This window comes from Callorhinus ursinus, unplaced genomic scaffold (genome assembly GCF_003265705.2).
Source record: "Callorhinus ursinus isolate GAN/ISIS: 27379988/994484 unplaced genomic scaffold, GSC_fseal_2.0 scaffold4, whole genome shotgun sequence".
NCBI classification, from domain to species: Eukaryota; Metazoa; Chordata; class Mammalia; order Carnivora; family Otariidae; genus Callorhinus; species Callorhinus ursinus.
In genome coordinates this window covers 21,198,463-21,486,820 of record NW_027397066.1, presented here as the reverse complement: position 1 = coordinate 21,486,820, position 288,358 = coordinate 21,198,463, and the positions used below count along the sequence as shown (strand labels likewise).

Sequence of the window (288,358 nt, the reverse complement as noted above, 5' to 3'; positions counted from 1 at the left end):
AATGTTATTTGTCATTGCAAAACAACTCTTTGGAAACGGAATAATGGTTAAATAAACGATGTCAAACTTCTACTAAACTGGAAGCTCCCGGACACTGGGTACTAGCCTGTTCTTGCCCCCACTTCATCTCCATCAACTTCCTGTGCTTGGCACAGAGAAAATACCCCACAGATAGTTGTTGAATTAATTAATATGGTGAAATGTTATATATAAGAGTATTTATAAAGGGTTTCATGACACAGGAAGTGGCAATAAGTTTAAAAATCAGGATAAAACTTGTATATACAGTTTGATTTCAACTATGTAAAACAAGGTTACTTTTTATGGGAGATAATGAATTCCCTTATTGTTTAAGCCAGGCTGAACTGTGGCTTTTTATTACACCTGAAAGCATCCCAACTGATCTTTGCACCCACACAAAAACTTCACTCATAAGGAGTTCCTCGTGCTTTCCCAGAGCTTGTTAAAGACAGACACAGAGGGCGCCTGGGTGGTTCAGTTGGTTAAGCGACTGCCTTCGGCTCAGGTCATGATCCTGGAGTCACTGGATCGAGTCCGCATCGGGCTCCCTGCTCGGCAGGGAGTCGGCTTCTCCCTCTGACCCTCCCCTCCTCTCATGTGCTCTCTCTCTCATTCTCTCTCTCTCAAATAAATAAATAAAATCTTTAAAAAAAATAAAGACAGACGCAGAAAGTAAAAAAAGTAATGGTACAATTAATAAAAGTTACCTGACAGCAAGGAAGAAAACAGGAAAATTATTTAAACAAAACACAAAAAAGCCATTGTGGTACCATAAAAACACAGCCGGCTGGAGCATTTAGTGGAGGATCAGAGAGTTTTACAGGCTTCATAATTTTTTAAGCTATTCTTATAATGATATTTGTAATAATGATCCTGAGTCACCAATAATGATGCCCCATTTTGGCAATGTATTCTGTTTGGGAGGATGGTGCATTATATAACACAGTTTGGAAGGATTTTCATTAAAATGTTTAAAACATTTAAAAGCTCCGGGATTTACGGGGGTATACTGAAATGAAATTCTTCTGGAAAACTCACTTAGATAGAACTCTTCATTTTCCCAATGTTGTTAAAGGGAGATGAAAAGTTGTTTTATTTGACCATCTAAAAATTATTGTATTTATGTTGCAAATTGGGTTTTCCTAAAATCTGGAGTACCTAACGATCACTTGGGATGGGATGGAGGGCTTGTTAAAAATGTAGTTTCCTCTGCCCTTCCTCCAAAGATTCTAATTTAGTCGGTCTGGAATGGGGCTTAAATAGTGGCATTTTTAACAGACACCCCAGATGATTTGATCCAGACATTCCGAAACAGTGGAATCAAGCTATAAGGACTTAATTTAGGAATTGCTGGAGAGTTCTTTGTTTTACCAAACCTCCAGCTCAGACCATATCAATGCTTGTTACTCTGCCCAAAAAGAGGTAAATTATTTCGGGGCACCTGGGTGGCTCAGTCAGTTAAGTGTCTGCCTTTGGCTCGGGTCATGATACCAGGGTCCTGGGATCGAGCCCCACGTGGGGCTCCCTGCTCGGTGGGGAGCCTGCTTCTCCCTCTCCCTCTGCCTTCTGCTCCCCCTGCTTGTGCTCTCTCTTTCTGTGTTAAGTAAATAAATAAAATCTTTTTAAAAAAAAAGGTAGATAGCCTCACTTCTTAAATTAAAAGAGAGTACTAACCTACCTAAAATAACCTGCTGCATTTTCAAGGGATTTGTGGACCATGCCTACCCTGACTTTAGCGAATTTTTTATGATTCCATTTTTAACTTTAAAGAATTCCTGCTCTGCTATTACTAATATTTAAAGTTTGGCTTAACAATAGGCCTTATCACAGATTTCATATTTAATGTTAATAACAATGTAATCTATGTTATTAATGGTCTCTGGTGTCAGTACAACACTTTTTCTTTTTCTTTTTCTTTTTTTTTTTTTTTGATACCTTGGTGGAGGGTGGATTATGCGTAAGACACTGGGAAAAACATATAATGAGTTTAGGGGAGTTTCAACCAAATGTATGGCATGACTAAAACATTTGGGGAGACATAAATTTACTTCAACATGGCATTGATTTTTTTTTAAATAAGCATGAAGCTTTAAAAAGTGTCACGATACCACTTACATGATGAATATAAAATAGTCAAACTCTTAGAAGCAGAGAGGAGAGTAGAATGGTGGTTGCCAGGGGCTGGGGAGGGGGAAGCAGGGAGGTGTTAGTCAAAGGATATGAAGTTTCAGTTATACAAGATGAGTAAGTCCTAGAGATCTGCACAGCACAGCAGCTGTGGTTAATAATACTGTACTATACACTTAAAGATTTGCTGAGAAGGTAGACCTTATGTTAAGCATTTTTATCATATCATCATCATCATCATCATCATAAAAGGGCAGGAGCAAACTTTTGGAGGTGATGGATAAGTTTACAGGATAGATGATGGTGATGTTTTCATGGGTATATACTTATTTCCAAGCCCATAAAGGTATATTATGTACAGTTATTTGTATGGCAAAACATTTTTAAAAATGAAAAGGGTTATGTAAATCCTTTCCAAAAATGTTTTTAAGTATAGGAATTATTTTATCACTCAGTGATTTCTATTATATCATGTTTCTGCCAGTGGCAAGCAATATTTTTCCTGCTTCTTCTCATCCCCTTTTTCCTCTTTATGACAAGTCTGTGATTGAAATGAACATTTAGATACCCAGATATGGGGTCTACCTTCATTTTCTGCCCCCTCAGGCTTGGGTATCCCTAGAAAATAGGTTTACTCTCTGTAAGAATCTGCTTTTTCTGGTACCTGTAAATTCTGTCTTGTTTTTCCTGCACCACTTATTCATTTCCTGAGAGTCTCCAACATACTATGCTAGACATAAAAATATGCAGATAAATAAATATACCCTATCTTTGATTTGCTCACAGCCTAGTGGAAGGAAAACAGACATATAAGCGAATAATTACAGAACAGCATAATAAATACTGTAAAAACAGGCTGTTGGGTCGCAGGAGAAAGAGTGACTAATTCTGCCTGGCCAATTACAAAAAGGCTTCTTGGAGGAGGTAATATATGACCTGGGTTTTGAACAGGTATAAAACACGTAGTTCAGGCAGGCATGGGGAGAGGGGAGGGCCTGGAATGTTTGGTAGAACAGATGGAATTTGGGGACCAATTGGATATGGGAAATTGAGGGAAGGGAGAGAATTGAAACTGTTTCCAAAATTTTGTTCATTCATTCAATTTAGCACCTACTCTGTGACAAGAGAGTGACTAGATGAAATTTCATGAGGTGAGAAGGAAAGCAGAAGGGGAGAAGCTGATTTGGGGGATGAGTTCAGAGGTGAACATGTTGACTGCCGGTCTCCTGCAAAGCCTCCAGCTCCACTGGCCTGTCGTGCCCTCAGAAACATGGCTGGTGAGAGGAGGGGCAGGTCCGGGCTGCAGACGAGGGGCAGGAACCACCAGCGAAGGAGGGCCTGGACATGCCCAGACACACAACTTGTGGAGCCTGATGAAAAAGAAAAATGTGGGTCCCTTGTTCAAACAGCAGGAAAAGAGTGCCGTTAAAGTCATGGAATGTACTGAAGGCTCTAGAATACAAGAGTATTTTCCTTCCTTCTACAGTCTCTCAGCACGTCATGGAGGTTTTTATTTGCTGTTTAATGTTGTTCTAAATCAATAAAAATTTAAAATTATTGGCATGAATTTTACCATGAATCTTTATAGTGTCCCATGCCAGTTCTCAATGTAAACACCAGAACATTTAACTTGGAATCACTAAAATTACACAACATAATTTCTTGGCATGACCCTGGAAGGTGACTCAAGCTAGTCAGAAGAAATGAACCACAAGCTAGACTCAGGGAAATTAGAAGGAGGAAGAAGAGGTTCCCCCCTGCCCCGGGGCACAGTTTTGGGCCCAAAGGATTTGGAGATACTTACAGGGCGAACTCAGTGCCTTGCAAGTGCCAGGGGATCCGGCCTGGGACTGGCAAACCCTCCTGCAGGTGGACCGGACAACTGCCATGTTCCCCTCCCACCAGCGCCCAGGCCAATGTGCCGCACCCCAGCAGGGGGCCAGGAAGTCAAATCAGGCATCTTCCCTTTATACAGGCTAGCTGTCCCAACCCACTGCAGATGGGCAACCCCAAGGGTATCGCAACCTCTGTGCCAAGATGTGCTAGGTATTTGGATCAAGGGTGGTGAGGGGCTGGCCTTGGCCAACTCGCACACTGAATGATCAGTGCTGCTGACAACCAGCTGGGGGGCGCGGGTAGGGGCGACAGCCACCACTGCTGGGCCTTGCCCCGAGATGCCACTGGTTGTGACTTCAACTCTCCTCGCACCTGCGCTCAGATCCCTGCCAGGTGAAGAGCAGCCATTTGGGCAGGGGTAGGGGAGGCATGGGGGGATGGGAGCAGGCGGGACCCAGGGGTGCAAAGATCGAAGGGAAGGAGACCAAGAACCCTTCCCAGGGAGGCAGGGGGAGGAGAGATTGCACAGAACTGAGATGCCAAGGCTCTGGGACATGTTCCTTTGTCCCATCAGACTTCACCCACAAGACACACACTCAAAGATATTTTAAGAACTTCAAGACAGCAGCTGCACGGCATTAAAACCCAAGCATGGAGGCTTTCTGAGTGTGGGCTCCTGTGCAGCCACATTGGTTGCAAACCCATGGAGCCAGCTCTAGGCTCACGACATCACCCAAGAGGCTGAGAAAATAGAAGAGGGCCAAGCAGGAAGACTAGGGAGCCCCAACATGAGAGAGGAGGGTGGGGAGGGAGCCAATGCAAGGCAGAGGTGAACAGGCAGAAGAGAGAGAGAGAGGTAGGCCCAGAAGGTGACAGAACTACAGGATCCTCTGCTAGGAGGCAGGTCTGCAGAGATATTTCCTGGTCCCACAAGCATCTCAAAAATCTGAGCCAATGTCTAAAAATTGGAAACATTCTCACAAAAACCAAGCTTAAAAAAAACAAAAATCAAGAGATTTTAACAGTGCTGGGTCTACAGGACTCCGTGGCCAAAATGGAGCCAGAGACGAGCAGCTGCTGGTCCCCTAGAAAGGGCACGTGCCCCCCCGTGTGACGAATCTTCACGGGCAGCTGTACCGGACCCAGTTTTGCCCATCACTGTAGGCACGTGGGTCAAGAAACCCGGGCCTGCACTGCTGTGACCAACGCTGCAGAAAGGTCAAGGAAGAGGGGCCTAAAAATAGGTTAGTGGATTTGGCAAGTAGGAAAACACGGGTAACATCTGAATCGGAGCAGTCTGAATGGAGCGATGGAATAGAAACCAGATGGCAGTGGGCTGGGACGTGAATGGGAGGTGATGAAGTGCAGCCGGCAAGGGGAGAGGCTCATTTTTCTCAGATTTATTTTGTCCTAAAGGAGGGTGATGGAGAAGCAGTTCGAACCCACCTCACCATCCGTGTTCCACCCGCATCCTCCTGCCCACATGCTTTATGACTAAAGAAAGAAGTAAAGCAACATGACTTGAAGGAAGATCTCTGTTTAAAATTTTACATTCTAGAAAAAAAAAAAAAAAAACAGCCAGTTCAAGACCAGCAGTGGAAATTAACTGGGATTTTAGTGTCCCCTGTTAGCACGTCACACTCAAAGATCCCAATCATGAGTATTTATTGCTGTCGGCCTTGGTGGCTAGGAAAAATAAAACTCGGCTATTTCAGACTAATTCAGAGGGAGTTGTTTGTTTTATTTTATTTTATTTTTTAAAGATTTTATTTATTTATTTGAGAGAGTGAGAGAGAAAGAGAGCACAAGTAGGGGGAGTGGAAGATGGAGAGGGAGGAGAAGCCGGCTTCCCGCGGAGCAGGGAGCCCGATGTGGGGCTCAATCCCAGGACCCTGAGATCGCGACCTGAGCTGAAGGCAGCCGCTTAACCGACTGAGCCACCCAGGCGCCCCTTTTTTGTTTTATTTTTTAAGATACCTTACAACATTCTATCTTAGGGCAACGTAATTTTTTACAGCAAGTTTCAGGAAAAACCCGTTATGTTTGTATGGCAGAACAACACAGAATTACACATTTAGGCGCTCCTTTAGAAATCGAGAAAACTATTTGACAGCCCTATATATATTTTTTTTAAATAACAAGTAAACTATTCAGATCCTAAGCTGTTGTGTAAAATAAGCAACATTCCTCTTTTCAATTGTTGAATAAACTAATCTTAAAATAAATGGTGACACCTGTTTCCACCTGCTGCACCGTTGTTTGGATGTTTTAGAGGCTTGTTTGTTCACACAGAATGTAATTGAGAAGGCTGATATTTTATCATGGACATAGTTAGGTTTGGGTTTAGCAGGCTCTGCATTTTATGAAAGGTCTAACTTGGTCAAATATGCCCTATCCCCAAAGTGGGACTTACCAGAATTTTGACAGCTGAGCACCCCTTGCTTGGTGCTACGAGAGATGCTCTGTTCTGATTTGTTAACGGATTTCCGTGAGGTGATTTAGGTCAAGGTTTGGAACCCTAGCAAAGTACTCAGATTTTCACCGTGGCTTCCGCTAGCCCGTCAAAGCACAGGAAGCCTGCCGGCTCCCTCCGGGGCCTGCTCTTTGCCAACGACATACAGCGTGGTCTGCAGAGTTCACCGGGGTCTTGTGAAAGATGCAGCTTTCCCAACACTTCATCCTGGGAGTTGATGTGATCTGGTGACTTTGAGTGGAGGTCAAGTACATGAGACAGGCTACACTTATTTAAAAAAAAAAAAGGGGGGGGGAGATTGTATAATTCTTTTCTGCTTGTTTTTAGTGAAGTTATGGAAGGCAACTAGCCTTGATTTAATACATTGCTGACATCATTAAGAAAAACCCTTAGCCTAACTCTAAATCCCCTTCATCTACAACTTTAAGCATCACTCTGACGCTGATCAATAACTTCAGTCTGCACACGAAGCTGCTACTCTCTACACCAAGTGCAGACTTGCAGGTCAGGGACCTCGCTTTGTACACACGACCCCAACACCTGGTCCGTCCTAGACTCGGATGAAGACAGGATGGGGAGCTCACAGGCGCATCGTTGGGGGTGTGGGGAGGGAAGGGTTCTGTGGTAGGCCCAGGAAATGGATGCCAGCAGAGCCAAGAGGATGGAAAAATAGGTCATTCTCACTTTCTTACTTCCTCATTCTTCAACTGCTCTTTAGCCATTAGAAACCTAGATTCTGTCCCCACTGCATCATTGAAACTGATGTCTGCAAACCCCATGGAATTGTCTTCAACATTTCTTCTCCTTAACACCTTGCAGGAGGTGGCTGTAGAGGCAAGTCCCGTTTTTCATGAAGTCTTCTCTTCCCTGAACCTCCGGTGCTCAGAACTGTCTTGGTCGCCCTGCTACTTCTTTACCTCCTCTCTCGCACCTCCAGCACTTCGTCCCCCTACCCACCTGCCCACAGGCATCCTGTGGGCCTGGCTTCCCTTGCTCTCGCCCTTAATGATCTCATCCAGTATTATGTTTCTGGTTCTCTCTTCTCTGCAGATGACTACCCAATCATGTTATATAAACCCAGCTTCTTTGCCAAGTTGTAGACCAATGCCAATGAGCAGTGTAGTGGAAAGAGCTAGAAAATTGGAATTAAACTCAAACAAGATGACAAGTGAAGAGTCATAGTGCTCCAGAGGCCGATTCTTTTCTGCCTCCCACAGCTTCCAAGTCACTTTACTTCTGTCTCCCCGACTTCTCCTACTGCCCCCCACCTTTCTCTCAGTGAAACAGGGGGAGAATTGTGGTGCAACCTTTGATTTCTCCTCTCTCACTCACCTCACCCCCACAGCCTCTAAATCCTATATTTCTGGGAGGGTTTGGATCCTTCTCCTCCTTCCAACTCATCACACTCGCCACTAAACAGAACAGTCTTCTCATGCACAGCTCCAGTCACAGCACCTGGCTGCAGGCCTCAGTGAATCTCCTCTGTTAACCAAAACCAGGACAGACTCTTCTACCCAGTATTTGAGCTCCTCCTCGACATACACCTGCTGTGCCTCCTGGCTTCTCTTCTCACCCCTGTCCTGTTCGATCACCATGCCCCAGCCAGATTGACGATTTCTCCAAATACCCCCGCAAAATCTCTCACCTCAGGGCTTCTGCTCATGGCAGTTCTCCCCAACAGAATGCCTTTCTGTCTTTAGCCCTTATCCTGACTTTAAGGCAATATTGATCTGCGTTTGGACAGGAGAATAGAAACCACTCTAGGGAGGCACCTGGGCGGCTCAGTCAATTAAGCATCTGACTTCGGCTCCCGCCGTGACCTCAGGGTCCTGGGATCAAGCCCCATGTCACACTATGTGCTCAGCGAGGAGTCTGCTCGTCTCCCTCTCCCTCTGCCCCTCCCCTCACTCCTGCTCTCTCTGTCTCTCTCTCAAATAAATGGATAAAAGCTTAAAAAGAAAGAAAGAAAGAAAGAAAGAAACAAACAAACCACTCTATGCGTTTCAAACACAAGGAATTCCATACAGAGAATCGATTTCAAAGATGCTGGAAGGGTTGGAAGAGCAAAAGGGAGGAGGAAGGGGGCTGAAGGAGCATAAAAGGAGCCACAGCTAAGCACCCTGGGGCTAACACCCCTCAATCCACACCTGCTGCTTGTGCCGCTTGTCGGTTCTGGATGTGCCAGAAGTTTGCTGCCTGGACCAGGCTTCGGCAGCTGAAGTGGGGCTGCTCGGCTGGGGCCGTGTCTGAGGGAATCAGTCCCCCCTCCGCTGCCGCGAGTCCAGCAACCACCTCACTCCCAGAGCCGGAGCAGGACTCCTCGGCTGCCTGCGGATTTCCCGCTGCGCCCAGATGGCGGGAGAGTCTGGGAAATGTCATTTTCAGACACCTGGCCCTGCCTCTCCCAAGCACAATACAGAAGGGCAGGTGGGACTGCGAGTCAACAGGTGAGTACCCGGAAGAGGGCCCAGTTCCGACGCCAAGTGTTTCCCAAAGTATTTCTTGACTTTTCTCTTTTCACTTCTTCCCATCTGCCCTCCCCACCACCCCCAGCTATAAGAAACTTCTCCGTCTTTGAAGTTTCATCTGAGAGACACACAATGAGACCTGCGATTACGACGTAGTTTGCTAAGCACCGAGACGAAGGGGTACAAGAGTCGGAGCCCACAAGAACGGTGTTTAAGCCAATCCGGGAGGGCCAGGAAGTGGTTCCAGAGGAAGCCAGAGTCGGAAGCCAAAGAGGTAGGGGTCAGGGAGAAATGGTCTTGCTAGAAAAGCATGTACAAAGGCCCGGTGGTGAGACAGGGCAGGTCACGTGGAAGCACCAGGATGCGTGCAGAGCAGTCAGCGCACAGATTTTGAAGTGGAGATCGGGAAAGAGGACGGTGGGGAGAGTCGGGGCTCAGGGAGACAATAGGGGTCACATCCTGCAAGGCCTGTAAAGCCACTTCAAAGACTTTGGACTCTATCCGGCCAGCAAAGGGAAGCCACTGAAGGTTTCCAATAAGGATGTGACACGATCAGGTATTCTTTTAGGAAAGTTGTGTGGAAATAACCTATGAGCAGAAGTTCCACGATCCACTGAAGCTGTCAGGGCACCAGCTCCCTTTACCAACCGCCCCATGTGTCTCAAGGTGCTTTAGAGACATTTGATCTCCGAAAGGCTCCTCTCTCTTGAGATTAAAATCTCATTGTTGTTGTTGTTTTTTTCTGCCACCCACTCTATGATTTCGCTTATCTGCCATCCTGAAGAAGGAAAAACTAGAGGGACAGAAAGCAAATGGGCAGTTGCCAGAGGCCACGAGTGGACCCAGAAGTGGACTACAAAGGGATACCAGGGAGTTTTTGGTGGTGATGGAAATAGTGTTTCATGACTGTATGTGTCAAAACTCATGGAACTCGGCACTGACAAGAGAGATTTTTTTCTGTTTGTAAATTATGCTTCAAAAGCCTGAATTCAAAAGACAAGAGAATATCTTTCCTCCCTACTGAATCCTGCACGGGCACTGCATCCCTGATTTCTCTGTTGCACCACCTCCTACCTTGGCATTGGGGAAGTCTGTTTACAAGTGTCAATTTTTTCTTTTTCTTTCTTTTTTTCTTTTTTTTTTTTTCTTTCTTTCTTTCTTTCTTTCTTTCTTTCTTTCTTTCTTTCTTTTCTTTTTCTTTCTTTCTTTGAGGGAGAGAGAGAATCTTAAGCAGGCTTCATGCCCAGCACAGAGCCTGACGCAGGGCTCTATCTCACAACCCTGAGATCATGACCTGAGCCGAAATCGAGAGTCAGACGCCTAACAGACTGAGCCACCCAGGAACCCTTATTGATTACTGGTGTCAATTCAAATCTATCTGTTCCTTAATTTCTCTTTCTTCTGTCTCATTGTGAGCATATAGAAATGCAACTGACTTCTGTGCATTGATTTTATATCCTGCCACTTTGCTGGATTCCTGTATGAGTTCTACCAATGTGAGGGGGTGGGTGGAGTCTTTTGGGTTTTCCACACAGAGTATCATGTCATCTTTGAAAAGCGAGAGTTTGAGTTCTTCTTTGATGATTTGGATGCCTTTTATTTCTTTTTGTTGTCTGACTGCTGAGGATTTCTAGTACTATGTTGAGCAGCAGTGGTGAGAGTGGACATCCCTGTCGTGTTCCTGACCTTAGGGGAAAAGCTCTCAGTTTTTCCCTGTTGAGAATGATATTTGCTGTCGGCTTTTTGTAAATGGCTTTTATGATATTGAGGAACACACCTCAATATCGTAAAAGCCATATACAAATAGGAAACAACCTGAGGGTTGCTGGAGGGGAGAGGGGTGGGGGGATGGGGTAACTAGATGAGGGGCATTAAGGAGGGCACATGATGTGATGAGCCCTGGGTGTTATATGCAACTGATGAATCACTGAACTCTACCTCTGAAACTGAAAATCCACTATATGTTAACTAATTGAATTCAAATAAAATTTAAAAAAAAATCTATCTGTTTGCCAGCAAGTACAATCTCTCCTTGCTTGTCTCTGTGTGTCTGCAACCACGATTCAGCTCCTCGAGGACAATGGGCAGAGCTTCCTTACATTCTGATTGCTTTTCCTGCAAGAAGTAACTCAGCACTCACTAATTTTGAGGGAGTATATTTCAAGCCAGAGAAGTGATTTCAGTTTTGATGGACTCATCCGGAGCCTTTGCACTGATTTCCCTCTGGCTTCTCCAGTTCCCATCCCCAGCCTTTCCTTTCCTCTTCGTTCATTTTCTCGAGTCTCCCTGTGTGCTTCTGTACAGATATGAAAAGTTCCAACCAGGCAGCATGCACACCTAGGGATCAAACAAGAAGATAAAATGACTAATTGTTTCAAATGTGGAAAGTAAAAAGAGGACCAGCGTTTCCACCATTTTGCCTACGAAATGAAGGTGATCGCAGACTTCTGGAGCATTCTCCCCAGTTGGACAAGCAGCAGCCTGAAGCCTGGCAGCCACTGCCACCATGTTTTTGCAATGTCAGAAGCCTGTGATTCTAAAAGGTATCAGGTTTCCAAAAAAACCAGAAGGCTACCTTTGGAGGATCAGGGAGGGATTTCCCACCCAGAGTGCGGCCCTAGGGTAAAAGGATTATTTTACCGTAGTCATTTGCCAAAAATCTGATTTCCCTGAGTTGTGTCGAAAGACAAATCACATTTTAAATAATCCAGTTTTATTTTTGTCTTATGCCCTGGAAAAATCTGACACGTGGAATTCTTGATTTTAACTATTAGGTGTTTAACATCACCCGTGGCTTGCCCAGCATGTAGAAATACTTGTTGAAATTACTTTCATTCCAATACAATGACCAACAGAATAACAAGATCGGGCATTTTGTTTTTGCTAAGTAGCTTGAAGTTGGTATACGTTATAAACCTGGGATATGTGGGCCTTATCATTTTCATTCAATAGCATCTTGAAACTTAAAGACAGGTATCAGCAACCTGCTGCCATGGGCCAAATCTGGCCCACCACCTGTTTTTGTAAATAAAGTTTTATTGAAACACCACCACTCCCATTTGTTTACATACTGTCTATGGCTGCTTTCCACACAAGAGCAGAGTTGTGCAGTTTGGCAGAGATCACGTGGCCTGAAAAGCCGGAAGTATTTACTACCCGACCCTTTACAGAGGTTCAACAACTCCTGCTCTAAGAGACAGCATTTTCCAGGGCGCCTGGGTGGCTCAGTTGGTTAAGCGACTGCCTTCGGCTCAGGTCATGATCCTGGAGTCCCGGGATCGAGTCCCATATCGGGCTCTCTGCTCAGCGGGGAGTCTGCTTCTCCCTCTCACCCTACCCCCTCTCGCACTCTCTCTATCTCATTCTCTCTCTCAAATAAAAAAAAAAAAAAAACCTTTAAAAAAAAAAAAAGAGACAGCATTTTCCAGAAGCAGTTTCAGAATTCTCATCAGTCCTGTGCTCAGACCTTATCTTTGAAGTTAAGAATGGAAAAGTAGCATCTGTGTTGTGATAATCTCTCTCACTAGTACAGATATTTTCTTTCGAATGAAAACTAGGAAAAACGTTAATTAAATTATTGTGGTTTTTTTCCCCTTGAAAATATCTTGGGCAAGGTTTTCAGTTGGCCTTCTTTGTGATATATAGAATTTATGCCCATGTGTCTATGTGTTTTCACGCACCTCTAATGGTAAAAAGCTTCAAACATCTTATCAGAAAAAGGATTCACTCTTACACTTGGTGGGTTATTGACATTTTGGGGTACCAGCAAACATCTAAAGATCCTTTCTTTACAGTTAGACGTGGGCAGATGCACATAAACCCAAACTCTGAGTATAATTTCAAGAGTTCACAGGGGTCTGAAGCCTCCTTGGACAGTCCGGGTGAATTGCTTCTTTATGGAAAGATGAGTCTCCACAGGTGGAACTGCAGGCACCAGCCACTTTGAAGAGGGGGCTGTGGATCGGGGCAATCCCCGCAGCTGTGAAAAATCACACCTCACAGGCAGTCACTTTGTTTTTCAAAACTGAAGTCTTAAAGGGTGTTTAGGCTACAGACGCAGATCCACGTCCTGGTTCTGTGTGGTCGCAGATACAAAAAAAATCTTGAGTCAGTGTCTGAATTGCAGAAGCTGTCATCTGGTGGTTAGGGGATCTGCAGGAATTGAAGACAACTGCCGAGGTCAGAGGCGATAAACGTCCCAGGAATATGCAAACACTGCGTGGCTCAGAGGGTCCCACGAGGGCCCCTCACGTCCTTGCAAGGACCTCTCCCTTATCTCTTAGTTTTGTCTACACGTGAGCATGGAGTGGAAGTCAGTTCTACAGAAACCTCTGCTCTGCTGAGGCAGATGTCACATGCACTTCCTATAACTCAAACGACTGCAGAATAATCCGGCCAAGTTAAAGATGGGAGCCGAGAACTCTCTGGCGAAGTTTCACTGGTATGCTGACCCATGGCACTCAAAAGTGGTGGCCAAACACTGGTGTTTATCTTCTGCATATAAGTATTGTTTATTCGTAGATGGAGGAGTGGGGGATTTGCAAGCACTTGCCAAGTTGAGTAAACAGTTATGTCGTCTTCCGTCCAGATTCAAATGTGAGATTAAGTGCTCCTCTGGTAGGGTCAGCTTCTTACACAAATCTCTTTTGTGGACCTTGGCCACGGTGGGGGTGGTTGGGGGCGGGGAGCCATAACTGGATGAAATGGCCCAAATCACGGAAGCCCCGTTCCTTGAGGCCAGCTCCTAGATGCTTCCTGTAGCGTTGATGAGTGTGAATGGAATGCAGAAGCAATCGCCAAAAGCCAAGCTATCGATAAGGCATGCTGAGATCCTGTCCCAACGCAAAACTCTGGGTTGGCCCTGTGTCAGACTACCTTGCTTGCTAGAATAATTCCCGGAGTGCAAAACCCCACCTACTAGGTAGTCAGCCACGTTCTTTGTTCTTTGTCCACGGGCATCACCAAGTGCCACCTGGACCCAATGCAGCAACAGGTTTTAGTCCTGATGACGTAAAAATAAACAAACAGAAAAATCGTACCTGCCTCTAATAAACCTTTATCTTGAACATTTGGTGAGTCACTGCTGAGCCTAGATAATTTCTCTGCTAAATAATAATTGTCTCTACAGGTAAGTGATCAGTTTATCCTTTTTTTCTGTTGAGGGAGGGGAAAACTGGAGAGTTTCCCAACTGCATTGTAGCACCCCGCCACCCATCTTCCCCTCTCTGTGCAATTGCAAATGTGTTACCTGTAAGGAACTGGGCTAGGAGTTAAGAAAGTGGGTGTTGGTTTTAGCTCCCGAGTCACTAAGTGGCCTCAGGCAAATCCTTTAACCCTTCTTGAGCTTGTTTCTTCAGCTATAAAAAGATCAGTTAGGAGATGATTTCTAAAGAAACTTCTAGCTCTAAAATGTGATTGTGTGAAGTTTGGGAATACCTCAGGACACTCAAAGGAACTTTAATTCCCACAGCGGGAACTGAGTCCCAGGAGGGACATGACCTGTGTATTATTTAAACAACTGAATCGCAATAAGGCTTTTCCCATTAAGGCATTTGGTGCAGGCACATACTTCATAATAACCTTTCCAGGAGCTCACTTAAAACTCCATTAAAAAGCAAACATATTTTTGCAAAATGAGCTCCTTCTACTTACCTGTTATTTGAGCTTTGTGTTTCCTTCCAATCTTGAGTTCTGGGCATCTGCGGATGCCCAGGCAAAGTTCGGAGCTCTCCAGAAAGATAATTGGTTTGATAAAAGTTGTAGGTACAATGACTAACGGGTATAAACCAAATGGATTTGTCCTATTCTCCCTTCCTGTCCTGTTCTTTCTTCTGACTCTTCTGCATCACAGCCTCTACCCTTTAAAACAGTAATGTGGGGGCGCCTGAGTGGCTCAGTCGGTTAAGCGTCTGCCTTCAGCTCAGGTCATGGTCATGGTCTTGAGGTCCTGGGATCAAGCCCCGCTTCGAGCCCCCTGCTCAGCAGGGAGTCTGCTTGTCTGCTTCTCCCTCTCCCTCCCACCCCAGCTTGTGCTCCCTCATGCACTCTCCCAAATAAATAAATAAAATCTTTAAAACAGTAATGTAAAAGCTAACATTTGCTCAGTGCCTCATTGCCAAACACTGTTCTAAGGGCTAACTCTGAATACAACACTTATAATATTCTAAGTCCTTTCCATTTGTTAATTAAGCAAATTTTCCCTACAATCCTATAAGGTAGGTACTTTTATTATCCTATTTACCAATGAGGAAACTGAAACACAGGGAGGTTAAGTAACCTGTCCAAGGTCACACAGCTAATAAGTGGCAAAAGCAGGATCTGAAGGTGATCAGGCTCCAGAGTCCACACTCTTTTAACTACTTGACCATAGTGCTTTATACTTGGGCATCATGGATTCGAGAAGCAATGTTTTATAAGAGGAGTTTTTAAAATGTCATTCCATCAAATACTTCTCCATCTAAGCAAAGGCTAATCTAGAGATGATTCGGAATGATGAAGTGATTTCCATTTGATTCCAATGATTTCAGCCAAAAAGAAACAGCCACGAAATTGTGTGGAAGTACAGAAACGGATGTTTCTGTACTCTCTTTTCATCCCACAGTAAATTTCTGGAGAAACTGTCAGAAGACTCTGCTTTAGACCAAGCTAGAGGTCACAGATCAGGCTGCCTCCATTTAAGGCAGACAAGGCTACAGTTTAGGAGCCTTAGGAGGCTAAAATTAATATCCCTGGTTGATGTACATTAAGTCAGTTTGGGAGCTGTGATCATAATGGGCGCCCCTTGCATTCACCCACACAGACCGCTGATCCTCTTTGCCCAGTTTATGGAGGAGGAACCCGAGCCTCTGAGTACTTGCTAATTCTCCTGGGCTCCACCCACCTGGTGAGAACCAGGACTGAGGAACTCCGACTTGAAGCACAGGGCAGGTTCCATCCAACCCCTTAAACCTGCAGACATCAAAGTAGCTGCCAAACCAGATTTTGGAGGGACGGTTTCAAAGTTCTTTCTTTTAGGAATCTGCAGATGTGTGTTAAGTGGCTTCTGTCCATCTCCAAGCCCAGGGGAATTGTCCCATCCTCAAAACCATGTGCTTGGATGTAGCGGTGAGTAGGTGGGTGCCCGCCTCATGTTTTTGACCCAAATGGTGGATCTGGTGACTAAGATGAGAGATCTTTTGAATAGTAATACATTTAAAGCTGAGTGTTTTAATCAAGCAAAAGTGCAAATAAAGTGTTTTCAGTTTTTCTGTTGGTCGTTTATTGTGATACAACTTGTGGTGGGGAGAGAATGCTTATGAATTGTTTTCTGTCTTGGTTCACCAGAGTCATGATGGGAAGGTCAAGCTATCCTGGTTAAAGTTAAAAATTAGTTACCGTTCCCCATGATACGATTGAATAAGCACATTAACAGTTTATACAAGAGGCTGTGAAAGCTTCTAGGGAAAAAAATATTATGTAACCAGTTTGGGGTGGGGGGAGACTTCCTCATCCCCATCTCAGGAGGGGGCTGAACTGCATGACTGGGAGGTTCATTCCTATTTCATAACTATTATTATTTCTCCGAAGGGCTTATCTTTTACTGCTAATAACATTTCTCTCTGAGCTGCTTTCTCTGCTCTGTCCTCTCCATCTACGTCACCACCCACACCTAGAGCCATTATAAACATCTCCCCAACACCGGGCACTAATCTTCAGTAAGTAGAAACAGCACTGTCTTTTCTGCCTGCCAACGGGGTTATAAACCTTGAAATGTCATTATGCCAAGCTTTACTGGATTTTGCTGTTAGGGTGGTTGAATATCCAGCTGAACCCTATCTAACAAAATGCATGTGGACATCAACTATAACAATGACTTCCAAAATGAGTGTTTTGTAAGATGTATTGAAGAGCATTAAGAAGTATTTATGATTGTAACAGCCCTATTATCTTAACAATCTTCCGATTTAGAATGAAAAACACAGTAGTAATGCATTCATGTTTTTTTTCCCCTAAATAAGCTGTAAGTACTATAAGCAGACAATAAGGGCACTAATATATGTAAGCTTTAAATTTTTTTTTTTAAGATTTTATTTATTTATTTGACAGAGAGAGACAGAGCGAGAGAGGGAACACAAGCAGGGGGCGTGGGAGAGGGAGAAGCAGGCTTCCCGCCGAGCAGGGATGACCTGAGCTGAAGGCAGACGCTGAACGACTGAGCCACCCAGGTGCCCCTAAATTGTTTTAAATATGCTGCTTTTCATTATTATTATCATCATTAACTATGTCTTATCTAAGTTGCTGGACAAAATTGCTCTAATATAAGATTTAAGTGCTTTTTTTAAGAATGTGAAGTTCTACCTGCAGTAGGAACGACATTTTCCTTTGATGACAAAAACATGGTCTTCAAATGAAAAATCTTTTTAAAAATGCAAAGAATCTGTCCTCTATATTCTCTCAGAGGCAATACAGATGGGTGTGAGTCCCAGTTCTGTACGCGAACAAGGAGACTTTGGCTGACTTATGTAATCCCTCTGCATCTGAGTTTCTTCATTTCTGAAATGGACACAACAAAACAAGTTGCTTCAGAGAACTGGTGATGATCACAGGGGTTGTTTATATCCTTTGTAACTCAGTAAACATTCTATATGGCTTAGCTATTATTATATCCTGTTAACTAACCATTAATGTTTATTGAGGGCTTAACTTGTATGAGGAGGTCTGTTACAAGGGCTTCACTCATTTTATCTTAATGATATTGTAAAAACCCTATTAAATAGATATTATTATCTCCATTTTACAGATAGGAAAATGCGCAGAGATTTTCAGCAGTTTATCCAAGGTCACATAACCGCTAAGGGATAGGATTCAGTTTGACTCCAGAAAGTCTGGCTCCAGACCCATTTTAATTAACTAGTATAATCACACAATAGTACCAATAGTACCTCTCAAGTCATTCTACATAATTCATGGCAGGTCAATGATACAGAAAATTGTAGGAAAAAATTTAAAGCAATGGGCAATGTGTGTTTCCAACCAAAATGCATCCACTAAAGCCTGGAGTTTTTTGCACATATAGAAAATATCATTGGAAAAATAACTAAAATGTCTGATAATGAGGCATCACCTTATCTATCCAGTTACTCCTGAAAGAAAAGAAAAAGATTTCCAAACTTTAAGGTGTGAAGAGGCAAATCTAGAAATATAGAAAATATCAAGACATATTTGTAAATGATATATCCATTAAGTGGTTAATGTCAAAAATATATAAAGAACTTGTACAACTCAACACCAAAAACAAAAAACCAATCCAATTAAAAAATAGGAAGAGGAACTGAACATTTTTCCCAAGAGGACATGCAGATGGCCAACAGACACATGAAAAGATGCCCAACATTACTCATCATCATTCCCATGCAAATGGAAACCACAATGAGATATCACCTCACATCTGTTAGAATGGCTAAAATCAAAAAGACAAGAAATAAGTGTTGGCAAGGATCGGGAGAAAAAGAATCCCTCATGCACCGTTGGTGGGAATGCGAATCAGTACAGCCGCTGTAGAAAACAGTATGGCATTTCCTCAAAAAATTAAAAATAGAAATACCATATGGTCCAATAATTACACTATTGGGTGCTTACCCAGAGAAAATGAAAACACTGACTTGGAAAGATATATGCACCCCTAGGTTTATTGCAGCACTGTTTACAGTAGCCAACCATCAATAGACGAATGGATAAGGAAAATGTGGTGTACACACACACACACACACACACACACACACACACACACTGGAATATCACACAGCCATAAAAAAGATGAGATCATGCCATTTGAGACAAAATGGCTGCAACTAGAGGGTATTATGCTAACTGAAATAAGTCAGACTGAGAAAGATAAATACCATGTGATTCCACTCATAAAAGGTATCTAAAAAAAAAAAGAATAAACAAACAAAAAGCAGAATCAGAACTATAAATACAGAGAACAAACTGATGGCTGCCAAAGGGGAGGGGAATGGAGGGTTAAGCAAAATGGGTAAAAGGGAGAGGGAAATACAGGCCTTCAGTAACAGAACTGAGTGAGTCATGGGTTAAAAGGCAGAATATAAGGAATACAGTCAATGATACCATAATAGCGATGTAATGGGACAGATGGTAGCTACGCTCGTGGTGAACCTAGCATAATGTATAATATAAACTTGTCAAATTACTAATGTGTACGCCAGAAACTAATGTAATATTGTGTGTCAACTATACTGAAATTAAAAAAAAACATAAAAATACATAAGATCAGATTTTTAAAAAAGAAGATATCGCCACAAATAGCCAACCAACATATGAAAAAAAATGTTCATTTTGATTGTACTTGAGACAATAGTAATTTCCAGTGTGTGTGAGCATGTGGCAGAACAGCAGACGTACAGACTCAAACAGCATTCTGCAAGGCAATTTGGCAACGTGTAGCAAAAGCCTTAAGCAAGCATGGCCCCTACCCAGCAATTCCACTTCTAGGAGTTTATTTCATATAAAGAAATGCATAAATGTGTTCATTTAAACATTATTGATAATAAAAATTTGGAAACAACCTAATGAGGAATTTATTATACATATGGCCATGTAAGTTTATTCTAAGGAAGTGGCCATGGGTGTGTGCAAAGATTTATCAACATAGATGTTCATGATAGGAAAGAGTAAATTTAAAAAAAGAAGAAGAAGAAAGAAGAAAGAAAGAGAGAAAGAAAGAAAGGAAATGACTTCAGCTGTTAAAAAGAAGGAACAAAACAAATCATAAAGCACCTACATGATTTGGAAATTATGTTACAGAAGTCCATAAACATGCATATGAAAAGACTTAAAAACATACACTACAGGTTAGGAGTCATAATTTCAGAGTTGTAGTATTAAAAGTGAATTTTGCTTTATTTTCTTTGTGTTTTCCAGACTTTCTGCATTAAGTAGTACTAGAGGGAAATAGGAATATTATAATAAATGGAAATAAATATTTATTTCGGTGTGAAAAAAATTTCTGGTCCATATTATACAGGATTTTAACTACAAGTGACAGAAAACCCAGATCAAACTGCCTTGACAAGAAGGAAGTGACTGCTTTTCATGCTTCAGGCATGGCTCAATCCAGGCCTCAAAGTTGTTAGGACTTGGTCCGCCTTCTCTCACTATCTCTTAAAGTTTTTCTCTCTCTCTCTCTTTTTTTTTATTGCTTCATTTTTAGGAATGCTCTCTCCATAAACATTCATGGTGCAAATATGGTGGTGCAAATATGCCCTCCAAGATGTTTCTATCTTCTTCCCTCTGCAAATTCTTCAACTGCCTTTTTCATAAGAGTTAAAAAGTCCTGGATCTTATTTTCATTGGCTATCTTGGGACAGTTTACTTATCCCTGATCCAATCAAACAGTCCCATGAATGGAATGCCCTGACTGGTTATTCCCCGGGTCACATGTCCACTGCTGGAGCCAGGAGGTGGGGTCAGCTAGGGTGGCAGGGAGTGAGAGTGGGGGAAGGGTGGTTTCTAAGAGACAATGGTGTTCCATGTAGAAAAGGAAGAATGGAGGTTGCCGGTGAACTGAAACCACAATATCAGAGAAACAAAAACACATTCACCGTGGATTTCAGTTTCTCTAGATGCTGGTGATGCGTGGGTAAGAATAGAGTGAGCAGCCTTGAATCATTTAGGTCTCTTGCGTTTGCACCCGACAGAGAATCCAATTAGACCCGGCTTCACCAACAAAGAGAATTTATTGACTTACATAAATGAAAAGTCCAGAGGTAGGGCTGGCTTCAGGTAAGTCTAAGCCACCCGAGGAGCTGGCTTTTATAGTCTCTCCAGTTTTCAAAGTGGTGGCAGTTTTATCTCCAGATTCCACACAAAGGCTCCTGGCAATTCTGGGCTCTCTCCCCCCAAGGGGAGCAAATTGCTTCAGCCGGTAAGCACCTCACATCCTCACACCACACTGGGCATGATCCGGGGACAGAGAAGCTGTAGTATTTACCATACAGGTCCGGGGAGTGTCAGCCCTGTCACTAGCTCAAATTGGAAGGGGGTGAGGAAGCTTGGTATTAATTCTTCAAATGTTTGGTAGAATTCACCAGTGAAGCTTCCTTGTCCTGGACTTTTCTTTGTTGGTAGCGTTTTAATTACTAATTCAATCTCTTTACTAGTAATAGATCTGTTCAGATTTTCTGTTTCTTCATGATCCAGGCTTGGTCAGTCGTATGCTTTTAGATATTTGTCCATTTCTTCAAGATTGTCCAATTTGCTGGCATACAATTGTTTAGTCTCTTATGATTCTTTTTGTTTCTGTGGTATTAGTCGTAATGTCTCTTGTTTCATTTCTGATATTACGTATTTGAGTTCTTTCTTTTTTTTCTTGGTAAGTCAAGCTAAAGGTTTGCCGATTTTGTTTATCCTTTCAAAAAGCAGCTTTGGTTTCACTGATTTTTTTTCCTATTGTCTTTTTAAACTCTATTTCATATATAATTTCCATTCTGATCTTCGTTATTTCCTTCCTTCTGCTAGCTTTGGGTTTCATTTGTTCTTCTTCTAGCTCCTTGAGGTTTATTTGAGCTTTCTCTTTTTTCCTAATGTAGGCGTTTATCGCTATGAATCATTGGCCCAAATTGGATCACGAACTCGTTCCTGACCCACCTATGTGGCCTGAGGAATGGGATACATGATTGGCTTGAGCCTGTTATAGTCCATTCCTGGAGCTGGGGGCCAGGTCAATTCCATCTTGACCCCCAGTAAGAATGGAAGAGGGGTGTATCCACAAGGAAGATCAAAGTTCAGAGGGGAAGAATCCGTGCTGGGGAGGTAACTGGCAAATGTCTATTCCAACTCTTGAGTTTGACGTGTTCGAAACTCTACCAGTTGTACATTTTTGAATGGGAAATATTTATTAAAACTATATCCTGCTTGTGGCTCAGTGCAGAATATTTCTAAAGTGTACAGCTAAATGAAGAAGCATACATTGGTCGCAGATCTTTTTTTAATATGTATTTTCATGAAATTTCGTTGAGGGAAACATATGGGGCTTTGAAATGTCAGCACACTGGGAAGGAAGGCAGGAAGTGTAAAGAGTTTTGTGCTCCTGTCTCTTTTATTTACAGAGTGGGTTCAAAGTCGTGCAGGGTTAGCGAGGAAAACAAACACAATGGTCCATGCCTGCTTGCGATGACATCTGTCCACCAGGACAGTCACTAGCTTTTGGTTTTGAAGGGTTTTTGGTAGATGGCACAGGCGAGGGATGACATGTTTTCATCTCCAGAAGAAAGTTTGCACGAATCCTTTCAGAGCCAACCTCTTCTGTAATAAATAAACGTGCCTCTGCCAGAGAAAGCAACAAAGAAGCCCTCAGCAACTGACAGCTTAAGAGAGAGAGAGAGAGAAAATAAAATCACCAAGGCTAATGTCATTGCAAATGAGGGACAGCTTTGAAGGTTACATGATTAAAACTGCTCCGCGCAGACAACAGCAGGGCTCGGCATATGATGTGACTCACTGATCTGTTTTCCCACGTGGCAACGGCTGCAGAAAAATCCCCCATCTTGTCTCTCATGAGTCAGCGGAATTCTGCAAAAGTGTCACAAAATGTCAGTGAAAACATTTCTGCCACCAGGGCCCAGGAGATGATAGAAGTGGGGAGAGGGGATCCCAAAGGGAAGGGGTGTGCCTGGCCACCAGAGGTCTGCCACAGGTGAAGGAGGGTTCCTCGGCCGGCTGGTGCACAGCAGCTGACGGGGACAGAGACCCCAGCATAAGCCTGGGGTGCCCTGCCCAGGCTTCCTGGCTCCCAGCCACGCCCACAGAGCATGGACCCCTCACCAAGGACCCATAGTCTCCGGCAGTGAAGGGAGATTTCCTTTCTCTAATCCCAGATTCTTGCCAAGACCCTTTTATCTGTTGGATTTTCTGGGTCCAAGACTTGGGTCCCGTGAGATCCCAGGGGCCCACAAACTTGGCTGAGTCCCCCAAGAAAACGGTTACCAGCTCTAATGTTTATAAGGAGCATTTCCAAATCTGAATTCAGCAGTGCTCACATAAATGCCCACGGAGCATAGAATTATCCCGATTTCATTAACTGCTGAATTGATGAGTCATAAAAACGTCGCATTTGAAAGCCATTTTAAGGTTAGATTCTATTCCACTTCCAAAGAACTTCTGAGTGTATACGATGACCTGCTGAAATTCAGAGCCAAGTGTAAATTCACCAAGCGATTCCTTACCAAATGATTTCAAAAGCAAAAGTATAATAGCCCTTTAAAAAAGTCTCAGCCCAAATTACGTTTAAAATGGAAGATAGGTGCACTTAACTCTATTTGCTAGGATGTAAGGTGGGACCTTTAAGAGAAAGGAGAGTTTGGACTCAAATGCCCTTCAAACAGTCTGGAACCTGCTGAGTGTTTATGCACATGCGTGCTTAAGTCCAAAGGTGCTCTTGGCCATGAATCACATTAGAACCCACACATCCATACACTGAGTGCAGCAGCACAGGGCTCAGGGCATGCACAAACCTGAGTAGAGACATTCCCATTCGTTTAGTAACCAGTCAACAGATATTTATGTGCCTAGTATATTCCAGGAGGTGTTCTGGGGACTAAGAATTCAGCCATGAAGACAAATAAATCTCTGCACTGATGGAGCTTTCAGTCTAATGGGGCGAAGGACTATCACCAAATGTTAAATGTGTAGTACGTGAGGTGGTGGTAAGTGATAAGGAGAAGGGTAAAGCAGAGAACACGTATGAAGTTTGCAGTTTTAGACAGAGTGGCAAGAGAAGACTGCAGGGAGAAGGGGTTATTTGAGCAGAGAACTGAAATTGGTGAGAAAGAAAGGCCGCGATGTGAGGGAAAAGCATTTTTGGCAGAGGGAAAGGCAGGTACAGGTGCCCAGAGGGCATGAAATGTTTGGGTAGCCTGAGAAAGAGCAAGAGACCAGCACAGTTATAGGGGAGTAATCAAGGCTGGGGCTAGTATGGGATAAGGTCAGAGAGGCGTCTGAGAACCACACCCGGGAGGGCCTCCGGAGCCAGTTAGGGGGTTTGGACTTTATTCTGAGTGAGACAGGAAGCCGTTGGAGGTGACGGTGTGGCACGGCCTGATGTAGAGATTAACAAGGGGCGCAGACTGCAAGTGACAGGAGCAGAAGCGGGACCAGCATGGCGTCTGCTATTGCTATGGCATGACTAGGGCTACTGCAGTTGGCAAGGTGAGAGACACGGGCAGCTTGGACCAGTGTGAGCACGGGACGCAAATGATGAGGACTGACAAGAGGCTGGATCCAGTTAGACTTTCAGTTCTTACCTTTTTTTTTTTTTTTTCTGTGTAGACGCTTCCCTCCTCTCTCCACCCTTCTCCACTCTGTTCAGGGCACACAGAAGCAAAACAGCGTGGGGACGGGTGCACTAGGACCCCAGAAGCATCGGAACACTTTCAGCCTTCCCCGACAACAGGTGTTTCATCCTAGCCACTTTGCTGGGGACCATCTCTGGTCCCCAGAACCTTCCTGGGCTTCTGTCCTGGGAGAGGAGACAGACACCCAAGGTCAGAGCAAGGTGCTCACAAACACTAAAGAAAAAATTCCAGCTACCCTTGTTTTAGGAACCAGTTAGTCACTGGGGATTTGTTTTGTCCTTGCTTCCAGCAGCAGGCCCCCAGGAAGCTGTTATCTGAGGAACACTCGGCAACCCAGAGACTCTGATCAGTGTGGCCTCCACACTGGGCCACGGCACTCACCGCCGGGACCCACAGAACACATCTGAATCTGCTTTGGAGGATGTTTCTTCAAACCATGTTGGGCTTTTTTTCCTTTCAACTTGTTATTTCGCTAGAACTTCAGACACAGAAAAGTTGCAAGAATATGACAAAGATTTGTCACGCATATCCCCCAGATGTTTACATTGACTACATTTGTTTTATACAACCACACACGTTTTTTACGCGAACTTCTTGAGAGTCAGCTGCAGTGATTGTGACCAACTCCTCCCATTTTGCCTGGGACCTTCCTGATTTTAACATTGGAAGTCTTGCCTCCTCCAGGCCCAGGCCACCTGAGACAACTGGTCACCCTAGCTAGAGCCACAATGCCCCCTTACCTGTAAATACTTCAGCATGTGTGCACTAAAAACAAGGACATAACTATTGTATGGTTATCAAAATCTGGAAATGAACTTTGGTACAAAAGCCTCTTCAATCCACAGACTACATAAAGTTTTCAGATTTTGCCAGTCTTCCCAATCATGTCTTCCGTAAAAAAGAAAATCCCAGATCGTGCATTGGGTTCACTTGTCGTGTTTCTTCTCTATTCCTTCATCTGGACCAGTTCCTCAGTCTTTGTCTTTTGTGAGACTAATATTTGTGAAGAGTATAGGCCAAACATTATGTAGAATGTCCCTCAGCATGGGTTGGTTTGATGTTTTCACACAATTAGATTCAGGTTATTTGTCTTTAGCAGGAATCCCACAGAAGTGAGGCATATGGTGTTGATTTATGCCGGGAGCAGGCATATTGACTTTGATCACTTGATGGGGGGGGGGTTTCTGCCAGGTTTCTCCCCTGTAAAGTTACTCTTTTCCCCTTTGCCATTAATAAGTAGGTTGTAGGGAGTTATTTGGAGACTATGCATCTTGTTTCTCATCAGGCTATCGCATTTGTTTTAATATCCATTGATGATTCTTGCCTGCATCAGTTATTTTTATGATGGTTGCCTACTGACTGAACTTTATTTTTGAATATTTTAACAGTGGAGAATCTTCATGAGGAGAAGGGGCTTATGGAGGAGACAAGTTAGAGATAATTATCGTACCATGTAGCAGGGGATGGCAAGCTACAAGCCCCAACACCAGTTTTGCAAATAAAGTTTTATTGGAACACAGCCATGCCATGTGCTTCTCTATTGTCTATGACCTACTTTCACACTACAATGGCAGAATTGTGAGGTTGTAACAGAGACTATATGGCTTGAAAAGCCTAACGTATTTACTACCTGGTCCTTATAGAAAATGTTTGCTGACTCCTAATAAAAGGGGGAGACCTCCTCTGAATTGAATTTCAGTTCTGTTTAACTCACACACATAGGGAGCACTGATCTGCTCTGTAAGCCCTGAGGGGTGGGTAACGGGTAGTAGTGGGCATTTCTGCCCTAGAACTTAGAAATGTGTAAGGCTTTGCGCACATGGGTCACCACACATACTACAGAGGTGTCATGCCATGTCTTACTTAAGAGACATGAACTCTGTTTTTCTTTTAAAGTATAACTATAAATTACCAAGAAGGAAAATTACACCAAGACATGGTGATTAAATACAATTACTGTGATTAGCCTGACCCAAATCTTTGCATATCAAAGTATCGCCAAGTCGTGTAAGAATGTCCTCTCTACTTCTAGCAAATCTTTGGCACAACAGAACTCCAGGGATTAAAAGAACAACTTTCAAAGTGTGTAACATAAGGGGCGCCTGGGTGGCTCAGTAGGTTAAGTGACAGACTCTTGATTTTAGCTCAGGTCATGCTCTCAGGGTCAGGAGACGGCGTCCTGAGTCAGGTTCCGTGCTCAGCGGGGAGTCTGCCTGATTCTCTCTTTCCCTTTCCCTCTATCGCTTCCACCACCCCACGCTCTCTCTCTTTCAAATAAATAAAGAAATCTTTAAAAAAAGAAGTGGGTAACATGAAGACAGAATCTGTTTTGGCATTAGATTCAATAAGGATAAATAATAAGGGTTATTGGGAGGTTGAAAGTATCATCCAGTCATTTACATGTGAAATCACTTTTATTTCCAGACTGTATCTTGTTTACTAAAGCTTCAGGCAAGATTAGGCTAAACTGAATGTGTTGCTCAGAAGGCTCTGTTTTGTGATAGGAAGAGGAAGTTCTGGAAAATCAATGAAGAACTCAAAGGAACTTAAATCTTGTTGATTGTTCCCTTTTATGGGGAACACCCATGTAGTGCTGGAAAGACCAGCTCCAGGAAAAGATCAGGCCGAGCCTATATGATTAGAGAGTTACATATCTTTCTGACGAATTTTGTCTGAACACACGCACACACCCAAATCGATCTAGATTTTTCTAGAGCCCAAACAACAGTTTCTATTGGTAAAAACCATCCATAGAAGATTCTTGCTTGAGATAGTGTTGGGACAAAGAGGCAGAGAGAATTTTAGGGGCACCTAGCTGGCTCAGTTGGTAGAGCATGTGACTCTTGATCTCAGGGTTCTGAGTTTGAACCCCATGCTGGGTGTAGAGATAAGTCTTAAAAAAAAAAAAGAATTTTCACGACTGATAGAGTTCTTACTAAAGATTATTGCTTTATGTTCTAGGAAGCATGTGACTTTAAAGCAGATGAAGCAGCCCCAAAACTGGATAGGATATTGAAGACTTGGAAGAGCATAAAAATGAAAACCCATGTAATTACAAAATGGTGGAAGATAGAAAAGGAAAAGTGGATTGATTAGTGTAAGACTAAAGCACCTGAGCTTCTGCCCAAGACACTCACTGAAGTGGATGATAGAAATTAAGCTCAGGCAGCAAAGAACAGCTGAGTCCTGAAATGGACATCAAGGAAGGAGATGGGGAAGACCATGGGCTCTCCTTTTTCAAGTCGCCTGTGGCCTCCTCTGGTCTCAGAACAGAGCATAGGTATCCTTTGCTCTAAACAAATTGTTATGGATTGCATGTTTATCACTCCCTCCCAGTTCATATGTTGAAACCCTAACCCCCCATGGGATGGTAGAAGGAGGGGGGCTTTTGGGAAGTGCTCAGGTTAGATAATGTCATGACGGTGAGCCCTCTTGATGGGATTAAAGCCTTTATAAGAAGAGGAAGAGATATAGGATCTCTCTCTCTCTCTCTCTCTCTCTCTCTCTCGGTCATGTGAGGATGCAAAGAGAAGATGAGGTTATCTGCTAACCAAGAAGCGGGCTCTCACCAGATACCGAATCGGCCAACACCTTGCTCTTGAACTTCCCAGCCTGTAGAACTGGGAGAAATAAATGTTGTTTAAGCCATCCAGTCTGTGGTATTTTTGTTATAGCAGCCTGAGCAGAGACCCAAAGCAAACACCCTTTTATCCAGAAGAGTTGGTGGGGGAGGGGTTTAGAATATTCAGAATAGGGGCGCCTGGGTGGCTCAGTCGTTAAGCGTCTGCCTTCGGCTCAGGTCATGATCCCACGGTCCTGGGATCGAGCCCCGCCTCGGGCTCCCTGCTCCGGGGGGAAGCCTGCTTCTCCCTCTCCCACTCCCCCTGCTTGTTTGTGTTCCCTCTCTGGCTGTGTCGCTCTGTCAAATAAATGAAATCTTTAAAAAAAAAATTAAATTTCAAAAAAAAGAATATTCGGAATAACTGAATATTCTAGTTTCTTAAGAAACTCTCTGTATTTCTTTAGAGTTTCCTAGACATTTTCACATAGAGTGACTGGTTTTATTACCACAGCACACTCTGAAATAGGCATTATCAGCCCCTTTTTACACATGGGAAAACCAAGGACCAGAAAAGTGAAGGGAGTGCCCCAAATTAGCCAATCCATACACTCGGGCCTCTTGAGTTCAGAACATTATCCCAGGGCAGTACAAGGACTCTGATTTATCAATTGGTCTGTGTGCAGCCAGAAGCAAGTAAGTGTTCACTCCAGAGGGTTGAAATGGACAGACTCTAATAAAGGGGTTGCTTACAAGGTGTGGACAAGGTGCAGAGAACAAGCATGAAGTGGGTACATCCAGAGGTCTGCAGGAGTGGGGAGCTGGAGGAGAAGGGGAGGGCATACTCTTCCCCAGTTCGCAGCGTCAGAGCTGTGGATGTGCATCAGGCTGCCGGGCAGGAAGGGCCAGTGATGGACACTAAAGCCAGAGGCAGTGAGAAGAAATACTCCAGCCTCGCTCCCCCGGCCTTCAGTTCTCCAGCCAGTCCCTGCACTGGCCATCAAGTGAGTCAGCCAGAATGAGCTCATCCGCTTGACTGGCCTCCCTGGGCAGAGGGCAGGATGGAGGAGTATGGATCCAGGCGAGGACAGGAAGGAGGCAGGCAATGAGAAGGGAAGAGCCGGCACTCCAACTTCATAAAAAAATGCTTACACTAAAGTAAGGTTGAACATAATTTATCGGCCCATAATCGCTTACCTGAAGCTCCTTGGGTCAGATGCATTCTGGAATTCAAAATATTTTGTATTCTAGACAAATAATAGTGTTCATAAACTATATATTATATAATGCCCCCCAAACAGAAACTAGGGCAGCAGTCTGTAGTCAAACACATTCTATACGCCTGCAGCAAAAGGTATGACTATTTGTTCTGAGGTAAGTGAATATAAATTAACTTCTCCTTAGTGTAGGTTGATTTTTGCTACCAAATGAATTTTGGAATTGTGGACAAGGGATTATTGCCATAGTTTAATGTTCAGAAAGCACCCCAGGGTTTTGTGGCATCGTTACATCCCGATCGTTACAATTGGGCTTTGTCGACAAAAAGTGGAGTGACACGCTACTTTTCCTGAGTGGCACTGGGTACCATGTCACGGATGGGCGCCTGAGAGTGAAGAGAACATCTCCCACCCTCTCTCCCCTTGGACGCTGGGCGTGCCCTGGAATGCCCACGTTAGCAGCACAAGGAATGGCTTCGTGGAATTCAGTGGGGATCTTTAGTGGTAATTTTGTTAGCAGGCATTCCTGGTCTCTGAAGCCCTGAAAGACACAGTTCTCAGAACGACTTAACAGGAAGCCTCACCCATGAACACAGGAAGCTGAGGAAGGAAGGAAAGATGGCAGTGCTGGGGGAGGGGCAGTAGAGGGAACAATAAGCAAAGTCACATGCCTTGGGACTGTGTCTACGTGGTCAGAGGAAGCACCCCATCCGCACCTTCCTTGCTGCCCCCAACACTCTTCTAGGTACCCTGCACTCTGCTGGCCCAGATCACTCCTCGTTTCCCAGGCCGACTCAGACTTGTCCCGCCCTGGGATATTACGCTCTGGAAAGCCTCCTTTCCCTGCTCCGCATGCTCCCTAAGTCCATTGCCCAACTATCACTGTCCTCCATGACCTTCAGAGCCAAAGCTCACCTCTTTGACGGGGAGGACTGGCTGCCTTCTCTTTGTTCTGGCAGGCTGCAAAGTGGTTTCGACTTTTCCCCAAGATGCTCACCCTATTTTTGTGTGTGTGTTAGAGGAATTGTTTTATTCCATTTCCAAAATTAAAAGCCTTGTCCACTTACTACTTTTTTCCCATTAATTCATCAAGCATTTATTCAAAACCTCTTCCGTGTAGCTAGGGGTGCTAGGCTTCAGACTTTGAAGATAAGTAAGATAGGCTTCCTGCATCACGGAGCTTACAGTCCAGTGGGCAATATGAGAACAGAGCAGTCTGGGAGCACGTAAGAGGGACAGGTCACCCAGCCAGGGTGCCTGTTTGTGGGGGGCGGTCAAGGAAGGCTGAAACCTCGAAGGCAGGTGGAAAGGAGACCAGTGAATGGAGGGGAAGGATGTTGCTGGCACAAAGAGAGCATGGCCCAGCGCCAGAGGCCTGAGGATCGAAATATATTCCAAGAACTGCAAGTCACTGAGCATAACTGGTACGTGGAGGTGAGGCGGGAGGGTGCGATGGCGACCGTCCTGGGGAGAGGTGAGGCTGGACAGTGAGCAGCACAGCCTGATGCTGAAGGATCTTGTCAACTCTGCTATGGGATTCAGGTTAGTCCACGGTGGCTTCTGAGCGGCCTGGACCAATGAGGCACCCCATCAAGTCTCAGATCAAGGTATGATTATCTGGTATCTTAGAAGCAGATTTTGAGACAAAGATTCAAGTGCAAGCAGGTTAATTGGGAGGTGACCCCAAGAACTGTTAGGGGTGCGAGGAAGTGGGAAGGGAAGGCGGCCACCACAGGGAGCGTGGACAAGCAGATGTTGCTGTGAGTGGCTCCGCTCACGCCTCTGGAAAGCTGTAGAATGAGTTTTGGAGTCATTCTCCTTGAGGGGTGAGGTATTACCCACTGGGGCTCCCCTCGGTCTTTGTTCAAGGGCGACTCTCAGGGGCTTCAGCACCCCAACACTGTGGTCTGCCCTGAGTGAGGGGCCACGGGTGCCTTCAGTCAGAGAGGACCTGCAGGCACTTGAAGAGAGGCCTCTGGTGCAGATAGCTTGTGTCCTGTATACATCTGGTTGTCCAGATGGAATAATCTGGACAATCATGGCAGGTCTGGGAGTCAGGGCGGGAAAGAGATGGCTCACCCAAGGGGGAAGAGAAGAGAGTTTTTGCAGGAAGGCAGAGTTGACGAGGTGTGGGCAGGCGAGGCAGCCACGAGGAAAGGCAAGTGGCCAGGAGTCCCAGCACCCCGAGGTCTGAAGGGGGGACCCCAGCCTCCTTACCCCTCAGGAGGGACAGCCCTGAGGCTTGTTCTACAACATTGTTTTCCAGAGGTCTGAGCCCAATGTTCACCATACGCACCATGGACGCTCCCCGTCTTGGCCGCCTTCCCCTTCCTGGCCCACTTCCCCACTCCCCTAAACAGGCCTTCTCAACCCTGTTAACCTTCTTGGTGGGAGATGGTGAGAGCCGGAATGGAGGAAAAGAGGTCACCCAACAAGAGTGTGGTCTTAGGGAGAAAACTGCAGCCCTGCCCATGGACAGCTTGCTAGACAAGAAGCAGAGGGCAAAAGCACTGCATCCCTTCTCATGCCCGGGCCCAAGCCGGAGGACGGGGAGCACCAGCGATGTGATGCATCCCAAGAGAAGCATCTCCCAGGGCACAGAGTGGGGAGGGCAAATCAAGAATACCCAACTCACCTCTCACACCAGAATACAGCCTTTAACCTGCACCATTCAGATTGGTATCTCTGCTGCCAACAAACTCATTTCATGGCAAACACGGCTTTATCCAACCCTGCTTTATGCTTGTGAACGCCTTATAATACAGTATCTCAATTACTTTTCATTGACCCCATACTTCTTTTGCCTCAAAATAACCGGGTCAGCTGGACAGAGCAGGTGTTAGTACCCATTCCCTATCGATCCAGGAGTCCAAATCTTATCTTTAGCCTCAAAGTCCAGCATTCGTTCCAGTACACTATGTCCTCCCAGGAGTCAAGGTCGTCGGTGCTCAGCAAGGCCCATGTTCGGAGTGTTCAACATACATCTCTGTAATTGCCTAGTTGGTGCTCAGAGTCAGTAACCAAACTTCTTGATTTCTGAAGGTCCCTGCTAGCATCAAAGTTCTTGCTTTGATAATGATCTGACTTAAATTAGACGTGACCTAGGTGGTGCTACAGATCGTATTTTTGTGCCCCCCCACCCACCAAATTCATGTGTTGAAATCCTAACCTCCACTGTGATGGTATTGGTATAGGAGGTGGTTGGGTCCTGAGGGTGGAGCCCTCAAGCATGGGATTAGTGCCCTTATAAGGGGCTGCAGAGACCAGTTTTCCCTTCCACCATGTAAGGACACAGGGAGCAGACAGGCATCCATGAACGAGGAAGTGGGCTCTCACTAGACATGGAATCTGCCAGCACCTTGATCTTGGACTCCCCAGCCTCCAGAACTGTGAGGAATACATTTCTGTTGTTAATAAGCCACCTGATCTATGGTATTCTGTTATGGTGGCCTAGATGGGCTAAGGCAGGAGGGTACATTCTATCTCTTTAACTGTGGAATTTCATGGAAGATCTACTTAGGCAGAGGGAGGCTGACAGAACTAAACTTGCTGAATGCCTACTGGGTGCCAGACAACTTGTAAATGCCATCACTTTACAGCTGGAGAAACCAGAGCCCAGAGAGGCTGAGTAACTTGTTCAAGGTTACACATCCAGTGGGGCAGATCCAGGAATGGAATCTATGTCCCACTGACCCCAAATGCTTCGGTGAAGGTTTCCAGTGGATTATGGCTAAGAAAATCAATCCTATTTTTTAGAAACACAACAAACAAGGTAAGGAACCATTTTGGGGTCCTCAATGACACACAGTCTGCCTCTTGCAGAGATGTGTCCTTGAGCTGTACCATCAGCAGTGGCTCGAGCCTGGGCTCTGGAGCCATATTGCCATCATCCCACCCTGGCTTGTCATTGATCCTTTATTCCCTGTGTAACCTTAGATGAGTTATCCAAGCGCCTGGTGCCTCAGTTTCCCCCCCACCAAAGTAGGGTCAATAGTAGTCTTTGCCTCTAGGGGTGTAACGAACATTAAGTAAAGCTCAGGGTGCCTGGTGCAGAGCAAGCCCTCAGGAAGATCAGCGGCGAGGATGTCTCCGACTCATGACCTGTTCTAAAGACTGGAGGGGTGGACCTGGAAAGGCCGGGAATCCAGGACCTGGAGAGAGACCCACGGGGCCCGAGGCAAACGACCAGTGTTCCCTGTGGGTGGGAGTGAACCAACCGGCCAAGCGAGTGGCACCAGGAGGGTGGGCGGGTCTCATCAGAAACGTATTTTGGTCTGTGGTTTCTCGGAGGCATTTTTATCTTTCCCAAATGACCCTCTGGGGAAAATGAGGCAGCTCGATATATAAAAATAGCCAGGATGTGAGAGAGGAAGTGAGAGGGTTCCCAAGAGTGGGCCGAGCAGCGGTTGCAGGAGCTCAGAGTCAGCCCCGCACCTCCACGCCGGGGCCTCTCCTCAGGGTTGTCCAACCACCCGAGGGGTCTGAACGACTTCCTCCTCCCTGGACGGAGGCCATTGTCTTGATGCGGTGGCGTGGCGGCTGTGTTTATGGCGGGCTGACCTTGACTGAGGCAGGGCAGTTACCGGGCTCTCCACCTCTAAGGCCCTCTAAGGCAGGAGGGGGAAGACTCTGCCTCCCCGCTGTGCCTCCCAAAGGAGGGAGGGATTGTGCGCCGACGCCCAAGAACCTCCTGCAATGTAACAGGGAAAAGCAGGAAAGACTTTGCCTTCTCGTGGGAGTCAGAGTGTGGGGGAAGGAGGTGTCTGAATTATTCACTCACTCACCCGCCCACCGCTCACTGGGTGTTGTGTTATTTCCCAGGGCTGTCCTACCAAGTACAAACTGGGTGGCTCGAACGACAGGAATTTATTCTCTCACAGTTCTGGAAGTCCAAAGTCAAGGTGTCGGCAGGGTCACGGGCTCTCCGGAAGCTCTAGGGGACACAATCCTCGGTACCATCGCTGCCTCTGTCACCCCATAGCCTCCTTCCCTCTGTGTCCTGTCTGTCTCTTCACGTGGCCTCTTATAAGGACACCAGTCATGGGATTTAGTGCCCGTCCTTATCCAGTACGATCTCGCCTTCGCTCGTTGCATCTGCAAAGACTCTAGTTCCAAATAAGATACCATTCTGAGGTTCTGTGTGCCTATGAATTTGGGGGTGGGGGTGGGACACTGTTCAACCCAGTTTAGGTGTCTTCTTTATGCCAGATACCCTGCCAGTTGGCCTGGATATGGATGAGTAAGTCCCCCCAGGATGTCACAGTCTACAGAAGAGGTAGGCACATAAGCAAATTATTGTAATGCTCTGACCTGGACACAAGCTAATGCTTCACATTTGTTGAGCACTTACTAAGGGTCTGGCACCATTTTAAACAATGTACATCTTCTATCAGCGAATGAACGGCTCAAGAAAACGTGGGATTTAAATGCCAGGAAACATAATTCAGCTGTAAAAAAGAAGGAAATCCTGCCATTCGTGACAACATGGATGGAACTTGAGGGCATGATGCTAAGTGAAGGAAGTCAGACAGGGAAGGACAGACACTGTAGGACCTCACTTATATGTGGAATCTTAAAGAAAAAAAAAAGGAATTCAGAAACATAGAGAACAAATTCGTGGTTTTCAGAGGCAGGGGGTTGGGGATGGGGGAAATAGGGGAAGGGGGTCAAAAGGTATACACTTCCAGTTGTCAGCTAAGTAAGACGTAGGGATGTAGTACACAGCGGGGTGACCGCAGTTAAAAAGACTGTATTGTGAATTTGAAAGTTGCTAAGTAGATCTTAAAAATTCTCATCATAAGAGAAAAATCTGTAGCTACGCGAGGGGTTGGATGTTAACCAAACTTATTGTGGTCGTCATTTTGCAATATATCCATAAATCATTATGGTGTCCATCTTAACCTAATATAATGCTATGTGTCAGTTATATCTTAATAAAACCGGAAAAACATTTAAATTTTGAAAATTAAAAAAAAATGTGCATTCAAACTCATTTCATCATCCTAGAAAGCCTAGGGGGTGAGTACTACTATTATCTCCGTTTTAGAGATGGGGAAACTGGGCTCCAGAAATGCTGAGTGACTTGCCATAGGTCACAGAGCTGGCTCCCTTGGCTCTGGAAGCCAGGGCACGCCTCCCTGAGGAGCTGGCATGGAGGCAGAGACTTGTTGGAGGAGAAAACGGGAGCTATGGGAAGGCTGGAGGGCAGATGGGGCGAGCAAATGTTCCAGGCAGAGGGACGAGGCGGTGCCAAGGCCGTGAGTCAGGCCCAAGCTTGGCATGTGTGAGAGGGAGGGGGGCGGCGGCGGCTGAAGCCCGGGGAAGGCAGGGAGGAGCCAGGTGAGCATAGACGCAGGGGCCCTGGGGCCTGACTGAGTCTTTATAAGTCTCTTGGGCTGTTCCTGCAAAACGGTCCACAGCAGAGCGGGAGGGAAAGCTGGCTCAGGTAAGGGCAGAGGTCAGGAGGAAGGGCTGGGTTTGGCTTGCTGTTGACAGGACCGCTGATGGCTGTGAAGGTTGTGGGGGGAGAGAAATCACGCTTGCAGCCTGAGCATCTGGGGGCGCAAGATGCCCTGGGGAGATGGGGAGGGTGAGGCTGGGCAGGAGTACGAGCCTGAGTTTAATATGTGTTAGGCATTTGTTGGCTTTTGAAGCCGAGGGGCCGAATGTGAATGGGGCCCTCCTGGGAGAGAATCTTGCTGGGGCCACTTCTGTGTGGCTCTGCTCCTGGGACCCTGGTTCCCAAACCTAGTGATCCAGTAGAAAACTCGGGGGGGGCATGTTAGAAATACAGACTCCTGGGCCTTATCTCCGACGCACTGAGCCCTGATGTAAGAGCGTCCAGGAATCAGCAGTGTTAGGAGGCCTGCCGTCCTTCCATAGTCAAACTTGCTTTTATTAAGCACTTCCTCTGTGCCAACACTTTTCAGTGCTTGTTTTTTTAATCTCATGAGTTCCATGAGATGCCTTCTCCCCTCCCTCTGTCTCAGGTGATAAGGAGAAGGCTGAGAGCATCTCAGTCACGTGCCCCCTGTCCCAGCAAATGCATTCGGAGCGGCGGGGGGACGAGGAGCTGGGCCCACCGTCTGTAACCTTGAATGCATTTCATGAATCTCCTGAAATCTTCAGGCCTCTTTCTTTCAACCAAGGGCTTTCTCCAGGGCCTGTGGCTTACTTCAGAAAAGCGGTGTTCAGCTTCTTGTCCCGAGTCTGGGTTAGAATGTTGCAGCCGTCTGTGGATCTCCTCTTTGAGTAAATATTTAAATCGGATTTGAATTTTTCCTCTTCAACCTTTCTAAATAAAAATAAATCTCGCCCTCTGGACTGTGTCGGCTTTCTTCCCGTTTATTTAAGAGCTCGGTTTATCCTGCTGAGTGCCGGTGAAGTGGGGCGCAGGCAAAGAGCGGATGGCTGTGGTTAAAGGAAGGAGAAGCTCGGGCTGACGCCGCCCCGCAGCTGCTCCAGCACAACCCGGCCCCAGTCCCGCCTCCTCGCTGGGGCGCAGCCAGAGCCCCTTTTAGCGGAGCGAGCTTGCTTCCAGGCTCAGTTGCAACCCTTGAATTTGGCTGAGTTGCGCGGGCTCCCCCCCCCCCCCCCGGGGGCCGGGCCTGGGGGGGGCCCCCCCCCCAAAAACCCCCCGGGAACCGGGGGGGGGGGGGGGGGGGGAAGGGGGAATGCTCACGATCTACCCTCAGGGATCACAAGCTGTAAACTTTTTAATGACGCAAAGAAAAAAAAAATTGCTGCTTGCTTTTATTTTTTAGGCGTTAGATCCCCGGGCCCTCAGAGACAAGTCAACAGAATGAGAAATTAGGCTGACCACTCACTGACTTCCATCTGAAATCATTTTAATCCACTGAATTCCAGAAAATTGCACTTTCCCTACTCCTACTGCGCCCCCTCTTCCCTTTGTTTGTAACTTAGCCGCCCGCTTCCCAAAGACACGCAGGCAGTGACGATTCTCGTTCAGAAGGACCTGCAAAATCAAAAATGAAAAAGAGACATTCCGCCCCTCCCCTCGCCACCCCCCACCCCTCCCGGTTCCGCCAGACCCCCAGCGGCTCGCCAAGAGCCACCGAGGAACAGATTTCCTGTCACATCTGCTGCGGCTGGTCGTCCACTCCCACTCCCTGTTCATCCCCCCAAAGGCACCGCTGGCCACAAACGGGCTGCAGTCACGGAGCTCGACCCGGGCGCTGGTTCACGTGGGGGCAGCCCTTCTCTCTTCTGCTTCTTCCGGAAGCGCCGGGAAGCAGCCACCCGCCCTCCACCCAGCCGGGTGACCCTGGGCAACTCTCTAGTGGCAGGGCCACGTCCAAACCCCCGGTGCATGAAGCCAAGCCTTTACCGTCTATACCCTCGCTCCTCTACTCCTTGCCCGTGGCTTGCACTTAGCTGGGAATAGACTTCACCTTCCGTGCAAGCCACGGGAAGGTCAGGAGGCTTGGGTGGTGTTTCTGGCTCAGTAATTGCCTTGCTGGGGGGCTCTGGGTGAGGGAACGATCCTCTCTGAGCCAGCGTGTCTCCGACTGGAAAACAGAGAGAAATCTCCCAGGCAATAGCTATCGGGCTATACAGAAATCGGCTACTAAAAGATAAATAATAGCTGAATCTTGTTTATTTTCTTCTCTTTCCCCCCTTTTCCTTTTTAGTTGTTCTGTAGCATCCTCAGTGCATCCTTGGTGCCCCAACCTGTGTAAACAACTTACTATCTATCTGTTAGGGACCGGATATTCGGGTTTCCCCAAGTTCACGTGTTGAAGTCCTACCTCCAAATGTGATGGGATGAGGAGGTGGGGCCTCTGGGAGGTCCTGAGGGTGGACCCCCATGGTGGGATTAGTGGCTTTCTAAGAAGAGGAAGAGACCTTGGAGTTTCTTCTCTTGGCCCCATGAGGATAAAGGTGGCCATTGGCAAGCCAGGAAAAGGGCCTTTCCAGGGAACGAAATCTATTGACACCTTGAGCTGGGATGTCAGACTCCAGAACGGTGGGAAATACATGTCTGTTGATGAAGCTACCCAGTCTGTGGTATTCTGTTATAGCAACTGGAGGAGATGAAGACATCAGCCTTACACTATTTTTCCTCCTTGTTCATGTAATCGTCCATAAACATCAAAGGACATCTGTATAAATACATATATGCTTCTCATTGTTTTTTTATTTTTATATTTTTCTGTATCTAGCTTTTTTTCTCCAGCACCTAATGGAATCCCTCTTAATTCACTAAGGTTAGCTCCAATTTATTCTTCTTAACGACCCCATAGAACTCTATGGTGTAGCTGTAGTACAACTTCTTTAACCATTCTCCCAAAGATAGTATTTACTTTGTGTCCAGTTTTTTGTTTGCTTGTTTAATCACTGTTTACAATGGAGTCCATTTCTGTGAAAACATGTCCTTAAGTCTTAAAGCTTTCACTCCTCAGGGATATCACGAAAGATGTTGCCATATTCCTTTCCCAAAAATTGCATTAATACGTATTTCCAACTAGATATGTACTAGAGTCCCCACATCCTTTTTAGCAATAGGGATTATTGGTCCCCCATTTTTCCATCTGATCAGTGTAAACTGATGTCTTGTTGTGACTTTACTTCCTATCTCCCTGCTAACACCTGAGTTTGAGCGTCTTTCCATACATGTGTTGGTCACCTGGAATTGCTTTTCTGTGAATTACCTATTCACATCCTTGGCTGTTTTAAGGGTGTTTATCCCTGACTTACTTGTTTTGTAAGAATTCTTTGTGTATTATAGCTGTTCACCCTTTGATCTCTGGGTTGCTCCCCAGGCTAGTGTTTATCTATTGACTTAGTTTAGGGTGTCTTTTCCAAGCCAGAGCTTCTCATTTTTATCTCATCAAATATGTATATATGTACTTTATAACTTCTGAATTTCCAATATTGATTGAAAAGCTCTCACCCACCCTGGATTTTACATATGGTGCTCCAATATTATTGTTGTTTTAATTTTTACATTTAGATCTTCAGTCTACCTAGAATTTATTTTGTGTATGGGGTAAGAGAGGGGCTCATTTTATTTTCTTCTGGTTGGATAGAGTCACTCATTGTCCCATCTTTATTTTATTTATTTATTTTTAAAAGATTTTATTTATTTATTTGAAAGAGAGAGAGAGAGCACAGGGGGAGGGGCAGAGGGATAGACAGGGAGATAATCTCTAGCAGTCTCTGTGCTGAGCACAGAGCCAACTTAGGGCTTGATCCCAGGAACCTGAGATCATGACCTGAGCTGAAACCAGGAGTCGGACACTTAACTGACTGAGCCACCCAGGCTCCCCTCATCCTTATTTAATATCCAATCCTTCCCCACTGGATTGAAAAAAAATCACTTTTTAAAAACAGCTTTATTTTTTTTTAAGATTTTATTTATTTATTTGAGAGAGAGAGAATGAGAGGCAGAGAGCACGAGAGGGAAGAGGGTCAGAGGGAGAAGCAGACTCCCTGCTGAGCAGGGAGCCCGATGCGGGACTCCATCCCGGGACTCCAGGATCATGACCTGAGCCGAAGGCAGTCGCTTAACCAACTGAGCCACCCAGGCGCCCAAAAACAGCTTTATTGATTTTCAACAGCATGGACAGAGCTAGAGAGTATAATGCTAAGCCAAATAAGTCATAGAAAGACATACTATCTGATTTCACTCATATGTGGAATTTAAGAAACAAAACAAATGAACAAAGGAAAAGAGAGAGAAACTAACCAAGAAACAGACTCTTAACCATAGAGAACAAACTGATGGTTAGCAGAGAGGAGGTGGGTATGGGGCTGGTTGAAATAGGTGATGGGGATCAAAGAATACATTATCATGATGAATACTGAGTAATGCATAAAATTGTCAAATCACTACATTGTACACCTGAAACTCATATAACACTGTATGTTAACTATACTGGAATTAAAATTTAAAAACTTAAAGAAAAACCAATTTTATGGAAGTATAATTTACACACTGTGAAATTCCTCCATCATTAAGTGATTTGAGTAAGTCGATAGAGTTTTGCAACCATGACAATCCAGTTTTAGAACATTTCCATCACCCCAAAAAGTCTTCTTGTATCTGTTTACCATCTAGCTTAGGCAACCAGAGACCTGTTCTCTATGTCTATAAATTTGCCTTTTCTAGACAAGAAGAATCACTTTTGTCCTACTTGAAACTATAAATACATGGTTAGGACTCTCTGTTTTGTTCCATTGATTCATTTGTTTATCCTTCAACCCATTAGAAATATGAGCAAAGAATATGAAAAGTTTTTGAAAAGGAAATACAAATTACTCTTAAAAGAGGCTCAATCACACTCCAAATAAGAAGGAAAAAACAAGTACCAATGAAAATTATGCTAGGATACCATTTTCACCTTTTTAAAATGGCAATAATCCAAAAGTTTGTAACACACCATGTTGGAGAGGCTATGGGCAAACCTATTCTTATTCATTTCTGGTAAAGGCATAACCCCTTGGCGTAACCCGTATGTAAGGCAATTTGGCAGTATTTCAAATGCATATTTGTGGCAATACTGATTTGGGGAAATTACTCTACAGATATATTTAGGAGAAAAGACGTGGGTACACACACACTCACATTGTAACAGTGCTTACAGTAACAAAACATTAGAAATAACCTCAACATTCCATAATAGGAATCTAGTTAAATAAATTATTGTGTATCTATACAATGGAAGGTGAAGCATCTAAACACTTTTTTTAAAGATTTTATTTATTTATTTGAGAGAGCGAGAATGAGAGAGAGAGAGCACATGAGAGGGGGTAGGGTCAGAGGGAGAAGCAGACTCCCCGCTGAGCAGGGAACCCAATGCAGGACTCGATCCTGGACTCCAGGATCATGACCTTAGCCAAAGGCAGTCTCTCAACCAACTGAGCCACCCAGGCGCCTGGAAGGTGAAGCATCTAAATAATAAAGAACCAAAAAGCTCTTTTTGTACTACAAATATCTTGGAGATTTAGTAAGTAGAAAACATGATTCAGAGTGTATAATTTGATACCCTTTATGTAGAAAATATGGGAAAAAAAGATTCTCTATGTCTTCCTATCTATCTATCTATCTACCTACCTACCTACCTATCTATTTAAATTCTGGAAGGATATACGTATAGTGGGGGGTTAGATGAATCTGGGCAGATGTGGGACAAGGACAGGAGGCAAGTTTTCACTGCATAATCTTTTCCCTTAATTTTAATTTATATTAAATTTTTGCCTATTCAAAATTTTCTCTTAGCTATTCTCAGGCATTTATCCTTTTGTATACAAATTTATCCAATTCTCACCTTCTCAACGCTGCTGGCCTTCCAATTGTAATTGCATTAAATTTATATCTTAATTTTGGGAGAATGGATTTTCACATTATGTTATCTTCTCAACCAAGACTGTTAAGTTTTTTTTTTTTTCCATTTGTTAAGATTTGGGTTTAAATACTTTGATAAGATGTGATAGTTTCATTTAAGTGTCCTTACTTATTAAATTAATTTCTAGAAAAGTTTTTATTTATTGTGAATGAAACATTTTTTTTCAGCTGCTTATTGCTAGAAGACAGAACATTCAGTTCTTTTATTAATTCTAGTAATATTTTACAAGATTATCTTGGATTTTCTAGGCATATAACTGTATCAACAGTTTAGACACTTTCAACATTTATATCAGTTATTTCATATTCCTGTCTCAATGCATTTGTTAGAATCCCAAGACAATGTTAAATAATAGTAATGATTATGGCTTTCCATTCCAGTTCCTGATTTTAGTGGAAATGGTTTTAGCATTTGCCATTTAGGTTATTAGGTTAAGCCACATGCGATTGTTGTTTTATAGGTCTAAAAGAGCTGGACATTGGTGATTTCATATGATTCCATATGAATGTTTGCTCTTGGTTTCCACACCTCTTTTGCCTGAAGTTTTTATTAGAAATGGCTGTTAAGGGGCACCTGGGTGGCTCAGTTGGTTAAACATCTGCCTTTGGTTCAGGTCATGATCCCAGGGTCCTGGTCCTGCTTCGTGCTCCCACCCGCCCCCCACCCCGTTCATGCTCTCCTCTCTGTCTTAAATAAATAAATAAAATCTTCAAAAAAAGAGAAAGCAATGGCTGTTAAATTTTATCAAATGTGTTTTGGGCACTTGTTGGTAGGGTCCTTTGATTTTTCTCTTTTAATATCGTGGTGGACTGTTGCATGGATGACACCAATGAAATACACTCCCCAGTATTTCCACTTCTGTAGTTTTTCATGTGATTTCAGCCAAGTGAACACTAGCAAGCATGAAGCAATTGGAGCTTGAAAAGTCCTTGTACAAGGAAATTGGTCCTCTTAGAACACCTCCTTCCCCGGAAGCCAGACATTATACAGTAATGAAGCTTGGGCTAAATTACTAAATGATGAGAAGCCATCTTGGATGTTCCAGCCCTAGCTGAACTCCCAGTGAAGACAGTCACGAGTCACTCAGTCACACTGTGTGGAGCAGAACTTCCCAGCTGAAACCAGCCAAACCACAGAATCACGAGAAATAATACATTGTTATTTACTTAAAACACTGGGTTTTGGGGTCATTTGTTAAGTATTAATAGGTAATTGGGAAAATGTTGCAGTAATTAATTACGTGACAGATTTTCTTATCGTAAACTATTGAATTATTAGAATAAATGACATTCGATCGTGAAGATATTATTTTGATTCATTGCTGGATTCTATTGGCTAATTTAAAAAGTTTTTGCATTCTTAATTGATTGGTTGATCATCTCTTTTAATACTGAATTAGAGAACTTTCTACATTTTTCTATGGTCTAGAATTACTTAAGTAACATTTAATTATCCCTTTAAAAATTTTTTATTTTTATTGAGATATAATTCAACAAATAACATCGTAGAAGTTTAAGGTGTACAACATGCTGATTTGATACATTACCACTGTAGCATTAGCTAACATTAATTATCTGTTTTTAAAATCTAAAAACTTTTTAAATTTTCTTATGATTAATTTTGATATTATGTAGTTTGTTTAAAAAAATCAAACATTTCTCATATTTTCAATTGCACATCCATTTATGACTTTTGATCTCTTCTGTATATGTGGTTTTATCTTTTTTATTTTTAGTTTTTTTTAAGATTGATTTTATTTATTTATTTAGGGAGCACGCACAAGTGGGGGGAGGGGCAGAGGGAGAGAGAGAATCTCAAGCAGACTCTGTGTGGAGCCCAACTGGGGCTTGATCCCAGGGCCACATCTTCTTTATCCATTCGTCTGCTGAAGGGCAAAAGAGATGGGTTCTTAATGATATTAGTTGAACCCTTGATCATTATGTCTGGAGCTGATTTGTCCCCTTCTAACATTCTAGTTATGTGAATAAATTCCACATTTGTTTAGTAAGTTTGAATTGGGCTTCTGTCACACACCATAGGAGGAATCCTGATAGACACAGCATGGGGTGGGATTGAAAGGTCCAACCCTCTAAACACATGCTTGGGTCCCCTGACAACCTGCCCTCATCCTTTGGTTACCTAGGGACTTTTCAAAAGCCACCTTTATTGCTCTCATCACTTAGGATATTCCAAGGGTTTCAGGAGTTCTGTGACAGAAATGGGGATGAAGACAAAATATACATATATCTTACTGTAAATCACCATATCACAGGGAGGATAGATACTTTTACATTAAGACAGATATGGGTCAGAGTAAAAGGGGAAATTTATGTGAATCTTTAAGATTTCAAAGAAATCTTATGCTTATGGCAGGCTACTTCAGCCAATAAACTCTCGATTTTCTGGTGACATACAATTATGATGTAATTGCTCCCACCTTAAGGAACCCCCCCCCCGCCGACCCCATATTTTCCTCTAGCTATGGCCCTTTTATTTACTTCCTTTATAGCTAAGCTCATTCAAAAGGTATCTACACGTATTGTCTCTACTTCTCTTCCTCCTAGTTCTTCCTGATGGGGTGGCCTTATCAGTATTCTGCTCCCATTTTGCTCTTTGCCCAAGTCTCCAGTAGCTTCCATGTGGCTAAATCCAATGATCTGCCTTCAGCTTATATGACTAATGCAGATCTGATGTAGTTTGTCAGCCTGTCCTGGAAACACTCTTCACTTGGCGTCTAGGACCTACTTTCTGCTAATCTCGTCTCTCAGAGTGGCCACTCCTTTTCCGTCTCTTTTGCTGGTTCTTCTTATTTCCAAGACCACTTGGAATGGGGGCCCCGCGGTCTTGGCCCTTTGATGTCTTCACTATCCACGTGTTCTGAGTGGTGATCTTAGCCAGTCTCACAGCTTTAAATGCCATCTATATGCTGACAACTTCCAAATTTATGTCTCCAGCCTGGACCTTTCCCCTGAATTCCAACGACATACTTGACATCCCCACTTGGATGTCTAATATGCATCTGACTTAACACACCCAGAAAGGAAACTCCTAATCTTCCCACAATAAACCAGTTTCTCTCTCATCTCTTATATTTTTAGGCTTCAAACTATAGATTCTTCTTTTATTCTTTCACACTAGTACTCTACATCCAATCAATCAGAAAACCATCTTGGATCTATGTTCAAACTATATCCAGAGTTTCCACTGGTACCACCCCGGTCTAAGTTTCCATCATCCATCATCTCTTGCTCATATTACTATCTTAGGCTCCTTGCTGGTCTCCTGGCTTGTCTGTGCCCACTCTAGGCCATTTGCCACCCAGCCACCAGACCAATCATTTCAATACATGTCTTTGCTTGGAATCCTCCAATGGCTTCCCAGTTCACTCAGGGTAAAAGCCAAACTCCATCTGATTGTCCTCTGGCCTTCACTCAATCTGGACTCTTCTTACTCATTGCATGCCAACCACACTGGACTCTGTGCTACCCCTCAAACGTACCAAGCCTGCTTTTGGTCCAAAATTCTTCCTCTGGAATGCTCTTTCTCAGCTCTGAACATACCTTGCTCCCTCATCTTCTAGGTCTTGGCTTAAATATCACTTTTCATGAGTCCTTCCCTGATCACTTTATTTAAAATGGCATCCTCCCACCCCACTCCTGATAGGTACTATTATTCCTCTATAATTAATTTTTCCCTGTTTATCACCTTTAATGCACCGTGATTTAATGTATTTATTCATTTATTCTCTATCTTCCTACACTCTAGAGTAAGCTCCATGAGGGCAGAGATTTTTTTTGCCTGTTTTGTTTGTTAACTGTTTTATCACCTGGTTGATAGCAGGTGATCAAAAACATTATTTGAGGGGTGCCTGGGTGGCTCAGTTGGTTAAGCGTCCGACTCTTGATTTTGGCTCTGGTCATGATCTCAGGGTCATGAGCTTGAGCCCCGCATCAGGCTTGAAATTCTCTTTCTCCTTCTCCCTCTGCCCCTCCCCCCACTCATGTACACTCTCTCAAATAAAATCTTTAAAGAAATGTTATTTGAATGAATTCAATCAATGATTAAAGAATACATGACACCAGTTTGTTCTCTACCATTATAGCTCTTCTCTAACACATCTGAGATTCTCTGCAAGAAACAACCAAGGGCCTTGCAGGGTTTGGAGCAGGAGAGAGAGGGTGACAAAGAAGGATTTTGAGGCAATTATCCTGAGGACACTGTGCTAGATGGATTTGGGAGTGGGCAGGGAGGCATGGGGAGCAAACAGGGAGCAGGCTGGCTAGTAGGAGGTTGTTGTAATAATAAAAATGAAAAAGAACTAATGCTGATGTTGGGGGTTAAGCCTTTGTGACTGGGACAGAAAGGCAGCACTGCAAGAGAAATACCAACATCTCAGAGGTGGTTACTGCTGAGGCGGGCTCAATTATTTCTTCCTCCCTTCCTCCCTTCCTCCCTCCCTCCCTCCCTCCCTCCCTTCCTTCCTTCCCTCCCTCCCTCCCTCCCTTCCTCCCTCGTTTCTTTCTCCCTCCCTCATAGAAGCAAATTATCACAATGATTATATGACTGGGAAAGAGAAGATACTATTTTTTGCATAAATACCATTATTTGGTTAAAAAAACTGTCTATTTCATCCAGACAGTATCTCTTTGAGAAAAGCAGTTGTCTTTTATTTTCCTTCAAGAAACACAGAAATGTACTAATAAATGCCTCAATTTATTTTTCTACGGTGCCTTTCTTTGCCCCCCAAATGCAAACTCTACAGCCGTATAGTAAAAATATATTTTTAATATTATCTTGACAATAATCTAAGAGCTAAGACTCTGGACTTAGTGGAAGAAATCAGACAAAGAAAAACACCGTATGATCTCACTTATATGTGGAATCTAGCCCCAACAACAACAACAAAACTGACCAAACAAAAAACCAAACTCATAGAAAAAGAGATCGGATTTGTGCTACCGGAAGTAGGAGTGGGGGGCGGGGGAATTGGGTGAATGTGGTCAAGCGGTACAAACTTCCAGTTTTAAGATAAGTTAAGAGCCAAGGATGTCATGTACAGCGTGCTAACTTGAACTCTGTTGTATAATACTGAAAGTTAAGAGAGTAGGTCCCAAGAGTTCTCATCACAAAGAAAAAAAAGGTATTTCCCCCCCTTTCCTGGGTATCTATATGAAATGATGAATATTAACTAAACTTATTGTGGTGATCAGTTCATAATATATGCAAGTCGAACCGTTATGCTGCACACCTTTATTCAGTGCTGTTATCTCAATAAAACTGGGGGAAGACTCTGACCACGTAACTTTGCAACCCTTAAAGATAATTCTGTCTCTCCCTTTCTCTAGGTCATTTTCTATCTATCCATACATTCAAATACCATGATAATGGCACATATGTTTATAGCTCATTTATATATGTTCCAGGCACCGTGTTAGGGACTTTGCCTATGTTAATTCCTTGAATTCTTGCAATGACTTTATGAAGTAGACCTACTGCTATAGAAACTCATCGTAGATTCTCGGTATCTTAGAATCTTAACAAATACGAGATGTTTTCACTCAAGTAATAGTTCAGGGCTGGTATTTGGCAGGTGGCCTTCCACTGGGTGATTCAAGGACCCAGGCTCCTTCCATTTGGTGGCTCCATCATCCCACAGGGCTTCCGGGGCCCGCAGGCCCCCCCGGCCAGCCAGCCAATGGGATAAGACAGAACGTGGAGGGTGACCGCAGCAGTTTTTATGAGCCAGGCCTGGAATCAGTGCACCTCACTTCCCCTGCGAAAACCGAGGTCTAGAATGTTAAGAAACTCGCCCGAAGTTGCATCAGTAACAAGTGCTGGGGCCAGGACTCAAGCCGCAGTCGTCGGCCTCCAGCGTGCGGCTCTTTGCCGCTGCAGCCACCACGACGGGCCACAGAGGTCGGCTCAAAGAGACGGCTGGTCATTCAAATAAATGAGGACGAACAACAGCAACCAAAGCAACCGCCATGTGCCCCCACTTCCCCGCTCTCTCTCCAGCTGCGGTCGTCCCCGAGCGCAGAGCCAGGAGGGCCAGAGCCTCGGCCAGGCGCTCGCCCCCCAGCCACCGGGGCGCAGCCGCACACGGCGCTCCGGGGGAGGGCGCGGCCTCCGCACAGGAAGCCAGCCCCGTGGGGGAGGGGCGCAGCGGAAGGAGCCGAGGCGCCGGGGGCGGCGAGACCTTCCCGTAGTGCCCCCTGGCACATCGCGCTTCTGTCCACAGTGACACAGAACGTCGCCTTAGCGTCGGCTCTGTCGTGGGGCCAGGGCAGCGGAAGGGCCCTGAGCCTGCTTCCATCCTCCTCGCTGCCCACCGTCCGAGGGACGCGCAGAGCCAGAGGGAGGGTACACGTGATCAAGACGCGCGGGAGGGCTCAGAACCCAAAGGAGCGGATTAAAACGACGGGTCCTCTCCTCACAAAACGCACATGTCCCCGTTATTTTGCAGGCTCTGCAGACTCCCGGAGGGGGATCCCGGAAGGACCCCGTTAAGATGCGCCGGACTCCGGGCCGTCTTGAGCTCCGGCGCTCGTGCTTTCTGAAAGCCGTGAGCCGAGAGCCTCTCCCCTCGCCTCTGCTGCCTCCTGTTGAAGGAAACCTTGTAGGCAGGCACCTTGTAGGTTGTGCGTCAGCCTCCGCGTGGTCGGCTCGGTGGCGGGAAGCGCTGGAACCGCGCCCCCAGATCTGCGGGCGGCCCGAGGGCCTTCTGCACGGGGCCCCGTGAGAGCGGATTCACCGGCAGCATTTATCCGCCAGGGGAGTTTTGCGGGCCTGGTTTCCCTTTGTGCCAGCTAATCTTTTTAAAAAAATCATTTGCTTCTTGGGCGCCTGGGTGGCTCAGTTGGTTAAGCCACTGCCTTCGGCTCAGGTCATGATCCTGGAGTCCCGGGATCGAGTCCCACGTCGGGCTCCTTGCTCAGCAGGGGGTCTTTTTCTCCCTCTGACCCTCTTCCCTCTCGTGCTCTCTCTCTCTCTCAAATAAATAAAATCTTTAAAAAAAAAATCATTTGCTGCTTAACTGTCAAGGGCGGGTTTCGGGGCACAGGGGCCCGTGGGGAGGGAGGGGGTGCTGGCTGTCACTGCCCCGCGGCTGTCCTGGGCACAGGAAGTCCAGGGGCTACTTGTCAGAGGTAAAGGGAACTATAAATACTGTAGAAAATGAGAACCTCCAAGTTCAAAGGAAGTCCGGATGTGGCCAAGGTCGGAGCCCAGAGGGAACCGTTCTGCTTCCTGCTGAACCTTCAGGATTCCTCACGGGGCCTCCGGGGAAGAGCCAGAACCCCTTGGCGTTTCAAGGCCTCCCGACTCAGGCCCCAAATGGACTTTCTGACCCCGCGAACCCGTGTCTCCAGTTAGCTTCCCCGAACCACACTGCCTGTGCCTCCAGCTTTTCTAGGTACACGTTCTCATCACGCTGTTCTTCCAACAGATTGTCCTTTCCCCCTTTCCACCTCGGTCTGTCTTGTCTCAGGCCCGCTTCCAATTGCGTGTCCACCTGAAAACTTTTCTAGACCATTACCACTAGGAATAAACATGGTGGCTCTTCACTGAGTACCTGCCATATGCCAGTTGCTTTACAAACCTTATCACATTTGATTCCCTCAATAAGCTTGCAAGGCAAGTCTTATCATCTCTCTTTTATGGGTGAGGGAACTGGGTTTGACGGGGTTAATCACATCTCCTGAGGTCGTTCAGCTAGTAAAGGACAGAACAGCAGCTCTTGTCCAACTGGCTTCAAAACCACTATGTTATGGTTAGGCCACTGTACCCATGCACGTGTTCAGCTACCCATCCCCCCCTTCCCCATCCATCCATTCAACTGACACATCCTTTTGTTCCTCCCTCAAATACCTACATGGAGCAAGGCAGCTCTCTCCCTCTTCCAAAGTCCTGTGGCACTCAGTATCTGAACCCCTCCCGTGGCAGCCTGGTGTGGTACTTCTTCTCTCCTAGTGCAGACCTTACCTTATTAACTAGATTGGAAATGCTAAGACCAGGGATCAGGCGTTCCTCATAAAGTCTCCCATAGCACTTTGGGCAGACTGGATACTTACTGACAACTGGCGAATGATTGAATTACTCTGCTCTTATGAGCAGCTGAGAAAAGCCACGTTCCCCAGATGACCAGGAGCCCGGAGGCCATGTCTTCAGGTGACCCGGGTCAGGGAAAGCCATTCATGAAAGGTCAACAGACGAAAATGGCCTCTTGCTGGAGTCCTGAGTCAGAGTCTCTGGGAACCCAAAAGAACCTAGTTTACACTCTTTTAAAACCTTCTGACAGGTACACACACTGTCAAAAAAAGTCTGCAGTGAGCATGGAACTTCAGCCTTGAGACTATAATCACAGGAAATGTGTTCAGTTTTGTAGGCAACCGTAATTCTTTTTTTTCCCGTCTTGCCTGCCCCTTTATATTACAAAGGGATCTCTGATAACTGGAATACAAATCCAAAATACTCTTCAATGGCATGCAAGGTGATATTTTTAAAAGCTCCTACAGATCCTGGTCCTCTGTAGCACAAGGAAAGGGAAATGATAAAGTAGCAGTTGTCAGAACCTCTTTCCTGTTTACACAATCAGACGAACAGACAAGCCGTGTTTTAAGTCACAGTCATGCATGCACAGACGCACCGTGCGTCTTTGTGTTGACTGAATGCTGTGGTCCCCAGGCACACCCCTGCCCCTAGGCTGGCTCAAGTTCTCCTCTCTCTCTGGTCCTGGGCCCCCTTCATGCATTATTCACACTGCACTATGGGATGATTATCTGTTTACGCGAGTGTTTCCTCCACCAGACTGGGAGCTTCTTGAGGGCAATAACCATGTCATCCTCGTCATTATCACTGTTACCATCACCATGATGGTGATAGGCAACATTTTCAATGCTGACTGTGTGATAGGCATCGTGTCAACTGCTCCACATGCATTACTGGAACCCAATCCAAGCAATCCTATGAGGTAGGTGCTCTTACCATTCTTAGGGGCCATTTTGGTTTTCTTCAGTCCCAGCATGCATAGTTCATCAAAGTCTATCTTATTGTGAAAGTTCTTAAAAGAGAGAGAGAGGGGGAAAAAGAGAGAGATTTAGAAGTATTTTCTGTCTCGACTGCAAAAGAATTTGTCATCCCTGAAATACAAACTTTTTGAACCGAATTGTAAAGATTGCCAATACAAAGTCAAAATAATAGCTGGGGGGTGGGGGTGGGGGAAATAAAAGACAGACCAGGTGTGAAACTGCCTCTGTGACCTTGGGCAAGTCCCCTCACCACTCAGAGCCTCACTTTTAACATATGTGAAGTGGGGGTGATAAAATGTGTCTTGTGGTTCTTGAGTGTAGGCACAGTGTCTAGCATGGCATGTGACCCAAAGCTGGTGTCTAATAAAGTGTGGCCATTATCATCATTTTCATGATCAGTACTCACCCTTTAATATCAGACAGTAATAAAATCTGAGGTTTAGCACGAATTTATATCAAGGTAGTTTTTAACTCTCTACAAATAATTAGCCAATGTTCCCGAAGGCAGAGAACTACTTCTTCCTTCACAAATTCAAAAAATACTCAGTATTGGAACATGAACTTGCCAGGGTGCCCGGGGTGGGGGGCACTCAGTCAGTTACATGTCCAACTCTTGATCTCAGCTCAGGTCTTGATCTCAGGGTCGTGAGCCCAAGCCCCGCATTGGGCTCCATGCTGGGTATGGAGACTACTTAAAAAAAAAAAAAAAAAAAAAAAAGGAAAAAAAAAAAAAAAGAATATGAACTTGCCATGCAAGAGATTTAAGGATACTCAAACATGTTATTTTGATCAAGAGTTAAGATCTTTTATGTCTTCAGAAGATTCATGGGACTCATTTTAGATTGGGGTCACCACAAAAATTCCTGTTCTGGGTCAAGAGTTAACATGACCACACAGAGCTCTTGCTTGGCAGTAGCTGGAGGCCTTAGAGGCTCTGCAGGTGGGGGGAAGCAGAGGCAAACAGAGCGCCCCTGGGAAGGTCTCTTGGGTACATCAAAAGACTAACTTTGGGAATGCCCACCACAAGGGTTTCTTGTGTGTTTTAAGTTGCAGCTGGGTGGTTTGCCCAGTCATTCACTGGCCCAGGCATTTGCCAGTAGCCTGCAGAGACAAGACGATGATGAGGCCAGCTCCAGGCTGGGTTCCTGGGCTCCTGCCAAGTGCCTTGGGCAGTCACTAGACAACTTTGAGCCTGGGAGATAAGAGGCTTAGACAACAGCCTTAATCTCCCTGGCTTTTCCATGCTGGAGAGCACAGAAGTGCTCACAAAGACACAGCCTCCAGGATTCTTTACTGGGAGAACTACTTGGGGTTAAAGGACCCTGGGGATCCTTGCCCTGTTGCTGTCAGTCACCACAGCCTTTGTTACAGCCAGGGCAACGGAGAAGGAAGAGGGTCAGTGCCTCCCCCCCCCCCCCCCCCCCCCCCCCGCCCCGGTTCGGTGTGAACAAGTTCATGCAGGTTGTTTTCTATCCCTGGTGAAGATACCGAAGGAGTTCTTCCTGAGGTTGGAAAACGGGAGAGGCCGTTTGAAACCAAAGCCACTGAGTGGCTAAACATCTCAATAAGGTTAACACACAGGGCTCCTGGAGGAAGGAGTGTGAGCTCAGCTCTGACCTGGCTCCCAGGTGACCAGTACAGAAGCTCCGGGAAGCTTCCTGGGGACAGCAGCCACCAAAAGGCATGCTCCGGGAGCATGTCTGTGATGGCCTGAGCCATCTTCCCTCTTAGGGGAAGTACGAGGAACACCCATTTCTCTAAATTAAAAACTGTGGGAGAGCGTTCTTTCTCAGTTTATTCACCCTGCCTCTATCCTCCTGTCTTATGTCTCCCGCATCTAGCTACTATTTTGACATTGTATTGCCAATCTTTACACTTCAGTTCAAAAAGCATACCCACTTTATTTCTCAGAGATGACAAGTTCTTTTTTTTTTTTTTAAGATTTTGTTTATTTATTTGACAGAGAGAGTCACAGCGAGAGAGGGTAACACAAGCAGGGGGAGTGGGAGAGGGAGAAGCAGGCTTCCCGCGGAGCAGGGAGCCCGATGCGGGGCTCGAACCCATGACCCTGGGACCATGACCGGAGCCGAAGGCAGTCGCTCAACGACTGAGCCACCCGGTCGCCCCTCAGAGATGACAAGTTCTTTTGCATTCACGGGGAAAAATAGGATTGGCTAAGGTCTCTACCAAATTGCTTTTTTTTTAAGTGTTTTTTATCTTGGAAGAAGATGTTCCAATTTGTTCTGATCTTCCTGGTCTATTCAAAATGTTCTTCAGGAGGCCTTCAATCTGAAACCATATTTTTCCTTTCATCCATTTCAATAGAAGGTGTTTCTCTAATGCATGCAAGTCATCATCAGTGATCAGCATCTAGAATCAATCACTCCTCATGCCCTTAATTAAATCTTCAAGCTGGAAACTGCGTAGTGAGATTCTTTATTCAAAATACCAAGAGAAAACATAAGCAGGCCTCATTTCTTGCTGTAACAATGCCAGTTTTCCATAATCTGACCTTCACCTGACATCAGTGGACCAGAACCTTTCTTCAAAGCAGTGTATATATTTTTATAACCTAGATGCACCAGATGACGACAGAGGATTATCTTCGGTCATTAAAGATGCTGGAACATTCTTTATTACAGAGGGAAAAAATAGCCCCGCGGTTAGTTATGATTCCTGTTTGCAAAGCTGACTTGAGTTGTCTTTTGTTGTTACAAGGTGTGGACTCCAACTGTAGGATTAGAAGTACCTACGTTCTTTAGAACCAATATTTAAAAGCAGATTAGATACGTGACTCACACATTCTGCAGTCATATTTTGCAGAATAGCGAGAGATATGTGTGATCATTACATATGCAAATACACTCACAAACAAGGAAACTATCTGTATTCTTTTCCCTGAGCAAGCTATATTTATTTTCAAGGGAAACTTAGTGATGCAATGCTTTTGGGATATATGCTACGTTTTATTCTTCCACGATCTTTTTTTGTTTGTTTTATAAGAAAAGAATCATGTTGTTTTCAATCCATAAATCATTCTGGAACATGAACAAATAAATGATAAGTTACAGGGAAAACTGGCATTGCCACAAGATGCCAATGTCAAAAGAAATTTAGTTCGACAATGAAGATTTTGGTCATTCCTAAACACAGAACAAATGATAGTAAATTTAGGACAAAGATGCACAACTGTGCAAGTAATAAAGAGTCTAACTCCAGTTTTGGTGTTGGGCTGGTGACAGCTGTTGAGCTCACCACTCTCCTTTCCCTTTCTGCCCCATATCTGGGCAAGCTGATGGGAAAGAGCAGGGCACCATTCCTTCGGCACCAGTGGGAGGAGCAAACCACACAAGGCCTGGCCACCCCAGCCTTTCCTAACCACAAGAAAAACCAATGCCATTTGCCTTTCCCTGCTCTCTTGAGCCTTCTTGGACCTCTTTAGACACGTGTCCTGCACTCCCCTTCTCCCTCCAGAAAGCCTCAGAATGTGAGTAATAAATCTTATCATATCCTCTTGGTGTGTGCGTGTTGCATCACCAGTTTTGACATCTGAACCAAGTTTTGGGTGGGAGGAGTCCATCCCACCTCTGCAGGGTGATCACAGTACGATATGATCCCATTAAAAAGTTTTTATGTACATATACATATTAATAATCATACCTTTTAGCAGAAAAAAAAACCCACATAGAAATACACTGAAACATTAACAGCGGTCATCTCTGAGCAGTAGGATATGGGTGTTTTCTTCTTCATATTTCTCTGTGTTTTCTGAAATTCCTGCTCTCAAGATACGCTTTTTTATATGTACGCAAAAAGCATTGTAACATGCAACATGGAGTCAAAAATGTTCTGCCGTAAGTAAGAGAGAAGGAAAAATGCTCAAATCATTTTGATCAGTTTTAACTTTACCTAATCCTGAATTACATATACAAAAAAACCGAAAATCAAGCTTCACACGATCTGTTCTTCTCCCTCTCTTCACAAGAAAAAAAGAGGAAGCATAAGTGCATGAAGTTAAGTTTCACTTTTTAGGAAAGTTTTAATCTAATCTTTGAAACTATTTGGATGAAAGTCAGCCTGGGGAAACATTTTTCTGCTAAAAACAATTCTTTATCCTCGGGGCTCAAAGGCTGAACTGAAGTCTTTTAAACCTAGAGCCATTTAAAAATGTTAATTAAAAATGTATTAACCTTAGCATCTTGTACATGTGTGGCCATTCCTTGTCTCACAAGATTTTCACTCTAGGGGCGGTGGGTCCTGTTCTGTAAATTTCCTATTCGATGGATTGCTGGGGGGAAGACAAGACACTCGCGCCTTTCTCTGGAAGAGGCATTACTCCCCCCATCCTAGAGCTGAGGGAACAGACATACAAGGTCACAGGACTAGGTGGTGACAAAACTAGTCTTCAGAACCAGGCAGACCGATCTGAAATTCCCAACCCCCCTTCCCTCTGGGTGATCCAGATGTAAAAGGGGCTGAGCAAACAATGATGTTTTTCACTGGAGCAGTGTTTCGAGAACTTGAGCCTGCACTGCAATCCCTGGAGGGCTTGCTCAGACACAGGTTGCTGGATCCCACCAGGGCTCAGACTCAGTAGATCCAGGATGGTGTCTGAGAATGCTCATTTCTAACAAGTTCCCAGGCAATGCTGATTCTGTTTCCCAGCAACCACTCTGAGAACCAGCAGGGTGAAAGCAGAACCTTAACTCTGGGGCTTTTCAGGGCAGTTGGTTCCAGGCCTGGATCTTAAGAGCCCTTAGGGAGCTCCTCTAATTCACTGGATGCTTAAGGCTGCCAGAGGGTCTTAGTGGTGACGCTAAAACTTCCAGTCCCAAAGACAGCCCCCTCCACACCCTAGGACATTTCCCTGCTTGTCAGGGGATCTCCTCCAGAGCTGCTTCCTCCTCTTCTCTCTCTTGGTTAATTAGCCACCCCCCAACAGGTGAGATTTCATTAGGCCAATTACTCATGGAATACGAAATTTCTTCTTTTGTTGTAGCTCTCAAAACAGCTCCATTTAAATAGTACTCCCAAGAGGTGTTATTAGGGTTAGGGAAGTGAAGAGAGGGGCTTATATCTACTTAAGACTAGTCATGGGAGACCAGACACCAATCCCAGGAGGCTGGGTCCAACCCAGATTGCACCTGGCCATGGATACTAGCTGGGACAAGGGTTTTAGGGAGATTGTTTGAACCTCATCTGGGGAATGAAGCCTTCCCTTGGCCAGGTTTCGGGAACAGTAAGGATTAATTATGCTACCAGCAGAGAGGAAAAGCCTGCTCAGCCTTTGAGCTACATTAACTCTTTTAGGTCCCAGAGTGGCTTTCTCTGAGTCCTTAGAAACTGGCAAGAAATGAAACAGAGTCTTCAGAACCTAAAAATAAAACAGTGTTATTCCAGAGGGTCAACACGTGTCCTGATGACTGGTTTTGCCTGGCATGTGGAAAAGGCCTTGTAGGTAGTGCTCAGAAAAATGTCAGCGAGGGCGCCTGGGTGGCTCAGTTGGTTAAGCGACTGCCTTCGGCTCAGGTCATGATCCTGGAGTCCCGGGATCGAGTCCCGCATCGGGCTCCCTGCTCAGCGGGGAGTCTGCTTCTCCCTCTGGCCCTCTTCCCTCTCGTGCTCTCTGTCTCTCATTCTCTCTCTCTCAAATGAATAAATAAAACCTTTAAAAAAAAAAAAAGAAAGAAAGAAAAATGTCAGTGAACAAACCCCCAGGAAAAATACACAGGATGATCTCAATGTAGAAACTGAGATTTAAAGAATCTTCGACTTGGCAGCCTCTGCAATGGGCACCCTAAGGTCTCGGTTTTTTCCCTCCCCAACACCATCGCTCTTTTCTTTCTGTCAGACCTAGAGGAAAGTGAGTCAGTTTGCTCTGGCCACGGGGATTCTGGGTGAGTGTTCGGCCACCTCAGGGGCAGGGCCAGGTAAGGCTGGCAGGGGATTCCTCAGCCTTGGGGCGTCCAGAGGGAAGCCCTTCCTCAACCTTTGCCTCAGGAGCAACCATCCCCGCTCCACTGCAGGCCACTGGGTTTGAGTCAAAACTCTGGGCGCAGCTCACCCAACCCGGGGCTGCCTCACACCCAGCGAGTCCCAGACAACCTGCTGCTGACAGTAGCTGGGGTCTTGCCAAGGGAGAAAAATATGTAAATTATAAGCTGGAGTGAGAACGTGTTAAGTCCTGCCAAGCTGCAGTCGTCAGACCAAACCTTGCATGTCATGAATGGGGCCGGGATGGAAACCAAATTGAGTTCTGTCCTGCTGTGTACACTTTTAGGCACTCATCGCCGGGCGCTCGCTCTCCGGCTTGAGCGCCTCAGGGCTATGGCCTCGGCGTCTGCAGTTTGGACTTAGTCCAAAGCCCAAGTACGCAGCAGGTGCCCCAGGGAGGAACCCAGGGTGAAGGGAGGGAAGAACAGACTAGGGAAAGAAAAAGTAGACAGCTGGTGAAGGCGCAGGCAGCCAGAGAGAAGTGTGTGCTCGCCCCGTGGCTGCCGTGCCGCCATCTGATGCCCCGGGAACCGGCAGCCTGTCTGCTAGGTGCAGCTGCTTAGCCCAGCGCCAGGTGTGAAGTAACCTGGAAGGCCCTAGAAGAGCCTGCAGCAACCCCCCCCCCCCAACCCCCGTCTCCCAGAGTTCCTTGTTTCATCTCCCGCAAAGGTAAGCAGGCCAGGGCTGTGCCTTTTGGGATCCCGCCCTGATCCTGTCTTATTCAGACTGATTGGGGTTGCTGGAGGAAACCCCAGGTAGTTTCATTTGACACCAGAAACTCCTGGGACCAGCAACATCTGTCATCTGGGAACTCGTTAGAAATGCAGACTCTCACCCCATCCTCTACCTACTGCCATTTCAGATGCTCCCAGGTGATTCGGAGGAACAAAAGGTCTGAAGAGAACTGCCTTAAGCACGGGTTCCCAAACCTGGCTGCACTTTTAGGGAATCTTAAAATATATTGATACCTGGGCTCCATCCCCAGAGATTCTGGCTCCATTGGTAGGGTTGTAGCCTAGGTATCGGGATTTTTAAATGATTCTGTAGTTATTTTTTTTTTTAAAGATTTTATTTATTCATTTGAGAGAGAGAGAGAGAGACAGAAAGAGCCCAATCATTTGAGAGAGACAGAGAGAGAGACAGAAAGAGCCCAATCATTTGAGAGAGACAGAGAGAGACAGAGCACAAGCCGGGGGAGAGGCAGAAGCAGACTCCCTGAGGTTCCCAGGGAGCCTGATGTAGGGCTCGATCCCAGGACCCTGGGATCATGACTTGAAGCTGAAGGCAGATGCCTAACCCACTGAACCACCCAGGCGCCCATGATTCTGTAGTTATTCTAACATGCAGTAAAGTTTGAGAAACACTGTCTAGATTTTTCTGCTAGACCACTGCTTCTCAAAATTTAATGTGCACAAAAATTGCCAGGGGATCTTGTAAAAACTCAGTAGTCCTGAAGAAAAGGATATTCCTCAGTTCTAATGAGCTCCAAAGCTCATTAGATGCTAATGCTGCTGGTCCAAGGACCTTTCTTTGAGCAGCAAGGTTATAAGACATGGGAGAGTGACCACTGAAAGAAGGGCAGTGAAATAAAAACAGGGAAAATCAGGCTGTGTGACATATGGACCTGGGCAGCTGGGTAGTGTGGGAGAAAGCCCTCAGGATACAGAGGTAATCAGACTAGAGTTCTAGCTTTCCCCCTACCAGCTGTGGAAACTTGAATAACTTACACAATTTTTTTGATCATCAGTTTCCTTAGTTGAAAAATGGGAATGGGAAGGCCTATCTAATAGAGTTATGTAAAGATATCCGGTGACCAACTCTCCCAGGGTTTCCTATAGAAGAAAACCCAAACAAGGAAATGCAACAAACACTAAAAATTATATTTCAAGAAAACTTTCTTGAAATTAAAAAAAAAAAGATCTGAGGGGAGTCTGAGTGGCTTGGTCAGTTAAGGATCTGCTGCCCTCAGCTCAGGTCATGATCCTGGAGTCCCGGGATCAAGCCCTGAATCCCGATCAGGCTCCCTGCTCAGCGGGGAGTCTGCTCCTCCCTCTGTCCCTCACCCTATTCTGGTGCTCTCTCTCACTCTCTCTCAAATAAATAAATAAAATCTTAAAAAAAAAAAGATTTGAAATTACACGTTGAAACAGCACACCATGAACCTCAGAAGATTAACACAAGGGGCGCCTGGGTGGCTCAGTCATTAAGCGTCTGCCTTCAGCACAGGTCATGACCCCAGGGTCCTGGGATGGAGCCCCACATCGGGCTCCCTGCTCCATAGGAGGCCTGCTTCTCCCTCTCCCACTCCCCCTGCTTGTGTTCCCTCTCTCACTGTGTTTCTGTCAAATAAATAAAAAATCTTAAAAAAAAAAAGATTGACATAAAACAACCAACATCAAGGCATATTTTAATTACATGGCTTTAAAGAAAGAGAAAAAATCCTTAGAAAATGCAGTCAAAATCAGCAAGTGACTTATAAGGAAAAGATCCAAAATCCCTTTTGGGGGCAGAAGAAGACAGAATAACATATTTAAGATAGTCAAGGAAATAAAATGGGAGCCAAGGATTTTATATCCAGCCAAACTTACTTTCAAGTAAAAAAAGATGCATACAAGCTGTAATCAACATGCAGACTTTGGGGATTATTGTCCTTCTCTGAGTACTTCTTCTTTTTTTTTTTTTAAGATTTTATTTATTTTATAGAGAAAGACACAGCGAGAGAGGGAACACAAGCAGGGGGAGTGGGAGAGGGAGAAGCAGGCTTCTGCAGAGCAGGGAGCCCGATGTGGGGCTCGATCCCCGGACCCTGGGATCATGACCTGAACCGAAGGCAGACACTTAACGACTGAGCCACCCAGGCGCCCCTCTCTGAGTCCTTGAGAAATCTACTAGAAATCGAAGCTTCAGACAGCTAAAATGATTAGGAAGCCATCAGCATAAGTACTGATGGTGAGTATTCAATATAGTAGCTTGTAGAACACCAAGCCTAAATAAGGATTATATGGAAGAGGGGTGTAGTATTTCTGACTATATGCTCTGACATATGGCCAGAGATTTGGTGCAACTATAAATAATAGTATTAGAATGATGAGAACATATGACAAAGATATTTAAAAACCCTCTTGTGTTGGGGTGATAGTTTTGTTGTTTTGAGACTATGGTATGTGAATTGTTGGATAAAAGAAATAAATGGTTATAGATATTTTATTCAACCATCTCTTCTGTCCTTGAGAACCATGATTATCAATGTTGAGAAAAGGAGATATAGATATAATATAGAAAAGCTAAGATAAAAATACTGTAGTTTGTATTGGAATTGGAAATTATCTCTGAACTCTTGAAAAAGCCTGGTAACAATGACTAACCTAATAGCAATGAATGACCCTAACAACCAGGTTGTGGCTTTAAAATACTGTGTTCCAATAAAAGATACCAGAACTTCCTGAAGAATTAATTGGCTGTTTTCAGGTTTGGGGTGGAAGATGCACAAGATGAACCTGGAACATTTTGTCATACCAGACAGCAAGCTAGCTTTCAGTGATGACTAGAGTTGTGCCAAAAGGATGTAGGAGCCCCTTTGAAGGGGCAGTCACTGACCAAAGGTGGAGCAATTTTAGTTTCAATCATGACAAAAATTGCAATGGATTGAAACCCATAGAATTTCGCATTTAAATCCATTATGTTCCTAATGATATTTAAAAAAACAAATGACCATCTTTGAAGAATAATAAGGAGCCAACCGATGGCCTTGATAACTGATAAAAAGAAAGAATCAAGCATCGTCCCGGCTCTCCTATACATACTGTGCCAGATTATTTAAATACAATTCACCATATTAACACATTAAGAGAACAAAACCATATGATTATATCAGTAGATGCAAAAAAGTAATTTTATAAAATTCAGCATTAATTCCTAATAAAAACTATCTGTAACTTGGACTAAAAGGTAACTTCCTAACCTGACAAAAGGAATCTATAAAAAGCCTACTGTAGGGGCTCCTGGGTGGCTGGTTAAGCGTCAGACTCTTGGTTTTGGCTCAGGTCTGATCTTAGGTTCGTGGGATCGAGCCCACGTTGGGCTCTGTGCTCAGTGCAGAGTCTGCTTGTTTCTCTCTCCCTCGCCCCCTATCCCCAGCCCCCACCCCCGCTCTCTGTCTCAAGTAAATAAATAAATCTTAAAAAAAAATCATCTACTGTAACACCATACTTAATTGAGAAATAGTGAATGCTTTCTTCCTAAAGTCAGGAACAGGGGGAAAGTCCACTCTCCCAACTTCTACTCAACATTTTATTGGTAGTTTTAGCCAGTGCACATAGGCCAGAGAAAGAAATAAAAGACATCCATATTGGAAAGGAAGAAGGAAAACTGTTCTTATTCATAGATATTATCATTTATGTGGAAAATTATAGGGAATTTACAAAAAACAGTAGGACTAGTAATGTGTTTAGCAAGGTTTCAGTCTACAAAAATATTTCTATATGCTAGCAACAATCAAAAATTGAAATTAAACAATAATGCTTATAATAGCATCAAAAATGTGAAACTTAGAGAAAGCTCTGACAAAGGCTGTGTAAGACCTATACACTGACAACAAATGCAGAGATATGCTGTGACAACATTGCTGAGTGGGATTCAAAAAGACCTAAATAAATGGACGTATACCATGTTCATGAAGTGGAAGCCTCGATATTGTTAAGATATCAATTCTACCGAAATTGATCTTTGGATTCCACAAAATCTCAATCAAAATCCCAGAAGTCTTTTTTGTAGAAACTGGCAAACTATAATTCAAATGTGTTGAGGACTGAGCTGGGTTGAGCTGAGAGTGCCCTGAGCTCCCAGGCGTCAGAGTAGCCGATTAAGGCAACAAGCCAAAACCAAAGTATCAGTTGAGCCTTTAACCATTACTGCAGTAGTATAAGCAAGAGGCTAACCTGACAAAAGTGTCACCCTCCTTTTCCATTTTGTCCCATGAAACAACTCCAGTTGAAGGTGAGGTGTATCAGCACCAATGCGGGGAATTGTCTTTTTTTTTTTTAATTTTTTTTAAAGATTTTTATTTATTTGACAGAGAGAGACACACTGAGAGAAGGAACACGAGCAGGGGGAGTGGGAGAGGGAGAAGCAGGCTTCCCGCTGAGCAGGGAGCCCGATGCGGGGCTCGATCCCAGGACCCTGGGATCATGACCTGAGCCGAAGGCAGACGCTTAATGACTGAGCCACCCAGGCGCCCCGCAGGGAATTGTCTTAATGCTCAGGGAGCCCCAAACAAAAGACTCCTGCAGGGGACCAGGAAGAGAGAGAGAGAGGGAGGAGACAGAAGTGGAAGAGTACCAAGTATTGAGTCAGAGGGGAAGACAATGTCTTCAGGTCCTCCTCACCCCCAGCACCCTGAAAAGAAGATCTTGGCAGAGCCCCTGAAGAAGGCCCCTGTAGAAGACCTCTGATAAAGAGGCTTCCATAAGAAGGCACCTGGGCTGGGAAGGCAGATATAGTGAAGAGCACAGCCATCCAGGGGAGGCTGGTCCACATTGCAACTTCTTTTAGAGGCCGCACTGTGTTGGCTGTGCACCAAATCTGGTGTGGGGGCCGCTCTTCCTCATGGGGCCTACCAGGTGAAGCCTTAGCAATTGCCTTTGAAAAAAAAAATTACGCATGGGTTTTTGTCCAAGATCAATTCCTCAATAAAAGATGCAGACGTACCAGAACAGCCAAAACAATCTTGAGAAAGAACAAAGTTGGATGGCTAAAACTACTTGACATCACATTTATGGGCATAAATTATTCATAATATTTCCTGTAGCTATATAGCATGGCCCTCATTTCTGATACTGGTAATTTTTTACTTCTTTCTTTTCCTCCTGATCAGTTGGGATAGAGGTTTATCAATTTTATTGATCTTGCCAAAGAAACAGCTTTTTTGTTTTATTGATTTTCTCTATTGTTTTTGTTTTCTATTTCATTAATTTTTGCTTTGATCTTTACTATTTCCCCTTTTATAACTATTTTTGGTTGAATATTATTTTTTTCCTAGTTTTTTAATGGAAGCTAAGATGATTGATTTGGAATCTTTCTACTTTTCTAATATAGGCCTCTATAGTATAAATTTCCAACTAAACACCAAAAATTTCCGGATACTGTGTTTTCATTTACTTCAAATACTGTCTAATTTCCCTTTTTGATTTATTCTTTGATTCATGGATGATTTAGCAGTGTGTTAGTTTCCAAATAGTTCAAGTTTCCTCCAGTTATCTTTGCTATTGGTTTCTACTATAATTCCATTGTCATCAGAGAATATACTTTATATGGCTGGAGTCCTTTTAAATCTGCAGAGACTTGTTACACAGCCCAAGATATATTCTGTATTCATAAGAATTGTGTGTGCACTTGAGATGAATGTGCATTTTGCTGTTGTTGGATGAAAGCCTCTATAAATGTGATTAGATAAAGTTGATTATTAACATTGTTCTTTTATATCCGGATTTTTCTGCCCACTTTTTCTGTAAATAATTGATAGAGGGGTGTTGAAATCTCTGACTATAATTTTAAATTTGTCTATTTTTCTTAGCATTATCAATTTTGCTTTATATATTTAGAAACTCTGTTGTGTCTATAAATGTTTGGGACTTCTATGTCTTCTTGATGACTTTACCTTTGCTCATGGTAATGATCTTTGCTTTGAAATCTGATTTGTTTGATTTAATACAGTCACTCCAGCTTACTTTTGATTGGTGATAGCATGCTATATCTTTTATTCATCCTTTCACTTTTAATCTAATTATATTTTCATATTAAAATGGGTTTATTATAAGGACCATGTATTTAGGTATTGGGTTTTTGTTTGTTTTTATCCAATGTGTCAATCTCTGCTTTTTAACTGAAGTGTTTACATTTAAATCTTACATTTAATGTGGTTATTGATATGGTTGAGTATTTTGTTATTTTCTATTTTCTCTAGCTGTATTTTGTTTCCTTTTCACTCCTTTTCTGCCTTCTTTTGAACTGCATGTTTTTATAATTCCACTTGATCTCCTTTAGCTTATTAATTATATCTTGGTGGTTTTATTCTGGTGGTTGTTTCAGGAGTTTTTATATACATCTTTAACTTATTACAGTGTACCTTCAAGTGATGACATGCCACTCATGTACAGAACCTTATAATATATAGAAATATATTTCTACCCTACTTGGCTATTGTGCTGCTCTTGTCACATATTCACTTCTACTTCTATATAAACTTGATGATTTATTGTTATTATTTTTGCTTTACATGGTTTATTTTTTTAAGTTTATTTATTTATTTAAGTAATCTCTACACCCAACATGGGGCTTGAACTCATGACCCCGAGGTCAAGAGTCATGAGCTCTTCTGACTGAGCCAGCCAGGCGCCCCTACATGGTTTATTTTTAAAATGAATTTAAATACTAAGAAAAAAGTTTTTATATTTATTCTCATGATTATTATTTCCAGGACTCTTCATTCCTTGGTATAGATGCAGATTTCCTTCTGATCCCATTTTTCTTCTGTTTGAAGACTTCCTTTACCATTTCTTTTAAGGCATGTCTGCTTGGTGATGAGTATTTTCGGCTTTTCAATGTGTGAAAAAGAGTCTATTTCCCCATTCATTTTTGAGAGATATTTTCACTGGGTAAAGAATTCCAGATTGACTATATGTTTTTTGCAGCACTTTAAAGATGTTGGTCCATGCTCTTCTATTTTGCATGTTTTTTACAGTAATATGCCACTATCCTTAACCTTGCTATTCTGCACAGAATGGGACTTCTTGGGCTGCTTTTAAGATTTTCTCTTTATCACTGGTTTTAACCAAGTTTATGATGTGTCTTACACTTTCTCCAAAGACAGTAAAATACACATTCATTTCAAGGGCACACAGAATTCTTATGAATACAGAGTATATCTTGGGCCGGCTAACAAGTCTCCACAGATTTAAAAGGACTCCAGCCATATAAAGTATGTTCTCTGATGACAATGGAATTATAGTAGAAACCAATAGCAAAGATAACTAGAGGAAACTTGAACTACTTGAAAACTAACACACTGAATCAAAGAATAAATCAAACAGGGAAATTAGATAGTATTTGAATTAAACGAAAATACAATACATGGAAAATTTGGAATGCAGCTAAAACAGTGCTTAGTGGGAAATTTATCCTATATGCCTTATTTGGCACTGATTAGCATTTTACAGATGAAGAAATTGAGGCTTATAAAGATTAGGTAATTTTACCAAGGTTGCAGAGCTAGCAAATGTTGGAGCTGGGTTTCAAATCAATGTCTAATAGAGTATAAACAAAAATATAAGATATTGTGAAAATATTTGCTTTCAACAGTAGAGGCTGTTCCCTCTGTGTCTAGCACAGGAGTTACTAAGATGCATGGTTCCCTATGCACAGGTATAGGAACTCTTCCTGTCTCTTCCAACCATCTCCCTCACATGGAATAGGTGTCTGGTGGTTCCTTAGAGGAAGGGTGTTGTTCCTACTCAACAGATGAGTCCGCTGACCTTATCCCGGGGCTGAAGTCCAGGGTTGGCCTTCTGTCCAGGGGAGTTCCTGTTCCTCGTACACTGTCCCCTTACATTTCTGTACTTTGCCACCAGAGCCCAGACCTCTGACAGAGTTGGGGTTCTATCAGCCTGTCCACTGATCTAAATATTTCTTTCCATACATGTATTCAAGTCTTTTTATTTACTTCAGGCTCTCATACATGAAATAATCATTCAGTCACTTTTCTCCTACACTAGGGGAGGTTGCCCAACAACACAAAAAAATTGTGTGCCCTTTTTTGAAGGTAAGGCACACAGTCCTTTGAAAGGTGACAGAGAGAAAGAGAAAAACCTGCCTGTTTCTCCATATAGAGTCTTACCATTGACATTCTAATCCCCATTCATTCATTCATTCATTCATCCATTCTCTCTCTCTGTCTCTGGGTCAGTCCATCACTGTACATGCTATGGGTGCAAATTAAGTTGTGTATTAGAGATAATTTGTTGCTTTCTATATTTCATGAAAACTTTGCAGTGATCCCATTTATAAAGGAGGGATCCTTTTGTCTGAGCAAAGAAAACAGTCTCTCCCCAAGCCATGAGTAAGTTGAAATAATGAATAGGCAAAAGCCAAAAGAGGGAGAGGAAAACTAAATTCACTGGGTGGGGGGAAAAAATAGCTAAGTCACCAAACTACTGCAGTGCTCTCTCAGAGACAACCACAACTGCTGTCTGAAAAGGAAGCTGACTATAATTAGACCATGCCAGCCTCAGGATGCTGGAGGGAGCAGCTGTCCCACCACAGAGTAGTCTGGACCACAGCAGAACTGATGGTTCAGTCACCTCTGAGAGGACCAGCCCGTCCACACATCCCCGTCTATCCCATTCTCCATCAGAATTCCAAGCTTCTCAGTTATCAATTACCCAAACTTCTTTCCTTTAATGGGACCTAATCCCCACCCCACTTTCTATTCCCCTCCCTAGGAAAGCATTTCCCTTTGTCTCTTGGAATTCCCAGTTCCCAATGTGAGATCCATAAACCGTATTTTTCAACCTCTTCTCGGAAAGTTCTCTTCACCTCTTTGCTTAACTAAAAGCAGGCTGTATCCTGGGGACACGGTTTCTTTGCCGCTCTCTTGAATGGATTATTTCTTCTCTCTTACATTCAAAGTGGTTCAGCACCAGCCTTACTTGGCAATGCCAATTTGAGTTTTACTCCCCCTTCCCTCTTGCAAACCCCTTCTGCTCCTTTGAGGCTCACACCATCTGGTCACACCACTCTTCCTCCTCCAAGTTACAGTTACTAACTAGCAGCTTCCGAGTCTTTCCTTCTGAGTCTCAGCAAAACTAACTTGCAAGTCTGTTTTCTTCTTCTCCCCTACTTCTGTCATCCTCCTGGGTGACTTCAATATTTATACGGATGGTTCCTCCAACACCATGGACTCTTGGTTTCTTGACGTCCTCATATTTTCAGTGATGTTCTCCTCTCCTCTCCTCTACCCAGCATGCCTTAGATTTTGGCATCAACAAAAATGGCACCAAGTTCAAAATTTCAAACACAGATACCCCATTCTGGTTACGAACATTAGCCTTCCAAGTTACTTGCTGAAGTACCCTGCCTTCAAAAATGCTTTTTTACTTTTTTGTTTTTACCTTTAATCCTCCCACCCCGCTTTATCCATATCTATCATCACCCCCTAGTTATCCTTCATTTCTCTTCTTTTCTAGCTTATATTCCACGACCCATCATTGCAATTTCTCCCTTGCAACCCTTAACTTTCTGGCCCAGGTGAATAAGGCTTGGAGATCCAAGAAACAGCACCTGCTTTCCTGCCTGAGCTCTGAGTACTTGAGAGATAAAAATAAAACCTTGGCAAACGAAAGCTTATGAAGATGATATATCATCTATCTTGCTGATAAAGTTAATCTCAGGGAGTGTGACTTAATTTTGCAGCAAGGACAGGTTTTTCAAAACTTGTGCACTCAGTGATGCACTGAACAACTGTAGCCACCCCCTCTTGCCACCACCCCCTGCCCCGCCATACCCTGGGATCCAGACTTTCTAAAGCCAGGGTGTAGAGGAGCAGTACAGAACATACACTTGCTTTGGGTTGTTGGATCCCAAGAGAAATATGTGAGAAAGGAGTTGGCTTTATATGCCCACTCACTGATCCCACCTTCATCAATAATATAATTTACTCCTGTCCACGGGGGGAGGGAGTGAGGAACATTACGCCAGTGAACAACGTCCACATGGAAGGAAACGTTAGGACTTGGCAATACATTTCCCCCAACACTTCTCTTCCTCTGTTAACGCTTGTCTTAAAATCGCCCAACTTTGTGGGGTCTTTTCCCTGTCAGTACCGGAGAGAAGGTTGTCTTCAAAATACTTTTACACATTTTATCTTATTTGATCAATATAAAAGCCCACGAGAGACACTGGACAGGTAGAATCATATATTTCATAGGTAAGAGACTTGAAGCAATGTGAACTTACTATCATATGTCACAGTTGATATAGTAAATCTAATTTATCTGAGAGGAGGTGGATTGATTTCCTGTTGTTGCTGCAACAAATCACCATACACTAAGTGGCTTCAAACAACACAAAATTACTATCTTATAGTTCTGGAGGCTAGAAGTCCTAAAATCAAGGTGTCAACGGGGCTGGATTCCTCCTAAAGGCCGTAGGGGAGAATCCGTTCCCATGACTTCTGCAGCTACTAGAACGACCTGCATTCCTTCCTCCATTTTCAAAGCCGGTAGTACATCTTCCAACCCTTCCCTGACTCTGACACTCCTGCCTGCCTCCCTCGTTCCCTGATAAGGACCCTTGTCATTACACTGGACCCAGGTGACAATCCAAGATAATCTCCCTTTCTCAAAATCTAATTTAATCACAGAAGCAAAGTGCCTTTTGTCATGTAAGGTCACATATTCACCGGGTTCAGGGACTGGGACACGAACTTTTAATGGGGGACCATTATTCTTCCTACCACAGGAGGCAAGGCACCATTGCTTGCAAAAAGAGGGGTCAGTATGCTATTTATATAAGAAGTTCTGTCTCTTACCACATTTGTTACTAAGAAAGCGAACATACAAATACATATAAACATTGAGTGCTCAGCAGAATACCTTGTTCTGAGTAAAGCATTTAGTGTTTGTTGAATAAATATATACACACCACATTATCTGAAAACAAAGTTTTAAGGATAAAGAATAATTGAAGAAGTAATACAAAAACAATCGCCTAGTTAACATAAGGAAGACACTGATAACACCTGAAGCCAATTGTTTAAGCTAAAAGGAATAATTTGAAGAAGACATCTGGATCATCAGCAACATACAACTGACCAAATTTATCTTCACTGTGTATCAGTATGTCTCCCCACCTCATTCTGAATGTTTCATTTCCTCCCACTGTTTTATTCCTAAATTGACCAAACTATTACACTGGTGTATATTTAAAATATTTATTGCACTTATTCAAGAAAGAAGTACACTTAATTTAAAATTAGGTGAACTGCAACACTTCTATATTCTATTGCAAGTTCTAGTCAATGAATAAAAAAAACATGTAGATTTGAAAAAAATGTAAAATTGTCTTTATTTATAGATGACATATCGTATATGTAGAAAATCTTAGGGAGGCTACAAAGAGGGGTATTAGGAATGTTTAGCAAGGTCTCAGGATACAAGGTCAATATTAAAAAATCAATTGTGTTTCTATATATTAGCAAACCACTGGAAAGTGAAATTAAAAATACCATTTACAATAGCATAAAAATGTGAAAGAATTAAGGATATTTTAACAAAATATGTACAGGAGCTCTACATGGAGGACTACAAAATATTACTGAATGGAATTAAAGAAGACGTAACTAAATGGAAAGGTATCTCATGTTCATGGATTGGTAGGCTCAATATTGTTAAAGTATCAATTGTCTCCAACTGATTTATAGATTCAATGCTATTTCAATAAAAATCCCAGCATCTTTTAGAAAAATTTTGGTACCAAGTGGAAGAGCTGGTTCTAAAAGTTATTTAGAAATGCAAAGAACTTAGAATAGCCAAAATAATTTTGACATAGGAAACAAAATTAGAGGACTTAAACTACCTGATTTCAAGATTTACTCTAAAGGTACAAAATTAACACAGTGTGGTATTGGATAGACATAAATAGACATAAATAGACAAGGACAGACATAAATCCATGGAACATAATAGGGTCCAGAAATAAACCCACAGATATATGATCAACTGATTTTATACAGAGGTGCTGACATAAAAGGGATAGTTTTTTGTGTGTGGGTTTTTTTTTTTTTTTTTAGCAAAGAGTGCTGGAACATTGCATATCCGTATGCAAAAACATGACCCTCAATCCTTAACTCTTGTACTGTACACAAAATTAACTTAAAAAAAGGATTATAGGCCTAAATGTAAGAGCTAAAGCTATAAAGTTTCTAGAAGAAAACATAGGAAAAAAATCTTTGTGACCTTCAGTTATGGAAAAATTTCTTAGATAGGACACAAAAAACATGAGCCCTAAAAAAAAAAAGATAAACTGATTCAATAAAATTAAAAATTTTGGTCTTTAAAAGATACTTAAGAAAATTAAGAGATAAGCCACAGGATGGGAGAAAATGTTACAAGATGTAAATGTATCCAGAATAAGAAATTCTTACAATTTAAGATAATTAAAAATGGGCAAGATATTTGAACATTTTAAAAAAGAATATGTATACATGGCAAATAAGCATGAAAAGATGCTCAACATCATTAGTAATCAGGGAAATGCAAAGTAAAACCACCTATTAGAATGATCAACATGATAATACCAAGTATTGGTGAGGATTTAGTGCGATTAGAACTCTTACGCACTGCTGGTAGGAACGTAAAATGGTAGAACCACTTCAGAAGAGAGTTTAGAGGTTTCTTGGAGAGTTAAATTTATGCTCACGTATGACTCAGCAAGTCTACTCCTATGTATTTACTCAAAAGAAAGGCCGATCTATGTCCACATAAAGGCTTGCGCACAAATGTTTATAGTGGCTGTATCCGTAATACGCCAAAATATGAGTACATGGATGCCCTTAACAATGATGGATAAACAAACTGTATGAAATAGTCATTCAATGAAATACTGCTCAGTAATAAAAAGGAATGGACAACTAATCACACAACATGGATGAATCTCAAACATTATGCTGAGCAAAAAAAAACAGACAAAAAAAGAGTACATATGTGGAGTACCATTTACATGCACCTCTAGAAAGGACCAATCTAAACTTTAGGGACAGAGCAGATGAGTGGTTGTCTGAATGGGAGATCAAATGGGAAGGGGCTTAAAGAGAATTGTTTCAGATAATGGAAATGTCGTATACTACAAGTGATTGTGGTGGTGATGGTGATGTGGGTCTATACGTGTGTTAAACCTTACAGAACTGTAAAATTAAAATGCATACATTTTACTGTACATAAATTATACCTTAGCAAAGTGGATTTAAATGCAAAAATGAAGTGTTTCTAAAGTTATTAAGTGCTTATAAAGTTATGAAGTGTTTTTTTCTCTCAAGATATTCTTTTCTTTTGGGAGGGAAGTTATTCTCCCTGTGGAGGCAACTCCACAAGTCAACTTAGTGGGTAAAATAGTTGTGTGACACTGAACAAGTTATTACTCTGAACTGAGCAAGTTTCCTTATCAGTAAAATAAGTGAATTAGGTTAGATGATTTCATCTGTTCATTCAACAAACATTTATTAAAGCCCACTATGGGGTAAGCACAATGCCAGCTCTAGAGATATAAAGCTGAAAAAGAACCCATTTTGGCCCTTAAGGAGTTATAGTCCAGTGGAAGAAAGACAAGCTAACATATGATTATGATATAACTTATGTATGAGGAGAATTCATAAGAAAGCAGTCTTCCCTGATGATGCAACACCTGAGTTGGGTTTTGAGGTACAAGCAAGAGTTCAGTAAAGAGGGAAGAGAAGGCATTCTAAGCAGAGGGTGCTATATGGGCAAAGGGCCAAAGCTGAGAGACATACTGTGTGTTTAAGGTACTTCAGGTGGCTCAGTAGGTCTGGAACATAGAATTTATCCTTGTAAGGTCATGGTGTGTCTTGAATGAAAAAAAGTTAAAAAAAAGATTCCTCCAGTTTAAGCAGTGTGTAGACAGGAGTCCTGTACCACGTAATGATACTCCTGTTGTAGTGGGTCATCTAAAAGGTAAAATAACTGCACCTTCAGTTAGGATCCTTTCTGTTGCAAAAAGAATCTTTTGGCTCAGGTAACGAAACAGTCCAGGGGCAGATTGGTAGAATGTGACTGGGGGATCAACAAGGTCAACAGAGCAGCTTTTCATGCTTTCCATTTCTAGGCTGCAGCTCCAGACCCTATATCCTCTCTTTTTTATATCCAGCTTTCCCAAAAGATTAAACCGAAGTCTTGTAATCAAGTTTCATTGGTCCTCATTGGTCTTAGATTTTTGCACTGATCCTGAAACAATCCCTGTGGCCAAGAGGGATGGTACACGGTGACTGGCTTGACCAGGACGCAGAGGTCCTGGGGTGGAGTCAGCTTCATCTGAAGCATACAGTGCCAGGGTGCGGGGAAATCTCCAAATAAAAATTAGAACCTTTGTGGAAGAAGGGAGACTAGTAGATACTTAGGAGGAATTATGTTTTAAGAAAAGCAGATCCCAACAATTTTTAGAATAAGTCAGGGGATACAAACACAATGGACAAATTCTTTTTTTATCCTCCATACTTAGGACCAGTCAATGAAAACTGACTTCAGAATAACTGATGTGAGAATCAACATGCATACAAAAAACTGTCACTCAATATTCTTAGCACCCATATTAGTGGATGAGCAGTTTTATGAGAACAAAGAGAAAGGCATAATTATTCCAATATACAGACTCCAGGGTGTCTTCACAAGAGAGAGTTTTTTTTAGTTGGGCCTTGAAATATGGAGGTCCTTCTGGCAGAGACAAAGGGCATGGCCACAGCTGGTTGAAGATGATCAAGTAACCTGGTGACAGTGAGGTATAGGATAATGGATCAGAGTGCGGGCCCAAGAATGGAAAGACCAAGCTGTGGAGAATTGTTCCTGCTATGCTACAGAGCCCAGACTTTATCCTTGAAGCAATAGGGTGTTGTTGAATTTTTAGGCATGGAAGTGAAAAACCGAGCCTGTATTTAGAGAACTGTAGGAATAGACTAGACACTTCCCGAGAGAAGAAGGAAGGAGATGAGTATAGGGAGAATAAAGCTAAGTTTGAAGCAGAAGGCTGAGGGGGTTCAACCTTAATGGGTCTTTATTTTCTCCATGAAATAGGAAGAGAGCGTACCTGCTGAGTGTTAAGAGGGTGCTATGCCGTTAAGACCTGCTGGAAATTTCAATCAGCCAGAGTGCTGCACTACCAAAAGGTTCTATCAGAGAGATTGTTCAATAAACTCTTCCATCATATAAAGTCATACATATTACATTAGTGGGTGAACTGAAATCCAGAAGAGCCGAATACATTTTGCCTACTAGCTTATTTTGCCATCAGTGTGAATGCTGCAGACAGAAAGATTACCTGGTTAACACTGGTCACTCGGGGCCTTGTGACCACTAGCAGAGCATATGTGGGGGCTTCGGGGGTTGGTAGGAGGTGGCGTAGGAGGACACAGGAGGAAGGAAGCCAGGAGGGGCAGTGTGAGGAGTGCGGTGAGAGGCAGAGGGGGCAACACAGCCCGACTGCCCTTGATGCGCTATTTTCAGCTAGCAGCTAAGCGTGGCCGGGAGGGGTTTGTGACGGCAGCAAAATGTGTAGCAGCTCTGGGGTTCGGATTCAGCTCTGCTGGCTGGAACCACCTGTTTCAGATGAAAGGATCTGCTCTGCCATGTTCCAGATTTCATTTTTTATAGTATAAAGTCAGACAGATGTTAATGAAGTTAAGCATTCTTCATTTGTATCTTTTACCACTTGGCCTTAAAATGTCATATTTAAAATTAATACCAACAACATCTTACATTTGCTTGGTGCTTTGCAGTTAAAAAATCAATCACTTTCAAATATATCTTCTCATTTAGTCTTACTCAACCTGGTAAGGTAAACAAGAACAAATACAATAATTTCCTATTGCCCGCCCCTGATACCCTCCACCCCCTCAATTACAGATAAGAGGGATTAAATTATCTAGGGACTCACTGCTAGGACAAGAACTCAGTCTAGAGTTTTTCTACTAGACCACTACATTTCTGTTTTGGAAAAAGGCTTATGCATATTCTCTTAAAGAAGCCAACAATGGGCATAGCTGTATACAGTTGACCTTAACCATTTAAAACTCCAACAGGGAAGAAAGGAAGACAGTAGTCAAAGGTGTGTGCTTATCTTCATGATGAATGTGCATTTGCACACACCCAAATGGCAAAGCATATGATTATAACTGAATCACTTTCCAAAAGCAATGAAATGGGGTTTCTCAAGAATCAATCACTGAATAATAAATTATTATTTTGTTTTCAATAAGCACCGATGAATAAAGCATAAAGATTTTCAAATTAAGAACTAATTCTATCAAACTCCATCACACTTGCAGTCTTGTGCTAAACCTCAGAAATTCCCTAATTTATATATACTCTTCAAATAAAAGACTCAGGAAATACATCTGGACAAAACCTAATACAATTCTAGGCATTCAGTAAGAGCATCAATCTCTTGATTCGAAGTTGTGTTGAAATTTTGACTTTTTTTTTTTTCACATTCTATCATTCCAAATTACAGAAATGGTAGGTCTTTAGGAAGTGATATAAAATAAAACCCTTCACCTACAATAAAGACCAAAATAAGACTGATGCCCAGCATAATGTCTTCAGTTCTAAAATGAATGTCTTATCGTACCTCCCGCTAGTTTCTCAGCTGCTCTGCCCTGGAAGTAAATCTTGTTAAACCAAGATTCAGCAGAAGCGGATATGCCTTTGATTTTTCATTCCCTTCATTGAATCCGTGGGTGTCCTCTCTGCATTCTTCCAAAGTGACAGACTCCGGCAGCATCAAGTCTTCTAAGCAAGAGGTGGAAGGTTGGGGAGTTTGAAGAGATCACTCTGTAATTTTCTTTTTTCGGAAAGTGATGAAGAACATACTGTCAGATGGAGACAACTGTATTTGACCTGCCCCACTGAGACCTTTCAGGGAGAAATAAAGTGGAAGGGGATCTAGAAGATGTCCGGTGAGAGAAAAGTCGTTAAGAACACTAAAGTACGTTTGAATTCCATTACCTTTTTCAAATCTTCCCACATTCTACGCCACCCCTGGCTCTGAGTGAAGAGCAATTTACAAGACAAAATGATACATTATCTAGAGATAAATTTGCAAACTGACAGAAGAAAATTGTCCCAGAGGCTACATTACCTCTTCAAGTTTATTACAGTAGCTTGAGTTCTTATTGCATATATTGTTACATGCCTTTTACAAGTCAGGAGTATATATATAGTATGCTCAACTTAGCAGAAGTTATGTCTATTGCTTCTCTCTTGAAAATCAGCAGCATGCAGTGCAATATTTGGTGTGCGGAGTTATTGTTTCAAAAAGTGAAAAACTACTTAGGTTTAAATGAAGAGGGAACATGATCTTTATTGGCTTATATGCAAAGTTTCATTTTGGTTTTATGCAGTTTGCATAGTTCATGATTATTTTCTAATGAAAAACTAGATGTGTTGTCAGTGACCTTGAAGAAGATCAGGTGACAGTAGCAAACAGAAAAATTTGAAGAAGAGGCATAACTTTTAAAGTAGAAAGGTCAGCAAGAACTGCCTGAAACAAAAAAACAGAAAGAATTATTAATATCAGTATTCTAATGGGCAAAGGAAGCCACAACAGAAACACTACTGCAATGTAAGTCTGGCATTGACACCCTCTCTAAGATCTTCACATGTGTCCTAAATCTGCACTGAAGCTATAACCTCCCTTCTCTTTTCTGAACATCTTAATGTTAGAACATGTGCAAAATGCTAAAATATGCAGTAGAAAGTAACCTGGACTTTTGCCTTGAGCCTTCTTCAAATATACAAAGTAGCAGGAGCTTATAAGAGGTCTAACATTTCAACTTGCTTCTATAAATAAACGTACATTGTGAATCTTGGTCCCGTTATTCTAGTATACGGAGTATCTGGCTTCAGGAAATCATTTTGAGATGGAACTAATGTTTATTCAATTGCAAGATGCATAAACATCCTCTTCCCTTTAAACAAAGAATGTAGGCAGCTATTTTAAGGGTAAAATTTAAATTTCTATGAGAGATAACAAATAGAGTAATATGGTAAGCCACTATTTAACTGAACTATGTTTCAGGTATAAATTATACTATTGAAAAGAAGCCAGCTTTAAAGAATTAACTCATTATTAAAAATAACCAAAAAACCTTGTATCTTTACTGTATCATCTGAATGCATGGTCTTTAACTCTCTCAACTCGTTTTTCCTTGTCCTAGCAGAATACATGGATGTGAACAATAACAAGAAAATGCAATCGAAGCCCCAGTAGCTGCTACTAAAATTTCTGGGTATCTTGTTTCCCCCATAATGGTTATAATGGTTTCCTATAATAATCTTGTTTGTGATTGCTTCACAAGAAGATTGTCTTCAACTGATTAAGGAATCTTGAGTACTTAATATTACTTAGCTTGAAACTTACAGGTTTTACCCGAGTTAAAAAACTAGGCAATGAGTAATGTGTATCCTATGCATCTGAGACCACAGGGCCTGGGCCTGGCAATCTCTCAGGGACTATTCCCAGCCCCTCCGAGTGAAACTTATCCTTACTTCGGCTGCAGCCAGTGATGTCACCTCCATCAGGTTCACTGCTCGGAAAGCAAACACAGCAGCCGCCAGCACTGGAAAAGAACGCACACTATTTCAACTGCTGGACTACCCATCAGCCTGACACACTGACTGTTATGCCCACACCTCCCCCCCACCCCAGGAGGGCTCAGAGCTTGCGATTTACATGACTGCCCACAGGCATTCTGAGTTGAGGCCTTGTGATGAACGGAAACTGTCTGCTCCAGAGGACAGAGTGCCGGATGGCTAGATAAACCAAATCCCACAGGTTTGGGAAAAAGGAAAATTCAGTGGCCTTAAAAGAGCCATTTTCAAATTGCTTCTTTCCTACCTATGACTTAAGCCTAAGTTCTTAAATATAAATAAATATATAACAAATATAATAAATACAAATAAAGGTTTATTTTAATGCAGGTATTTCTTACTAATGCAACAGGATTCTGAAAAGTTATATGGAGACTATATTTGTAAATTTATCAGATCATGTTTCGTATCTATCAAGGGTGTATCCTGATAGACATGTGCAATAAAGCCTTTTCTTAAAAAATATTTTCCTAGGGGCACCTGGGTGGCTCAGTCGGTTAAGCAGCTGCCTTCGGCTCAGGTCATGATCCCAGGGTCCTGGGATCGAGCCCCACGTCGGGCTCCTTCCTCAGCAGGGAGCCTGCTTCTCTCTCTCCCTCTGCCGGCCGCTCCCCCTATTTGTGCTCTCCCTCAATCTCTATCAAATAAATAAATAAGATAGGCCTGTGCGGAGAGCTGCTGTGGACTGATCCTGAAATTTACATTAATGTTGGCTATAGGAAAAAGAAGTTGAAACTTTGAAAAAAAATTATAGGACACCTTAAGGGTCAATACTGTACATGTAGTAGACAGCAACATTTGGATTTTTGTTTCTATCAATCATATGCCTATGACAAGAAAATAACGCTAACGTGTAATCCGTCTTATTATATAATCTGTCATAAAACCCCATGTGAGGGAATGCATCATCGTGAACAGCAAAAGGACCCGAATAAGAGGCAGGTACCCTGACAAGGAGATGGTGCTGCCTAAAGATGACTCTTGACTTCTCCCTTGTTTTGTCTTTTTTATCACCAGTGGTGGTAGTTTCCTCCCCATCCAATAAGTCCTTGAAATTTAGGAAATAAATGGTAAGAACTCCTCAAAATTATTTGGAAGACTGGCTCCTAAGTATATGGCATAGCTAATGCAAATATATATATATATCTTTAAATACATTTTTACTATGGGAATAATAATAATAATGCTAATGATAATTCACATCAACTCTATGAGTTAAGGACCACTGCTAGCCCCATTATATGAAGATGGAAACTGAGGCCCAGTGAGTTTGGAGGACATGTTCGGAGTCCCACAGGTAGAAAATAGTAGAGTGAAAACTTAACCTGGCTCTGGAGCCTGAGCATCTAACCATTCACTCTGTGATGACTTTATTGAGATTGAAGGTAAGTAGTAATGACTCTTCCCTGACATGAAAATCTGGGTGCTTTCCTATGAATCGACATCTCTGCTGTCCTTCAGAATGGTTTTCCAGAGATGGCCTGAAGCATGCTGCTATGGTGATCCTGGGCTCTGACAGGTAAGTGGTTGTGCCTGAGGAGAAGTCAGCATCCAGACCTCTTAATTTCCCCAGACAGACACTGAGTGCAACCAGACCAGACTGGGAAACACAGGCATTTTTCTAGGGTACAACAGATTGTGGACAGCCTGGCAAAAAAAAAGAAAAGCATTGCAACTAGTTAGACAGGAGAACTCTGAGGAAAAAAAAAAGATGGCACCAGTAAAACAGAATTTAAAAAGTCAAATCAGCTGGGATTATTTAATGTGTAACAAGGGATACCAGAGATCAGGGACAAAAAATTTACCTTTTAACAAAAAAGGAGAAAACTTAAGTACTTTAAAGTCACTAAGCTTCTAAATTTATAAGAATATCAAAGAAAAGAATTTCTGTGGACCAGCAACTTCTTTATAGATTTTTAAAATCTGGAATCATTTTGACAATGGGGACATCTGAGAAGCTAAGGAGTGTGATTGCTACTTCCTTTTTTGTGTATAATTTAATAGAGTTGGTGAAAGCTTGACAGGATGGCCAAATTTTCTGCTGTAGCAGGAAAGAGTTTTACATGGCGGGAAATTGTTTTTCCAAAGGTAGATAAGAGGGGGAAAAAAAGATCAGTTTGCTAATTGACCTCAGCATCCCAAGTGCTTATGTGCTCATAACCTTTATTTATCTTGGTGTCACATCACAGAAGTTCCTTTGCGTCTGCTTCATGTTTGATTTGCCCAGCCCTTCCGCAGAACACGTTTGTTTGCCAAGGAGTAAAGATCTCCACTTTGGGATATTCTCAACTGCAATCATGCTTCACAGGAAATAGAGAAACTCTAATATTTACCTGTCGTCTTTTAAGCTATTCTCATCGCTTTAATTCTAAGCAACTCTATCATAAGCATTAAGACACTTGTGCTTTAAATTGTTTTTCAAAAGACCCTAATTAATTCAAAATTAAAGCCAGTAATATTTACTAACAATTTCTAAAGACTATATAATGACTAACTTGAGCAAAAAAGGTGGTTCCAAAATATCCATTCCAAAAAATGTCTGAAATAATAAAAACTACTTTGGGTATGCCTACACGAAATGGTCTACTCCATGGCTCTTTATCTGGATTCATGGTAGGGGAGTTCCTACCAGTCTAGTACCCTTTCTAGATGTTCTATAATTCTTCTCTGTTGATTTAAAAAAACACTCAGGGAAAGTGGATGGATGCTACAGTGCAGACTGCATTTCTACCTCTACAGCAGTAACATTTTTATTAATGTATTGAGCTCACAGCAGAGTGCCTAGTTTAGAGCAAATGCATTATTCAACATTCATTTATTTCTCTCTCACTTGAGTTTGCTGGGGGGTTTTAAGTCACAAAATGAGAAAATTTAAATTGGAAGCGGTCTTGAAGGTCTTCCAATTCAACATTTCTTTCACAGTAGAAAACCTCTTAACCTTTGGGTGACAGTCAAAAGCCCATTCTGTTTTGAAAAATCTTAATTATTACTTTCTTATACTGAATCCCCCTGACATGCTCTAATATCTTTTTTTTTTTTTATTTGAGAGAGAGAATGAGATAGAGAGAGAGCATGAGAGGGGAGAGGGTCAGAGGGAGAAGCGGACTCCCTGCTGAGCAGGGAGCCTGATGCGGGACTCGATCCTGGGACTCCAGGATCATGACCTGAGCCGAAGGCAGTCGCTTAGCCAACTGAGCCACCCAGGCGTCCCGCTCTAATATCTTTTTGAAATGATACAAAAAACTATACACAACACTCTTCAAACTTTATGACATACCCAGACGAGGTTTATTTGCTGGAAAGTCTAAAATCCTGTTGCCTGAGAAATGGTAGCAGAAAACAAGGCTTCTTAGCCTGGAAAGTAGAAGCTTTGGGGAAAGGCAAGAGTAGAAAAAACATGATGATGACCGTGGTTTAACAGGAGTACATTTTAACAAGGTATATTGTCCAGAAGTGAAATAGGCTATGTTGTCAGACAAGGACTCCAACACTGAGAGTTCAAGCAGAGGATGAGAACTGCCTATCAGAAACATCTAAAAGAAGTCACAGAATTCCTCTACCTCTAGATTATAAGTATCACTGCCATTCAGCCAAGAGAAATGAGGGCAGACCCTTCTTTTCTAAGTCATACCTGTGTGGGCTTAAAACCCAGTTGAGATAGAAAGATAGTAGGAATTGTTAACAACATCAGTAAGTGGAATCTCTGATTACACCAAGGGAGATGTTTATCTTTATGGCACTTTATTATTACTGTAATTTTCCTTTTTGAAATGCCATACAATTACTCTAGACCTCTCAGGTCTAGAGTAATTGTATGGCATTTCAAAAGGCATATTCCAAATGGAATATGTTAATATGGTACCTAAAGAATCTTCTGCAAGAAAAGGGTCCTCTTCAATTAAGCATTATTTCCACAAACCCAGAGAGGTATCTTCACAATGCTATCAATATAAGGTAAGGAAATGAAGTTCTCACGCAGGTTAAATAATTTATTCAATATTACACAACTGGAAAAGGTTGGGCCCAGCACTCTGCCAACTTTTCTGCTCTCCACTCATTGTTGTGAAAACCTTGTGCTATTTATTTGAATTTCCTGATAACCCCAATGATTAAAAATAACTGAGCCTATTTTGTATAAGAGAAGCAAAATAATATAATTAATAAGAAATCTGTGCCCTATGTATTATCCTACAGTTGTCTTGTGTGTATATTCTATTGTAAGAACTGCTTAATTATAAATAAGAGATAAATCTGTGGCTTCCTGAAAAAAAAAAAAGAAATTTTTTTGTTTTTGGCTTAAGAGAATACCTAAAAGGGGAAACTCAACCACCAGAAGTCAGAGACTGTTAGCAAAAAGGAAAAGGTTTTGAATTCAGTAGAAGCTGAAGTCCAGAAGAGCTAAGATTTCCATTCTGTAGAGAGGCTCTGTGTCAGTCTGCATTTTAGGCAGTGGTTGGGAAGGGGCACAGAACAGACGCTGAGATATCTGGGGAGCCAGGAACAGAACTGCAGTATACACGCTACACAGACTTCACAGGTGCTGAGGGATAGTAAGCCCTTGCTCAACTAGAAATGAAGGAGGAGAAATGGACTTCCCTGGGAGCAAAGAAGAAAGACACCAAGAAAGAAGGAATACACCAGTGTTGGGATGTTACACATAAGTATCTAGATCTCAGAACTTCAGTACTTGTTTTCTAAGGCAGATAGATCTATTAAATATTTATGAGTTAGAAACGACAGATAACTATAGACTCAAACTGCAATTACAGATGATGAATGTTAGAAGGGAAAGGGGCTTTATTATAGAAACGTGTGTTTTACAACAAGCACTTATTACCAGCAAGAATTTCCAGGGAGTTGTATCCTAGGATTCTATCCCACAAAAGCAGGAGTTGATCTGTAGCTAAGTATCCAGAGAAAGCTCGAACCATCCATTTAAAGGATATGCGAAGTCTGTAAACAAAGAAAAAAGAAAATACATTTTACCAGTGGCTTTTCTTATTACAAAAAGGCAGTATCAGAAGAGTCAACCAATTCTATTGTTTGGGTAACTTCTCTGTGAGGCTTAGAAATCACCTATGCATTTAAATCTTACATGCTCTCCTAAAAGCTGCAGAAGGGCAATGGTGAGAAACCATGAGTCTTCAAATTAGTGGTCTCGACATATTAAGAGGAAAAATTATATCTGCTATGTTATAGTTCAGCCTTTAGAAAACTCACTCACTTCTATGTTCTGTTTTTCGGGGTCTGAACTAATTAGCTATCGATGAGGTGGTCTTAAGAGTCAACAGTTCTTAATAGTTTGAATCATGATTATTTGAATTTTTATTCCAAATACTTAAAAGAGTGCTTGGTAGCTGTATACTTTTCCAATTCAATGAATTATATCCCATTTTTCAGTCAAATGGCTACAAAGGATGAATAAAATAAAACAACAGGCAGAGTCTTTGAAGACAAAGAAAAATAGTTTTAAAGCTATAAAGGACCTTAGAACTAGATTTCTGATTTCAAACCCTTCATTTTAAAGGGGAGGTTATCAGAAATCTGAAAGGTCAACCAGAAAATTCAACTGATTTTGAAAAAAAAAAAATCCTAAGAGATATGAGACTCCATTATTTACAAGTAGATTACATTACAATAATAATTTCTCTCTGCAATCAGGAAATGAACTCTGTAGCTTTGGTGCCTTATGAGAGAAACCAGTCCCTCACACTTCTGTACTATCTATTAGCATCTAAACATCACTTGATTGCCCCTGGGTGGTGCTAGGCAAACTCTTTGCTGGAGCTGTTATAATATTATGTAGATAGTATCTGTGCTATTTTCTTAAAGCAAAAGAAAGGGACCTAGAGATTGCCATTGTTGATGTGGTATTAATTCTCTTAAGAGAATTAAGAGATTCTTAATTAATTTAATTCTTAAATTCTCTTAGGAAAGTTTTGGCCACCTGATATTTTAAATTAAAAAGATCATTTGACTTTTTAGTCTAAATTATTAATGTCATCCAGTTTCATTTTACTGGATCTCTCATAGTCTTACTAGAACAATAGCACCACACATTGTGCCCCCTCCATATACAGTGCAGAATTAGTTTCTTAGAAATAGTTTATTGAGGTACAATTTATGGATAGTAAAAATTTACCCTTATTAACACACAGTTCTATGAGTTTTGTTAAGAACCAAATGGAAACTGTAAAACTGAAAAATACAGTAACAAAAACAAAACAAAAAACATCCCTCATTGGATAGATCTAATAGCAAAATGGTAATGACAGAGAAAAGAGCCAGTGAATTTGAATACAGATCAACAGAAAGTGTCTCATCAGAACCATAGAGTAAAAAGGATTGAAAATAAAATGAATAGAGTTTCAGGGACCTCTGGGATGAGACCAAAAGTTTCAACATTTGTATCACTGGAATCCTAGAAGAAAAGGAGAATAAGTATGGCGCAGAAAAAAATATTTGAAGAAATAATGGTTGAAAATTTCTTAAATTTGGCAAAAGACATAAGCTTACAGATTCAAGAAGCTCAGCAAACCCCAAACAGGAAAAACACAACAGAAATCCATGCCCAGCCACATCATAATCAAACTGCTGAGAACTGAAGACAGAGAGAAAAAATATTTTTCCCTGAAATGTTTGGCAGAATTTACCAGTAAAGCCATCCAGGCCTGGAGTTTTTTTTTGAAGGTAGAATGTGATTAATTAAAAAATGTATACTGTAAACCCCAGGACATTGTTATGGACTGATTGTTTCTGTTGTCCCACCCCTCCATTCATATGTTGAAACTCTCCCCTGCAGTGTCATGGTATTAGGAAAGAGGTCTTCGGGTGGTAGTTGGAATGAGATGAAGTTATGTGGGTGAAGCCTTCAGGGTTGGGATTAGTGCCTTCATAAGAATCATGAGAGAGCTTGTTTCTCTTCTCTGCTCTCCAACCATGTGAGAATACAGTAAGAAGTCAGCAGTCTGCAGCCTAGAAGAGGGTCCTCACTAGAACTCAACCATGCTATCACCTTGATCTTAGACTTTCGAACTGTGGGAAATGTTTCTGTTGTTTATAAGCCACACAGTTTATGGTAATTTGTCATAGCAGACTGAACTAAGACAGGCATCTATCAAAAAAATGTTTTAATAAAGGTATATAAAAAAAGAAAGGTATAAATAATAATCCAATAGTAGAGATAAAATGTAATAAAAATATTCAATTCAAAAGCAGGCAGGAAAAGAGGAAAAAAAGAATGAAAAGACAAATAGGGGCATCTGGGTGGTTCAGTTGGTTAAGCTGCTGCCTTTGGCTCAGGTCATGATCTCCAGGGTCCTGGGAACCAGCCCCAAACTGGGCTCTCCACTCAGCAAGGAGCCTGTTTCTCCCTCTCTCTTCCTGCCGCCCCCCCTGCTTGTTCCCTCACTCTCTCTGTGTCAAGTAAATAAATAAAATCTTAAAAAAAAAAAGACAAAGAGAAAATGTCTACCAAGATAGTAGATGGTATCAATTGATATAACTTTAATTCAATAAAATCAATTATAAATGTAAATGGAATAAACACTCCAATAAAAAGACAAATTGCTGCACTGGAAGACCCAACTATACTTTTGACAAGAAAGGCACTTAGAAAATAAAGAAATTGATAATCAATACATTAAAAGTAAAAGGACAGAAAGAATATACCATACAGATTGTAACTGAAAGAGAGCTGGGATGGTTTTTATCAAACACAGTAGATTTATTACCAGGAATAAAGACATTAAATAATGTTAAAGGGATTAGTTCTTCTAAAAACAGAGTTTCTAATGCATGAAGTAAAAATATACATAGCAATGAAGGAAGAAATAGACATATTCACAATTATAATTAGAGACTACCATTTCTTGCTCAACAATTAATAGAAAAAGTAGACAGAAAATTAAGTTTGTAAAGGCTTGAACATTATCAAAAACTTGTCTTTGTTGCCATTTACAGAAAATTCTGCTGAACACTAGTAGAATATGAATTCTTTTCAAATGTACTTGGAATATTCACGAAGACAGATCACATTATGGGCCATATAACAAACTCCGACACATTTAAAAAAACTGAAATCTTATGAAGCATGTTATCTAATCGCAACATAATTAAAATAGAAATCAATAATAGAAAGGTATCATAACTTTCCAAATATTTAGAAATTAAACAACACACTTCTATATAACCCATGGTCAAAGAGAAAGTCACAAGAGAAATTAGGAAACACTTCAAGGGGTGCCTGTGTGGCTCAGTCAGTTAAGTGCCTCACTCTTGATTTTGGCTCAGGTCATGATCTCAGGGTTGTGAGATGGAGTCGTGCATCAGGCTCCATGCTCGGGGGGTTGGGGGGGTGGGTGGTAGTCTGCTCAAGATTCTCTCTCTTCCTCTGCCCACCCCTCCATCCCCCTCTCATGCATACTCTCTTTCTCTTGAAAGAAAGAAAGAAAGAAAGAAAGAAAGAAAGAAAGAAAGAAAGAAAGAAAGAAAGAAGAAAGAAATGAAAAAACATTGTGAATTGAATGAAAATGAAAACACAACATATCAAAATTTGTTGTGTGGAGGTAATGTGGTGCTTTGAAGGCAATTTATAATAATATTGCTTATATTAGAAAAGAAGAAAGGTCTCAAACTAATGATCTTTCACTTTAAACAAGAAGACAAGAGCAAAATAGACCTAAAGCAAACATAAGGAAGGAAATAATAAATGAAAGAGCATAAATCAATGAAGTTAAAGACAGAAGAATAGAGAAAATCAAAGAAACCAAAACATGGTTCTTTCAAAGAAGAATAAAATTAATAAAGCTCTAGCCAAACAAGAAAAAAGAGAAGATACAAATATCAATCTCAAGAATGAGAGAGGTGTTGGTCACTGTGACTCTCTAGATATTAAAAGGTTAATTAAGAATATTTAGGGGGGGTGCCTCGGTGGCTCAGTCGTTAAGCGTCTGCCTTCGGCTCAGTTCAGGATCCCAGGGTCCTGGGATCGAGCCCCGCATCGGGCTCCCTGATCCGCGGGAAGCCTGCTTCTCCCTCTCCCACTCCCCCTGCTTGTGTTCCCTCTCTCGCTGTGTCTCTCTCTGTCAAATAAATAAATAAAATCTTAAAAAAAAAAAAAGAATGCACGTACGCAGAAAAAGGAAACTAACAAAAAAAAAGAATATTTAGGGAATATTATGAATAACTTTATGTCCATAAATATAACTTAGATTAAATGAACAAAGTACAAAGCTTATTCAAGAAGAAATAAATAACCTGAATAGTCCTATTATCTACTGAAGAAATTAAATTCTAATTAAAAACCTTCAACAGCATCAGTTCTAATTCATAAAAGCCTTTGAAAAATTGATTTCTAGCTTGACAATTAAATTTTTGTACTTTCTTCTGCATAAGAATTTTAATGTTTGCCATAAGTCATTGAAATAAATTCGTTCCTTTTCATGATTAAAGTACATAAATAGCTAGGAAAAAATCAGGACTTTAGTTTCTAGCAGTGAACTAGATGTCTTCATCCTCGTAAAGCCTCATCATATACAAATATTCATTGCACAAGAGTAAAACAGAGGCCAATTTACTACAAGTTTAAGAAAAAAAGACATGTGCAATATAAAATATTTCTGCCACATTCTTGTTTTATAATCTTAATCATTAACAGAATCTTGTTTTTTAATGGCTACAAAGGAAAGAGTATAATCTCAGTGTTATCAATGGATGATATGAAGTAGTGTTTTATAAAAGGTATTTCTAAGATCTAAGATGTCTGAAATTCAATGGTGCTTTAGAGAAAGTATATATATATGTATATATATGTATAAAATTTTATGTATATGTATAAAATCCTTCACTATTGAAACAACTTCATGAGGTAGGAATTCTCTTGATTTTAAAGATGAGGAAGTTGAATTATCTTGATTTAAAGAAAGAAAATGAGACTTAGATGAATTAAATAATTTTATCAGGATTATGCAGTTTAGTAAATAGAATTTAAATCCTGGTCTGTCTCTTAAACCCACCCCCTCATCCATCCGTCCATCCATCCATCTGATGTGGATTCAAGTGTGGAGTAAACTAAACTATTGTATTTCCCATTAACTACATTTGTGGTCTCAAAGAGTTAATGCTCCTTTCAAATATGCCCTGCCAATAGGGGAAACTGGTTTCACAGAGGGGAAGAAGTGACAAAACATTAATAAATCATTTAGAAACTTCTGTTGCCTTAGACATTGTTATTTTAAAAAAAGAGAAGAGAACCAGTAATATTGAAGTCCAGAGGTACCATACCTACATGTTCACTGATAACTCATATGGAGATAAATGAACAAATGTTCAAACTTTTAGAACAAAATAATCACAGTGTACAATCATTACTAGGTTAATTGATCTAGTTTCCTTTAACAAAAGACAGCAAACTTTAACCTATATAGCTTTCATTAAGTTGTTCTCTGATAAATTTAGCCTAAACTGACTTAATTTTAGTATTATCACATTTCTTATGTAGTATTTGTGTTCACAAATTTTTGCCTCAATTTTGGCCAACACCTTTCCTTATGAATAGAAATTAGTTCATTTTGGTGATTCTTACACCAGGCACAAAAATCTCAGCAAATAAGAACTTATTAGGATTTTGGAAATTCTTCCTAGAATTTTTGGCACAATGTAGAGCTATACTCTATTACTTGATAATTTTTGTTTTATTGGAGAAATTGTTAGTTTAATTGCTCTAAAGAATTACTGTATCTTTAAAGGTACTTTACAATGATGTAACAGAACTTTTTGATGTCAATCTATTCTTCAATTAGGAGAGAAAGGTACTCACGGTTGAGCCCCAATTTCTCGGAGATGATAGAAGAGCTGGGGGAGATAGGTTTGAAGAAGAGTTTCAAACAGCAAACAGAGGGACACAATACCCTGGATATAATAACAAAACACAAGAGAAATACATATTTTAGTATTTAAAAATTAACTCTGGCAATAAATTATTCAAATGGAAATGAAAAAATTATCAACATAAATATTTTTTATATTTTCTAAGAGTAAAAAACAGGAAATGCTCTAATGATCTCTAATACTTTGTTTTTTAAAGATTTTATTTATTTGACAGAGAGAGAGAGAGACAGCGAGAGAGGGAACACAAGCAGGGGGAGTGGGAGAGGGAGAAGCAGGCTTCCTGCTGAGAGGGGAGCCCGATGCGGGGCTCGATCCCAGGACTCTGAGATCATGACCTGAGCCGAAGGCAGTCGCTTAACCAACTGAGCCACCCAGGCACCCCTCTAATACTTTGTTTAAAGATACATTTTTTTCCCTATTTATGGATACTTACTAATATAGGTATGCTAAGGAACTTCCTTTTTAACACAATAGGATCCCCATATAATCTGGTGTATAATATTCAGAGAATCCAAGGAAAACATCATTTTATAGAAAACCTGCTACTTTGTAGGCCCTATTTTATCACTTATGTCCAGCAAACTAGTTTTTCCTGGCTACATTCCAGTTTCCAGGTATTTCTCTGGTACTATAGCCACACCCTTGACTCTCTCCCTCCATATGTCCCTTCCCTTCCGGCTGCCTCACCCATCCAGGAAAATATTTCCTGCTTTTCTCACTCTTTCTTTGAAATCCATTCCCAGGGGAAGACTGACTACAGACTGTTTGAAATTTGCATCAGGAAGTTATCAAACAAGCATGTTTCATTACCTTAGTATAAAGATATATATATATTTATTGAAATCTACTTTGTATAAGGGCATTATTTGTAGAGGACAAGAAGTAACGAATTTAAGCAGATGGTTTTTCAAGTGCATTTATTACTTGACAAATCTGAATAAAGTCTTTCTTGTAGCTCAACATTCCTCAGGGTTGATCTTTGTGAGGAAGTTTTTAATCCTCTTTGTGAGTTTCTAAGGAAAAAAAGGCTGGCATGGTTCCAAATAGTTCAGTCTGGCTACAAGCCAGAAAAGGAGCTGACTGCCTGTAAGTCTATTCCACTGAATAAAGAAAGGGCAAGAGGCAGGGCTGACCCCACCAATTCAAAGAGAAAGGACACCTCAAGGTCAGCATGGAGCTAGAGAAGGAATATCCAGGGTTGCTCGATGTCAAGATTCAGTGCTCTGCACAAGGAAAATACTGTGGGTGTATACTGGGCAGCCAGTTAAAAAAAAAATTTTTTTTTAACTCTGAAGCATAAAATGATACAGAATATGAGAGTAAGAAATCTGAGGCTAAAAATGAGGTTATTAGAAAACAGAATTATTTGTATATTTCTGATTCCTCTAGACTAAAAAATTAATGTAAGATAAGCACTAACTCTAGTTGTCTCACAGAACAGGAACCCAAGATAATTGGTGGTGCTTCATTTGTTCATCAGAGACATCCTGGATTTCTGTTACTTGTCAGCTTCTACTAGCAATGTAGGAGAGCAAAGTTGGAGACTAAGGGAGGTGGACTAGGAATACACAGGGTTAAACTGTGCAGGATAAAGAAAAGCAATTCAGTTTAATAGCAGTGACAGAGTCTTCTCTTCAGGGAAATCTGGTAGCCCTGGTACATTCCAATTTAGTGTTTTTTCTGGAGAGTCAGTTGAGTTATCCACAAGTAGACCACAGCAGGCCCAAAGGTGAAAAAAGGATAACTAAAGTAAAATAAATACTGTTTTTACTCAGGCTCATGGGTGGGGAAAAAAAGATGTGATAAGGGACCAGCCAAAATGAAATAGATAAAAATGTTCGACTCCCAATAGGCTCCTCTTGGACGTTCATATTGAGGTCAACGGAGCTATCTACTGAACACAAAGAAAGTATCCACGGTAAATGATAATTAGTCAAATATGAAATTGAAAAACAAGTGACAAATAAATGTTTGATTTTCATTAACAAAGAAGAAAGTATTATGATAATCACAACAACAATAATAAAAACAGCAGCCACTTATTTACTGAACACCCGCCAGGAGCCAAGTGCTACCGTGGTGCTCTGTAGCCCTACAGAGACGTATTAACCTCATTGCCTAGATGAGGACGTCAGTGCTCAAAGAGGGTAGGCATCCTTGTCAATAACACAGACATTTTTATATGTGTTTTCTGTTCATATATAAAAGATAATGTAAATGCAACTGATCAAGACCCTTTTCCTCCCTAATTACCACCGTAAATACTTAAATATCAATTTCTTCTTCTCTTTCATTTATTCTGTAGAATGCTTGACATCACAAATTAAAATTTGTTGCTTTATAATTTAACTGAGTAGGAGACTTTTTCTTTTTTTTATTAAAGATTTTTATTTATTTATTTACTTATTTGAGACAGAGAGAATGAGAGAGAGAGAGAGAGCACATGAGAGGGGGGAGGGTCAGAGGGAGAAGCAGACTCTCTGCCGAGCAGGGAGCCCGATACGGGACTCGATCCAGGGACTCCTGGATTATGACCTGAGCCGAAGGCAGTTGCTTAACCAACTGAGCCACCCAGGCGCCCAGGAGACTTTTTCTTAAGGAAAGAAAACAGATTAGAGTCTAATTTGATCCAATTTTTATGAACTTACAGAAGGATGAGAAGAGATGGAATGGAGTCTGAAGAAAAAACGCACATACATCTCACGGAATATCTGATACAATTTGGAAGGTTCATGGTAGAGAAAACAAAGCGGTGCAACTGAAAGAATAAAGAAATTAATTGATAACATTGCAGAACTATTAAAATTTTAGAAAATAAATTAATGAAACATGAAAGAATAAATCAGTATTTAATAGTAATATTCAAAGACAAGTTTAAAGTCATATATATTGCTTTTTCATGTTGAGAAGGAAATATATACATATGTAAAAAGTTCAGTCATTAAAAATTATAAAGAAAGGGGTAATTAAAAACCACCATAATCCCAACTTAATGGAATGACACAATGGAATTACATACTTGTTCTGAGTAAGTGGTTGTTGCTAAGGTGTTTGTGGCTGCTTAACATACATTTCTAAAATAGTATAAAGAAACTCTATCAAACATTTTGCCTCATCTACTTCCTTAGGAACATTAAACCTTAGCCTACTTAAGTGACCAGACATGTGAATAAGCAGAGTCGGAGTCAATGTTGTATTTTGTTCCCTAAGAATCACTAGATTTAAACCTTCATGACATCATTAATGTCCTCCAAATCACTCAAGTTCACTTTTCAAAAACTGTTTACTTGAAAAATTCTTGCAGTTGGAATTAAAATAGATAACAGGCTAACATTTTTATTATTAGATTTAAAAATTTATATTCTTAACCTTTTTGGGGTTTTCTATTTTAAATTCCTCACATATTTATAAAAGAGAAATGTGCTGAAAGGTCATCATAACGTTATGTATTATGTTATGAAATTTTGGTTGCTCAAGAGAATAAAGCAGAGTGCCTTGTAATTCAAGCCTGTGATCAACACCATCAAGGGTAGCATAATGCAAAGTTCCTAGGTCTTCTGAACCCTTTTCGTTGTCTGCTAGTTTTAAAAGTCTTACGTTATGTCATTCACCATTATTGTCCGATGTTGAACACAGAGGGGCTTTTACAAAGAAAAGTGTTAATGTGTCGCTGATTCTTTTTATAAAAGTAAAACATTAAGGTATTTCTGTTTAGTGTAAAGGTGGGGAGATAGCAGTTGAGGTGACAACACTCTTCAACATGTTTAAATGTAATATGTGACAATTTAAACATTAAATTGCATTAAGGTGCAGAGCATTCTTCCTTTTGTTCATCTTCATCAAGTTTCTTGCATTCCTCCTTCAGTGACACCTAAGGATGGAAAGGCATTCAGGGTTCTCACGCCTGCACATGCGCTTTTCACATGGTCCCTCGAGACATGCGAGCCTTCAGTGAAACCTGCTGTCTATGCCAGCAGTCTGGAGAAAGCATAGACTCAAACTCAGTGTTGGCCCTCCCTTCACATTCTTTCTGACCTATTATTTGTTTAAAAGACTTAGGAGAATTAGTTCAGGAATTTAAGCAACCTCATTTTCCACCTATGAGAACTAAATATTAACATGTATCTCTAGTTTCCATCAGATTAGAACCTGATCAACACAGAAGCACTTTCACAGTATGTTCTAATTTTAATTTGTTAAGCAACCATCATCTGAGAAATCGTGATGACCCTTAATTTTTAAAAAAATTTAATTGGAGATATAAACAAATACTAAACTGTGTTTTAAAATATTCACAATAACTTGTTAAGTGGGTGGGTGATGTAGTATAAAGTATGATCTTCGTGTTTAATTTTCTAAAGTGTGATAAAAACAGTGAATATTTTAAGGCTCAACTTACCATACATTGAAAATCCATGGAAAGGGATTACACCTAAAAAAAATTTAAAAATGTTTCTTTTCAATTAGTATACCCACTGAGTTATTGGTAAACTTTAGGGGATTAAAACTGAAAACAGAAAGGTTTCCTATTTTTGCTTCAACTTTGTTCATGAATGTCAGAAAGACTTAGTGACAGTAACCAACAACAACAAAATGCTTTTTAATACTTGTATAAAAACAAACTAGAAGTTTTCAATATATATCCAGTTAACTTTCTATTGATAATGTTGAAAAACTAAAACTATGAATATGTTACAAAACAAGACAAAAACAGAACAAGGCAGATCACAGAACTAAGTTTAAGAACAAATTATAATGGTCTCAGAAAGTCAATAGATTATGTGCTTCCTGAAACAACTTCATCCTGTATATTAGAATCCAGTCTGTTAAAAAGATAAGTGGTTGGCTTACACAAACCAGCTGGGTAACCTCAGGAAAGTCACCGAACTTCCTGAGTTACAGTAACTGCTTGTCATGCACAGGAACTAAGACTGTCTCTGAAATATCATCTAGCTCTAAAATTCTATGTTTAACAATTTTGCATAGAGCAAACACAGAAAAATTTGTGAGATCTAAGGAAAACTGGACATAGGAGGACCTTCCAGTTTAAGAATCTTTACCAACTTAAAGGTCTTTTGCTTCTAGAAACTGAAAAAATTTAAAACCAGATTAGATTCACATTACAAGTCAACATTCCTAATGACGTGATAGCCACCAGCTCGAGTTCCAAGGAGCACTTAGAATGAGGGCCCACACACCATCTTTCTTCAAGTTTCTCTCTCTGCTTATATCTTTGGTTGAGTCTCTTTTTCTTCTTATGAATGATCATCTTTTTCTACCTTCCCTCTCTGCTGCTTAATTTTATTTCTTTTACTAATTATAGGCTTTTAACAAATAATAAGTCTGTCTTTTCTAACTTTCCTACAATAAAATTGTTGACATCTGAAAAAAAACTGAGAGGAAAATGAGTTAATAGACATATTTTGATGCTTTACAGAAATGTAAATACATATTACAATAGGTACTAAATACTACATCTCAAAGCAGGTGGCTATTGTACCAAATCCCTATATCCTTACTGCAAAACCCCTTTTTCTTTCCTCTGTAAGCTACTGCAGCAACATTTGAACAAGCAGGTTAAGGTAGTCAGAAATGGAGGTGTTACTATTAATATTTTCATCTTCTACAAATATGTATTAAGGATCTGCTAAGGATAGGAATACCCTAGTCCAGACAAGCCACTTCTAATTAGGAAGCTTATTGTGAGTGAATTCATGAACTACCAAGCAGGGAAAAGGGATGCATACATTAAGACGACTAGTGGCTAATTGCACTTCCCTCACATTTTCCTCAAGTTCTGAAATCTACAGCTGCTCTATAAGCAGCTAGGTTATAAGCTATTTGAGGCAAGGGGCACAATTCATACTGTGTCTTATCTTCAGCACCCAGCACAGTATCTTTTACAAAATGAGATATAAACTGATGGAAATTTGAGCATTTATAATCAAGTCTTTTAAATAAAATGTTAAAGTACAACAGAGAACAAACTAATGGTTGCCAGGGGGAGAGAGTAGGGAGGGGGATAGGCAAAATGGGCGAAGGGGAGTGGGGGAAACAGGCTTCCAGTTATGGAATGAGTAAGTCATGGAGATGAAAGGGACAGCATAGGGAATATAGTCAGTGGTATTGCAACAACGCTCTATGGTGGCGGACGGTCGCTATACTTGTGCGCACAACATAATGTGCAGACTCATCCAGTCACCCTGTTGGTCACCTGAAACTAATGTAACATTGCATGTCAATCAATGATACTCACATAAAAAAAATTAAAAAGTGAAAAAAACATTGAAGTGTAAGATTCATTTATGAATAAGTAATTAACATGTAGGACAAGAAGCTCTCAAAAACTCAGTGTTTAAATTAGAAATGGGCAAGAAGTCATACAGACATGAATATGAATTCTGTGTGACTCCAGGCAAGTTACTGACACTCTCTGAGTCTCTATTTTCATTTTTTAAAATGGAGATAAACAAGACCAACTTCACTGAGCTGTTCTAAAGCACCTGTGAGTTAATGTCCTTAAAGTGCAATAGTCTAGTATTTAGGACACAGGAGATGCTCAACAACCGTAGCTATTTTATGGTCTCAGAAGGGAGAGTACCACTTTTAAGTATCAGCTTAAACCTAAGAATATCTTTTTTTTTTTGTAAGTATTAGATAAGGGTTCACTTCAGCTTTATCAAGATTAACCAGGGCTTATGATTCCAAAAAAGGGTGCACAGTCTGCTCTGTTGAAGAAGGACAAAGTGAAATTCTGGCAGACAAAAGTAGAAGGCATAAGAAGCAGTGAAGAATCCATTAACACTCTCAGGCACATATCGCCTAGAACATTTCTTTGATCTCAGAGGTTGTCATGTTCTTGGCCAGTTTTCCAAAATCCTTTCCTTTGCCTCTCATCACTCCAGCCTTTCAAGGGTCAAGTTTCATGTGCGTGGCCATCATCCAAGAGTGTACTTCTAACAGGCGTCGGGATGCTTGGGACACTATCTTTTCTCTGGCCTTAGAGTTCTGCAAGTCTGCCATAACTGATTATTTTAAGATGCTAAGCTTCCTTTGTCTATCTAAAGAAAGTCTAAAATATGAACTGCCTGTCCCATTCAATAGGAATAACTTTATAAAGTAATGGTTTCATGGGCCTTTGACATAGCTCAGAATGGTAAGCATGGTCAACAAAAATAAATCTTGAACTAGATAAGATATAAATAGTAAATATGACTCAGAAAATACACCAAATATTAACATGCTTTGCACTTACTAAATATTTTCCCTTCATTTCCTCACTAACTCTGTTAATACGTAGCATTTATAATTGTATCACAGCTCTCACATCTGACTCACTTTAACATCATTCCAAAGTTTTATACTCCTTCATTTGGGATTACTTAGTACAGTTTATTTAATTCATTTGTGGAAATAATCATTTCCTTTGGTTATTCTCATTCTACATGTAGCCTAAAGGTAAGAGTTGGCATTAGGACAAAGGTTACATTGTTTTCTAGCTATTTCTGTTATCTTTCTGAATTAGAACTTCAGAATATGACTTTATTACTTTATTTCAGTAATTAAAATTTCCCAAATATTGGACTACAACCATATTTAAAGATCAACCTAAAAATCATACTTTAAATACAATTTTCATTAGGCTTTCAATTTATGTCTAAAGTTATACATCGAACAAATTTTGGATTATGACATGTTTTTAATCTATTTAATTAATAAAGATGGCAAAGTACATTGCTATTTATGAACCTGACACTTGTAAGAGGATTTAAAATGACATATTTTCACTATGTCTTCCAAGAGGCTTTCCTAATCTTTGTTGTGAGGGACTGTCCTGTGTACTGTAGAATGTTTAACACCATCCCTGGCCTCTGTTCACGAGATACTGGTAAAACCTCGCTTCCCCTGGCTCTGACAACCAAAAGTGTCCACAGACATTGGCAAATGTTTCCGGGGGGTGGGGTGGGGCATGGAATTGCCCTTGGTTGATAACCACTGATCGAGAGTCCCCACACTCCTCTGCCTAATGTCACTAGCAACTAATTATTTTCTCTTTTCTTGTAGGAAACCAATGGTATTAGCAAACTGTGGTGTTTGTTTATTGAAGTCTCAGTCAGATCTGTGTGTATTTCTCCTGTAAGTCTTGTCCCCTTGCTTGTATTCTTGTTCCTCTATGTTTTTCTGTATTCACTCCCTCTTTCATTTGCTCTCTCATTCCATAATGTTTACTGAGCAGTGACTTTATGTTATGCATGATTCTCGGTGCTAGATATGTTGGTCATCAAAAGGTCCTTGTTCTCTTGGAGCTTACATTAGAGTGACATTTTTATTCCACATAGTAGTAAGGATGATCTCTGAAGTGGAGAAGAGATGTCACTGAGAAGAGTAGAGTAGGGAACTCCAAAACTCCGTCCCTCTGTTAAAGCGATGGCTAGAACTGTTAGATCAACTTTTTTTTGAGTTCTGGAGTCTAATAATAATAATAAACCTTATAACCAAGGAAATGCTTAATGAAAAAAAAAGCTGCTGAATATTGAAAAGAGAGCATTATGATATTTTAATTTACCTACCTATGATGGCCCATTGTACAGTTTGGCGGCAGCTATGAAGATATAGCCCCCCATGTTCCTGAGGCAGCTTGCTGGGCCCAGAGTGAACAATATGGGTCTTGAAACAAAAACCTGTGGTTGTGTGCCTTGACCTGTCTAGTAGCTACCTGAGGGACTAGGCTGAAGCGACCTACCCACTATCAAAAGCCTTTAAGTGCAAATATACTCCCTGCAGCTCCCTGAGGCAGCAAGGACAATGGATGAGGTAAGCAGTAGACAGACTGACAACCCTGGGAAGGAAGAGGCTGGGGAAGGATAAAGGCTTTGAAAAGCTCCTCTCTATTCAGGGGAATCTAGAAAAGACCTAAGAAGCACTTCAGCTTTCACTTCTGCCAGACTCCTAGGCTCTGCTTAGGCAGGAAGCGAAGGCTAAGGTAGAACTATGAATGGCCTCGCTAAGCCTTGAAGGAGTACTAGCCTGCAAAGCCTGGAGTAATTTTTTTTTTCTTTTGGTTTCAGATGTTCAAGGAAATCTCCGTCAGATTATCAGCTGACCACTAAACTAATGGAACAGAGACTTTAGTGGGCACTCAATACAAAAAACACAATCCTGACAAAAGCAGTTTAGAAAAGTCACTAAACAAATTAGTTTTTAGCACACAACAAGCAACAACAAATTCTGGGGAGGGAAGCCAATCTGATTCCTAGTTACCACACTCTAATAGTCAAGATATCTAGTTATCAACAAAAAATTTACCAGGTGTGCAAAGAAATAAGAAAGTATAGCCCAAGAGGATCAGGAATACACTTATCATGATGAGCACTGAGTAATGTATGGAAGTGTTGAATCACTATATTGTACATATGAACTAATATAACACTGTATGTTAACTAATTGCAATTAAAATTTTAAAAAAAGGATAGCTCATTCACAGGAAAACAAGAAATTAACAGAAACTGTCCCTGAGGAATCAGCCCAGACACTGGACTTACTAGACAAAACTTTTGATCAACCGTCTCCCTATCTGACCTGGTCCCTAAGTCTCCTACCTCACCTTGTGCCAGATTATGTTTTGCTCACTGTCACCAGTCATGCTGGCCATCTTGCTCTTCAAACCATTAGGTATGGCCTTGTCTTAGGCCCTTCACCATGCTATATACTCCCTCTGGAATGTTCTTCTCCTACCTCTTTGAACAGCTCACTCTGCATATTCTGGTCTCTGTTCATATTCTACCTCCTTAGAAGTACTTTTCCTGATCACCTGACCTAAAATAGCCACACCCCCAACTATCAATTACTGTTTCCCTTCATTGTTCATGTCCTCACTCTCTGAAATTATTTTCATTAGCTATTTATTTACTTGCTTTTTGTTTGCCTCCCTCCCTCGAATGTAAGCTCCTTGACAGCAGGTACTTCGGGTTATTACTGCAGATCACCCAGCTAGAATAGAAGAGGGAGCCAGAGCAGGACTAAAGTATTAAATTAATAAATAAAGACGTTATATAAAGTGAACAAAAAATAAAAACAAGAGAAGCTTATATAATTCCTGTGAGGAGTCTCCTCAGCTCAGGCATTTTGCCTACCAGTCGTTTAGTGAATCTACTACAGAAAGCCTGTCTACTAACAAGGCCTCAAATGAGGTGAGAGGGTAATGTCCAATGCCACTGTGGCCTGTCATTTCAACCCCAGGAAAGGAGATACAGGGAGGTGCCCCTGTGTAAGCACCTGCCTGGTCAGGGATGGGGAGTGTGTCAGTGAGCTGTAGGCCAGCCTCTCTGTGTGGGCCCCTGAGACCAAGAAAGCCAGGTCAGTTCTGGTGCCAGGTGGTGGTAGAGGCATCCTTAAGATTTTATTTTATTTTTTTATTTTTTAGATTTTATTTATTTATTATTTGCAAGAGAGAACACGCGGAGAGGAGAGGCAGAGTGAGGGGGAGAAGTAGGCTCTCCCCTGAGCAGGGAGCCCGACGTGGGGCTCGATCCCAGGACCCCGAGATCACGACCTGAGCCGAAGGCAGACCATTAACCGACTGAGCCACCCAGGCACCCCAGAGGTGTCCTTAAGATTTTTTTTTTAAGATTCTGTTTATTTATTTGAGAGAAAGAGAGAGAATGAGCAGGGGAGGGACAGCGGGAGAGGGAGAAGCAGGCTCCCCATTGAGCAAAGGGAGCCGGATGCGGGGCTTGATGACCTGAGCCGAAGGCAGTCGCTTAACCGACTGAGCCACTCAGGCGCCCCTGTCCTTAAGATTTTAAAGTAATCCTATCTTTGGCAGAAGTGAGTAATATAAAATGTTGCTTTGTATTACCTTAAGTAAAGAATTAAGGGACAGCTCACTGACTAGTCTTTGTCTCTTCTTACTCTGCAATTTCAGACTCATTGCCCAGAGAGGAAAGTTCTCTCTGATTCTGGTAACATTCTAAAATAACCGGAAAGAAGAAATTATTCTGAAGAATTAAGTTTATGAACAGCTGTAGGTTTACCCCATTTAGCAATAAACTATTTTTATTCCGAATGAAAATCTTCCTAGAACCTATTCTACACATCTACTTTTTCACTATATCAGCCCCTTCCTTTTCTTCTGAAAGACACTTTAGTGTGCACAGTAACATTTCCCAAGGCAATAGGGTATGGTGATAAAGAATACTGAAGTCAAAGAGCTTTGGGTTCAAAGCCTGGCTTCGACACTCACCAGCTGGGCAAGTTGACACGCTATGCCTCAGTTTCTTTATAAATAGGGATAATATTCATATCTGCCTCAGAAGGTACCTCCCTTGCAAGGATTAAGTGACTGAGCACATGCAATGTGCTTAGCATGCTGCCTGGAACACAGCTGCTGAGGCTACCATTATTACTATTACAGCAGTATGTTTCCTTGGTGCCTTGAGTTCCTAATAAAAAGTGCCTTAAATTATGGTAGTAGGCTACGACCCAGCGAGACGTTTTGAAGAGCTTTTACATAACATGGTCCCAGGCTGATTTTCTGGAGTTCTCTTATGTGCTGGTTTATTATTTTTCTGTTTTCCTTTGTGAAGCCTCCGATTTTCATTTCTACTGTTGTTATTAAGGTCCATTTCCAAGCTTCCAGTTTTGTATGGGGTGGGGGAGGCATAAACACTGGTAAACCAAGCTTGTTGGGCATGTGTGTAAAGTAAAAGCTAAAATGTTCTTTTTTTTTTTTTAAGATTTATTTATTTGAGAGAGGAAGCGCGCCCATGAGCAAGCGAGGGGAGGGGCAGAGGGAGAGGGAGAGAAACCCCAGCAGACTCCTTGCTGAGCTCAGAGCCTGATGCTGGGCTCGATCTCACAACCCCAAGATCATGACCTGAGCTGAAACCAAGAGCTGGATGCTTAACCGACTGTGACACCCAGGGGCCCCAAGCTAATATGTTCTAAACTAAGTTGAAAAAGCTCTCCTAGGAATGGAGAGAGGAGGAAATTGATGCCATGGACATCTCTTTGGGCTCTTCAGAGGTATTTTTCCTTTGATTTCCTGATTCTTCGATAAACATAAAAAGTTATCTGAAAATTAGGTTTCTGAGGAGGCAGAAGTATAACATAAATACATGTTAAAATTAAAAATCCTGTAATTTAGTTCAAATAAATACTCGTTAAACTCCTACGATGACTAGATGCTGGGAGAACAAAAATGAATATGGCCTTACACCTCAAGGAGCTTGCAATCTAGAGGAGAAGATAAAGCATAAACAAGTGATATCAAGACAATATAACAAGAGATATCAAAGATTTTCACACTGGATACTATGGGAGCCTACAGAAAGAGTCCTTAACCTAATGTGGGGATGCGGGGAAGGCTTCCTGAAAAGCTTCCTGAGGTGAGCCCTGAGACCAGGTGAAGAAAGGCTTCTCCACACACCCGAATGGAGAGGTAATGAGGCAGGAAGCAGCATGGAGCTCTGAGAAAGTACATCGGGGTGCATGTGCCTGTATGTAGCTAATCATTTGATATTGCTATGATAAAGAGAAAAGTGAAACAGGAAAAGGGGGGATACAAAGCTAGGCGTCAGACTGAGTAGAGGCCTGAGTCAAAAGAGGTCCCTGAACGCCAGGCCGAAAGGCCATTAGACAATACTTGTGAAGAGATGGGAAGCCATTAAGAGAACTTTAAGGAGAAAAATGGCAATTTTTAGATTTTCCTTTTAGATGTAAAACTCAGACAGCACTGTGAAAAATAAAGCAAAGCTAGAAAAGGTTGGAAAAAGAGAGGCCCGTGAGGTGTCTATTACAATTAATAAACTAGAGATGGTAGAGCCTGGCTGAGGACAAGGCAGCAGTTGTGGTGAGGAAGAGAGGGAGGAGAGGTTCCAGGGGCATTTTAAAGATAAAATTGGATGGCCCTGGTGACTTATTAGATGAGGGGGATGCAAGACTGAGAGGAGACAAGGGTGACTACCCGGCTTTAGTGCTTGAATGACTGCTTGGATGAGAGCACAATGAACTGAGAGAGAAATAGCACAGTTTTTGTTTTGTTCTTAATTTCATCTTGTTTTTGTTTTCTTTTTTAAATAGTGGGTATAGGAAGACAAACGAATGCGTTCATGTTGAGATATGTTAAGCCTGAGGTCATTATTATAGAAGTCAGAATTGAAGATGTCAATTTTAGAGTAATGAACAAAGAGAACCAAGAAAGCAGGTAAAAAAGCCCGAGGAAAATGTGTGAACAGAAGAGCAGCAGACGAGGGGTGGGGTGGGCCATGGGGGAACTCTGGTGCTTCAAGAGGGGCAGAGGAGGATGGTCCGTGGAAGAACCTGAGAGGTCAAACTGACAGGTGCATAGGCAGAACAGTGCCCTGAATGCCAAGCATGACCTTCACATGGAGAGGTTGACAAAGAAGTGAAATAGAGCAGTAGCAGCTGCATGTTTTGAGCACTGGCTACATATCAGTCACTGTGCCCTTTTTATAGATTGTGTCTCATTTAATCCATCTGAAGCTCAGCAAAGTCATGTAACTTACCCCAAGGTCATAGGGTGAGCTGGCAGAACTGGGATCTGAACCCACGTCTGCTGGATTATAAAGCCCACGTTCTTAACTCTACTGGGGTGAAAGGACTTCTTCAGGATGCATTTAAAGTAGTTTTAAAAAATAGCTTTCCCGGGCGCCTGGGTGGCTCAGTTGGTTAAAAAATAGCTTTCCCTCAACTCTTAAGGTCCTGAGTTTTTTCCTGCCTTCCACTGAAATCTTTAGGTAGCTTTTATCTTGACATTTTTTTCCCCCCTAATACCTTTGAGTCTATTGAAAAGTCTCATGCATTCTTGCACTTGGCTTTAAGGTAAGTTTTTAATGAAAATTTTTTTGTTGTTTTTGTTGAGAGTGGTGGCAGAGAGGAGACAAGAATAAGGAGCATGAGCAATTTAGGTTAGAGTGGAGATAACAAGGACTACTTAACATTATCATAATGAGGAATGTTCTATATTGCTTTTCCGAAAAGCAGATCTTAAAAAATGTCCAATAATTTCAAAGGAATACTTAATATCTAATGAAGTCATTACACATTTGATCGCTTTATATAGTCAAAATAGATTATCTTGGTGATATATTTCTTCAGAATCTTTTTAGAGATTTTATTTTATTATTTATTTGACACAGAGAGAGAGTGTGAGAGCGCACAAGCAGGGGGAGGGGCGGAAGGAGAGGGAGAAGCAGGCTCCCCGCTGAGCAGGGAGTACCCAGGACCCTGACATCAAGACTTGAGCGGAAGGCAGATGCTTAACTGACTGAGCCCCCCGGGCCCAAGGCCTTTCCTTTGACTTCACTGCAACAGTGATCGAATCAGTTGAGTGCATTGCCTGGTATTAAACTTTGTTATTCTCATAATTTGGCAAGTGTGGTACTTATGAAATAAAAAGATTTCATTTTCTGCTCCCCCTGCTCTCCTGCTCTCCCTGCTTGGGCACTCTGTCAAATAAATAAATAAAATCTTAAAAAAAGAAGAAAAAAAAGGAAGGCCCCGGATGGACCCAGTCAGTGTCCCTTAGAGGAGAATGAAGCACCCTAGACCTAAGTCGGCTAAGCTTTCTCACAGACACCCCTACTGGTTTCAAGGAAAACCAGAGAGGGTGTGCACTGGCTTGCACAAACCTACCACAAACATGGGAAAGTTCACTAAAATAGGTATTCTATAGAAGGTTTACTTTAGATAATAAATTATTATCCATCTCAACAGTGGACAAGGTCACATTTGTTATAAAAGTTGTAATTTTCCTATTTCCCACTAGAGGAAGCAATAGTATTAGTCTTACCATTTGGTGGATAAAAGACTGCATATTCTTCTAGTCCTAGCTTTCCTGTAAGAAAAATCATAGAAGGTTTCAATATGATTAAAATAAATCTTTAAAAATTAACTAATTTTGTGGATGTACTCATGATGGAATTTTAAAACTTACTATAGTACAATCTCCTTTGACTTCATCGAAGGATATGGAATTAATTTGAAAATCTACCAGCTAATCTTTTGATATTAGCAAATCCCTTCCTCAAAGTCAATAATATAAACTTAAGTATGAGCAACTGACACAAAGTAATTTAAAAAACAAATGCTTTCAACTTCCTTAAGCAGTTAAGAAGAGAAGCATCTATTTGGAAGCATGGATTTGTTTTGCTAACTATAAATAATTCTAATCTAGTCATTAAAGTAAGTCCTAGGCTTTGCAATGCCTCATTAGTTTACACTCCTTTGGAATGTGCTGAAAAGTTAAAAATTAAATGCCTTAAACCATATAGTGGTAATATTTTCTCAATCCTAAAACAGTTCATGTGGTCCAAGAATGAGGCTAAATATTGGAAATCAGAATTGTTTCAGAAAATTAAAGTAACTTCAGCATAATCAAATGTTTAAAGTAGTTTTAAAAAACAGCTTTCCCTCAACTCTTCAGGTCCTGAGTTATTTCCTGCCTTCCACTGAAATATTTAGGTAGCTTTTATCTTGACAATTTTTTTTTTTCTAATACCTTTAAGTCTATTGAAAGTCTCATGCATTCTTGCACTTGGCTTTAAGGTAAGTTTTTAATGAAAATGTTTTTGTTGTTTTTGTTGAGAGTGGTGGCAGAGAGGAGACAAGAATAAGGAGCATGAACAATTTAGGTTAGGGTGGAGATAAGTCCTGAGCTTGTGAGTAAGGAAAGAATAGAATAATGAAAAGTGGACGTGAGAGAGAGAGAGGGAGGGAGAAATAGAGAGGGAGAGAGATATGGATGGTACAGAATGGGTACTAAATACGGGGCTAGTGAAAACCCTTCTAAAGTTCTAAGTGATAAGAGACTGGGAGCATCTGTTGTTCTATTGGTGTGACTCTGGTGGACTTCTAGATGAGGACTGGTCACCAGAAAGACCAAGTCATGATTAGAACCTTGGAATTTTCAGCCCCGTCTGCCATTTTCCAGAGAGGGGGACAGGTGCTGGAAATGAGGTTAATAACTGATCATGCCTAGGCGAGGAAACCTCCATAAAATCCCAGTAGTAAGGCGTTCAAAGAGGTTCCAGGTAGGCAGACACATCAACACTGGGAGGATGACACACCACCACTCCATGGGGGCAGAAGCTCCTATGCTCAGGACACTCCCAGAACTCGCCCTGTGTATGCTTCATCTGGCTAGTCATCTGTCTTATCATGCCCTTTAATAAACTGGCAGAGGTACATGTTTCCCTGGGTTCTCTGAGCTGCTCTAGCAAATTAACTGAACCCAAAAAGCAGGTTGTTGGGCCCTCCCAATCTACAGCCGGTTGGTCAGAAGTACAGTGGGTAGCATAGGCCTGTCCTAGGGCAGGGGTTGTAGTAATCAGGCCGACAGACTTGGGAGGTACAGGAGAAACAGTTTCTTTCTTTATGGGAACAGCAGAACGATCATACACAATGGGGTTATTAGCTTTCAGTGCTGGGTTTCACCACTTAATAAAAAGGAGAAATTGAGAAAGGCTTCCAGCTGAAATTAGATCTGTTGTCAGGTGATAGTAGGATATTGAAATAGCAATACCTTGTGGGCAGCTAGTGATAGAGAAGAAAGCCCTCAAATAGAAATTAGAGAGCTAATAGCATATAAATTACATCAAATTTTAAATGTGGTAGACCATTTTGAGGGAAGGAATAGAGAAGGGAAAAAAAGAAGTAGAAAAAGCAAATTCGTGTGATAAACTCGTAGTTAGGAGGGAAAATAAAAGTCAACAGAGATGACAAAAACAGCAACAGAAGGGAAGGTAAACAGGGAAGATAAAGGAGGTAACTCTAAGTGCTGCTTCTGACAACCACTTGCCTGTGATTGTGATGAGTTGCTCGGGCCCCCGATGTGAGTAGGAGTGAAAGTATGGTTACAATAATCTGAGAGAAATCTTATTAAGTACTTTACAATAAAAGAAAAATTAACAACACCAATAAATGCTATAAAATATAACAGTCTTGGTATGATTTTGTAAGTCTTAAAGAATACTTCCTTTATGTAACTAAAATTTTACCTCTTATGTATGATTTTGGTGGTGAAGCACTGTTGTACGCAAAATGACCCAACACAGATGTATCCCGGGAGAAACAAAGTAATACCTGGGTACAACAGTGGAAGAAACAAACAATTAAGCACTGTTTTATAACAGGTAATTTATTGCTTTTTCCCTGCTCGGCAGGCACAGAGGTAGAATCTTTCCAGTTCAGTGTTGTGCCTGGAAATGGGAGGAGTGCCCTCTATTGGTACACCTATGCTAAGTGTTATAGTGGATGCCAAAGGTGATGGCCAAAGTTCACCGAAAGATTTCTCACTGTTAGCCACACAAACCTTGAACAACAGCAGATAATGTAAGTTACTACCAGTTGATTCTTTTACTGTTTTCCATCTGGAAGAGAGAAACAGCTGGGAGAAATTTAACCCGGTGCCAAATGCGTAGCGGGGACCGTAGTTAATTACAGTGGCACAGAGTAGTCTGGGAAGTGCCGGAAACTGGACCTAGAGTCTTTGCAGGAATGCAGCAGCCGGCGGTTGGGCATTTCCTCAGGGTGGGAGGAAAGGTAACTCATGGCATCTAGAAGGGATGGCAGCTGAGAACAAGTGGCAGACCAATACAGGTTAGGAGCTGGGTGTCCTGCCCAGCAGGTGGAGTGTGGTGTCTGCCTAGAGACAAAAATAGGAAGGGCAGAAAGTCAGAATCAAAGAGGTCCTTTGGAGGAACCGGGTTGCTGACACCAGCTTGGAACTTGGGGGCGGGAGGTCCATCCCAAGGTGATCAGTGACAGGAAATCTGGGTCCTGGTATTGGAAGACCTGGGATTCAAAAGACGTTACTGAGAAAAGAATTGGGAATGACAGGAAAAGTCAGATGCCCAGTTAACAGAGCGGCACAAGGTCAGGGCTGGACTAGCAGCAGGAACCAATGGAGAAACTGTGGGTCCAAGGCATAAGAAGGGGGCCCAGCTTTAGAAAAAAGGATAAGGAGACTGAGCATCAGTGAGGTCCAGCGGTGAAATGTGTACCAACCACTGCCACTGATTTATTTTTATTATATTTTAAAAGACTATACAAGCAATACAAGGTTATGGTAAAAATCAGAAGTACAGATCATCAAAAAAGGACTTCTGGTCTCTAGGTGCGCCCCTAAGCCCACCTGTGTTAACATTCTGATGCATATCCTTTCAGACTACTTTTATACATACACACATTTTTCAAACAGCAGAGTTATGTATGCAGTTCTACAATCTATTTTTTCTCAATAATATAAATATTCCCTGCCCCGTTTTTTAATGCTGCAGAAAATGTGCCACTATAGGGATAAACAATAGTTAATTTAACCTGTCTTTTATTGTTGAACACTTAAGTATTTCCGCTTTTCCCCAACTATAAACAATGCTTCAGTAAAGTTCCCTATAGCTAAATATTTATGTACAGCTTTATTTAAATTCCTAAAACTGGACTAGCTGTCTGGTCAAAGCAATGGGCATTGTAAATCTAGAACTTTTGATACACAACTGTCCTCTAGATAGAGTTTGTTTTCTCTTTGTTTTTAATAAATACAGCAATAACACGGTACACCTTTTATTCTTTTTTTAAGATTTGATTGATTGATTGATTGATTGATTGATTTGACAGAGAGAGAGAGAGAGACAGCCAGAGAGGGAACACAAGCAGGGGGAGCGGGAGAGGGAGAAGCAGGCTTCCCGCCGAGCAGGGAGCCCGATGTGGGGCTTGATCCCAGGACCCTGGGATCATGACTTGAGCTGAAGGCAGATGCTTAACAACTGAGCTACCCAGGTGCCCCCCTTTTCTATTATTCTCAACAAAATGGGCTATCAGCATCTTATAAGTAAAAGCAGCATTTTGCTTATTACTAATAAAGTTGAACACTTTTCCATTTGCATTTCTTTTGCTATTTTCCAGCTCATCATCTTAGTCCATTTTTAAAATTGATGTTTTTAAAATTGTTTAAGTTTTTTGCACATGAAGAATTCTAACCTTAATATGTTATGAATGGCTTTGCTCAATTTGTTATTTCTGACACAGAGATGTTCTTAATTTTTATATGCTGAAATCTACCAATACTTTCTTTCATGCTTAGAAAACTCCTCCCCACATTTAAAATATTCTCTATATATTCACCTAGATTATGAAAGTTTTCAGTGTTTTCATCAAATATTTCTGGTTCTTCTCCTTGGGTAATATATGTCAGCTTGTCTTTTCTGGCCACTTTGGGGTTAGGTGTGGCTATGTGACTTGTTCTTTAGTCAATGAAACAGATACGTGTCATTTGAAAATTTCTAAATGGAAGTTTCGAGAACTAGAGCAATAACCCATGTTCGCTCTTTTCCCCTTCACAGCAACCATGGTTACAGTAATAGTGGTTACTCCACCAGCCTAGGTTCTGGAGTCAAGATGACACAGAGTTAGGTCCCATCCTATCAGATGGACATGACCATAAGCAAGAAAAAATCTGTGTTGTTTTAAGCCACTGAGATTTTGGATTTGTGTGCTATTGCAGTATAACCTAGTACATCCTGACTAAAACAGGAAATTTTGTCTGGCACTTTTTTTAGTGGCTTAAAACAACAAAAATTTATTCTCTCACAGTTCTAGAGACTGGAAGTCCAAAATCAAGGAACTGGCAGGGCCATACTCCCTCCAAAGCTTCTGGTGGAAAACCCTCCCTTGTCTCTTCCTTCCAGTTTCTGGTGTCTCCATGTGTTCCTTGGCTTGAAATCTCTGCCTCTGAATTCACATGTTCTTCTCTTCTCTCTCTTCTAGGTCTCTCTTTCTCTCTCTCTTTTTTGTTGAAGTATAGTAGACATACAATGTTATATTAGTTTTGGGTGTACAACGTGGTGATTTCACAATTCTATACATTATGCAATGCTCACCTCAGTAAGTGTAGTTACCTTCTATCACCATACAAAGTCATTATAATACTATTGACTATATTCCTTATGCTGTACTTCTCATCCCTATGACATATTTATTTTATAACTGGAAGTTTGTGCCCCTTATTCCCCTGTTTTGCCCATCCTCCCACCTCTCTCCCGTCTGGCCACTACCAGTTTGTTCTCTGTATTTATAACTCTGTTTCTGTTTTTTGTTTGTTCATTTGTTTTGTTTTCTTAGATTCCACATATAAGTGAAATCATATGGCATTTGTCTTCCTCTGTCTGACTTATTTCACTTAGTATAATACCCTCTAGGTCCATTCATGTTGCTACAGATGACAAGAGAGACGAATGGATAAAGAAGGTGTGGTATATAAATACAATGGAATATTACTCAGCCATAAGAAAGAATGAGATCTTGCCACTTGTCTAGCATTTCTAATAAATTCATTTTATGGTAAAATCATTAACCTATCTAGAATTAATTTGAAACTGCACTGCTAGCATTCAAATTCTAGTTCCACCACTTATTAGCTGGTGACATTGGGCAAGCTACTAGACTTCTTGGTGTTTCAGTTTCCTCACGTGTAATATGCATACCATAATAGTATCTACATCAAAGGCTATTGTGGGGATTATTTAATATATATAAAGTATGTTGGGGTGCCTGGGTGGTGCAGTCAGTTGAGTATCTGACTCTTGATTTTGCCTCAGGTCATGATCTCAGGGTCATGAGATCGAGGCCTGCGTCAGGGGGGAGTCTGCTTGAGAGTCTCTCTCCCTCTCCTTGCCCCTCCCACTTGTGCTCTCTCTCTCTCTCTCTCTCTCTAAAATAAATAAATCTTAAAAAAAGTGTGTTGAATGGTACCTAGCACATGGAGAATATTATTAAAATGTTAGCTGCCTACTACTACTACTATTACTTTAATTTTATTTTATATTCTGTATTTCCCCACTCCCTTAGTATATTTAACTTGGGGTTTGTTTTTATTTATATGGCTCAAGACTGTCATGTTTCTTCAAATTTAAATTTTGTTTATCCCCATTTCTGGAAAAGTCTCAGCCATTACCTTTTTGAATGATGCCTTTACCCCATTCTCTATTCACTTCTACTTGACTTCTACAAGATGTAAGACTGAGCTACACTTATTTGACCTGCCATATTTCTTAATTACTTTTATTCTGTGCTCCATTCTGAAGGACATCTACAGATGTTATCTTTTTAAATCAGTTCACTAATTCTTTCCTTCTGTTTCTCCTATGCACCAGCACTCTTCTAGGTCCTTGGTGTTTGGGATACCACAAAGGAAACAGACAAGCAAATAAACAAACAAACAAAAAAACCTCTCTGTGGAGCTTAATTATGGTGGGGGCAATAAATAGCAAGCATTATAAATAATTACATGATATGGTATTTTAGGTTGTAAGTGCTATGGAAACACAGTAAAGGGGAAATGGAAAAGGATGGTTGCCATTTAAAAGAGAGTGCTCAGAACCCTCTTACACTGTTGGTGGGAATGCAAGCTGGTGCAGCCACTCTGGAAAACAGTATGGAGGTTCCCCCAAAATTTGAAAATAGAGCTACTGTCTGGCCCAGCAATTGCACTACTGCGTATTTACTCCAAAGATACAAATGTAGTGATCCGAAGGGGCACCTGCACCCCAATGTTTATAGCAGCAATGTCCACAATAGCCAAACTATGATGGCCAGATGTCCACTGACAGATGAATGGATACACACACACAATGGAATACTACTCAGCCATCAAAAAAATGAAATCTTACCATTTGCAATGACGTGGATGGAACTAGAGGATATTATGCTAAGTAAAATAAGTCAATCAGAGAAAGGCAATTATCATATGATCTCACTGATAAGTGGAATTTAAGAAACAAAACAGAGGATCGTAGGGGAGGAGAGAAAAAAATAAAACAAGACGAAACCAGAGAGGGAGACAAACCATAAGAGACTTTTAATCAGAGGAAACAAACTGAGGGTTGCTGGAGAGGAGGGGGGTGGAGGGATGGGGTAACTGGGTGATGGTCATTAAGGAGGGTACGTGATGTAAGAAGCACTGGGTATTATATAAGACTGATGAATCACAGGCCTGTGCCTCTAAAGCCAATAATACATTATATGTTAATTAATTGAATTTAAATAAAAAAATGTCTAAAGGTTAAAAAACAAACAAACCAAACCAAACCAAACAAAAACAGAGTGCTCAGGGTAGGCATCACTGAGAAGATAACATCTTTTTTTTTTTTATGTTCAGTTAGCCAACATAGACAACATCATAAGTTTTTGTTGTAGTGTTCAATGATTCATTAGTTGCATATAGATAACATCTAATCAAAGACTTGAAAGGACTTGAGAAAGTTAACATATGGATATCTAGGGGTGGAGCATTCCGGCATCCAGCAGTAGAACTCTCCAGGCAGAAGAGTCAACAATCGAAAAGGTGCTAAGGCAGGACTATGCCTGATATGTCAGAGGAACAGCACGAATACAACTGTGGCTGGAGCAGATGAGTGGGAAGAGATATGTGAGAAAGGTAAAGAGAGACCGAATTCTGCGAGGCATTGATACCGGCTTTCACTGGAAGTGAAATGGAGAGCCACTGCAGAGGAGTGTAATGATCTAACTTATATTTTATAAGGATCACTCTAGCCACTTTGAAGAAATTGGCCGTGGGGGTGGGGCAGGTGCAGAAGGATGGAGACCCTTTAGGAAACTACTGGTAATGGCTTGAACTAAGCTGGTAGCAGTGAGTGCTGGGCACTGGGATGTGCCACCCAGATTCTCATTAGGAATAAAGGACTTAGCTGCTAGTAGTGCTGAAGCAGACAGTTCTCAGCTGCTCTCAGCAGTCAGCTCCTTTTAGGGAATGCCTCTGCTGAAGAGAGCTATTTTGCTCAAGGATCATGCCCCTTTCCTGGAGTGGCCTGCATCCAGTGACAACTCATACATGGCAAAAAGGTCTGAATTTCCTGCCCCCATCTCAGGACAGGCCTGAGGGTTTATCTCATCTTTAGAAGTCTCTGCAGCATTAGCTAAGGCTTCCATTTATATTGTATTGCAGCTAGACTTCTTTCTCTGCTCAATCCTGCTTCATTCACTGCCCTTCTACAGGTGTTGATCGCAAGAGCACTCCCTAATAAATCTTTGGCATGCTAATCTCAATCTCAGTCTGCTTCCCTGGGAACTCAATTTGCAACACAGTGGAAGTGGGGGAAAATGGTCAAATTCTAAATATAATGTCAGAAAAATAAGAATCAAGGATAATGCCAAGTGGAAGGATGTTTGATTTGAGTAAGTGGAAAAATGGGGTTACCATTAACTGAGATAGGAAAGTTGAGTGGAACAATTTCGGGAGTGATTTCAGGGCTTCAGTTTTCAACGTACTAAATTTCAGATATCTGCAAAATACCTAAATGAGGTACTGAATAGGCAGTTGGAGATACCAGTCTGGAGTATGGGAGAGAAGTTTGGACTGAAGATACAAGTTTAGAAGTTATCAACATATAGATGATAATGAAAGTCACAAGCTAGTTGAGCTTGGTGAAATCAGCAAGTAAGTAGGTATTACTAGAGAAAAGATCAAGAACTGAGACCTGGGACACTTTAACATTAAGATAGGAGGGAGAAGGGAAGGAACCAGTCTTGGAGATTGAGGAGTAACCAAGAGAGGTGAATTTCCCATGATGCTAATGAAGGGTCTTTAGGACCTCTATTAGGATGGGTCCCTTTGAGTGCTGGGGGTTGCTGGGAGGTGGAGTGTGCTGGGAATTGCTGGGAGGTGGAGTGTGCTCTAAGTCAGGAGGGGAAGTCAGGCTGTGATCAGAAAACATTTCTATGTATGCATTTCTAGTAAACTGCCTAATAAGATCTCAGAAAAAGGAGACCTGAACCTCTTATTGTTCTAATAATTTGTTATGATTTCCCCCCTTGTTTTAAGCCATTATGCATGTGCTTACCTAATTATGATTTATTTGTAATACTGTATTTTCTATGTTTAAAGGGTTTTCCAAATGATATAAACTTTAGGTTCCCAAAATGCTAGATTTGCCTCTGGTGACCAGTGAAGTAAGAGAAGAACCAAAAAGAGTGCAGTGTCTTAAAAGCCAAGTGAAGAAAGGGCACAATTGGGTCAAATGCTGCTGAGAGATCAATTAAGAAGAGGACTGACCATTGGTCATTGGATTTAGTTACTGGGGACCTTCACAACAGCTGTTTCAGCTCAAAAGGTAGAACACCATATACAATGTACAGTATCTGACTTTTTTTTAACTTAATGAATTTTAGAGATCCTTTCATACCAGTACATATGAATATATTGCTGCTTTATATAGAGCTGCTTCATTTTAAGAGCTACATTGTATTTCATTATAAGTATATACCATAATTTATTTAATGGGTTAGTCCCCTATAAATGAACATTTAAGCAATTTTCAACTTTATGCTATTTCTGGCAATGCCAAAGTAATTTGCCTTTTACTGTGTCATTTTCACACATATATGAATATCTCTGTAGGACAAATACATAGAAATAGAATTGTCCAAAGGATATGTGCATTGAAAACTGTGATGAATGTTTGGCTATGTATTCACATTCTGTTATCTTCTATCCAGCATTTCTTTATGTTTATAGTGTGAGTGAGCTTAGCTCTTATGTTGTCCGACTCTTTTTTCCACTGTATATTCTAAATGATTACTTCTCATATTTAAAAGAGTAAATAATTTTAATATTTTACTTGGTAAACACATATTTAACTGAATTATTTTATTAGTTCTAAAAGCTGTCAGTTAATTCCTTTGAATTTTTATTTATCTATACTTGATAATAATTTTATATTCTTTCTGATATCTGTAACTCTAATTTATTTTTCTTATCTTATACATTGGCTAGAAAATCCAAAATGATTCATGTTCTTTCTTTGCTTTGGTGGGAATATCTCTAGTATTTCAACCTCAAGTAACATTAATTATGTTAAGATGGCAAATGTTGGTTTCACATAAATATTATTTATATGTCATGAAAAAAATATTTCCATTCTTTTATATAAAGAGTGCAAAAAAAGATGTTAGGTTGCCTAACAGTGTGAATATACTTAACACTGTACAGTTAGAAATGGTTAAGATAGTAAATTTTATGTTGTGCTTTTTAAAAAAATTTAATAAAATAGTTGTTATAAAATACAGTTTCAAATATGTTTCAAATATGTTTTGGTCATCTATTGACATAATCATATCTTTTTTGTTGAGATATAATTGACTTATAGTAACATTAGTTTCAGATATACAGATATACAGCATAATGATTCGATATTTGTATATATTGTGAAATGATCATAATTATATAATTTTTATTTTTAGACCTATAATTGTGATGAATATTTGCCAATAATGTAGTAAAATCATTAAGTTCTAAAAAATTCTAAATCTATAAAATTTTATCAAATCAGTAAATAATATTAATCTCTTTCCTTGTCAAAACTTTCTGTACCACCATGGTAGGTAAAAAAATAATGCCCCCACAGAGACACCCACATTTTAATCCCAGAATTTGTGGACATGCTATCTTACATGGTAATAGAAATTACGCAGATTTGATTAAATTGAAGATCTTTAGAGCAAGGGATTATTTATTATTTATTATTTTTTAAGTGTTTTTTTTTAAGATTTTATTTATTTGAGAGAGAGAGAGGGAGCACATGGGGCAGGTAGGAGAGGGGCAGAGGGAAAGGGAGAAGCAGATTCCTGGCTAAGCAGGGATCCCAACTCGGGGCTTGATTCCAGGACCCCAAGATCATGACCTGAGCCAAAGGCAGATGCTTAACCGACTGAACCACCCAGGTGCCCCTTAAGTTTTTTTTTTTTAAAGATTTATTTCTATTTATTTTTGAGAAAGAGAGAGAGAGTGAGTGCAAGTGGGGGAGGGGAAGAGGGAGAGGAAGAGAGAAAATCTCAAGCAGACTCTGTGTTGAGAGTGGAGCCCAATGTGGGGCTTGATCCCACAACCCTGAGGTCAGGACTTGAGCCATAATCAAAAGATGGACGCTCAACTCACTGAGCCACCCAGGTGTCCCAGGAAGGGATTATTTTAGATAATTTTGTTAGGTCCAACATAACCACAAGGATCATTTTAAGTGAAAGAGAGAGGCAGCAGGGTCAGAATCAGAGAAATTTGAAGATACTGTCTACTAGCTTTGAAGATGGAGAAAAGGACCATGAGCCGAGGAATACAGGTGTATTCTAAAAGCTGGAAAAGGCAAGGGAATGTATTCTCCTTCAGAGCCTATAAAAGGAACACACACAACTCTGACAACACCTTGATTTTAGCTCACTAAAGCTCATTTCAGACTTCTGATCTTTACAACTGTAAGAAAATATACTTGTTTTAAGCCACCAAATTTGTGGCAATTTGTTATAGCTGCAATTAATAAGCTAATACAATTAATATAACTAATAAAGTAACATAGCTAATATAATAACAAACTAATACAACCAATAATAAATTAATATAATTAAGGTAAAATAAAGCAAAAGGAAAATATACTTATGAATATCTTTCTAGCATTGCCTGGAAAGAGAACAATTTCTAAAGAAATGTTTGTATTAACTCTCCCTTAGCAGGCTGGTGGGAACATACTAATATTAGGAGAAGATCTGTGCTTAAATATACACTCCTTGAGTCTCTGTTGCCCTAGCGAAGACAAGACATCTGAGACTGCTCTAGAGAGAATACCGGTAACTGACTGTAAGGTGATAGTGCCGGAGGTAGTACGTCAAACACCATGCTCCGGTGTGCCACCCTAGCGTACGAGCAAAGAGCTGCCAACTGCCACTCTAACCTGGGCTCTTTGAGCTTCTGAGATTCCAAATTTGTATCTGTAAGGAAGTAACAGTTCAATTGTAAATTTGCTATAAATTTTTGTGATTATATAAAGATGACAACTTCAATTAACCAGAAACTCACAAGCAAATTAACTAGAAAGTTTAACTTTGATTATTTAGTAATTAAGTGAAAATTGAACTTCATGAGGATAAGGTTATACATGGTAATGATTTACTTTATTCAGGAGAGCTGTAAGAAACTGCATGTGTAAGTCCCAACTATGGTTTATACAGTAGAATTACACCTAAAATGTCCACATGTAGCTACAAAAGATTTACTTGAGCCTATAGTTTTCTTCAGTCTCCTGAAAACATATTTCTGGTGAACGTTTCTAAAAAATAAGTTATTTATGTAATAAAAAGCACACAAGAAACAATGGATATCAATTGGAAATCACTTTAACTTAGAACTATTACACAACTGTTTTCAAACCAATTTGGAGAATTTCAAATGATGAATTTTCAAAAATGATTCTTTAAAACACTCTTCCCTGATTTAAATTTTCATAAATTAAAGGGCAAAGTGGCTGACAAGGACTTTGAAATTGGGCAGGCCTAGCTTGGGGTCCTGGTAGCTGTACTGAGCTTGGGCTCTGAGCCTCTGCTTCTCCATCTGTAAAACGGGAATAATCCTACCTTACAGGTTAACAATTAGCTATGAAATATATCTAGAGCAGATCCTGGAACCTAATAGGCAATGCATAAATAAATGACAAAAGTGCTGACAATTTCACTTGCAATGACTGGAGAATAGTGGGAGAAAATTAAAAAAAAAACAAAGCCTTTTTTTCTGGACTAGTTTCTTGCTTAGGCATGGGCTCTCATCTTCTTAACACATTCTTATAGAGAAAAACAAACATTTAAAATCTTTCCCTTCTCTGTCTCCCTGGCTTCCAACCTATACATTCTTTCTGTATGACTAATCTGAATTCCTGGAACCATCAAGTTTACAGCTACTGAAAACCTGAAAATCCAGTCATCCTTGATTCTTACATCTCTCCCAACCTACTATTTAGCCAGTCACCAAAATCTACCTTTGATAGTTGCTCTTCCTTCCTCCCCCCCTTGCCTTCCTTCCTCCTTCCAACAGGTATTTATTGAACACATACTACATGGCAGGCACTGTGCAAAATATATTGTATGTCACATAGTAAATGCAATGGAAAAAATAATGCAGACATGCAGGATAATGCACGCACACATGCACATGTCTACACTGGGAGAAGTTTAACTTTGCTACTTAAATTAGGACCTAAAAGTGGTCAGGAAATGAGCCTCGGGTAATAAGGCTTTTTGGCAGAAGAATAGCTCCTGGGAGCACATATATAAGCCTGGAGTTTAAGGGAAAGGTCCAGAAAATGGGGAGTTGTCATTACATGGATGATATAAAGCCGTGAGAATAGATGAGATCACCAAGGGCAAAGACAGAAAGAGAAAAGAGGTCTGAGGACTTATCCCCGGGGTATTCCAGGATAAGACAGGGAGAGGAGGAAAAACCAGGTGAACGAGAATGCCCGCTAGTGAGACAGAAGGAAACCAAAAAGCACAATATCCTAGAAGATAAGTGAAGGTAAGTGAAAAAAGAGAAGAAGACAAGGAGAGGGGATGATTAACCAAATGAGAAGAGTAAGATGAGAAGTGGGAACTAACTGGATTCAGCAATATGAAGTCACTCGTGACTTTAGTGGAACAGTTAGGCAAAAAAAAGTAATAAAGAAGGATTCAAGAGAGAATAGGAGGATAGAAATTGAAAACAGTATCTACAGATTTTTTTTAAAGACTTTTATTTGTTTGAGAGAGAGAGAGCATGAGCACAGGCTCCTTGTGTATGACCTGAACCGAAGGCAGACTCGTAACTGACGGAGCCACTCAGGCGCCCCGATATCCATGGATTTTTTAAAAGAAGTTTTGCTGAATAAAGGAACAGAGGAATGGTGCTGTAGCTGGAAGGAACAGGGATCAAGAAAGATTCTTGTTTCAGGGTGCCTGGGTAGCTCAGTCAGTTAAGCATCTGACTTGGTTGGGCTCAGGTCATGGGCTCAGGTCATGATCTCAGGGTTGTGCTGGGCTCCCTGCTCAGTGGGGAGTCTGCTTCTCCCTCGCCCTCTGCCCCTCCCCCCAGCTCGTGCGCACGCGTGCTCTCTCTCTCAAATAAATAAATCTCTCAAAAAAAAAAGATTTTTGTTTCATTTTATTTTGCTTTGTTTTTTGGATGAGAGGAATAACAGCATATTTGTATACTGAGAGGAGGGATCCAATAGATATGGGAAAATTGACAATAGAAAAACTAACAATTGCACTGCTTTTGAGTACCAAAGTGACATGAGTTTTAGCGTCCAAATGTAGAGACTGATTTTATCATAGATCAAAGCAGGGACAGTTTATCCATAATAAGAGGAAAGGAAAGCTGAGTATATGAGTACAGGCGCAGGTGGGTGCAGTACACGTGGTGGTGGGAGTATGTGGGGTTCTCTTCTCAGAGCTTTGACTTTTTTCGGAAACAGGACTCAAAGCCATTATCTGAAAGAGAAAGAGGTGGAGGTATGAAGAAGACAGGAGGTGCGCAAAGTCATCAAGGAGAAACGGATGGATGACTGAACTGGGGAAATGAAGTAGAATTTCTGGGCAGAAATAACTTTTGAGGTCATGAATGTAAAGCATACTAAGGTCATGAACTCTTAGTGGTCATGAATGTAAAGCACAGCTAGTTACCATGGCTGCATCTTTCTCTCCAGCCACATACAAAAGCATACTGCTGCCGCAGAATTGGTAGAGAATCGTATTTCACCAGGGTTAAGGTTTTGTCAGGTAATTACTATTAGAAAGTGGGAGGGAGGCAAGGGAGTTGGACATGTATTCAAGAGGAAGTGATTATAATGACTGATCATGGTATCGACATTTCTTTGTTTTCTCTTGTCTATTCACACAGACCTTGCTCTCTAGCAGGTGCCCATTAATGCGTTATCACCTGAACCACTGGAGCTGTTCATTGCCATGCTAAGCTAATCTCTCCTTACCAGTCACCATATGCATGTGGTTCATGTGCATTTTTGTTTTTTCCCATTCTCCTCCTAATTCCTTGCCTTTAAGAACCAGACATTTCTTACAACATTTCTGTTCTGAAGTCACCCCTAAACTGTACTACTCCTAGAATTTATGTCTACTTTAACTGTATTTGCATGGCACATTACCTAGACTTATATCAGAACATTTATCAAATTATAACTATGCATTGGCCTTTCCCCTCATTTTCCACTAAAACGTGAGTTTGATAAAATCCTTTTATGTGGCACCTAACACAGTGCCTGTATCAGAACACACTCAATATAATGTGACGTGGATACATGAATAAACGATATTTGATTGTCCCTCGGCCTTTCTTAAACTCCATTCAGTGGCATTAAAATATCTGTAAGTATGGCATACTCTAATATGTTAGTACTGCTGAGTATATGCTAGATAAGCCAAGCATTGGATAGAAGATTTGTCACACAACAGAATGAGTAAGTCCCCATGTCTTCCCTTTACTATCTAGGAATTCTTCCTTATGAATATTTTATACACTTTGGACCACAAGTTAACTTTTATAGGTTGTCATGATGTACTAGAACCCCAAAATGATTAATCACCCAATTTACTTCTGTGGAATGAGGAGCATCTTCTGTTTGAAAACATTTTAAAACTGACAATTTAACATTTTAAACATCACAAAGTATTTTTAAGAATTTCATGCAAAATAAAAACTAACTAAACTCTGGAACACTAAAAAGTTGGCCTATTACTCAAAGCATTATTTGTATAATATTCAGTGTTGTTGCCTATAAAATTTAGGTAACTAACATGAGACACTTGGGAGCAGTGCCTGGTGTATCCTTGTAACACAGGCCCAGATTTCCCTTAAAGAGGGATTACTAGACGTTTTCTCATCTATCTTTGGACATAGCAGTGTCACATGCCATCTAACTTTGTAGTCTAGTCACAAAACTCAATAAATGGGTTAGGACCCAGGGCATGGCCAGAAACATTAAATTTACTCCATTATCATCAACAATTTCCTCACAGAGCAGTTGTGTAGCTAGGCAGTTCTGCCAAAGGAAAGCCTATAATTAATGATTAAAAAAAAAACACAACAAAATAAAACAAACTATGTCTTCTCTCTCTTTCGCTCACACACACATAAATTCACATATATAAATAATTCTTTTCCCAGAGAAAAATCAGAAGTCAATTTCTGATAATAGAATATTGTTTTTAATACATACTATTACATATATTTTTACTACATAAAATGAACTTCTCTCTTCTTTAGTCAGACTAATTGTAAAATAAATCATTAAAAGGTGTGATCATGGAAAGTGTTTCCTTAATAACTATCTGCATAATTCCCAAAGACAAAGCTTATGTATTATAATTACCCTTTTCTTTATTTTATAGGGATAAAGATCCACATTAAAGCTTATTTAGTATTATTACTGAAGTACTAAAAGTAGCAAAGCCCATGAGATCTAGCTAAAAAAAATACAATTGGGACTGAAATATTGATAAGAATGGAAAATAAAGGTTAAAGCACACTCCTACAGTATTACTGTCTGTGATATGAATTAATATCCAATGCTTTACATAAACACCTTAAAACAATTTCAAAACATTTTTTATGTTGTTTTGTCTCCTTAGCTAGAATGTAAGCCCATCAAAGGTAGTATAATTTACATATAATATAGAGATCAATAAAGATCAATAAATATTTACTGATGATTACTCTGCTTTTTTCAGAGATATATCCATTGTTCATAAATAATTCTGTTTGTCAGACTTAGTCACTTGTAAGCTTCCAAGTTTATGTGAGAGCGGCAAAAATGAATATCTATCTATATCCCCCCTTAGCCATAGGGAATGTTCCAAGACCTCCAGTGGATGCCTGAAACCACAGATAGTACAGAACCTTATATATATATCCTACATATACATACCTATGAGAAAGCTTAATTTATAAATTAGGCACAATAAGAGATTAAGAACAATAATAATAAAGAAGAACAATTATAACAATACTCTGTAATATAAAATATGTGGATATAGTCTGTCTCTCACAAAATGTCTCGTACTGTACTCAACTTTCTTCTTTTCGTGAGGATGTGAGATAATGAAATGCCTACGTGATGAGATGAAGTGAAGGGAATAATGTAGGCATGTGATGCAGCCTTAGGCTACTATTGACCTTCAGACTATACATCAGAAGGAGGATCATCTGCTTCTGGACCATGGTTGACTATGGGTAACCAAAACCATGGAAAGCAAAACTATGGATAAGCAGGTACCATTGTACCTTCAAGGGTTAATTCTGGAACTTATTTCAAAAAATTGTTACCACTCTCATTTCAAACAATACCCTTACTGATTCTGTTTGCTGAAGGAGGCAGATTTGTAACCTGGAAAGTCCCTTTTACCACCACTAAAAAGCTTTTCTAACTGTAATGTGAAATTGACGATCCTCTTCTCTCCAGTCACCAAAGGAGATGAAATTGTCAACTTTACACTTTCTCTTTACACTTTACCCACACACTGAAGTAGAATAGTCAACATGTTATAAATCATGTCATTACTGATCTTTAGTTGATATTATAATATATATATTCATATATTTAGTGTTTCATGTTCAGGATTGAAATAATTAGCACAGGAAGGACCAAAAAAATTTAACAAGTTAGTTAAAATTTTTGCCAAGCAGTAGATATTTAGTTTGTTTGGTTTCATTTGCTTTATATCTTTAATACTGAGCAACATTAACTAATCTGTTTCCCTTAGGAGTGAGTTCACAAAAAGGGTCTATCACATCTAGACCTAAACTTGACTTAAGGAAATCTCGAACCCTGTACAATGACAGCCAATAATTCCTAAAATTAAGCCTTTAGATAAAAAAGAAGAAAGCTTCCTTCTCAACAATGAAAAAAAAAATCAAACCTCATCAATGAAAAACACATGATGTTAAGATAAGCATTTTCATTCAGGATCTACAGCATGGTATGTACTAGGATTAACAATGAGGACCAAAACACTACGGAATTTATATGGGAGAGACGATCATAAAATAATCAAATAAGCCATAATAAGAGCTATAAATAAAAGGTATGAAAAGTACTACATAGTACTTTAAAAAGCACATTTCAGATGGCCAGACCTTGTTTGTGTGTTTGCGTGGGGGAAGTAGGGTGTAGGTCAGGGAAGGTATACATCAGGAAGTGATATTTTAGCTGAGAGCTGAGGGAAAAATAGGATTTACTTGGGGAAGACACGAGGGTAACAGTCTTTCACATCAAAGGAACTGTAGGTCTGATGGCCCTGAGGTAGAAAGGAACACAGGGAACTTGAGGAGTGAAACAGTCAGTGGTTGGAACACACCGGGCCGGAGAATCAGGACAGAGGTAAGCAATGTGGCTGGGGAGGTGAGCCAGGCATGTAGGGTCATGGAGGCCCCATGAGGGATTTTGATCTTTTTGGTTTTAATCACACAAGTGGCATGGATTGATTGGTGTTTTTAAAAGAACATTCTGGGCAATCAGATAAGAAAAAGAAATAAAAGACATCTGAATAGGCAGAAAAAACAAGAAATTGTTTTTATTTATTTATTTATTAAAGACAAATTGTCTTTATTTGTAGATGATACTGAGACAGGGAAACTGAAGGGACCCCAAGAGAAAAAAAATTGGTTTTTTTCCCCCTTTGCTTCTGTTCTTGCTAGGACCTGCACCCTTGCCCTACGCATGCCTTAATGTATGTCCTCCTCATAAGGGATGAAGATTTAATGATTTCTTTGGAGTCTTCCAGCACGACAGATACCATCTAAGGAATGACCAGGTGAGGCCATCATGTGCATATTCCAGACCACTGTCACTGAGCACCTTGACACTAAAACCTTCTGGCTCTAGGGAATAAGTGACTATGACGGACACCTGGACCCTGTCCTTGTTTTGACCAGTTCCTGGATGCCTGAGAAGACACGTGTACCAAACCACAATGTCAATAAAAACCCAGACCCCAAGCACAGGCTCTCTTGTTTCCTTTCTGAGGCTCCCAGACACTCTATCTGATCTGCTCACTCACTACTCTTCCAATAAACTCTTCTTTTGCCTCCTGCTGGCTTGAGTTTGATTTCCATCCCGTGTGCAGCCAAGGACTCTCTTGGCTGGTCCTGTGGGACACCTTCTGGGTCCTCAGACCCAGCTTGCCCGCATCATCTTGGCGACCACAAAGGGACCCACAGAGGAACATCGGTATCCCCAAATTGAGTCTGCGAAGCACAACTTGGCTTTCGGGAACTGGTAAGTTCCTCCTCTGGGAAACAGAGCTGGTTTAATGCTGATGTAATTTTTGTCTCTGTGCTTCTCTGTTTTCTTCCTCCATTCTCCAGGGAGGAAGAGAAACTGGGAAAACTGGTCTGTGAACCTGCTCTTCTTACTCCCCACTCTCTCTGTGCTCTGAAACTTTTTACTCTGGCTTCCAGACAACTTCAAGGCTGTTAGTTGTCATAAGGGACTGAGTCACTCAGCTCCGAAGAAAAAGGACACTTGTTCCTTCCCGCTGAAAGGTGTTCTGAGGCAACTAAGGACCAAGGGAAGTATCAGAGATGATTTGGGACAGGTGTGGTCCCATAAAAAAATTCCTCCCAACCATGGTAATTAATCTTTGCCTCACCCAGGGATGCACACAGAAGGATTGATCATCCAGGGCTCTGAGCTCCCATGTGGTTTTAGACCACCACTGGGACAAACAGACAGATAAGTGGGGAAGATAGGACCCCTGGTTCTCCCCATAAGTAGCACATTCGATCTACCACATGCTTTCCCTAGAATAGAGTCTGGACTTCTCTCTCTCTCTGTTTTCCACTGCCAAGTGGCTGTCTCCTCACGGCAATTCTGGGACATTGGAATTATGCTGGGGATTGGTGGCCAATCTTGTCGAAGACCAAAACTCTTAGAATAAAGAGTGGTCCTGGTGCCCCCAGTTGCACTGGGTTTTTGGCATATAGGGATGAGACACATGGCATCTTGTTAGATGAGGGAGAAATGTGGCAAGCTGGAATCTTTTGCACCCTTTTGCTCACTATGCCAGACCCTATCACTCCTCTACACCTATTTCTATCCCTCTGAATTTTCACCTTTTTGGGCCTTTAAATTGTTCACCCAGTCATTGAGGAATTATCTTGTCTGACCATAGTATTCAGCATTAGCAGGCTTCCCTATCCTTAAGAAATTCTCTCTCCTTTTGGTTTCTAGGAAACCCCATGACTTTGATCTGATTCATTTGGCGGGGGCCACTGTAGCCAATGACTCTCTCCTCTGCCTTAGATCTCTTGCATTCTGAACAATATCATCCTAGAATCTTTGCCCCAGTCTGACTCCTTGCTTACGGTCCTAAATGGGGGCAAGAGTGAGCATTCCCATGGATTCCCGTTTGTTTGTTACATAATTAGGCACAACTTATGCTGGAGAAGTTGAAAAAGAAGAAGCTAATATTCTATTGTAATGAGGCCTGGCCCCACTATCACTTGGGGGACCAAGAAACCTGGCCCGCAAATGGGAGTTTGAATTACAATACCATTTTACAGCTTGATTTATATTGTAAGAGGGAAGGGAAATGGAATGAAGCGCCTTCTGTGTTACCCTTTATGGCCCTGTATCAGGCCCCCAAAGGACAATGTAAAGTTTGTGTGGCCTGAGTTCCTAAATCAGGGAGACACTTGACATCCTGGAACTGATTTTGATGTTTGATCTGACTTGGGGGAAACCTACAGATCTTATTGTTTCATTGCTGCACTGTAGAGGAGGGAATGAGACCAATGCATAGTTAAGCCAGTTAATTCGATAAAGTAAGGGAAGAAACTCAAGGAAAGAGTGAAAACCCGGCTCTCTTTGGAGGGTCTCTGATGGAGGCTTTCCAGAAGTATACCAGTACTTTCTCCAACTCTCCAGAAGGGCGGTCAATACTCCCAGTAAGGGCCCAATTCTCCAGAAGGGCCGTCACTGTTGGCTGTGCATTTTATCCTGCAATCTGCAGCAGGTTATCAGGGGAAAATGACAGAAGGCAACTGGTGGGCCCTAAATTCCTAAGAACCAATTATTGGATATGGCTTTTGCTGTTTTTAGTAATAGAGACAGGGCAGAGAAGATGGACCTGTTTGTCCAAAATAAATGCCATGCCCCACTTTTGATACAGCAATGGGGAACTCCAGGATGGATCCCCATGTGTAGAAACCTACAAGGCCGGACTCTGGCAAAGCCTGGCTCACAAAAGGCTGGGGTTCGCAATCAATGTGCCTTCAGTAAGACGGACAGCCCCTGGAAAAAGGATTGTGCCCACCTCAGAAGGAAGGTGGGTCCAGCCCCAAAACCTTTGCTGGCCAAAGTTACAGAGACCTGACGGGGCCTGAGCTCTCCCTATGGCTCCTCCCGGACATCTCAACATAACCAAGAGCCTCAGGTGATCTCTGGTGGGGAAAGTAAGGATACTGAATTTCTGTTGGACACAGGAGCCACTGACTCAGCCTAATGGGCTTCTATCCCAGCACTCTTGTACAGTTACTGGAATAGATGGATGGCCACAGGTGAGACAACTGACTTGTCCAGTAGCTTGTGGCATGGGCTGTCTCTTGCTTTCACATAGCTTTCTCCTGTTACCTGAATGCCCTACTCCCTTGCTGGGAGCAACTTACTTGCTAAGCCACAAACAAAGGACTGACAGACCCAAATGTGGAGAAAACAAAGTTTATAATGGTAATGGGCCTAGACATGCAAGTGGGAAATAATATTTATGTGCCAGACAGTATACCGTCCCATATTACAATCAGAATAATGCCCAATGTATGGGAAACAGAGGTTCCTGGGAGAGCCAATAATATTTCATCCATTGTTATCTCCCTAAGACCACGCGTAGAATATTCTTGGAAAAGACCAGAGACCCAAGAAGGTATTCAGCCTTTAATTAAGACATTTTTGAAATATGGATAATTAACCCCTTGTAAGTGACCCTGCAATATCCCCATTCTACCAGTTAAGAAGCCAAACGGGGAGTACTGCTTTATCAAGGATTTGAGCACAATGAATGAGGCAGTGATTCCTATTCATCCGATAGTCCCTAACCCTTTTGCTATACTGACACAAGTTCCTCCAGATGCAAACTAGTTTACGGTATTAGACTTAAAGGATGCTTTCTTCTGCATACCGGAACACCCTGACTCCCCATATCTTTTTGCTTTTGAATGGACTGACCCTGATACTTGTGAGATCCCCCAGCTGACCAGGATGGTGCTGCCTCAGGGGTTCACAGACAGCCTACATTTGTTTGGGGATGCTTAAAAATGGAACGGGGGCGGGGGTTACAACAGATTAATGGAACTTTACTTCAATATGTGGGTGATATATTGATTGCCATCCCTACAAAAGAGGATTCTGATGAAAATACAACCCTCACCCTTAACTTTTAGGACAATGGGGATACAGAGTACCTCCCCAGAAAACCCAGACTTCTAAGGAGAAGGTTCAATACCTGGGCTATGTCCTCACTCCAGGGGCACGGACACTGGCCAGGACAGAAAATCAGCCATACTGAATATTTTAGTACCACAAACAACAGGCAGTTAAGAACCTTCTTAAGCATGCTAGGCTTTTGTTGCATTTGGATTCCAGGGTTTAGCCTTATGGCCAAATCCTTTTATAAAGCATTACAAGGAAGTGATTTAGAACCCCTGGAATGGAATGATGATTGCCACCAAGACTTCAAAGGTATGAAAGAAAAACTGAGCACTGCTCCTGTCTTGGGGCTCCCAAACCTGGAAAAAATCCTTCACCTCATATGTCTGAGAAAGGACAGGAATAGCCTTGTGTGTCCCAACTCAAAAACTCAGATCTGTTCCTAGCCCAGTAGCTTCTTTCTCCAAACAATTAGATCTGGTAGCAGAAGGATGGCCAGGATGTTTACCAGCAGTGGCTGTGACCACCCACCTAGTTGGAGAAGCTAGCATATTTACTCTAGGAAAACATCTGGATGTCAGGATCCCACATCAAGTCCAAGGGGTTTTAGAAGCCAAAGGGCATGAATGCTTAACAGGAGAGAGATTACTGAGGTATCAAGCCCTCCTCCTTGCTACCCCTGATGTAACTAACCCTCCAGGTGTGTGGAGGCTTAAACCCAGCTCCTCTATTACCTGATGAAGGCAAGCAGGTACCTGCTTTTTCAGTGTGGACACTGAAAAATAAGTGTATTCAAGTAGGACCGATTTAAAGGACAAACCTTTGCCCAATCCAGAGGCCGAATGGTTTACAGATGGAAGTAGCTTTATGCATGAGGGAACCAGAAAAATCGGATGTACTATTGTCAGCCTACAGGAGATAACTGAGGCACAAGCTTTCCCTCCCCATACTTCAGCACAAAGGCCCGAACTGTTTGCTTTAATCTGAGCACTACGACTAGGTAAAGGGTTAAAGTTAAATATATGTCCTGATTCTAAATATGGCCTCTTAATATTTCATGCCCCTCCAGCCATCTGGAAAGGGGTACTATCAAATTCAAAAATCTCCCCTATGAAACATAAAGGGAAAATTTTAACATTATTAGAGGCTGTACAGCTTCCTTGGGAGGAGCCAGTTGTACATGGTAAAGGACACCAAAGAGACCAAACAATAAGGAGCAAAGGAAACGATTTTGCGGAAAGAATAGCAAAAGGGGCAGCAAGGAAGAAAGAGCTTGCTACACAGGTTTTAGCTTCCAGAAGGTCCTCTGCAAGAAAGAAGCCCGAACTATACTCCCTCTGAGGCTCAATGGGCCTTACAGAAGGGATCTGAAATCGACTGGGATGGTATATATTAAATAACAAATATGTACTCCCCAAGGCATTGCAATGGAAAATAACTGAGCCTTCTTCTGCCACTCCCGGGGCTGCTTGTGTGCTCGCTCGGTGTGGACCTGGCACCTCTTTGGTGAAGCGGCAGCTGAGGAGACTCCAGTGCTCGCCATGGCTGAGGAAAAGCCCAAGGAAGAAGTCACGACTGAGAACAACAATCATATTCATTTGAAGGTGGCGGGGCAGGATGGTTCTCTGGTGTACTTTAAGATTAAGAGGCATACGCTACTTAGTAAACTGATGAAAGCCTACTGTGAACGACAGGGTCTGTCCGTGACGCAGGTCAGGTTCCGATTTGACGGGCACCCGATCAAGGAAACAGACACGCCGGCGCTGCTGGAGATGCAGGATGAAGATATAATTGATGTGTTCCAGCAGCAGACAGGAGGCGTCTACTAGAAAGAGAACTCGCTACTTTACTCCAGGACCCTGTTCCTCCGGATCAAGAAGACCTTCTCAGGTAGAAAACCACAATTTGGTCCCACCACACCCTGACTACTGCAGCATAGTTTTCTCTGTTCTTTCATTTTCCCCTCCCCCCTGCCCTTGTCTTTCATTTTCCCCTCCCCCTTCCCTTGGTGGACATAAAGTAACTATATATGTGCACAAGCACAACTGCCCTTTTTTTTTTTTTTAACTAAATGGCCAATGGTATGTTTTGATCAACATCAAATGGAGATGGGATAGGGGAAAATACCGGTTCTGTGAGACTACCCCCTCTTTCCATTTGTGGCATGCTCAGTCAGCTCTTACCTTTATATTCCAGCAAGTTGTTTTGCTTTCACGGTTTAACAAAAAAAGAACAACATAAAAATCTTTGCATACCTTGTTTGACTGGAGAATTTTAATGTTTTTCATTTATCATTGTAAAACCAAGGACAATTTTATAACTTTTTTGTATGTAGCCATTACATGTAAGATAATCTGTCTTTAAGTGAGGATAAATTACTCTAAAAGAAATGAATCCTAGATTGTTTTCCTTTCAAGTGTCTTGTTGTTTAAATAAACTTCTTGTTTAAAATGAAAAAAAAAAAAAAGAAAAGCAGCAAATACATGACTCCACTCACTTTGGCAGAGACACTATGGAAAATCGATTGCAGCAAGTATTCAGAGGAAAGAATCTAGCCAAAACTCTAAGAGAAGTTACCAGGGCATGTGAGATCTGTGTCAGAAGTCACGCAGGGCCCCATCCTAAGCCTCTCCTTTGAACTGAGCCAGTTCAATAGAGAGGCACTTACCATGGGGAAGATTGGCCAACTGACTTCACTCAAATGCCACCCTCTCTGGGATAGAAGTATCTGCTGGTTTATGTGGATACATTGACAGGGGAGGTAGAGGCCTTCCCTATTAGAACAGACAGGGCTTTAGAGGTTTCTAAGACCTTTTTAAAGGAAGTCATACCTAGGTTTGGACTTCTCTGGAGTCTGCAAAGTGATAATGGACCCTCTTTCACTGCTAAAATAACACAATTATCAGTGACCCTAGGGATCTGCTATTAACTTCATCTCTCATGGAGGCCTCAATCTTCAGGAAAAGTGGACAAAATGAACCACATCTTTAAACGAACTTTGGCAAAACTCTGTCGAGAAACTCATGAAACATGGTATAAACTGCTGCTGATTGCTTTACTCAGAACGAGAGTGGCTCTTTGGGCGCCTGGGTGGCTCAGTTGGTTGAGCGACTGCCTTCGGCTCAGGTCATGATCTTGGAGTCCCGGGATCGAGTCCCACATTGGGCTCCCTGCTCAGCAGGGAGTCTGCTTCTCCCTCTGACCCTCTTCCCTCTCGTGCTATTTCTCATTCTCTCTCTCAAATAAATAAATAAAATCTTAAAAAAAAAAAAAGAACAAGAGTGGCTCCAAAGGGGAGCCACTTAAATTGAACCCCTTTGAAATGACATATGGAAGACCTTTTCTCACTGCAACTTTATGGTTTGCTGAGGAAACCAATCAAATTTTAAAATACATTCCTAGTCTGGGTAAAGCACTAGTCTCTCCAAAAGTATGGAAATAAAGTACTTCCAAGCCCCACTGAAGACAAGCAGTCTGTGCCAATGCCATCAGGGAGCAAGAGATCATTAAAAACATGGAAAAGGGGGTCACCAGAAGATGAGCTCAAACCAAGGTGGGAAAGGGCCCTATCAGCTTTTACTCAGCACCCCCACAGCAGTAAGACTTAAAAGGTCTCTTGAGCTGGGTTCACTTGTCCAGAATCAAACCTATCTCTCCTGAGTCTCTGCAGGAGCCAACTTTGATACCGCCTCCAAGGGAAGAAGGGGACACATATGCCTGTGAGCCTGTCAACGAATTAAACTATCTTTTCAAGAAAATACTGCTGCAGTGTCTACCTGAAGCTCCCAGCATCCACCCATGCCTGTGAACCTGAGGAAAAGACTAAAGTTGCTGCTCTGAAGGACCAATAAGTAAGGCTTGATGGCGCTTTTAAAATCTTTCACTTTTCTAAATTTACTCTTTACTTACCTATCTCTAGGAAAAGCTAATGGCCCCAATTTATTTTTGCAATGGGCTCAACACTACGCTGACAGTTTACAGAAAAGTTCCTGCTGGATTTGTGGCCTCCTCCCTTTATCCAGCACCTCAGGCCTCCCATGGTGGGTTTCTCCTTTACAAGGCAAAGATTGGCATTACTTACACCAATATGTAAAAGATATGGTTTTCCAGCCAAATACAAGCATCTATAGGGACATCTCTATCACTAACGGCAATGTTTCTTGTTGGCCTATGGTAAATATTACCTGGAATTCTCCAGGCCATAAAAGACCTTTTTCCTACCCCCAAACTGCCAAAATCATGACTGAATATGCCAACTCTAAGATGGAAAATAAGGAAGCATTGTGGGGAACAACTAAGCCTAATAATATGAGATATACCGAGGATGGCTATTTTCAAGTATGGGATGAATTTATGTGGCTTACTCCTACCATAGGCCAATTAAACCAGAAAGCTCTTTTATGTTGGGAGCAAAGAAATCACACCTATGATGCCTGGCCTAATAGCACCCGTGAATTAGGATGGCTCTCCCCAGGAGCTTGTACCCATATCATTGTTTTACAAGCAACTGACTGGTTTGCTACTGATTGGATAAGACGACCAGGCATCAGATGGTTAGCACCCAATGGAACTCAATGGCTATGTGGCACAAATTTGTGGCCTTGGCTACCCCCTGGATGGATAGGGCGTTGTACCCTGGGTTTTCCCTGGATGCAGGGTAGATTGCGTAAAAAATTATCTATGCCTGCAAATTATCCCCATCTACTCCATCGCTGGACACGGTCAGTCTTCCACTGGTATGATCACCTGTTAGGTATTTTCCTGCCCCAACTGGGAATAGAAGACATAATCTGGCACATAGAGGCCCTCACAAACTATACCACACACGCCCTTAATGATACTATGCATGCACTCAGCCTGTTAAATTCTGAAGTTGCATTAATGAGAAAGGCTGTATTACAAAATAGGATGGCCTTAGACATAATAACAGCAGCTCAAGGAGGAACCTGTGCTATCATTAAGACTGAATGTTGTGTATATATCCCAGATAACTCAGCTAATGTATCTAAACTTTTATCAGACATGCACAACCAAATTGAAGCAATGTCTGACTCCTCTAGTTCCCTCAATGATTGGATTTATTCCTGGTTTAGTGGAAACGGATGGTCTTGGTGGAAAAAACTTCTTTTACTAGTAGTAGCAATAGTTCTGCTAGGGCTTTTGCTTTGCTGTGGGAGCTATTGTTGTTGCATGTTCTGCATAAGTATGTCAGAAAAATTATCAGAACGGATATTCTCTAGGAGGCGTTCTATTTTAATGATGAGGCCTCATGAACATCTTTGACAATCTACAAGTAGGGGCCCTTCATTTAATCGGGATTTTTATGCGTTCCAATAGGCAGGGTCTACAATCCCTTTCAGCCTGAAGAAGCTACAGAAGATGAGACCTTCGCCCTTCAACACCCCTTAAGAATACGAGAATGAAAATCCCATAGCAGGGAATGAGACAGGGAAATCGAAGGGGACCCCATGAGGAAAAAAAAAAAAAAAGGTTTGGCTTTTTTTTTTTTTCCCCTTTGCTTCTTTTTCTGGCTTCTATTCTTGCTAGGACCTGCACCCCTGCCCTACACATACCTTAATGTATGTACTCCTCATAAGGGATGAGGAGTTAATGATTTCTTTGGAGTCTTCTAGCACAACAGATACCATCTAAGGAATGACCAGGTGAGGCCATTATGTGCACATTATAGACCACTGTCACTAAACACCTTGATGCCAAGACCCCCAGGCTCCAGGGAATAAGTGACTTATGATGGACACCTGGACCCTGTCTTCATTCTGATCGGTTCTTGGATGCCTGAGAAGACACATGCACCAGACCACAATCATCAATAAAAACCTCAGACCCCAAGCAAAGACGCCCTCTTTTCCTTTCTGAGTCTCCCAGATACTCCATCTGTATCTGCTCTCTATACCTTCAATAAACTCTGCTTTCACCTCCTGCTGGCTCATGTTTGACTTCCATCCTGTGTGAAGCCAAGGACCCTCTAGGCCGGTCCAGTGGGACCCCCTCTGAGTCCTCAGACCAGACCCACCTGCATCAATATGAACTTATATACATAAAAATCCTAAAGACTCCACTAAAAAGCTGCTAGAACTAACTAATCAACCAATTCAGTAAAGTTGCAGGATGTAAAACCAACATCAGAAAACAGTTGCATTTTTTTTTTAAAGATATTTATTTATTTGAGAGACAGAGAGAGAGCATGAGAGAGTGGCAGAGGGAGGGGGAAAAGCAGACTCCCCACTGAGCAGGGAGCCCAACACAGGGCTCAATCCCAGGACCCTGAGATCATGACCTGAGCTGAAGGCAGACACTTAAACCGACTGAGCCACCCAGGCGCCCAACAGTTGCATTTCTATATATTAATAACAAAACAGCTTAAAAAAAAAACACCCAATAATTCCATCCCCACAATAACATCCAAAAATAAGATGCTAAGGAATAAATTTACCCAAGGAGGTGAACGATCTACACTGATAAGTATAAGACTTTGATGAAAGAAATTGAAGAAGACACAAATGGAAAAAAATCTCCGTGTTCATGGATCAGAAGAAATAACATTGTTGAAATGTCGATATTATCAAAAGCCATCTACAGATTTAATGCAATCCCTATCAAAATTCCAATGGCATTTTTCACAGAAACAGAAAAACAGATCCTAAAGCTTGTAAAAACATGTGAAGGACCCTGAATAGCTACAGCAGTCTTGAGAAAGAACAACAAAGCTGGAGGCATTACACTTCCTGATTTCAAAGTACACTTCAAAGCTACAGTAATCAAAACCTTATGGTACTGGCATAAAAACAGACACAGAGATCAATGGAACAGAATCAAGAGCACAGAAATAAACCCCTGCATATACAGTCAACTCATATTTGACAAGGGAGCCAGGAATACTCAATGCAGAAAGGATAGTACGTCAATAAATGGTGCAGGGAAAACAGGATATTCACATACAGAAGAATGGAATTAGACCCCTATATCACATCACTCACAAAAGTAAACTTAAAATGGATTAAAGACTTAAATTTAAGACCTGATCCATAAAACTCCTAGAAGAAAACATAAAGAAAATCTCCTTGACATTGGTCTTGGCAGTGATTTCTTGGATATGATGCCAAAAGCACAAGGAACAAAAGCAAAAATAAATGAGACTCCATCAAACATGAGTTTGCTTATTTGTTTGCTGACTTGGTTGAAATATCTTATTGAGGTTCATTTCTCTCACAGTGTGAAGCCTCTGATGTATGTCAGAGGATGCAGCCTTGTGGGTACAGTCACTCCTCGATGACACAAGTTTTAGCAGGGCTCTCTTTAATCGTCTCTCTCTCTGACCTCTCTGCTAAGCTTTCTGCCCACCCCCCCTCCCGTATCACAACCAGATGTTCAGCTCCACTAACTGCCAGGTGATTGCTCTACTGTTTTCAACAACGTTCTCGGGTATAAATTGTACCACAGTCAGATACAATTAAATTTTGAATCCTTTACAGAAGTCATTTTTGAGGCCAGTCTTTGAAATTTGTTATTACCCAGGCAAGGCTCCCAGCTGTCTCCTTCTCTGGTGTCTCTGGTAAACTAGGTGGCTTGTAGTTTTAGCTCGCTACTCTCATGAAGCTAATTGCCTCCTCTTAATTGCCTATCATTAAAATCTCCATTGTTTTAGAGAAGCCCATTAAACTTGAACTTTCCCACATTCCATTTAAAGTCAGTTCTTTGTGGACAGCTTCATTGGTCGCTTTTCTTATGTCCCTGGACAAAATCTCTGAGTTACCACTCCGGACCTAGGAGTAGGACTGTGGCCCACTTCTGATTTCTGAGGACATTGGTTGGGGACAGTAAACTTCTGGTGTTCTCAGCTTGCCTCTCCCAGTGAGGAACTGCCACCCTATGAGCAAACTGGGGTGAGGGAAGTGGGGCCCCAGTGTTCTCAGCCTATTGAGAGCAGGCAGAGCATTTGGGGCAGAGGCCTACCCTATGAGTGGAGGATAGGTGGAAGAAGGGAGCTTCTGACTTCTTGGCAGCAATATTCTGGAATTTAGCATCTGCAACAAAGAGCTAAAGGATATGAGAAATACTGGCTACCTACACCTTCTATAGAGCTAGTGTAGCCCTTGACTGGAAGTTAAAGGGAAAGGGAACCCCATCTTCTTGGTCACACTCAGATGAACTGAAGCTTCTGTCTTGTTGATCTGGGGGTGAGGGGAAGGAGAGAGTGTGTCTTGGCTCAAGTGTCACAGACTGTTCTTACTGGGATTTAGTAGCTTCTCTTGAATAATTTTCTTTTTTTTCTGATTTGATGTATGACCTTAGGACCATTTTCAGATACTTAAAATATTTTTGTTTTTAAAATAATTTTTCACCAGTTTTCTGCTGGGGATGGTTCCATAATTCCAAAAGTGCTAATATCCACTCAATTTTCTTAAGTTTAGAGGTCATCAGTAAAATAACACTAATATATAAATGAAATGTTAACTTTACCCATATATTCAGAATTTTACTGATTACTAACAATTAGACACTGGGTATACATACTGGTGACATAAGTAAACTTTCAGATTTTTGTATTTTCTAAATTTTAAATAACTGACTTTACATTAAAAATGGAATTTTAAATCCTTACTATTTTTTGTAAAATAAAAAATTAATCACATATGTGAAATCATTAAAATCCTCTTAAATTTGTTTCTAAGGTTATTTCAAAATTTAATTTTATCAATAAAGTCTTTGGATTTCAGTGCTTTGAATAAATAAACTTTGAGAGATTCCTTTTTAACTCTTTTTCTTAAACAGACGCATACTACTACCACTATTACCAACAGAAATCTGTTAATCCAAACAACTGGAACTGATTTATATTTACCCAAGCTGAAATGAGTACGTGGAAACTAGATATTTTCACCGTGACATTTATACTGACACTCAAAATAAAATTATTAACATATATTTGTGATCTTTTAAAAAAGAATATCATCTAGGCAATTCTATATAAATTACACATTTTCTATTTATGATACAATGTTTTAATTTTAGTAGATATGAAAAAGACTTAGGTAAGGACCCAAACATCTACAACATCAGCATATGAGATGATCAAAGAATAAACAAGACACCTGAAACTGATTTAAAAACATTTAATTATTTATTCAATACTTTTAATAGAAAAGTGTCATGTAAAATGCTTTTTCTAAACATCTTGGGATGGCTTAAGTATGTATTTAACACCCAATTTAAGAATCTGTGCCTATACCTCTCCTAGTCATAGCAAATATGACCAAAAGAAACAGTCTAAACACTCATTTGAGAACTCTTATTCTCCCACCCAATTCCACGTAAGAACAAAAGTTAACCTTATTCTAAACTGAGAATATTTGATAAAAAACAAACATGATTTAGATTTCAGGAGGATTCAGTTAAAAACAGAGATATCTCCTAAAGTATGATGAATTAGAGCACTTAAAATAAGAACATTATATGTTTTGATTTTTCAACTTACCTGATATAAATAATCTTCAAATACAAAATAATAATCATCATTGCTTGCTGTCAACTTCACATCCTATAATTAAAGGTAGAGAGTACTGAAAAGAACCTAAAGGAATATGTCTATAGTGCTATGACATAAATGCATTATTTAGAAATAACACTGTAATGATTTTACTTATGTATGATTAGAAATGTCTCAATTAGATTTCATCACTGTATAAATTTACTTGACTAATATATATACATTACTGGACCTCAAATTGCCCACAACTTTTTAGGTTCCGTTAGTAATTCCTTATTATTTATTTTAATTTTTATCTTCTTTTAATCTAATATTTAAGTGTTTTAAAGTTGGAAAAGCAGATGCAATCATAACATCCAGAAGAAACCATAGCAAGCTGGCCCCAAATTACTGTTCCAAAATCATCCTCTACTGTTCAAGTTCACATTCTTGCCATTCCCTTGAAATACCAAACATCTTCCATACCATTGTGATTATTCATTTGCAGGTCATTGCATATTACCCCACAAACAACTGTTTATCTTCAAGAAGTCTATAATCTCACCACAGAAATATGGGAACAATTATAAAGAAATATTAAAGAAATTCAAGATAATATTGCTCAACCTATGAATTTCAACCAGGCCGTTGAGTATAGCAGCAATCAAGGGAGGATGAAATGAATTATGGATGATTCTGGAGGTAGTGAATATGTGCTAAGTCTAGAAAAGCTTAAAGACACAAATTAAGAGAAAAGAAAGGGGTCAGTCTTCCAAGTCAGAAGACAATATGGGTAGAAGGAGAGGTCATGCATTCTCAATAGGGATGATATTACCTCTAAGGGGGTGAGAATTAGTTCTTCAAGGCCAAAAAATTTCACATATTACAATGGTTTATAGACCCCCAAATCTTACTCTTTGATATTTAATTTTTTATATTAGAGAAAAATTAATTTTTCTCTTCAGGGAGCTAATAATGAAGAAAAGGTTGAGAAACACTGGCATAAACTGTCAGGTCACAGTAAGTGGTACAAAACTGTAGAAAGTGTGGATACAAGGCAACTTTGTGGGAAAAAAAAGTACAGTCCAGAGAAAACATTGAATAATTTGGCTTAGGGAGGGTTTGGTGATGTTCTAATTTAGTATTGCCTTGTTCCAACCATTCCTTCAACTACTAACATAATTTTACTTTATTTTCAGTTAAATTAAAAATTAGTCTTTGCCATAGGGGGTTGTAATGAAACTTCAAAAAATTTTTTTAAATGCCCATTCTCTCCAAAGCTGACTTTAATAACATTTGGAGTTGCTCCAAAAAGATCAGCGAAGCTCAACACACACAAATCAGGAACAACCAGAGACAGATATCTTCCTAAAAATACTCAAGCTGTGGACTGTCAGGATTGATTCTACTAAAACTTACATTTAATTTTTCAGATACAGACTGTTTACCTCTTCCTTTACTGATTCAAACTGAAATTCATCTTGGCAGCAAAGAGAATTCTCATGCTAGCCCTCCCTGACTTTCTGAACTTCTTCCCTTGTGAGTCTTCTTCATTTGAATAGAAAAATGGTTGAAAGGTCTGAAAGCTCAAAAGATCTCTTAACGCTAGTGCTAAAATAATCCCGAGCACGACTGTTTGACCTCAGTTAACAATAAATAGTACCTGTGATCCAAACCTATGTAAAACTTCTGAGAATGTCAAGACTTTGCTTCCTGTAGTGAATAGTGATTTAAAAAGTATGGTTGTGAAGTTATCTACATTCAAATCTTGACTTTGCTACTTAATATGTGAATTTAACTAATTTCTCTAATCTTTCTTTACTTCAGTTCCCTCATCTGTAAAATGGTAAAACAACAGTACTTCCTATTTTGCTATAACACATGTCAATATGTGGCTGGGGGGGTAAGGGAACGATATCTGTTATAACATGGAAATTGTGTTGGTTCACATGCAGCTTTTCTTTTACTGGGGGTGCCAAAATTGCAAGAGTAGAATTACAACCTCCAACAAGAAAGGAAAAATGCCCTCAGCTCAGCTGCTGCACAGGCATGAGCCCTTATAATTGCATTTCAAGAAAATTAAAAACAAATGACTGTTTGAGGGGCTCCCTCTCCAGACAGGCGCACCCCTGGCCCACACATCTCCCCTAGGTGCTTCCTCTTGTGCCCACCTTAACAGCAGCCCCAGGGGCTCAGTATACCACTTCCACCTGCATTCTGTTAGCACTTCTACTTCATTATATTTGTACATTTTTAATAGCTCCTGCAGGAGTAGCCTGCTGGAGCTGTCCAATTCATCTTCCAAACTATCAATAATTGTTTTTGTTCGTGCTCCGGCTACAAAGTTGCAAAAGCTACCCCAACACTATTTTTCCCATAAACTCTATTATCTTTAATGTATGATTTTACTGAATGTAAGGCTTTTTCCCAGGGGAAAAAAAAAGGTACATTTATCTATAAATGATACCTAAATGCTGGTATCTGATACTCTTAAGGTAGTTTTCAGGATTAAGGACAATCTATGTGAAGAGTTTGAAACACTGTATGGCACATGGTAGACAGTCATTAAACACCAGGTGTTGTTATTAACCTTGGTCACTTTCCACCCATAAAAATCTTCAGGTCCTCAATGTGTAATTTTCTCTCTCCCATTTGTGAGGCCTGAAATAACATGTCCTTCTTCTCTATCTTACAAGTCCTAAATTAAAAATCCAAGTCTTTTAAATAGCCCAATTATTAATCCAGAATCAGGCATATCCTGTATCATGCTTATACCATCTACATCTCAACCCTCAACTCAGTATCAGATGCCTGGAGACAAAAACTCAACGTATCCCTATCATAAACCTTGAGACGTGCTTGACCAGATGTCTAAAACTACAAAAAACTAAAAATAAAAATGAATTCAATACAAGAGAATAAGCAAGTAGGCCCTAAAGAATCATGAGATAAATAAGATAAAAATATTAGTCTGATTTTGACTCTGAAAAATATAGTCTGATTTTTCTTTCAGTTGAATTTTTATTTGGTTTGTGTGGAAATGTTTATCATTCTTTTAGTCAAAAATGAGAGTATCAGGAAAGAATCATGAAGACAGCTTCAAAGGGAAGGAGGATAATATTGACTGGAGACTACAAATTTTGAAAATGAACCTTACCTTTACAAGTACAATGATCACTTACAATTATTTTTCAAGGTTAACATGTATGATCATACAAAGCACAGGTCCTGTATGTTAAAGACTCACAATAATTGTTTAATGATATTACTGAAATGAAAAAACTATGTACACCTTCACTTACTTTATAGATTAGACTGTCCACCAAAAGGTCATGTTGTATCACATTGGTCTTAAGCTGCTCATAATATAAGATATCCTAGATTTAAAAGTAAAACAAGCAAACAAAATTAAAGGTCAATCAAATTTATAAAGTCAGCCTCAAATTTTAATAAATAATAATCATTAATACTATCATAAACACCAAGAGGACTTCATTTTATTCACTTCTATATTGCCATGCCTGGCCAGTAGTAGATACTCAATAAATATACCTAATCCCATCAACTTAGGATAAGATCTGGGCACCTGGTGGGTATTCAATCAATGTTTGCTAAACTGATTAACCATTATTTAACTTTAATAGCAAATACAATAATATTTATTAATTATTAGATGCCAGAAACTGTTTATTAACCCATACATGGGTTAACTCATTTAATCCCATACCAACAAAATAAAATAGTTCAGTGATTATTATTCCCAATTATATTTCAGAAACAGATCCAGAGAAAAAAACAACTTGCTGTCCAAGTCCACAAAGATAGTAAGCTTTGATCCCAGGAAACCAGGCCCTAGAACCTATGCAAAAACTACTCTATATGCTTTTCTAATATCTAGATTATTATAAAATAAAAAGGTTAAAGATCCTAAATCATCCCAGCTAGTAAAAAGCAATCACATAGCATATGAAGAAGTCAGGTTTTTTTAATATTAGAATATGGTCCCATAACACCATAAAATCTGATTAATGGTACACAGTGAAAAGATTAGGCTAATGTTTAATTTAATAGAGAGTAAGACACAGAAGATAGAGAGGGGAGATGGAAAGGAGAGAAAAAAGGAAAAAGGAAAAATAGGGAAAGAGGGAGGAGGGATTTGAGACTATAATCCAGTTAAGCATCAGGTTAGTAGCTGATCAGGGCATTCAAAAAATAGAATGAAGGTAAGGATCAAGTGGATAATAGTTGTCTTAAAGACAGATGGAAATATCATCCCTCATTGCTTTAGCTGGCCCTTGTGTTCCTCCCAATGCCTCCAAACATCTTTCAGGCACTTTTAGCCCTGGTTTCTGCCCATATCCAAACACGGCTTGGCTCTACTCGTACACACCAACCTGTATGACTCTTTCTGAAGACATTTCCTCAGACAAGTAAGAGGTGACGGAAAGGGTCGTTTGGGACAAAGAATATCTGTTGTGAGCAGCTGCCTTGGCAGGATGGTGTCCGACCCTATGTTTCCTGAAATATGATTTCTTAATCTTGAAAGATGCTCAATGCACAGTTCTCTGGTTTCGGTCAAAGTGCTTTTTGCCTAAAGATAACCTGGAGATTTACTGGCTATTTTTAGTCATTTTAATTTTAATAAAAAAGCCTTACTTTGTTCTTATTTATGATGTTTTGATTTAACTTCCATTGTATCTATTGAATCCATTTCTCTCACTAGAATAAAAGAACATTCTTTTTTTTTTAAGATTTTATTTATTTATTTGACAGAGAGAGAGATAGTGAGAGCAGGAACACAAGCAGGGGGAGTGGGAGAAGGAGAAGCAGGCTTCCTGCTGAGCAGGGAGCCCGATGCAGGGCTTGATCCCAGGACCCTAGGAGCATGACCAGAGCTGAAGGCAGACGTTTAACGACTGAGCCACCCAGGAGCCCCATAAAAGAACATTCTTAAAGACAGGAACAGTACCTAATTCAAATACCAATCCTTGACAACTGACAAAGAGCCTAGTATTATACTTTAATGTTTTCTACAAACTTTAGAGTGGAAAAGCTAGTAAGTTTAGAGTTATACCTCTTTTTAAAAATCAAATAAATTTAAAATCACAAACTGATACGTGACTATTAAAGAAGTAAAAGAATCTAAAGCTGGATAAAGAAAAAGGTAATAATCCTTCCTTTTCCCATTCTGCCTTCCCAAAGAAACTAATGTTATTTGTATTGTATTTGTAACATTATTTGTAATTTGTATTCTTCCATAACTTTCTCTATGCTTGTATAAATATATACTTATATGTAGGGGTTTTAGTTTTCATTTTTTAAACATAAACTGGAATCACACTATACTCATTATTCAGCTTCTCTAACTTAGCTATATAGCATGGTCATCCCTCTATGTTAATAGGTATACATCTATCTTTCTTCTTGACAGCTACCTATACTTTAATATTTTTTAAAGCTCTGCCATAGACAGATCACCATTTATTTAATCATCCTCCTATAGACACTGAAGTTGCTTGTCACTACAAGTAGCACTGTAATAAATATCCCTATACATGTGTGCTTTTGTATCTATGGGATACACTGGCAAAGGAAGGAACGTAGGCTGAAGGTTTTATATATATATTAGCTGGACTACAGTTTGCCTGATCATTTTCCAAAAATCATCAGTTCAAATTCCCACCAGCAAGACATGAGAGCAAAAACTTACCTATATCCTTACCTCTTTTAATTTTCTCACGGATGAAAAATGGGGTCTTACTGTTGTGTTAATTTGCACTTTCCCAAATATCAATAAAGTTGAACATCCTCTCATATGCTTATGGGGCATTTGAATTTATACTTCAATGATTTGCCTTTCATAACATTTACCTATTTTTCTATTCGATTTTATTTATTTTATTAATTTTTTGGGCTATTTATAGTGAGGAATTAACCCTTTGCCATTTGTATTACAAATACCTTTTCTTCAAAAAAAAAAGTGTTGTTTAATTCTTGTTTAGGGCATACATTGACAAATTTTTAAGAAATTCCTTATGGCAGGGCGCCTGGGTAGCTCAGTCGTTAAGCATTTGCCTTCAGCTCAGGTCATGATCCTAGTGTCCTGGGATCGAGCCCCATGTCGGGCTCTCTACTCGGCAGAAAGTCTGCTTCTCCCTCTCCCACTCCACCTGCTTGTGTTCATTCTCTCTCTGTCTCTCTGTCAAAAAAAAAAAAAAAATCTTTAAAAAAAATAAAAAAATAAAAATTCCTTATGGCTTTGGGTTTTCTTGCTTGCCTTAGGTAAGGCTAATCTATCACATGTTTATACAAATATTTTTCTATTTTTTCTAAAATTGCTACTTTTTATTTAAATATTTATAATCTACCTGAAGCTTATTTTTATATGTCATAAACAAAAGGTCTGTTTTCTTTCAGGAAGATGGTTAATTATCAACATTATTTATTAAATGAACCATACATTTCCAATTGAAATAAAACTTTATTACTTCTCTATCAGAAATGGACAGATTCAGCAGGTAGAAAATCAGTAAAGGATAAAGTTGAACACAACACCATTAACTGGATATAATGGACATCTATACATTACTTCACCCAAAAATAGCAGAATATACATGCTTCTCAAGCTCACATGGACCATTCACCAAGACAGACCAATTCTGGGTCATAAAACATCCTAAACAAACTTGAAAGAATGAAAATCACACAACATCTGCTCTCAGATCACAACGGAATTAAGCTAGAAACCAGTAACAGAAAGATAACTGGAAAATGACTGAATACTTGAACATTAAACAACATACACACGGGTCAAACAAGAACTCTCGAGATAAATTTAAAATATTTTGAACTAAATGAAAATGAAAACAACTTATGAAAATTTGTGGGATGCACTGAAAGTAGTGCTTAAAGATAAATTTATAAAAGCATTGAATGAATATATTAGAAAACAAGAAAAATCTAAAATCAATAATCTAAGTTTCTACCTTAGGAAACCAGAAAAAGAAAAGCAAATTAAATCCAAAGCAAGCAGAAAAAAGTAATCATAATATTTAGAGCAGAAATAAATGAAATTGAAAACAGAAAATCAGTAGAGAAAAATCGTCAAAACCAAACTGGTTCTGGGGCACCTGGGTGGCTCAGGTGGCTAAGCATCCAACTCTTGGTTTCAACTCAGGTCATGATCTCACAGTCATGGGATTGAGCCCCATGTTGGGCTCTGCACTCGGTGGGGAGTCTGCTTGAGATTCTCCCTTCCCTTCTCCTCTACCCCTTCCCCACTCACATATGTGCATGCACATGCTCTCTCTCTCCCTCTAAAATAAATAAAATCTTTTAAAAAAAAAGTTGGTTCTTTGAAAAGATCAATAAAACTGATGAACCTCTAGCCAGGCTAACTAAGAAAAAAGATGACACAAACCACTAATATTAGAAATGAAAATGAAGACGTCACTACAGATCCTGTGGACATTAAAAGGATAATAAAGGAATACTATAAACAACTGTATACCCACAAATTTGATAACCTAGGTGACATGGACCAATTATATGAACAACACAATTTGCCAAAATTCACACAAAAAGAAATAGACAACCTGAATAGGCCTATAACTGTTAAAGTAATTGATTCAATAATGGATAACCTTCCAAAACAGACAATACTAAGCCCAGAGGGGTTCACTACCAAACGTTTAAGAAAGAAATTCTACCAATCCTCTACAATCTCTGTCAGAAAACAGAAGCGGGGGAATACTTCTTAACTCATTCTACAAGGTCAGCATTACCCTAATACCAAAAACAGACAAAAACAACACAAGAAAAGAAAAATACAGACCAATATCACTCATGGAGACCAAAAAAAAAAAAAAAAAATCCTCAACAAAATTTTAGCAAAACTGAAACCAATAACGTATAAAAAGAATTGCACACCATGACCACATGAGATTTACCACAGGTCTTTAAAGCTGGTTCAACGTTCGAAAATCAATTAATGTAATCTATCACATCAATGGGTTAAAAAGGAAAAAAAATGATTAAATCAATAAATAAAGGAAAGCATTTGATAAAATCCAACATCCATTTATAATAAAAACTCTCATAAATTAGAATTAGAGGGGAACTTCCTCAACTTTCTCAACAAGAATATCTACAAAAAACTTACAGCTAATGTTAATCCTTATGCTGAGAAACTCAAAACCTTCCCCCTAAAATTAAGTGCAAGGCAAGTGTGTTGCTTCTCACCACCATTTTCAATATCATGATGGAAGTTCTAGCTAGTGCAGTAAGACAAGAAAAGGAAATAAAAGGTACACGGGCTGAAAATGAAGAAATAAAACTCTTTGTTTGCAAATGATATGACTGTCTATGTTGAAAATCCAAAAGATTTGACAAAAAAACCTCCTGGAACTAATAAGCAATTATAGCAAGGTTGCAAGGTTAAAACGTTAATATACAAAAGCCAATCACTTTTGTATATACAAGAAATGAACAAGGGGAATTTGAAATTAAAAACACAGTATCATATACATTAGCCCCCCAAAGAATAATTTCAACTTAGGTATAAATCTAACAAAATATGTATAAGATCTATATGAGCAAAACCACAAAATTCTGATGAATGAAATCAAAGAAAAACTGAATAAGTGGAGAGGTGTTCCATGTTCAATATTGTCAAGATTCAAGATGTGCATTCGTCCTAACTTGATTTATAGATTCAATGCAATCCCAATCAAAATCCCAGATAATTATTTTGTGCATATCAACAAACTGATTCTAAAGTCTATATCAAGAGGTAAAACCCAAAATAGCTAACACAATATTGAAGGAGAAGGAGGAGATTTTAGTCTATATAAAGGGCGCCTGGGTGGCTCAGATGGTTGGGCATCTGCCTTCGGCTCAGGTCATGATCCCGTGGTCCTGGGATCCTGCTCTGCGGGAAGCCTGCTTCTCCCTCTCCTGCTCTTCCTGCTTGTGTTCTCTCTCTGGCTGTCTCTCTCTCTGTCAAATAAATAAAGTCTTTAAAAAATAAATAAATAAAGTCTATATAAAGAGGTAAAAGACCCTGAATAACTAATACAATATTGAAGAAGAACAAAATTGGAGGGCTGATATTACTGAACTTCAAGACTTACTATAAAACTATAGTAATCAAGGCAATGTGGTATTGGCAAAAGAAGAGACCAATAAATCAATGGGACAAAATACAGATTCCAGAAATAGACCCACATAAATAAAGTCAACTGATCTTTGATAAAAGAGCAAAGGAGATATGAGGGAGTAAAAAAAACAAAAAACAATCTTCACAAAAAATGATGGAATAAGTGGACATCCACATACAAAAAAATTAATCTAGATACAGACTTCACACCCGTCATAAAAATTAACTCAAAATGGATTACAGACCGAAGTGTAAAGTGCAAAACTATAAAACTCATAGGAGATAACATAGAAGAAAACCGAGATGACCTTAGATGTGGTGATGCCTTTGTATAATAGATATAATACCAAAGACATGATTCATAAAAAGAAATAACAGATAAGCTTGCTGCATTAAAATTAAACACTTGTGCTCGGCAAAAGACAATGTTAAGAGAATGAGAAAACAAGCCACAGACCAGGAGAAAATATTTGTAAAAGATACATCTGATAAAGAACTGTTATCCAAAATATACAAAAAAACTCTTAAAATTCAACAATAAGAAAACAAACAACTCAATTAAAAAATGGGCTAAAGAGCTTAACAGACCTTTACAGACACCTCAACGAAGAAGATGTACAGCTGTCAAATGAGCATATGAAAAGATGCTCCACATCATATGTCATCAGGGAAATGCAAATTAAAACAACAAAATACCACTACACACCTACTAAAATGGCCCAAACCTAGAACACTGACAATACCAAATGCTGGTGGAGGTGGAGCAAAAGGAACTCGTGTTCATTGCTGGTTGCAGTGCAGAATGGTACAGTCCCTTTGGAAGACAATTTAGTGGTTTCTTACAAGACTAAACATTCTGTTACCATACAATCCAGCAATCTTGCTCCTTGGTATCTACCCAAAGGAGTTGAAAATTTATGTCCACATAAAAACTTGCACATTCATGTTTATAGCAGCTTTATGCATAGTTGCCAAAAGTTGAAAGTAACCAAGATGTCCTTCAGCAGGTTAATGGATAAACTGTGGTATATCCAGACAATGGAATATTATTCAGCACTAAAAAGAAATGAACCACCAAGTCATGAAAAGACATGGAGGAACTTTAAATGCATATTACTATGTGAAAGAAGCCAATCTGAAAAGGCTGCATAATATATGATTCCAACTATGTGACACTCTGGAAAAGGCATAATTATGTAGACAGTAAAAAGATCAGTAATTGCTAGCATGTTGGAGGGGAAGTGATGAATAGGTGGAGCACAGAGGATTTTTAGGGCAGTGAAAATCCTCTGTATGATACTATAAGGATAAATACCTGTCATTATACATTTGTCCAAACCCTTAGAATGTACAACACCAAGATGAACCCTAAGGTGAACATTGGATTTTGGGTGATTATGGTATGTCAGTATAAAAGTTCATCAATTGTAGCAAATGTACCACTCTGGTGGGGGATGTTGACAGCTGGGGAGATGATCCATGTGTGGGGCACAGCAGGTATATGAGAGATCTCTACACCTTCCTATCAGTTTTGCTATGAACCTAAAATTGCTCTAAAAAAATCAAGCCTTAATAATTTTAGTTTGAGTGATTTGAGTGATTTTATTTTTATATTTTTTAAAGACTTGTTTACTTATCTTAGAGAGCGCATGCACATGCATGAGTAGGGAAGGGGCAGAGAGAGAGAATCTCAAGCAGACTCCCTGTGGAGCGCAGAGCCCCACACAGCGCTTGATTTCACAACCCTGAGATCCTGACCTGAGCTGAAACCAAGAGTTGAATGCTTAACCAACTGGGCCACCCAGGCACCCTGAGTGATTTCAATTTATCATTTATTTAATTTGCTATTTTAAAATTTGGGGTTTACATTTATGTTAACATAAAAAAGTGAAGTTAAATCAAAGAAAATATTTCTTTAGGTAATATATACTGCAAACATGTATTCACATCTATATTATTGCCTATAATTCAGAAATTCCCACAGGGAATTTTTTTTTTTTTTTAAGATTTTATTTATTTGACAGAGAGAGACATAGCGAGAGAGGGAACACAAGCAGGGGGGAGTGGGAGAGGGAGAAGCAGGCTTCCCACGGAGCAGGGAGCCCGATGTGGGCCTCGATCCCAGGACCCTGGGATCATGACCTGAGCCGAAGGCAGATGCTTAACGACTGAGCCACCCAGGTGCCTCCCACAGGGAATTTCATTTTAATTGCTATTCTAAATAGTAATTTGTAATTGCATTTGTAATGCTTTTTATTGTAAATTAATAAACATCCTTCATGACCAATGCTAGAAAGCTAATAAATATTTTAATAAAAGCAAGTCATTAAAATTCTAATTTTAGGGCAGTATGTTTCCATAAAGAAATACATCTTCAAAATGCTGTGAATAACTAAACATCTATAACTCTTGACATCTAACAGTGCTACTGACAAAAATCTTTTAATTCTAGAAAAAAAAAAACATATGAGATAATTTGAGACCTAGAAGGGACCTTTGAAATATCTAGTCTATTTGCCTTATTTACACATTTAGAAAATGAGATTTGGTCAAGTTAACTGCCTTAGCTAACATTATAGAACTGGCTAGTGACTGAACTAGTCTTCCCAATTCCAGTCTATGGTGTTTGGTTTCAATAACTTTTAGTGTAATTTATCCATATAAAATGAAAGAAAAACATGTATAGGAGAGTTGAAATTATAACAATGTTATAGTGATAAGGGATGATTTTTATATTAATAGCTTAATTTTATTCTATAAAATACATCAGTATTTATAAAACGTAATGATTACCAATAATATAACAGGATATTCTTAAAGAATATTTTGTATAAGCTCCAGTAATATAGATATTTAAGAGTAATAAATTATAATTATAAAAAGCAATCTCTGAAAAACAAAGTAGCCCAAATTTTTAGTATCAGAGAATATTTAAAGTTTAGTATATATATTTGTTTGGTATTTTATGCAGACTTACACTACTGTAACTAAAGAAAAAAAGGAAATGTACTCTCAGGAAATGAAAGACCTCAAAGAACATTCCTAACATTTTACAGTTCATTAAACATCTAGACACTCTGCAAGATACTGACATTCACAGATGGTGAAGAGGGAAAAACTCTGTCCTCAGGCACTCAACCTAGAAAAAGTGGCAGCCAAAAAAGTAAGAAGTATGGTACATTTTTCTCTGTCTTTAGGCCTTTGCTCCTGCCCTGGTTATGACGGGAGACAAAGAAGGAAGTATCTAACTGTAACGGTGATGGAGCTGGGAGAAGACAAGATAGGGGAGAGAATGTTAGAAAAGCTTCTCAGAAAAGGTGATGGAATAAGCTGTGTTTGAAAGACGAGTAGGAGTCTCCAAGCAGACAAAATCTGAGAAGGTTGTTTTCAGGAAGAGGACTGCGTGGTGCAGAGAGACAATAGCGTATCTCTGGTGGTCCTCGATGTGAGGACCACAAACACACCTAGGTAAAGATTATGCCTTTTCTTTTAGACATCATGAGTCTGGCATACTTTCAGAACACATATTGGGGTTCTTTTTTTTTTAAGATTTTCCTTATTTATTTGAAAGAGACAGAGCATGAGCCAGGGGGAAGGGCAGAGGAAGAGGGGCAAGCAGACTCCCCACTGAGCGGGGAGCCTAATGCGGGGCTCCACCCCAGGACCCTGAGATCAGGACCTGAGCTGAAGGCAGACGCTTAACTGACTGAGCCACCCAGGGACCCCCACATACTGGAGTTCTGTAGGCAACTGGAAATAAAAGTTTTAGGGTTAAGAGAGAGCTTGGTTGAACCCAGAGTCAAAGCCATTGGGGAATAAGTGACTTGTGGATGAGACAGTCCAGGAAACATGTACAGAAGGAAAAGAGGATCAAAATGGCACTCTTAGAAATACAAGCCCTTAAGGTCTAAAAAAGGAACTCAAATGGACACACACACACACAAAGGAGAACAAGAGAATGAAGAACTAAGAAACTAGGGCAAACTAAAGACCAATATTTCAAGGGCGGAGTAGGCAAGAGTATCAAACGCAGGAGATGTAAAGACTAAAATGTGTCCACTGTTCTTTGGTGACTTTAGCTAGGGCAGTTATAGTCCTGTAGTGGCGTGTGTGCCCAGACTATGGTAGACTGAGTGATTAATGATTTTAAAGAAGTAGATGCTGCCACCATAGACTTTTCTTTCAGAAGGTTTAGCTATAAAAGTTGAGGAGGCAAGAACAGGTGCTGGTGCAGTTAAGTTTACAGGTTTGGTAGAAGGAATCTGAATGAGTTTTAGGATGATTTCTGTTTTCTCTGGGTAGGAAAAGGTGTGGTGTTTCGCTAAGACTCAGAAAAGAAATGCTGAGGAGAGTGAAGGTCAGAAACAGGCACTGTGAAGACTAAATGAGCTGACCAGGAAAACCTAGGAAGGTCAGGAGTTGTTGTGGACCCGCCTAAGGTTGTGGGGAACCTTATGAACTCACTAAAGGAAACGTTAAATATCAATACTAGTCCTGGCTTATTTTATCAGTAAGGAAGTGCCTAGAGCAAAGTATAGAGAAATTTTTTGTATTCTTTAATTAGCAAACTGAAATTAGGCAAAAACGTTTAAAATCTGAATAATGTTTACTAAATATGTATATTTTTATATACACCTAGAGATTTGCATAAAAGAAAATATATAAAAAGCAATCCTTTTAAACTTATCACATATTTTCTTAATAAGAGAAAAAATCAAAGTTAGTAATGTTCTAGTGAAATAAATTACTAGGAACTTAAAGCATTATATCCAGCTTTCTGTTGAGATAAGATTTTTAAAAATATCCTTATGGGTGTGAAATGTGAAATATTCCACTTATCTCTCTAACTCCTTAATTATGATGCTATGTGTAGCTTATTTTAAGTGACTGAAAAGTAACTGAACAAAAAGTTCTGATAAAGTATTCTTGATAAGAAGCAACCACTCCCCCATTCTTCCCCCACCCCCCCAATGTAGTACCTATAACAAGTATTTTGGAACTGTTTGTTCCAGTTTGTTGAGGTCATACTTTTACAGCTGAAAATAAGTGTAAGCGATGGAAGGTGTTTTATTCAATAAAATCAAAACTGCTTTTCTGATAATACTAATTTCTATTTACAAACTTGCCATTTTGCATTTAAAAGTTAAGATGACTATTAGCTCCAAAATTCAAGTGTAAAAACTGCCTTTGTATATTATAATAAACAATCACTATGTGGGATTACTACTTTGATTCTAGGGTGATACTTCTGGAAAAATTCTAAGTTTGTTCTTAAAATAGCAGCAGTTAGTTCCTCTGGAGAGACAGATTTTGTTAATCTAGCGCCTGATTAGTGAACTTGGTAGGTCATCTACATGCTTAGATCAGAACAAGAGTTACCATCTCTTCTCCAAGAGCTGATACACTCACAAAAAATGCCCAATATACACTCAACATCTATACTGTAAGCTGTTACTTCTGTGTCACCACAAAAGATCAGCAATATCTGGGGCGCCTGGGTGGCTCAGTCCTTAAGCATCTGCCTTCAGCTCGGGTCATGATCCCGGGGTCCTGGGATAGAGCCCCGTGTTGGGCTCCCTGCTCAGCCGGAAGTCTGCTTCTCCCTCTCCCACTCCCCCTGCTTGTGTTCCCTCTCTCACTGTCTCTCTGTCAAGTAAATAAATAAAATCTTTAAAAAAAAAAACAGTAATATCAGTTGGTCTAAAACTTCTCTGAAATAAATCACAATGTTTATTCTTTCAAAAAGGAAGTGATTTTTGACAGTGCTGATCATGGAGATTTAAAACATACATATACACACAAGCACACAAGTATTTAATTTGCAAAGGTTAGAGGTGTAGTTTTTATTATAATATTTAATTTTCTTAAAACTGCATTATTATAAATTATAATTAAGTTGTTACATAATAAATGCTACATGTAAGTATTACTTTATTACTTCCATTAATGGTGACCATTCGTGTCAGGCCCTGTGGTAGAAGACTAACATACATCATTTCCTTTAATCACAACCACTCTATGATATAAATATTATTACCTATATTTAAGAATGGGTAAATTGAGGTTTCAAGAAATTTAAATTGCTCAATGGCTCATTTCAAATAAGTTGAGTAAGCTAGGAGTTGAAACCAGGTCCATATGATTCCAAAATCCATGCTTTCAAGGACTAGGCTAGGGAAGTATCAGTTTGCTATTTATTAAAATCTTTAAGTGGATTGATTATATGATCAATGGGCTTAAAGCAAAAAAAGTAAAATTTTTTTTCAAAAGGAATCAATGTCTTATATCATTTTTCCTTATTGAATCTATTACCTGTCTGTTGGTGATTTCTCTTCATATTCATTATATTTCCTAAAATAAAATGTTCCTATACTTAGAAAAATAATATTCCCATATAGTATGTCAATTTTTAGAACCATAAAAATAGTGCATGTTTCAAAAGTAACTGTAGGGAGAAAGGGTTCATTTACATATACTGGGTGGTCCTTCTTTATTTCTCCCTATTCTAACAACACAGTTCTACCAGATGTCTTCACTGACCTCCACTGGCAGACTCCATTTCTTAAATTTTATTTACTGGTTTTTGCACCTGTAAGTTTAAAGTATTCAACTAATTATCAATAACAAAAACTTCTATGTTAAGCACACAGTAATTAAATTCTGTTAATCTTGTCTTGGAACTCAAAACTATAGTGACTTTGAAAATAAAAAAGCGGGTAAATATATTAGACTAAGAAACCAAAGTAGAGGAAAAAAAGAAACAAAAATATTTCTATTTTGAGTAACTGGTCGTTGAAGAATAAATATTAATAGCTCAAATCTGACCCATCCTTTTTCCTTCTCACCTCCGGTTGACTGGAAATATTCAAAATGAGAGCCCATAAGTCTGCTCTCAGTGCTGTGGGGCTTCCTTGTCGGATATACTGTTGAGCAGCTGCACCATCTTGTTCTGCTAGAACTGTCAAAAATGTAGAAAGATCTCATTAGAAAATTCATAATGTAAGAAATAACACTGAAATCCTGAATTAAAATATCTTCGGGGAAGCTAACATTTCATCTTATATCTAACATTACATCATGTCTGGAAAACCTTCTTTTACTCTCTGAATTTTGATGTGGCCCTGTTTACAGCCCTATATGTGTCAAGCCTTAAATTCTCCCACCTTCTACCTAATCTGGTAAAAGTTTTTAATGTAAGTATCTGGAAATCACTTTGCTTTAACTATAGCTGCACATATATATATATATACATAATCTTTGGGTTCCATGATTGAGTAAAGTCATATTTACAAAAAACTCAAATTTCTTATGCATATTCTCTAAGTCACGAATGTTCTAGTATTTGGAAGTAGTATGGTATTTGAAGTATTATGGTTAAGAATTATAAAGATGATGTGCCCTGGGTGTTATATGCAACTAATGAATCGTTGAACACTACATCAAAAACTAATGATGTATTATTATATGATGGCTAATTGAACATAATATTAAAAAAAGAGAAAAAGAATTATGAAGGATGTAAGATATCTAATCTATTAGATGACTTCCTAGCTATCTGCCAAAATCAACAGAAAAGAGAGATTTTTTTTTTAAAGAAAGAGGTAAAAAAATAAAAGATCTAATAACCTTTAAGAAGGCCAAAAACTATTTGTAAGCAGCCAAGTTCACAAAATTAATATATTATCCTTTTGCTTTCATTTTCATTTTTATTTTCTTTAATGAAAAGACCAACAACTAAGTCTGGAAATAAAGGCTCTCCCAAAACAAACAAACAAAACAAAATAAAACAAGCAAAAAAAAGATATACCAGACAACTGCTGATATTTATCTAACATAATGTTTTCTTATTATTTTCTTCTTAAAAGGGAAAAATAAAAGCTTATACTGAATGAAAATGACATAACCCAAAGAAATAAAGGGATCATATAAAATAAAAAGAGATGGGACATATTCTTTAGTTTGCAATTGTGTTTAATACAAACATCAAACATATGAAGGAAAAATGATGAAGTCTTGAATAAATATGATTTTGAAAAATTGAACTAGGGAGTTTAGAACATGACAATACAATTGCCATAGAAGGTACTTTGTGACACAAAGACTTATCTGTACTTCGTATTTCAAAGACAAAACAAGATTTATAAAAACAAGGAAAAGAATCTTCAAAAGGTAGGGAAAAATTATTCCCCGGAACACTAAGAGCCGCTTTGGCTATTAAGTCTTACCATTGTGAAGAGCCATCGAGAAGCATGAAAGTTACAGTTTCTCCTGATGCAAGGGCATATTCCCATTAACACTAATGAGAAGTGTGTCGGTGCATCAAAGAGAGAGCCTGCCTTTTTGATATTAAAATGAAATTCTATTGCTGAATGGAGTAAGCTAACATTCTTGAAGAATGTGTGTCTGCATTTATTATTTCCTTTTTAGTGAACCATCTGTGTACTTCTTTATCTAACATTTATTGATGAAGCCAAAATGATGCATTTCTCCTCTTTATAAAGATTCCAATTATATTAACTACACAACTAAATATTACTCTTTTTTAGATTTTTAACTTTTTAGAGACTGAATTTCAGTTGGAGGTATAGAATGCAAACATTGACTTCAGACTGTATACTTTCATATATGTATATATGATATACTTTCATTTTCAGAAAGTATAATGAAAAGCTTACCTTTTTGCCCAATACGTACGTGCTCATTTTCAAAAAGTTCTAAAAATGATAAAATAAAATTATTAGACACAAATATGATCAACCACGTTTAGAACAGTATTAGGTATATTTTTTCTGCTGTTGATACTGTTTTAAAGCTGAATGGCTCTATAGAGAACTACAAGAATATATATCTTTATATGTAGAAAAATCTTTTTTCTAAGTTGTTTAACGTTTATGGAAATTAAAAATAAGTACATTTAATCAGAAGAAAAAACTGATAATTTTCCTTTGTTAAAATAAAATAGAATATCTTTTCACAACATTTTTCTGTTGTCTACTCATCTTGACAGCTTCATTTGCAAAACCCTACTTCTGCTCTCTAATCTGCTATGAAAGCATAGCTGAAAAAAGCCTTAATGCTATTATAGGTAAAATTCCACTATACAAATGCCATTTTAAAAGATTATGTGGGAGAAACAAAGATTTGCTTTTTTTTTAAAAGATTTTATTTATTTATTCATTTTGAGAGAGAGAAAGAGTGCGCAAGTGCAAGAGAGCAGGGGGAGGGGCAGAGGGAGAGGGAGAGAGAAGATCTCAAACAGACTCCATACTGAGTGTGGAGCCCGATGTGGGGCTGGATCCCATGACCCTGGAGATCATGACCTGAGCCAAAATCAAGAGTCAGGTGCTTAACTAACTGAGCCACCCAGGCGCCCCAAAGATTTGCTTTTAAAGTACCAATCATAATGGGAAAAGACTCAATAAACTAAATCACATAAAAAAAAGAAAAAACTTCTATTCCTCAAAAGACACCATGGAGAGTGAAAAGGTAAGTCGCAGAGTGGGAGAATATATCTGCAATACATATACCTAGCAAGGGACTTGTATCCAGAACATGTAAAGAACTGCTGGAGAAGATAGACAACTATCTGACACAATAGGCAAAACACGTGAACAGGTTCTTTACAAAAGAGGAGAGACCCAAAGGACCAGTAAAGTTACGAAAAGAGGCTCAACCACATCAATCATCAGAGAAATGCAATTAAAACCATTATGAAATACACACCCATCGTAATGGTAAAATGAAAAACAGACAATTCTACATTCAAAGGAAATGAAGCAAATGAACTTTTCATACAAAGGTGGTGGGAATGTAAATAGTGCAGCCACTTGGAAAACTGGCAGCACCTGCTAACACTGAATGTATGCACATCCTAGGACAATTAGCAATTCACTCTCAGGTATACACCTTAAAGCATGCTTATGTGCCCCAAGGGACATATACTAGAATATTCATGGCAGCACTACTGGTAATAACCAACTAGTGGGAACAACTCAAATGACCATCAATAGTAGAAGTCATCAACTGTATGATCCCATATCTGTAAAGTAAAAAATAGGCAAAACTAACCTATGATGCTAGAAGTCAGTGTAGTTGTTACCCATGGAGGTGGTAGAGTCTAGAATTATACTTGGAGGCTTCTGGGATGCTGGTAATACTCTATTTCTTGATCTAGTTAGAGGGTTCACAAGTGTTTTCACTGCATAAAAATTCACTGATCTGTATACTTAGGATTTGTGTCCTTTTCAGTATGTACGTTATACTACTATAAATGTTATTCAAAAATTAGAGCAAAAAAAAGATTTATGAAACTATGAGAGGGAAAGATTTTAGCTCTTCTCCCCATCCCAGAGAAAATCATTTTTTCAATTTCCTTTCTTCTTCTTTCTTCCCACCAGCTGAGAAAGGAGGATTTGTTAGCTTCTACAACAGTGATTAGTTTGCCTTTTCTAATAAATGGGATAACCATGTGTTAAGGGCCATGAACTTACATGTGACTGTCTGGGTAAGTAGAGCCTGGGTCCCCTGGCAACCTGGTGACCATCTTGGCACTTGATTCCCGCCTCCCAATTTCTAGCAGTCCTGCTTTGAGGAGTAGAGAATAAAAACAACTGCATCAACTAAAGAGACTATCAGCCTCCTCTAGCAGATGTAGTTTCCTTCCTCTGCTCCAACTGTCCCTTGTATGCCTTGCATGTAATAATAGCAAATACTACACTGATTCTTATCTGAATCTTACTTTCCACTATATCTTCACCAAGAGTAAAGATTATGTCATATCTTTGTGTTCACTAGTCTCTGGCCCTTAGCGGGGTCTCACATTTGTTGCGTCACAAGTGAATCAAAGAAAGAACTATACTCCAGATTAAGAAAACAATTAGGCTTTCTAAAACATAGCTACTATAGGATTTAGAATAATATTAAGCAATTCTTTTTTTTAAAGATTTTTATTTATTTATTTGAGAGAGAGAGAGAGCACGAGAGGAGAGAGGGTCAGAAGGAGAAGCAGGCTCCTTGCTGAGCAGGGAGCCCGATGTGGGACTCGATCCCAGGACTCTGGGATCATGACCTGAGCCAAAGGCAGTTGCCTAACCAACTGAGCCACCCAGGTGCCAATATTAAGCAATTCTTAAGGGTTATTTCAAAAATGAAAAACATAAATATCATTCAAGGTTGTATTATTATTATTTTCTTTTCCTTTTGTTATATATATGGCTATATATATGTAACCATATATATATATGGTTATATATCTGGCCATGAACAGAAATAGAAGATACCTGTCTTAGTCTGTTCAGATTACTGAACACCCACAGACTGGGTTATAAACAACAGAAATTTATTTCTTACAGCTCTGGGGGACTGGAAGTCTAAGATCAGGGTGCCAGTATGGTTGGGCTGTGGTGAATGTCCTCTTCTGGGTTGCAGACTGCTGACTTTTCTCTGTGTCCTCACATGGTGGAAGGAGCTAGAGAGCTCTTTCACAAGGGCTCTGATATTATCCGTGAGTGCACCACCCTCCTGGCCTACTCACTCTCCTGAGGCTCCACCTAATACCATCACCTAGGGGATTAGAACTTCAAAATAGTTCAGGATAAAAACATCTAAACCATAGCAATATCTTCTTCTGTAAGATCTCTGATATCTTCTTATAAAATGAAAAAGGACTATCAAAGGGGTTAGGAGGGGAGGCAGCATATAATGGCAGACTTTGGAGGCAGACTGCTTAGTTTTGAATCTTGGTTCTAGCACTTACTAGCTTTGTGACCTTGGGCAAATTACTTAACATCTCCACTTCTTCAACTTTAAAATGGTAGTAATACTTCTATCTCACATGACACTAGAGAATTAAAACCGTAATGTAGTATAACTAGATGCCACCAGAATGACTACAAAGAAGATGGCATACATCAAGCATTAGCAAACATACAGGACAACTTCCACCCTCACACCTTGTTGGTGGAAGTGTAAACCGGTACTACCATTTCTGAAAATTCTTTGGAAATTATCTACCAAAGCCGAACTTATGCAAACCCCAGGAGAGAGAAATTGTCTTCCCAGGTGTATACTCAACAGAGGAGTATACGTATGCTCACCAAAAGAAACATACTAGGATGTTCATAGCAGCCTTATTTGTAATAGCCCCAAACTTGAAACTTCCCAAATACTCATCAACAGCCGAATGAATAAATAAATGTGTGGTATATCAATACAGTAGAATATTATAATGCAAAAAAATTGCCCACAAATACATACAATATGGTTGAATCTCACCAACATAATGTGGAATAAAAGAAGTCAAACATCAAAGGGTAGATACTATATGCTTCCATTCATATGAAGTTCAAGAACTGGCAAAATTAATCTATGCTGCTAGGAATCAGAATAGTGGCTATCTTTGACAAAGGGAATAAAGATTGAAAGAGGGTAGGAGGGGCCTTCAGTTTATTGATCTGGATGGTATTTTAATAGGTGTGTCCAATTCATAAAAATTCAATGAGCCATTCTCTTAGGATATATGTATTTTTCCTTTTTTAAAAAAAATATAATCTCTACACCCAACTTGGGGCTCAAACTCACAATCCAGAGATCAAAAGTCACACTCTCTACCAATTGAGCCAGGCAGGCTCCCCTGTACTTTTCTATATGCATTATACATTAATAAAGTTTTAAAAATGGTAATAGTACATACCTCCTAGAGCTGCTGGGGTTAAAATGAGGTAATACACAGGTAACATATAGTATGTACTCAATGATTTTATTATATTTACTATTATTACTAATAAGAAATAGCCAACTTCCTTATTTTACAGAGAAAGAAGCAAGTCCAGAAATGTAAAGTGACTTGTCCAAGTCACATAGCTAGCCAGTGGTGGAGGGAAGACTAGAACAATCCCCTACAATATAGGCCTCCACATTTTAAGTCAATTTTTACTTCTTGTTTATTACAGCTAAATACTAATCTGGTCTTTTATGAAAAACATATTGTACTTATGCACAAAAAGAGAAAAGCTGGGGAAATGGTCCGTTTGGTTAAGAATTAAAAGACACTAATTTTATAGCCTAAGTTTATACAAGGTAGAATATATGTATACAATTAACTTGTTGATACAAACAGTAATAAAAATAGATAGTAATGGCCAGAAAATGAAAATATGAGTGCTGCCAGTGACAATTTTACCAACAAAATGACTTAAGTATGTTTAATGACTTTTCAAAATTAAAGACCTTCCAATAAAAAGACAAAATCTTGTCGAATTCTGATAATTATACAGAATTCTATCAATAATTAACAGTAATCAAGGAGAAGCAAAAAGTATGCTTAGTTTTCAGACATAAAGAAGTTACCAGATTAATTTGGAAATGACAAGAGGAGCCTTCAGCTCACTCTCATTTATCATTAGTTATCTGCTGTATGGGGGAAACACTCACCAGGAGGTACTTGTGTAGAATCATCTATACCCAGCTGTCCTGTAGTTAAGCCGAGCTCTACAAAGAATTCTTTCTGAAAAATAACACACTGAGAATTAACATACATCTCAGGCTTTGCTACACAGTATCAAAAAAATCAGCCTCCTCCAAACGTAAGCTTAAATAAAAATCACAATGTAAAATGAATCTTTGCTTCATTCAAATATCTTAAAAAGAAGATGATATTATTGAGCTTTTCAAGAGTAATGTGTTAGTCAAAATTTTGCCTTTTTAAGTAATAGACTAATCAGTAAAGTAAGACATGATAATTATACTTCTGAGCAAAGAACTAGTAACATTCAAATCTTTCCTGAAACATACACACACAGTATGTGTAGAACTCAACAATTTTATCTTCTAAATTCATTGTCTAAAATTCCCAATATGATTCTCTACCTGTTTTCTATGGTACTGTACTTCACTTTGCTTTTAATCAACTAAACACTGCAAACATCCAAAACAACTTAAATTAATTTTTAAGTAAAATTAGACTTTCAAGTGTTCTGCTAAACTAAGAACAAATTAGATTTATTTTCCAGACTTCCTCCACTTATCTAGTAATGTCTAGGGAAAGTAATCATGTTTGTCTGTTATTTTTTAAATATACAACAACCCCATATTATTCACATTATTTTTATTCCCTAAGTAATTAAATATTTCTATTAATATTTGCCTCAGTGTTTTGTTATTATTCTAATTGCTAAAACCAAACTTCCTTCTCCTTGGAGAAGGAAGATGGAATTAGTTTTAATCCTTCATAATTATATTATTATTTAAGTTAGTGATTTATTTCTGCCCCTCATAAGACAGTTATCCAGCCTAACATGCACAGTCATTTCATTTTTGTATTGATTTTAAATAACTGATGCTATACTTCAATTTTTAACTAAACTTGATTTTTATATATACTTTTAAAAAGCACTTCAATTTATGTTTCCAATTTTTAATGACTAAAGAGGAAAAGTCCCTTCATACTACAGAAGGGACCTAGATCCAATAAACATGTCAATATTAGCTTCTGTAATCACAGTGGAGAATTTTACTTATGGTAAGACATGATAAGGCACAGAAACAGAACTCTGAACATGCATTTTCTATTTCACTGCTCTGTACTATTTTTCATTCAATATCAGTAGACCTGCACCCCAATCTCAGATTTCCTTCAAAACTCACCCAACATACTAGGCCTTCTGGGATGCCTTCCTTGATATTCTGGGCTAATGGAAACAACTTTATATGCTGTATGTATTACCTTTTATAAACCTCTACAAAGCATAGAATCACACCATATTGAAATTATCTTTTTACTGTCCATCTCTCCATTAACCTGAAGCTCCTGGAAGGCAAGGACTGTGTCTTAAAAATATTTGTACCCCCAGTAGATTGTGCTAAGTGACACATAGCAGAGGGGCTCCATAAATACTGAATCACCCTGTTGAGCTCCAGTTTCCAACCTGTTGCCTCTATATGACTGAAACAGTAAATAGGAATGAGTTGACAATTTCACTTTAAAGTTAATAAATTTCAGTTTATTTAAAAAAATGTCTTTTTAACATGGATGAGTCTACATAACATTGTAAACTAGGTTTGAAAGCCATCTATTATAAGATCATTTGACTCAGTGAGCCTCACCAAGTTCAATACTCATACACACAGACCAGGGTCTCAAATAAACCATGCATCCTGGAGCCAGACACCAGGCCACATGACTCAAGGAAGGCAGGAACAACTAGCCCTAGTCACAGCAGGAAGAGAAGGACTAACCATACTCTTAGTGGGGATAGCCACAAGTTTTTTGAAAATTAGCCACAGGCTTTTGGTTCTTCAATAGTTAAGAATGAATCCACATCAGCTCCAGGTCCCCCCAGACAGACAGAAGACATACCTAGTCCCACTCACACACATGCTAAACCTTTTCATACAGTATCCTTCCCCTGCTTCTTTACCTAGCAAACTCCTTCAAACTAGTCCAAATGGCAGTAACTCTAAGACTTCCCACCACTTCCAGCAGAAGAATCTGCCACTTCCTCTTCTGTATACTTTGTATAAACTACTACAAACAGGACTTCTAACATTTTTAAAAAATAACTTCTTAAAAATTAATTTTTTAAATTGATTAGATTTTTAATAGTAATGATTAACAGTTATATACTGCTTACTAAGTTTCAAGTACCATCTACATGCTTTATATTTTAGTTTCCTTGGGCTTCCATTAAAAAAAAAAAAAAGTCCTACTAACTGGGTGGCTTTAAACAACAGAAATTTATTCTCACAGCTCTAGAGGCTAGAATCAAGGTGCTAACAAGGCCATGCTCTCCCTGAAGACTCTAGGGGAGATCTGTTCCAAGCCTTTCTCTTAGCTTCTGGTATTGCTGGCAACCTTTGGTGTTCCTTGGCTTATAGATGCCTAACTCCAATCTCTGCCTCCACTGTCTTAAGAAACTCTCCTCGTCTGTCTCTCTTCTGTGTCTCTTCTCTTATAAAAACACTGGTCATATTGGATTTTGGGCCCATCCTATTTCTGCAAGATATTACCTTAACTTGATTGATCTGCAGTGACCCTATTTCCAAATGAGGTTACATTCACAAGTACTGGAGGTATGGACTTCAACATATCTTTTTGAGGGACACAATTCAACCTATAATTTACATCTTAACTTGTTGATCTATACAATACTTCTATGAGATGTTATTATCTCTCTTTTACAAATAAGAAAACTAAGGCTCAAGGTCAAGGAAACTTGCCGAAGGTCACATAGCCAGTAAGGGGCAAAGCAAAACTTTAAACCCCAATTAGGTGGCTTTAGAATCTAATCAACTAACCATCATGCTATGCTGTCAGTTTAAGAAGTCAAAACAGTTAAAAACATGTAACAAGAAAATAGCAGTTCCTTATCTTATACATTCCTCCTCCATACGCACACACACGCACACACACGTACACACAATCATAACTGGCCACTACCCAGGGACAACCACTTTCAGCTTTTTTTCTGGTATTTATCTCCATATGTCAGGTAACATATATTGCTATTTTTATCAGTTTCAGATATCTATTGATTTTTTATTGTAAATAAGGATTTTAGCGCAGGTACATTCTCTTTTCCTGCACCATTCCAATATGATTATATATCAATTCTTGATTAAATCCATATTAAGAGTTTGCATTATGACTATTTAAATATTATTCACTGCTGAGCCATGTAGTACGCTATAAATGTTTCCTTTGTTGTACTATCTTTTGTATAGCTCATAATTGAATCATTTTTTCACATACACAATTTTCTCTAATCGTTTATCTCTTCCTTTACCCTTCAACAACTCTGAAAAGACCCTCCACAATATAATTTTGCATGTGGTCAAACTTTTCTTGGCAGGCATTCATCCTGGAACCCTCCACCTCCTGCTTCAATCTGGAATCCCTGTGCTCTGGTCCTACTGCACACCCTTTGCCCTGAAACTTCTTTTCACTCTCATTCTGGAAATTTTTCTTCTCTTAGGTTGGAACCCTATTTCCTGGGTTCCCCTATTTTGCTCTTTTTATGAGCTTGTTTTGGAGGTTTTGGTAACAGTTCCCCAAATAAGAGTAAATATTTTAGATCACATATATCTGAAAATGTCTACTCCAGCCTCACATCTGATTAACTGTTGGCTACATACAGAATTCTTGGCTTGAAATCATTTGGATTGTTAAAGGGATTACTTCAGAATCTTCTGGCTTCCAGTTTTGCTGCTGAGAAGTCAGATGCCACTCTAATTCCTGACACTTTACATGTATTCTATTTTCCTTCTATAAAAAGTTTTTAGAGTCTTCTTTTCAGGGGCCTTGATATTGGTCTTCTTTCATTCATGGCATTGGAAAGTGGGTGGGGACCTTTTCATACCAGAGATTCCTATATTTCAGGTCTTGGGAATTTTAAGAATTCCCTTACCACTGTTTTCTCTTTCTGGAACTCCTACTAGTCAGATGTTAGACCTTCTGGATTTATCATCTAGGTTAAAAAAAAAATCTTTTCCCTCTTATTTCTCATCTCTTTGGCTTTTTGCTTTTGTTTTGTCTTTTTTTTTTTTTTTTAAGATTTTCTTTCTTTATTTTGACAGAGAGAGAGGGAACACAAGTAGGGGGGGTGGGAGAGGGAGAAGCAGGCTTCCCGGTGAGCAGAGAGCCCAATGTGGGGCTTGATCCCAGGACCCTGGGATCATGACTCAAGCTGAAGGCAGATGCCTAATGACTGAGCCACCTAGGCGCCCCTTGTTTTGTCTTCAGATAGAGATTTCCTCACCTTTGTTTTCAACTCTCCTACCATATTTTTGATTCCTAAATGTTCTTTTACATTCTCTCATGTTTTGTGGTTTTAATGAAACTCTGTTCTTGTGTAATTCTTGTTTCATGAGTAGTGTCTTCTCTCTGAGAATATTAATGGGTTAAGTCTTCTATTGGAAAGAAGGGTTTAATAGGCTAATCTCTTTGTCCATGTGAAGATGACCCTGGGTTTACCTTCTCCCAGCACTGTTGCCCTGAAAATGTTCTGGATCTCACACACACCACATATACACACATACACACAGACTGTGGCAAAGGAATGCCAGCTACATTACTAAGCAATGGACTTCACTGAAAAAATATGACCCTTGATGATAAATTACATTTGAAATAGAAGACTGTGAGTAGACTATAAAAATCTATTAGAAAACACAGGCCTTAGCTGCCTGGTGTGGTGTCTCTTGATAGGACCTGGAAGTCGTGCTCATGTGCATTACAAGAAACAGTTCCTATTGTGTAGGACTTCCCTATGTTGTACCTACATAACTGTCACTTCCAATTGCATGCATTCCTTGTTGGGGCTGGGAAGTAGCACAGGATTGGCTGTAAGGACTCCCAGTGAAGATCCACGTAATAAACAGACATGCTATGTTTTCTGTCCCGTCCTATTCTATAAATCTAAGTGAACCGGATGCCAGGTTATGACCTATTGTACCCTGTGAGTGCGAATGTAACTCCAAACCTAAAACAATTATTAGTGCTCATGATAAGTGTTCATTCCCTAAATTGGTTATTTTTCTTTTTTTGGTTTTAACTTTGGTTTCTGCCTTTCAAATTGGAAGATTTCAAATATCTGGAGACCCTAGGCTGGTCAGTCATATTCAGGAATGAGGCAATCGACGGGAAGCTGTGTCTGCAAGGATAGGGCGTAGGATGCAGTAGAGGGAGCGAACTGGGCAGGCACAGTGATGGAGGTAGGGGATGAGGGTATTAGTCTCATCATTGGTCAACTTTCACTTAATTTGTTTTCAAAATAGTGTCTCATTCCTGTACTGCTCTAAATCTGAAGTCTCTGAATTTTTAGCCTCTCTGATTCTTTTTCTCTCATGAATATGTCTCTGGTCTCCCGTGGGGAAGGAGGAGTCATCTGAATATGCAAGGTGGTAGGAGTCTATAGGTCTACTCTCTCCTGATATAGACTTTCACAGTCTCATTTTCAACCCTATTGCTCACCAAGGCCTTCTATAACATGTGGTGTCCCCAATTCTTGAGACTTTCCAAAGTTCTATAGAGAAAATCATCTTGCTTCTTCTATCAGTTGTGTCCAGTCAGAAAATAGAAATCATGCCAGAAATGTGAACAGGGAAGAATAGAATTAGCAAATGCAAAAGCAACTATGACTTCTAGACTGTTGAAGAAGGAACCAAGAAGGAACTAAGAACTCAGGAAAGGGTCCCCCTTGCCCTCAAGACTGAGATTCAGACTTTTTTTTTTTTTTTTACAAAATTCTCACCATGGTAAGTTGTAGTTACCATCTGTTATCATACAAAGTTATTACACTATTACCGACTATATTCTCTATGCTGTACTTTTCAGTCCCGTGCCTTATTTATTTTGTAACTGGAAGTTTGTACCTCTTAATTCCCTTCACCTATTTTGCCCATCTCCCCACCACTCCCCACTCTGATACCCACTAGTTTGTTCTCTGTATTTGTGAGATTATTTCTCTTTTTTTGTTTGTTTTCTATTTTAGATTCCATGAGATTGTCTTTTTTTCTAAGATTTTATTTATTTATTTGAGAGAGAGAGAGAAAGCAGTGGGGAAGAGTAGAGGGAGAGGGAGAAGCAGGCTCTCCACTGAGCAGGGAGCTCAATGTGGGGCTCAATCCCAGGACCCTTGAGATCATGACCTGAGCAGAAGGCAGACACTTAACTGACTGAGCCACCCAGGTGCCCCAGATTCAGTCTTTTAAGGAGAGAGAATGGCTACCCCAGGAATGTTCATGGGGGTTAGGGGATGGGTGAAGAAACTTGTCAGAGGGCACAGTCTGGAGCTGGTTTCTCCATGCTGATAGGCTGCCTTCCGAACATAGGAACCAGGAAGGGAAGTTCCTTTTTCTTGTTATGGTCTGCAGTGCTCCTCCAGAACCTTCTACTGATAAAGCCTAACATCAAGCCAGTTAGTAAAAAAGGAATGTTTGTAAGATCTAGCTCCAGCATAATAAAGCAGAGCAAAAAAAGGTGGATATAGAGCTAAAAGATAAACCGATCACTGGCATGCCTCTCATCTGTATCTCCCATCTTCTAGAGAGAGGCATTTGCACTTGACCTTCTTTCATGTTTAAGTCATTTATCATTTTCCTACCAGTTCTCCAACTGAATACATTAACAGAGCTATAAGTTGTTTCCTAGTTTCACCAATGACAGTATTTATAGTTCTGTGCTCCTTATTGCTTTGGGGTGATTAGCAAAAGAAGGAGTGATAATTTCTTAACTCCATTAGGAATTCTCCCCACCTTTCTATAATTGCTCTATTTTAACACTAACTTCCTCACCAAAATGTGATAGTTTCCAGAGCAAACACAATCTCTACCTCATCTTCCCTTTCCTTTTCTCCCTCAGTGCCTCATCCTGTTAAGCTTAATAAAGGTTGGTTTAATTAAATAAAATGTACATTCTTTAAAACTTTTTAATAAAATTCACAACTTGTTTCAGTGAGTTGTATTGCCATAGATCACGCACCTGAATCCCAACAAGCTGTCTTATAAGTCTATGCTGTTGATTGAAATGAGAAAAAAGCAAAAGCATTTATAGGTCCATGAAAGCTCATCTTTAGTCCTACCAGCAAAGTAACTCACTGTCTATATAACATATTGACAATAAAAAAAACCTTTCACTTAATTTATTTAATAAGCAGACAGTCCTGTTGCTTTAGATATATGCTGCACTAAAATATTTTTCTAATGGCTGTCTTCTAAAATATGTAATATTTTGAAATGCCTATACTTACCAATTCAGGGATGTCTTTTACTTTCAGAGGTACTTGGATTAAACCCAAATGAGTCCTGAAACTAAGAGAATCACCATTTTCATAATTTGGGTTGCGAAGATTAATTAACACCTTTAAAAACAAATCCAACAAAATTGGTTAGTTTCTTAATAGAATGTTTACACTTACAAAATTGGCAATAATATTCTTGGTGTATCATCACAAAATTAAAAACTATTTGGGGCTATGCATATACTTTAATTACATTCTAAAAAACTATTCAATTGTATTGAAATGTTAAAATACCATAAACATGCTTTAAATTTAATATTCCAACTGGTGATCTACCATATGAAAGTCTAAAAAGTTAAGAATTTAGTTAGAATGAAAAATCTTTTGATGGTAATAAAAAATAAAAATTGCTTGATTATAATATTTAACCAAGGAAGGTGATAGAAAAATAAAAATTGCTTGATTATAATATATGCCAGGGAAAATTTTTGAATCAACTCTAGCCCTTTTAAAAACAGCCATTGACAACATTTTTAGAGAGATAGGGGAAATAATACTGAAGGGTATTGCCTCTAAACCAAACCCACAAGGAAAAAAAAATTCAGAAGCCAAGCTAACAAGAAAAACCGTTTACATACTTTTCAAAATTAATCAGATAAAAAAAGTCTTAGACATTTACATACCCTTTAATCTAGAAATCGTACTTCTATAAGTATGATTATCGAAATAATTAAGATGTTTGCAAAGACAGTGCAGAAAGAATGTCAATGAAGTACCGTTTATAGCAGAAAAATATGAAACAACTTAAACATTCCATTAGAGGGAATTACTTAAGTAAATTATAGTTAATTTATATCATAAAATACAATGGCATTTGCCTCAATTAATATAGGTAATGTAAGTAATGACATGGAAAAATATTCACAATATATTCAGTTAAAAAATGTATAATAATGTAGTGTTTATTCCTGTGTGATGGTATTAAAAGTAATTTTTTAAAAATTTTCTTATGTGTGTTTTCTTATTTTTCTAACAATTAACATACATTTTTATGTAAGAATAATTATAATTTAAAAAAGATTTTTAAATTGAAACTCTTGAGGAAAAAAAAATCAAGAATCCAGTGCAATGACATAGATGGAACTAGAGAGTATGATGCTAAATGAAATTAGTCAGTCAGAGAAAGACAAATACCATATGATCTCACTCATATGTGGAATTTAAGAAACAAAAAAATGATCATGGGGAAAAAAAGAGACAAACCAAGACACACAATCTTAACTATAGAGAACAAACTGATGGTTACCAGAGGGTAGGTGGATGGGGGATGGGTAAAATAGGTGATGGGGATTAAGGAGCACACTTGTGATGAGCACGAGACAATGTATGGAAATGTTGAATCACTATATTGCACACCTGAAACTAATATTACACTGTATATTAATTAACTGGAATTCAAATAAAAGCTTAAAAAATAAAAAACATCCAGTGAAGGAGATTATGGTAACAGAAATACTATCATATCTGAGAAAGGGATTAATGAACTGATAACTAATCACTGATAAAATGCAATGTGCTATGATGCCAAAACAGTTTCCTAAAATTGCAAACACTAAATTGAAACTAAAAATATCAATATTATTTGTTAAAAAAATAAAAATATAGCAAAGAGTCAATAGTGCTAAATGCATACTAATATAGAACAATGCAATTTTAGCCTAATTACACAAACAAGGGATTATACTATACAGGAACCTCACAAACGTAGCAGAAAAAAGAGAAAGAAACAATGAATATGTGGGTGATAAAGAGAAAACATTAGAAATGCAGGAACTATAAGGATGTAATTATAGACAATGTTTTTTAGTTAAAGAAGAATCTCAGCCTGAATAATAAAAGGATCAATGCATCAACAGTCCTGAAGGAAACAGAATGTTATGACTATTAAGGAGAAAACATAGTTAAAGATAATCATACAAAAATTACATGAACTTTTGGCCCTTAAGTGCTAGAAAAGGGAAGAGTTTAGGAGAAATCTTTAACAAGCTATGAGAAATAACACCATCACCATAAAGGCAGTTTCTGACCAAACTAACTTCTCCTTAGAGTTAAAAGGAGATTACAGTTGGGGAGCCTGGGTGGCTCAGTCAGTTAAGTGTCTGACTCTTAATTTCAGCTCAAGTCCTCATCTGAGGGCTGTGAAATTGAAGCCCGTTTTGGGCTCTGTGCTGAGAATGGAGCCTGCTTAAGATTCTCTCTCTCCCTCTTCCTCTCCCCCTCACTTTCCCCACCCCCCAAGTTGGTCTCTCTCTCTCTCTCAAAAAAAAAAAAAAAAAAAAAAAAGGAGACATACTACAGTTGACTCTTGAACAACACAGGTTTGAACTGCATGGGTCCACTCAAATACAGACTTTTTACAGTACAGTACTGTAAATGTTTTCTTTTCTTTATGATTTTCATATTTTCTTTCCTCTAGCATACTTTATTGTAAGAATACAGTATATAATACATATAACATACACAGTATGTGTTCATTGACTATTATGTTATCAGTAAGATTTCCAGTCAACAGTAGACTATCAGTAGTTAAGTTTCGGGGGAGTCAAAAGTTTTATGTGGATTTTCGACTATGCAGGGGATCAGAACCCCTGCGTTGTTCAAGCATCAACCACCTGTTTTATGCAGGCAAACTAGTATCAGAGACAACAGTTCAGAAAAGAAATAAAAATAAAATGTGAAAGATTTATTCATTCTTTTACTCATTCATTCAAGACCTATTTATTGAGCAACTATGTGCTAAGCACTACTCTACCTGTTGGAGATGGAACAGTTAAATTGCAGCTGGTTTGTGGTAGCTCTATGCTTATCTCCAGGGACACCTGGATGTCTGGGAGTGACCCTTGGCCAAGATGGGATGAAATATACTAACTAGTCATTTATACTGTGCTATTTAATGTCCCCTGGAGGCAGTCCATATCAGTTTATTTAAATTGTTTCTTGAAAATGTACAGATTGTTGGTTTCACCTGATTTACCAGTGGGGATATAAAAGACCCCTGGGGAAACTTGTGTCTCGACTCCCAAGGCCAGGGTATCTCACTTGTATCTTTGGACTCCCAAGGCCAGTGTATCTCACTTGTATCTTGATAGTTCATAACCCAAAAACAAAGCATGTCCTATGCAACTAAGAAAGGGCCCTAGGAGCTATGCCTGGAAGTTTGTGTCTCTTTGTATTTGTATGTGCTTTCTTTCTCTTGCTGAAACAAAAGCCTTCTGTGGTTAAATCCTGTAAGGTCCTGTGAGTGTCTTCCATTATCTGACTCTGTAATTGTTGCAGCAGTGCACAAAACAGAAAGAGAAGCTCCTGCCCTTGCGGATCTTCCATTTAATAGGGGGAGGCAGGCAATAAGCAAAATAGAAAAAGAGAATGTTATATAGTGATAAATGCTATGAAGAAAAAAAGTAGGAAAAGGCTAACAGGAGTTCCAAGCAGGGGGTTTGGGGGAAGGCTTTGCCAAGAAGGTGACATTTAAAGCAAAGACATAAGAAATGAGGGAACGTGCAGACAAGTATCTGAGGAAAAAGCACTGTGGGCAGAGAAAACAAGGAGCAAAGGCCCTCAGATGGGAGGAAGCTGAGGGAAAGCAAGGAGGCTAAAGTAGCTGGAGTAGAACAAATCAGGACAAGTTATAGGAGATGAACTCAGAGAGGTAATGGGGTATCAGATCAAACAGGATGTTTGACGCCACTGTCATGACTTTGGCTTTTAAGTAGAATGAGGTGGGGAAGTGCTGGATACCAGAGGAGTGGTTCATTTGGAATGGTACCTAAAGGGCTTCCTCTGGGAACTGCACTGAGAACAGATTCTGGGTGGGCAAGGGTAGAGTAGGAAGACCAGTTAGGAGGCTACTTCATGTCTTCCCTAGACTACTCAAACAGGGGAGGACTGAAAAAGGAAAAAATTCACGGAGCATCTATATGGGCCAGGCAACAGACTACCTGATTTACAATTACTATTTTTTAATCAAAATCTTCCTAATTGATTTTCTTGCCTCTAATCTCTCCATATTCCATGTATTTTCCAAGAGCTATTTCCAAACACAAATCTGATCATGTCATTCTACTGCTTCAGTGACTCTAGGGCTTTATACATGTGATTCCTCTGCCTGGAGATATTCTTATATCATCATTTCTTCCACATTTTTTCCCTCATTAATATACCTATATTGATCCAATATAACCTACCTCCAGAAAATCCTTCGGTGCATAAACAGGTCTGAAAAGGCTTAAATCTGGAATTAATAAAATAGTTTAGAACAAAATTTCAATTAATACAACATATGAATGCTTATTAATATCAATGTTAATGACTCTTTCATACGTTACTATGCAGCTAGATTAATTCAAACTTGCAGAGTATTGATAATTTGTCACTCATTGTCTTAGGCACAAAAATGAAAAGGCAATCACTTCCCTTAACAGCCTAAGATGACATATTCTGGAAGAAATTAAGAGACTCCCCTTCATAAATCTGTAATAGGTTTATAACTGAATTGAAAAAACAATGTCAATATAACATAAAAGCTCTATATGAGAATTCTCAAAGTACACAGAACATAAATAATACTTTCTTAGTGAATTCCTCTAGTTGTATTGAACTGTTCTCCCTTTTGAGCTTCTCCCAATGAGTTCTCCCAATGAGTATAACACATTGCTCCTCTAGTACAGTACTTATTTCTTGCCCGGTCCCCCACACTTATTTTTAAAGGAGTGGTGAGGGATTACGTGCATGTCTATCTATACAATTATATGCATCTATTTATCACAGTAAATGAGATATAGTTGTCATTCATATGTTTATAAAATTGACTGACTCCATTTTAACCATCAAAATGAACCCAAATAAATACTTAAAAACATTAAGAAGCCTCAAAACTTTTCACCATTTAACCTATCTTTAAAGCCTAAAAAATATTTACCTTAATTATGAGTCTAAGAAATCCACTGAAAGATTTAATCTACTTTACTATAAAAATGTTTTCAAATGCTGCTTTAAAAAAGGATAATTGATTTAAATATTCTCGAAATAATGTAAAACATTGGCCAAAGTTAGGAATTTTTAAACTGCAAAGTAGAAGTTTAAGCAAAAAGGTAGAGGAGAGTAATTAGCAGGGAAGGAAAATTGCTATCTTTCCAAAAGAATTGTTAAATTTGTTATTTTGGATCCACAATTAAAAAGGCAATTTGTTTCCTACTACCACATTTTGAAAAAAGCTGTTCATATACCTGGTTCATCAGTTCCCATTTCATTCCATTTACTGAGCAGTTCTTTCTGTTCTCCAACTGGCCTCTAAAAAAGGTAATTTTAAAATTGGTTTCATTTTGTGAAGTTTAGCAATGCAGCTGAAAAATAAGAACCAATAACTTATCTAAAAGTTTGAATAAGCTACCATAAGAAAAAATAATTTCATTACATATGGTGAACTTTTTTTGGAATTACTCTTAAATTAGTGTTATTTAACTATTATATCTAGTCTCAAAGGCTCAGGCAGAATGTGATACTAATGAGCCCAAGAAAAGAAGGTAAATGATCTCTACTGGCCAGTAAATTTCACAGAAAAACTGCCCCTCAGCCACATACTACATCTCTTACCCCATCCAGCAACCTCAGAAATGCATCACAAGGGGGACAGGCCAAGAGAGTATGACTGTGAGTCAGTAGCATCATCTTCCTATATGAAAGACAGTATATTACACAATACTACATACTTTGACAGTTTCCCATATAAATTTATCCGTTTTTTTACACCATCCTTCTGGTGCCTTCACTGACTTGTCCTTGGGTATTATCCAAAGTTCATCTACTATATCCTGTCCCACGACAAGGAATAAATAGCAAGTAGGGAGAATAAAGTGAAGAGAAACTTGTTTTTTTCCTACTCAGGAGCAGCCAAAAAGAATCCAGAGCATTCCTCAAGTGGCTTTTCTCTTCCTCTTTATCTCTCCCCGCTGAAAGCCCATAGTGACAGATAAATGTTGAGAATTAGATCTCATACTACTACTATTAGAACTAAATAGTTCAACAGAGAGATGACAAATCACCTTTCCATTCTCTATTTTAACCCTGAAAGATGGTACCATACTGGCTATTACAAGATGATAGTATGCCTGAACCGCATCTCTAATTCAAAAAATATGGTTATTGTGCTAATTGGCCAAAAGTAAGGAGACCAAAGGTAATTAAAATTCTTAAAGTACATTTATAACACTTATAACCTTTACAGCAAAATTTCTAAATAATCTATATGTAGATTATATACTGTATTTTTATTTATTCTCAAGATATGCTTCATTAAAAAAAGCATTACAGTATATGTAATAGAAATCTATTTAGAATACACCCATGTAAGTGGCCTTTTACAGATTTTTATTTCAAAACAAACTGATATACTGGTTTAAAAAAAAAAAAAGATAAATCTGCCTAACAGTTACAACTTCATGGTACTCCTAGTATTTGATTCACAATAAAATACTTAAATGTTAAAAGTACCTTTCGTGCCAATGGGATACTCAGTTCAGTGCACATACTATTTAAACTCTTCAAAATTCTTTTTTCCCAACTTCCCTGAAATATAAAGAACAACTTATTATTGTTTCTGATTAACAATACCAAAACAAATTTTTAAAAAATTAAAGATATTATGAGTTATATAGAAACGGTAAGGTTGGTTGAGATTGGTTAACTTCATTCATTAGTTTACTCAAATATTGATTACTGCCTACTATGTGCCAGATACTATCCTTAGTGCTGTGAATTAAGCCATGAACAGAAGGTTTCAGTCCTCATAGAACTGATGTTCTAGGGGAGGATGGCAATGAGGAGAGGTAAAAAAAAAAAAAAAAAAATCAACAACCCATATTATAAGAAAAAATAGCAGGTAATAAAAAAGTAAATTACATTTAAGCATTTTATAAATGTTCGATACTCAGAAATCCCATTAATAACCTAGTAAAAATAAAACTTTACAGGAATTATTATATTGTCATTTTTCCAACCAAGACATTTCAGTCCTAAATACTTCAGCATGAATGTTCTAATAAGAACCTTCTCCTACACAATAACCACAATATCACTATCACACCTAAGAAAATTAGCAATAGTATTTCACATCATCTAATACTTAGTCCACCATCAAACTTTTCCGGTTGTCTCCAAAAGTTTTTTTTTAATCCACAATCCATTAAAAATGCATGCATTACATTACATTTGGTTGTTATGTCTCTTCTCATGTAGCTGAATCTAGAGTCTCTTTGTCCTTTTCTTTTTCATGATATTGACTTTTTTGAGGAGTCCAGGCCAGTTATCTTGCAGGATGTGTCACAATCTGGATTTGTCTTTTTTTTTTTTTTCTTGCAGCATTGATTACCTTCTTCTCTAACCCCTGTATCTCTTTTAAACTTGAAATAATAAGTTCTTTTCAATAGTGAGTCATAAATTGATTACCCACGTATACCATGTTTTAGTAAATTATTCTTTTTAACACCAAGCTAAAATGTCATAACATTTTTTTTTTTGGGTCTTTTTACTAAACATGCCTACAGGCCACTTCCAACTCACTGAAACCAAAACAAAATAATACCAAAGCTTCAAAATTTAGACCAAGAGAGGAGAAGAGAACTATATATAACATTATTTTTTTTTAAAGATTTTATTTATTTATTTGAGAGAGAGAGAATGAGAGACAGAGAACACAAGAGGGAAGAGGGTCAGAGGGAGAAGCAGACTCCCCGCTGAGCAGGGAGCCCGATGTGGGACTCGATCCCGGGACTCCAGGATCATGACCTGAGCCGAAGGCAGTCGCTTAACCAACTGAGCCACCCAGGCGCCCTATATATAACATTATTGATAATGGACAGTTATATCCAGTCAATAGAAGTAGAATAATAATAATAATAGCTCCTTTATGTGGTTGTTATAAAGATTAAAGATGTAAAGTGCTTAGAACAGTGACATAATAATGATAATAATAATCAGTCAATAATGATAACTTTTACTATAGCTATTATTGTTCATAGCTTCCTCCTTAACACATATATGTAAATGCATTACCCTCTTTACCTGGAATATACTCTCCATGCTCTACTCTCGTCCCCAACGTACTTATTCCTATTATCTGAATAAATCTTATTCACCTTTCAGGTCTTTACCTCTATTAAGCCTTCTCTTCCTGGTCCCTCACCCCAGGTGGTATTAGGCACCTTTGCTTATAGTCTCTAACAGCACCCCTTCCTTCACCTACCATAGCACATAATCACACTTTGTCTAGCACATTATAGATACTCAATGATGGAACAGATTTCTACTCTAAGTAATGTTGCAAGCATTTTAAAAAATTTTGATACAGGGGCGCCTGGGTGGCTCAGTTGGTTAAGCGACTGCCTTTGGCTCAGGTCATGATCCTGGAGTCCCGGGATCAAGTCCCACATAGGGCTCCCTGCTCAGCGGGGAGTCTGCTTCTCCCTCTGACCCTCTTCCCTCTTGTGTTCTCTGTCTCTCATTCTCTCTCTCTCAAATAAATAAATAAAATCTTTAAAAAAAAATTTGATACAACGGCCTCAGCAATGAATGAAAAAAAAGCATTCATCTATAGGAGAAATATAGAGCTGTATGAAACATATAAGCCTTGGTTCACTAAATATATAGAAATAGATTTTCAGGAGTAAAGCTTCATAAATTATATGAAATACTGACAAAACTAACCCCATTTACTGGTTTATTTTCAATTCTCTCTCTCTCTCTTTTTTTTTTTTTACTGTAAATATTTCTCTTAGATCCAAGACTTAAAATACATTTGAGCACCTTATTCATGATCAAACATTAGTTATAACAATAAAACCCACTTCCACCCCCAACATCCTTATCCTCAATTTATCTCAATAAATCTTACTCAACTTTCAAGTCTCAGCTTAAATATCATTTCCTCTAATAAGTCTTCTGTCACTCCCTTCCCCCACTCCAGACTGTGGGGGAAAAAGATACAAGAAAGCTTATTTTGGAAAAGAAAAAAGTAATTTTAATTCAATCATTACTACAAAAATAAAATTTGCATAAAGATTAAAAATCCAATCCCTGGAGTGCCTGGATGGCTCAGTCAGTTAAGTGTCTGCCTCCAGCCCAGGTCATGATCCCAGGGTCCTGGGATTGAGTCCCCAGTGGGGCTCCCTGCTCAGTGGAGAGTCTTGTTTCTCTCTCTCCCATTGCCCCTCCCCCTATTTGTGCTCACTCTTTCTCTCATTCTCTCTCTCAAATAAAAAAATAAAAATCTTTAAAAAAATTAAAAATAAGAAAAATCCAATCCTTGATTTGTATCACTTATTTTATTATATAAAGAACCAAATTGCTATTATTGAATTATGATTCCAAATATTCTCATTTTCAGTCATGCATAAAAAGGCTCTTGAACTGATAAAAAGACAGTAATCATGGACATAAAAACAAAAAGTTACAACAGACATCAATGTGTGGCTCATAATACATACATAATACATAGATACATTTTTAAGACTGCAGTACACAATACCGTATAAAGCCTACTAAAGCCTACTAAAAACTCAAACATGAAGGCCATTCAAAATAGAATGACATCTTCTGGAATGACACTTCAAAAAGATATCCTGAAACATATTTGTTAACGTCTCCTTTAAAAAATTATTTTGGTAAAAACATCTCATTCAAGTGTTTTCTAGAAAGTACAATTTTTAAATGATTAATCATAGTTCTCCTAAATGGATAGCCCCCGCTACCAAGTATTTCAATTTACCAACCTGAAATTGAATGTAATTCAATTAGATGTAATAGAGAGAGAAAACAGTTAAGGCAAAGAGTTACACAGAAAAGGAATCAGACAACAGAAGAAAGCATTCTGAAAGAAAAGAGTTTGGAAACTGCCACATAATTTACATGTATTTACACAGGATTTACAATCCTGTGAGACATGTATCTTTACCTTCATTTTATGAGTGAGGAAACTTTAAGATTTTATTTATTTGCAAGAGAGAGAACACGAGTGGGGAAGGGGCAGGGAGAGAGGGAGAAGCAGACTCCCCACTGAACAGGGAGCCCCATGCGGGGCATGAATGAGGAAACTTTTTTTATTTTTTATTTTTTTTAAAGATTTTATTTATTTACTTGACAGAGAGAGACACAGCGAGAGAGGGAACACAAGCAGGGTGAGTGGGAGAGGGAGAAGCAGGCTTCCTGCTGAGCAGGGAGCCTGATGCGGGGCTTGATCCCAGGACCCTGGGATCATGACCTGAGCTGAAGGCAGACGCTTAATGACTGAGCCACCCAGGCGCCCCTAAATGAGGAAACTTTTAAAAGAAGCACATGAGAGTAGAACGAGAAAGAATATTAAGAACTGAAGCAATGTTGAACAAATCTTTATTCAATTATCATTTTTATGTGCTCCACAATTGAAGCAGGAACTTAGAAATAATCCGGAAAAGAAGAAAGCATAACTAAAAATAAGAGGAAAAGAATATTAAATTCAGAAAAATTGGGATTTTTGTGGCTAGAAGAGGGGAACATGAGGTGTTATAGCTGAAAATTCAAATAATGAAAAGATTTTGATTCAACAAACATTTATTGAACACCTATTAAACACATGCCACTAAAGATGAATAAAACGGCATCCCTGTCTCTAAGAAACACATCACTTTTGTTGCGGGAGTGGGGAAGATAAGACAGACACACAAATAACATGAGACAGTTTCAAAAAGGTCACAAGGGCTATATCAGCCCATATGCCATACACACAGAAAGAACAAAAAAGAATAAGCAAGGAAACAGGGCGCTAGGTATGTCAAAACTTCTAGTTGTTAATAAAATACAAACCACTTTTTTTAAAGCCTAAAAATACTGAAAGAAAAGTAACTCCAGTGGTTCACCATGTCTTCCTCCCCACTCCCTATTCCATATTTATGACACAATGCAAGGTCAGCAGGGCTTTTCCAAGGTACCGCTTTCAAGAACTTCAGTCAGATGATCGGAGAGGTTATTTCCATAGAAATCTTGGGTAGTCAGAAAAGTCATTTCTATTGACATCAGAAAGAGGAATAATAGAATTCCCTGACAGTGAGGGGAAATCCAAGATGAAGAAAGCAGTTGCTCGCAACCTGGGTTATCCTTTAGGTTCCCTCAAGAACTCTAATCTGAATTCAGGGGTACTCCTTCATTGCTTTGTTTACTTGCTGCCTCACTGACTGACATGTATGGAACACTTTCTCTGTGCCAAGCAGAAAACTATGACCAGTGAGTAATATTATAAGGAGCAAATGACCGTTTAATCAGAGAAAGAAACTTTCCAATAAGTAGAAAGGCTTAACTGAAATGGTTCATGTGAGTGAAATCCCGAGTTCCCTGTTTCCAGAAGTATTCAAGCAAAAGGACATGAACTTGAGAGGTTGGATCCACTTCCACTCCCCAGTTTTATAGATAACTTTTCTCAGGCTCCATCTGTAGAGGTGACTAAACAAGCCCAAAGTCTCAAAAATAAATGCTCAAAAAAAAAAATCATAGTCCTGGCTATTATTGAAACTAAAATATCAATATATATTTAGCACACACAGAAAAAGAAGTGGAAATGGCAAATAAACTATTGAGAAATGACAGCACACTAATGCAAGATATAAAGAAAATAATGGTTTCTGCCCAAAAGACTTATGAAATAAATAAAGCCTTAAAATGCTATTTAAAAGAAAAATGAATGGCCTTTTACATTTAAAATGTTTAATAGGAAGACATTACCTTTTACCTAAACCCATATCCTCTCCAAATGAAATTATTGTTGCCTTCAAATCAGTTTCCCTAACAACTGGAATCTATGGTATTAAGTCAAAGGATTTCAAGAGTTTTTTATAAATAAGGTAATTTCTAAGCCATGAGAAGCAAAAAAATTACAAAAGAATCACAATTGTATTGAAATCTCTAATTTGGTATTACCTATTGCCTTGCTACTTTTTTATAACAACTAAAGTAAATAAGTCTTTAAAAGCCATATAATTTAGAGTGTATAGACTATAAAATTATGAAATTAAAAAATTATTTCCTTAACTCTGAAAAAAATAAAGCACAATAGTTATAACCCAGCTATCTAAAGGAGAAAGATTTTAGTAATTCTCTCACTATAAAAGTAACACATTTATTCTAGATAATTTGGAAAAAAGAACAATATGTAAAGAATAGAATAACAAATAAGTATCCATAAATTTCTATCAGCCAAAAATAACCACTGTTAGTATTTTGTTCTCTTCTTTCATTTTTCCTATGCCTGTGTGTGTACAATTGAGATACACACGGGTGTGTATACATATACACATGCATATACATATTTAATTAGAGTGGAATTATACTGTTTTATATTTTGCTTTTTCCACTTAAGATTATATTGTATACACTTTCCTATTTCATTATATTCTTTCAAAAATAATATTTTTGATGCCTGCCTTTTGGAGATAACATGCTATATATATACAAACCCTACTGTTATTCATTTAGATTCTTTTAAATTTTTTAACATTGTCATGAACATAAATTTCTGCATTTCCCTGATTCTTCCCTTTAAATAAAGTTCCAGAAGTAGAATTACTAGGAAAAAGGGTGTGAATATTTTCTAAGAGGGAACATTTTCTATTTTTTGTTTATTCAATTCACCCATCATTAAAAAAAATATCCACTGAGCATCTGCCATGAGGCAGGCACTGTGCCAGATGTTTGAAGATAGAGTTGTAAAAGGAGAGAGACTGATCCTGCTTCACAGAGAGGGCAGAATCTAGATGATAATACACACAACCCAAGTACTGTGGTAGGAGGCATAGGGGGCTTCCTGTATGGAGGACTGGCGACAAAGAAAAAGTACCTGAGAATCTGAGATCTCAAGGTCAGAAACCATCGTGTAACCGGACACCTGAGAATGTGCAGAAGTTGGCCAGAATATGTGGGATTTGTGGGGAGGCAGTTCCAGGGAGAAGCATGAGCAGCAGTTCTCCTGCTGGAACAACTGAAGGAAGTCAAGTATAATTAGACAGAGAAGGCAGATGTGTGTGGAAGTGGGCAGGGGAGTGGCAAGATGGGGAGGAACAGTGTGAGGACATAAGAGATAGGACCTGACTGGTAAAAAGGAGCAAGATCATTTATAGTTTTGTAAGCAGAAATAAGTTGCAATTGTACTCTAAACGTCTGGGAAGTTTTGGGTTTTTTAAAAAAATTGTATTTACTTATTTGAGAGAGAGAGCACGCTTGCACCTGGGCTTGAGCAGGAGGAGCAGCAGAAGGGGAGGAAGGGGGAGGGAGAGAATCTCAAGCAGATTCCCCGCCAAGGGCGGAGCCCCACGTAGGGCTCCATATCGCACCATGAAATCATGACCTGAGCCGAAACAAGAGTCCGACGCTTAACCAACTGAACCACCCAGGAACCCCCTAAAAGTCTGGGAAGTTTTAAGAAATGGAGTTACTAGGGACACCTGGGTGGCGCAGTCGGTTAAGCACCTGCCTTGGACTCAGGTCATGATCCTGGAGTCTCGGGATCGAGTCCCTCATCGGGCTCCCCGCTCAGCGGGGAGCCTGCTTCTCCCTCTGCCTGCCGCTCCCCCTTGCTTATGCTTGCTCACTCTCTCTCGCTCTTGCTCGCTCTCTGACAAATAAATAAATAAAATCTTCTTAAAAAAAAAGAAATGGAGTGACTAAACAGAAGGCAGAAAGATCAATTAGGAAGAGGATGAGAATTGAAGTCACATAAAACTAACAAAATTTTCCTTTTTATTTAGGTTACTGGATTGACAGAGAACTGAACAAATTCCACCACATGGCATACCTTGAATTGAGCATTTCGGGAGTGGATAGAGAAACAGGCTAAATATCATCTGGTAGTACAGATTCTAGAGCCAGACTGTCCAGGTGGAAATCCCAACTCTTCCACCTATACTAGTTTTGTGAAACTGGACCTAAGATCCTAAGAGTAACACACCTCACAGGCTTGTCATGAACATTAAATGAGTAAATACTTGTAAAGCACTAGAATGGTACCTGGCACATAATTAGAGCGCTATGTGCTTACTAGTACTATTTCACAAGAAAATTCATATAGTTAATCACACACCATATATCAGTTTCTTCAAATACTGCTTTCTCTAAAAGGTGTAGCAAAGTAGTTCTCAAATTATTTTACATGGAAATAGGGTTTCACGGTCACGTAAGCTTGAACAACACTGGATTAAATAAAATTAAACAGTTTCTTTACTGAAGAATATCTTAGAGCCTAAAACAAATTGTGTGCAACTAAACTAAGGACTACTGAACTAAAACCCAAAGTATAAAATAAACATCCATGAGTCCACAGTGATATAATAACTGGGGGGAGGGAGGCAACTCTTCCATGCAGAAACACTCCAAATAATTTCTGTAGAGACTCCCACCTCAAGGAGGGGGAGCATAACTCTCTCACCTTACATGTGAACCATAAACAGTGACTTCCTTCCAAAGATAACAGTATATACAAGGGGGTGGGGGACAAAAAGTGACTTTGCAGTGGAGCAACCTCACAAATACCACCCAAGCCAGGCAAGCCAGGTCAACATCAACAGTGCCAACCATGTTGACAGTATATACCCTGACATGATGTGAGGACCATAAATGGCACTTTCTGTCTGTGGTCTTCCTCCAAGAACCAGCCCCCCCCCAAGTCTAATCATGAGAAAAACATCAAATTCCAACAGAGGGATGTTCTACAAAATACCTGACCAGTACTTCTCAAAACTGTCAAGGTCATCAAAAACAAGGAAAGTCTGAGAAACTTTCATAGCCAAGAGGAGCCTAAGGAGACATGACAACCAAATGTAATGTGGTTTCCTGGATGGGATCCTGGAACAGAAAAAGGACATTAGGTTAAAACTAAGGAAATTCAAATAAAATATGAACTTTAGCTAATAATAACATATTAATATTGGTTCACTAACTGTAACAAATGTACCATAGTAACTTAAGATGTTAATAATAGGGGAGACTAGGTGTGCAATCTGTGAGAACTCTATAATATCTTCTTAATTCTTCAGTAAATCTAAAACCTTTATAAAAAATTAAGTCCATTAATAAATCATAAAATTGTGATTCTAGCAGTGAAAGGTACAGCACAGGGAATATAGTTAATGGAACTGTAACAGCATTGTATGATGACAGATGGAAACCACACTTCTGGTGAACATAATGTATAGAGTCATCAAATCACTATGTGGTATACCCGAAACTATGCTGAACACCTGAAACCCTGAAACTAATGTAACACTGTGTGTCAACTATACTTCAATAAAAAATCAGTTCAATTAAAAACCACAAATTTTTAAATAAATAAATAATCTGTGATTCACCAAGAGGAAGGCAGTGTGGGCCTCAATCTCCAAACTTATTTGTCCATGGCACCCTTTTTTGTGGAGCATCTCTCAGGGCTAGTATTTAGCAGAAAACACTCTGGGAAATGCTGATGCAGTATAAGAAACCTCTTTCCCTCATCAGTCCAGAAAACTGAACACCAATCTAGCTTGCCAAAAACTGCAGAGAGCTGATTTACATCCCAACTCTGAAGACACAATCAAGATCTAAGTGAAGTTCAAATAACTCATGCAACTTTAATAGGAAAAAAAAATCAAAATTTTCCAGGCTCCAGTTCCAAAATATTTTCTGCCGACCTGTTTTACTTAATAAAAGGGGAAGGAAATACTAACTGGATTTTTTTTTTTTTAAAGTTCTTTCTGATTGTAAAGAGCAAAGAACAACTTAATAAGGAAACACCTATGCCCAAGTCCTCCCTAGTGCTCCTACAGAATGTTTTGGCCACCTCCCCCACAGCACGTAGCACTTTCTACCTTACACTACAACTATTTATGCCCATGTCTTCTTTCAATGATTAAACCATGAGTTACCCATAGGTGGAATCTTTATCTAATTTTTTTCTTTCTTTTAAGATTTATTTATTTACTTGGGAGAGAGAGAGGGGGAGAGCGAGCTGGGGAGAGGGGCAGAGGGAGACGGAGAGAGAAACCCAAACAGACTCCACGTTGAGCACGGAGCCCAACATGGGGCTCGATCTCACAACCCTGAGATCATGACCTGAACTGAAACCAAGAGTCAGATGCTTAACTGACTGTGCCACCCAGGTGCCCCATATCTAATTTATTTCTGAATCTTCATAGCACATAGTAGAGAGTCTTTTAGCAGGCATTCAGTAAAGATCTTTTAAATGAATATCACAATAATTGGTAGAAGAGATGGCAAGGTATTGAAGTACTGGTCAGGTATTAACATCTAAGGAGTATTGAACTAAAACCCAAAGTATAAAATAAACACCCATGAGTCCACAGTGATATAATAATATCAAGGAGTACTGAACTAAATTATTTCCTACACCAATAATTAATAATTATCATTAATTTGACATAAACTTCCTAAGTTCTTGCTACATAAAGGTCAGTATGTTAGATGTAATGGGTATAAAAAATGTTTTTAAATTGTTACTGCTTTCAAGAGGCTTGTAACAAAAGTCAAAAAGATGTACATAGAGATTGCTATAATAGAATGCAATTTGTGATAAGAACCATAAAATGACAGTGTGCTACAAGAGTTCAAAACAGGGAGAGATTCTTTTCAACAGGGATGGTAACTATCACAGAGAAGAGATGTCATCTGAGCTGACCCTCACAAAATAGATGGATTTTCATAATGCTAAGCAGGCAGAAAGAGCTTTCCGGGACAAGAAAACAAAATAAAAGTGTTAAAAGATGCAAGAGGGAAAGGCACAACGATTCCCTTGGAAGGGCACATAGGACAGTTATAAGAGAGCAAAGATTGATAAGGTAGAAGGGGAAGCTAGGGACAAACAGTAAAAATCCTTAAATGTTGCACTTTGGAAAAGGAACTTGTTAGGCATTCGTAGTCACTGAAGACTTGGGAGAAGGCAGTGAGATACGCTGTAAGGTTTCACCCACTTGCAGCTAAAGTTAATTGTAGTAAGAGTACATATGACGATGGGGAGGGAGACAAGTTGAAAATCAGGATGCGAGTTAATGTCTGAAACAAAGTTAGCACTCAATAAAAGGCAGTCGTCCTCCTCATCATCGCTGTGATCACCATGGTAATGGCCTTGATAATAAAAAAGGACGAAAAGGCTGTAAGACTATGGGAAGAAATAACTTACAGAACTTAATGACTATTTGGACATGGAAAACAGAGATCAAAGATATTTCAAGTATAAATTACTATAGTAATGATGAATTAATAGAAATAGGAAGGTCAGGAGGAGATGCTCATTTTAGGAATAACACAATAAACTCAGTTTTTGACATATTGAGTTTGACCTCACAGAAGAAATGTACAGTAGATAGTTGATTATAGAGGATTAGAGGCAAAAAAAGATGAGGCGGCAAAGAAGAGTGGAAACCTGAATGAGAGGACCTGAATGTTCTTAATAAACTAAGTGGCGAACGTTAAAAATATTTAAATGTTTAAAATGAGAGAGAGGTAGAATTAGGGGCTACACAAGCGTGAAAAACTGGGAAAACCTAACTGGAAAGCAGATAACGCATGATGAATAATAATAAAAGGACTGACAGGCAGTAAAATGAATCCACTGAAAGACAAAGAAATGGATTTAGACTAAACTGAGGGTAAACATAGAATTCATGTGACTTTCCTAAGTAATTCCACATTCTGGGAGAAGAAAATAGATGACAGAGGTAGGCTTAGGCTGACGACTGGAATGGCAGACAGAACAGAAGTCTAATGTGGCAAGAGACAATGAGGTGCCAGGGAGCACACTGCTGGAACGGGAGTTATGCCATCCGGACTACAAAGTGAGCCAACTGCCCAATACAACAGGGAGCTTAAGAACTAGATGACTCAGGGAGAGCAAATGAAAGAAGACAGGCAGACACTAACTGGCAGAGGAGGTATTTAGTGTGACCACAGTTAAAGAATCAATTATTTCAACAAATCCTGTTCCATGGGCTAAGCACTGTGCTGGATGCCGAGGATAAAAAAACACAGTCCCTGCTCTTAAAGAATGAATAATGTGGTGCAGGGATTGACAAGCTTCCTGTGAAAAGACAAACGGCAAATATTTTAGACTTTGCGGGTCATACGGTCTCTATGCAACTACTAAACTCTGACATTGCAGTGCAAAAGCACCCACTGACAATATGTAAATAAATGAACGAGACTATTTCCCAAAAAAAGGTATTTTATTAATTCCTATAATTTTCATGGGTCACAGATATTATTCTTCTTTTGGCTTTTCTCCCAGTTGCAAATGTAAAGAAAATATTCTTAGCTTGCCTGCCGTACAAAAGCAGGTGGCAGGGCAGATCTGGCCCACGGGCTGCAGCGCACCAAGCCCTGAGTGAATGGGCAAGTCTGGGAAGAAAAGAGAGGAGTGGCATGTATCTATAAACGATACATACACTTACCCTTCCTATGCGTTCTCAGCAACTAGCAGCAGGCTTGAAGAATGGACCTGGACCTATGATTTACCTCTTTGCCTCTTCTTTTCCATCATGATAGGAAAATAACTTTATTATCTTCTTTCCTATACCTAATATGCTAAAACTGATACTTTCTCCAAACCCTTTGGAAATTTTCAGATTTCACCAAAAAAAATATTCAGACCCAATCTTTTTATTTTTTTGAGTTTATATCTTTACAACAAAAGATCGAACAATTTTTTCACACATGTATCATCATTTAATGATTTTGCTTTATGACATACCAATAGTACTGTCTGATTGTTAGACCTAAAGGTACCACCCAGAGATACGAACATATTACATATTTCCTCAAATATCTCCATGTTTCTTGTTTATATTGCTTCCTTTCACCATCCGATTTTGAGAGCTTTTAAAATGAAAATAAAAGTTGAAAAATAAAAAAGCTGCCCCACACCCACTGCTTGGATTGTGATAACTCAAAGCAGCAGATTCTTTCTCAGGAGCAGAACGAACCACTGTGACAAGTGAAGCTGGGTGATGGGTTTATGGGAGTTCTTTGGGGTATATTTGAAATTTTTCATGATAATCTCTGAGACCACAGTTGAGAAAGGTCGACTGTGTGGTGCCCATTAAACCCCTTGGCAGCGGCAGAGAGTCACACTCAGTAGCGCGAGGAAGGCTTGCAGAGGTGCGCCAGGCCACACTGAGGTGAATGGTCCAGAAGGCAGGGGCATGTGACAGGGCCTAAGTTTCTACTTTAACAGTTTTTTACAGTTTTTCTGTTTAAAAATCATTCTTTTTTGGGCACCTGGGTGGCTGAGTCGGTTAAGCGACTGCCTTCGGCTCAGGTCATGATCCCGGAGTCCTGGGATCGAGCCCCCCTTCAGGCTCCTTACTCAGCGGGGAGTCTGCTTCTCCCTCTGACCCTACCCCCTCCTGTGCTCTCTCTCTCACTCTCTTTCTCAAATAAATAACATTAAAAATCTTAAAAAAATGAAAATAAAATCATTTATTTTTTTAAAGTGAATTTTAGTTGTTTCAGCCCATTTTAGGTAGCAGGTTCATCTGAGTTCTGTGACAGAATACAGTGAGTATACAGCAGCTTGCTGTGAGAACAAACCCGTTTCAAATACAGTATCGGTATCACTGGCTTCAAAAGCCAATATTTTAAGGGAAGAGTGAGTCAGCTCATTCCCATTTCATTCTTTTACTATCACAGAGCAGGAGGAATAAACGGTCACATAATACTTTTATCACATTTAAAATTTCAGGCCAGTACGGTACATGATTTTTTCTTCCTTCTACTCAACATTTTCAGGATTACTGTAGTTAAGTAGGTGTGCTCCTTAGTTGCTAAAAGTAGAAAGGAAGAGCATGCAAATACTATTCACATCGCTGGAGTGGTTCTTACCCGGGCTTCCATATAGTGAATAATATATACTCCTGACGATTAGGATCTTTCATTCTGTATTATATAACTTAGCATGGAAAAATAAAATTAAAAATGAACAATAGCCAACCTGTGCTTTCCTCATGTAAACCAAAGGTTCTTTCAGATGTTCAGGAGGTGCAGCAGGATGACTAGGTAAAGGAAACCTAGGGATAAAAACAGGCAGCTAAATATTGTGCATTATCTTGATAACTAATTAATTCTCTTTGTTAGAAATTACTTACCTCTGTGGTCCATGTCATAAATGAAATAGAATATCTGTTAGCAATTTTGTGTGTTTATAGAAGGCACAACAACATGATAAAGCTTTCTTATCCTGCTAATACTGTAGTTTTAGATTAGCAATTTACTTGTTAAAAGTTGAACTGCACAATAATCTGAATTCATAATCTGAAGTAATTTTAAAATTACTTAGTTTTGTAATGCTCATGTAAAAATTGTCAGAGCTGTTATTTTTAGCATATAAATATTGTAACATTTAGAGGAATTTTTTAAGGTTGAAAAAAATCCATGAACTTGCTAACATATCAACTGTTTTCATTTCTCCCAATTTCCTTTTCCATATGATTACATATTTTTTACATAGTTGAAATGATAATATAAATACAATCTTTAAAAGAGCCATGTTTTAATATATAATACATGAATTTAATAAAAATTTAAAAGTGTTAATGTCTTGTTTTCTAGGCAACTTTACATTCATATTCAAAATGCACTGTTTTTATTAAGAAAACATTTACTTATTCAACAAATATTTGAGCCATTCTAGGTACTAAGTATATGGTGGTAATTGAGACAACACCTCCTGTTCTCATATACCTAACATTCTAGTGAAGAAAGACAGTCAATAATTATAAAAAGAAACAAATTAATAGAACAATATCAGATAGTAATACATGCTATAAGAAAATGAAAGCAGGGTAATGAGATAGAAGTGATGTGCAAGGGTAGGTATCTAGGGGAGCTAATACTTGAACTAAGACATAAGTGAGAAGGAGCTGACCATATAAAGATCTAGGGAAAGAATTGTTCAGGCAGAGGGGCAGCAAGCACAGGACCCTGAGTTAGGAGCATTTGGAATGTTTAAAAATCAGAAAAAGCCAGAATGGTTGGAATATAATGATTGAGACACAGTGACATGAAATCACAGAAAGCACAAAAGGAAAATGTAACAGTTCAACATTTACTTAAGAGATTCCAGTGTCTTTCACAAGAACAAATAACTCCTACTGAAATTAGTCATAACACTTGTACCTACAGCAAAGCAACCATGTTCCAATACTCAAGAACCGCACAGTGAATTTTCCTTTCTTTTTTTAAAATTTTATTTATTTATTTTTATTTATTTGACAGAGAGAGACAGCGAGAGAGGGAACACAAGCAGGGGGAGTGGGAGAGAGAGAAGCAGGCTTCCCGCTGAGCAGGGTGCCCGATGCAGGGCTCGATCCCAGGACCCTGGGATCATGACCTGAGCCGAAGGCAGACGCTTAATCAACTGAGCCACCCAGGCGCCCCACACACAGTGAATTTTCAAGAAATGCCTCATCCAAAGTGGGACACCAACATGTAAAGTGTTTATGACATACCAAGCTTAATTAAACCTACCCCAGGACCTAAGAGTAAAATGCTCAACTGTCCAAAGGAAACATTTCTGGAATAGAAGAAGCAACCTGTTCAACCCAATTTTTAAAACAGTTTCACTAATTACTTCTAGCTAATTGTTTTTTCCACTAAAATCTGTACTCCATGTACCTAAATAAATCTTCTTTCCCCACTCACAAATGAAAAAATAATGATATATATACCTCAATATTTCTTCATATATGCAAGATAGTTTAAAAACCATATATTTCATACTGTTCATTATATCATTTGTAAGGGACCCATACTTTAGAATTAAATATTGTCTCAAAATCCCTTCATTTTAATGATAATTATTTCTAAATTTAATAAAACTTAGAAATTTAGGATTGAAACTTGAGAGAATTTCTGATAATCTTGTTATTTAGTACACAAAGAAGTTTATCCATAAACAGGTAAGAAGAGAGAGCAACCCAAAAATCATTAATGTTAAGCCAAATCAAGTTAGATTTTTATTCATTCAGAAATATTTAATAAGAACCTACTAAGTGTTTAAGGTAATAGAAATATCAGTAAACACAATAGGCTAAAATTCTGTCCTTGTAGAGCTCATGTTTTTATATGAAGAGATGAAGGTTGAAGAAACTTGTGCATCACTCTTGACTCCTGCCTCTTCCTGTGCCTTAAGTCCCCGGAAATACTTCTCTTTTTTCCACCCACTGACAGACAACCAACATCTCTTGCCTGTATTCATCTGACAGGTTCTTAAGCAGTCTCCCCTCCTTCCATACAATTTTCAACCTACTTGCCAATTTGGCTATTTAGCCAAGAGCAATGTATTCCTTATTCACCAGTAACTGCATTTCCAGTGTCTAGCATAATGCACGGCACATACTAGATAACCAGTACATTGCTGAGTGAATATAATATGCAAATATGATCATGTCACTACTCTGCTTAAAATTCTAAAATGACACCCAAATGCTCTTAGGATCCAGTCTAAGAAAGTTTAGAGGGGCGCCTGGATGGCTCAGTCGGTTAAGCAGCTGACTTTTGGTTTCAGCTCAGGTCATGATCTCATGAGTCGTGGGATCAAGTCCCAAGGCTGCACCCGGCATGGAGTCTGCTTGAAAAATTCTCTCCTTCTGCCCCTCTCCCAGCGCAGCGCCCACGTGTTCTCCCTCTCAAATAAATCAATCAATCTGATAGACAGATAGCAAGCCTTGAGGGAGAAGCACATCCCCACCTACATATCTGGGATCATCCTTCACCATGTCCCTTTCCCCGTACCACTCAGCCATACAACTTCGCTCCTCCAATGTGCCACACTTTTCCACTTCTAAATCTCTAAGCTTGTTGCTCCCTTCTTCCTAAAGCACTTTTCTTCTCTACTCCTTCCCCTGACTAATGCTACCTTAGCTTTTTTTATCTCAATCAGAATATTGTTTCCTTCGGTAAGCCATCATGATGTCCCCCGCGTGAGTTAATTGCCCGCCCTGTGTGTTCTGCGTACTTCCTCATCATAGTACTTATACTGTACTATAATTGCCTCTTAAACCGTGTGTGCTCCACTGAGATATAAGCTCCATGAAAGCAAAGACTATGCAGCTTGTTCATCATCCTCAATTCCTAGCTCAGTGCATAACACATAGCAAGTACATTTAAAGTAACATTCAAAAGAAGGCAACGAAGAACTATATGATTAGTATTTTGGAAGTACTCTGGTCTACTGCCTGACATTCTTCCAGCAAATGCCATGAATGTCTATAAAGACTTAACCATATCTTGTGGTCTAGTGAAAGGTACCCATTATCTAAAATCTTTCCATTTTTGGTCCACTACTGTTCAACATTCACACCTCTCTAAAGTATGGCAGATATTTGCATCTATCTACTATAACAGTAGACTATGGTATATGTTTTTATAATATATACCTATATAGAAAGACTTTAAAAAGGTTTATTTATATTCCTTCAAGGATGATAGGTAACCTAATGCTTTATCAACTGTTCTGCACAAAGTACAACTAAGACAGAAAAAAAGGTGCATGTTCCATGTAAAGACTGTCTTAATTAAATCTTTTTAGTAAGTTTAGGATTAATAACTACTGGGTATACTCAACTCAACAAATATTTATTGTGTGTTAGCATTGGTTGGTGGCCCAATAACTACCTACCTGCTGACTCAATACCATTTATCTGAAGGTACTAAAAGAAATATAAAATATAATTCTTGTTTCATAACACTTTTAATCCAGGCAAGAGATAAGATAAACACATACGTGAGATGTAGTATCAAACAGCTGGAGGTCAAGACCCATTCACTACCATTTACTAGCCATATGATCTTCAGTAAACTATTTAAGTAATTTGAGCCCCAGTTTTCTCTTCTGCAAAATGGTTATAATAATAAATTCCACAATCATAGAGTTGTTGTGAAGATTACATTCCATAAGGCAATGTATTTAAAGTGCTTAGCACAGTGCTTACATAAAAGGCTCATTTAATTATGTAAATTGCCTATTAAAGATTAACACAACAATAATTAAATAAGCTTGATCCCATGACCCCCAAATCATGACCTGAGACGAAACCAAGAGTCGGTCGTTTAACGGACTGAGCCACCCAGGCACCCCAATTAAGTAGTCAATTTTAAGTGGGAAGAACTAACCTAGGCTACAACTAAAGTTTCAGGTAAATAACAGAATACAAAAATTCTTCTCTCTCTTTAAACAAGAATTAGACAAAAATTTCTTTTGACATGTTTACTAAAATGAAGTGAACAGTTTTCAGGTATCATCTGTATAGTTCATGTGTCTACACCTTTATTAGGTAAGAACGTATTTTTTCTACTCTATTTAACCTAGTGAATTCTTCAACTTTACTTTTTGCGCTCTCTACTTGTCCATCTAATGGTTTCTGTCAGTGAAAAATGCAACCCAATATACTAAGTCCACTTTATTCTTCTGATTTATGTTAGGGGAAACATTTCTTCTCCACCCTGGATGTGTCCTTCCCTGTGAAAAGAGCTCCATTACTGTCACATTCTGGGCCTCTCTCCAGGGCTTTACTTGCTACACCACAGAAGAGGTTTAGTGCCTTATCCAACTTTTAAATTTTGGAGTACTAAACTGAACATGCTCACCAATGTTATTTAACTGGAAGATTAAGTCTATTTAATTCTGGAGTTCAGTTAAAGGACTCATTTTGCTCTTGCACTAAGCTGTGTCCTCTTATCTAGTCTTTATCAGTAATCAAAGTATAATTTTGATCACCCACTTGCCTTTATGTTTTATCTTCTCAATTTCTTCAAAACCCAAATGAGTAAAAAAGGTAGTATTATTTACTCCTTCAAAAATCCCAACAAGTTATTCAAAAATATTTATTTAATGTCTATTGTTAAGGTACTGAAAATAAGACAATGAATGAAATACTGTCCCTGCCATCAAGTAAAAAGGCATTCACTGTTCACTCATTGAACAATTTTCAGGAATGGATTAGACTACAAAAATAGCAATCACCCGTAAAATCTCCTCAGATGAGAAGCCACTGTTTGTAATTACATACAACCAGATGCTTTTATTCCACCAGTATTGGAAACAAAGAACGTTAACAAGCTTCCTGTATAATAGGCAAAGAGAAAAATCACCATGTTCATATTAGTTTAAGTAACCTGTGGCATCTCTATACATATTGTACATTTAAAACCTTACTTACCATGATAAACATCTATTCCTTGGTGACTAGTACCAGGGATATGGTCACAGTCAACTTCAATAGCACTTAAATATATTATTTAAGAATTTATAAATCAACTGGGAAAATGGTGACAAGCAAAGAAGTAAATACTAATTTTCAAAATGTGTGTCCAAGCACAGGTCCACAGGCCTTCATCTGCATCTCTGTTTTAGAAACAGTTCTGATAAACTAGATTATCTTGTTTCCCAGTTAACAGCAGATTAGAAGGGACAAGTTAGGAACAGAAGTGTTAGAATCTAGAGAATGCTAAAGACACAGGCACACTGATAGCAGTAAAAAAAAAAAAAAAGACGTAGGAACTCCATTAGACTATAAACTCCATGAGGGTAGGAATTGAGTTCTTGTTCTATACTATATTCCCAGTGCCTAGCATAGTGCTAGGTAGGTGCTCAATAAATAACTAATGAACAATGGAATACTGAATAAACTATAAAAGCTAACTCTAGATCTTTATTCTTTATAATGACAGTTTTATATACCTCAACAGACTCTGAGGGCAAGTCCAGATTAACAAAAACACTGATTTTCTTAATAATGACACCAATTTTGCAAAAAAAAAAAAAAGTAATTATATTTAGAATGGTTGCTTTATAAAGACAGAAAAAGGGTAATATCCAAAATGGCAACAATTAAAAGAAGTTGATAAGCTTCAGTTATCTGAAATAGTAACTTATTTCCCTAACCTACACTGGATAAATGAATTGTTAATATAAAAATTTTGGTGGTAAAAACCCCACCTATTCATTATTCATTCTCAGGCAGGACTGTAATTTTTAAATGTATTAACTTACGTGAAATGTTATATAAATACTAATGAAAAATAACAATATAACGAGTGTACACAGCAATACTATATTCATTACTTACAAAGTAAATACAGCTAAACATAACAGTATCTCAAAATAGGTAGGAAAAACTCACACACTCAGTTCACTATAAACAGCATTCTGAAGTTTCTTCTCCCAACCTATTTTTTAAAAAAAGAATAAAATATAGGAATGTGTTAGTTTTAAAAATAAGCATACATTATAATTAATCTCACTAAAACTCTAACATCATATTCATTCGTGAAAGAATTTTATCAATCACCAACTCCTGTGTAAGTGTTATTAAGGAATTATTTCCTATACATTCACTATGTCCATTGGCAAACACTGAGTAGCAAAATTATCAGTATGACACTATTTTTTAAGTAAAACTATTGTACCATTTTCTCAGGATGGGAGAAATCCTTCTTCCATTGCTCAATGAATACCAAAACAGTGCTGGCTACCACACTACTAGTACTATCAGGAATGTGCCAAGGGAAGGGCAAGAAACAGCCAAGCACCTGACAAAGATAGATCATAAGCAATTAGTTACAACTAACTAGTCAGTAAACTCCTGAACAACAGAAACATTATTATGAGGTACCATTAGACCAGTGAGCTTGGCTGCTAATTACTTGAATTTTTCTGGGTAAGTAAACCACTTAACATCTCAATTTCTGTGTGCAAAGGTTAGAATAGGGAACTTCTCTTCTTGCTCTAAAAGAAATTAGGATTTTCTTTTCTTTTCTTTGAAAGGATAGAAAAGAGGAAGGGGAAAAAAGTGTAGAAGGAAAAGAAACCACAAATGAAAAGTAGAAGAGGAATGCTTAGTGAGGGAGATCCTTCATACCTTGAGGATGTATGTTGATCCGGAAGTAAACAGCATTCAAAACTGATTAATTTAATGCAGTGATTCCCACAGTGTTCCTGAATTTTTGCAGCATTTTATTGAAATATCTGAAAGTTCTGACTCTCATCAAATAGAAACCTATCCACCCACTGTTTCACACTTTTTAATGAGTAATTGGAAGTTTGAGGATAAAATATTCCCTCCAAATAAAGTATTTCCTTATTTTGCCTTAAAGAATTAGGAGGAAAAAAGCAACTTACAAACCTGATATTTTAAAGAATTCCTTAATATCTTCTTTTAGTGATTCAAGTTTAATCTCAGGTCTCTGAAGACAGGCCTAAATTTAGAAAGAAGAAGAAAAAGAAGAAAGGAAAAGACAGAAGTCAAAAGTAAGTCATTTGGGTTGATATTTAATATGAGTGAAAATTTTAAAACGGATGTCCAGATGTGCATACTATTTTAAAAATCCCTTTTTGAAGTCAGAGCACTTTAGAATTATCTAAATAGCTCATAAGAGAGAGGACTTTTTCATCTACTCTTAAAATACAGGATCTGTGATGGTACACTGCAGTCTACTCAAAATATAAAAACTTGCAGCTTATGAATACTTAAATTTTTATCTTATGAATATTTAATATCTATTTTCCTAGTAGGAAAAATACTCAGATTTTATAAATTCATTCTCTTAATATTATATCAAACATATACGGTGGCATTTACACCTAAGGACCAAAAAAGCCAGTTGCATCCCTTATAAATAGATCTTTGAAAAGTGTCTTCCTCTTCAGATTGCTGCTCAATGCAAACCTTCATTTGTTGTGCATATTTATGGAAAACACAGAAAACTATTAGTTCACAAATACTTATTAGTGTCTCCTTCATCTTTAAGTGCATGCTTTCTAGCCTACTGGTTTTTCACACTGTAATTTTAACAAAAAGTAATAATTTCTCCAATTTATAATGGCTTTGATTATTTTCAGTGTTGCTCTTTCATCACCTAGCTCTTTCTATCAAGTTCTAAAAGTTATTTCTTAAGAAGGCAGTAATTTTAGGATAACTCATGATAAGCATTTCAAACCTAAGAAATCAAAAATTGATCTTATCTTCCACTCATACTTTGTTCCTTCTCTTCTATTTTTTAATCTTCATCAGTTAAATTAACATGCACCAGATCTTCTAAGTCAGAAACTTCAGTTATTCTTAATTTCACTCTAACTCCTCAAAGATTCCACCTCTTTCTGGGAAGATGGCTTTGGAGGCAGTGAGTTATTTTTTGGTTTGCATAGTTTTTTGTTTTATTTTTTAATCTCCCTGATTTCCACATAAAAACAAACCAAGCAACTGAATAGGAAAACCAAAATCCCATGGAAAACATTTATAAAACTTGGGGATGATAAAGTTAAAATACAAACAGCTAGGGACAAACCAACAGCCACAGACCTGTATGGTATTAGCATTTGTGCAGGAAAAAGCAAAAGGAAGCAGTGGGATATGTGATGGATGTGAAAACAGGAGGAACCCCAAAATAGCCAACACTGTTTTCACTGGAACATATGAAAAGCCAATTTTAGAACAGGAGCTAAAACTTGGAGGGGTTTTGCCTAACTAAAGATAGCAGATGAGGTGTGAAGAGACTGTGGCAGCCTAGCACCTATGAATTCTTGACACTGACTAACCAGCGCCCCCTTTCCAAACGAGGCCATACTGAGGAGAAAATACTGATAGAGTAATAAAAATTGAGGATGACAAAGAACCAATGCATTACCTTGAAAACCAGTAAATAAAGGAAAAGGCATGTATCTTGCCTTTCCTACAGAAACTGCATCACAGGGTAACTAAATAATAGATAAGGGGAAATGTCTCTTGATAAAAGTATTCCAGCTAATAACTAAAACAGATGTGATATAATTAGAATATCACCATTTTGCAGCCCCTAATAAATTACTAATTCTAGGCATTGAGAAGAAACAGCTGTTAACAATGCAAAAGAAAACCAGATATTATGTGCTTCTTAACAAAAGAGCACTCCACTTGCCAACAGTCATGGCCAAAGGGATGACACCTCAGTCTGACCAAGCCCCTGGTCCAGCTGTCAATTTACAAGCCATACAAAGGACAGAGGAACATGTTAAGCTGCACCATGAGGGTGCAATCAGAAAAACCCATGATATGAGATATACCAAAGGTCAAATGGCTCTGTTCTTTAGCTCATAAAGTGTAAGGAAAACAAATGGAAGGAGAGAAAACCTGTAGATTTAAAAAGACATATCAAAAAAACTTCTTTAGGGGTGCCTGGGTGGCTCAGTCGGTTAAGCAACTGACTTTTGGTTTGGCTCAGGTCATGATCTCAGAGTTGTAGGACTGGCCCCAAGCCAGGCTCTATGCTCAGTCCGCTTGAGATTCTTTCCCCTTCCCTCTCCCTCCCCTCTGCTCCTCTGCCGACTCCTGTTCACGCGAGCTCTCTCTCTCTCAATCTCAAATAGATAAATCTTTAAAAAAGTTTAAAAATTAAAAAATTTTTTTTAACTTTTTAATTGGCAAGACCGAGTTAGAGTGTCTTCATGTGAGGGATATATATTCGGTCAATAAAACTATTAAAAAATGCAGGAAAGTGATTACCATAAAAATCAGGTTGCTTGGGAGAAAGGAGTTTGTGATTGGGGTGGGGCAAATGGAGGGGTTTCTGGTTTGGCTGGCAAAGTTTCATTTTTTTACCAGGGTGGTTGTTACAAGGTCATTCATCTTATAATTGATGACATTACAGGTTTGTATTATACTAGAATGTTTTATTTTACAATAAAAAGCTATCAAAAAGGAAAAAGAAAAATATGTTTCCCAATTTATTCCTTCTCTCCATTCTAAAGTCCCACACTTAAGCCTAAATCCTCATCATTTCTCATTTGGATCACTGTAACAGCTTCCGAACCATACATCTTGCCAATTTATTCAAACTGCAGCTACTCCCCACCTGGCATTTTTACCTCCCTTAGTCTAGTTTTTCTTCTTTCTTACCATTTATTACCTCCTTATACGCCATATGATTAATGCATTTACTATGTTTATTGGTATATTTTCTACCATCCTACATTAGAAGTGATAAACTCCACTAAAACAGATATCTTTGTCTTTCTGCTCATTGTTATGGCTCAAGTGCTTAGAATAGTTACTTTCACACAGTAGGTGATCAGTAAATGTTTATTGAGTAAATGAACCAATTTCTCCCTTTAATAATCCATCCTCCAGCATTTTCTTCCTGAAACACAAGGCTTTCCTAACTGCAAATCTCAATAGCATAAACAAGAAATCTAAATTTTTCAACAAGGCACACTTGGCCCTTCACAGTGCAGACCAAGTTATCTTTCCAAATTCATCAGCTGCTCTTCCACCAAGCTAACAACATCCTGTCTTTTGTCACACCTCCTCCCGCCAAGACACCCTCCTATTTAGTTGCAGTGGACTACATTCACTGATTCCCCCAACTGTTAAATATTTTAAGGGTTCCAGGCTTTTGTTCATGTTGCTCTTCAGATGCAAGTGCTCCCTCACCACCCTGGCAAATACCTACTAGCTTCCAAGACATCCCTCAAATACCGCCTCCTTTCTCAGTTTGTCTCTACCACTTACCTACAAAGATAGTACACTCGGTTCCTCTGGTACAGCACTCATCAGATTATATTGTCATTTTCAGCTCACCTATTCTTCTTTTTGACTCTTAAATTCAAAGGGCCATGACTTCATTTTTGCCTCGCAGGCACGGACTCAGTATTAATTGTTGCTTGACAAAATTATATTGATCAAACCATGTGCTATCCTTTTTATCCAATTTTCACCCAAATAAACAAGGAACTTTATAAAAGTTATTTTTAACTAAGGAGACCGGTTTCCGGTCTGTTATTCCTAGGATTGTAAAAGCGGCAAAACCTTGCTCATTATTCAAAAGTATCAAAGCAAAAGGAAACAGGTTTTCTCTTACTAAGTCTGTATTTGGAAATGACTCTGAGGTGGCATAATTAAAAGAATTTCAAGAGAAAAAATTGGTTATTCCTTCTAAACATTTTCAATATTTTAAGGTTGCTAGACCTCCTAGATATATTTTTTAATCAAAGGCAAACCAAATTCATAATCATCAATGTTATTATAAAAATCTTGAGAAATTTGGGGCACCTGGGTGGTTCAGTTAGCTGGGCATCCGACTCCTGATTTCAACTCAGGTCACGATCTCAGGGTCATGGGATTGAGCCCCATGTTGAGCTCTGCGCCGAGCATGGAGCCTGCTTGAGATTCCCTCTCTCCCCCTCTGCCCCATCCCCCCACTCACAGTCTCTCAAAAAAGAAAATTGAGAAATTTGAAAATCAAAAGCAGGCCAGTGACAGGAGGACAACATGGTAAGGCAGTTTTCAAACATGTTTCAGCAGCATAACGCTTTTTTCAAATGAAATCTGAACCCAATTAAAAATCCTACTATAAAAAAAATCTACTATATGAAACATATTGAAAGTGATATTAGTAGACAATGAAAATAAGCATTCTCTCATTGACTAAGGTATAATTACATTATAAGCACATAGCTTTATTATGATATAGCCTCCATATCCAATCTGTTTTTGTATTTGGTTTTGGTTGCTCAACATAAAGAAGAAGTCTTGATTCACAGAGATAAGTTGTTGCACTTTTAATAGCCTTCTTGGCAATCTCAGCACACTCCCAAATTAAACTGCTCTGGGAAATCGAAAGAGGAGTACTTGGAAATTTTATTTTGAAAACAAATCATTGAAGGGGCGCCTAAGTGGCTCAGTCAGATAAGCATCCAACCTTTGATTTCAGCTCAGGTCATGATCTTAGGGTTGTGGGATTGAGCCCTGTGTCAGACCCCACACTCAGCCTGGAGTCTATTTGAGATTCTTTCTCTCCTTTTCCCTCTGCCTCTCCTCCCACTCATTCTCTAAATCAATCAATTAATCAATAAAATCTTTAAAAAAAAACAAATCACTGATATTAGTTATCATAAATACAAAATCAGACAAAGAGCTTCTGATGCTTATGACTGTCAGAACTACACATATCATGGATATTACTACCACATGATGGCTCACTTGTCCCACATCAGTGCAGTACACCATGAAGGGAGCCTCTTTGAGCAGATGCACCTGTGCTCTGCCTACCCCCTGCCGGAGTACCCTCACTTGCACAATGAAATATGAACGCACATGTGCAAACCCAAATATTTTGAAACACCAGCGCAGAATTATATCCTTCCTCATCAATGACACAGTTACAAGTGTCTCTAATATATGAAGATGATGAAAGCAACAGCGTTTTTTCCTGGGACTTCTCTAGAGACAAGTTAACTTGGAAGCATAACAGTGGATTATGAAGTATTTAATATAACAACAAAGCATTTGAAAGAGTGGTGCTTCTTAATATATTTTTTAAATTAAGAATTTTTAAATAAATAGGACATTTTCTGAGTCCTTGGGTATAAAAGATTTTAAAACTATTTGGGACTAAATGAGGACAGGATTTGGCATCACAAGATTTTGAATTATCTCTCTCTTTTATTTATTATCTTAGTATAATATATACAAGTATACAAGTCATTTGACTTGTATCTCAGTGTTCTTTATTTAATAGGAAAGGTAATACCTGAACTAGGTTATTGTGAAACTTAAATAAAAAAACTTTCAAAGTTATTTTTAGTTGGGAAGTCCAGTGTAAATTGAAGTTGTGTTATAAAATATGAGGTATCCAGCTGACAATGGACTAAACGTAAAAGACTAGCAGGGAGGGAGTGCCTGGAAGTAAAGGTTTTTTTAAAAATCTACAACAAAATTTAACCCTTTCTTTAAACAAAACACCTCTAACTCACTATAAGAGCTGGTAAAAATATGATAAAAAATATAATCCAGGGGTGCCTGGGTAGCTCAGCTGGTTAAGCATCTGCCTTTCGCTCAGGTCATGATCCCAGAGTCCTGCGATCAAGTCCATCAGGCTCTCTGCTCAGTGGGGAGGTTGCTTCTCCCTCTCCCTCTGCCTCCACTCACCCTGCTTGTGCTTACTCTCTCTGTCAAATAAGTAAAATCTTTAATATATATATGATATATATACATTTATATATTATATATATTTATATATTAATATATATATAAAATCCAGCAAGTGTTACATTACCCTGCATATATTCTTCACTCATTTATGTTGCTATTTCTGACATCCTCCACCATTCTGCACTCTAAAAACACATGACCATCTTTGCTCCCGCTGCCCTTGACACACACACACACACACACACACACAAATTCAGTTTCTTTCTACTTCCACCAGAACAGTCTTAATCCAAAGCACTGGCCACTGGCAATCTTAAATTTCTAAATCTGGTAAGTAAAGAAAACGAGAAGCAAAGTGGCTGATGTTGTGGCTGAGTCCAAGAAGCTGGGAGGTAACCTGAGACTAAATACTGCATGAAGTACTAACCAGGGCATAGCAAGGTCTAAAACAGGGATTCCAAGGATCTTTTAACTCCCTTTAAAGAGACCCCATCCTCTCTACTTCTCACTACGCCATCATGCAAATCCTGGACTTCATTTTTCTGTGTCTGAAGAATCACAGAATTTCAGGGTTAAAAGAAGCTACAGAGTTCTTCTAGGTCAACTAACCATTTAATAAAACTCTCTTCTTCAAGTGGTTTTCCAGCTTAGAAACTCTAAACTAGGGTGAGAGTTAAGATGGCCAAGTGACAGGGAGACCCTGGGCTTGCCTCGTCCCTCAAACACAGCTAGACCAACATCAAATCATTTTGAACAACTAGGAAATCGATCTGAAGTTTAACAATCTGCACAATCAGAGGGACATGCAAGGTTCAGAGTCGTGAACTGGGGTAGGGAAAAACCACCAGGCCGTGGAGGGAAGGGAGCCCTTTACATGGAGAGAAGTCAGGGAGAGAGGGGGAAAGAGCAGTGGGGAGGGGTCCTGCAAGACGCTGTGGTGTGGGGATCCCCCTGGATCACACTGGGAGAGAACATGCCCCTTCCGGAGTACATTTGGAAGAGGGTATATTGCCTCTCCAAGGACAAAAGGCCCATCAGGTGCCGCTGAGTGGCTGTTCAACAGCCTGGGACAGAAGCTCACTTGGAGGGCAGAAAACCTGATCACAGTTTTTCGCTGTGATCATAGACTCCAGGCACCTGTGTGGCCCTGCAGCCGCTTTTCTGAGACAGAGCAGTGCCAGGCACAGCACTGTGAGGCTCTCCTCCAGGGGAGGGAAGTAGGTCCACGCCTTGTTAGGTCCTTTAAGATTTCAAGTTTTGAACCCCAGCCATGCCAGAGATAAAACACAGGAGAACTTTGGCTTGGGCACAGACAGATTGAGGGCAGGAATCTGACAGAAGCCTGGGACACAGGAGGGGAGACTGTTCGCTTTTCTATAAGAGCTTTCTGAACAACAGCACCCCTGAGTTCCCCTCCCTGGGGGAAGAAAGAGAAGGGTGATGCCATCTTCCCCCAACACACATCCCCTCACCCACCAGCACCATCAGACTTCAGAGAGAAACACAGTGCCCCCAGTGAAGGCTGGAGTTGCTTACAACAAACCCCACCCCCCTATGCCTGGTATGGGCATTTTTCCTACGGCAGGTCTGACTGTGAGCCAGTGCAGCAGGCCTCTCCCCCAGAGGACGAACACAGGCCCTCTGCAAGTGTCAAGTCGAATGATCACAGAGTGCTCTAAAGCATCAGTTTCAGTTCTGGTGAAAATAGGACCAGGCTTTTGTTTTGTTTTGTTTTTCCCCCCTTTCTTCTTTGGAATCAGGTTTATAGTTTTTTGTTCATTTGTTTGTATGTTTGTTTGTTTCCTTTTCTCGTTTTTTGGATCAGGCTGTTTTTTTTTCCTATTCTTTTTTTTTTCCTTTGGAATCAGGCTTATAGTATTTTGTCTGTTTGTTTCTTTTCTGTTCCTTTTCCTTTTCTCTTATCTTGATCAGGGTTTGTTTGTTTGTTTGTTTCAGGCTTATCTTAACAAACAAATCAAGGCACACCCAGTTAAAGGTCCAAACACTTCCCACAGCAAGCAAGGAGGAACTCTGCAGAGGACTGACCTGTGGGAAAGGGCAGCCAAAACACATTAGCAGAGTACACACAGAAACACTTCCTGAAGTGCCAGACCCTGGACAAGGTATGACCCCCTCCTTAATATAGTATTACTCTTAGGAGCAGTAAACATAACATGCAAAAGACAGAAACCTAGACAATGACAAAATGGAGGAATTCTCCCCAAAGTAAAGATCAAGAAGAAATCACAGCCAAAGATTTGCTCAAAACAGATATAAGCAATATACCTGATTAAGAATTTAGAACAAAACTCATAAGACTATTAGCCAGGCTTGAAAGAAGTATAAATACACCTTGCTGAGGAGATAAAAGACCTAAAAAGTAGTCATGATGAACTAAAAAATACCAAAACTGAGATGCAAAACTGACGAATGTAATCACAACACAGATGGAAGAAGCAGAGGAATTAACAGTTGATACAGAAGATAAAATTATTGAAAATAATGAAGCTGAAAAGAAGAGTGAAAGAAAACTATTAGATCATGAATACAGATTTAGGGAAACTCAGCAATTCCACAAAGCACAATAATATCCATATCATAGGAGTCCCAGAAGAAGAAGAGTGGGGGAAAGGGACAGAAGGTTTATTTGAACAAATTATAGCTGAGAACTTCCCTAATCGGGGGAAGGAAACAGGCATTCAAGTCCAAGAGGCCCAGAGAACCCCCCTCAAAATCAACAAAAACCGGTCAACACCAAGACATATCATAGTGAAACTTGCAAAATACAAAGATAAAGAGAGAATTCTGAAAGCAGCTAGGGACAAAAGGTCCTTAACCTACAAGGGTAGACACATAAGGTTAGCAGCAGACCTGTCCACAGAAACTTGGCAGGCCAGAAAAAAGTAGCATGATATATTCAACATGCCAAATGGGAAAAACATGCAGCCAAGAATACTATATCCAGCAAGGCTGGCATCCAGAATGGAAGGAGAGATAAAGAGTTTCCAAGACAAGCAAAAACTAAAGGAGTTCATGAATACTAAACCAGCTTTGCAAGAAATATTAAAGGGGACCCTTTGAGCAGGAAAGAGAGGCCAAAAGCAACAAAGACTAGAAAGGAACACAGACAATCTACATGAAAAGTGACTTTATAGGTAATACAGTGGCACTAAATTCATATCTATCAATAATTACTCTAAATGTAAAGGAACTAAATCTCCAATCAAAGAACATCGGGTGTCAGAATGGATAAAAAATAAGACCCATCGACATGCTGCTTACAAAAGACTCATTTTAGACCCAAAGACACCTCCAGATTGAAAGTGAGGGGGTAGAGAACCATCTATCATGCTAATGGACATCAAAAAAAAGCTGGAGTAGCCATACTTAGACAAACTAGATTTTAAAAGAAAGACTGTAATAGATGCAGAAGGGCACTATATCATAATAAAGGGGTCTATCCAACAAAAGATTTAACAACTGTAAATATTTATGTCCCCAACTTGGGAGCAACCAAATATATAAATCAATAACAAACTTAAAGAAACACATTGATAATAATACAATAATAGTAAGGGACTTTAACACCCCACTCACAGCAATGGACAAATCATCTAAGCAGAAGATCAACAAGGAAACAATGGCTTTGAATGACACACTGGGCCAGATGTATTTAACAGGTATATTCAGAGTATTTCATCCTAAAGCAGCAGAATCCACATTCTTTTTGAGTGCACATGAAACAATCTCCACAATAGATCACATATTGAGTCACAAATCAAGCCTCAACCAGTACAAAAAGACTGAGATTATACCAAGGGTATTTTGAGGCCACGCTATAAAACTTGAAGTCATAGAAAATTTGGAAAGACCGCAAATACGTGGAGGTCAAAGAACATCCTACATGGGTTAACCAGGAAATTAAAAAAGAAATTAAAAAAAATACATGGAAGCAAATGAAAATGAAAACAAAAACATGACATTCCAAAACCTTTGGAATGCAGCAGAGGCAGTCATAAGAGGTAAATATATAGCAATACAGGCCTTCCTCAAGAAGCAAGAAAAGTCTCAAATACACAACCTAACCTTACACCTAAAGGAGCTGAAAAAAAAGAACAGCAAATAAAGCCTAAAACCAGCAGAAGGGCAATCATTAAGATTACAACAGAAATAAATGATACAGAAGTTAAAAACAAATAAGTAAAAACAGATAAATGAAACTAGGAGCTGGTTCTTCGAAAGAATTAACAAAAATTGACAAACCCCTAGCCAGACTTATAAAAAAGAAAAGAGGAAGAACCCAAATAAATAAAATCACGAATGAAAGAGGAGATATTACAACCAATACCAAAGGAATACAAACAATTATAAGAGAATATTATGAGCAATTACATGCCAACAAATTGGGCAATCTGGAAGAAATGGATAAATTACTTGGATAAACAATCAAAACTGAAGCAGGAAGAAATAGAAAACCTGAACAGATCCATGACCAGCAAAGTAATTGAATCAGTAATAAAAGATCTCCCAACAAACAAGAGCCCAGGGCCAGATGGCTTCCCAGAGGAATACTATCAAACAGTTAAAGAAGAATTAATACCGCTTCTTCTGAAGCTATTCCAAAAAATATATATAGAAAAGGAAGGAAAACTTCCAAACCCATTCTATGAGGCCAGCATTACCTTGATCCCAAAACTAGACAAAGATCCCACTAAAAAAGGAGAATTATAGACCAATGTCCCTGATAAACACGGATGCAAAAATTCTCAACAAGATACTAGCTAATTGAATCCAACAGTACATTAACAGGATTATTTACCATGATCAAATGGGATGTATTCCTGGGCTGCAGGGGTGATTCAATATTCGCAAATCAATTAATGTGATACATCACATTAATAAAAGGAAAGATAAGAACCATATGATCCTCTCAAAAGATGCAGAAAACACATTCGGCAAAATACAGCATCCTTTCTTGATAAAAACTGTCAAGAAAGTAGGGATAGAAAGAACATACCTCAACATCACAAAGGCCATATATGAAAAATGCACAGCTAATATCATCCTCAATGGGGACAAACCGAGAGCTTTTCCCCTAAAGCCAGGAACACATCAGGGATGTCCATTCTCATCATTGTTGTTCAACACAGTATTTGAAGTCCTAGCCTCAGCAATCAGACAACAAAAAGAAATAAAAGGGATCCAATAGGCAAGGAAGAAGTCAAACTTTTACTCTTTGCAGACGACATGATAATCAATGTAGAAAACCTGAGAGACTCCACCAAAAAATTGCTAGAACTCATAGAGGAATTCAGCAAAGTCATAGGATATAAAATCAATGTACAGAAATCTGTTGCATTTTTATGCACCAATAATGAAGAGGCAGAAAGAGAAATCAAGCAATCAATCCCATTTACAATTGTACCAAGACTATAAGATACCTAGGAATAAAACTAACCAAAGAAGTAAAATATCTGTACTCTGAAAACGACAGAACAATTATGAAAGAAACTGAAGAAAATATGAAGAAATGGAAAACCTTCCATGCTCATGGACTGGAAGAACAAATATTATTAAAATGTGTATACTACCCAAAGCTATCTAACACATTCAATGCAGTCCCTACCAAAATAACACCAGCATTTTTTATAGAGCTAGAACAAATAATTCTAAAATTTGTAGGGAACCAGAAAAGACTCTTAGTAATCAAAGGAATGTTGAAAAAGAAAAGCTGGTGGCCTCACAATCCTGGACTTCAAGCTCTATTACAAAGCTGTAATCATCAAGACAGTATGGTACTGGCACAAAAACAAACACATAGATCAATGGAACAGAATAGAGAATTCAGAAATGGTAACCCACAACTCTATGGTCAACTAATCTTCGACAAAGCAGGAAAGAATATCCAATGGAAAAAAGACAGTCTCTTTAACAAATGGTGTTGGAAAAACTGGACAGTGACATGCAGAAGAATGAAATTGGACCACTTTTTACACCATACACAAAAATAGACTAAAAATGGATGAAAGACCTAAATATGAGACAGGAAACACCAAAATCCTAGAGGAGAACACAGGCAGCAACTTCTTTGAGCTTGGCTGTAGCAACTTCTTACTACATGTGTCTCCAGGGGCAAGGGAAACAAAAGCAAAAATGAACTATTAGGACTTCATCAAGATAAAAACCTTCTGCACAGTGAAGGAAACAATCAACAAAACTAAAAGGCAACCTACGGGATGGGACAAGATATTTGCAAATGACATACAGGATAAAGGGCTAGTATCCAAAATCTATAAAGAATTTATCAAACTCAACATCTAAAAAATAAAAAGTACAGTTAAGAAATGGGCAGAAAACATGAATAGACATTTCTCCAAAGAAGACATACAAATGGCTAACAGACACATGAAAAAAATGCTCAACATCACTCAACATCAGGGAAATACAAATCAAAACTACAATAAGATACCACCTCACACATGTCAGAATGGCTAAAATTAGCAACACAGGAAACAATAGATATTGGCAAGGAAGCAGAGAAAGGGGAACCCTTTTACACTGTTGGTGGGAATGCAAACTGGTGCAGCCACTCTGGAAAAGGGTATGGAGGTTCCTCAAAAAGTTAAAAATAGAGTTACCCTACCACCCAGCAATTACACTACTATGTATTTATCCAAAGGATACAAAAATACTGATTCAAAGGGGCACATGCACTCCGATATTTATAGCAGCATTATCAATAATAGCCAAATTATGGAAAGAGCCCAAATGTCCATAGACTGACAAATGGATAAAGAAGATGTGGTATAGATATACACAATGGAATATTATTCAGCCATCAAAAAGAAAGAAATCTTGCCATTTGCAAGGATGTGGCTGCAACTAGAGTGTATTATGCTAAGCAAAATGCTAAGCCAAATAAACAGAGAAAGACAAATACTATATGATTTCACTCATATGTGGAATTTAAGAAACAAAACAGATGAACATAGGGGAAGGGAAAGAAAAATAAAATAAGATAAAAACAGAGAGGAGGGCAAACTATAAGAGACTCTTAACTATAGAGAACAAATTAAGGGTTGCTGGAGAAGAGGTGGGTGGGGAGATGGGCTAAATGGGTGATGGATATTAAGGAGAGCACATGTTATGGTAAGCACTGGGTGTTATATGTAAGTGATGAATCACTAAATTCTACTCCTAAAAGAAAGGAAAAAAGAAAGAAAGAAAAAAAAGAAAAGAAAACTATAAACTAGCTTTCTAGTTTAGAAACTCACTACATCCCTACCTTAGCCAATTCCACCTTTGAATTATTAGAAAATTCTTTACTATGAGCTAAAATTGATTCCTCATACCATCTTCCACCATCACACCCCCCCACACACCCCCACAATGTCACAAAATATAAACTTAATCCCTTTTCTATTGGAGACCTCCAAATATTCAAAGAAAGCTACTGAGTCTTCCCTAAAAGCTTCTTTTCTCAAGGTCACATTATTTCCAGATTCTCCAAGTTCTCTTCGTATGACAGATTCTTCTTACCACCCTGCCCACTCTTCTATAAGCAAAGTCCAGTCCAACTTGTCCACTACCATAGTAACTTTCTAAATGATCTCTCTACTTTACTCATTTCCCTAGACCACTGATTCTCAAACTTTTAAACCTCAGGACCCTCACTCTCTTAAAATTGAGGCTCTAAGAGTACTTTCTTTATGTGGATTATATCTACTGATATTTACAGATTCAGAAATTAAAACAGAAAAAAAAAACCTTATTTGTTTATTAGTATGGAATTTCCCCCCCCAAAAATTAGAAACTGAATTACCTCGTGATCCAGCAATTTCAATTCTGGGTGCGTACTTGAACATACGTTTGTACACTCATGTTCATAGCAGCATTATTCACAGTAAGTAAAATGTGGAAGCAACCCAAATGTCCACAGACAAATGAATGGATAAGTAATATGTGATATGTACAATCAAATTCATTGAGACAGAAAGTAGAATGCTGGTTGTGAGGGGCTATGGGGAAGGTGGGAATGGAGAGTTAGTATTTAATGGGTACAAAGTTCTATTTTGGGATGAAAAAGTACGGGACACAGATGGTTACTGATGGTTGCACAACAATGTGAATGTACTGAATGCCACTGAACTATACACTTAAAAATGGTAAATTTTATGCATATTTTACAATAAAAGTATTTATTTATCTGTTTAAAAATAACACTATAGGGCACCAGGTGGCTCATTCATTAAGCGTCTGCCTTTGGCTCCGGGTCCTGGGATCGAGCCCCACATCGGGCTCCCTGATCAGCAGGAAGTCTGCTTCTCCCTCTCCCACTCCCCCGTTTGTGTTCCCTCTCTTGCTGTGTCTCTCTCTGTCAAATAATAAAATCTTAATCAATCAATCAATCAATAAAACACTATAACCCATTATATATTAGCCTAAATATTTTTATTTAAAAGAACTGTATTTTCAGACACAAAAAATTACTGAGAAAAGGAGGCACTGCTTTACATTTCTGCAAATCTCTGATGTTTGGCTTAACTGAAGACAATTGGATCCTTCAATCTGCTGTGATATTCCATCTGTGGCACTAATATTATTTTGATTGATGTATATGAAAAAGATCAGTGTCACACAGATATGTAACTGGAAAGGGAAGGGTATTTTAATATCCTTTTCAGATATTGTAGATATTCTCCTGTGATAGTATACCAAAATTTGACTAGTAGTTTCCTAAAAATTAGTTGCAGTGTGGAATCTGAACCTCAGTAAAGTTTTCACGCTTTATTACGTAAACATGTAACGCTCTGCCTTGCACTTTCAACCAATCTTCTACCTATATATGATTTCATAACATTATGCATTGATCATTTCGAATATTATTAAGTGATGCAGTGGACACATTTCATTAAACAATATCAAAAAGTAACATTCTTTAACATCACCACAAATATCATCAGAAAAGTCTTTAAGTATTGAGGAGCCATCAAGTTCACAGTGATGAATTCAAGTTGTTCTAGAATCTATGTGTCTTTCATCTCTGTATCCCAAGAATCAGCACAATAGCTATCACATAGTACGTACTTCATAAACATGTTCTCAGTGAATGCATTTGCACTAAAGATTCCATAGACCTACACCTGCAAAACTCCATAGGAAACACAAGATGATTGCCCTTGTTTTCTGAAATTTTTAGTCCAGACATGAAGATATCCAAAAAAAAAAAAAAAAAACTAATGCTACCATAAGAAAAAAATACGTTACAACAGAGGTATCATCCTTAGAGACAGGAACAATTAATTCTAATTGAAGAACTGGAAAAAGGGAAAAAAGGAGTATAGGCTAAGTAAACAGACTGAACAAAGGCATAGGGATGTTCTTGTGCACTATCACTTTGTGGAATAGCAGAAGTTCCAAGAGACATGTAGGAAAGAATAAAGTGGAAGATGAAGCTGGAACACTCTCTCCTATTCCTATTTATTGAACTCACCAGTGCCAGATTAATATTCTTTTAAAAATCCTTCATGTCTTCACCCTCCTCAAAATATGTCAATGACCCCTTCAGTACTTACAGAATAAAAGCAAATTCATTCTGGTATTTATGATCTTCTAAAAACCTAGTCCTACAAACCTATATAGTCTTATCTTTTGTTGGGAAGGAAAAATTTTCCTCTAGCCTTCAGAGATTCTTCCAGCTGGTCTAAGAATTAAATTGACATGAAACAGAATAACAGGAGAAAATCAAATTTAATTTCATACATATGGGAAATCCACATACATAAAAGGTTGAGAATAGAAAGGTAAAACGAGGTATATGTGCCATCCTGAGCTAAAGAATGGGGTAGAAACCTGGGGCTTCAAAGGGAAGGAAGGTAACCCACAGAGAGTAAGAAGAGCAGATGTTTCATAATTAGATGTTTGCCCTCAGATAAAATTTATCTCTGGTAATAACACTTATTCTGGGAAACACCCAATTTAGATTCTTCTAGGTAGTTAAGTGCAAAAGTTTCTTTTGAGCCTGCAGGATCTCAACTGCCTTCAGCTCAAAACAGTCCACATACCAAAGTGGCATGTTTTGGGGAGACTTGTTCTGAACTCCTTCACTCTTTAGAAGTGCCCTACAACAGAAAACTTCTGCTTAACCTTCTCGCTGTTTCTATATTGAGAATTCACTCCAATCTTCCCTCCTTGAGAGCTAGCCAAGCCTTCTCTACCCCCATCTGTGTCCTTTCAGTATACCTATAACCTAGTATATGCCTATGAATTTACATTCTTCTTTCAATATTAATTAAACACCTCCTATGTGCCGGTTGCTGAACATAAAAAGAAAAACAAGACATGATTTTCCCTCACTCTTGAGGAACTCACAATGTATTGAGGGACATAAAAAGCTGGGGTGCCTGGCTGGCTCAGTCAGTAAAGCATGTGACTCTTGATCCTGGGGTCATAAGTTCGAGTCCCACAATGGGTGTAGAGATTACTTTAAAAAAAAAAAAAAAGGCTAAGAAAAAGTGTGATAAATAAATGCTCTTTCCTGCATCAATCCACAAACATTCTTCTCATTAACAGCACTGTTTTGGACATTGGCTAATTTTTCCCATCACCACCACAGAAGAGAAGCTCAGTTAAAACATGCTGAATTGGGTATCTCCATTCCTTCCTAATATTTTTGGTTCTTTATGAAATGGTAGACCACATCTGTTTCTGTAATCCAAGTAGTCTCAGTGGACATGCACTGTAGCCAGGAATGAGTTTTAGTTACAAACTGGAAATTTTGGTGCTATGCAAGCTAACCATGCCTTACACTCAATCTGTGTTGTATAATTCAAACCCTACTTTGGTCTCTCTCACCTGAAGATAGATTCCTCACCGGTTTTCTTTTGCCGACATCCCAAAGCTGACCCACTTCTCTGCCAGCACTGTCTGTCTTAACCCCCTTATTCCACATCTTTACTTCTTAGCCTCCTTTCATAATATACTTTATGCCTGAGACAGTCTTCAGTTCACATTTAGTTATCAATCTTTTCTCTCTTGTTTCAGCTTGGCCTTACCTAATTCAAAAACCCTATATAACCTTCTCTAAGCAACTCAGTGCTGAAATAAAATACAAAGAGATAATACTTACTTATTCAAAGCAATCCCATGTATTAATAGTTATCTTACCTGCACCACCTCCCCAGTACATAAATTCTATGGAGAAAAGAGGTTTCTTATTTTGAAATGCTATACACAATAATTCATTTCTACACTGTTGTTAGAGGTGGGGGAGAGACGGTAAAGTATCCCCCAAATTGAGAAGGCAACCACTCTGGAAAACAGTACGAAGTTTCCTCAAAAAGTTAAAAATAGAGCTACCCTACAATCCAGCAATTGTGCTACTAGGTATTTACCCAAATGATACAAACATACTGATTTGAAAGGGCACATGCACCCCAGTGTTTATAGCAACATTATCAACAATAGCCAAATTATGGAAAGAACCCAAATGTCCATTGATTGATTAATGGATAAAGAAGATGTGGTGTATATGTACAATGGAATATTACTCAGCCAACAAAAAGAACGAAATCTTGCCATTTGTGACAATGTAGATAGAGCTTGAGTGTATTATGCTAAATGAAATGCATCAATCAGAGAAAGACAAATACCACATGATTTCATTCATATGTGGAATTTAAGAAAAAAAAACGGAGGAATAGAGGGGATGGGAAAAAAGAGAGAGAGACAGGAAGGCAAACCATAAGAGACTTTTAACTTTAGAGAACAAACTGAGGGTTGCTGGAGGGGAGATGGATGGGGGATGGGTATAAGGGACAGCACTTACTGTTCTGAGCACTGGGTGTTATATGTAAGTGATGAAACACTAAATTCTATTCCTGAAACCAGCATTACACTATATGTTAATTAATTAAAATGTAAATAAAAAACTGATACCAAATCAATCAATCAATAAAAGAGAGAGAGAAGGCACTGTGAGACCAGAAAATGAAACTCCATACAAGTTACAGAGAGTTTTACCAGGTAACTTACTGACAGGGGTGGATCAGGCAGATGATGATTCAGGCACTGTATAGCTATTCTCCACAAAGTCTTGACCTTAGTCCACAGATTTTATAGTGCGACAGGATGTGCAGAGGGGCAGTGTAGTGAGATTAAAGGGTCTGCATGCACCTCAAAGGCTTTGCAGGCACCTAATTAACAGCCAACCTTTAATTAGATCTTGTGGTACCACCTGTGCATCAGGAAGGAGAAAGACTATGTTATCTTTAATGGATTCACGGGAGGTCAAATCAAGCCTCCCCCCATCCTAGCCTTGGTGGGCATTTCTAAGTTACGTATAGTAATCTCCAAGGAGCCAGGAACACATAGCTCCAAGAAAGGTCATCCAGTAAACATGAACAAAATGAAGGGCCAAAGCTGCAGTCAGTATTGTCAGCACTCCAACAACTGTCTTACTTTCCAGGATTAAAGAACACAACAATAGCCAAGACAGATATGGGTAAGAATGACACTAGTCCTTGGTTCACACTAAACACAGTCAGAGTGCCTGAATTATTAATTTATATATCAACTGCAGTAGTCCAATCTGAAGCTTAACGATGTATGTCAAATCCTATCCTAGAGAAAAAAAAAAAAGACAGAGGATGGTAAGTTCTACTCATGGTACAGGTCTTTCAATACCAATATATGTTCTGGGGCACCTGGGTGGCTCAGTCAGTTAAGCATCTGCCTTCAGCTCAGATCATGATCCCAGGGACCTGGGATCAAGCCCCACATTGGGCTCCCTGCTTGGGGGGAGAAACCTTTTTCCTCTCCCTTCCCCCTGCTTGTGCTCTCTCCCTCTTTCTCTCAAATAAAGAAATAAAACCTTCAAAAAATATATACATGTTCTATCTATGTCTTACAGAAAATACATTTAATTAAAATTTATTTAAATCCATTAAATTTTCATTTCCTTAAAATAAATGATAAATGAATGTCAGTTTTTTCTCTTTTTATGATCTCTAAATTATATATATATATATTTCTGATAATGATGAATGAAAAAAACAATATTTGAGATATTATTTCATAAGTTTTTTAGTAAGGGACACTAGCATTGAGATGCTCTGGGGTTCTAGACTTATGACAACATCCTATCAATTATATTATTCCTTCTCTCTCCAAAGCCTATCTTCTTTCAGGTTCCTTCCTTTCACAATTCTATTATTTATAATAACAATCAGAGCATCAAGACTTATTAAACACTTAATGGAACGGAAATAACATTTGAGGTTTTACACAACATCCATTTTAAATACAAATAATGAATGATACAAAATAACAATGTTGATCTTTGTACTAAACATCAAATTTAGATTAGGTTATCATGGTAGTGTCTAGAGGATGAGTGAGCAAATTTGATTTTAAGATGTAGGTCGACTTCATAACAAAGTAACTCAAGAAAACTCAGAAATCAAAAAACACCACCCCTTTCCAGAAACACAAAATTCCATGTTATCACACTAAGATCTTGATAATTAAACTTTAATCTACAAAAGGATATATTAAAATACAGTTTAATTATACTATAAAAAAGAGGTGCTAATGGGGGGGTCTAAAAATCATTTATATTTCTCTTTGAAATATTCTGTGTGATTTTATTTTTCTAATTAAGTTGAACCAATACTGCTCTAGCACTTTCAGAGTATACCCAAACAGACAAAATGGAGACAGTACAGGAAAAGGCTCGTGGCACGAAACTGCCCTCATGATTAAAACTGTAAAGGCATGTAACAAATAAGTAGCCAGTTGTTTAAAAGTATGTTACTAAAACTGATTGTAGCTTGCCTTTTAAGAGTTAGCTTACTTCTACTAAATGTCTGCAGTAGTGGATATAAGCTAAGGCAGGGATGCTGATCAGCCACCAGCTCTTCCATCAACTTGTAAATTTAAGTCCCATTTTGTGAGGACTGAAGAAGATATTATGCCCGGCACATTGTAAGTGCTTAGTAAATGGAAGCCTGGATATCGTTAAAGGTCCAAACAAGATTGCTTAAAATCCTCAAGGCTTCGTATGGCCCTTAGAAAAATGGTCAAAATCCTTGATCATGCCTACGAAGCTTGGTGGTACTGTTCTTCACTCTACTCTTTCAGCCAAGACCATTTAAGCTCTGTAGGTCTTATATAACCTCCCAGTTTAGTGGCCTGTAGTATCTGGAACTTTTTTTTGGTAATATTTATCATACCTGTATTTATTTTTTAAATGTCTGCTTTCCCCATTAAAGTATAAGTTTCATGAAGGCGGGAAGAGAGTATGTCTTCATTGTTTTGTTGTATTTTACACCTACCAAAATGACTGGCATGAGCCAGTGCTCAATATGTATTTATTAAATGGAATAAATCCAGATTCTTCTTCTTTAATGTTGATTACAATGGTATATATGGAGTATCTACTACTTTACTATGTGATAAAAGATTACGGAAAACATCCTTACCATTCAAAGTCTTATGTGGGACTCTGTTTTTTATATCTTTAATTTGTCTGATATAAAGATTGCTACCCCAGCTTTCTTTTGATATCCATTAGCATGATAAATGGTTTTCAACCCCCCCCCCACTTTCAATCTGTAGGTGTCTTTGGGTCTAAAATGAGTCTCTTGCAGACAGCATATTGATGGGTCTTGCCTTTTTATCCAATCTGATACCCTGTGTCTTTTTTACATTCAGAGTAACTATTGAAAATATGAATTTAGTGCCACTGTATTACCTGTAAAGTCATTATTGTTTCTGTATATTGTCTTTGTTCCTTTCTGGACTATGTTACTTTTGGGCTCTCCACTTAAAGGATCCCCTTTAATATTTCTTGCAGGGCTGGTTTAGTGATCACAAATTCTTTTAGTTTCTGTTTGTCCTGGAAGATTTTTTTTATCTCTTCTATTTTGAATGACAGCCCTGCTAGATAAAGTATTCTTGGCTGCATGTTTTTCTCATTTAGCACCCTGAATATACCATGCCAGTCCTTTCTGGCCTGCCAGGTCTCTGTGGATAGGTCTGCTGCTAGTCTAATGTTTCTACCCTTGTAGGTTATGGACCTCTTGTCCTGAGTTGCTCTCAGGATTTTCTCTGTCTCTGAGATTTGCAAGTTTCACTACTATATGTTGAGGTGTTGACCTATATTTATTGATTTTGAATGGGGTGCTCTGTGGCTCCTGGATTTGAATGCCTGTCTCCTCCCCCAGATTAGGGAAGTTCTCTGCTATAATTTGCTCCAATATACCTTATGCCCCTCCTTCTCCCTTTTTCCTCTTCTCTGGAATCCCAATTATTCTAATATTGTTTTGCTTTATGGTATTACTTATCTCTCAAATTCTCCCCTCATGATACAGTAGTTGTTTCTCTGTCTTTTTCTCAGAGTCTTTATTCTCCATCATTTGGTCTTCTATATCACTAATTCTCCTATCCGAGCAATTACAGCCTCCATTTTTATCACATCTCATTAATAGCCATTTTTATTTTGACTTGATCAGATTTTAGTTCTTTTATTTTTCCAGAAAGGGATTCTCTAGTGTCTTCTATGCTTTTTTCAAGCCCAGCTAGTATCTTTATAATTATTATTCTGAACTCTAGTTCCAACATCTTACTTATATCCATAGCGATCAGACCCTGGCAGTCAGTACTGCCTCTTGTTCTTTTTTGAGGTGAGTTTTTCCATCTTCTCATTCTTGCAGAAAATAGTTGCTTTTCTACTTGTAGAACTGCAGCTATTCTTTTCTTAGATCTCCAGTTGAGTTCACAGGTGTTCAGAATGATTTGACAGCTATCTAGCTGAATTCCTGGGACCAGATGAAACTAAGGTCTCCTACTCATTCGCCATCTTGGACTATCTCTCTCTTGAGGGATTTAAATTACACATAAAAGGCATGGCAAAAATAACAAAAGGAAAGAGCCATAAATGAGTAAAGCGTTCTAAGTTCTAGCATTACATAACAGGGAAATAGTAAAGTGATCATTTATGAGACTATAATTAATCAAGAATAAATTCTGTAACCTCTAGAGTAGCTATTTAAAGAACAGTAAAACAATGTGTAACTATCACATTAATGGAGAGAAAAATAAATAATAAAATATTTGAATAATAACTGAATAATCAAAACAAAAGAGGGAAAGCAGAATATGAAGCAAATGGATTGAATAAAAAAACAAATATTAAGACCAATAATACAAAACTAATTCAGTAACATACAAATACAAAACTAATGTCAGTAAATTCATTGAATACAAATAGACTAAATAATACAATTAAAAAACTATGGTTGTTAGACTGGATTTAAAAAACAACTATATGATGCTGAAGCTTTCAAGAGACACATCTTACATACAGTCACAGTAGGGTGAAAATAAAAGTACGGAAAAAGCCATAACATGCAACCACTAACTAAAGAAAGCTGGTATAATTATACTAACATCAGACAAAACAGACTCTAAGGCAGTAAACTTACTAAAAATAAAGGACATTTCATAATAATTAAGGGGTTAAGCTATCAGGAAGATAACACAATATAAATCTTACACAGCCAATAAAATAGCCTTAAAATATAGAAAGCAAAAAATTGAGAGTATTGAAGAAACAGACCAATATATAATCATGGTGGGAGATTTTAACATATTTCTTTCAATAGCTGATAAAACAAGCAGAAAAAAAACTTAATAAGATTATAGGAAAGGTAAGCAGCATAATTAACAAGTGGACCTCAGTGGCATATAGAGATAAACCTAACCCAACAGTGACAGTAAACACATTCTTTACAAGTGCACATGGAACATTCAGAAAAATTGATTATACACTGGGTTATAAAGTAAGCCCCTTAAATTTCAAAAATATTTTATCAGTCAGAGGATGTTCTCTGACAACACTAAAATTAAGCTGGAAATTGTTAACAAAAATAGAGTATCTCAACTGCTTAGAAATTAAGCAATATACTTCAGAATAACACTTGCATCAAATTAAAAATCACAAAAATATTAGGAAATATTTTGAATGAAAGGACAATGAAAATATGACTCATTAAAACTATGGGATACAGTTAAAACAGTGCTTAGGGGGATAACTTTAAATGCATATTTTAGAAATGAAGAAAGGTTTCAAATCTTTGATGTAAACTTCCATTTGAAGAAACTAAAAACAAAACAAAACAAAAAACAGCAAATCAATCCTAAAGAAAGTAGGAGGCAACTAATAATAAAGAAATGATCCAAAATCAAGGCAAAATCATCAAAGCCCAAACTGCTTTTTTGATGAGATTAACAAAATTGAGAGACCTTTAGCAAAACTGTTCAAACACACACACCACACATGCACACATACGAATTACCATTATCAGAAACTGCAAAAGAATTTTCAGACATTAAAAAAAATATATGTTTAATATAAACAACTTTAGGCCACTGATTTATATCATTTAAATGAAATAAATCCCTTGAAAAACAAAACTTACTAAAACTCACAATAAAATAGAAAATCTTAATACTCCTATGTCTATTAAAATTTAATGTTCTTAAAAATCTTGCCAACACAATATTAAAGAACAAGAACAAAGTTGGAGAACTGACACCACCCAACTTTTATTATAAAGCTACTGAAATCAAGACAGTGTGGTAATGGTGAAAGAATAGACAAACAGATCAATGGAATAGAATAGAGACCCAGAAATGCCAACACAAACATAGTCATTTAATCTTTGACAAAGGAGCAAAGACAATTCCATGGAGCAAAGACAGTCTTCTCAACAAGTCAACAAGTTGTATTTGAACAACTTGACATTCATATGCAAAACAAACAAACAAACAAACAAACCTATATGCACACCTCATACCCTTCACAAAAATTAACTCAAAATGGATCACAGACCCAAATCAAATCCCAGAACTATAAGACTTCTAAAAAAAGATAACATAATAGAAAATCTAAGTGACTTTGGGTTTAGCAATTAATTTTTAGACAACACCAAAAGTACAATCCATAAAAGAAAAACAATGACAAGATGGACTACATTAAAATTTAAAAACTTCTTTGCAAAAGATACTGTTACGAGAATGAAAAGACTAGCCACAGATTAGCAGAAAATCTTTGTACAAGACATAGCTGATTAAAAAAAAACAAAAATAAAAAATCTTGTACCCAAAATATACAACAAACTCTTAAAACTCAACAACAATCTAAAATGGGCAAAAGATCTGAAAAGACACCCACCAAAGAAGATATACAGATGGCAAATAAACATCTGAAATGATGCTCAGTGTCATAAGTCATTAAAGAATTGAAAATTAAAACAACAGTGAGAATATCACAATACACCTATTAGAATGGCTAAAATCTAAAGCACTGGTAACGCCAAATGTTGGGGATATGGAGCAACAGAAACTTGTTCATTGGTAATGGAAATGGAATATGGTACAGCCACATTGGAAGATAGGTCATTAACTTCTAACAAAGTTAATCATAGTCTTACCATACAATCCAGCAGTCATCCTCCTTGGCATTTTATGCCAACACAAAAATCTACACAGGAATGTTTTAGCAGTATTATTCATAACTGCCAAAACCTGGATACAACCAAGATGTCCTTCAATAGGTGAATGTATAAATAAACTGTGATACATCCACATAATAGAATATTATTCCAAAAAAAAGCTATCAATAGAGTCACAAAGAGACATAAAGGAACATAATGCATATTACTAAGTAAAAGCAGCCAGTTTGAAAATGCTACATACTGCATGAATCCAACTATATGACATTCTTCAAGGTGAAACTATAGAGACAGAAAAGTCAGTGGTTGCCAGAGGCATGCGAGGTATAAAGGGAGAGGGATGAGTAGGTGGGGTACAGAGGATTTTTAGAGCAGTGAAACTATTCTGTAAGATACTGAAAGAGCAAATATATGACATAACACATTTGTCAAAACCATTAGAACTGTACAACACAAATCCTGATGTAAACTATGGATTTTATTTAATAATTATGTATCAATATTGGTTCACGGATTGTAAAAAAGTACCACACTAATGCAAGATGTTAATAATAGGGAAAACTGTGTACAAGGGAAAGGGGAATATATTGGAACTCTGTACCTTCTGCTCAATTTTGCTGTAAACCAAAAACTATTCTTAAAAAATAAAGTCTGCTAAAAAAACAAAACAAACCTTCCCAAAAGAAAATCTAAGACACAGACTTTATTGGAGAATTCTTCCAAATATCTCAGAAAGAAATAACACAATCTCATAACACTCTTTCAGCAAACAGAAAATAAAAAAGGAGGGATCACTTCTCTACTCATTTTATCAGGCCAGCATAAACTTGATATAAAGTTTGTCGAAGACATTACAAGAAAGGAAAATTACACACCAATTTTTCTCATGGACATAGATGCAATCCTTTAACACTTATTACTGGAGTTCTACTAATACATAGGATGTAGAAAGCCAGCACAAGAACGTCTCTCCCACCCTAATAATGAGAAAAAATGGTATAACCTAACAAATCATCATTTGTTCTTGAACCCATCAGAAAATTGAAGTTGTAGGACAATCAAGTGAATTAAGTTTCAAAGAATAACAAGTCTCTCCAAGGACAGAAGGGACTCCAAACTATTTCACCTTTGGCAGAGCACAGGAGGAAAGGGAGGCTACCATACAAGCAAAAAAGAAGAAATCAGTTAAAATTTTAACTGTAATAGATTGTATGTGAGCTAGCATTTCAGTTTAGAATAACTAAAAGCTCAAAACACATGGGGAATTTACACTCTCATGCTCTTTTCCATGAGTCTTAACCAGGTGCCCATCCAAAAGAATGACGGCAAAGCCAGGCACTGCAGAGAGCCCCCTTTTGTGGCATAGGTGCACAAGAAGGGATAAACTGCCACTCCAGGACAGGCATAAAACCGTGCTACCTTGCCTAACTTTCCACTCATGTGAGGAACAGGTCTTAAACCTCTGAGGGAGGGCTCAGAAAACTTCCTACTCTGAAGACAAGGCAATAATTAATTCTTTCTGGGGGTCAGATAGATGACCTTGCTCATGGGAAGGTAAAAAAAAAAAACTATTGGGCCCAGGATCCTACACCAGTACAAAGCAGAGGTGAGCCAGCACTAGTGAGGATCAGGAATCTCTCTTTCACCTGTTATCAGCCACAAATACAAGGCAGATTTTGGTTGCCAAGGGGAGAAGAGGAAGAAACAGAGAAAGACCCACTCCCAAGGCACATGGACTAAGACAGGACCAGTAGAATAAAGAATGCCTGTACCTACTATGAGCTTAGGACTGAGTAACAAACAACATTCTACTGCTAAGGGAAGGATAAGAGCATGGAGAGAGATTTCTCTCTGTGGCAATGGCAAGCAGAGGCAGATGAAAGCACAGGATGTAGAACAAACACTGAGAAAAACCTTCCAGTACTCCAGGGCCCTTTCTAAGCACAAAGTTACAGCAGCCCACCCACTAAATTTGAATCCTATGGTACACCGAAGCTAATGACAGTAATAACAAAACTCAAGCCAAGCTTGATCCCCAACTATACTGACTGAAGCTTCCATACTCAGTAAGCCTCCACACTCACTTGAGCAAAATTGCCAATCTACTTGACCTAATCAACATTTATAGAATACCAAGAGCAGAATGTTCATTCTTTTCAAATGCACATGGAACATTCAACAAGATGAATAACCTGAATAGCCCTGCATATATATTTTATTTAAATTTTTTATAAAAAAGGTTCCCACCAAGAAAACGCCAGGCCCCAGTGACCTTACTAGGAGTTCTACCAAATATTTAAGAAGGAAATAATATTAATTCTATACAAATTCTTCCACAAAATAGGAAAAAGGGAACACTTCCCAATTCAATTTATGAAATCAGCATTACCTGATAACAAAATTAGACAAAGATGTTAAAATAAAGCTACAAACCAACATTTTTCATGAAAATATTCACAAAATCCTTAACAAAATATTAGCAGATCAAATCAAGAAATATATATATATATAAAGGATGATGCATCAAAACCAAGTGGAATTTATCTCAGGAATGCAAAATTGGTTCAACATTCAAAACCAATCAGTTATTATTCACCATATCAACATGTTAAAAAAAGAAAAACCACATGAGCATCTCTACAGATACAAGAGAAGTATCTAACAAAATTCACCATCCATTCATAATAAAACTCTCAAAAAACAAGGAATAAAAGAGAGCTTCCTCAACCTAGTAGAACACATCTATACACTATTGCAGTGGAGGCACTAGGCCATGCAACAAGGCAAAGGGGAGGAAAGGAAGGGAAGGGAGGGGAAGGGAAGGAAAGGGAAGGGAAAGGAAGGGAGAGGTGGGGAGGGGAGGGAGAGAAGAAAGAAAGGAAGGAAAGAAGGAAGGAAGGAAGGAAGGAAGGAAGGAAGGAAGGAAGGAAGGAAGGAAGAAAAGAAAGAAAGAGAAGAAGAAAGAAAGAAAGAAAGAAAGAAAGAGAGAGAGAGAGAGAGAGAAAGAGAGAAAAAGAGAGGGAGGGAGAAAGAAAGAAAGAAGAAAAGAAAGAAAGAAAAAGCATACAGATTGGAAGGAAGAAGTAAAGCTGTCTTTATTCACATATGATACATGTTCTTGGAAAATCCTATGCAATCTACAAAAGGTGGTACTATAACTAATAAGTAAGTTTAGTGAGGTCACAGGATACAAGGTAAATATAATACACAAATATCAATCATATTTCTGCATACTAACAACAAACAATTGGAAAATGAAATGAAAAAATCAGCATTTATAATAGTATCAAAAAAAATACTTAGGGGAAAATCTAAACAAACTATGTGCAAGATTTGTATACTGAACTATAAAACACTGACAAGAAAAAAAATAAAGAAAATAGAAATAAAGAGATAAAATATGTTCATAGGCAGAAAATTCAATGTTGTTTACATGTCAATTCTCCCAAAATTGATCTACATATTCAACATAATCCCAATCCAAATCCCAGCAAACTTTTTGTAGTAACTTACAAAATGACTCTAAATTTTATATGGAAAAGCAAAGGATCTAGAATACTCAAAACAATCCTGAGAAAGAGGAACAAAGTTGGAACGCTAATTACCTGATTTCAAGACTTACTATAAAGTTACAAAAATCAAAACAAATAGATCAATGGAACAGAACAAAGAGCCAGAAATAGTTGTGTGTGTGTGTCCTAAATCAATTTTCAACAAAGGTGCCAACGAAATTAGTGGAGAAAGGATAGGTGTGTCAACAAATCGGTACTGGAAATAGGTGTGGTATTGGACACCAATCTATCTATACCAAAAAATTAACTTAAAATGGATCACAGACCTAAATGTAAAAGCTAAAACTATAAAACTCCTAGAACCAAACATTGGAAAAACTTTTTGAGACTCTGGGTTAGGCAAAGATTTGTAGGTAGGCCACAAAAAAACACAAATCATAAAAGAAGAAACTGATTAAAAAATTGTCATCAATATAAAAAATTTTGCTCTTTGAAAGATCTAGTTAAGGAAATGGAAAGATAGGCCACAGATTGGCAGAAAATATCTGCAAGATGCCTATCTGATAAAAGACTTGTGTCACATATAAAGTATCCTTACAATCCAACAATAAGAGAACAAACACAATTTTTTTAATGGGCAAAAGATTTACACAAACTACTTGACCAAAGAATGTATTAACCTATGGTAAGGTGCTCAGTATCATTAGTCATACAGGAAATGTAATCAAAGCCACGATAGGATATCATGCTTCTACCAGAGGACTGTAATTAATAAATAAAAATTAACTAATAAAAACTGATATCAAGTACTAACAAGGATGCAGAGCAACTGAAACTCTCATAATTGATGGCGGAAATGCAAAATAATACAGCCACTTTGGGAAAGTTTGGCAGATTCTCATAGAATTAAACATACACTTACCATACAACTCAGCAATTCCACTCCTAAATATTTATCCAAGAGAAAAAAAAACACAAATATTCAAGCAAAACCCTTTACCAAAATGTATATATCAGCTTTATTCATAATCTCCATAATTGGAAACAACCCATAACTATAACGGAAAATGCCCAGCAACTAATGAATGGATAAACAAATCACAATACATCCAAACATGAAATACTACTCAGCAGTAAAAAGGAACAGAAGTAGTGAAATACCAACAATATGAATAAATGTCAAAAGCATTATGCTAAGTTACAGAAACCAGACACGAAAATTTACATACTGTAGGATCCCATTTATATGACATTCACACAAAAAGGCAAAGATCTCCTGATCAATCTCTTCATCCAAAGAACTTAGCACATTAGAAAATACTCAGTAAATGCTGGATGGAGAGAAAGAGGAATCACTGCAGAGAGGACAGAGAGCAAGAAGGTGATAGACTAACGGAAAGCAAAAAGGCACCTGGGGGTCCAAACCCACCCACAGGTCGAAAAATGTGAGGGAAAGCGTGGCCCAACCCATCTCTACTGATTCCAGCAGCTTAAAAAAGGACTATGGTATGAATGAATAGCTTCAGCATTCTCCGGCCTAAAGAAAGGCGGGATGCGCCCCACCCTGCTTTAAAAATCTACTACCCCACGCGCGAGGCTGAGCAAGTGGAGCTTCCACCTGCAAGGGAAGCTTTTCCGTGCCCAGGAGCGGAGTCGGGGAGACCCAGGCGGGCTCCCGCTGAGGTCAGCGGGTTGCAGACGGAGAGCAGGCATCACCGCGGCCCCGCCCGTCTCCATCCCTTCCCGCTCGGCCTCACTCACCCAGGCCTGCCGTTCCAACTGAGCGTACAAATTGGAGCCCTTGAGCTTTTGGACTATCTGGGCAATAATGAGAGACAGATCCGACTCCTCCTGCAACATTTCCCCTGCCCTAGCCCGCCAAGCCGCGGGGACAGGCTGGCGCAGAGAGAACGGGCTACGGGGTCCCACTCGGGGCCAGTGACACTTCTCCGGGACCTTCTCACGCTGGGACTCCCCTAGCGGGCGTTACCAGGCAACTGCCGGGCCGTGAGTCCGTTCCTCTCTGGTCCCCCCGGCGGCTGAAGGTCCCAGCGCCTGCGTTCCGCTGGCGGAAAAAAGATCTGGTTGCGGGTGGCTTTTCGTTCCATTGTTCCCGCTTGGTGTACGCCTAAGAGGCAACAAGAGGAGCGCTTTCCTCCGGAGATACGGTGCCTCTGATGCACCAGGGGAATTCAGAGTCGTGTATTTTTGTGTTTTATTATAACGGATCATTCCTTTTCCACCCTTCAATCTCTGCAGAAACAGGGCTGTACACACAGTTACATAGAAAATTACTGCCAAGAATTACCAGGCTCTGACACTAGCTGTGTAAACTTGGGTGAGGTGCTTACGTTTCAGAACTCAGTTTCTATCTCTGTAAAATAACACCAGTTCACAAGATGTTGTGATGATTAGCTGAGGTAACAATTGTGAAGGTGGCTAGCGCTGTATTTATCAATTGGTTTTATTTGCACTTCTCCTGTTTCTATTCTGCGGGGTCTTATGCCAGGAATAAATAGACAACATCTTCTCATCAAACAGCTACAACTTAACCAAGAAGGATTTATTTATTAATAGGCTTTCTGTGAAGCATTGGCAATTCAAGGATGACTAAGACATTGTCCCAGTCCAAGGGGTGTACCATCTAGATGCCTCTGCTTCTATGTATTCATCCATTCATTTATTCAAAATTCATTCAGCTTTCAAAAAGAAAAGTCATTCAGCTTTCAACTTATTGCGCATTTACATACAAGAAACGGTGTGGGCACAAAGGTAAATAAGACATGGTTCTTGCCTTCAAAGAAACATATCAAAGGTTTTTAGTAGAACTAGAAGGAACAGATTTAGCTAATTGAATGGCATTCCCAAAGGCAGCTAGAAAAATACCTGTGGAATAATATAAACGTTAGAATAACCTCACCAAAATAATCAAGAATTAATTTCAAGTGTGTGTCTGTATATTCTTAAGCAAAGCACGGTAAGATTCCAAGAAAACAGATCAAGATGACTGTAAAAACTACTCTAGCCTAACTACATTAAACTTGAATCAGAGGATCTGATTCAATAGGACTCTTGTAGGATCTGCTAATCTGATTTCTGGCAAGTTCCAAGGAGATTGTAGTGCTGGTGGTTCAGGAACTACACTCTGAACACCAAAGGACTAAAGCAGGGACATGATAGAAATTCCAAAGGACTGGGCCTTTGGCACCCATGCACAACACCTTGGCATTCATAACACCACTGTTCAGAGTATTGTGATGGCAAATACAGATTCCAAATAACCCATTTGGTCCTCTTTGTTTATTAAAAACAACTTTACAGTCAAATGCTCTACCCCTGAGCTATACCCCCTGAAAACAACTTTGGAAAGAGGCAGGCAGAGAGGAAAAAGTACTTAAAGGCAATTAATGACAGACTCCACAAAACACGTAGTTTCTATACAGAACATTCCCCCTACAATTCAGAAATTCTCCAGCTTGTAGAGGAGTAAATCTCAACTCTTTACAGCCTCTCCATCCCAACACCCCACCCATCCATGAATCTCCAGCACAAACGTCACTTTGAGCAAAAAAAAAAAAAAAAAAAAAAAAAGGAAAACTACGGAGAGACTTCTTTTGAGATTGGAAGGGGGAAGGTGGTTAATAACTAAAAAGATAAGAACACTTAGGTTGAGAAGGGTCATAAAGCATAGGGAGGAAAGAAGGTGAAACTGTGGAGTGGCAGAAAGTCATGGTACCTGGAATCAGAAAACAACCTAACTCCTTTTCTGCCAGGTACCCTTTGGTTCCTTCCCCTGTCAGAGTTTCAGCTTTCTCATCTGTAACAAGAGGATAAAATACCGACCTGAGGGGACACTCTGGGGAAAGGTGTACCTTGTGTTAAAATATTTTTTAAAAAATATGAATAAATGAAATATTAAAATTGAAATAAGTAAATAAAAATAATGTCCAAGCTATTGACAAGGGACTGGAAAGTAAATAAGTGTAGCAACATGTGTGAAAGTGCCCAGCACAATTTTTTGCACAGAGGTTTTAAAAAGTTTTTTTCCAAGGAGAAAATAATTTGCAGTCTTACAGCAACAATTAAGAAGTGTGGATTTGATTCTGAAGACATGCCCAAGCAAAACAAACAAACAAACAAACTTAATCCTAGTATTAAAGATTTGTTTCTTACGCACATAGAAGCAGGTGTGTTAGGTTATAATTCAATTCTAGAATGCCCTCTGTTCTCTTTCTAATTCAATTTAGCAAAACTTTTCAGAACACTTGCTCTGTGCTAAGAAAGGCAAGGAATACAAAGATGAATAAGAAATGTCTTTTCTTCGAAGAAATTCTCAGTCACAAAGGGATGGTGAGGTCAGTACACAAAGAGCTATAATGGTAGATGGGCCCCTTTAGACTCCCACCTGTGTATCTGGAAATTTTATTACTCTAAAGTCATTGTCTAATAAAAAGCAAAAGGTGCAGATTTCCATCTCCATCTCACAAGTAGAACTTTGCCTTGGAAATCCTTATTCTACTCAGAGTGGGAGGGAATTGGGAAAACACTCTAAGAGATGAATAGCAAAAGGAATCCAATCTCATCTGAGTAGCTAAAACTATATAAACAGAAACAAAAGTAAAATGAATGCAGAGAGAATTCTCCTCAAAATCCCCTCAAATTCGAAGCAAAGGCACTTCTGGGCCAACATGTGTAAGGTTCTGGGCTCAATCCTGCCTTTTTCAGATCTGCTCTGCTTTGATTTATTGTATATATAATATTGTGTCAGATTTCACTGTGGGTGAGTGGGTGGGGGGAAGCCACTGACCAGTGGGCTCACATGAGCAAAGATGCGGACCACATCCAAAACACCCTGTGAGCGCCACACAAAACTGAGGCTTACATAAACTCCAGGATCTGCAATGAAAGTATGTTCAGCTGTTGTTTTAGGAGACACTGCTATTAGCATGCTGTATCTGCAGAATAGATTGAATTGTATGTTGTCAGGAATTTACTTAAATAAAAAGTATTTTTATTGTGTGTTGTGTGTACCATGAATATCACAGGCCTCCTTGTCTTTGGGAACAAATGAGCTCATTGTGACACCGGTTATCTGTCACTGGATCGTTAGCCCCCATATGCTTAGCACAGGACCTCGGGCTTCTCTTCAAAGTCTCTTCCTGTTACTTCTGGGAGTCCTCAGGAAGTGGCACATGTGTGCTTAGGAGCAAATCTGGTTGTGATCTGCTCTGCCTGCTTTGATGGTGTCTGATGCCTCAAAGCTACTGTCCAGGGTGCTGCCGCTTTTTGGTGCTCCCAAAGCTGCAAAAACCCAGAGATACTTAAATCCCAAGGCTCACAAAACCCCTCAGGAACAAAGCCCCTTAGGGTTCTGCTTGCCACCTCCCTTTACAAGGTGGTCAGATCTCCTTTCTGAACACAAGCTGAATAGAAGACCATGCTATTGGAAGGGAGCAGATTTTGCTACCCCAAAATATGTCTCTTTGGCATAAAGATTACTTTGAGCTAAAGACATTTAAAACCCAATAGATTCAGGAGAAGTTCTTTACTCAACCGCTTAAATTTATATTGGAAAGGGGACCTGTACCTGGAAGAGAGCTATTACCAGAAATATCATTTTCCCTAAGAAATTTATCTGCATAAGGAGGCAACCTTTGTTTCCTAAACATCTTCTTTGCCTTCCTGTGAATGGTATTTTCCCCTTTGTATCCCCAAACCCCTACACCTTTCCTTAGCTCAGGATGTTATGTAAGCCTGAATTGACTAGCTGCCCTTTGAGTCTTCATATTTCTCCCCTATCCATGAAATTTTGTTTGTTTTTCTCCTGTTAATCTGTCTTAAACCAATTTAATCATTAGACCAGCCAAAGAACCTAGAATGGAAGAGGAAAAAGTTTTCTGCCCTTCACTATACTCCATTTCTCCATCTTTCCTGCCTCTGGACCCAGGCAATTATATGTAAATGGGGAAGATTGGGCTATTGGTTCCATGAACACTCTCAGGGACTATGTTGGCTTCATGTTAAATATAAAACTCATGGGAAAAATCCAAGTAACTGGTTTAAATCATAGGATATTTATTATTACCAACAAGTCTAAAGGAATGTACAAAGGCTGGTTTAATGCCTCCACAACATCATCAAAAATCTAAGCTCTTTCCTTCTTTACCATTCTGCCCTCCTTAGCATGTTGGCCTTCACCATTCAGCTTACTGTCCTAAGGTGGCTGCTGCAGTTCCAAATTGACATTCTTCTACGACTGCCTACAAAGGGAGGCAAGAAGAAGACAAAATAAAGGAGTTCTCAATGACTTTGTATGTCTCTTCTTTTTTTGAGGAAAGATTATTTTTCTAAGAAGCCCCCAAGAAGACTTTCCCATGAATCTTATTGCCCAAAGCTGTGTCACTGACCACCTCTGGCCACAAGAGAGTGGCAAGAAATGATCTGGTATTTTATCTTCAATCCTGGGAGAAAGATGAAGGAGAAGAATGGTTTGTTGGTTCTACTAAATTGTCCAAATAACTTCAGTCTCAGATTGGCATTGTGATATGAACACTTGTAGGTGAGACTTCCTGACTGACATTCAGGCTAATTGGACCACAAATAAAGTAGAGTTGGACAATATCCAGATCATTTATTATCCACAGAGTTGGTTGTGTGAAGTTCAGAATCCGGAATCTAAATTATAGTACTTATTGATGTGGCATTTTCTCAGTATTATGGTGACATTATAAAAGCTAAAAATAAATAAGGTTGACCCATTTGCAAAATAAGATCTATAATTAAAAGATTATGTGACAAGAACAGAAAATTTGCAAGTGTTGTTATTTTTAAAAAGACAAAAATTGATGGCTTGTGAGGAAAACAGCTTGTTCATAAATAACTTTCTGTGAAGGCCTCCCTGTATATGGAAGTCAGTCTACTGGAGTTCTAGGTTATTCTCTCTGGTTGTATAAGCAGAAGTGAGCACTGGAAATAACCTATTCTCTAATACAATCTGTACTGCTTGGAGCAAAAGAAGCTTACTGCTGCAAAGTGATGGATGGCCTAGTTTCTCCAGACACTTCCTCTAGGTTTCAGGTAACGTAGTAGAGCAGGATCTACTTGACTCATTTTCTCCTCAGTTCTCTGGTCATAGCTTTGCTTTCCCACCTCCCCCAGCCAAACTATACCCCCCCCCGACACACACACACACTTCCATTCCACGATGTTTCTTTTTTAATTATTCTTTCTTGTTTTGTACCATCTTCCCTCCATTGCCTCTTAGGAAACTTACATATTGTCTGCCATCTTTTTTTCTTTCCAGAAGGCATAGCAACATATACAAGGTAAATATATATTTAGAACAGCTACAATATTAAGTACATGAGATCAAATTGAAGGCCGCAGTGGGGCCTGTCCCTGTCCATTAGGGAAGGGAAAATTGTCCATAAAGATGCATACGGGGAATCAGGGTTAAGTTATAGACCTGGAAGAAGATCAAAAACTATCTGTCGCAAGCTTAGTCATGTAGGAACAGAGCCAGTGAGGAGCAGAGCATGGACCTCTAGTGCATAACCAGCCACCCCACCTGCAGATGCCTGTTAATGGGAGGGGTCCTAGGGAAGGGGTCATCAGGTTTATTACCAGGACTTAAGTTGAGACAAGCTCTGTGCATTGCAAAGAGCAAAGCCATGGACCCTGGAACAAAGTGGGTGTCTTGGCAAGGAAAAGCCTTTCAACTGAGAAACTGAGGGGAAAAAAGGAGGACTTGGCATGGTGCGACCATTTCCTCCTCTTGGGTCTCAGTGCCTTTCACAGACCTTCCACCAGCACCATGTTGGGACAGAGCATCCAGAGGTTCACACACAGAAGACACTATGAGGAGGGCCTAGGGAAGAATTTGCCATTTTCAGTGAAAAACAAGTGGCAGCTACTAATTATGATGACTGTGTACTTTGGATCTGGATTTGCTGCATCCTTTTTTATAGTAAAACACCAACTACTTAAGAAATAAGGATATGTTAGTTAATCCATGAGATAGATAAGAAGAAAAGCACTTTAAGACATGCAATTTCTTTGAAAAATGGATCAAACTCTTAAATTCAACGTATTTGATACGTTTGTAAATAAACTTATGGCATGACTGAAAAAAAATGGGAAATTGAATTAAGTGTTTGATACAGAGAAGAAAGAGAACAAAAGACAAAGACTACAATAAAACAATGTTTCTCAGCTCAAATATCCTTGAGTTCTTATGCTTTATCTCAAAAATTCATGACACGGTAAGTGTATTCCAAAATATACCTTTGTTTATTTCAATATAAAAATGTTTTAAATACAGCAACATCTAGAAAATTAATGTATCATGTGTAGCCTTGGTTGTCAGCATACTCTGCGACACACAGCTGAGTGCCCCCCACCATATGCTGTCCCAGAAGTCTCAGAAATATTGAACCTAATAGCCCACATCTGTACCCTATGCACTAACATACCCTGTTTTATCTCCCCTTCCCTATCTCGCTTCCCCACTCCACTGCATGTATTTGCTGAGATCACCCCCAATACACTATGAACCCTCAAATTTTTATTCCATAGTCTGCTTCTGGGGGCACCTAATCTACATCTAGTGCCTAATGTGGTGCCTAGAAGGTAGCAGGTACTTCTCAAGTGGTCAAAAGAGGAATGATGATTTCCAAATTTCTCCAGGTGAAACTGCTTGACTGGAGTCTTGCAGCTTTAACTTCAAACTTCCAGCCCAGCAGAGTCTTCCAAACTTTACATTTTTATATTAGAGAAGAATGACAACAGAGGTATTATCAGTAGGATTCTCCAGAAGAACAGAACCAATAGGAGATAGAGATAGAAATAGATTTATTTTAAGAAATTGACTCACATGGTTGTGAGAGTTAGAAAATGTGAAATCTATAGGGCAGGCTGTCAAGCTGGAAATTTAGCTAAGAGTTGATGTCTTGAGTCCAAAATCCACAGGGCAGCACACTAGAGACTCAGGCTTTCTAAGTGACAGTCTTGAAGCAGAATTCCTTCTTCTCCAGGAAATCTCGATTTTTGCTCTTAAGGTCTTCAACTGATTGAACAAGGCCCACGTTATGGAGGGCAATCTGCTTTACTTAAAGTCAACTGATTGTAGATGCTAACCATATCTATCCACCAAAAACATTCACAGCAATATCTAGATTAGCGTTTGACCAAACAACTGGGCATTGTAGTCCAGTCAGGTTAACATTACCTGGTTAAATTTTTTTTTAAAGATTTTTTTATTTATTCATTCGAGACACAGAGATACAGAGAGAGAGAGAGAGCATGACGAGGGGGAGAGGCAGAGGGAGGGGGAGAAACAGGCTCCCCGCGGAGCAGGGAGCCTGATGCAGGGCTCGATCCCAGGACCCTGGGATCACGACCTGAGCTGCAGGCAGATGCTTAACCATCTGAGCCACCCAGGCGCCCCTTACCTGGTTCAATTTAACCAACACAAGAGGTACCTATCTTCATAATAGAGTTCTTTAAAAGCCTTTGTCCTGGGGCGCCTGGGTGGCTCAGTCAGTTAAGTGGCTGCCTTTGGCTCAGGTCATGATCTCAGGGTCCTGGGATCGAGCCCCGCATCGGGCTCCCTGCCTGGTGAGGAGCCTGCTTCTCCCTCTCCCTCTCCCTCTGCTGCTCCCCCTACTTGTGCTCTCTCTCTCTCAAATAAATAAATAAAATCTTTAAAAAATAAATAAGTAATAAAAGCCCTTGTCCTAGCCATTCAAGCATCCACAGAATCCTATTCTACTTTGACCTCCTCATTGTCTCCCTAATATCCTCTCTCTACCACACTTCAATTTTGATTTTCTGTTTTATGGAGAACTTTGGCCATTTACATTGCTGCCTTATTCTTCTGTTCCTCATTTGTCCCTGCTGAATTGGACTCCACTCTTGGGCACTGGCCTCTTGAGCTGGTCCAAAGCCCCTAGCAGAGTACCTCTTGGCTGTCATCTGGGTCCAGAGTGGTCCATTCTGGTGGATCCCAGTTGTGATATTTTCCAAAGTTCTAAAACAATACAAAGTTTAATACGTAGAACTAAACATGAAATATGTCAAATAGCACTTGTGTTAAGGGAAAAGGAAAGTGGCAAAATCAAACTTCAGCCCCAAGGAGGAAGGGAGGAGAGGCTGTGATTCACCACTAGTATTTTAGTCAGATCTCCTGTGTGTGTGTGTGTGTGTGTGTGTGTGTGTGTGTGTGTGTGACTTAATATCTAAGCACACTGGAAACATTTTAAAAGAATATCCTTGACACATTATATCAAATAAATGTTTCCATCTCAAAATACTCATGTGCTGGAACAACTTCACTTGACAATACAAATAAAGCAGATAGGAAATGTGGATGGTTAAAGAGCACTTTTAAGGTATTCAATTTATGAGTAAAGATGTAAAAGATTTTATAAATTTTAAGAATTACTTTTTATATTCCTGCAACACAGACTGTCAGAATTAGAACAAACCTGGGAAGTCAAAAATTTTATTTCCTTTTGACAGAGTGAAATTTGTTCTTTACAAGACTAAAATTAAGAAAATTGCTTCACATCACAAAACAAGATGGAGGCAGAGTTCCAAGTTCACACTCAAATTTTCTAATAATTCAACTCATGCTTTCTCATGATTCCAGAATGTTTATTTTGGGTGTTTATGGTTTGTTGCTGCCATTCTTTTCTATATTTCTTTCTTCCTTTCTTCCTTCATTTCTCTCTCTCTTTCTCTCTCTCTCTTTCTTCTCCAGAGCTGCAGAGATTCAATTTGGAGGGAAAAATATTATTTCATTTAACCCTTATAACATTTCATAAGATAGGGGTTATTTTCTCTGAGTTTTACAGATTAAGAAAATGAGACTTTAAAAAAATAAGACTTGAATGTTAGATAACTTGTCATAATTCACAATAAAGTTCATAATAACAGAGCTTGAATTTGAACCCAGTTTCCTTGATATCACATTGCCTCTCTGGGATAAATGAGGGTAATTTTTGCTTCGAAAATTTTTAGGTCCCACTAGTGCCTTATAAGCCCAACGAGTGAAACTAGTGATAAAAATGACAACTTCAGAAGTTTTCAGAACTCCTCTCTTTTAATAATGATAAATTTAAATTTGAGAACTTCTATTGACTAAAGAGTTTACAAAGTTTAAAAGGGGATAATATTTCCTTTTATTCATTGTGCATTCCTGCACATCTCTATAAGAAGTTCCTATGAACATCTTCCAATATCTTCCTCTACATTATTAATTTCTAGGCATTAGGAGAATAATAAGATTTTATTAAGTCTTAGAGATGCAATCTTGAAAATGTAAGAAACATGATTAGTAAGAAAAAAGGAATGTGGGACTCTGCAGCTAAATAACACTATTTTGATCTGTTCTTCTTGAAAATGTATAATGTTTTTCTAATAATAAATGGAGGGACCTAAGGGTCAGTTTGTTATTCTTCACTTCAAAGATAATAATAATATTCAGGGAATTATTAGTTTTGTATCTGAGAGCAATTACTCCTTCAAGCTATTGCTTGATTTAAATAGGTTTTATTAGACTTTGAAGTTTGTTGGCATCTACCCTAGAGACTATTATTTTGCCAGAAAGATTTTTGTTAGCTCAGTACTTTCCTTTAGTGACTAAATGACCTGATCACAGAGACTGGGATGTTGTTGTTGTTGTTTTTTTAATTAATTTCTTTATTTTGGGGGGGGCAGGAGAGAGAGAATTTCAAGCATTCTCTCCGCTGAGTGCAGAGCCCAATGTGGGGCTCGATCTCACAACCCTGAGATCGTGACTTGAGACGAAATAAAGAGTTGGACACTTAACTGACTGAGCCACCCAGGCGCCCCAAGACTGGGATATTGTTAAAAAATTATTTGAAGGAATCTGATTTAAATTTAAATGAGACTCATCCTTAGGCTCTTCTGAGAAGAGAGAATTCATGCACAAGAATGTAGTTGTCATGAGCTTAGGGGTCTAAGTCCCTTGGTTCTTGGGTTTAGATACTAAGATCTACTTATGAGCTGTGTGATCTTGGGTACATTTCCAAGACTCTTTATTCCTTGGTTTTCTCATCTAAAAAATGGGGATAATACTACTTCCTACTTCATAAGGTCAATATGAGAATAAAGAGTCACTGGGTTTCACGTCCTTCAAAGATGCCTGGTCCCTGGTAGGTCTGAGAGAATTTTTATCCAGAACTTCTCAAACTTTGGTGGTTATTAGAATCTCATAAGGAACTTGGTAAAAATAAAAAGCCTTATTCTCTCTCTGTGAGTCTGGGCCTTCATGTTCATTATTGGCTTCTAGGTGATGATACACATCAAAGACTAAGAACCACCAGCTTAGACAACAACAATAAGGGTTTGTTCATCTTCTACATATGCCAGGCATTGTGCTCAATCTAAAGACACAAAGAAGAATGCATCAATCCAGGTTCAGCTGCAAAATCCAGACACTGCTCTAGCTTTCTTAAGCAGAAAGAGATTTTATACAGATCATAAAATACGTATGACATAGCAGGAAAGACTTGAGGAGCTGCTTCTAGACCAGGGTTCCCGAAATGACTCCCAGAACATTGTCAATGTGGCCCCACCAAGGTGGCTGTTACCTCTGCCACGGCCAGGGGTGGAAGAATCAGATGATACTGTTCAGGGGTGCCTGGGTGGCTCAGTTGGTTAAGCATCCGACTTTTGATTTTGGTTTATGTCATGATCTCAGAGTTGTGAGATCAAGCCCTGTGTCAGACTCCATACACAGTGTGGAGCCTGCTTAAGATCTTAAGATTCTTCCTCTCCCTCTCCCTCTGGCCCTCCAAAAAGAAGAAGAAGAACAACAACAACAACAACAGCAACAACAAGAAGGAGGAGGAGGAGATCATCCAGTTCGGGAACTGTTGAGTTTGAGGATATGCTGCCTTGGCTGCCATCTGACAATCAGGAGTCTACCTTGATCACCGCACTAACTGCCTCACAACCTCCTTCAAACCAGGACTGGACACTAGCATGCTGCTACTTAGCAGCCCAGCACTTTACGACTGTGCCTGTCCCAGCCACACCCACAGCAGCCTGAAGATGGCCCTGCCTCACTTCCACCTTCCAAATTTCCCTCGAGGACATCGAATCGGTGAAACCAATTTACATTTGAGACTGGAGGAGAATATTTTAGGCTCTCTAGCCTCTACAGTACAGGAAGACACACTGGAAGGAAGTTGGAAGGGATGCTGAGTGCCAATTCCATCATAGACAAATGTATTCGTTGGCTAAAGCTGCCATAACAAGATACCAAAATACCAGACCGGGTAACCGAAATAACAGAAGTCTATTTTGCATGGTTCTGGAGGCTAGAAGTCCAAGATCAAGGTGTTGACATGTTTGGTTGCTCCTTAGGCCTCTCTCCTTGGCTTCCATATGGCTGCTTCTCCCCGTGTCCTCACGTTTCATCTGTGACTGTGCATCTCTGGTGTCTCTTCCTCTTCTTGTAAGAACACCAGACCTATTGGATTTAGGGCCTCACCCTTATGACTTCATTTAGTCTTAATTACTTCTTTAGAGGCCCTATTTCCAAATACAGTCACACTAGGAGTTAGGGCTCCAAATTATGAATTAGGGAGGAGAGGACACAACTCAGTACATAACAGTAACTTAGACAAGCCTCTTCCCTGGAAGAATTTCCCCTAAGAGAAAAGGTTATGAAACAACTGCAGGTGTTAAGAGCCATAACAGAAGTAGGTAGAGATTATGGTAAAAATACAGCACAGGATGGAGGTGAGCCTTTGATGACGGGTTGTATGTGCCTGTATAGAGCTTATTACTGGAATCCTTATCCGTATTAATTCTCCTTTTCCATTCCGGAGGTAGAGTTCTAGTGCAAACTCCAATGCCCAAAAATAATGGGGAGAGATGGTACAAAATGTTGCCTATAGGAGATTGCTGACATTCTGTACAAATCTCCACTCCTTTGACTTCAGGAGCAACCTGATGGCTGATGGGCTACAGGGAGGAAGGTAAGACAGTTTTGTTCATTAGTACCCTGTGGATTGATTTAAAATACAAAATAAAAGGTGACAGTTTTGAACATTCACTAAGAAGCAGGTTCAGTGCTAAGACCTTTACATGTTTATTTTCTTTAAGCCTTATTTCAAAATCATCTAGACTTTCCAGGATTTGAATCTGGGCTGTCTCCAATGACTGGTTTCTTATTTATGGTGTCAAGAACCTGGATCCCTTGCCTTTCTGCTTCATCCAGGATTCTAATCCCTGAGGATCACTGCAGGGAGCATACCAACCCTGCAGTTCAAACCTTCCATCTAATACCTTAACTTTTTTTTTTTTGGTCAAATTTATTTCTGATTTTTAATCTTTTAGCCTTCTTTTGAATTTTTACCCATAAAATCACTTAAATTATTTAATAATAATTAATAATCATTTCATTTTATTATTTATTTTTCAATCATCTGGCTCTGTTTGTTTTATTTAGTCTTGTTCTTTAGTCATTCCTGTTTCCAATTTCTCTAATTGTCCTAGAGGAGTTTCTCCTTTGCACAGCAACTTGGAAATTAGTTTTCATTCCAAAGGAAAGAAAAAGATATAATTAAGGCCATCTGCCTTTGGTTTTCGGATACTCATTTAACAAATATTTATTCCATGTCTCTCATGTGTCAGGCTCCATCCTAGGCCCTGGAGATCCAGCAATGAACTAGATCATCAAGAAAACTGACCTTACAATGCTCACACCCCATGGAGGAAATGGACAAGAAAAGAAAGGATAATCACATTTTCAAAAAACAAAACATTGTGATGGGTGGTGTCTGATATGTGGACTGGGTGGTCAGGGAAGGCATCTCAGAGGTGGTGACATCTGACAAGCCTGACCCAGGGTACTTAGCCATTGACGTCAAATTATACTCATCATCCAAATAATTAACACACTCTTAAAGGTAATTATCACTTTTATGAAGAAGTAAAAAACAAAGGAAAGAAAGCCCAAGCTGCTAGTGGTTAGATGCTTGGTAGCTGTGAGCAGTAAAGCTTCTAAAGACTGATGAAAAGCTGTGGCTAAGAACAGACCTCCCTCATTTGGTATAATCTCTTGCTTTTTTGTGTGTTTTTTCTCTCATTTTCTAGGCACTAGGGATTTCTTCACTGAATTCTTAGATGAGTGTGAATCCTTGAAACTGCAAGTTATGTGTGCCTGTTCTTTCTTCTTAGCAATCAGTAGAACTCAGGGCTGAGCATTCCAGAGACCCTGCCATTCTATTGAAACATCTCACAATTTTCTAAAAGATTTATTTATTTATTTGAGAGAGAAAGAGCACGGGAGGAGTGGAGGGGCAGAGGGAGAGAGAGAATCCCAAGCAGACTCCCCACTGAGTGTGGAGCCTGATGCAGGGCTCCATCCCAGGACCCCGAGATCATGACCTGAGCCAAAATCAAGAGTCAGGTGTTCAACCGACTGAGCCACCCAGGTGCCTTATTGAATATGTATATTTAAAAGACACCACAGTTAAGCCAACAGTGTGCTGGCTTCTGATTACAAAGTTGCACTGGTTCACTCCGATCCTTTCTCTTACATGATATTTTTCTTTCAGCGAATTTTTGAGAATATGAGTTGTGCATTGCACACCAACTAAACTATGTTCTTTCATTAAGCCAGTAATCATCCAAATCTGTGCCTTAAATTTCCAACTATATTCCAGGTAGAAACAAATTGTTCCTTGATGCTACTATAGGTTTGAATTTGACTGTGTCCGTTACTGCAAATCTGAATGATAAAAAACTCAGGCTAAAGAGTATGATACTAAGCAAAATAAGTCAGAGAAAGACAAATACCATATGATTTCACTCATATGTGGATTTTAAGAAATAAAACAAATGAACATGTTGGGGGGCGGTAGGGGAAGAGAGGAAAACCAAGGAAACAGACTTAACTATAGAGAACAAACTGATGGTCACCAGAGGGTAGGTGGGTGGGGAATGGGTGAAATAGGTGATGGAGATTAAGGAGGGCACTTGTGATGAGCACTGGTGTTGTATGGGAGTGTTGAATCATTGCATTGTATACCTGAAACTGATACTACCCTGTATGTTAAATAACTGGAATTTAAATAAAAAGTTGGGGGAGAAAAAAAAAACAAAGCCTCAGACGGTCATTTAATACTTGTAAACAGCTATATGCTTGTCATTAGATAGCCAAAATACCCAGACAATTGACTGTTGGGTTTTGTTTTTTGTGTTTTGTTTTTTCTAATATTTCTCCAGATGATTCAGTGTAGATGCAGCCTAGGAAATCTTTGAATCATAAATGCCCAATTTTCATGGCAGATTACAAATTTCTATAACCACTGTGACTCATCAGTTTTTTCTCAGAAAGAACAGTTCCTCCAAGGACCAGGATTTTGGTTTCTCAGTCAATTTTCCCAGAAATTCTTTGATGCTAATTTTGAATGTAACCTTTGCTCTTTAAGATGAGCTTCTGAATTTTAAACACAAAATGGAAATACTTAATGAGGAAAACATAAAACAAATAGCCAATTCAGATCTTATTCACTCAGTTACACATTTTCCTTCCTTGTAAGGCCAAGCAAAACAAAAGAGAGCTGAATGGAAAAATCACTCTTAGAGGTTCACACATCATCTGTGAATATTTCCTGTGATCTCAGGAAGCCTGGGAGAAGAATAACTTTGTCTCTCTTCTCCTCTTCCAGAATTTGATTTACAACAAAGGAATCATACCAGTCAATATTCTCTAGGTTTGAAGTATATGAGATATGTGTCTTTCTGGAGCCACAAGAGACTTCTGGCCTTGTAAAATCATGCCATGTGGTATGGTGGACAGAGATAGACCTGGCCACACATTCAGGGGATTTAGGCTCTCAGTCTGGTTCTGCTACAAATTAGGTGTGTGGCGGGCGCCTGGGTGGCTCAGTTGTTAAGCAACTGCCTTCGGCTCAGGTCATGGTCCCAGGGTCCTAGGATTGAGTCCCACATCGGGCTCTCGGCTCCATGGGAAGCCTGCTTCTCCCTCTCCCACCCCCCCTTGCTTGTGTTCCCTCTCTTACTGTGTCTCTCTCTGTCAAATAAATAAATAAAATCTTAAAAAAAATTAGGTGTGTGGCTCTTTGGGTCTTAGCGTCTCATCTGAAAACATGATGTGGCTAACCAACAAGATCTTTAAAGATTTTCCATCAAAACCTATGACGATGTAAAGCTAACAAGGAATCCAGTGGCTCAACAATATTGTATTTTAAGGAAGGACATCTTTGGTAATATGATGAAGCACTCCAGTATTAAAAAGAATCTATTGGGGTGCCTGGGTGGCTCAGTCGTTAAGCACCTGCCTTCGGCTCAGGTCCCGGGGTCCTGGGATCGAGCCCCGCATCGGGCTCCCTGCTTCACGGGAAGTCTGCTTCTCCCTCTCCCACTCCCCCTGCTTGTGTTCCCTCTCTTGCTGTGTCTATCTCTGTCAAATAAATAAATAAAAATCTTTAAAAAAAATCTATTGACTTTTCTAGTATTCTACTATATATTAAATTTCATGAATATACAGACAATTAGAAAAGTTTAATGCAAGTAATAATGATTAATCTAGGGACAAAAGGTAATGATTAGAGCAGATCAAAACAACACATCAATAGGCACTGGAATAGTAACATCTCCTACTGCTCAAATATGGTTGAGTTAGATCTATGAACATCAGCAAAAACAACAAACCCCAACATCCTATGACTGGCCAGTGTCTAAAAAACAATAACACACTTCAAGATACTTTCCTAATCAATTCAAAGTTTAGTCCTCGTATTATCAGCTTCCTTGTTTATTAAAGCATTTGGATTTAGACTTCCTTGTCTTCAGTTTTCTTATCTATAATATGTTTGGCCAAAATAACTCGAAGATTGTTTCAATCTCTAAAACACTGAGAGTCTATATTTTTGAACAGTTTGAAAATCTGGACTCTAATAAATTAAATTCAACTAATCTAAGAAATGTATGTTATCAGATATATAGACTTGTGGAGAGGCATACCTTGCCGGAGAGCAAAATGACTTCCTAAATAGTTTCATTGCAGAGATATCAAAAAGGACACTGCAAGTCTTATGCCCTTCCTTCCCCCAGAAAACCTCTCTTGCTGCCTGATTTATAAAATTACAGATTCATCTAAGACCTTGTCTTCTGGTAAAATACAAATGCCTCTGGAAAGGTCATGCATTAAACACTATCAGTCATTTTTACCTTTGTTTGAATGATTTTTTTTTTCCAGTTTGACCCTGCCTTATTCCATAAATGATTTGAAGCTGCTTACTGGAAATGAGTTGATCAGATTTGATGAAAGTCCATGGGGACCAAGAGAGAATGCAAGAAGGAGGGTGCTACCAACAAGAAAAGCTTTATGTAAATTGTAAATTGCAAGGTATTGTAAAAATATTAGAGATTGTTATTAATAAAGGGAGGGCTGGATGGCTAAAGATAAACCTTGTTCATTTTCCAATGATTCAGTCTACTGTTTCAACAGGTCAAATTATTCTTCATTCTTCTTATGGGGTTTAATGTTCTTTGTCTAATTCTTTGGACAGTCTGTTAGAAAAAGAAATACATTCATAATTTGCTCTTTACCTTGCTCATGTTGCTTTCCCATTTCCTGAATGGCATAAAATTCTGTTAGCCACTGTGCTGTCTGGGAGCACTATTTGCCCAGTCTCATGATCTATTTCCTGGAAATGCAAAGATCCTTTCTCTGTCTTTGCATAAATAGGTGTCTATTAAGCTCAGGAAGGAAAAAATGACTAATTTTAAATGGCTCTCTCAATGTTGCCAGAGCTGATTATAGCAAAATGAATAGTTCTAGCATCAGACAGCAAAGAAAAGCCATAGCCCATTTTCAGAGGTACAAATTTTAACCAAACACAAAAAAATTCATGTCATTTCCACATTACACTGTACAGATTATATTTTGTTTAGGTGAGAAAGATAACAGAGCTTTGAAAAAAGAAAGCTTTAAACCCTGAGAATTAGACTGAAAATAACTTACCTTCCTGGGAAATACCAGCCCATGAAGGAGACCTACTACAGGGTCAGAGAGCCAAGAAAGAGGAGACCTTTTGAGTTAGCCTTTCTAACCCTGCTGGTAGAATCTAATCTTGAACAAATAACTTAAATATTTTACTAAGAAACTCTTTTACCATTATGTAACAGTTTCCAGAATAGGATTAGTGAATCAATATTAGAAGCTCTACTTATATGCATTTGTCTTCTGAAAATAAATTTACGCTTCAGTGTGATTTAGTAAAAAGATTGCCCACCCTTATTCCACATTGCCTGTGGCCATGTTGCACACTCAGGGTGGGAAGTGCACAGGGGGAAAGGTTTCAGAGGGACTGACCATAGTGGTCTCAGGCTATTCCACTTTTCAATAGTTTGGAACACATAGATTTGAGCTGTGGGAAGTGGATTTACAGATTGTGTGCTCATGTTTCAATGAAATCAACCCTTAGAAAAGGGACCACCAACAACAAAGCAACAACAAAAGATACCTGCAAATAAACCATAAAGGCAAAGCTGTTATTTTGTGACTAGTCATACAAGCCCTTTGTCAGTCACGTGTCATTGTAACCTATTGTAAAAAACAATGATAGGACTAGAAATTGGCACTATTCCTTGCAAATATTAATAAGTCTATTTGAAATATAGGTTTATATCCATTCTCATAAGCAATGACCCCCCTTGAATGTATCTCGTGGTTTGGATATTAGTTATTGATAGCCTGGTGGCAGCACAATTTAAAAGCACCCTTAAAAATCAAGCAGGCAAGGAGGATTCTGGGAAGATGGCAGAACAGGAGGCATTAGGAATCTGTCTCTACACTCAGACAACAATTATACTGGCAGAATCTGTCTGATGTAGCTATTTTGGAATTCTGGAGTCAGTTGAAGACTTGCAACTTCCAGGGGAAGGCTTGCGTGGTAAACTTTGGTCAATCTTAGCTTTTAGCTCAGCAACAGCTACTTACCCACTCTGGGGGCACACAGCTGTGCGCTTGTTCCTGGAACTGCTTGCAGGCTGCTTGTGGGAGCCAGGGGGCAATAAAAATCATGTCCTCCACATACTGGGGCTATGTATTTGAATTGCTGATTGCTGCTTCTGATCCCATAAGTGTGGCCACAAGGTGGGCAGTCCTGTTCTTGCGCCTCCTTCTGTGTTTATAAGCCCCTCCTCATCCAACTGAAGTCACTTCCCCAGGGGTTTAAAGGATCAGAGTCTTTGTTTTCTCTCTTCGCTTTTCTCCTTTTTCCTCCTTTTGGGGTCAGACATTAAAAACTAGGACATTTAGGGGTGCCTGGGTGGATCAGTCGTTAAGCATCTGTCTTTGGCTCAGGTCATGAGCTCAGGGTCCTGGGATGGAGCCCCACGTCGGGCTCCCTGCTCAGTAAGGAGTCTGCTTCTCCCTCTCCCTGGGCCCCTCCACCCCAATGGTGTTCTCTCTAGCTATCTCTTTCTCTGTCAAATAAATAAATAAAATCTTAAAAAAAAAAAAAAAACTAAGACCTTCAAAAGCAACCACATATATAGGAGAAATTGGAAAGTCACCACGCATGCCACTAAGCCTAGGAAAAGGCTTAGTCTCAGAAAAGACCTAACAAAAAATACCTTAAGTTTACAGCTCAGGCTGCTCCTTGGCACAGAAATAGCCTACAGCAATCAAAACAAAGCCAAACAGAACAAAACCCAGCAACACCTAACGAAGGGGAAAAATCTGATTTCATTTGACTCAAATGTTCAGTTTTCAACAAGAAAATCACAAGGCATATGAAAATATAGGAAAATATGACCCACTCAAAGGGAAAATTAACCAAACATTGTCTCCAAGAAAGACCTGACAGATGTATCAGACAGAGACTTAAAAACAACTATCTTAAAGATGTTCAAAGACAAAAGAAAAACCTGAAGAAAATCAAGAAAATGATGTATGAACAAAATGTAAATATTAATAAAGAGAAAACTAGATAGATAGATAGATAAATTCTGGAGCTGTAAAGTAAAATAACTAAAATAAAGAATTCACTAGAAGAATCCAAAGGCAGCTTTAAGGGAGCAGAAGAAAGAAACAGCCAACTTGAAGATAGGAAATGAGAAAGATTTTCGAAAGAAAAAGATGGAAGGAAAGATAGAAAAAAGATTTTAGAAAAGTAAACAGAACCTAAGAGACTTGTGGGACACCATCAAGGAGAAAAGGAAAGGGAAAGAGGAAGAGAGAATATTTTCAGAAACAGAGATCAAAACCCCCCAAATTTAATGAAAAGCATGATTATAAACAATCAAGATACTCAACAAACTTCAAGATGGATAAACTCAAAAAGACGCCCACTTAAATGCACAGTAATCAAACAGTTGAAAGACAACAAATCTTTAAAGCAGCAAGAAAGAAGTATCATCACATACAAAGGATCCTCAATAATATTATCAGCAGATTTCTCATCAGAACTCAGGAAGCCAGAAGACAGTGGGTGGATATAGTAAAAGTGCTAAAACAAACAAACAAAAAGCCAAAAAAACCTGTCCACCTATATTGGGCAAAATTGTCTTCAAAAGTGAAGGAGAACTCAAGACATTCCCAGATAAACAAGCTGAAGAAGTTCTTTACTTCTAGACCTTCCCTGCAAGAAATGCTAAAGAGAGTTTTGCAGGTTGAAAGGAAAGGACACTAGACAGCAACTGGAAGTTGCATAAAGAAATAAAGATCACAGTAAAAATAAATACATGGGCAATTATAAAAACTATTATTATTATAACTTTGGTTTGTAACTCCACATTTTGTTCTCTACATAACTTAAGAGTTTAATTCATTTAAAAACAAAACAATTATTACTTTATGTTTTTGGAAACACAATGTATAAAGATGTAGTTTTGTGACATCAACAACCAAAAGCATTAGGAAGAGAACTGTAAAGGAGCAGAGTTTTGTATGTTATTGAAGTTTAGCTGGTATAAAGTCAAATTAGAGTGCTATAACTTTAGACTATTAAATGATATCTCCATGGTAACCACAAAGAAAACAGCTATAGAATATACACAATAGGAAAATGAGAAGGGAATTAGACATTTCATTACAAAAAATCAACTAAACAGAGAAAGTCAATAAACACAATAATGCGGGAAATGAGGAACAAAAAAAGCTATAAGGCACGTAGAAAACAAACAGTAAAATAACAGAATTAAGTAACTCATCAGTAATTAATTTTAATGTAAATGGATTAAATTCTCTAATCAAAAGACAAAGATTGGTAATGTGGATTATAAAAATCAACAAATTATATGCTGTCTACAAAAGACTCACTTTATTTTTTTTATAGTTCTTTTTTCCCCCAAGTTTTTATTAAATTCCAGCTAGTTAACATACAATGCAATATTAGTTTCAGGTGTAGAATTTAGTGACCCATCACTTATATACAACACCGATGCTCTCCAAAAGTTCCCTCACCTATGTAACTATAGTTAAACTATCAGTTTGTTCTGTATAGTTAAGAGTCTGTGTCTGGGTTTGTCACTCTTCCCCCCTCCGCACCATGTTCATTTGTTTTGTTTCTTAAATTCCACATATGAGTAAAATCATATGGTATTTGTCTTTCTCTGACTGACTTATTTGGCTTAGCATAATACTATCTAGCTTCATCCATGTCATTTTAAATGGCAAGATTTCATTCTTTTTTATGGCTGAGTAACATTCCATTGTATACATACATACCACATCTTCTTTGTCCATTCATAAGTCAACAGACATTTGGGCTCTTTCCATAATTTGACTATTGTTGGTAATGGTGCTGTGAACATTGGGGTGTATATGTATCCCTTTGAATCAATATTTTTGCATACTTGGATAAATACCTCGGAGTACAATTGCTGGATTGTAGGGTACTTCTACTTTTAACTTCTTGAGGAACCTTCATACTGTTTTCCAGAGTGGCTACACCAGTTTGCATTCTCACCAACAGTGTAAGAGGGTTCCCCATTTCCCCACATTCTTGCCAACATCTGCTGTTTCCTGTGTTGTTAATTTTAGCCATTCTGACTGGTGTGAGGTGATATCTCATTGTAGTTTCTATTTGTACTTCCCTGATGATGAATGATGTTGAACATCTTTTCATGGATCTGTTAGCCATCTGTTTGTCTTCTTTGGAAAAATGAAGAGATTCATTTTAGATCTAAAGACACAAAGAGGTGGAAACTGAAAAGATTGAGGGATGCCTATGTGGCTCAGCCAGTCAAGCATCCAACTCTTGATTTCAGCTTACATTTGCTGATCTCAGGTTTGTGAGATCAAACCCTGTGGCAGGCTCTGTGCTCAGCAGGGAGTCTGCTTGAGATTCTCTCCCCCGTCACTCCCCCGATCGTGCTCTCTATCTCTCTCTGATAACTGAAAAGATTGAAAAAGAAATTCTACACCAACAAAAATCAAAAGAGAACAGGGGTGGCTATAATAAGATCAGACAAACTAGACTTCAAGTCAGAAGAGGTTATAAGAGACAAGGAATGACATTATGTATTAGTAAAAGGTTTAATACAGCAAGAAGATATAACAATTATAAACATTTACACACTTAATAACAGACCATCAAAATATATGAAGCAAAAGCTAACAGAATTGAAAGAAGAAATAGATAATTCTACAGTGATAAAGACTTCAATACCTCAATTCCAATAATGGATTGAACAACCAGACAGAAGATAAGTAAGGGTACAGAGGACTTGAACAACACAATAAACCATCTAGCTCTAACAGACATATACAGGATATTATACCCATCAACAACAGAATGCCCATTCTTTTCAAGTGCACATGGGACGTTTTCCAGGATAGATCATATATTAGGCAACAAATTAAGTCTCAAAAGATTTAAAAAGATAGATATACAAAATATATTCTCTGGCCACAACAGGATGAAGTTAGAAATCAATTAATAGAAGAAAAATAGAAATTCAGAAATTTGTCAGAATTAAACAACATACTCTTAAAACAACCAATGGATCCAAGAAGAAATCACAAGGGAAGTTAGAAAATACTTAGAGGTGAATGAAAATGAAAACACAATATACCAAAACTTATGGGACATAAAGAAAGCATTGCTGGGGGGGGGCTCTATTTATAGTTCTAGGTACTTACATTAAAAAAGGAGAAAGATTTCAAAATCAACAACTGAATGAGAAAAAAAGAACAAATAAACCAAAGCTAAAATGGAAGGAAATAAAGATTAGGGGAGAAGTAAACAAAATAGCGAAAAACAATATAGAAAATCAATTAAGCAAAATAGGCAAAAAGCTAGTTTTTTGAAAAAAACCAACAAAATTGACAAACTTTAGCCAGATGAACTAAAAAAATAGAGAATATTTAATTACTAAAACTGGAAAGAAAGTGAGACACTACTACTGATTCTACAGAAATGAAAAAGGAAACTGGAATCCTTGTGCATTTTTGGTGGAAATGTAAAATGATATAGCTACTGTGGAAAACAGTATGGCAGTTCCTCAAAAAGTGAAAAATCGAATTACCATATGATCCAGTAATTTTACTTCTAGGTAATTCTGTTTCTGGGTATATACCCTAAAGAGTTGAAAGCAGAGTCTTGAAGAGATATTTGCATACCTGTGTTCACTGCAGCATTATTCACAATAGTTAAAACATGGGGGCAACTTAGGTGTCCTTTGATGGATGAAGGGGGCATTCTGACATGCTACGACACAGACGAATCTTGAAGACGTTATGCTAAGTGAAATAACCTAGGTGGAAAAAAGACAATTGTTATTATGACTCCCCTTATGTGAGGTCCTTAGGGTAGTCAAAATCATACAGACAGAGAATAGAATGGTGGTTGTTAGAGACTGCAAGGAGAGGGCATGGGGAGTTACTATGAGCAGGGATATGTAGTGTTCAGTTTTGCAAGATGAAAAAAGTCCCGGAGATGGATAGAAGTGAATGGTGGTGATAGTTGCACAACAATACGAATGTTTTGAACTGCACATTTAAAAATGACTGAGATGCTAAAGTTTATGTTATGTATATTTACCACCAAAAAAGATTGCTTATAAGGCGCCTGGGTGGCTCAATTGGTTAAGCATCTGCCTTTGGCTGAGGTCATGATCTCAGGGTCCTGGGATGGAGCCCTGCATCAAGCTCCCTGCTCAGTGGGGGGTGTGCTTCTCCATCTCCCTCTGCCCTTCCCCCTGCTCATGCTCTCTCTCTCAAATAAATGGATAATCTTTTTTTTAAAAGACTGCTTATTAATTCATTTTAAAATAGCAACAACAAACCCATTGCATATTAACCTAAATATTTTCATTTAAAAGAACTGTATTTTCAGAAAAAAAAATTAGCGAGAAAACAGGCATTGTTTTAGATTTCTGCAAATCTCTTTGATGTCAGGCTTAATAGAAGAGAGCTGGATTCTTTAATCTGCTGTGGAGTTAAATTTGTGGTGCCCTGTTATTTGTGGGTGATGAAAAAAATCCAGTGTTACACAGAGAGGTAACTGGAAAAGGGAGGTGTGTTTTTATATCCTTTTTGGATATTGTGGATATTGTCCTTTGATAGGACACCAAGTCACATTAAAACAAACAAACAAAAAAATCAAGCAGGCAAAACATAAAACAGCCCTACTACTTTTCAGCAATATTTGAAATAATGCAGTATCAATCTAGTACTCTTCAACATTTCATTAAATTGGATGATAAATATTTAGAATGCTCGTATGAGATGTCTTAAGATAGAAACCAAACAAGCCACACACCACCAGTGGAAACAGTTGTTCTTCCCTTGGTGGTGAAAATGGCCAAAATGATACATTGAAAACAATATGGTTAAAAACAAATACATATTTATCTGTCAGAAAATACCCTTGGAAGTTATATTTTAAAAAATTGCTGGGGGTGCCTGGGCTCAGTCAGTTGAGCATCGGACTTTTGATTTTGGCTCAGGTCAGGATCTCAGGGTCGTGAGGTCAAGCCCCACATCAGGGTCCCCAAACAGCGAGGAGTCTGCTTGAGATTCTCTCTCCCTCTCCCTCTGTGCCTCCCCACCCCCGCTCTCGTGCTCTCTCTCTCTCTCTCTCAAATAAATAAATAAATTGTAAAAAAAAAAAAAAAAACCTGCTGCAAAATTGAGTCAATATCAGTATAAGTCAAGCAGTTCGGGAAGTTTGTTATTCTGTTGGAAGAAACTACAGATGTTGCAGGCATGCTTCACCTTGACAGTTTTCAGGGTTTGGGTTTCACTAATGAACAGAGGAAGGATCTTTGTGTGTGCCTGGGAACCTCGGAGGAAAGGTGGCCAGTAGAAGAATTCAACAGGGAATGCTTTCTATTAAAAAATAATTAGAAACTTTTAAAATAACTAAATAACTAAATAACTAAAATAACTAAAACTTTTGTTTTAGCTTTGTTAAAAGCCGTGTGAGTGTAACTCCTGATAGGACAAGAGCTTTGATAGGAATAAATAAAGACATTCCCGGGAAAAAGTGACAAAGATAACATTCCCTGTGGTGAAGTTTGTATAATATGTTTTAGTGAGATGAGAAGTGACCACAAAAATCTTAGGAACCTGTGGTGAACTGAGTGATCCCAATTCTTCTTTCCCCTGCTAGAAAAGTACATTTTAATGCCCTTGACACAGACTCCTGGTGGGCAGACTGTTCGTTCCATTCTTGACTTTGAGTTTACCGTGTGACTCATTTTGACCAATGGGGTATTAGAGGCTGTTGCATGAGCCAAGGCTTAAAATGCACTCACTTGCTATCACCACGAGAAGACTATTCCCTGCTGCCCATCAGCCTATGCTCTGTAATAAGATGCATGGGGCCACCCGGAGCCAAGCTCAGTGACCCACAGCCTGAAGCAGAGTCTCCCTGGACCTGCGAGCAGGAAATAATGCTTTGCCTTAGGCCATAGGTCCTGCATTTGTTGGTCAGGGCAGCAACAGTGGACAACATGGTCACCCACGGACAAAGCAATTATCTCAAGGTAAAATCATTGCCAAACGTAAAGATGATACTCTTTTTTTTTTTTTTTACAAAATTAGAAGCATTACAGATCTGCTAACCTTTCCTGTGGTGAGCAGTAAATACCACTAGAAGGCTAACTAGCACATGTTTGATAGGTTTAATCTCTCTTCAAGGTAAAGGTGATTTCTAGTGATGACTAAAAAAAAAGTCATTGTTTTTAAAGATACATGCTATGGAAGGATCAGTTTCAAAACTGGTGCTGGAAGTGTGCCACAGTATTTCAGGGGGTTGCTCCATATGACTTGTGTTTGTTCCCTGTGAAAGCAGCCAAAGGTGCACACTTGAGAAACTTGGAAACGGAATTTTCTTCTGCTTAGAAATCCTCTTTTGAATTTAAGACCAGTGTATTTTACTGTGTGTAAGTTGTCACTCAATAAACAATATTTTTTCCCATTTCCTTTTTTTTAACTGAGGAATAATGGGCATACAACATATTAGTTTCAGGTGTACTACATGATTTGATTTTTCCATATATTGCAAAATGATCACCCTAATGAGTCTGGTTAACATCCACCATCACACATACTTTTTTCCCTTGTGATGAGAACTTTTAAGATCTACTCTCTTAGCAACTTTCAGATATGCAGCGTGGCATTAAGTATAGTTGCCATGCTGTACATTATTACACCCCCATGACCTATTTAAATTTGTTTTCCAAACAAAGAACTTCGATGGCTTTTAAACACATTTGTTAAAAATAGAGACAGAACACCTTACAGTTAGTTTGCAAGAGCGAATGATTGACAGGAGGGAAGATGGAAAGTTCCCAGCTAAATTTCGATGACAACCCTAGCGTAACTGATGGGTGGGAAAGAAAAACAGGGATCATGATTTGGTAAGCCAAGCAAATGGTACACTACTTTCAATCAGATCTATGAATCTTTGTGAGGTATCTTTTTCAGCGATAACAGACACAAAATCAAATATCGAAATAAGCTGAAATTAGAACCAGACCTTTGAATTGCTATATTACAAAATGTTAAATCAAGATTTTCAAAAATAGTGAAGCATATTCAATCACTCTGCTGCCACTAAATATATTATTATCACTATTAATAATATATAGTAGTGGATGTAAATAATTTTAAATACAAAATACCTGTGCATGAATAAACTATTTTAAAATATTTTATTTTTATATCCTCACTTTTAAATATCCATTTTGCACAATTTTAAAATGTATATAACAATGGCATATGTAAGCAATTTTTAAATAAGTAAACATACTTGAGTTCAAAGTAAACCCTCAAAAATGTTTTACCCATAACAATGGCACACTCTGAAGTTTCAAGACCACTCACCTAAAAGTGTCTTATGCCTGTGGGCTCACCCTTATGCACTTCTTGTCCAACATCCGTAGTTCCCCTTGGTGTCTCTTCCTTTCTCTTCAAGCATGCACACTTCCATCCTTTCTTGAAATCAAACACACAAGAGCATCCTCATTTGATCCTGTAAACTCCTCTAGCTGAGATTCTATTTCTCTCCTTTTTACAGCCAAATTTCTGCCCTTAGTGGGCATTAGTGATACCTCTGGTTCTCGAATACTTGTCACTTTCATGCTTCTTTTGCTCCTTACCACCATTCCCAGCATACATATCACACACAGACCTGTTTGTAAGACTCTACAAATATGCCTCCGAAACTGGCGGTTTGGATGTTCCCTCAGATCTTAATGCCAAATCTAAAAATCTTTCCCTGGTCCTTGACGTTTTTGCCCCCAGTCAAATTTATTGCCCTTTTGTATTACTTTCTTTTTTTTATTATGTTATGTTAGCCACCATACATTACATCATTAGTTTTTGATGTAGTGTTCCATGATTCATTGTTTGCGTATAACACCCAGGGCTCCATGCAGTAGGTGCCCTCTTTAATACCCATCACCAGGCTAACCCATCCCCCCACCCCCTCCCCTCTAAAACCCTCAGTTTGCTTCTCAGAGTCCATAGTCTCTCATGGTTCAACCTCCCCTCCCATTTCCCCCCCTTCTTTTTTCCCTTCCTTCCTCCTTTTTTTTTCTTTTTTTTTTTTTTTTTTGTTAACATATAATGTCTTATTTGTTTCAGAGGTACAGGTCTGTGATTCAACAGTCTTAGACAATTCACAACGCTCACTTTTTGTATTACTTTTAAAAACTATACACAAATAAAATCTTTCACCTTCACTCCACCTTCTTATGAGAAATCCAGTGTCTTGTCACATATAGCTGAAGATTACTGAGTGAGAGATGCTTGTCCCTTCCCTCAAGGTAGTTGTACCAGGCTGCTCTTTTGGGTACCTCCTGCCACCTTGCCGTTCTTGCCCAGCGGTGGACACAGCCCCTTCCCTCATTCCCCATGTCCCTGCTGACAAAAGTTTACTCTGAGGAATTATCACAGAAGGCAGTAACAACAACAACAACAACAACAACCCCCCAAAAAACAAACAAACAAAAAACCTAAATATGACATCAGTCATAAGTCAGATAACAAAAATCTAAAGTTCACTGGTTGTGCCCTTTTGGGGTATGGGGGGCAGGGGTGGAAATGAGAGTCAGGGAGGACAGTCAATATTGGCTGTCCATCTCCTTAGCCCTAGGCCAGCCACCATGTTACCGAAGATCCGTTCCTCAATTAGATCAAAGACCACCTCTCATCTTTTCACTTAGCAAGTTTCTGCCTCCCTATCTCTAACCTCATGCAGAGGCTAAACTTCTAAAAGCCGCATGCAATCCCTGCCCCCTAGGAAAACCATGCTTTGACCTTATCACTTACAACAGTTTAGTTCAGTGATTCTCAATCCTGGCTACACGCAAGAATCACCTGGGGAGCTTTTTAAAAATTCCAGTGATTGGACTGTACATGCCGAGATTCAGATTCATGTGCTCTGAATTGGGGCTAGGGTACAGTTATGTTTGAAAAGCTCCCCATGTGGTTTAATGTGCAGCCAGAGTAAAGAAATCCCAGCTGTCTGCTCACCATGTCCACTTCTCAATTCCAGTATAAAAGTTTACATTCTTCTTTGCATAGCTAAAGACCTACTCACTCCTTTCTTTACCAGAAGCAAATCCCAACTTATGACCTTTAACAAAATAAATAACAAGCAGAAGCTCTGAAATTATTCATTTTCCTTAAAGGCTGCAGAGTCCCTCAGATCAAGGCCGAGTGCTCAGGCTTTTTCTAAGTGGGAAAGCTTTCTCTGACCCAGGGGGAGGCCAGTTCCAACTTGGGTCAAGAGGGATTGTGGCAGTGGGTTGAGTCTCATCTCTCTCTTCCAGAACGAACCTAGGGGGCTGTGACTTTTTAAAATTTTTTATCCTTTTCCACTTTGCTGCAATAAACATCGCCATCTCTCCATTTCCATTGAAACTTTATCCTCTCTTGACTAGAGCAGTGCCAAATAAGCCAAATCTCCCTCCTGGGGTTCATCTCTGCTTGGTTCATCAACTGCCTCCTCTTCCTCTTGGATTTATTTTAGGCCCTCCTTAAGGCTTAGTCCTTGGCTCTCAGCTTTGCTTTGTGTTTACAATTCCTCAAATAGGTTATTCATGATGATATCTTCAGCAATTGCATCCATCCTTTATTCTAAGTGTTCTAAGTGCTTGTGTTTATGACACAATGGCAAGCTTAAGTCAACATGGCCCTTGCCTCAAGGGGCTTACACTCTGGTGGGAGGATGCCAACTTATTCAGAAAAGGCACACAAGCAAATGTATAAATGCAAGTTGCTTTAAGGACAGGGACAGAGTTCTGTAAGAGTATATGACAAAGGGATGCCTCTCATTGGAGACATTAGGGAAACTGACATTTGCCATGATTCCTGTAAAACTTGTATTAATTTTGTGAACTACTGTAGGATCCACAATTAGTTTCAACCAATTTGAGTTGAAATTCTGCCCCTTACAACTAACAGAGTACTGACTAATACATTCTGGCTCAACTCTAATTCACAAACAGATATCTTTGAGGGGGTCTAATTTGTCTTTAATTAATAGAAAAACGGTGGCCATGATTTATTGTAAGTAAAATCAACAAACGATATGGCACTGGAACTACAGAGATGAAAAAGAAGTGGTTGCTACTGTTACGATGCTCACAGCCAACAGGAATAACACTCAGCAAGTAGTTCCATACAGTTCGACAAGGGCAATGACAAAGTTATATACAGGATATGGTCATTTTGCTACTATATTAACTCCAATTTCACCTTGTCATTTAAAATTTATGGGCAACTAGTGTTTAAGTGGCATTTGCCTCTGTCCTCTGTCTCCCCCAAATGTGGAGGTGGATAATTTATTTTAAAATGCAAGGCATGTGTTGTGATGAGCACTGGGTGGTATACACAACTAATGAATCGTTGAATACCACATCAAAAACACATGATGTACTACATGTTGGCTAACTGAACACAATAAAAAAATAAAGTAAATGCAAGGCAGTTTTTCAAAATCCTATAATTACCCTTTCCCATTCTATGGTACCTCCATTCATAAGTTTAAGTCAAGTAGCCGATCAGCATGCCCTTTTCTCAGTTACAAAGTAAATCATGTGAGAGCAGGAAGGCTTAGGAAACATTGTTTCAACCCTTCTCCTCCCTCACCATGAATAGATTGGCTTTGACCCTTTCTTCACACATGTCCATCTTTTAAATCATGATTCTTGGCTCCTTTTCAGGCTGTGTCAAATTCTTTCTAAATTACAAGGAATGGTATGGGACCCAAACCTCTCACTCCAGATAGGAAGAGCTTTCTCAGCTTCCTGGTGATTCCCCTGGGAGTATACTGAGCACCGGCTGGGTGTGACCTGACGCAAGTTACAAACTTCCGGGAACCTCAGTTTGTCAGTTAAGTAGGGGTGATAATATTACCTCTCTGGTAGGATGCCGTGGTGCCTTGTCTCTTATGAGTAGCCAATGAAATGCCAGTGTTTGGTCCAGCGTGAGTGGCACTAAGATGCCAACCCTCTATCTGTCCTGTGTATCATCAAGTCTTTAACGACCTGACTCACTGCCATTCATTTCCCTCCAAATTTGTCTCACTTGTTCCTTTTGAAATTTATTTTTATTCTTGAGAGATCATTTTCTCTTTGGTAAAGGTGACTTTGAATTACATTTATTTTCCCCAATGTGTTAACGACAAGGCTCAGTGGAATAATCAACAAGCAATATAAACAAGCTTTAAAATGTTTTCATTCACATAATAAGAACTAAATCATTTTGACCTCTATCTTATAGAGTACCAATCAGCATGATTCTCCAGGGTGACTTTCAGTCACCTGTCAGTCTACTGATACCACATCTTCCCGATTTAATGAGGAAAATCATTATAGTCATCAGATTTTTATTAACTGCCTGAAGCAGGGGTAAGGAGGAGAGAGGGAGAATACCAGAAAGACCTGATTTTGCTTATAGAGAGAGAGAGAGACATCCAGAATAAACTTCAATAGGTCATGTAGGTGGCTAGAAATAAAACCAAAGATAAAATACTTAACTGCCTTTTAGGAGTAGGAGCAAGTTCAAGTATTTTAGCTCCAAAAAGTTACTCCCAGCCAGGTCTTACTCTAGGTACTGGAGATATATGACTGAATGATAGAACTTCTCTGCTTTCATGAATTTACAATCTAGTGGGAGGTGACAGACAAAAAAAAAAAAACGTAGGAATGTATGTATTACATTAGGTGGCTACTGGTCATTATGAAGAAAATAAAAACAGGTAATAGCGTAGAGAAGAATGAAGGTGGGAGGTAGAAGGATTGCATTATTTTAGACATAATGGTCAAGAAGACCTTTTTTATGAAGTGATATTTGAACTGAGATCTTAATAGAGGGAAATATCTGGCCATGCAGATATCTGCAGGAATACATCTCAGGCAGGGAGGACAGCAAGTGCAAAGGCCCCGAGGCACTGACATACTCGAGGAACAGTAAGGAGGCCAGTGTGGCTAGAGCATGGGGGCAGAGAAGGGGCAAAGTAAGCAGGAGGAGATAAAGTCAGAGAGGTGGTAAGGTAGGGGTATGGGTGACAGAATCATCTGGGGTCTTGTAAGACATAGAATGGCTTTGGATCTTGTTCTGGGTGGGCCGGGAGGCCTCTAGAGGGTAATGGCAGAAAGACCCATTGGGACATGTTTGCAGTAATACAACTGAGAGACAATGATGGCATAGACTATGTGAGTAATGAAGGAAGTGAAAAGAAATGGTCAGACTGTAGGTAATTTTGGAGATAGAGTTGACAAGATTTACCGATGGATGCAACACGCGAGATAGAAGAAAGCTAGGGATCAGAGTAGATTCAGAGGTCTGGCCTGAGCAGCTTGGAAAATGAGCCAACATTTACTGAGATGAACAAGGAACAAGTTTGAGATCGGGGGTGGAGTGGAGCAGGGTGGGGAATGGAGGGTTTGGTTTTCCATGCCAAATAGGGCCCAGATCAGGGTGAAACAAGTGCAGCATTTGCCTTGGACAGAAAATTTAAGGGGCACCAAAAAACTCAGTAATCAAGATAATATATCTTTCTAAGATTTTATTTATTTAATTTATTTATTTGAGGCCGGTGGGTAGGGACAAAGGGGGAGGGAGAGGGAGTGGGAGAGAGAATCCTGAGCAGACTCTGTGCTGAGCAGGGCTCGATCTCATGACCCTGAGATCACAACCTGAGCCTGAAACCAAGATTGAACGCTTAACTGACTGAGCCACCCAGCCACCCCAAAATAAATAATATTTTAAAATATACTTTTTTAAAAATAAAAATATTTTAAAATATTAAAAATAAAAACTAATGCAAAATATTGATGTTGAACAAAATATTAAAAATTTAAAGATAGGCTGTTATTATTTGTTTGTTTATTAGCCTGTTTTATTATGCAGCAGGAACAATCATTTACATTAGCCTATGGTTCCTGATGGAATCCCTCATTCCCCTTAATGAGGGTTGACAATGTTCTTGGAAAGGATTAGTTATCAGAGCCTTACAAATTGTCATTTTTTTAAAATGTAGAACTTCTGTTGCCTTTTACACTCGGTTCAGAACATGGAGCATATTTTGATAAGCATAGAGAGGGGCTCCCCTCTCTTCTTTGACCTTACGCTGCAATGTGCTCAGCAGGGAATTGCATCCAGTGGAAAGGGCGAGTCTGGGCATGGAGTCTGGAGTGCAGGACACATAAACGTGGGACTATGGACAAATAAATGTGGTATTTAAAACCATGGGCTGATTGAGCTCAGATGGAAGAACAGCAGGAAGACAAAGGAAGTGAGAGGTCTGAGGAGCACGCCTGGGAAGGACATGTCGACAAGAGAGCAGACCCCCAGATGTGACCGAGGAGGAACAGCCCAGAAAGGACATGACAGAGCGGCGTCACAGAAATCAGGGAACAGGAGTATTTAAGAAGGAGGGAATATAAAACTATAGAGGTGCTACTTTTGCATCTCTGAGGTTGACAAAGATTTTCTAAAGTTTTACTAAAGGTATAGCAGGAGGAATGGTGGCTCCCAGAGAGATGTACCCATGTCCTAATCCCAGGAACCTGTAAATGTTAACCGTATTCAGGAAAAGGGTCCTGGCAGATGTAATTAGGTTGAGAAAATGAGGAGATCATCCTGAATTATCCAGATGGGCCTGAAATCCAAAGACCAGCATCCTCATGGGTGAGGTAGGGGGACATTACACAGCCTTAGGAGGACAAGGCCCTGAGGATGGAGGCAGAGACCGGAGTGACACTGTCACAAGCCAAGGACGCCCATGAATCCGTGGGGCCACCAGAAGCTGGAGGAGGGAAGGAACAGGATGCCCATGAATCCGTGGGGCCACCAGAAGCTGGAGGAGGGAAGGAACAGTCTCCCCCAGAACCTCTGAAGGGGGCATGGCCCTGCCAACATCTTGATTTTGGACTTCTGGCCTCCAAAACTGTGCAGAAAATTTCTGTGGTTTTAAGTCACCAGATTTGTGACCATTTGTTATGGTGACCTCAGAAAACAAAACAAAACTATAATTGAGGGGGTGGGGAACCAAGTCTCTCACACATTACTGGTGGGTGGTAAATTGGAGAGCACCTTTTACGGAAGGCAATTTGGCGATATTTATCAACATTTCAAACACACATATTATTTGAAGCAGCAATTCCAATGACAGGAATTTATCACACAGCTAGACTCACATGCCTACCAAATTATGTATGTGCAAGGTTATCCACCGAAGCAGTGTTCGTAGCAATAAACTAGAAACAATCTAAACGTGTTGACCTTTGTGTTAAATGAGCTTGACTCTAATAGGGAACAATAAAAACATAGCTTTATGTTTTCTCTCATTGTGGGCCTAGCTTTTTTCTACCCCTGGATGAAATTACGAGCTGTTCTCATATTTTTTTCCCCAGACACTTAAGATAATAAAAAATGTCTTTGGAGATTTTTGTTACCACGTTGGCCCTGTTGTATGAGCCTGAATATCCAGAAAGGGGTACTATTAAAATTGTCATACTCTGAGCTTGTTTAAAGATGTCCCCTCTCCCCTACCACAGGTTGGAAGTCTGCAGTGGAGGAAGGGGCTTATTTTCCCTCCCCTCTCTCCTCCCTGCCCTACACTGAGTCAGCCTCTGTCTTCTCCGGAGTTAGAGGGCCGGGGAGGAAGGCGGAAAGAGAGGTAAGGGACAGAAAAAGCCCTAGTTGCTGGTCACGCACACAATCTGGCAATGGTGTCTCCTAGGTGTCAGAGCTTACTAATCACATTTACATGAACTATCATAACAAATGGCCCCCGATTAGAGTGACTTAACAGGGAACATTTATTTCTCACCCATGTCCTGGGTAACCTGGATGAGGCTTTGAGCCAGGTGGGGTGCCAGGACTCAGTTTCATAGAGTCATTCAAGGCCATACTTCTTCCAGTGTGTGGCTTCTCCATTTTCTAGGGCCTCCCCTTGCTCTGCTGTGGGTGGGGAAGAGAAGATCACAGAGGATGCAGTGGGGCGTACTTCAGGGAAGGTATCTGCCACACCTCTGCTGCCCTCACGTTGTTGGCTGGAACTCAGTCGTATGATGCCACCGAAATGCAAGGGCAGCTGGGAAATGTGGTCTAACTGTGTGCCCGGGGCGTTAAAATGCAGAGCCTTGTCTCCACTGTATGGGGATTCTCGAGGGGATTCTTTCTCTGCAGTGATGCTGTCATGGATCCCCCAGAGAAGCCCCATGTGATTGCAGCTTCCTTCATCACTGCCCCCCCCACCCCCCTGCAAATGGGCACTTAGCAACTCCTCTGTTGGGGTCACATTACCCCTCCAGAAAGTTCTTGTGGGTGGAGTCCAAGATGACTTCAAGCTGAATCCCTTCAATTTGTCCTCCAGTTGGCCCCCTCGGAAATATCTGTGCTCCCCATCGGTGATGTGCAATTTGTTCTCAGTGTGGGTCCTTCTACTCAGCCACCTAAGGCTGCATCACTCAGCCACCTGCCTGAAGAATTTTTCAGAAGTGGATCAAGTACAAATCCGGAGTGATTTCACTTCCAGTGACACGTGCCAAGATCTCTTGGAACCTGCCGAATTCAGGGTAAGGTTTAGGTAGGCAAGGCTCTCCTTTCCACCCTTATTGAAGGAAGACTGAATGCACAGTGCATGCAACTTCCCTTAAGGTTGACTCTCCAGATCATCCATCTGGGGTCACGAACGAGGTTTTCCAAAATTTCTTTTGCAAGTCCTGAATAGATGGTCTCGTATCTTGGTTTGTAATGCAGAGGTTCTTGACATATTGTGTTGCCTGTGGTGTTTTCGCAGTCTATTTAGTGCTCTGTTTTTTGCATGTTTTGCTTTTTGTTAGTGATTTCTCTGTTTAAAATAGTCCCCATGCATAATGGTGAAATGCTTTCTAGGGTTCCTAAGTGCCAGAAGGCTGTGATGTGCCCTGCAGAAAAAATACATGTCAGATAAGTTGCACGTTTTGCCAAAAATCATGCCAGATTTTTGTTGTTGTTTGTTTGTTTGACATAGTCTAATTTGTCATTCTTTTGACCCTGGGTCAAAAAAAAAAAAAAAAGAAAAGAAAAATTCTCATCCTATTCCTGGTCTTAAAAACTTCGATTCTCCTTCCAGTTCTCCCATTACTAAGGGAACTGTGGGGGGCAAATTACACTATAGGTTTAAACCTTCGTTCCTTTACCAGCAGAGCATGAAGTAAAACTTTCTGTTATTGTGGAAGTTAAACTGAACATTATCTGTGAAAGTATCTAGCACCGTGCTCTGACAAACTAAATGTTCAACAAGAAAGATCTTCATTCTAGTCTAGAAGAAAGATGTCCAAGCTGTTTCCAAACTGTAAATCAATGAATAAGTAGTGGTTTTAGACTTGTGTTTGTGATTAACAAATGGCTTTAGAAGAGAGGCCCTGACGAGAATGAATTTGCTAGAAATCTAACCTGGACTTACCCTTTCATGTTCCTCTTGGTTGGGTGCTCTTATTTTGCGGGCAGTGTGCCGCTCATTTAAACTAAGAGCCTGGAATGAAAAATAGGTTTAGATTTTACTTCATTTCGCCCACCCCCTAGCCCAGTCTTGTATAAACACTGCCAAACCGTAAAAGCTTCCTACTGGTTCCTGGGAAGATCTTTTCTGAGTATAAAGTGCCCTGGGGAGACTGATAATACGCTCTAAAAACAAAACAAATACATCTGGCTTGCAGTGGGCAGTCGGGTTCCTGGTCAGGTTTTGGGTAATATTTAGTCCTGACATAACCAGGGAGCCCTGTCAAGTTGGCATACATGGGGACAGTGAAATGGGTGTCCCTGATGTGTTAAGCCAACCTCTGGCATATCCAATAGCAAGCCAAGCCTGAGGCTTACTGTAACCTGCTCGGTGGTTTCTCTCACAATTTGCTGTATAAAGCATCTCCTTTTCCTGGCAAACTGGGTATGTTTGGAAAATGGGTACCTCAGATCATTTCCAAAATCAGAGACGGAAATTTCAGCTGTTTCAGATTCTTGGGGCTCTGCTCAAGCTCTTACTGTGTGTTGGGGTACATGCCAGTGCCTGGTAAATTCTAAACTAATTGAGAAATTAGACAGAGGAGTTCTTTTTTAGCAAGCATGTTTGTTTGCTATTCTGCGCATTCTGCTATGTATTTGTCTCTTGAAATTAGAGAAGAACTTGACACACACGTTCCCAGCTGAGGTTGAATGAGGCGATGAATGCTCTGCCTTCTTGTTCCACCTCTCCCCAACTTAAACAAGTGTCCTTTCGCAGTCTCTAATAGTGCTCTGTTTTTTGCATGTTTTGATTTTGTTAGTGATTTCTCTGTTTAAAATAGTCCCCATGCATAATGGTGAAATGCTTTCTAGGGTTCCTAAGGGCCAGAAGGCTGTGATGTGCCCTGCAGAAAAAAATACATGTCAGATAGGTCTCAAGAATACACGTGTCAGACAATGAATCAACAATATATGCCAAATACGATGTGTTTAACAGAAACGCACATGAAAGAAGGTTCTGTATTGATCAATCAATGAAAATGATGTAACAGGAGTCTTGTACGTACGTACCTAACCTTTCTTTTCCCCTAGGAATAATGGTTTAGTATCAACTTACTTGAAGTTGTCCACAACTTTATAGAACGTAACTACCACAAATAATGAGAATCAACTGTAGTAATAGCAGTCACAGTAATATACCAATATGGTCATTTTGTCATTATTAAAATACAATAATCAGAACCATTATTATTAAGGCAGAACAATTGACAATAGAGCATTCTAGTCCCAGGGCCTCCTGATAAAGCCTGTCCCCCTCCCCGGTGGAGGGAGGGGGAGGGAGATGGGAGGAAGGGGGTGGGGCAGTTGCAGTAACAACTGAAGGTGTGGTAGTCATATGAGCATTATTGCTAGAGGCCATCTGAGCCCTATTTAGTCACTATGCCTTATTAGCCCTTTCTCAGACACAAGTCATGTGGTAAGATTTTATTTCAGAGTCTCCACATGTCTGTTGCAGGATGTGGCCAACCTGCTTTGATGCAATTTTCTCCATAGTTGGTGGGGTTGCCAATGGGAAGTGTTAACATGATGAAAGGGTGGGGAAAATTGGCTCCAGGAGAAAAGACTAACAAAATTGGCATAATTTTCCACAAGGAAAGAGGCAAAAACATCATAATAGCCTTCCAATAGGTGGAGAGACCATCATGAAGGGACTATGAGTGGGTATTCTTCCTGTCAACTAGGGCCAGATGGCTTGAGCTAGGGATACTGCAGACTGTTACTAAAGTGGAAACTTCCTGGTGAATCCATAAATCTCAAGTTAATGGTGAGTTCTGAGATTTTTCTTCTTTGAAATGGATTCCTTGTTTCTAGGGACAATAAAAGCAAAACATATTCTTTTTAAAAAGTGAGAAAATACAGAAAAGGATAAAGGAAAAAGTTAAGCACACTTGTAATAAGAGATGGCCACCGTTAATTTTTTTTTTAAAGATTTTATTTATGTATGTGACAGAGAGAGACACAGCGGGAGAGGGAACACAAGCAGGGGGAGTGGGAGAGGGAGAAGGAGGCTTCCCGGGGGAGCAGGGAGCCCCATGCGGGACTCGATCCCGGAACCCTGAGATCATGACCTGAGCCGAATGCAGACGCTTAATGACTGAGCCACCCAGGTGCCCCACCACTGTTAATTTTTTTAAGACTCTTTGTTTTAGAGCAGTTTTAAGTTCTTAAGAAAATTGAGAGGAAGGTGGAGAGATTTCCCATACTTCTCCTGCCCCACACATGCATAGTGTCTTCCATTATCATGAACCCTCGCCAATATGGTGTATTTGTTATAACTGATGAACCTACATTAACATATCATAATCACCCAAAATCCATAGTTTACCTTAGGGTTCACTCTTGGTATTGTACATTCTATGGTTTTGGAAAAATGTATAATAACACATATCATCATTATAATACCATACAAAGTATTTTCACCACCCTAAAAATCCTCTGTTCTCTATCTGTTCATCCCAACCCCCCCCCACCCACCCCCCCGACTCCTGGCAACCACCCATCTTTTTACTGTCTCCATAGTTTTGCCTTTTCCAGGATGTCATATAGTTGGACCATACAGTACGTAGCCTTTTCAGATTGGCTCCTTTCACTTAGTAACATGCATTCAGGTTTTCTCCCTATCATTTCATGGCTTGATAGTCCACTCCTTTTTAGCACTCAGTGGAATACTGAATAGTACTCCATTGTTTGAATTACCAGTTTCTTTATGCATTCACCTGCTGAAGGACATCTTGGTTGCTTCCAACTTTTGCAATTATGAATAAAGCTACTATAAACATCCATGTACAGGTTTTTGTATAAACATAAGTTCTCAGTTCCTTTGGGTAAATACCAAGGGGCACAATTGTTGGATTGCATGGTAAGAATATGTTTAGTTTTGTAAGAAACCACCAAACTGTCTTCCAAAGTGGTTGTACCATTTTGCACCTCTACCAACAATGAATGAGTTTCTATTGTTCCACATCCTTACCAAAATTTTTTATCAGTGTTTCAGGTTTTGACCATTCTAATAGGTGTGTAGTGGTGTGTCATTGTTGTTTTAATTTCCCTGATGACATATGATGTGGAGCATCTTTTCATATGCTTATTTGCCATCTCTGTATCTTCTTTGGTGATGTGTCTGTTAAGGTCTTTGGCCCATTTTTTAATTGGGTTGCTTGTTTCCTAATTGTTGAGTTTTAAGCGTTCTTTGTATATTATGGATAACAGTCCTTCATCAGATGTGTCTTTTGCAAATGTTTTCTCCCAGTCTGTGACTTGTCTAATTCTCTTGATACTTTTTTACAGAGCAGAAGGGTCTTTTTTAATTGAATTAAATCCAGCTTCTCAATTATTTCCTTCATAGATTATGTATTTGATATTGTATCTACAAAGGCATCACAATACCCAAGGTCATTTAGATTTTCTTCTTTGTTATCTTCTATGAGTTTTATAGTTTTCTGTTTTAAATTTAGGTCTGTGATCCATTTTGAACTAATTTTTGTGTAGGGTATAAGATCTGTGTCTAGATTAATTTTCTACATGTGGATGTCTAGTTGTTCTAGTACAATTTGCGGAAGAGACTATCTTTGCTCCATTGAATTGCCTTTGCTTCTTTTGTCAAAGATCAGTTGAGCATATTTATGAGGGTCTATTTCTGAAATCTCTATCTTATTCCATTGATTTCCTTTTTTTTGAATTTGAATTCCAGTATTGTTAACATATAGTGTATATTAGTTTGAGGTGTGCAGCATAGTGATTCAACACTTCCATACGTCACCCAGTGCTCCATCACAACCCGTGCCCTCCTTAATCCCCATCACCTATTTCACCCATCCCCCATCCACCTCACTTCTGATAACCATCGTTTGTTCTCTACAGTTAAGAGTCTGTTTCTTGGTTTTTGTCTCTCTCTCTTTCTCCCCCCTCTCTCTTTGCCTTTGCTCCTTTGTTTTATTTCTTAAATTCTGTACATAAGTGAAATTATATGGTATATGTCTTTCTCTGACTGACTTATTTAGCTTAGCATTATACTCTCAAGTTCCATCCATGTTGTTGGAAATGGCAAAATTTCCATTGACTTCTTTGTTTATTCTTTCTCCAATACCATCCTATCTTGATTATTGTAGCTTCTTTAGTAAGTCTTAAAGTCAGGTAGTGTCAGTCCTCCAACTTTGTTCTCTTTCAGCATTGTTTTAGCTATTCTGGGTCTTTTGCCTCTCCATATAAACTTTAGAATTCGTCTGTCAATCTCCACAAAGTAACTTTCTGGGATTTTGATTGGGATTGCACTGAATCTATAGGTCAAGTTGGGAAGAACCGACATCCTGAGAATATTTAGGCTTCCTATCTATTAACATGGAATATCTCTCCATTTATTTAGTTCTTCTTCAATTTTTTTTCTCAGAGTTTTGTAGTTTTCATCAAGTAGGTCTTGTAGATATTTTGTTAGACTTATACCTAAGTTGAAATCTTTTTTTTTCTTTCTGGATGCTAATGTAAATGGTATTGTGTTTTTAATTTCAAATTCTACTTGTTCGTTATTGGTATATAGGAAAGCAATTGGCTTTTGTGTATTAGACTTGTATTCTGCCACCTTGCTATAATTGCTTATTAGTCAGAAGTTTTTTGTCAAATGTTTGGAATTTTGTACATAGACGATGGTGTCATCTGCAAACAAAAACAAAGATAGTATTATTTCTTCATTCCCAGTCTGTATACCTTTATTTCCTTTTTTTTTTCTTGCATTTTCTGGAACTTCTAGTATGATGTTGAAAAGAAGTTGTGAGAGGGGATATCCTTGCCTTGATCATAGTGGGGAAAAGCTTCAAATTTCTCTCCATTAATATTTTGTTGAATGGTTTTCCAGAACTTTTTTTGTGCATTTTCCTTTTATAGGAGAAGCATAGAGATAAATCCCCAAATTTCATCTGACACCTTTGGCATGAAACTGTAATGCTGTTTCCTTCTCATTGAAACAAATAATTTTCTCAAACAAGGTATGCCAACCAAAGTCATTACCTCTTTTCCTTTAACGAAGGTAAATTAATGTCATCCAAAAAGCTACTTTAGAGTTCTTGCATAAATAAGCTTGTTTGTTTGTTCTTTTGATATGTAACTATCTCCTTGCATTTAAATACTACTAGGGCATTGCATTTATAGAGGATAAAAGGCTTGAGAAACCAAGGTATAAAAGTCATATGAGATCCTTGCTCAAGTCTGATGATTTCTTATCTGAAAATAAGAAGTAAAAATGAGAAGAGGCACAAAAAACAAGGTAGGGTGGAAAGAATTCAAGCAACGGGATTAGGATGGAACTGGGTGTGAATCCTACTGCTGCCACTTCTGTTGAGACAACCCTACTTTGGAAACATCACTTCACATCGCCAATGAGTTGAATGATACCTGACAAAATGAGATGTTGATAAGACCTGTGCCCTGCACTCTGCCTGCTTGTCCTCTGGCTCCTGAATAACTGTGGGCAGCCACTGGGTCTGTGTTGATTGCTCCCCACTCACTTGTGTGCACAACTCAAATGACTTTTTAGCTTTCCGCAAAGAATGCACTTGCACAGAAGCATTTGTAAGTAACATAGACTTTACTGAAGATTGTGTAGGGGCATAAAGAAAAGCTTAACTATCAGGCACCATAGCACATGAGTTCATGTTTTTTCCCCAACTCCCTTCTCTGCTAACCTGCCTCAAGAGGGGTTGAGGTCGTGTGGGGTGATAGTTTGAGCTCCCCCACCCCGCAGTCTTTCTCTGCCTTTTTCTTTCTCCTTTTCACTCCTCTTTATTGCCCCAACTCCATATCTCAACATGTAGACTCTTTTTCCCTCCAAGATCTTTCAGCTGCAACATTCCATCAAACTTTTATTAGCATTTTACTTTGGCTCTGAGTCAGCTCTGAATTCTACACTAACACATGCGAACTTGAGGCACTGCTCAGCAAATAAAGGCCCGCACCTTATTTTAACAGAACCCATTATTTGGTTTTAGATGGCTGCATTAAAAACCTACCCCCAGTCTTATTGGCATAACATAGCAACAAACATTTATCTCACAGTCTTTAGGTTGATTGGACTCGGCCTGGTGGTTCCTCTGCTCTGCATGGTGTCAGCTGGCCTGAGAGTCATCAAGAGGCTGAAATGTCCAAGATGGTTTACTCATAAGGCTGGCAGATGGTGCTGGCCCTCTGCTGGAAACCAAATTGGAGCCACTCAACCCTCCTGCATGTGGCCTCTCCATTTGCTTGGGCTTCTCACAGTGTGGCAACTGGGTTCCAGGAGGGTGCATTCCCAGCACTTGCAAGCAGAAGCTGCACCTCTCTTAAGGCACAGGCTTGAAAGTTCTGCAGTAAAAATGTCTACTACTTTCTACTGGTCAAAGTTAGAGTCAGCCACATTAAGGGGAGGAGGGGCAAAGAATTTGTGCCATCTTTCATCCACCACGCCCATCATTTTGAAAAAGGGTTGTCAATAGCAAAATGATTTTTCTGTTATTTATTCAAAGTGTTTGGCATATAAAAGCCAGAACGAAGTTTTCTGACTTTTTCCATCTCTTTCAAAGAAATGGGTGCATCAGTGGGTTTACAGGAGTGGGAATAGAAAGAATGGAAGGTACTGGCTAGCTAGGAATAGACCCTAATTTTCATATCAGCTTACAAGGACCCTTTTTTGCTTAATCTTAGAATGCAAACTCCGAAACAATTAAGATCATATTGATCATATTGATCAGATAGCTCTTCCTTATCGTGGGGTATCGTTCATCCCTTGACCCACCCCGATATGACAGAGTGGGGGATATACCCCCTATATCTGCACGGCTCTCAGGCTCAGATCACCAGCATCACACCCATCAGCGCATCTCTGTGTCAAGACCCCGATGTGTTCCTCTTCTTCTCTTCATTTTCTTTGCAGATTAGGTATATTATCATCTGAATGGTACATTTGAAATCTGACAGGAAATCAAAAAGCAATACATTTTATGTTGCCAGTAAAAAGCAATTGTCGGATCCTAGCTAGCCACAAGAGCCGAGTCCAAACATTCTCCAGTAGCTGTAATGAAAGGAAATAAAGAGGATTCTTTTTAACTGCCCCACGTCAGCCTTCACTTTAGCAATAATACATTCAGCAATAACCTTGTAAACAGAGCTGAGGGAACTGGAGGAAAAGTCTACATTGTGACCCAAGTCATTCCTCTTGCTAATTAAAAGAATCTCGTAAGTCTAGACATGGATTAACTTAAATTCCTCTAAAAGACAGAAAGTAATTTGGACAATAAAAATAATTAAACTTTCCAAATATGTAAGAGCAATTCTTAAGAGACTGGGAAAAACAAAAGCTTCTTCCTTAGAAATAGAAATAATTTTCTGGAATAGAACAGAGCTGGTTTTTTAGGCAATCCTGAGAGGACTGAAATTGTTTCATTTGGACTCAAATTATGTGATTTCTGATGACCTGCCCAATATATTTTATTCCATTGACTTTGCTGTTATACATGTACACATTTTAAAAGAGGCATCCACCATGGGGTGATCAGTCAAATTGTTCATGGTTTGCTTGATGTAAGCATGGGATTTTTAAGTAGTTGAATCTATTCATCTGTTCCTTTGTGATTTCTTTTATTACTTTTATGCTCAGAAAGTCCTTCCTTATTCCAAGATTGGTTCAATATTTGCCTATATCTTCTTCCAATTCTTTTAGGGCTCCCTTTTTGACATTAACCCTTTAATTGTTAGATTTATTCTAAAGTATTATACCGTTTTTTACATGTTTGGCTGACCAGCCACTTGGATGCATCCTTCATGTGTATGTGTGTGTTGGGGGGAAATGTCCCCACCTTATCTGTTTGTTCTTCCCCTCTGCCCCCATGGTAGAAGCCAGAAACCTGATGTTCAGCTGCTTTCGCAAATAGGGCACAGGCATGTGACCAAGACTCTACCAATCCATGTGGAATTTCAGTTTAAAAAACAGGGATGAGCAGAGTAGGGACCTCCAAAAATCCATTCTGGGGAAGGTGGTAGCACAGGGCTCCAAATCTCAGAGGCAATGATGTCAGAGGTTCTGGTGGCACCAGCTTTTTCCTGGCTACAGCGGTGAGGTCTGGAGGTTAGTACTCAAAGGTGGGGGGTGGGGGGAAATTTCCGCTATAGCTGGCCTGTGCTGTAATTTGGGCTACTCCTGGTTGCATAGTCCCCAGGACTGATTCCTGACCTTCTTAGAGAGTCTCAGGGCTGTTTAATATCTATTAGTAATTTCCTTTTCTGCCTTAGCTAGCTAAAAAAGGTTCTGTTGTCTGCAACCAACCCTTTTCTGCTTTAGCTAGCTAAAAAAGGTTCTTTTGTCTGATTCAAGTATGCTGTGAGGAAGAGTAGAACTTAATTTTTCTCAAATACATAATCCATTGCCCCTATATGAATTGTTGAATAATGATAATCATAATCTATTTTCTCCCAACTAATTTGAAATGTCATCTGCTATAGATTAAATGTTTGTGATCCCTTAAAATTCATATGGTGAAATCCAAATCCCCCATGTGATGCTATTTGGAAATGGGCCCTTTGGGAGGTGCTTAAGTCAAAAGGGTAGAGCTCTCATGAATAGGATTTGTGCCTTTATAAAATATACCCCTCAGAGTGCCCTCACCCATTCCACCATGTGAGGACACAGGGAGAAAACAACTCTCTGTGAACCACGCAGGGGGTTTTCACCAGACACAAAATCTGCTGGCATATTGATCTTAGACTTCTCAGCCTCCAAAACAGTGAGAAATAAATGTTGGTTGTTTATGAGCTGCTTAGTCAATGATATTCTGTTGCAGCAGCCTAGCCCAAACAGACGAAGACACCATTTTATTTCCTTAAATACGTTGGGGTCAGTATCTGTGCTCTCAATTGTGTTTGACTGATCAACAGTCAGTGAAATTGTCTGGAGAAGGAAGGAAAGCAGACGACCACAAACCTTGATATGGACTGTGACAGTGTATCTCTGCTTTCTGATTCTACCTACAGATAATTGTGTTCTTGCCTTGACTGCTATTCATATCATTTAAAGTAATGTGATTTTTACATTCTGAGACACCACTCTTCATTTTTTTCCTTCAACAAAGCCAACTGTGGAGATGTCTAACCCTCTCCATACCTGTGTCAAACAAACATTCTGCTGGCAGTCAGAGAATTCTGCTATTTAGCTGTTTGGTACTAGCAAATAAACATTCAAGTGATGCACAGAATTTTTCCATTTCATACAGCTTGTGTAAAAAGCACTCTTCTTTTCCTTGTAGGAAGGGTAGAAATGAAGCAACAAGTATACTGAACCAGCAAGTCTGCGGGCAGGGTAGACGGTATCAGGGACTCTTTGCTCCCTGCTGCCTCATTTTCCCCCACACACTCTCCTCCCACAGCCTCAAGCTAGAGACGTAGAGAAAAGAGTCTTAATTTGGGCTTCATAAGGACCAGGTTCAAATCCCATTCTACCACTAACTGGCTATGTGGTGTTGGGCAACAGGTTCTGTTCAATCTGGGTGGCATGAAACAACCAAAATTTATTTTCTCACAGTTCTGGAGGTCAGAAATCTGAATTCAAGGTGTCAGCAGGGTTGGTTCTTTCTAGAGGTTCTAAGGGAGCATCTACTCCATGTTTCTCCCAGGCTCCAGTGGGCCGCAATCCTTGGCATCCCTTGGCTGACAGACACACCCTTCCAATCTCTGCCTTGATTTCCACATCTCTTTCTTTGTTGTGTATCTCCGTCCTCTCCCGATCTTATAAGAACATCTGTCATTAGATGTAGGGCCTACCCTAAATCTAGGATGACTTCATTTTGAGATGCTTAATAATTGAATCTGCCAAGACCCTGTTTTCAATTAAGATCATATTCTGAGGTTCTGGTTGGACATGGTTGGTCAAGGGGGACCCGCTATTCAATCCAGTACAAGAAGTAAGGAAAGATCAAAGGCGAGAGCCTGGCTGAGGTCAGTGCCTAATTCCTGCATTCTGATCTGGTTGCCTGGGAGCCAACACAAGTGATGGGTCAGAGCCGGAGGGCTAAATGAGGTAGGAAACCCAGCTCACCACAGAGAAATAAAGCCAGAAGGAGAAATGAGGATATCAGCAAGATTAGCCAGAAGGGCAGGGATACTTGGAGAAGTAGGAACATAACCAAAGGACTGAGGGAGATGGGGCAGAAGAGACAGGTTGCCACTGCTGCTGATGTAGCTACCTACATTGTCCTCCCATTTCTGTGAGGATTAATTACAAGTGAACTGGATTGGATCCCAGCCTCTCCGAGTCCACAAAGGCCAGGTTGCTCATTCCTATGCAGCCCCTGAGCTGATAGCTTACAAGACAGTCAGCTGATACCCATCTGCAGCTGGAGTCTGAAATTTATTTTGCAGGACAAGTATGTGTTTTGCCTAGAAAAACTCTGGTCTACCACTCCAGCTTCTGGTCCATAAGCCTCCTCCGTGCTTTGCTCTATTCCCAGGTCCCTCCTTGATTTTCAATAGAGCTCCCCACTTGGACTAAACCCCTGCTTATCTGTGGGGTTAGACACTCTAGCCAACAGGTGCCACCACTGCCCAGGTTCCTGTTCCAGACTGGCTTTTGCTGCTAACATGCCTTTGCCCTCTTCTGGTTTTTCTCTGAAGGACCAATTCCTCCCTCACTTTCTGTCCTTGTGCCATAGGTGGACTTACCTTCTACTCCAGTTCTAGGGTGGCCATGTGCCTCGGGGTTGGCCAATCAGGTATCTTCCTGACCATAGTGATGAGTTAAGGGATGGGCATTTAACCCGGTACAAGCCAATGAGACGTAATTAGGCTTCTGCTGGGACGTTCTGGAGAGGCGCAGGCACTCTCTTCTGCTGATTGTGAACCCAGGAGAACGTGGGCCTGGAGGTGCTGGTGGCTATCTTGGGGCCAAGCAGAGCCTGAGAATAGAGCAAATATACAGGAAGGTATTGCTCAGAGATGGAAAGACCGGATTTAGCAACATCAATTGAATCCCTGAATCAAGACACATTTAAAGCCAGAATACTCTTGAACATTTCAATTTCATTAGGCAAGTAATTTTTTTTGCTTAAAGTAATTGGAGTTTGTTTTAAATTTCTTGAAATGCAGACTCCTGATTACCACCTGCTCCAAACTTGATGGATCCCCTCTACCCCAGAATTAAAACCCTGCCAATGCCTACCTTCTGAGGTCACCTATGCCCAGAGCCTCTTGCAATTGTGCCTTTCCTCTGTACCCCACTATCACTTGGGGCTGTCTCGATGGAGTGGGCACTCATTACTTTTGGCTATACACCTCACCCTTTCTATTCAAAGCGATTCCTCTCCCTGATTCCTGGCTACTAGAGTATGGATACCTGGCCCATGGACACCTGGCCCATTCAGAAGGTGATACAAAGATGTAGGGACAGTATTCATAGCAGAAATGGCAGTTTTGAATCCAGTGAAAACAATGCCAGTGGTAGCCTACCCAGAAAGTTCCTGAGCTGTGGTTATGGCTGCGTTTTCTGCTAACCTAGGTTCCTGCCATTTTTTCCAACTGGCTCTCTAAATCTTCCATCATTTCTATTAGAAATATAATATCTTTCTAACAACTCCCTTTTCTGCCCAATTTATCAAACTTAGTTTCTGTTGCTTACAAACAAAAGCCCTGATGATACATTTGATGTGCACATCAGTGCACATGGAGCCCATGGTTTCCATGGCCTGCTGGACACTAAATTTTGCACAGAAAGTGGAGGGGCTCAGGAAGAAACAAGCATGAGCGGTGGTGAACAATGTTTTTCTCCTGAATCAAATGCTACTTGGAGTTGAAACCAGAAATACGTACTGCTCACTGGAGGCCCATATCTAGGATGGCTCAGTGAGTCAAAGAGAAAGGTCTCCTTAACAAGAAAGAACTTAACACCGAACCTCTGTGTGCTTCATTTTGCTCATTTGTAGATATAATAATGTGAACCTTGCAAGGTTTTGTGAGACCTAAATCCCCCATTATATTGTATATTGTATGCAGTAGTCATCATGTATATCTTGTTCACTGTTGAACAAGATCACTAGGTCCAACAGTGCCTAGAACTTGGTAGGTACTCTGTAGATATTACTTGAATAAATTAATAAAATAATATTTGTAGGGTGCCTGGATGGCTCAGTTGGTTAAGCATCTGCCTTCAGCTCAGGTCATGATCCCAGGGTCCTGGGATTGAGTCCCTCATTGGGTTCCTTCCTCAGTGGGGAGTCTGCTTCTCCTTCTCCCTCTGCCCCTCCCCCCCTGGCTTATGCATGTGCTCTCTCTCTTAAATAAATAAATACAACCTTTAGAAAAATAATATTTGTAAATCATTTATTTTCACCACCCTAGAAAATGACAATCACTATAACAAGATTATTAGGATCATACAGTTTTGCCCCAGGATTATTCAAGTGTGATAGATCTCCAGGGCCAGGATATCTTCCAAGCAAAATTTCTAGTTTCAAGGGAGGGCATCAGAAAAGTCAGACATTTTCATTGGGTTTTCTAGACAGCAATGATATAAGTGCTTATATTAGGACAAGAAACTCTAGCTGCTGTAACACATCTTCATGACTTCGCAGAAGAACATTTATTTCTAGCTCATATAAAGTCTGATAGAGGTCAGATGATGTTACTGGGAAGAATGCCTTCAATAGTGACTCAGGGATACAAGCTCCTTCTATCAAATGGCTACATCATCTTTGGAGACCTTTGCTTCTAGCCATGTAGCTAGGGCACAGAATAGCATGGAGAATGGCAGTGTATTAGTCGGGGTTCTCCAGAAAAAACAGAGCCAATAGGATGTGTGTATATAGAAAAAAAATCTTTATTTTAAGGAATTGGCTCATGCAAGTATGTGGGCTGGCAGTTCCAAACTCTGGAAGGTAGGCAGCCAGGCTGGAGGCCAATGAAGAGCCAATGCTGCAGTTTAAGTCTGGAGGCTAACTGCTAGCAGAATTCCCTCTTGCTTGGGGGAGGTCAGTCTTTTGTTCAGTTCTTCAACTTATTGGATGAGGCCTACCTGATTATGGAATGTAATCTATTTTACTCAAAGTTTACCCGTTTAAATGTTCTTGTCATCCAACATACCCTCACAGAAACATCCACAATAATGTTTGACCATCTATCTGGGCACTGTGGCCCAATCAGGTTGACATACAAAATTAACCATCAGGCACAGTATACTTTATTGTTAAACCTGGAAGTAGTATGTGTCAATTTGACAACATTCCACTGGCCATAACTCATCATCAGCCCCCAATCTACCCACAAGGAAAGCCAGGGAATATAATCTTCCCATGTGTCTAGGAAGAGGAAAATGGATTGGTGAACATCTAGCCAGTCTCTGCCACAGTGTATTTAACAAATAGAATTCTTGATATGGGAAGGAACAGTCCTCAAAGTGCTGGAACCAAGTGAGGAGGATGTCCAAGAAGTTGCCACAGCACAGAGGGTGGCAAGGTATGGGAGGTCCTGGGAATTCAGAGCAGAGGGCAAACCAAGATCACACTGGCCAAGCCTGTTGCCTAGAATATCATTTTAAAAGTTTAGAGGAATTAAAATAATTTTAAGCCTTGGCCAATGCCTATGCTGAATATTCTTTTTGATAATATAGCTATGAAAATCACCAGAATAAAAATGCATTACTATGTTTTAGAGTTTCATTTTTCCCCCCAATTCTTAGTACATGACAAGTCCCTCAGGAGAACTAACTTTGATACAGGGATCCTTCCTCAGTATGGAAGCCAGGGGGATCAAGAGAGTAAAAAGCAATGGTTTGGGGGAAAACTGATTTCTGACACTGGGGACTAAAAGTAAGACTATCATGGTCAGGGGTGCCTGGGTGGCTCAGTTGGTTAATCATCTGACTCTTGATCTCAGCTCAGGTCATCTCAGGGTTGTAAGTTTAAGCCCCACATTGGGCTCCATGCTGGGCATGGAGTCTAATTAAAAAAAAAAAAAAAAAGAATATCATGCTCAGAAAATGTAAGATGAGTCATAAGTTACCACTTTTGCCTAGTGCCTGTTTAAAAGGAAGGAAATGCAGTGGAAAGAGCACATGTTTTATAATGAGACACACAGTTCAGTTCCATCACATCACACATCAGGCAAGTTTCTTAATATTTCTGAATTTTATTTATAATGTTTTATAAGTAGAGATTTAAAACACATACCCACCAAGGGAACACATCATACCTGGTAGGTCTAAGAGTTGAAGTTCCCTGGAAATGCATGACTTTTTTTTTAAGATTTTATTTATTTATTTGTCCGAGAGAGAGAGAGAGAGAGAACAAGCAGGGAGAGCTGCAGGCAGAGGGAGAGGGAGAAGCAGGCTCCCCGCTGAGCAGGGAGCCCAATGTGGAGCTCGATCCCAGGACCCTGGGATCATGACCTGGACCAAAGGCAGAGGCTTAACCAACTGAACCACTCAGGGGTTCCTGGAAAAGCCTAACTTTTAATGAGCCGGTAAACATGCCTTATCTTATCTTATTTTATCATCTTATCTTATCTCATTTACCCATCACAACAACAGTATGAAACTGAGACTATTATTGCTCACATTGTCCAGAAGAGGAAAGTATAGTCAGGAAAGATTTAGTAACTTGCCTGAAGTCATAGAACTAATAAGTGTTATAGTCTGACTTGAATCCAGGCAGTCTGATTCCAGAGCCTATGCTTTAGACTGCACAGTACATACAATGGATAACTTAGAGCATAGGCATGCTGTAATGCTGGTTCAGAATACACAAATGCATTATTGCCAGAGCAGAACAGGGAATCCAGAAATGAAATAAAGACAGATTTAGAAAATATGATAAAGATAGCATTTCAAACCAAAAGAAGAAGAATGAACTGGTATTTCCTAGTGTGTTGGAAAAATTGGCAACCAATTTATTAAATTAAAAATAAATTAAAAAGTGCTACAAATATATTGGAGAAAAATCAGTTATTGATTGAGGTTGGTTTTCCTTATGATGAAATGAAACCAAGATCACTATATCAGGAAAAACTGACAAATGTGCATGAAAATGGGAGTACAATGAATTATCATAGGTCACGATATAAATAATCCAATAATCTGAAATCTCTCAGGGATGTGAGATAAACAAACAAATATATGTATATATAAAGAGTCCCTACAAAATCAATAAGAAAAAGTCAAAAAATTCAATAAAAATATGGTCAAATGATATATTCAGGAAATTCACTGAAGAAATATTAATGGTTAGGAACTGTTAAAAAAGAGCAAATTCCTACTAATAGTAAAAGAAGAGTATTTAAAATAGCAACAAGACTCCATTTTCCACCTGTTGCCTAGCAAAAGTATTAAAAAACTGACTACCTCTGGTGTTGACAAGCGTGTTAAGAAATAGGCACTTTTGGAACCCTCTTACACTGTTGGTGGGAATGCAAGTTAGTACAGCCACTTTGGAAAACAGTGTGGACGTGCCTCAAAAAATTAAATATAGAGCTACCCTATGACCCAGCAATTGCACTCCTGGGTATTTAGCCCAAAGACACAGATGTAGTGAAAAGAAGGGCCATATGCACCCCAATGTTCATAGCAGCAATGTCTGCAATAGCCAAACTGTGGAAAGAGCCGAGATGCCCTTCAACAGATGAATGGATAAAGAAGAAATGGTCCATATAGACAACGGAATACTACTCAGCCACCAGAAAGGATGAATACCCAACTTTTACATCAACATGGATGGGACTGGAGGAGATTATGCTAAGTCAAACAAGTCAAGCAGAGAAAGTTAATTATCATATGGTTTCACTTATTTGTAGAACATAAGGAAGAGCATGGAGGACATTAGGAGAAGAAAGGGAAAAATGAAGCGGGGGAGAATTGGAAGGAGAGACAAACCATGAGAGATGATGGACTCTGAGAAACAAACTGAGGGTTTTAGAGGGGAGGGGGGTTGGGGGGATGGGTGAGCCCGGTGATGGGTATTAAGGAGGGCACGTACTGCATGGAGCACTGGGTGTTATATGAAAACAATGAATCGTAGATCGGCACACCAAAAACTAATGATGTATTGTATGGTGATTAACATAACATAATAAAATAAAATTAGAAATGTTTAAAAAAAAGAAATAGGCACTTTTGTATGCCTGATGGCAGTATCCACTGATAAAGCCTTTTTGGAGCTTAATTTCACAATATCTTTCAAAAATATATGTGTGTTTACTCTGTGACCCCAAAATCCCACCTTTAGAGATGAACCTTTAGAAATAGTTGCACCAGTGTGTAAAGATATGTATAGAAGGATATTTGTTGCTTTATTCTCTATAATCAAAAGAAGACAAAATGTAAGTGAATTGGAGAATGATTAAATAAATGATGGTATAAATAGACTATAACTATTATGCAGCCTTGGGAAGAATGAGGTAGAATTGTATGTGCTGGTCTGGAAAGTGTCCATCACATATTCTTAAGTAAAAACCAAAACTATTGCAGAACAACCTGAAAGAGTCCCAACTGCTACACTAAGGGAGTGAAAATTGAGAATGAGAAAAAGGAATATTTTTTTATACAGATGTGTACCTTTTTTCAGAGAATATGTTTGGAATGCATTAAAAAATTATCAGGAAAGATTCAAATATGATTTGTGAACAGTGATTAGTTCTGGAGAGTTGGACCTGGGGAAGGGTGGGTCAATGGAGAGTGAGAGTATGCTTTTAATTTTATGTTTTTTATTTAAAATCGGTGCAGGAAGTAAATGTGAATTTTACAATAAAAGAGAAAAAACAAAATGCAAAATGAATACACACAAAATATCATCCTAAGGTTAACAGGTTTTACGGTTTTCTCTTTAATCTCTGGATCTACAAATAGAAAGAATGGCGGACCGTACTCCAACCGACCAAACTGGACGGCATTGATTCTAAGGTACTCAGGGAATGGGAAGATGTGGCCATAAAGCCATCAAGAAGGAGAAAGGAAGCTCTCGAAGAATGAGAACAAATCACCCTTCTCAAAAAAAAAAAGAAAAATGATGACCTTGGGTTTACAGGCTGGACATTTTAAATTCTGCTTTTATCATTGGAAATATATCAAAGAAGAACCTTAAGCAAGTAGAAATACCGCTGCTGGGATAAACAGGAAGTCCGGGGTGGTGGCGGGGAGAGAGCGGAGGGAGTGACGTCATCACGAAGAGGCCCCTTAGACTTTCCAGCACACTCAGATGGGCGGAGCTGCTAGCCCTTTGAAGGTGGCTCCGAGCAGGGCAAACACACCAGTCGCACAATCAGGTCAGCTGTGCCACTTTTGAGCAGGGGGGTTATGACCAGAACTCGGCCACAGAAACCCAGCTCACTGGCATAAGCCAGCATTATTGGCCCTCTCAACCGCATCTTCCAGCTGGATCCAGATTATACAGAAGCTGACAGTCCCCAATTATGCATCAACTGTATTTTCTATCACCGCTTTTCTCCTGTGGTCCCACCTAAAACTTAATGTCTAGTGAAAAAGAAGGCCCTTCTGCCGGCACTCCCATGATGAGGGAGCTTGGATCTGAGGGGGTCACTGAGCAATTTTCAGTGATGCTCAGGTGGTGTATTAGTCTAATGTCCACTTGTGGAATCATTGGCTCACTCAGCTTCACAAGGACCTCACACCCTGAGAATGGGGAAGTTGATGCCAGTAAAAATCAGGATGGTGTTAGGAAAAGGGAGAGATGCCAGAGGGGGAACAACAAATGTTCACTACGACGCTCGCATAGGACAAATCACCAAAAACACCCGAGTCTGTTTTCTCATTTGTAAAATCCGTGTGCAAACCCATCTCATGAAATTGTTGAGAGGATTCAAGTTATATAGATGAACATGCTTGTAATTCAGAGAGCACTACTCAAATATAAGATATTAATATCACTTTTGACCTTAAATAATATGAAGAAAAAAACTAAATGAGCAAAGGAAAGAAAGAAAGAAAGAAAGAAAGAAAGAAAGAAGAGAAAGAAAAGAAAGAAGGAACAAGAAATCCAAAAAAAGGAATGTCATATACAGGGGAAATTAATATGGCAGTGGAAAAAAATCAACCGGGGCCACAAACTTCAAAATGAAGGAGTAGCATGACAATCTGTTGAAGAATTACTCCTGATGTTCGCACAGGAAAGAAATGTCTGTCTGGAACTGGGAGCCAGGGAAGGCTCAGCATTCTGAGATGAAGCCGAGAGCTCAGCCTTGGCAGCCAGGGATTGGGGACGGCAGTAGCAAACAGCAGTGAGAACCCAAAATGAGCGCCAAAGACAGATGTTAGCATTCTTCTGTAGACAAGAAAAATGTTGAACTCTTCTCAAAATGTAAATAAAGGCTTACTCGGCCTGCCTCTGTTCCCTGGCTCCCTGAATGGCCTTGAGTCGGCACTACACACATTTGGAAAGATAAAGGCATTAAGGTTTGCTTTATGAAAAGCAAACATTTGTCCAACATTTAACTTGTTAAGGGCTACGTGCGCCAGGTCATTAGATAATGCTTATTTCTCCAGAGGGAATAGGACTTTTCACTCCCGTGGTAGAGTGATGTCTTGGTAGAATAGCAGCTTTGAAGGTCAACATCTGGTTTAAATGTCATTTCTGTCAAAACAAGACCTCTGTACCCCATTATCTTACCTCCAGAATGGGAGTAACACGAATACTTGCTTTATAGGTATGCTGTGAGGATTTAGTGCATTAACACATGGAAACTAAAGTGCATGCAACAAATATTAGCCAAGATTATTATTACCATGACTAATCAACAACATTATATCAATCAAGGAGATTGCTCATCGAAGCAGGTGTGAAATCAGGACCACAAGGAGAGCAAACATTTCCTTTTGGTTGCATGAAATGCCCCCTGAGATTAAGAAAAGGAAGATAAGAAAAATGAGAACTTATTAAGATCCACAAGGGCCAGGATTATATCTGTTCTGTTTATCGCTGTGGTCATACCACGCTGAATACTGACAGGTACGTATTAAGTGCTCAATATGTTGTATGTCGTGCAATCCCACATGTTTTGCTTTATTTATTCTTTATAATACTGAAAGCTAGATGTTATCGCCATTTTTACACATAACCCAAATAAAACAAGACCACCTTAAAAGAAGCACAAATCCCACCTGATGGCACTGAAGGCAACATGAATCCTCAGGAGGCCTGGAGTGGAGCGGGAGCCGGATGTGGGAGTACATGATGGTAAGGGAGGAACATCATTGTCCGACTGCTATAGACCCTCTCTCCATAACTCAAAATCCCACCCGTCAGAGAGGGGCCCGCTCACCTCTCTCTTCTTCTCCCTCTCCACAACTCCAAACCTTCTCAGCCACCTGACATTCCCTGGTCCACTCTCGTCTCCACTCTCAAATCTTTTCTCCCTGTGGTAGAAAATTTTCAAATTTTTCAAAAAAAATCTTATTTTTCCTTATACAGAATGCTAAATTAGTTGTCAAGGGAAGCAATCACAAACCTCAAATTGTCATGTCCATTGTTGGTTGCATACAAGTCTTGCTGCGATCTTCCCCAAGGACATTGACTCTTCATTCCCATTTGCCTGGGTCTTACTTGCTTCTTCCCTTAGGTTCCACAGAACTCCCTCTTGACCCTTGTCCTTACTTTTTCTCCCTTTGAGTCAATTCTCATCACCACCATGACTCTATCATCTGCTCTAAAGTTGCCAGATTCTTGAAGGCTCATCCCACATCTTCCTTTTTAGTCTAATGTCCACTTGTGGAATCATTGGCTCACTCAGCTTCACAAGGACCTCACACCCTGAGAATCTTCCTTTTTACTTCCATCATCAGAAAATGGCGGCCCCTCCCTTCACTCATCTGGAAACTTTTGATTCTGGAGTGATTCGTTCTTCAATATCTCTTTGGAGCCAATTAGAATAGATTCATGATTTTATCTATTAAAAACTGAACTAATCAATGATTCCTAGCATAGAAGTTATTAAAAGATTGAGCCTCTAAAGACAAATGGGATAGGCTTTCCTTATAACAAAGAAATTGCCTCTCAGCTTGTTGCAGTAGGACAAGGCCTACTTTCAACCACTGTCTCAATATTTACTCCAAGACAAAATATTACCAACATTTGTTATAAAATGGTAATGGAAACCATGTTTTTCCATAGATAAAGGAATTTCTTCACATTTCACATGCTCTGCTGCCTGGGTCTTCAAATTACTCACTTAATCTGTGATTTGGATATCTCTCCAGTAAGAATTCTCTCCTTGTCAATAACTTTGAGCTATAGCAAAAGACAGTGCTGAACTCAGCGGTTCCCCATCATCACTGTGACTTTTCTGATGTTAAATCAGTGATGTTTATAACTAAGATAAATTCCACTTTTCGTTCTTCTGCCTGAATTCTCCGATATGAGTAAGAAGTGACATTGGCTAAAGATATTCCCACCTTCTTTGTATTGATTAGGGTTTATTCAGTGTATGAATTGCCAATGTCAATTACAGGCTTCTCTGCATTCATACTTACATAGACCTTTTCCCCCAGTGTGAATTCTGTGATGTTGTTGGATGTTTGCGCTCTGCCTGAAGGACTTCTTACAATCATGACATGCACAGGCTTTTCTCCAATATGCATTGTCTCACTCTACATGAGGCTGGCGTCATGGTTGAAGGCCTTGCCTTCCAAAGTCATTCTACTCGTAAGTTTCATCTTCATTATTAATTCTGTGGTGCCTACTAAGGTCTGAGCATTTGCTAAAAGCCTTTCTATGCCCATGACATTCATAGGCTTCAACCACAATATGAATGTCCCAGTAGAGAGTAAACACTGAACAGTGGCTGAAAGGCCTTTCACATTTATTATGTCTAGAGCATTTTAATCCCCAATGTATATTCCTTGATGTTGACTAAGGCGCGACCCAGAGCTAAAGACCTCCCTTCATGTGTCATGTTCACACCTTTTTATTCCAGGATGAATTCTGTGATGTTGATAAAGCTGTGAACACTGATGAAGGCCAACGCCCCATCCTGACTCACAGTGAAATTTCCCACAGAATGAAATTACTGCTCTTGAGCAAAATAATTCAATCTTTTTCAAATTCGCTACATTTCCAGACTGTCACTCTTGCATAGGTAATTTTAGCCTTCATGGTAAATGTGCTTCTTTTGGAACTGTTATCATGTGGACGGCAGTTATGTGTTCTCCCTGTGGTAGAAAGGTGTTGGACAGAAAGAACTAACTTCGGATGAAAGCTTTCCCTAATCTTGTTACATTTGTGCTCTTTTCACAGAAGGAGTTTTGTTATGGCTACCCCTGGCTTCGAACTGATCACCCTCTTCCCAGTTTTTGGCTAAGTAAAACTGTCTTTAGGAAATGGCTTGTAAGATTTTCCGCCATTAACTTCCTATATAATTCTTGATACAAACCCAACTTTGGAGTTCACCTCTGTCAACACAAATCACTTCCCTCTCTATAGATGGTTGGCTCTGTGGAATGTGTTTCTGATGGGACACGTGATCAGAACTGAAAACTCACAGCCGCTGTGGCAGGTAGAAGATGGCTCCCCAAAGACGTCCATATCCTAATTCCTGGCACCTGCCAAGATGTCACCTCACACAATAAATAGGCTTTTGCAGATGTGATTACGTTAAGGACCTTGCAATGGGGAGATTATCCTGAATTATTTGAGTGGGCCCAACGTAATCACGAGGTCCTTAAAAGTGGAAAAGAGAGGCAGAAATGGAACGACAGGGAGGGAGATGGGACCAAAGAAGGAAGGTCCGAGTAATGGGGTGTAAGGACTCCATCTGCTGTTGCTGGCTTTGAAGATGGAGGGAAGGAGCCATGAGCCTCCAAAGCCTGGGAAAGACAAAGATTCTCCCCTAGAGTCTCCCGGGAAAAAAAAAAAAATAGCCCAGCTGACAGTTGCTTTTAAGCCCATTGAGACTCTCGTCTGACTTCTAACCTACAGAACTGTAAAGTAATAAATTTGTGTTGTTTTAAGGCACTAAGTTGGCAGTAATTGTTACGGCCACAATCGGATACCAGCACAGCAACGGTGACCACCAACCCGGCAGCCATGACGGCCTATGGGGGTGGGGGGGTGGGGCGTTATCTTTGCAATCATTGTCTGTGGCAGACCTGGGAGCACACCTCTCTGATCTCCCTTCGGGAGAGAGCCTACTGTGATATGTGATGCATGGAACAGCTTACAGCCTCGAAGGACTGCGCCTACAGGATCCATCACAATGTTTACAGCAAGGACATCTCATCTCAAAGACTTCCACAGAGCTGCACTATTTGTCAGAGAGAGAGAAAGAGAGAGTGCAAGTAGGCGGAGTGGGAGAGGGAGAAGCAGGCTCCCCTGCTGAGCAAGGAACCCTATCCCAGGACCCCGGGATTGTGACCTGAGCTGAAGGAAGACGCTTAACCGACTGAGCCGCCCAGGCGTCCCTGACTGAAAGTCTTCTCATTCAACCCTCCTTCCTTCCCCCTTCCTTCACAGATGTTAAACTTCCCTCTTGCTCTTGCTTCTTCCTCTCCTTTTTTATCCTACAGACATTTCCCCCCAGTAAATCTCAGTATTTCTAATTCCACCTTGGTGTCTGCTTCACGGAAGATCCAAAACGACACATCTTTCAAGGCCCAGCTGCAGAACTCCCTTGTCCTTATAGTTAGCCATGAAAAAGGCTCCCGTTTGCTCCTTTCTAACTCACCACTGTCCCTTCCTATCTTTCTTAAATAACTGGCCTCGCTTGACTGGTTTCTTTAATTCTCCTCTCTATCTCTCACCCTGATGGAACCCATCCAGAGCCCTGATTAAGCAGGCAAAGATCCTTGCTGTAATGTGGAATGTGTGTGTGTGTGTAGAAAAGTCTTAATACTAATAATCTAATATCTTTCCTTCTTCCTCTGTCACATGAAGATAAAGTACCCAAGGTTCAGAAAGTTTGAGTAACTTGGCCAAGGTCACATACCGAGAACATGATGAAATCACCTTCAATTCCAGATCTTGCTCACTGCAAAGCCCATGCTATTTCAACTAAACGGTGTACACTCTGTGTGTGCAAATGTATTTGGGAAGACTCCCAGAGGTGTTTACTCTAGGATTCAGATGCATCTGGAAGAGTAGGGGAAGAATCACATCAAGACCCTATTTACGTGAGGAACAAGGATCATCTTGAGAAAACACGTATGCAGGCTAGAGTTAAGTGTGCAGATGTGATCCAAGCTCAGCAGAATTACCTTGGAAAGAGGGCTGGAGCCCAGCGTAGGATTCCATACTCACTTCCAGAGTCTGCCTTCTGACCCAGCCCGTGGGGACTCACACCTGAGTCCTGGAAGAAGTAATTATAGTGACAAGCTGCTTCTCAATATATGAATAGAGCTACAAACAGTGTTAGTATATCCAGGTTTTTTTTTTTTTTAATGTTTCTTTTTAGAGATTTATTTATTTTAGAGAGAGAACATGCCCGCTCGGGGCTTGGGGGCAGGGAGCAGAGGGAGAAGGAGAGAGAGAATCAAGCTATTTTAGATGAGGTGGTCAGGGGAGGCCAACGGGATAGCCAGGTAAATATTCGAGGGAGCAGCCGCTCACCACTCCCGTGACGCTAATAACACCAGTGTCAGGCTCTAGAATGTTCAGGGCCCTGTAAAACGTTCTCTATGCGCTGTAAGCGACAAGAATCATTCCATATCTGTGCTTTTCTGCTGCTTTTTGCCCCTCATTAAAAGGAAGGTGATGCTTCCCAGGTTTTGATATCCTTGGGGTTTTGTTTTTGTTCTTTGTTTTGTTTGTTTGTTTGTTATTTGAGGATAGCTGACACACAATATGACATTATTTTCAGATGTACAGCATAGTGATTTGACACCACCTCCAAGGCCCAAGGCCCAGCAGGCAGGGCCCCATGCAGCACCCCCGGCTTCACACCGAGGAGTGCCGGGGTAGGCCTCGATGACAGATGCCACCAATAACGCCACGGGGGTAGCCCAAGGCCCATTGGAAGAATGCGGATCTGCTTTGTATCGAGATTTCACAAAGAGAGAAAGACAAAATGAACTTCTTCTTTCCATCCCCTCTGTTTGGGAAGTTGGCCAAGAATGAAGCAATTCAAATAGCATCACGATTTGTGACCATGAGGTCTGACAGAATCACACTTCATTGCCGTGGCTATGTTTAAAATCACAGATAAAATAAAGAGCAGGAGGCCTGAAATATTACACATCGATTATTTTAAGTGGCAGTGGTGCCTCTTCCAAAGTTTTGGAGGGCAGGACCATCTTCTGTCTCCTTGCCTGTGTTATATCAGGGCTCCCCTACCTGCCCCCGCCACTGTGGTGGATTAGGAGAGATTAGGAAAGATACATAATTAGACCCTAAGAAAGGAGCCATGATCTGGGGCCTAAATCTAAAAGCATCAAGCTTGGTTCTCTGTGCTAATCACAACAGTACAAAAGGTTGCATGAAAAGAATCAGTGGGAGTGTGTTCGTCGTGGTGACCCATATAGGAAAAAGGAGTGGAGTGTGCACCGCCTTGGCCCCTTACCAAGAGTCAGAGTGTAAGTGGGCAAAACTGGCTCCAGACATTGAAACAGGGTCGGGCCCCCTCAGCCTTCCCCCCCACTCCCTCCAGGTACCCAACCGCAGCCTCGTTGCTCCATTTCCAAGACCGAGTCTCGGGGAAAGCCCCAAATGTGTTTTGTTCTAAGGAGAATGTGACCGATAAGAGCCTAGTGTGGTCCCAATCCTGAGCCTCTGTTTTTTAATAAGAATGAAAGACAGAATCTAGTTCTGGGAAAGGGAAGGCATGCAAAAGCCAGGAGGGAGAGGCTTCCTTATTGCGTACCACAATGGAGGGCGGCCTCCTCAGCCCTAGAGCTCAGGGAAGCCCGGAGAAAAGATCCTATCTCAAGAGACAAATAAGAGGAGAGAGTTTCTTTAAATTGCTATATGGTACCAGGGTGAGAATGCTTGATATAGCCACTCTGGAAAACAGTTTGGCAATTTTTTAAAAAGTTAAACACACGCTTACCATAAGACTCAGCAATACCATTCCTGGAATTTGCCCTAGGGATATTAAAACTTAGGTTCACATAAAAACCAGTCCGTGAGGGGTGCCTGGGTGGCTCACTTGGTTAAACATCTAACTTTGGCTCAGGTCCTGATCTCGGGGTCCTGGGATCAGGCCCTCATTAGGCTCCCTGTTCAGCTCAGAGTCAGCTTGTCCCTCTGCCCCTCCCCCTCTTATGCTCTCTCTCTCTCTCTCTCTCTCTCTCAAACTCTCTCAAATAAATAAATAAAATCTTAAAAAAAAAAAAAAACTAGTCCATGAGAGTTCACGGCAGCTTTACTCATAACCACCCCAAACTGGAAACAACAGAAATCATCTTCTCTAAATGAATGGATAGATGCCCTGTGTATGGTACAACCACACAGAAGGGGGCTACTCAGCTATAAAAAACAACAAACTACTGATACACACACTTCAATGGACCTCAAATGCATGATACTGAGTGACAGAAACCAGTCCCAAAAGGTTCACACTGTATGATTCCATTTATATGACATTATCGAGAAACAAAAGGAAAGTGATAGAGAACATACCCATGGTTGCAGGGGTTGGGGTAGGGAGGATGTGCCTATAAAGGCCACACGAGGGAGGTTTTTTTGTGATAATGGAACAGTGCTGTCACTGGATTGTGGTAGTGAGTGTATGAATCTATCTATATATATGTCCTAAAACCCATAGAAGTCTATATACACACCCCCAAAAAGTCAATTGTACTGTATGATGATTTAAGACATTTGTTTTTAAATCTTTATACATCTAAAGAAGGAGTGCTTGATATGGCTTATGAAGACCTGGGTACCACTTCTTCTCAGGTCTGACATTCATTCAGCTCTTCACCCATAAGCCAGCGAGCCAGCCCCACATTTATGCCAGGCAGCCATTACAGATGTACAGAAGGTAGAGTTTCTGCTCATAGTGAACTCGTCCAGGGGAGGAAACCAAGGCTTCTACGCATGATTTTAACATGGTTTGATAGAGACTCGTACAATGGCAGGATGGAGGCACCTGAAAGGGGACCCCATGTCACACTGGGAAGGTCAAAGATGGCTTTGCCCTCAGAGCCTCTGTTTGCTCATTAGAAGTTTGGAAGAAATAGCTCTTCCTGCCTCATCTGTTCTAGAGGGTTGTTTGAAGAATCAAGTTCATAAGAAGGTGTCTGACCTGTACAGCATGGTTATACGAGAGTCTTATGATCATTCAGATTCAGAAGGAGCGCTTTGCTCTCTCAGAACAAATGGGCAGTTCGAAGAATAATGATTTTGTAGGTAATGTAACGGGGGCGGGTTGAGAAGGAAACAAGAAGTCTCTTAAAACGGAGGTAGCACTGACTGAACAGATGCAGAGACTTCTTGTTTTCAGTTTTCATTGAAAAAATTTTGAAGTAAATTTATAATGACTGTTTTGAAAAACGATTTTATAAATTTACTTCAAAATTTTTTCAATGAAAACTGAATTTTACTTTTATTCAGGCTTTTCCCTGCTGCGCTAACAATTGGATTTCTACAACATTGGCTGGAAGTGAAAATAAAACAGACCTATTGTAGACTTATAAACCAAAATCAAATGTGATTTTTTTTCTACTATTCATCTTAAAATATCTTTCAGACTTTCATTTCTGTTTTCCTATAGGAAACAGATCTATAACCAATGGGTAGAAGGTGAAAGTAGGCATCATTTTTGCTCATACATAGAAAAATGTTTTAAAGATTAGCGATGAATAATAATAATTACTTTTGACACTTATTATATGCCAGGCATGGCACCAAGCGTTTTATAGGCATTATCTCATTTAATCCCTAACAACAATCCTACAGGTCAGTGCTACCTCCATTTTACCTCGAAGGGGTAAGTATTTACAGTTGACCCTTGGACAACACAGGTTTGAACTGTGTGGGTTAATTTATATGTGGCTTTTGGGATGCCTGAGTGGTTTAGTTGGTTAAGCATCTGCCTTCGGCTCAGGTCATGATTGCAGGGTCCCGGGATGGAGATCTGCATCAGTCTCCTTGCTCAGCAGGGTGCTTGCATCTCCCTCTGCCAGCAGCTCCCCCTGCTTATGTTCTCACTCTCTCTGACAAATAAATAAAATCTTTAAAAAAATTTTTATGTGGCTTTTATATATATATATATAGTACAGTAAATTATAAATTAAATAAATTAAAATTTATTTTCTCCTTATGATTTTTAAATAAAATTTTCTTTTCTCTAATTTACTTAAGAATAAAGTATATAATATATATAACATACAAAATGTGTGTTAATTGACTAGTTATGTGATCAGTAAGACTTTGGTCAACAGTAAGCTATAAGAGTTAAATTTTGGTGAGTCAAAATTTATACATGGATTTTCAACTGCTCAGGGATTGATGCCCCTGATCCCCATATTATTTTTCAAGGGTCAGCTATATTCAAGTCATCCAGAAAGTCAGTGTTAATTCCAAGACTCCAACCCAAGGGTATAGATTACAAGCACAAGAGATAGATGGAGAGAAAATACTTGTAACAAAGTTAGTAAATGTTTAGTAATAGAATACAGTAGGGAGCTCATAAATCAGTGATGGAAAGAAAATGCATAGAAAAATTAGCAAAAGAAATAAGCAGGTAATTCACAAAAGTAAAATACAAACAATCAATAAAATACAAAAAGATGCTCAACATCACCAGTAATCAAAACTGCAAAATAATACAAGGTACCTTTTTTTCATTCATCAGACTGGAAAGGATTGAAAAGATCGGTAACAGTAATGGTTGAATATGGATAAATATGGGTCTGGTACATTGTTGGAGGGAATACAAATGGGCACCACCATTTTCCAGGGAAATTTGATGGTACCTTTTATATTTTTAAAAATGCACCTATTCTGTGACCCAGCAATCCCAGCGCTTTGGTATTCTTCTAGACAAATATCTGCTCATAAGCCTGAGAAGTGTGTATGGAAATGTTCACTGCGGTTTTGTCTGCAAGAGCAAAAATCCAGGAACAACCTAAAGTCACGTAGTAAGAAAATAGTAATAGCATGGCACATCCATAAAATGGAATGCTACACAGTATTTTGAAAGAATATGGCAGATCTATATAGCCTGAAAAACCTCTAAGATGATACTCTTAAATGAAAAAAAAAAAGTAGCAAGAAAAAAATAAGATACAGTACAATATCCTTTGTGTTAATGCCCCTGTAACACACACCACCACCAGGCAATTTCCATGGGTATGGGAATAGGTATTTAACTATAGAAAAAGGATATAAAATGAACTGGTCACGAAAGTTATTTCTAGGAAGGGTCCTGGAATTATTTGGTCAAAGGGGACATTATCTCTAATGTTTGGGTTTTCACTAAAGAAAATGTACTCCTGTATTACTTCTTAATTAACAATACGTAACATAAGAGAATAAAACCGATGTGGCTGACTCCAGAACCAAAGAGTATGATCACATTGGCTCTTAATCTCTGGTTTATGGTTAGATTTTAGCAAGTTCGTGGACTTCCTGAAACTGTGTGCACAGCTGTGTGCCTTGAGGAGAGCACATTTTTCCTTAGGTGGAGATTTGTAAGATCTAGTTCCTAAGGGTGATTCAAGACCCAAAGCAAGTCCAGAACAACTTCAGTAGAACATGTTTCTGTTCTGTTGTGGCCTTGGCAGAGTTACTCAGCTTCTCTAGAAAATGGGGATCATAGGAGTTCCTACCTCATTGGGTTAATGTGAGGATCATGTGAGCCAGGGTCTATAAAGCTCTTGAAACAGAAGTCAATAACATTAGCTATTGTTATTCCTTTCATTGTTGCTGCTATTATTTATGGCTTGGAAAGAGCACTTCATTCAAGAGATTCAAGTTCTCAAAACAGTGACGTCACAAGTAAAATAGGGAGACAATTCCATGCAGTCTGAAAATCCCACAAGTCCAGACTCCTACTAAGTTTCCGTCCATCTGGAAGAGTGATAAAATGACATTAAATGACATCAGTCCTCCCATCTGTTCACCCTTATGCCTAACAAACATTTAGTGAGTACGTACAACGTGCTAGACCTTGTGGGGACAGCTAGAGCCATGTGGCAAACATGGCCGACAGGGCCCTGCCCTCCAGGAGCTCGGAGCCCACTGTGGAGACATCGCCACAGACTAAGCTCTGAGACTGGGAGCTTCGGTGCCATAATTACTCTGTGACCTGTTAGTGGCTTCCCAAGATAACTGACTTTCCAATTCAACCTTTTATTATTGACAGGCATAGACATTATACTTTTTTAATCCTTAAATCTGACATCTCTCCTTTAAGTTAGTGGGCCATGAAGGGGGCAGAGATCAAGAGTTCTCTTCTGACCCTACTTTCCGCAGTGATGAGGCCAGATCAGCATTATGGTGCTTCAACATTTCAAGGCACTTGTGCTTCCAATTGCTTTTACTTTTAGTCCAGCTAATGGATTTGGTAGCTGTTACAATCCCAAAATAGCGAGGGGACACGTGGGTGGACCAGATGCGAGCTGGGCACAACTCTCTAAAATGTTCCCGTAAGAGCAATGTTGCCGGCTCCCCACACCTCGGAGGCATGCGAACCTCGGGTTCTTAGTGACCTGACAGTGTGCAGCAACTTGTCCCAGTCCACTTAGAACACATCACTGAACGATGATGATAATGGGTAGCACGTTTGGCCAGCAGAGCTGGGACACAGACCTCCACCATCCCCAGAGAGGCACATCCAGCTCTTTACATCCACTCATATTCCTGGTGGCTTTTGTCTTTTAACTTAGGAAGGAGAAAGAGGCTTGGATGGGGGAGCACCACAGCAGAGCGGGGGAATGAGGGCCACAGTGCGCCCTTGGACGGGATAAAGCCCCTCAAGGAAGCGCGCGCTCAGTAGGTGGTGCGTTTATCACTCACACACGTCTTTAGTAGAGTTTGTACACAGCTTCCGAACAAATGGCTCACCCCACGCGATCCACACATGACTCTGTGAGGTTCATATTATATGATGTGTGCTTTATGGACGAGGAATTGGAAATTCAGGGGCATGAAGGTCAAGGGTGGAACGCGGCTGAGGCCAGATTGTGGAGATGGCACAGTAAGGACACACACTAGGTCCTGATGTGTTCACCTCACAGCAGTTGCCTCTTGGTGTCCTGTTCTGAGTGGTCCTCAGAGCCTCTGAGAAAAAGTGAGGAAATTCTTGTCTTCCTGCTGACCCTCAAGTTACCACAACCTCTGCCAACAAGTGTCTCCCCCAGGGTCTGTCACTCGCTATGAAATTCCATTCCGAGATTCATGCCCCTGAGTCTTAAAGGCTCACAAACCCCTCAGCAACTGTGCAGAGCCCCTGGGGGTAGTGGGGGTCAACCAGTTACTGGTCTTTGTTCCTGTCAGACTTGGCGGTCGTTAGGGTGGCTTTGATGCTGTGGCCGTGAAATGAACTGAGTGTAGAGGTTGGCACCAGTCCTCCCTGTGTCTGAGTCCTAACGCAGCCTTTACAGTCTCTCATCTGCAAAAGGAAATTATTATAACACAGAGTTATAATTTCATAAGGCTTTGTGAAGAATGATGCTGGATGCTTACACTGAGGAGTTACTATAGTGATGTGCAGACCAGACACGGTCCTTGTCTTCGTGAAGCTCCAGGCTAGTGGGGCAACGGCTCAAATGCAGTATTACTAACCAGAGTCAGTGCTGTGTCAACGCAGAGTGAGTGAAAGAAGAGACCTGGGAGACATTTGAACATCCAACGGGGACACTTGCTCTAGCCTGGGTCCAAGGGGGGACCTGGCTGAGAAGCGCGCTCCTTCTCAGTGGGCGGGGCCTAATGAGAGACGGCGAGAAGGCTGAGAGGACCACGTGCGCGCACACTCGGGGGGTCAGGGCAGAAAGTGGGCTAGGAGCAGGGCCCGGGATGGGGAGAAAGTACGTCTGGCCCACCCAGGCTGGGGGCGGGGCCGAGGGCGAGTGTAAGATGAAGCCATGAAGGGAGGCAGGTGCCATGCATTCAGGGCCTTACTGGGTTGGAGAGTTTTAGGTAGGCAGTGACAGCCAAAGCCACCATGAAGTATCCCGAATACAGGTGAGGGGTAGTGTGAGACAACATCAGAAACTAAGATACGCAGACTCTAAATCACAGTGTTTTAGTTAGGATTAGGCTGCCAGAGGCAGAAAACCCAAAATAGAGTTGGCTTATAATAAAGTAAATTTATTTTTCATTCTCACATAAATGAAGGGTAAAGGTAAGTAATCCAAACAGGGAGCATCTTTGGTCATAAAAGACATGCAAATTAAAACAACAATGAGGTGCCCTTTTTCAATTATTAAATTATCAAAAAACCCCACAAAAACTGGTATATAAATTCTAAGACCATCAAGGATCCAGATGCCTTTTAATAACTTGTTCTGCTGCACTGGACCACCCACCTCAGAATACAAGATGGCTGCTCCAGCTCCAGGGATCACGTCTTCATCCTAGCCAGAGGAAGGATGAAGAAGAAAAGGGTATACGGGCTCTCTGTAAAGACAATTCTCAGGAGCTGCACATTTGTGTCTGCTTACATCCCATTGGCCAGAACTTGTCATAGAGCCACATCTAGCTGCAGAGAAGGCTGGAAAACATTGCATTAATTCTAGGCAGCCATGTACCTAATTAAAAATTGGGGACCCAATTACCATATAAAAAGGGGAAAAGGGAAGCAGTCTCTGTTCCACTCAGCAGTTTATGACAGCAATTTGTAAGTTAAACATCATTATCTCTTTAAGTAGAGTTCCTATCAAGTGATGAGGAAAACATTAAGACCACAATAAATATCCTGTCTGGAATGTTCTTCTCGCAGGGAGTCATGAGACTCATTCCCTCAATTCATTCTGATCTCTGGTCCAATGCCACCTCCTCTGATCACCTACCCCTCTTAACCCCCTACTCTGGCTCTGTTTTCCTTCATGGCACTTACCACTGTCTGACATTATGTACTCTGCTTCTTTATGTGTTTATTGTGTGTCCCCCACTCGACTGAGGGTCCAGTGTAGGGAGCTCCCTGATGTGAACAGAACCTCTATCAGTTGCCGCCCCATGGTACATGTTCAATGAATATTTGTTGATTGAATAAAGGAATGGGCAAAGCACATAAACAATTCATAAAGGATGCTCTGGTTTATCTTAGGTTTATATAAATAGCAAAAGAAGACACACAACAGGTAACGAAACCCATGGAAAACAGGGAGCATCTTTGGTCGTAAAAGACATGCAAATTAAAACAACAATGAGGTGCCCTTTTTCAGTTATTAAATTAGCAAAAGGCAAATGCTAACTAACACTCTCAGATGCTGATCAAAGTATAAGGAACCAGTACTCGTAAACAGCAGCCTTGCAAATGAGTATGATCTCTCGGAAAGCAATTCGCCCAG

At 39.6% G+C, this 288,358-nt stretch overlaps 2 protein-coding genes, 1 long non-coding RNA gene and 1 pseudogene across 11 annotated transcripts; 3 read left to right on the top strand and 1 right to left on the bottom strand.

Moving 5' to 3' along the window:
- Positions 1–20,434: 20,434 nt before the first annotated feature.
- Positions 20,435–25,794, top strand: LOC141372583 (uncharacterized). Its single transcript, XR_012377873.1, has 2 exons — positions 20,435–20,563; positions 25,664–25,794. It is a non-coding gene; the product is annotated as an uncharacterized lncRNA (long non-coding RNA).
- Positions 25,795–74,548: 48,754 nt separating this feature from the next.
- On the bottom strand, positions 74,549–220,412 carry TBC1D19 (TBC1 domain family member 19). Of its 8 annotated transcripts, none has more exons than XM_025887716.2 (21): positions 220,203–220,412; positions 190,634–190,706; positions 189,632–189,677; positions 183,442–183,517; positions 169,944–170,018; positions 168,680–168,743; positions 167,639–167,685; positions 163,404–163,514; positions 156,091–156,163; positions 151,335–151,373; positions 149,505–149,617; positions 136,805–136,879; positions 133,512–133,574; positions 103,772–103,856; positions 101,566–101,610; positions 91,153–91,185; positions 89,402–89,511; positions 86,683–86,774; positions 80,701–80,816; positions 75,762–75,832; positions 74,549–74,754 (listed from the first exon to the last, which is right to left on the bottom strand). In XM_025887716.2, the coding sequence occupies exons 1-21, from the start codon at positions 220,299–220,301 to the stop codon at positions 74,680–74,682; spliced, it is 1,581 nt and encodes a 526-aa protein (XP_025743501.1). In that variant the 5' UTR covers positions 220,302–220,412; the 3' UTR covers positions 74,549–74,679. The 8 variants fall into 8 exon arrangements, with proteins under 8 accessions (XP_025743501.1, XP_073747603.1, XP_073747606.1 ...); XM_073891502.1 differs by lacking the exon at positions 220,203–220,412 and adding an exon at positions 208,448–208,587; XM_073891505.1 differs by lacking the exons at positions 190,634–190,706; positions 220,203–220,412 and adding exons at positions 169,047–169,125; positions 208,448–208,568.
- Positions 125,557–125,844, top strand: LOC112836053 (small ubiquitin-related modifier 2-like). Of its 2 annotated transcripts, XM_025887720.1 has the most exons (2): positions 125,557–125,710; positions 125,768–125,844. In XM_025887720.1, exons 1-2 carry the CDS (start codon positions 125,557–125,559, stop codon positions 125,842–125,844), a joined length of 231 nt encoding a protein of 76 aa, XP_025743505.1. The 2 variants fall into 2 exon arrangements, with proteins under 2 accessions (XP_025743505.1, XP_025743504.1); XM_025887719.1 differs by having other exon boundaries at positions 125,557–125,844.
- Positions 220,413–226,254: 5,842 nt separating the features above from the next.
- Positions 226,255–226,434, top strand: LOC112835589 (cytochrome c oxidase subunit 7C, mitochondrial pseudogene; annotated as a pseudogene).
- Positions 226,435–288,358: the final 61,924 nt, after the last annotated feature.

Coding starts and splice junctions, on each gene's coding strand:
- LOC112836053 (XM_025887719.1), top strand. CDS start 125,557: ATGGCTGAGGAAAAGCCCAAGGAAGAAGTCACGACTGAGAACAACAAT.
- TBC1D19 (XM_025887716.2), bottom strand. CDS start 220,301: ATGTTGCAGGAGGAGTCGGATCTGTCTCTCATTATTGCCCAGATAGTC. Junction 163,515..167,638: donor CACCGAAGGATTTTCTGGAG/GTAGGTTATATT, acceptor TTGTTTTTAAAG/GTGTTAATTAATCTTCGCAA. Junction 136,880..149,504: donor ATATTTCCAGTCAACCGGAG/GTGAGAAGGAAA, acceptor TTTTAAATCTAG/GATATCTTATATTATGAGCA.